General features: G+C 40.3%; 1 protein-coding gene across 1 annotated transcript; it reads left to right on the forward strand.

Moving 5' to 3' along the window:
* Positions 1-96339: 96339 nt before the first annotated feature.
* CPXM2 (carboxypeptidase X, M14 family member 2) lies at positions 96340-239562 on the forward strand. The gene is made up of 14 exons (XM_032225989.1): positions 96340-96952; positions 128980-129081; positions 149560-149669; positions 154297-154436; positions 168291-168375; positions 171578-171728; positions 175751-175839; positions 194412-194535; positions 197799-197995; positions 206559-206738; positions 208206-208503; positions 225336-225475; positions 232082-232181; positions 237941-239562. Exons 1-14 carry the CDS (start codon positions 96613-96615, stop codon positions 238210-238212), a joined length of 2328 nt encoding a protein of 775 aa, XP_032081880.1. The 5' UTR covers positions 96340-96612; the 3' UTR covers positions 238213-239562.
* Positions 239563-264909: the final 25347 nt, after the last annotated feature.

A 264909-nucleotide genomic window follows, 5' to 3' on the forward strand; every position in this document is an offset into this window, starting at 1 on the left:
TTAGACTTATATACCGCTTCATAGGGCTTTCAGCCCTCTCTAAGCGATTTACAGAGTCAGCATATCGCCCCCAACAACAATCCGGGTCCTCATTTTACCCACCTCGGAAGGATGGAAGGATGAGTCAACCTTGAGCCGGTGAGATTTGAACAGCCGAACTGCAGAACTGCAGTCAGCTGAAGTAGCCTGCAGTGCTGCATTTAACCACTGCGCCACCTTGGCTCCCCCTTTTCACTTTTTATTGTGGGAAATACTATCTCAATTTTTTCTGCAATCATTCTGTTATGATTCCTATACTTCTCCTGTCCTTGAGAGGAACTGTATGTATTGTAGTTTAGCTCCAAGAGAGTTTTGGACTATATTAAAATGTAAACAACAATAACTTAAGGATTTCAAAGATTATACATCGTATATTCTTTATAATGTCCATAAAAAGAGATACAGAAGAAAGGCAAGAGCCAGATCAACTTAATATTAAAGTCCTTTGGGGAAAACAATTGTTTTAAACTTTTACATTTTCAAGTTCAAATTGAAAATCTAAACAAAAAGTTTGACAAATTGACAACTATTTTAATTCAACTTAAAGATGGCATTCAGATACAAGTAATGGCAACCTAATTTGGATGGCAACCTAATTTGTTGCTGGCAGAGCCTGGGTCAAGAAATTCAGATTCATTGGAAAAGGCTGAAAAGAACCTGAATTCAAAAATCTTAGAGATGACAGAACCAATGAGGGATGAACTGGACTTTCTTAAGACCATAGATGGAGATTAGAAAATAATTAGAACCACATCAGAAAAAGATAAAGTGCATTTAACTTGTAGGAAGATTCATTGAACCAGAAATGCTGTAGAGATATTTATATATGACTTTGAGGAATAAGAGGTAATTGTTGGTATAAAGCAGACGTAAAGTGAGATTTGGACATTAAGTGTGAAACCTACTGGGCCAGGCTGGACAGCCTCTCAGAGCCCCTTTACTTCTATATTAAAGCCACATAGACAGAGTTGGAACTTGCAATGTCAAAATCTATGTCAAAAGTCCAAGGTTCAATTAAAGTCCGTTAATAACACGTACTCCATAAACAAAAGGAGAAGTAAGACCCCATCTCCTTATAAGGCTTTCTCCTCAAGGTAACCACTAAGAAACGTGTTAAGTATTTCCGTGTTGCAATGCTTTTGAGAATGTATAAGAATGTGTGCTTCGATAATTAAGGTTGTTCAGAATTTGCAATGCTAAGCCATGGGCTAGCTCTCTGAACCTGGCTGCCAAATAAACTTTTCCTGTATCCTGAGAAGTCTAACGCCTGTCATTTTCTGCAACAGGTAAAGATATCAGTAAAAACTTTTTAAGGAAGATATCAAGATATTTGATCCAGATCAGAGATACTGATTGAGGTGATTTATAGTCGATCAAAAGCTATTGTGGGCTTTCTATGAGCTAAATGCAAGGATAGATTGTTAACAGGTCTCTGGCTTTACCTGTTAACAATTTTTTATATAAATTGTAGATAGATGCCATGTCAAATTGGTTGGGTAAACAGAGTTGTGAAAGTTCATGAACTCAGCCTGTTTTGCAAGGGGAGAAAACTATTATTCTTGAAATATACTGTATTTCTCAGTATTTATCTGGGGGAGGAAATGACAATCTTTCAAGAGACAAAAGTTTTTAATGCGCACTTTTATGTCTTCTTTATTCAGCTTAATTTGTTCTTGTATTTTTTTCTCTCTTTGGGGGTTTGTATTTTAACTTTGTGAATAAAATAAAATAATGAGGAAAAAAATAAATAAAATGACTAAAGATCATCTCATTTCCACAAAGCCTTTATGGATAGTGATGGACTTATTTAATCCAAAGGTTATCTTGTTCCCATGTCCTTAAGAATTTTCTCCCTGTTATTCTCAAGGCTAAGGAGATGGTGAAAACTTCCAGGGCATTGCAATCTAGTTTGGCAGAAGTAATAGTACTAGCAACAACAGTATCTCCTCAAATTCAACCATTTTTGCAATGACCCTCTGCATCAAAATGATTTATTTTGTCAAGTTGTTGCCAGATCAAGCACTACTCCTTCAGTATACAACATAATTATAACTTGCATTTAAGTTTCATTCATTCCTTTAAATTATAGGAATCAAGGGGGAGGGGGGAATCCAGAAAACTAAGAAAAGATGGATCAAAAAAAAATAAATTCATTAATTTCTGTTTAGTCATAAAAATGGAGTACCAAACACAGTTTCAACAAAGCCCTATATAATAGTTGGAAGACATTCTATGCTAGCCTTGTTCTAAGAGAAACAGACTTTTACATTTGGGAAGAAAATAAGGCATTATTGCCTGTTGATTCCACTACTCTGGCATGCCTTTCTTCAACCTAAAAAATCTTAATTTAAACAAAGAAGTTGCTTCACCTTTACATCTGTCATCTTGACAAGAATGAATAAGATTTTCTTAGTACTCTAAAGGCATTTGGTATATAAAAGGCATTAAACTCTTTGCGAGAAACTAGAAAGTAATCTTCTTTAGAAGAAGATTCATGGACAATGAAGATTGTCCATGGACATATGTTTAATGTTACCCTGATCATTGTCCTCAAACAGGGCTTCCAGCCAGACCTTTGAAAATATCAGACTCAAGAGTGAGACAGAAAAAGCTTATACTGTGCTGCCATCTTCTGTCTATTAAAGAGAATGTTGTTCTTTTTTTTTGAGAAATTATTTTTATTGTTTTAATTAAACAGAAAGAAAGAAAAAATCATCTTTCGTTACATCTTGTTGAAAGCGTATCGATTGGTTACAAATATATTCTGCGCGTTTCTTCCTTGCATATACTTCATTTAAATCATGTTGTACATTTTAAATCAAGAAAGAAAAGTTATGCATTTTACTATCCCTGTACCTTAATTCTCATTTGGTTACCATTGTTTAAACATATTTTTTTATCTAGGATCATTTATATTAGAAGACACAACCATCTACTGGCGTTCATTTGCAATTTCAATATATCTCCAATATCATTACACCTTTATGACATATTCTAAAACTAATTCGGTTAAGTAGGATATCTGAGCATTCCCCCCACCAACACACCTGTATGCATCATTAAATATTGTCCATTAACATTTCATTGTTATTGTTGTAGTTAACTAAAGGTGTTGTCCTTGATTATGAATACTTCTGATAATAAAAACCACTAAAACATGCATTTTTTTTTCCTTTCAAATTTTATACTGCTTCTAGGCAGCCTGAAACAGTTTGGCGGAAAGAATAGCAATAGCAATAGCAGTAGACTTATATACCGCTTCATAGGCCTTACAGGCCTCTCTAAGCGGTTTACAGAGAGTCAGCATATTGCCCCCAACAATCTGGGTCCTCATTTTACCCACCTCGGAAGGATGGAAGGCTGAGTCAACCCTGAGCCGGTGAGATTTGAACCGCTGACCTGCTGATCTAGCAGTAGCCTGCAGTGCTGCATTTAACCACTGCGCCACATTTTGTTTAAAAAAAATTAAGTTACAGAAATCTGAACATTTTATTTCCATTTATCACTATATGACATGTATTTTATATTGTTGCACAAAGAGTAAGAGAGAGTTATGAGAGGACAAGAATGACAGAAGCAGAGTGACCAAAGAAACTAGCCTTACTTCAGTGACAGGAGTATTGAAAATTACCATACAATCAATGAATATGGAATTTCTTTTAGTCTATAAAGGATGGTTCTCATAGATACTGAGATATATATGTACAATGCAGCTGAAATTTCTCATAGCATATTTTTAAGGAAGGGTTGGAAGTGGGGAGAATGGGGATGTATCTTTTTCTTAACCTTCATAAAAATATAAATACTATGCTTAATACTACAAAGATAGCAAGTTTCTTATACACGTCCCATAAGATCTCTGCATTTTGTCTCTTCACCTGGTCCTGGCAATCCTTTCAATCTCTTAATTTCTCCTTGCAATTCTAAACTCTGCTTAATCACCATTTCAAAGTTTTGAGTGTTCTGAGTTGATAGTGGTACCAGATTTAAGGATATGTATGTGAAAAGCATCTGCATCCTCAAAACTGTAACCAGGTTTTCTGCCCCAAAAAAAGAAGTTTTGTGATAATTCAATACTGCAGGGTACTTCTGGTGATTGCCGTCTGCCAGCAGTCCACAGTTCAAGTCTCACCAGCTCAAAGTTGACTCAGACTTTCATCCTTCTGAGGTTGGTAAAATGAGTATCCAGATTGTTGGGGGCAATACACTAACTCTGTAAAACCACTTAGAGTGGGCTATAAAGCACTGTGAAGCAGTATATAAGTCTAAGTGGTATTGCTATTTCAGGGAACAATGCTTTGTTTCTGGGTCAAAATGATGAGCCCATATTTTGTTAGATGCATGTTGTGCAGAAATGTCTTACTTTCATTCTTGACGACAATTGCTGGCAACTTTCAGCACATGAAGCTTTTACTTTTGCTGTCAGCATGTAAGAAATTTATCTTGGACAAACCTTCCAATTTTAAAGAACATCAATAACATGACCCACATTTCCAATGAAATACCAAGCTTGTCACCTTTGAGTGATCTGCCAATTGTCTTTAATCACACCATTAGTCTTTCTGAAATTCAACAGTTAAGATCACACATTGTCCACTTCATTCTTGATCACACATACTTTATATTGCCAAAGTATTCGCTTACCCCTCCAAATAATCAGAATCAGGTGTTCCAAACACTTCCATGGTGTATAAAATCAAGTACCTAGGCATGCAGACTGTTTTTACAAACATTTGTGAAAGAATGGGTCGCTCTCAGGAGCTCAGAGAAGTCCAGCCTGGAACTGTGATAGGATGCCACCTGTGCAACAAATCCAGTCGTGAAATTTCCTCACTCCTAAATATTCCACAGTCAACTGTCAGCTGTACTATAAGAACGTGGAAGTGTTTGGGAATGACAGCAACTCAGCCACGAAGTGGTAGGCCACGTAAACTCGTCCAACATCAGTGTGTGACCTCACAAATGCGCTTCTGGAAGAATGCCCAAAAATTCCCATAAACACACTCCTAAACCTTGTGGACAGCCTTCCCAGAAGAGTTGAAGCTGTTGTTAAAGACTGTATGATAAAGTGGGCACAAAATTTTGAAGAACCAATAATGCTGTTTACATTGGAGAAGATATGGGTAAGAAATGTAAAATTCACACAAGCCCAAAATCTGAGAGAGAATTTTTATAAGATGTTTTATAGATGGCATTTAGATCCTAAAAAACTGGCCTGTATGTATCCGAATTTAAAACCTAAATGCTGGAGATATCATTGTGTTGATGCTACATATATATGGTAGACTTGTAAAAAGGTTAAAGCATTTTGGATAAAAATATGGTGGATTATGCAAAATGTTCTTAAAAATAGGATAAAGTTTACCCCTCAGTTATTCCTGTTAGGTATAACTACTGATTGTACTGTTATAGAGACTAACTTGATTTTGTACTTAATAACGGCAGCAAGACTGTTGGTGGCGCAATACTGGAAGAAGGAAGATTTGCCTACTATTCAAGAATGGACATTAAAAGTCACAAACCTAGCAGAGATGGCTAAAATATCAGCATATCTTAAGGACCACTCAGATGAGAAATATAAACTGGAGTGGAGAAGATGGATTGACTATACTCAAAATAAATAGGGGACTAAGAAATTCCAGATAGTTTATGACTGAAAAAGCGAGGAATGATATAATCTGTGTAGAGTTAGCCTAACAAAAGAGGAGTTAAAGCACAAATGAAAGATGATACTAACTTTCTTTTAGTTTATTCTAGAATATGTTTGTTAAAGATTTATACCCTGTATTTGCTCTGGGAAGTTGCGGGGGGAAGGTTGGGGGGGTTTGGGTTCGGGTGTGGAGGGTGGGGGAGGGGAGGTAAATATTTGTAAAAGCTTTTTTAAAATTTTCAATAAAAAAAGAGTTGAAGCTGTTATAGCTGCAAAGGGTGGACCAACATCGTATTGAACCCTATGGATTAGGAATGGGATGTCACATACAGTAAGTTTACATGCGAGTAAAGGCAGGTGAGCGAATACTTTTAGCAATATAGTGTATCTTTTCCCTAGTAAATAAACCTGCAGTTGGTAAATTGAAAGAACTTGTTCAGCAGTCAGAATTCATTTAATTAAATATCCTGCTTAAAGGATATTTTACAAGTACTTACTACATTTCCATTTCATGAACGACAGCAACCAAAGTTTGGTGTACTGGTTAAATTGCTGGCTTAGAAACCCAGAAATTGTGAATTCCAGTCCTGTTTTAGGTATGAAAGCAGGCTGGGCCACGTGGGAGCAATCACTCTCTTGACTCAACCCCATTTCACAGGGCTGTTGTTATGGGGAACATAGAAGGGTGGTGGTGGGGATAATATTAAGTAAGTTTACTGCCTTGAATTATCTACGTGAATTATCTACTTGAATTTATCTAATAAAGTGAGGATAAAATATAAACAAAAATATAATAATCAAACTTAACATTTTCACTCAACAAGTTCCCACTTGTGATAAGATTGTAGTGAGACAATGAGACAACACACAGTTCATATAGTTTGTGTGACAGAAAGAGGATGAAGACAATAGTTCTTTACGTAAAGATTTATGTAGATAGCAGGCTATTTTAGTTTGGCAAGATTCTGTCTATAGACATGGAGCAATAAAGAAATCTGCTTAGAAAAGTCATCAGGTATCCTTACTGGTTTTGGGACCTGGCATTGCTAACTGAAATAAAAAAGGGGGTGCTAAACAACTAATCAAAGGATCTAATGCAGGAGAATCAAACTTGATTTCATTGAGGGCCACATCAGCATTGGATTTGACCTCGGGAGGCAGGGTGGGGGTGGCCAGTTATATGTCACTCGTGTCAGGGATGCCTGTGGTGGCCTGAGAGCTCTGCCTGCAAAAACGGGCTGTTTCCAGGGTGACCCTGTGGGTCATATCTAAGCACCCCGCAGGCAGGATCTGGCCCCCGGGCCTTGAGTTTGCCACCCCTGATCTAATGGATCAGTGCTGCCATTCAACCCTTATATACCGCTGGCCATTTTCTTTTTCTTACTTCAAAGTGATAGATTTACCGCAGATACCAAATGTAACATTCAATGGAAAACAAGAGTAGAAGAAAATGTTTCTATTGGATCTGGTTTCAATATAACATAGCAGAGGTGGGTTCCTACCAGTTCGCACCTATTCGGTAGAACCGGTTCGTGAAATCTACAGAACCGGTTAGAAGAGGTTCCACCAGTGGACCCGGAAAGCAGGCCACACCTGCAGAAGAGGTTCCAAAAACTTTTGAAACCCACCACTGGTCCTTGGAGATGATTATTCTACACTATCATGCTCCTATTTATAAAACTCAGTGCCTCTGTGAAAGGTAAGGATGACTACTGCGTTTGTGGTGCAATCAGAACATTGCGTGTGTTGAAGTTGTTTTAACGCAAACCAAAGATGCCTTTTAAAAAACAAGTATACATCATATTCTTATGCAGGCCAGTGCTGTGTGTGAGGTAATTTAAGGTGGTTCTGACAAGTGTCGTCGGCATCTTCATATCCGGTCACATGGGCGGCAAGCCACTCCCATCCGGTCACATGGGCGGCAAGCCACTCCCACAAAGGAGGCCATACCCACAGAGTAGGCTCGAACAATTTTTGAAACCCACCACTGTAACATAGGTATAAACAAGTGCAACTGATTCAAATATATTTGCTTCTGCGTTTTAATTTTTAGAAGTGGTATATTTCTGGGTTTTAAGGGGTGAAAAAAGCTATACGGTCTAAAGATGGGACAGCTATATTCAGTGTAAAGTTGCTGGTACTGCAGCCACCACTACAAGTTCTAGTAAATACATTTAAGGATTGTAAATGGCAGGTTAGTGGGGAGGTTAACTTGAAATCTGTGACAAGATATCTGCATAATATTTGCTTCTGTTTGAAAGCGAATTTGCATACTCAGATTTAGGGCCAATCGTGTTGTGAGCTCAGATACTGCATTAAAGTTTCCACGTTATATTGGTTTTAAAGATATTTTTAATTCAGTTACTTTAATTCAACTCAGTACATAATTGAACAGCTAAGGGCTTTGTTTATTTTATTTCTACAATTTATATTCTGATTTTTGCCTCATAAATCATTGAAGAAAGCTATCCCATTTTATATTAAAAGATCTGCAACAGCTGCCTAAGATTAATTGTGATTAAGGGCATAGGCAGCATACCATATAATAACAAATATTTAACCCAACCTTTAGAAGAGAATAGGCTGACTTTAGTGTTCTCTGAGCTTGGTTCTTTTCTTGCAAATATTTCATTACCATTAATGTAGGAGCCACACATTGTTTCATGCTTGGCCCGCCATATCAAGCAGAAAAGGCATACTTTTAGTGCCTTCTATCAAATTGTGTGTCATCTTCTTGATCCCAAAAGATCTCAGTGTCTGCCTATGGAATAACATCTCTCTGGAAATCCAACTCCAGTGGGTTTCACAAGACTCTGAAGACTTCGAGGTTCGAGGTTCATTTTATTTATATGCTGCCCTATTCCCAGCGGGACTCAGGGCGGCGCACAAACCCAAGGAGGGGAAGGGAAACACAAAAACTACAACAAAAAGTACAGGGCATTTAAAACAACCAACAGCCACACGATTCGAGAGGGGAAGGGAACTCATCGACCCCAGGCCTGCCGACACAGCCAGGTTTTAATGGCTTTTCGGAAGGCCTGGAGAGAGGTGAGGGTCCGAATCTCTGCGGGGAGCTCGTTCCAAAGGGCCGGAGCCGCCACAAAGAAGGCCCTCCCCCGGGTAGTAGCCAGATGGCATTGGCTAGTAGACGGAACGCGGAGGAGGCCTAATCTGTGATCTAATGGGTCTTTGGGAGGTAATTGGCAGCAGGCGGTCTCTCAAGTACCCAGGTCCAATACCATAAAGGGCTTTATAAGTGACGATTAGCACCTTGAAGCGTATCCGACTTGGTTTCCTCAGTCACTTGGGTCACAAGAAATGGGTTGGCCCTATGGTTTAAACTACATAGGAATCATAAATAATTGAGCTAATTTTACTTTATTGGAATGCTATAATGTCAGAATCTTCTAAGTCTGAAGGTACAGTTCTCTTCCCCTTCTCCTTTAACCCTGAGAAACTAGAGAGGGTCTCTTCCAAGTTTCTTGCCCTTCCCGCTATCCAGCTGTGAGCTGTGCTGTCTCTTATCTAACCATTTCCTGAGTGATTCATTTCCTGCATAGCTGTGATAAATAAAAATCCACAGTTGTTTGTCCCAAAGGTGCTTTCCCAAGAGGTAACTGGACTTTCTGGTTTCTCTTCAAAGACATTTTGCTTCTCATCCAAGAAATTTCTTCAGCTCTGACTAGATGGCAGGGAATGGAAGGATTTATACTGCATTCAGAGCTGGTCATTTGCATCCTTTTAGAGGGTCATTGAAGCACTTGGAGGTTTATCTGTGTCTTCAGGGTCACCTGAGTGGTGCAAATGGGCATGGAGTCTTCTTGAAACTGTTGAAAGGACTGTGTTGTAGACTGAAGATAGATGATGTCATAAGAGGTGGGTTCCTACCAGTTCGCACCTATTCGGTAGAACCGGTTCATCAAATCTACCGATCCGGTTAGAAGAGGTTCCACCAGTGGACCCGGAAAGCAGGCCACACCTACAGAAGAGGTTCCAAAAATTTTTGAAACCCACCACTGGTCCTTGGATATGATTATTCTACACTATCATGCTCATATTTATAAAACTCAGTGCCTCTGTGAAAGGTAAGGATGACTACTGCGTTTGTGGTGCAATCAGAACATTGCGTGTGTTGAAGTTGTTTTAACGCAAACCAAGGATGCCTTTTAAAAAACAAGTTTACATCCTATTCTTATGCATGCCAGTGCTGTGTGTGAGGTAATTTAAGGTGGTTCTGACAAGTGTCGTCAGCATCTTCATATCCGGTCACATGGGCGGCAAGCCACTCCCATCCGGTCACATGGGCAGCAAGCCACTCCCACAAAGGAGGCCACACCCACAGAGTAGGTTCGAACAATTTTTGAAACCCACCACTGATTGTCATGACTGAGACTCTCCATAGACATTTTGCAATTGTTTAGATATTGTCCAACCATGCACAAAATTTCTCACTAAATATCTCTTTTTTAGGATTTGTTCAATACAATTGGAAGAGTTTCCCTCCCGATTCTATAACAAAAAAATAACAATATTATTTGGATTGCAGAGTCTTGCTGTTTTTGGTTGAACCAACTCATTTATGTTTCAAAGGTAAAAATATCCAAAGGTGAATCAAACCTCATTTTACAACACTAGAGGGCGCTCATACTACATCTTGTATCAATATCACCCAACCTAATGGCTGCTTTTTAAATTCAGAGGAGTTGGAGTTTTAACTGAATTAATTTAAGGCAGTGCATTTCATGTACATAAGCATTTAGATGCAATGTATTAGATGCTCTCCACTAGATGTTCTTCATTTTAGGTCTAAATGTATAAGTGACAAATGAAGAGCCTGTAACTGCAGTTATATTTTGCTATTAAATTTAAGTTTCCTGAACTGTTATCCTAGTCCATCCTTTCTCTCAGTATGGCACACAATTGCCCTGTGGCTACATGTTGGCTTCAGAAGGAAATTCATGGAAATCCGGACAGACCTCAGCGTGTCCCTTGTTGCCAAACTAGCCGTTGCCATGGTAAATGTTAAACACATGTTAGTGATCGTATCACAAAGATCTATGGCATCACAGAGCCTCATAAAACAAGTGAAACCAGGGCTTTTCATATGCACCAACATTGCTACAATCTCCTCAAATTCAGAAAGCAGCTGCTAGGATTTACTTAAAGGAGCTTAAATGCTGTAGGTACAATGTGCCTTTGAAAGGTCTTTGAAAGGAAGGGGATGTCCTCCGCGAGCTGCACTGGCTGCCAATTGGTCTCCGGACGCAATTCAAGGTGTTGGTTATTGCCTTTAAAGCCCTACATGGCTTAGGACCAGCCTATCTGCGAGACCGCCTACTGCCATACACCTCCCAACGGCCGATAAGATCCCACAGGGTGGGCCTCCTTCGGATACCGTCAGCCGGACAGTGTCGGCTGGCGGGCCCCCGGAGGAGAGCCTTCTCTGTGGCTGCTCCGACCCTGTGGAATCAGCTACCCCCAGAGGTCCAGACCTTACCCACTCTCATGGCCTTCAGGAAAGCTGTTAAAACCTGGCTGTTCCGGCAGGCCTGGGGCTGTTGACCTTAGTGTTAAGGTCCAGCCCCGATTAGAACGTATGTGTGTTGTGAATTTTAGACTATTTTTTTACTTATTTTGTTTTTCTTTTTTCTTTCTTTCGTTGTAAGCCGCCCGGAGTCCTCCAGGATTGGGCGGCCTATAAATTTAATAAATGAAATGAAATGAGTATTTATTAATTGTACACATAGAGTGTTGCTGTGAAGGCAACAAACAAACAGGGGACCTCAGTAGGTTGGGATACTGTTAGATTTCTGTTTGTTTTAAAGGCAATTTCAAAGCTTGTGAATAAGTCACTGGGATGTGTTGTAAACACAAACTTGCTTCTGTCTTCCAGAATGCCTTTTCTTTTTCACTTTGTGGCTTAACGTGAAATTCATCACAGGAAAGACTTGGCTCAGTTCCTCTTGCAATGTTACTGCTGTTAGTCCTGTCACAGTTGAGAATAAGCAAGAATTGGTTATTTGCTTACTTTTGTTTGTTTGTTTTGAAAAAGGAACTCTCAGGCCTGGATTTATATTCCTTTTAGAACTTTGGCCTGCCACACTTTCTCTTATTTCATTATGCTGTTTCTTTAAGTATAGTCGATGGGAGGGGGGAATTAGAAGGAGTAGGATTTTGGAATGTATTGTTTTTCATTCTTTGCTAGAAGCCAAGGTCATCCTTTGTCTCCATACCAGTACACCTGACCGGAAGAAGCTGGGCATGGACGCCAGCGTGGAAGAAGGAGATTGGACCATGTGATAGATTGTGGGTGTGGGGCAGGGCCAGATTTCCCTATAGGCTAACTAGGCTTCAGCCTAGGGCCTCAAGATCAAGAGGGGCCTACATTCAAATTGTTAGCAAAATTAAAATTACACTATTCTAAAAACAGTGAACCCTAAAACACTGAACCGAAAATAAGGAGAAATTCTACGCATATGACTAAGAAACAAACATAAAAATGTATTGGTTAAGATCGTTCCAGCGCCGCAGCAGTTGGGGAGCCCGCCCACGTTCCCGGCACCGGTGGTCAGGCGAGAGGCGCGGCCGCTCCCAGTAGTGGCCCCGTCGACGCGGAGCCCACCAGCGGCCAGGCAGGTGAGGGCGAGGGGGCCAAGCCGGGTAGCTGAGCGCAGCAGGGGAGGCAGCTGGCCTCGCTGCCTTTGCCGCAGAGCAGAGCCGCCCTCCGTCGGGAGGCCAGCTATATATATTGATATATATTGATATATATCACAGTAATGATGTATTTTATTGTCTCTCATGTAATTTACAAACTTAAAAATGGGAAGTGAAAGGGCCTCATAAGTGGAATAGCCTAGGGCCTCTTTTCATCTAAATCCGGCACTGGTGTGGGGCAAGATCATGAACTTTTAACTGGGTTCTGATGTAACTTCCAGAGTTGGGATCCCACATCTATGTGCCAACATGCCTGCTTTATTAAATTGGAACTTTAAGCATAGTTTTGCCTTTGATTCTGATTCGATTCTACATGGGATTTGGAACGCTGACAGGAACCTTAGAATAGATCTCTTGCTTAATGCCTATCTTACATGTCCTATTATTGAAAGATTCTATTTTTCTGGATTTTAGCAGTTGATTAATGTGGGGACCGTCCAACTTTGGAAGAAAAGAGTACATATAGTGCATATCGCAATATGAATTGTAGATGCAATAGGCTAGATCTGTGTAGAAATAATGGGGAAATGATTGTAGGTACTTTTAAAATGATTTAGATTGCCAGTTTGTCTTACCTACAAGTCTGCATTAAAGGCATAAAAAAAATTACCTATAGTTTAAAGTCCTTCTAAAGAACCATATGGATTCTGGACATTTATTATTGAACGATAAATATGATATTATATTAACTTTTACAATGAACATTTAGCTAATTATGGAGTGCTATTACTACTTGGTTCAAATCAAATGCAACTTTATTACAGCCTTTGGGCCAGAAAACACAATAATGGAATACTTAGGCCTGCAATTATTAATCAAACTTTTAAAAAGCAATAAAATTACATAAAATACATTATTATAGTAACTGTAGTACAAATCAGTTCAACTCTAGGTAGGAAGACCAGAACAAATGATAGCACAAAATCTAAAAAAGATATTGAATTGAATTGAATTTTATTATTTGTATGCCGCCCTTCTCCGGGAAGGACTCAGGGCGGCGAACAATTCAAAAAGCGGAAAAGGGGAACATAGAACAGACTACAGATAATTAAAATAAACAAGAATCATGCAACTACACAAGTCGAGAGGGGAGGGGAACTCATCAACCCCAGGCCTGCCGGCAAAGCCAGGTTTTGACGGCTTTTCAGAAGGCCTGGAGAGAGGTGAGGGTCCGAATCCCTGCGGGGAGTTCATTCCAGAGGGCCAGAGCTGCCACAGAGAAGGCCCTACCCCGGGTAGTAGCCAGATGGCATTGGCTAGTAGACGGAACCCGGAGGAGGCTGATCCTGTGTGATCTAATGGGTCTTTGGGAGGTAATTGTCAGCAGGCGGTCTCTCAAGTACCCAGATCCAATTCCATGAAGGGCTTTATAAGTTACGACTAGCACTTTGAAGCGTATCCGGAGACTGATCGGTAAGCAGTGCAGCTCGCGTAGGATAGGTGTAATGTGGGCGTACCGAGGTGTCTCGGTATGTCTGGGTCCTGATGAAATAGAAGCAGGGAATATTTTTTAAAAAACATGATAGATGGATTCTGCTTTCTACTAGAGTTATTTTTTTTAACATGGGATAAATATCTAGAGTACCTTCTTTGACCTTCTGTATAGAGAACAATAAAGGAACAGTTCAATATTATACTGTGCACTTGACCATAGAATAGGTGAAACTTCTGAAGGAAAATATGTCAAAGAGTGTTTATATTAAACACTCTTGTGTTTAAGTACAATAAGATTAGTAAATTACCTAGATAAATGGAACCATTAAGTTGTTCTCACACAAGGCCAACAGCAATTCAGGAAAATATCCATGCCACATCAGATTCAATATCCATGTTGACCACTAATGCTTAGATTCTGATCATATATGATAATCTTACTCCTTGACATGATACATAGTTGTTGTGGTCCGGCAGGAGCCATTGGAGCTGCCGCCAGACTCCGACAGTGAGGGGGTCTTATAAGTCAGCCTTGGAGGAGGTGGAGGACCCTGGACAGGGTGTTGACTCTGAGCAGGGCGAGGAGAGACTGGTTGGCCACCAAGTGGAGGCAGAGCATTGGATCAAAGGGAATGTTCAGGAAAACATTTGGGAGTTGTTTCAGGATGCATGCAGGCGCAGGGCTACTCGGCGTAAAGAACAACGGAGTAACTACAGGAGGTGATTACGAGCAGCTGATGCTGATTAAGATCCTCTCTTGAGTATAAAAGAGACTGTTTGTGCCACGCCCTGGTTGCAGGAGTTAACGTTCTCGTTCCCGTTCATGATTCAGAAAAACCAACTTGGATAAGTGGTTTGCTGTGAGAAGCTTGTTTAATTGCTGCCAGAGAGCTTATCTTTGTTTATTTTGGGCTTGCAGCCAACAAGAGTCTGGACTGATTAAAACATTCTTTTGTACATACTGAGAGAAGGGGAGGGGGTCAGAACACACAAGTTATTTGATAGCATCAGTAAGGAAGAGTCTGTTATCTCGGGACAGAAATGGAGCAAAAGTGATAGCAAATCTGTTTTGAGATTCATATAGGCCCGTGATTGCGAACCTATGGCATGTGCCAGAGGTGGCACGCAGCACCCTCTCTGAGGGCACGTGTGTGCCTTCCACCAGTCAGCTGGTCTTTGGGTTGCGCATGCCCAGGGGGTGGTGCATATGCATGGGGTTTGCACCAGAGGTGGGTTCCTACCAGTTCGCACCTATTCGGTAAAACCTGTTCGTCAAATCTACCGAACCGGTTAGAAGAGGTTCCACCAGTGGACCCGGAAAGCAGGCCACACCCACAGAAGAGGTTCCAAACTTTTTTGAAACCCACCACTGGTCCTTGGATATGATTATTCTACACTATCATGCTCCTATTTATAAAACTCAGTGCCTCTGTGAAAGGTAAGGATGACTCCTGCGTTCGTGGTGCAATCAGAACATTGTGTGTGTTGAAGTTGTTTTAACGCAAACCAAAGATGCCTTTTAAAAAACAAGTTTACATCCTATTCTTATGCATGCCAGTGCTGTGTGTGAGGTAATTTAAGGTGGTTCTGACAAGTGTCGTTGGCATCTTCATATCCAGTCACATGGGCAGCAAGCCACTCCCATCCAGTCACATGGGCAGCAAGCCACTCCCATCCAGTCACATGGGCGGCAAGCCACTCCCACTAAGGAGGCCACACCCACAGAGTAGGTTCAAACAATTTTTGAAACCCACCACTGGTTTGCACGCATTGCATTTTGGAGTTCGGGCACTCTGACCAAAAAAGGTTAGCCATCACTGATATAGGCCAACGTTTATTAAATTGGTGCTAGGATTCTTGGTGTCCACAAAATCATCACCTCTATTGAAGAACAATGCAATATTAAAATTGCATCGAACAACCATGAGGAGTGATAGCAGAAACAAAAGTGTCAATTTTAATTTTGTAAGTAAATGTAAATGTTGATAAATATAAACCAAAGGCACAAAAGCTCTCTTGGGAACCTCCATAATTTTTAAATGTGGCTCCTGAGACAAAAAAACGTGAAAGAAACACTAATGTAGGGCATTATAATCTGGATATTAGTGTTAGAGTAATATTCAGACATAATTTTAGTCATTGTATTTGTAGGTGCTTTTTTATGCATTGCTTTTATCTACCATTCTATTTCTTTTTGTTAACAGCTAATGGTGAAAACAAAACAATTATTTCTTACAAGATAAAAAGAGAAATGTAATTACAGAAAAGGAGGTTAATTGTAAATTGCTTTCAGCATGTACAAGAAGAGCTTAGCCAAGAGCCGAGGTGGCACAGTGTTTAGGGTGCAGTACTGCAGGCCACTTCAGCTGACTGCTATCTGCAGTTCAGCGGTTCAAATCTCACCGGCTCAAGGTTGACTCAGCCTTCCATCTTTCTGAGGTGGGTGAAATGAGGACCCAGACTGTGGGGGCGATATGCTGACTCTGTAAACCGCTTAGAGAGGGCTGAAAGCCCTATGAAGTGGTATATAACTCTAACTGCTATTGCTATTGCTATTATTAATAGAAATGAAATTTGTTTAAGCATAGACCACAAGCAGACGTGCATAAGTTGAGTAATTGATTCTAATGAAAAATCACCCTGATAAACATTTTTTACAAACCTGTGAGCTCCCTTCAGTTTAATGACCACCAGAGTGGATTCCTCTTCCTGCTTTCCCTAAGTTCATAAAACAGAGAGTCGGGCATCATCTGTTCTCTAGAGCATTTCCAAATTGTGCTATAGTACAATAGGAAAAACATTACATGAATGGAGAAGCAATCATCTTCACTATATTGAATCAAAATATAATTAAATTAAAGTCTAAAGTTTACACACACACACACACACACACACACACACACACACACACAGTGAAATGTATGTATGTATGTATGTATGTATGTATGTATGTATGTATGTATGTAGTGTCACAACCCCTGGTATGCCCAAATATGGGAGGAGGCATACTGCTTCCTTTCTCTGTCTATCGGCTCGTCACAAGAGACCATCCAGACAGAAACCCAATATTTTTACCGTTGCCTTTGTTACCTTTGTGTTGTATTTGTGCTGATAAATAAATAAACGGAGACTAGTATAGATCTATTTCAAGCTATTTAGCTCTCATCAGCTAGCCATACCCTTACTGGGATTTGAACCTGTGCTGTATTACATATTAGGCAGTTGTGTTAACCACGAAGCCTAATATGTAATACAGCACAGGTTCAAATCCCAATAAGAGCATGGCTAGCTGTTTCCAACTTCCTGCAGGCTTCCCCAGTGACATTCTTGTAGGAAGCTGACAGGTAGCAACAAAAACCAACCAACCTACCTACCTACCTTCCTTCCTTCCTCCCTCCCTCTCTCCCTCCCTCCCTCCTCTCTTCCCTTTCTCTGTTTCTTCGTCTCTCCTCTTCTTTCTGCATCCTAACAGCATTGGTGTCATCTCTTGACTGTGGTGACCCTTTTCTCTTTCCATCGGCATAATTACTCTGACAATTTTTAAAAAAGAATTGTTTCATTTTTTTAACCACACCCCTTTATATTACTGTTCTCACCTCAGAACTCTTTAAAACCCCTGGAGGTTCTTCCATTGAATTACAGGAAGAGATAATTTAAAAATAGCATCATGTGACTATCTGGACTATCTGACTATCTGCTAGGGCAAGGCTGGGATCTCTGGTGCCCAAAGGATGGGCCAGTCAACATGTAGACAGAGGCAGTTATCACTCTGAAAGGAAACCTATAGCTTATTTCAGTTGTTTGAGTACCATCAGGGTAGGAAGTGGTTGAAAAATGAAATAGGATGGGCAAGAACTAAAATATAGTGGTTAATGTATTTGACTTACACCAGAGAGATTCAGTTTCTACTGGATCTGCAGACATAGCAACTCACTTGGTAACTTTTAACCTAGTCTACCTCAAAGGGTTACAGTGAAGAAATGTAGGAGGATGGAATACTTGAATTCATGAGTAAAGATGTGATATGAATAATGTGCATGTGTATATAGCAATAACAATAGCAGTTAGACTTATATACCGCTTCATAAGGCTTTCAGCCCTCTCTAAGCGGTTTACAGAGTCAGCATATTGCCCCCAACAATCCGGGTCCTCATTTTACCCACCTCGGAAGGATGGAAGGCTGAGTCAACCTTGAGCCTGGTGGGATTTGAACCGCTGAACTGCAGCTAACAGTCAGCTGAAGTGGCTGCAGTACTACACTCTAACCACTGCGCCACCTCGGCTCTCTTATATATCAGAAAAAAGACATAGAAAGCAATAAAAAAAATATATCCAGGCCTTTCTTCATCCACCTTCAAGTTATTGCTTCTGTAAGAGCCAGGGAGGAGTCAATCCCTTGCTGCTGGGTGAGGAAGGGACTGAGGAATTGTCATAAAATGTTCAACATGACCACCAACTGACCACAGAAGCAGGCCAATCATAGCAGCAACCTAAAGTTGCCACAACTTTTGCAAATTTTGTTTCCTCATGAGTTATGGGTACCAGATTTTGGCTGCATTCTGTACATTAGCCCATTTGAGGTTCAAAAATCGATGCCCTCTGATATAGCCCTTTGTCCAGTTAATACTAATGACAATGGGCTATATCAGGAAATATAGTATGTGCTAGATTTTAAAGTAACATGATTGCACTTGTATACTGTTGCTTTTTTAATTCTAGTGTAAAAATAAGAAGCTGAATATATTGATAGATAGTAGAAATACACCGAAGGGAGGAGCAGAGGGAAAGAAGAAAGAGGGGTAGAGAGGGTGGGAGAGAGGATCGGAGGGAGGGTGAGATGGAAGGGAGGAAGTGTATTGGGAGAGAGGAGTGATAGAGGGGGAGGGGAAGTAGGAGAGGAGAATGTTGGAGGGGAGAAAGGAAAGTTGGAGGGGGGTGAAAGAAAGGGTGTATGGAGGGTCATTGGGTTTGTATTTTGGGGAGTATTTTTGACAAGGATGGCTGTGTTTATTGCTCAATGTTATATGGCCCCGGTTATGCACAGTATATATGTGACTATATGAAATGAAAATGAAAATGAAAATAAAACATATTTGACTAATGACAATGAGAGTTCAGAGACATTTTTACTCACCTGTAAAATAAGCTCTTCCTATATGTATTAGGTTTTGTAGTGAGGATGGAGTCTGCATCCGTTTTGGACATTCACCTGATATCCGTTCAGGGCAAACACCTGACTAGTTCACCTAAAATAGGCTATAGGTTTCCTTTCAAAATCATACCTGTCTCTCATGCTGCAGAAAATCCCAGATGTGTAAGGCCATTGCTTCATTGACTATGAGGACCCAGATTGTTGGGGGCAATATGCTGACTCTCTGTAAACCGCTTAGAGAGGCCTGAAAGGCCTATGAAGCGGTATATAAGTCTACTGCTATTGCTATTCTTAGCTATCCCAAGGAGACCCCGATCCTGCGTAAATCAGTAGATAGCAATAGCAATAGCAGTAGACTTATATACCGCTTCATAGGGCTTCCAGCCCTCTCTAAGCGGTTTACAGAGTCAGCATATCGCCCCCACAGTCTGGGTCCTCATTTCACCCACCTCGGAAGGATGGAAGGCTGAGTCAACCCTGAGCCGGTGAGATTTGAACCGCTGAACTGCAGATAACAGTCAGCTGAAGTGGCCTGCAGTACTGCACCCTAACCACTGCGCCACCTCGGCTCTAATACAATACAACAAATTGTATTAATAGCAATAGCAATAGCAGTAGACTTATATACCGCTTCATAGGGCTTTCAGCCCTCTCTAAGCGGTTTACAGAGAGTCAGCATATTGCCCCCAACAATCTGGGTCCTCATTTTACCCACCTCGGAAGGCTGGAAGGCTGAGTCAACCCTGAGCCGGTGAGATTTGAACCGCTGAACTGCTGATCTAGCAGTAGCCTGCAGTGCTGCATTTAACCACTGTGCCACCTCGGCCCTTTAGATCAACAAAATGGATTGTGAAAAAAGAAATCTGCATCATATCTCTTGGGAGGAAAAGTATCCCTCCTCGGTGTAAGCAGTTTGTTTAAGAAATACTGTGTGTTTATAAAGAGAATTGTTTACCACAAGAGGGCATGAAACCTTCAGGAATGTAATTTGAAAAAGGAGGAGTGTAGGAGAAAAATGTGTGTGCTCCTGCAACAAATTGGCTTTAATTTAGCATGAGATTTCGCACCACCAGCCTACATTAACAGTTTTGCTTCAAAGCACAGAAACAGTGGAGTTATCCTTATTCTTGTCTGGGTGATCTTTGTCTTAGTTTTAGAAGTTTCATAATAAATGGCATTATGCTTATAACATGCCCAAGGAATGAAATTTATAAATTATAGATACAGAAACTTAAGGTTGCAGGAAAAAATAATGACTGATTATACGAGATATTCACTGAGTTCTTAGACTTATTTTGTCCTGATATGTTCCTTTATTTCCCCCCACAAGGCTCGGCAGATTAACCATATTCATTTTCTCATTTCATTACCCCCCAAGCCTCCAGTTTCCCTCTTCCTTCCTATAAGAAACATTCTGCACACCAATCTGTAACTAATAAGCAAAATCCACCCACACTGTAAAATTGCAGGCTTATAAAATTGGACTCCCAAGTAGTTTGGTGCACAAGTATTCATAAACTCTTTGAACCCTGGAATTGCAGAATTAAAAGGTCCAAGGATCTTTCCTGGAACCAGAACCTTTTTCATACTGCATAGGTCCATTCCCTCTCCCTTTTTTCCATGCAGACAAAAGTCATATAGGACCTTTCCCACTACCGGATGAAAGAACTATTCATTAAAGCTTTGCAAAACTTTGAAGAAATGCTTTGCTTTGAAACTTCTGCTTTGCAAAAGATCATACTCCCTCCTTACATTTCAAGTTCCTTCAGCATCCTTCCCATGTTCGTTCACAGAGTGCTCCTTTATCTATAGCAGAATATTTATTTGGAAAATGTTATAGAGCAGGGTAGAGGAAGTTTGACTATTGGTCTCCCAGGCCAAGTATCTGCAACATGCTAACAAAGCAGAGGGAATGCTATTCTGGCTACCACCTGCAAAGGATTACAGGCTGGTTCAATTTCATCCAGACAATAGCAATAGCAATCACAGTTAGACTTATATACCGCTTCATAGGGCTTTCAGCCCTCTCTAAGCGGTTTACAGAGTCAGCATATTGCCCCCAACAATCCGGATCCTCATTTTACCCACCTCGGAAGGATGGAAGGCTGAGTCAACCCTGAGCCGGTGAGATTTGAACCGCTGAACTGCTGAACTAGCAGTCAGCTGAAGTGGCCTGCAGTACTGCACTCTACCCACTGCGCCACCTCGGCTCTATGAGAAAACCAGAGCTCTCAGGTTAAAACCAGATGGTTTGGTAGAGGGATTATCTTGGATCATTCCGCTCTTTAGGCATTCTCAGGGTTAACTGGGTAGATCTTAAGTAAAAGTAGCTGTTTTCCATGCTGCCCTGGGCATTACAATCCTGTGATGGACTGTGCATTGTCCTGGTGAATATGGAGGGCCTTGTTATTCAGCATCCTTCTGCCAAATGAGAGCTTGTTGTCTTCTAATGTGGGGGGACAGCGTATGACATTGCTAAGTACTGGTAACCAGTGCATAGGAGTAGTATCCAATGTGCCAGAGATGATATGCATTGTCTGGTAGAGTTGGCCATTGGCCATTTAGGTATGGACCAGAGGTGGGTTCCTACCAGTTCACACCTATTCGGTAGAACCGGTTCGTCAAATCTACCAAAATTTTTGACTCAATTGTATTTGTAAGCCGAGGTTTCCTTTGTATTTCCAGGTTATAGAGGTCCAAAAAGGTTGCCCGGTTAATGGCGCAGGTGACCACATATTTCCTGGAACCTGGTTACAGTGAGAATCCCAACTATTGTTCTTGGACTTAGGCCTTACAACAGAGGTGGGTTCCTACCAGTTTGCACCTATTCGGTAGAACCGGTTCGTCAAATCTACCGAACCGGTTAGAAGAGGTTCCACCAGTGGACCCGGAAAGCAGGCCACACCTACAGAAGAGCTTCCAAAATTTTTTGAAACCCACCACTGGTCCTTGGATATGATTATTCTACACTATCATGCTCATATTTATAAAACTCAGTGCCTCTGTGAAAGGTAAGGATGACTACTGCGTTTGTGGTGCAATCAGAAGATTGCGTGTGTTGAAGTTGTTTTAACGCAAACCAAAGATGCCTTTTAAAGAACAACTTTGCATCCTATTCTTATGCATGCCAGTGCTGTGTGTGAGGTAATTTAAGGTGGTTCTGACAAGTGTCGTCGGCATCTTCATATCCGGTCACATGGGCGGCAAGCCATTCCCATCCAGTCACATGGGTGGCAAGCCACTCCCACAAAGGAGGCCACACCCACAGAATAGGTTCAAACAATTTTTGAAACCCACCACTGGAATGAATGCAGTAAATTTACTCTTTAATTGACTACTATAGGCATGCATCACACTGAGAGAGCAACAGGATTTCTCCTAGAGTTTATGGAGAGGAATTTCATAGCAGTCTAATGTCAAACTTATTGCAATGTATTTGGCCTGACATTTTCTAGCACAATCTGAATTGTAGTGATTTCTTAAATGACTAGTTAAAACATACTCCATTGGAACTACATAATGATAGAGAGGACATACAGCTAAACGAAAATTAAATTTGATTTCCAAAAAAGAAAAAAAAAACCTTTTTCCTAGTAGCCAGAGTTATGAAAGCGAAATATAAATATATATATGTACATTTTTGGAATGAAAAACTTCTTTAGTAAGGTGACAGCTAAAGAAGACAACGTATTGGCTGGGTCATTTATTTATTTTATTTAAATAAAAAAAAAGATTTATAAAAACTATCACACACTGCACAGATTGTAGGGGCATACAATACAAATTTAGAAATAAATTGATAAATATATAACACAACATGACCTATAGCTGGACAATAAAGGAGATAAACTATATATTAAATGGGCATAATAACCATCTATTCCAGAGTTTGGAGGGGAAAGAAACTCCCAAGTTTAAAAAGATTTTCTAAAAATTTTGTAGGATCATTAAGAGGAAAGGAAATCCTTTAGCTATTTGCTTTCTAGCCGTACTACTGTTATGTTTGGAAAGACATCTCTAGATGTCACTGCGGGAGATTTTACCTCAAAAACATCCCAACCCTCATAAAATTCCTTTCTGCCTTCTCATTTTTTGTCAGGCAAAAAATGATTTAAATAATGTCAGTAGATACCAAACTAGCAGTTTCACCACAACATGAACACAATCTGCCTTGCTGACATAAAGCCAGTTCATAATTTATACAGCCTCCCGCATGAGAGCTGATATATATTGTAAGGCAGTGGTGGGTTTCAAAAATTGTTCAAACCTACTCTGTGGGTGTGGCCTCCTTTGTGGGAGTGGCTTGCTGCCCAAGTGACCGGATGGAAGTGGCTTGCCACCCATGTGACCGGATATGAAGATGTCGACGATACTTGTCAGTACCACCTTAAAGTACCTCACACACAGCACTGGCATGAATAAGAATATGATGTAAACTTGTTTTTTTAAAAGGCATCTTTGGTTTGCGTTAAAACAGCCCTTCATGGTAGTGGATCTGGGTACTTGAGAGACCGCCTACTGCCAATCATCTCCACTCGACCTATTAGATCCCATAGATTAGGCCTCCTCCGAGTCCCATCTGCCGGTCAATGTCGACTGGCAACCACGCGGAGGAGAGCCTTCTCGGTGGCAGCTCCGACCCTATGGAACGAACTCCCCGTGGAGATTCGCACCCTCACCACCCTCCAGACCTTCCGCACAGCCCTCAAAATCTGGCTATCCTGTCAGGCCTGGGGCTAAAGACTGTAACCCACCCGAATGGTATGCATGTTATGTTTTTAATGACGTATTGTCCTACGTGTTAAATGTTTGTTTCCCCCCCCCTTTTTTCGAGTTGTAAGCCGCCCTGAGTCCCCCCAGGGAAAAGGGCGGCATATAAATAAACTTCTCAATCTCAATCTCAACTTCAACACATGCAATGTTCTGATTGCACCACAAACGCAGTAGTCATCCTTACCTTTCACAGAGGCACTGAGTTTTATAAATATGAGCATGATAGTGTAGAATAATCATATCCAAGGACCAGTGGTGGGTTTCAAAAAATCTTGGAACCTCTTCTGTAGGTGTGGCCTGCTTTCCGGGTCCACTGGTGGAACCTCTTCTAACCGGTTCGGTAGATTTGATGAACCGGTTCTACCGAATAGGTGCGAACTGGTAGGAACCCACCTCTGTTGTAAGGCCTAAGTCCAAGAACAATAGTTGGGATTCTCACTGTAACCAGGTTCCAGGAAATATGTGGTCACCTGCGTCATTAACCTGGCAACCTTTTTGGACCTCTATAACCTCGAAATACAAAGGAAACCTCGGCTTACAAATACAATTGAGTCAAAAATTTCTGTTATTCAGCACGTCAGTTGTTAAGTGACCACATGATCCCAGGACACTGCAAATGTCATAAATATGAGTCAGTTGTCAAGCCTCTGGTTTTTGATCAGGTGACCCTGGGGATGCTGCAATAGTTGTAAGTGTGAAAAATGGTCATAAGTCATTTTTTTCAGTGCCGTTGTAACTTCAAACAGTCACTAAATGAACTGTTGTAGAGTTATAAAAAAGGCTACGAAGAGCCATTATGTGCACCAAAGGCCGCATGTTACCACCGTGTTTTAAAGCAAATGGTACTTCCTGAGTAACCCAGTTAAATTGCATTGAGGTAGTCTAATGCCATTTATTACGTCTATATTTTACTATAATTTTAAGAAACTTGCTTTAAAGAATTCTGTTTTAGCTCAAATTGGATCAGACTGCTCCCTGATCAAAGGTACATAAATATTGCAGTTTATATATTTTCCTATTTTTTTAAAAAAATAAAAATTGAGAAGGACCATAGATTTTTCAGGGACTCCTGCTTTGATGTTTTAACACAGCCTTAGAAGAAAGATGGGAACAGCAACAGCAGCAGCAAAAAAGAGAGAGAAATCTCTCAGTTTTCAATCCTGAAATAACACTTACCGAATGAGTCATGGTTATTTTAAGAAAAATAATATAGTTCATCTGATCTGCATGTGAGAGCTGTAAAAAGCAGTGAAGCATTCGAAATATATATTTTTTCTGAGAAGAGTTACTTTCTGGTTTATAGAAGTGTGTGTGTGTGTGTGTGTGTGTGTGTGTGTGTGTGTGTGTTCATCCTATGAGCATTACTATAGAAAAACATATATGGATGGGACTCTTTTTTTCTCCAGCAGTACATCGCCAAAAATCCAAATTATCTCTTCATTCCACACAAGGTGTAGAATTCTGTTGATCTCCCAAAGTTATGTATATCTCTTTCATGGTCTTCAGCTTCACTCTTCTCGCTTATATCTTGACTTAGTCAAAGTCAAGTTTTGCCAAAATCCATTGTTCAGCTTCTAAAAAAATGTACTTCCCATGCGAAAGTGATAGCCGAGGTGGCGCAGTGGTTAAATGCAGCACTGCAGGCCACTTCAGCTGACTGCTATCTGCAGTTCGGCGGTTCAAATCTCACCGGCTCAAGGTTGACTCAGCCTTCCATCCTTCCGAGGTGGGTGAAATGAGGACCCGGATTGTTGTTGGGGGCGATATGCTGACTCTGTAAACCGCTTAGAGAGGGCTGAAAGCCCTATGAAGCGGTATATAAGTCTAACTGCTATTGCTATTGCTATTTATTTTCTTGCTTTATTCTCTGAATACTTGAGAAATTCTTTTGCAGTCAGTAGTTTTGAGCTAATTTGAGCATTATGACATAGTGAAGGGAGCATATTTTATCTATCCCCCCCCCCCATCAATCTGGAACTGTCTCATTTTCTAATCTGAGAACACTCAGTGGGAGGAGTTGCTTTTAATGAAACTCTTGGAAACCAGGGTGGATAGAAGCACTAAAGAGATGATCCTAGGACAAAAGACAAGACATCGACATTCCCTTCTTTGCAGGTGGATGAGAAACTCTTTGAAATTCCCTTCTTGTTCTTAAGAAATTCTAAAGTAATCAAGTTAAAAGCATCGGGACCATACAGTACATTAAGTTGCCATTCAAGTCTATACATAAGAATCTAGTCAATTCAATACTAAATTGGTGCCAGATTAGAATTTCAATGAAATTCAAGAGGGTTTGGATTTAGACCATTTGTGGCAATGTAATGACTCTAGGCTGATGACTCATTTAATTCCACCACCACCCCAGCTTTGCTTGCTCTTCTCCTACAGTAAATCCTTTTTCGCCAAATTAAATGACAACTGATACAATTATATTTATTATTTCTTGGCTAGAAGCAGTTTTCATGTCAAACAATTTGGAGTGAAATCTAACAGCCGACCAAAAGGTTGGAATGGAACTTTTACTTCTGGATTTAAATGTAATGCAAACTGTTTCATGTACAGCGGTGGAAACACATGAAAGCATAACGTAGCCTTGGAAATCTGTCACTTTTTGGAGTAACAAGGCTCTGATTGGTGCAGTTCAGAGGTGGGTTCCTACCAGTTCGCACCTATTCGGTAGAATCGGTTCGTCAAATCTACCGAACGGGTTAGAAGAGATTCCACCAGTGGACCCGGAAAGGAGGCCACACCTACAGAAGAGGTTCCAAACTTTTTTGAAACCCACCACTGGTCCTTGGATATGATTATTCTACACTATCATGCTCATATTTATAAAACTCAGTGCCTCTGTGAAAGGTAAGGATGACTACTGCGTTTGTGGTGCAATCAGAACATTGCGTGTGTTGAAGTTGTTTTAACGCAAACCAAAGATGCCTTTTAAAAAACAAGTTTACATCATATTCTTATGCATGCCAGTGCTGTGTGTGAGGTAATTTAAGGTGGTTCTGACAAGTGTCAGATGCGTGCCCGACAAAAGCGCGCCGACAAAACCGTGGTGATAAAACTGCAATGTCAACAGCGCGCCCACAAAGGCGTGCCGACAAAAGAGTGGCGACAGAAGCGTGATTACGGTTAAGGTAAGGGTTAGGGTTAGGTTCAGGGTTAGGTTTAGGGTTACCTTTAGGGTTAGGTTTAGAGCGCGCTTCTGTCGGCGCGCTGTTGTCGGCGTGCTTCTGCGCTCATTCGTTGGCACGATTTTGAACTTGCATTTTTTTCCCCATGATTTCGTCGGCGCGCTTTTGTCCAGCGCGCATTTGACAGTGAACCGATATGTGCACATCCCTGTTCTCTCTGTGCAAGAGCATTTCCACATCATTTAAGACAGGTGAATTTTATCTTGCAAATGGACTAGGAAATACAGGTTGTTCTCAACCGAGTGTGAAACAGGTTCAGTTTGTAGCTTTTGGATCATCTGTCGTATTTCAAATGGCCATTAAGTGACCTATTGTATCTTGAGGACTACACGGACGGTTGGGGAGTCTGTAGGACTGAAAAGAAGATTGAAAAGTAATGAAGGGCCAGCTTGAAAGAGCCTGTTTCTTCCACACTTTTGAACAAAGATTAAAAGTAAAGGGAAAAAAAACAAGACTAGGAAACATTACATATAACTAGGGGATTAAGGGCAGAGCCAGAAAGACAAAACCTATTACTGTTTGATGTTTGTAATTTTGTAAATCAGGTGGCTCTACATATAATCTAGCAGGGAATTTAGTGGAGCTTAGATCTAAGTAGATATGTATGGATTTATGTTACAATGTCCCTAAGGAGTGTTTTTTTTTTTATGAAGGCTATTGAAAATGAAGATGTGGCAAATCTAGGCAATATGCTGCAGAATTCCAAAGACAGGTAATACTTTTTTCTATTGTTTAGCTTCTTGGCTAGAACCCTGAATTTACTCCCAATAGCTGTAGGTAAGCATTACTGAGCAGAGAATGCTGATATAACACTCCTATTAAAGCAGCTGTAAAGTGAGATTTGGACATTAAGTGTGAAAACTACTGGCTCAGGCTAGACAGCCTCTTAGAGCCCCTATACTTCTATATTAAAAGCCACATAGACAAGAGTTGGAACTTGCAATAGAATAACAGGGGCAGTTAGAAGTTGCTTAAAGGAAGTGTCCCCATTCACTAACCACAGGATGTTCTCGCCAACGTCCCTATATCAAAACTTGTGTTAAAAGTCCAAACCACAAAGTTCAATTAAAGTTCATTAATAACACGTAAGCCATACCTGAAACAAAAGGAGAAGTAAGACCTTCATCTCCTTATAAGGTTTTCTCCTCAAGGTAACCACTAAGAAATGTGTTAAGTATCTCCGTGTTGCAATGCTTTTGAGAATGTATAAGAATGCGTGCTTCGATAATGAAGGTGGTTCAGAACTTGCAATGTTAGCCATGGGCTAGCTTTCTGAACCTGGCTGCCAAATAAACTTTTCCTGTATCCTGAGAAGTCTAACGCCTGTCATTTTCTGCAACACTATGAGTAAGTGATTGGCCACGTGCCTCCTGAAAAGTTTTGAGAGATACTTTGGATCATGAACCAACATTTGAACTCTGCAGAGGATAGGAAATGAGAGTCAGCCAGCCACGATTCCAATGGAGGAATTGTGGACAAAAATACACTTTAAATTCCTGCCCAAACCATTAATTTATCTTCCCCTTCCCCATTTTCCTCTCTTTGAACTCTTCACCCCCTCCCTCCGCTTCTGCATTGTGTCTGTTGCTTTTTATCTTCCCAGCTGTAGCCATATGAAACATCTTTTCTTCTGCTCTAAAACAGAGCTGCAAATCCTGACATTTTTTTTTTACTTCTTCAGAGTATATCTAGGACCAAGTCTCATGGAAGGGAAGGAGGGACAGATTATTTTTCTTTTTCTAATGGTGCTAAAATGTGAAGTGTTGTGGGCTTCTGCTTTGTAGTCTTCTCGGGAACCTCACTGAATAAAGTCTATTGCAAAAACCCAGCCTTGGCTGGGAAAGAAGATAACTTTTCTGTTCCCAGCAACCTCGTTAGAATTTCTCAGTTGCCTAACTTTTGAAATTTAGGAGAAAAGTTTATTTATGGTAGGAAATACCATAAATACCATTTCAGAAAGAATTGGAACTTTTCTCTAAGATTATGGATTTAGTCCTGGAGTCTAGCCCAGTTTATTTAAATGTTATTTGTTTTTTTAATTGGGGTCTATTTGGATTTTCTTCCTCCTGTGATAAAATTACTAACTCACAATTAATCTATAATTCTTGACAGTACATCTATCAGAATGTTTCTTATTGGCAGTTTGTAGCTCTTCCTTACAGTATATTTACTCCACTGTATTTGAAGGGTGAGTTGCTGCAACTAGTGTTTGTTGTTGCAATGGCATTGCAATGACTCAAGCTTCAAACAACTCTACTTGGATTACTGAGAATCTTCATCAACACTACACTGTATGTTTTTCAGTTCTAAAACCTGGCACAAATACTGTCAGCACCTCTCCATTTAATAATTAGGAAAGAAGACCACGAGATTTCATTTGTAGAAAATCAAATGTACTTTTACTAATTAAAAATGGCTAAAGAGCGGTTGCGTAGCAAAGTCTGTTTAATTAGGCGCGAAAGCAGTTGATATATAGAATAGCCCATTCCACTCCCCCCTGGCATCATAGGCCTAGTCCAATCATAAGTCCGTCAAGTGTCAGGTGCGAGATAACTTCAAAAGACATCACGAAGATGGAATGTCGGTGCCGTTAACCCAGGCGGGAAACATCCACACATGCGTAGTACGTCCATCCAAAGATCTCCAGAATCTTCCTCCAGCACAATAAGTAACCCCACCCAAATAATATGCCCTCCCTCCCTGTTTCAATGGCAGCTGAAGCAACAGCAAAGCAGAAGCTGACAAATACCCTCTCAAAATCCTGCATTAAACTTTGGGGCCAGGGCAATTGGGTGGGTGATTTCTATGAACTTCTCCAGGGGAAGGAGAACTTCTCTAACAACTTGTGTGAATTTCTTGGGAAGAAAAACTTCCCAAAAAACACAGGATTTATTTTTAACAGTAAGAGTACAGTTGTGTCATTAGTGAAAACTCTCAAAGGGAAGAGTTCCCCTTTGAATGTCACTGAGCTACGGGAAGCTAAGAATGATTCATACTGCCAAAGAGAGAGAGAGGGGGGGAGAGGGAGAGGGAGAGGGAGAGGGAGAGGGAGAGGGAGAGGGAGAGGGAGAGAGAGAGAGAGAGAGAGAGAGAGAGAGAGGGAGGGAGGAGTGCATTATTATTCACATTCCTTGGCTGCTTTCAAGGAAAGAAGGGAACAACACCCTTAATGTATGTGAATTTTTCCAAAGTTGTCTTCAAGATTGTCTACATCAAATTTTCTATCAACCAATAGAATGAGAGCTGGTAAAAAAAGAGAGAGTCCCTGATTGCTACATCTACCATTTGTATCCCTTCATAAATGTTGCTATTTAAGAATAGCAATAGCAGTTAGACTTATATACCGCTTCATAGGGCTTTCAGCCCTCTCTAAGCGGTTTACAGAGTCAGCATATTGCCCCCAATAACAATCCGGGTCCTCATTTTACCCACCTCGGAAGGATGGAAGGCTGAGTCAACCCTGAGCCGGTGAGATTTGAACAGCCGAACTGCAGAACTGCAGTCAGCTGAAGTAGCCTGCAGTGCTGCATTTAACCACTGCGCCACCTCGGCTCAAGAAAGTGTCTGAAGTGTTGGCTGTGCCAGTTTTCAAAGGTAAAAACAAAAGGTTGGGGTTTTTTTTTTTGTTTATTTTCAAAGTTTGTCATATGTTCATCCATAACATACCAACCTCTATGTTCTCAGAAAGGATACATTTCATAGGATTTTAGGAGCATCAGGCAGGCAGGCAGGCAGGCAACTGTTGTGATGTTGTCATCGTCACTCTCCAACAAATATTGTTTAGCATGTGATAGGGCACATTGTTGACCATGTATCTTTAACCTCTAGTCTAGACAGAATCCTAGAAATATTCCATCTGGCTAATTCCATTGGATCAGAACGCAAAAGTTCTCCAAACTGTCTTTTCTGGAAAAACAACAGACTCTTTTGCAAGTGATTCATTTTATTCAAGGCCAAAATAAGTTCAATGATCCCATTTTCTTTTATGGTACCGGATATATTTTTTATAGTGCAGGATAAACATTTTCTGAAGCCTTCTGTCTGGTGTACTGTACATAAAATTTAGTCCAGAAAAGAATCATTTATCTGTGCTCCCTTTCTGTAATTTGTTTAAGGCAAACTGTTGTGATTAAACCGTCCTTTCTCTAAATACTTTTAGGTGGAGTTCTTTTCCATACAACAACAACAACAACAATAACAACAACAACAATTTAAAGACATCTGCCAGTGTTCATTCTTTGATTCTTTCATTCACCAAATAGTCAGGAGCCAGGGAAGTCTTTATCTATGTGAGAGATAGTTCAATTCAATCAGTTCAATAATAAATATGCCCCAAAAGAAATCAGAAATACTAAGTGATGATAACAGAGGGCTGCCATGTCTCTAATAATCAAATAAGGACATTTCTGAGATAATAAATGGTTGGTGCCTGGGAATTTTCTATGGTTTGATGTGTAGGAAAGTGACTTCCATTTTCTGCTCTTTGTAAGTTTTATTTTAATGAATACATCTCCATGTGATCAGTGGGATTTCTGGGTAGATCATTAAATTATTCCTTGAAATAATAAAAAATCGATAGAATGCTTCCACAACATTTGAAATTAGAATGTTACTAATAAACATGTATTATTCATTACGTATTCATGCACCAACTATAATTTAGTGATGATCTGTTCTGTAAATTTCTTGTTGCCTTCTATTATAGGTTTTATAGTACAATAGAGGACAACAATACTTTTTTTAATAAAAAAAACCTGTCCATTTCACCATGCGAAGCCACTTAGTGTAATGCAGTCTTTTTTCAGGGAATGAACAATATTTCATGAAATGGAAACCACATTTTTCCATTTAGTGAGATACAGAATGTCTCTTCGGTGCAGCTCTGTGAGTTTGATAATATTCAGTTCTTCCCTAAGAATTAAATTCAGAAAATAAAATTAGGAATTCTAACTGGCCAAAATGAAAATATCTGGCATAATACTAGGCATTTCTATTTAAAACTAATTCCTGATAGAGCTTAGCCACAGGAAATTTGCAACAGAATATTAAATTGCAATCAGTATCAATTTCCACTGACTTTAATGAAAGAAGACAGGGCACTAGAAATCCACAAGAAGCAAGCATTTTTCAGTTATGTCCATGTCTTTAAGGCAGTGAATCTGGTTGATCTACTGAAAACCACAACAAGCTTTCCATATTTTGACTGTCTAATTTATGGTGCAAAGTCTCCCATTACGTGTCATTTTTTAAAATGACTAACTTTTATAATTCTGGTTCATTTGTTCCCAAAACATTGCTAGCATCCATCAAGTGCTACTGTCTAATTCTGGAGGAGGAGAAGCATTTTCAGTTTATTTTTTCAGGAAAAGTCTTTGTAACTGGTATGTTCCTCCTTCAGATGACACTTTCCATATTGCACCAACAGGCTGAGGCCTGATTGCTCCCCTGATTGATCATCTTCAAACGACAGAAAATAGAATTTTAAAGAACTGAAAAGCAAATCTGAGTGCTTTATGCTGATTCTCAAGTGTGCAGAAAGAAGCATTTGGAATGCCTGGGTGATTATAAAGTTTCTCAAATAGTGATTTCAGTCTAATTTTCTAGTTCTTCCATCTGGCCTGACTACAAACTTTGGATACAAATCCAGCCAAGGTTAAACACTTTGGGGTCCTTTAAAAAAGAATAACAACCAGCAGATGATGTAGAGATATATTTGTCTTTTAATTCTGCTTAGAGTTAGAAACAAGCATAGAGGCAGCCACCCTATGAGCAGAGCAAGATGTCTGTTTTCCTAGACCAGGGGTGTCAAACTCGATTTCATTTGATGGCCGCATCAAGGTTGTGCTTGACTTTGGGGAGGTGGGTTGGGCATGGCCAGAGTGGGTGTGGCCAGCTCAATGTCACTCGTGCTGGTGCCTGTGATGGCCCAAGTGTTCTGCCAGTGAAAACAGGTTCCTGAGCTCCAATTTTGGCTGAGATGGCATCCTGCTAGTGAAACCTGCTAGTGAAACCCTAACCCTAACCCTAACCCTAACCCTAGCCCTAGCCCTCGCCCTAGCCCTAGCCCTAGCCCTAGCCCTAGCCCTAGCCCTAGCCCTAGCCCTAGCCCTAGCCCTAGCCCTAGCCTAGCCCTCGCCCTCGTCCTAGCCCTCACCCTCGCCCTCGTCCTAGCCCTAACCCTCGCCCTCGCCCTAGCCCTAGCCCTAGCCCTAGCCCTAGCCCTAGCCTAGCCCTCGCCCTCGTCCTAGCCCTCGCCCTAGCCCTCGCCCTCGCCCTAACCCTCGCCCTAGCCCTAGCCCTCGCCCTCATCCTAGCCCTCGCCCTCGCCCTCGTCCTAGCCCTAACCCTCGCCCTAGCCCTAGCCCTAGCCCTAGCCTAGCCCTTGCCCTTGCCCTTGCCCTCGCCCTCGCCCTCGCCCTCGCCCTAACCCTCGCCCTAGCCCTAGCCCTCGCCCTCGCCCTAGCCCTCGCCCTCGCCCTCGCTCTAGCCCTAGCCCTAGCCCTCGCCCTAGCCCTCGCCCTCGCCTTCGCCCTAGCCCTAGCCCTAGCCCTAACTCTAACCCTAACCCTAACCCTAACCCTAACCCTAACCCTAACCCTAACCCTAACCCTAACCCTAACCCTAACCCTAACCCTAACCCTAACCCTAATCCTAATGAGATGATCAGACTGAGATCCACCTAATGCAATAGATTTGATTTAATAATCCTTATGTAGCTCCGGAGAGCCTTCACTATTTTCAGGGCAGCCCCATGGGCCAGATCAAAGCAGTCCATGGGCCTTTCATGTGCTAGAAATGAAAAGAAAGAAAGAAAGGCTGATATCTCCCAGGATTATTAATCTTATGAGGTGTTGATGCTCTTCACTCCTCCTTATTCACTTATTCATGTTTTCCTACCCTAGGAATATGAATGAATGTGTTGTGGTCTGCCAGCAGCCTGCGGAGCTGGCAGCAGAGTTGGACAGTGCTGAACATGGAACATGGGCCAATCCTGGAGTCTGGGGAAGGCTCGGATGAGGGCTCTGCATCTGAGGCAGAGAGGGGGCCACAGCCATCGGGTAGTTATGTGCTGCCTCCGGAGCCTCTGGAGTCTGACATCAGCGAGGCAGGACAACAGCATGAGCCATTCCCACTGTGCGCATGCGCAGAGCTTCCAGAAGGCAAGAACAATGAAGAGAAAAAGGGCGACTTGGGAGTAAGGCTTAGAGATGATTGGCCCCTCCCATAAGGTATAAGAGCCGAGGTGGCGCAGTGGTTAGGGTGCAGTACTGCAGGCCACTTCAGCTGACTGTTATCTGCAGTTCAGCGGTTCTAATCTTACCGGCTCAAGGTTGACTCAGCCTTCCATCCTTCCGAGGTGGGTGAAATGAGGACCCAGACTGTGGGGGCGATATGCTGACTCTAAACCGCTTAGAGAGGGCTGAAAGCCCTATGAAGTGGTATATAAGTCTAACTGCTATTGCTATTGCTATAAAAGAGGAGCAAATGGATGTGAGCCTTTGCAGGAAGCAATTTTGTTCATTCTGGTCAGTTCAAACTCTGAGAAACTCTGTTTGACTGTGTGATCCGTAGCCTTGCAAAATTAATTGGCAATTAGATCTTTGGCAGCATTTCAAGGGAGACAAAGGTGGGTTCTTATCAGCCCTACCTTGAAAGGCTTCTGTCAGACTCTTCACAGACCGTGTGCGAATCATTACGGGCTGTGAATGAACATAATTCACAACTGTTTAAATAAAAAGAGGGTTTGGGGAACTAAATGTATGCTTTTTACTGTCTCAGGAAGCCTAAGTCAGAACAGAATGTGAATATCTGTGTCCCAGGATAATGTTACAGGATCCAATCTGGATCAGCCACTGGTACCAGAGGTTTTATCTTCTGAGCTATTGGACTAATGTTAGAGCCCATCTTCAGGAAACTGAAAACACAAGCTTGGAAGACAAAACTGCTTGTTCCAAGGACCGACCCAAATTGAATCCTGCAAAATATAAAATATCTTTTTTTCTTATTACATCTACAGAATCCGTCCAGTTGCCTAATCTTAGCTTTATCTGTCCCTTTTTTGAAGATAATAACCAATAGCTTACAAGATGGAGGACAGGTCAAGTTCTCCACCAAAGTCCTCTCTCAAGGCTTTGCTCCTACCTGTTAGAATACGCTGTCTCAGCCGCCTATTTCATTCCATCTTCACTCTTTCTCATTCTTGTTGAGCCAGCAGCTTCCAGTCCACTTAAACAATTTATGAAGATGACAAACTATAGCAGAAACCACACAGAAATCTCTCTTCTAACCCACTGCATTATGGCATAGATTAAAATTCCTCAGTCCTGTTGCTAAGCTTAAGTCATTTGGGCACACAATTAAGATTGATTGCTTCCTACAGACCTACTTCAAAGCCTAACAGAAAAATAATTAGTGCAGTCAGTCTTTGTGTAGAAATACTACATCAAAAATTGGGGAAGGGGATTGAGTTGGGGCATGAGAGTGGGAGAAGATGGCAAAAGTAGGCAAATGACAAAATGAGAGTAATGATATGATAAAAATAATGGGACTTTCATACAAGCATCAGATGCCTGGACACAAGTAATAGACACACACACGGTTTTCCTTATAGTATCATCATGGTGTGTTGTTGACACCATTATAAATAACATAACATAAGGAGGGACAACATTCTTAATAGTAAGCATCATACATCCTGTTGCTATTCAGTTTCACTTTCAGTGAAGAATACCTGGCTACCTCAGGGAAAAACAAACTGGATTCCAGTTATTCAAATGATAATTGACTTTGTCTCAAAATCATAAATATATTCCTTACAAATATTTTCTCAGCATGAGTCCAATATTTGTACAACTACTCTATCCTATAAAACCCACACTTCTATACAGAATAGGGTGCATTGCTGAAAGTATCAATAATGGAAAGAATAGATAATTCTACTTCCATATCAGAAAATATGGTTAAAATTCATGAATATATTCACCTGAAGTTTATAAGAATTTCTCTTCTATGCCAGTGTTAAATTGAAAAAAAGCTTGTTGCCAATATATTATTTGGTTCCCCGACAAATGCACACTCGACAAAAGCGTGCCCGACAAAACTGCGGCGACAAAACTGCGAGTTCTAAGTTGCGCAAACAAATGAGCACAGAAGCACGCCGACAACAGCGCGCCGACAACAGCGCGCCGAGAACAGCGCGCTCTAAACCTAACCCTAAATCTAACCCTAAAACTAACCCTGAACCTAACCCTTACCTTAACTTAAATCGTGCTTCTGTTGGCGCACTGTTGTTGGCGCACTGTTGTGGGCACGTTGATGATGTTGCTGTTTTTGCGCCGCGGTTTCGTCGGCGCACTTTTGTCGTGCGCACATTTGTTGGGTCACGATATTATTTCCCCTTTCTTTATTGCATTAAGAACTAGGTTTTTATCAATGTACCTTTAACTATTTAAATGCCATTTTGTGTTCATTCAATTCTGAATCGATTTCAGTACCTTCATTTTCTCTGAACTGAGGTTCAGTTTATTCATCCAAAGCAGAACTCTGTTCAGGTACCATCCTGAAAACCTCTGTTTCACTTGGATTAATAAAGCAAGGTATGATTCATGCTGTTGTAGATTTTTTGCCAAAGAAAAGAGCACAATACTGAAGCAATATTGCCAAACTTTATTCAACTGTCCTTGGATGTCTGCTTTGCAAGAAACAGGGATCTGAACAATAGAAAGACAGTTTTCTGATACACTTCAGGATTGACAGGCAGGATATCCAAGAGATCTGATTCACAGGCAAGATTTTCTTTTGATGAAGTGAGATAGGTGCTGTTGTTGTTAGTTGCGAAATTGTGTCTGACCCATTGCGACCCCATGGACAATATTCCTCCAGGTCTTCCTGTCCTCTACCATCCTGTGGAGTCCATTTAAGCTCATGCCTACTGCTTCAGTGACTCCCTCCAGCCACCTCATTCTCTGTCATCCCCTTCTTCTTTTGCTCTCAATTGTTCCCAGCATTAGGCTCTTCTCCAGTGAGTCCTTCCTTCTCATTAGGTGGCCAAAGTATTTCAGTTTCATCTTAAGGATCTGACCTTCTAAAGAGCAGTCAGGGTTGATCTCCTCCAGGACTCACCGGTTTGATCGTCTTGCAGTCCAAGGGACTCGCAGGAGTCTTCTCCAGCACCATAGTTCAAAGGCCTCAATTCTTTGGCCCTCAGCCTTTCTTATGGTCCAACTTTCACAGCCATACATTGCAACTTGAAAAACCATAGCCTTGACTATGCATACTTTTGTTGGCAGTGTTAGATTGGGTAATGGATAGGCACACAAGGCTACAGTAACAACAGCTCTTTATTGCAAGTAAAGATACATCCGGCAGAGATGGGTCGGACAGCAGCCTTTTAAAGGGGTCTGTCAGATCCTTTGACCAATGGGATTAAACCTCTGTTCCCGCCAAAACAGAGGACCTTGGTGGAAACCACTGTCAGTGGGAGGGGAAATATCTAACACCCCTCCCCTCTTGGATGGAACAATCCTACTGGCAACGTAGTCATGCAGGTAGGCGGGTAGGTGCGCAGTTCAGTAGGAGGGGTTCCCTTGGACAAGTCGGATGGACCTGTTTGTTCTGCAGGTCCACTTGGTAGAAACTCCTGGAACTTTTCACAGGCCGTGGCTGGAGATTCTGGAGTTGGCTTGCTCGGAGCTTGCTGCAGGCCTGCATCAAAATCAGATAAGTCTTCTGGTACTCTTGGGTTTGAGTTGGCCGTGGAAGGACTGATGTTTTGTTCTGTTTGGGTAGGGCTTTGGCTAACTCATGTAGGAGTTACCAATGGTTGTCTAAGAGTGGAGTTGGAAAGGCGGCTATGGAGTTGGTCAATATGCCTTCTCTAATTTCTACCGTCCTTGAGCTCCACCAGATAGGATCGACCCTTTGACCAATGGGATTAAACCTCTGTTCCTGCTGGAACAGAGGACCTTGGTGGAAACTACTGTCAGTTGGGGGGGGGGAATATCTAACAGGCAGGGTATTAGATAGGTATTAGAAAGGGATAAAGAGGGTTTTTTCATTGTAAAACAAAAGTCACGTCTTTGTGGAATTTTGAGACAGTCAGAGAGCTGTCCCTCTTCCCCCTTAGATGAGTCTTTTCAGACAGGTGAGAGTTTTGTTTTTATATGCAAGTAGAGGAAACAGGAACTTGAGAGAATGATGAAATTACAACAGGAGAGGCCAAGGGGAGGGCAGGCAGAAAGAAGAAGCAAGGGTGGGGGGAAAGTGGGGAGAATTATTTGTTTGCAGAATTATTTGCAGCTTTATTTTATCATTTTCCCATCACAATACTTTAAGGGTTTGTTAGTTTCATTCTGGAATCTCCACTCCAGCTATGTTATATAGATGTTGAATACCAGGAAGATACTAAAAAAAAAAGTCTATGATGCAAACCACAGCACACTAATCGTTCCCAGCCTCGGCTAGAATTGAGATGTGGGATATTATGGAAAATGTCTTTAAGCAGCCCACAATTTAGCCATTCGTGAATGGTGAAATGCTAATCAATTAAGCCACCCATCTAAAAACCAAAAATATCAATACATTTGGAACAGCCTTACACATAGTAACTTTGGTTTCCTAGATTCCTGCTTTGAGAAATGTGTCTTATCCTGGAAGTCTACATGGCCAGGAAATGCTTTGAAATTTACAGCAGTTCTGTCTCTCGGTGGCACCCTTGTGAGAGTATTGGAACTTGCAGCTGTGTTTTCATTTCTCTTTTATCCTTGTCCAGTTACTCAGCAAGGAACAGTGTGAAATATGTCAGCCGCTGCTAGCAGCTCTGAGCGCAAGAAAAGTATGAGCCGAAACTCTTCCAACAAACTCATAGAGGAGACTTCCAAGAAGGTCTTCTCTAGGGTTCACCGACAAATGCACGCTCGACAAAAGCGTGCCGTCAAAACGGCGGTGAGAAAACCGTGAGGTCGAAATTGCGCCGACAAATGCGCGCAGAAGCACGCCAACAACAGCGCACCAACAAAAGCGCACCTTCAACAAACAACTAATAACAACCTAACAACCCTAACCCTAACCCTAACCCTAACCCTAAACCTAAACCTAGCCCTAAACCAAACCCTGAACCTAACCCTAACCCTAATCCTTATCTTAACTTAAATTGCGCTTTTGTGGGCGCAGTTTTGTCTGCGCGTTGTTGTGGGTGCGTTTATGACGTCACAGTTTTTTCGCCGCAGTTTCATCTGCGCACTTTTGTCGTGCATGCATTTGTCAGGTCACGCTTCTCTAGTGCTGTGAAATTATTTTCTGCTATGATATAGGAGGGATCTTATGACCATGGCCAGTAGGATTAGACCTGAGGAGAGTTTACTTGTTATAAACAAAGTTTTTCTCTCATCTCTATTACACCCAAATTGTTCAGGGAAACAAACACTAGATTATCCTGGTGTCTTGGAGTAGAAACCACAAGGAATGAAACAGGTGACTGAGGTCAAAAACTGAATTGTAGCTTTTGTATGGAAATGTCACACTCTATCTACATTGATTTGCTGTTACCAACATAACCTTTCCATAGTACATTCAGGACATGGTCGCTCAGTGGCTAAGATGCTGAACTTGATCAGAAAGGTCAGCAGTTCGGCAGTTCAAATCCCTAGTGCCGTGTAACGGAGTGAGCTCCCATTATTTGTCCCAGCTTCTGCCAACCTAGCAGTTAAAAAGCATGTAAAAATGCAAGTGTCAGCTGCGACTTCATTTAGTAATCAGGAAAGAAACCACTCAACTCCATTTGTTTGAAATTAAGTGTACTTTTACTAATTATAAACGAACAGTAGCAAAGCTAAGCTGAATCTGGTTAATTAGGCGCGAAAGCGAATAATGTCATGTACAATTCAATCCCCTCCCCTTGGCACCCCAGTCCATAGTCCAATTATCATGCACCCAACTGTCAGGTGGGAGATAACTTCAAAAGTCATCACCAGGATGGAATGTTGGACAGTTAACCTTGGCGGGAAACTCCCTTCCTCCACATGCTCAGTAAGATGGTCAGGTCAGCGTCTAGAATCTTCCTCCAGCACATCATGATTCCCCTCCCAAATACCAAGCCCCCACACTCCCAGTTTCAATGGCAGCCGAAGCAGCAGCAAAGCAGAGGCTGACAGCAAGTAGAAAAAATAGGAACCAGCTTTGGTGGGAAGATAACAATGTTCTCTGTGTGCCTTGGGCATTTAATCATGCCGGCCACATGACCGGAGATGTCTTTGGACAGTGCTGGCTCTTCAGCTTTGAAATGGAGATGAGCACTGCCTCCTAGAGTCATTTTCATTTTTTTTTTTCATTTTTCATTTCCCTTTATTTGTATGCCGCCCTTTTCCCTGGGGGGACTCAGGGCGGCTCACAGTTCAAAAACGGGGGGGGGAGGACAAACAATTTTCCAACATGAAGACAATACAACATATTAAAAAGAAAACACAACAGTCACACAATTCGGGTGGGGTTAGAATCTTAACCCCAGGCCAGCCGGGACAGCCAGATCTTTAAAGCGGCGCGGAAGGACTGGAGGGTGGTGAGGGTCCGAATCTCCACGGGGAGTTCGTTCCAGAGGGTCGGAGCAGCCACCGAGAAGGCTCTCCTCCGGGTAGTTGCCAGTCTGCACTGGCTGGATGATGGAATTCGGAGGAGGCCTAATCGATGCGATCGTATCGGTCTAGTGGAGGTAATTGGCAGTAGGCGGTCTCTCAAGTACCCAGGTCCACTACCATGAAGGGCTTTGTAGGTGATAAGTAGCACCTTGAAGCGCACCCGGAGATCAACAGGCAGCCAGTGCAGCTCGCGGAGGTAGGTGTTACGTGGGTGAAGCGAGGTGCACCCACGATCGCTCGCGCGGCCGCATTCTGGACTAGCTGAAGTCGCCGAATGCTCTTCAAGGGCAGCCCCATGTAGAGCACATTGCAATATTCCAGCCTAGAGGTCACAAGGGCACAAGTGACTGTTGTGAGGGCCTCCCGGTTCAGGTAGGGACGCAACTGGTGCACCAGGCGAACCTGGGCAAATGCCCCCCTGGTCACAGCTGACAAATGATGTTCGAAGTCAGGAACGACTAGCACATATGTGCGAGGGGAACCTTTACCATTACCTTAGTATATTCATCTTGATGACTGAATCACGTCAGCAGCTTCTGTTGAAGATGGTGTAACTATTTCTTCCTTCCTTATTTGTTCAGTATTATTTTGTTTTTAAAGTATTTTCTACACTTGGAGACATTGTGAAATGCCTTGAATACCTTGTGGAACCAGGATATAAGTTCTCAAGTTAGTAATTATTGTTGAATTAAAAAAAAATGCCTTTGGAAAGCTGACAAGAGTTTCTCCTCTTCTCCTTAATTTCTGAATTAATGTCTGAATGTGGTCATTTACTGCTGAATTGAATACGATGATGTTCAACCTTAATAAAATCTAATCACATCAGATGATCAGACTGAGATCCACCTAATGCAATAGATTTGATTTAATAATCCTTATGTATTTCATCAAAATAGCACAAAGATGAATGAAATCTATTGTTTCTAAAAAACGCTTGCTCTTTCTAATATCCCATAACAACTTTTAAAGTCATGGTCAGCCAAATGTTAGGCTTACTTCTAGATTAGCTTTGCTTGGCAACAGATTATTCCAGACAAATCTTTTCAGATAATGTTTTGCTTTATGTATGTGTCTCTTGCCATGTTACTCATGCTTCTCTTGGTTATGTAAGATCACAGCGGTAGTTTAGCGTAATGAGGTTATGAAAAATATTTGCCAAGCCAAGGGTGGGTGCCAATTTTCTCTCTTATGTACAATTTGTCAATTCCAAAAGCATTCTAGCTTGCAAAACAAAAAACGAAAAGAAACAAACCTTTTCTATATTCTTGCAAAAATGAAGACAATGTATTCATAGAGTCACTGGGAGTTCAATTTTCACTTGATGTACACTTAGGTTATTGAGCCTAGATGAGTGATGTTGAACCTACAGCACCCGTGCTACAGGTGGCATGTGGAGCCATATTTGGTGACACGCCAGCCGTAAGCTCTGGCACTCATGTACGGGCCAGCTAAATGATTTTTTGCCCTTCTGGAGGGCCAGGGGAAGCTGTTTTCGCCCTCCCCAAGTTTTAGGAAAGCCTCCGGAGGATGGGGAGGGTGAAAAATGGCCTCAGGGGGCCAACTGGAAGTTCATCCCCAAACTTCTCGTTGGGCTGTTGGGGTTATTCCCGCCCCCAACTTCAGGAAAGCCTGTAGAGGTTGGGGGAGGATGAAAAAGCGGCCTCAATGGGCCAACCGGAAGTTTGGAAATGACCCATTTCCGGCTTCCAGAGAGTCTCCTCTTGCCATGCTACTGGTGTTGGGATGACTTACCTTCCACTGGCCAGCTGGTCTTTGGGTCTCTGCTGCGCAGGCATATATGTCCATGCATGCATGTCCACACCTGCCCACATTCGCACATGCGTGCATACATGTCGGTGTGCATGCCTGCCAGTGGCGGGTTGCTAATCCCGTTTCAACCGGTTTGGTTGGAACGGGGCCGGCGGCATCCTCGTGCACGCGCACAGTTCACGCATGCGTCTTAGCGCCTGCGCGATGCTCCAGCTGCTCGCGGAGAATTGCGCAGGCGCTATATGTGCCATCCAGCTGCTCGCGGAGAATCACTCAGGCGCTGTATGTGCCATGCGCCTGCATGGAAGTGCAGAAGCCTTCGGGTGGGTGGTTGGGCCCTTCGCCGTTCCCGGAAGTTACTTACTTTTGGGTTCGCCGACCAACCGGTTCGCGGGGTCCGCCGCGAACTGGTTGAAACCCACCCCTGATGCCTGCCCATGCGCATTTACTTTTCGGTTTGGGCAAGTGCGTGCACAGAGTCTTGGCACTCGTTGTCTAAAAGGTTCACCATCACTGTACTAGGATGTAAATAGTGATTATCTCTATTTATAGATTGAGTAGAAATCGGTCCCTACATTGTATTGTATTGTATTGTATTGTATTGTATTGTATTGTATTGTATTGATTTTATTTATATGCCGCCCTTTTCCCCCGAAGGGGACTCAGGGCGGCTCACAGCTCGACCAGGGAAGGGGGATACAAACAAGAATTTAAAACGACATAAAAAACAATGCATGATTAAAACACAACAGTCATACCAATTCGAGACGGGGGCAACGGTTCTTTAGCCCCAGGCCTGTCGGAACAGCCAGGTTTTAAGGGCTTTGCGGAAGGCCTGGAGGGTGGTGAGGGTTCGAATCTCCACGGGGAGCTCGTTCCAGAGGGTCGGAGCAGCCACAGAGAAGGCTCTCCTCCGGGTGGTCGCCAGTCGACACTGGCCGGCGGATGGAATTCGGAGGAGGCCTAATCTGTGGGATCTAATCGGTCTAGTGGAGGTAATTGGCAGCAGGCGGTCTCTCAAGTACCCAGGTCCAATACCATGATTTCCAGCACATTCTGTACTGGAAAATATTTAACTGTCATTATGTACTGCATTAAGACTGAGAACCTGCATATCTCCATTTGTATTCCTGCTTTTCTCATGGCAGTTTGTTTTGTTGCTGATACAGTTAATAACTCCGTAGACTTACTTTGTGGAAAAATATAGCTCTACAGTACTGAGGAAATCTGTAGGAGCCATCATTCTTCTTGTTTGTTCTAATAATTACCATGTTATGGATGTGGTAATTGCTTTTTAAGTAAGATAAATTACCTGCTTTTGACACCGAAACAGCTATAAATTTCTATAGTCTGTTCACACTGAATAATCTGGAAAGAAAATAACTTTATTTTGGTTTCAGGAATATAAATTTTGAGATCCTATTTAACCAACTGAAACCAACAAAGTATAATGCTTAGTTTTTAATGGGTCATGCACTTTGTTTTATCCTGACGTGAAATTTTACAGCCCAAGGTGTTGTAGAGTAGCTACTTGAGGAATATATTCAATATAATATTGTATCTGTTATATAGAGCCGAGGCGGCGCAGTGGTTAGGGTGCAGTACTGCAGGCCACTTCAGCTGACTGTTATCTGCAGTTCAGCGGTTCTAATCTCACCGGCTCAAGGTTGACTCAGCCTTCCATCCTTCCGAGGTGGGTGAAATGAGGACCCAGACTGTGGGGGGCGATGTGCTGACTCTGTAAACCGCTCAGAGAGGGCTGAAAGCCCTATGACGCGGTATATAAGTCTAACTGCTATTGCTATTGCTATATGTGTGCGCACGTGTGTGTGGTAGTGTTGGGTTCCGGATCCAGTTGCAATGGATCCAGTTGCAATGGGGCCCGGCATCCTCTACATTAACATGCTCATGCACGCAGCATGCACATGCGTCTTACCATCCAGCGACACCTCAGCAAGCCTCTGCGACGCTCCAGCTGCTTGGCGGAACAGTGTTCAGGTCAGTGGTGGGTTTCAAAAATGTTTGAACCTGGGGGTGTGGCCTCCTTTGTGGGAGTGGCTTGCTGGCCATGTGACCTGGTGGGAGTGGCTTGCTGGTCATGTGTTTTCTTTCTTTCTTTCTTTCTTTCTTTCTTTCTTTCTTTCTTTCTTTCTTTCTTTCTTTCTTTCTTTCTCCCTCCCTCCCTTCTCCCCTCTCTCTCTTTCCTTCCTTTTGTCTCTCTGCCCCTTTTTACTTTTTTTCTTTCATCTCTCTCTCACACTTTTTCTTTCTTTCTTTCTTTCTTTCTTTCTTTCTTTCTTTCTTTCTTTCTTTCTTTCTTTTCTTTCTCCCTCCCTCCCCCCTCTCTCTCTTTCCTTCCTTTTGTCTCTCTGCCCCTTTTTACTTTTTTCTTTCATCTCTCTCTCACACTTTTTCTTTCTTTCTTTCTTTCTTTCTTTCTTTCTTTCTTTCTTTCTTTCTTTCTTTCTTCCTTCCTTCCTTCCTTCCTTTCTCTTTCTCTTTCTCTCTCTGTGTGAGTCTGTGTGTGTGTGTGTGTGTGTTAGTGGTGGGTTTCAAAAATTTTTGGAACCTCTTCTGTAGGTGTGGCCTGCTTTCTGGTGGAACCTAACCGGTTCAGTAGATTTGACGAACCGGTTCTACCGAACTGGTGCGAACTGGTAGGAACCCACCTCTGGTTCAGGTGCTGTACGCACCATGCGTGAGTGCCAAAGGGTTTAAAGACAGATAAGGAGCATGGGTGAGTGGGTGGGCCCTCCGGAGCACCATAATGGAACGGTATCCGGTGCTCCGGGCAGGCTCCAGTACGCCCATACCGGGGCATACAGCCTGCAACCCACCACTGGTGTGCGCATGTGTGTGTACACACATACAGGGAGAAAGAGAGTTGCCATAGGATAATGAAAAACATTAGTATCATGAAGATTGGGCAATTCAATAAAAGTGATCAGAATCGTCTTCCCTGAGCTGGGAAAGAGGAGTGAACTTTTGGAAACACTGCAAAGTATGGAACATCTGGAGATTCCTCCCTTATCTCCTAGGGTCTTGATTAAATCTCCTGTTCATCCTAGGGTGTTTGTTCAGCTGACTGCTAGTTCTGCAGCTCGGCGGTTCAAATCTCACCGGCTCAGGGTTGACTCAGCCTTCCATCCTTCCGAGGTGGGTGAAATGAGGACCCAGATTGTGGGGGCGATATGCTGACTCTGTAAAACCGCTTAGAGAGGGCTGAAAGCCCTATGAAGCGGTATATAAGTCTACCTGGTATTGCTATTGCAAAGGTAATTACAAAGCTCCATCCTAGCTGAGAGTCCTTGCTGACATTTGTGGAACATGCCTTTTTTTTCTTTTAAGAGCACTGCAAAAACCTGTGTATAGCTGGCTGTCAAGAGTTTGACATGAATATTGATTCTGGAACTGAGTACGTGTATTGTTACAATATGCAGAACTCCACAGAACATAACTCAGATGCCCTTCTGGTTCCTGGTCAAGGAAGAAGCCAAGGAGCCAACTTCTTCATCATCTGAGAGGCTTTGAAAAATTGCGAGCATCTTTCCAAAAAGTCACTTATTCTGGGGTTGAGAGGTAAGAGAAGATTTCTTAAAAACATGCTGGGGTTTTAAAATAATGAATTCATGCTAAAGAGTTATAATAAAGTCTTTAAAATGCATGTATTTAATAAAAGAAAGAAACCTCAACAATTATACACACACAAGGACTTTTCAGAAATAACTGCATTTCATTGTAATGCTTTATATAATCTGCATCTGAAAGCAATTTCTTCATAAATCATAAATTACATCAAGTCCTCAATTCACAGAGTAACCAGGACCATAAATTTATATTTCTCACATTAAAGGGTTAGTTTCTAACAAAAAGAAGATCACAGACAATACATTTCCATTGTCCAATGTCAATTTCCATGGACTAGGTATGTAATTCAAAATAATATTAGGATCCAAAAATATTAAGCTTTATCTCAAAGTGAAATAAATGTAAATTATTACTTCTTCCCAGAATAGGACTTAGCAAAAACATGTGTTAAGTGTTATTCTTTCTGCATCTCCAGGAACACAATGATTTTGCTCACTGCTATTCAGTACAAATGTGAATGGGTCTAATTAATCCAAATGCGATTGCTGTTGATTAAACTGTAATCTAAAGTCCATCCAAATTATAGTGCAATCTGCTCCTTAATAAAATTAGCAAAGTATATTAATTGGCTAAAATGTTATCTAGTTTGAATATCTTTGATAAAAGAAGGTAAAACTCAAGCTCAAACCAATGGATACTGGGATGAGATTAGTAAAACTGAAATTTTGAAGTTGGCACCAAAGCACAACTAAGATACATGGGCATTATCATGACATATATCTTTCTTAAGGGTCAAAGAATAATCAAACTTTTTAAGCAATAATACTTAGACATATATACTACTTCAAAGAGCTTTACAGCCCTCTCTAAGCAGTTTAGAGAGTCAACATATTGTTCCTGAACAATCTGGGTCCTAATTTTACCGATGAGGATGGAAGGCTGAATCAACCTTGAGCCGCTCAGAATCGAACTCCTGGAGTGAGCAGTGAATTAGCCTGCAGTACTGCATAGCTTGAGACTAGCTATACTAGTCTCCCTTTATTTATTTATCAGCACAAATACAACACAAATGTAACAAAGGCAACAGTAAAAATATTGGGTTTCTGTCTGGATGGTCTCTTGTGATGAGCCGACAGACAGAGATAGGAAGCAGTGGGCTTCCTCCCATATTTGGGCATACCAGGGGTTGTGACACTAAATACATACCTACTTCCCTGGCTCAGCTGATAAAGGAGGAGAACCTTGTGGCTTAGTGGTTAACACAACTGCCTAAGATGTAATACAGCACAGGTTCTAATCCCAGTAAGGGTATGGCTAGCTGATGAGAGCTAAATAGCTTGAAATAGATCTATACTAGTCTCCCTTTATTTATTTATCAGCACAAATACAACACAAATGTAACAAAGGCAACAGTAAAAATATTGGGTTTCTGTCTGGATGGTCTCTTGTGACGAGCTGATAGATAGAGATAGAAAACAGTGGGCTTCCTCCCATATTTGGGCATACCAGGTGTTGTGACACTAAATACATACCTACTTATATATATATATCCTGGTCTTCTTGTATTCGAGTCTTTTCCCATGTAAGATTGAGATTGTCTTGGCAACATTTTGGTGAGGTCTCACTTGCCATCTTCAGGCTGGTGTTTTCAGCTTCATGTTTGTGTGAATAGTCGGAGCTGCTGTCTTTCTATAAATCTTGGTGTGTGTGTAAAGTGCTGGCTTTCTTTCAGTAAGTGGAATGATTGGTTGTATGGTTGTATCATGATTGGTAGATTGGTGCTGATTGGTGCTGGCTGTGTGTCCGTTGTTGTTTCGTGTTGTAATGGCCTGGGTGGTGGGTGGGGCTTGTTTGTTGACTAGGGCTGGTTTCCAGATGTCTGGTAGGCAGGAGGTATAGTCATGTTTATTCATATTGTGGGGGTGTTTCTCTATTTCGATAGCTTCGATAGTGTTCACTGACCCAAAAATAGCCAACATCTTAAAAATCCAGCTAGAAAATCAAGGAGTCTATGGAATACCATGCAAAATCTGCCCTACAACATACATAGGACAAGTGAACAGGAGAATAAATGCATGCATCGCAGAACACAAGAACGCAGTAAGAAAAGAAAAAAGAAAAAACTTCCTCCCTTTTCCAGCACCTTAAACCTGGAAAACACTAAATTGGAGAAGATTGGTGTTAAGGATTAATAAAATGAGTCCCCTTCGGGGAAAAGGGTGGCATATAAATGCAATAAATTCAATTCAATTCAATTCAAAATCCTCTAGGGGGCCAGCAACAGCCTATGCGGAGCCCTGATTGGCTGAGGCGCAGCATAGCCTGTTGCTAGCCAGCCAGACCATTCTGATTGGCCGAGGTACTGCGTCAGCAGTTGATGGACGCTACCCGGCCGCCCATTGGTTCCCTGTTAAACAAATGTTGTATAAATACCTTGGCGCGGATTTCGTCTCTTTGAATCGCTGTCACTGCTCTGTTTGAAATAAACCTTGTCTTTTGGAAATCCTGGCTCTCGCGTCTTCCCTTCAACCCTCGATCTTCAAAAATTGGTATGTGACAAAGAAGGGAATAATATTATAATGCAGTTTATTGGTAACATAGACATTGTGTTAGGAAAAAAATAAGATACAGAGTTGAGAGTCCGCTGCTTTTTGCCAAGCTGCCCAGGCAAAGCAAATGTTTTAGAAAAATTGGATTCAGCTGCTATTAGTACTAAACATTTTGTTTTTCGTTTTAGAAAGGAAATAGTTGGGTCATCTAAGGGAACCATCGCCCAATATTATTTCCCTATGATGGCTCTTTCCAGTGTTTAAAGGTGAATAGGGGAATAATTTTTCAAATAGAAAATAGCCACACAAAGCTTTTCTGTTACTTGGCTTCCGTTATATTTTGAGATTTAAATTGCTTTCTTTACATCTCTCTACCATCCCATAGCCTGTTGTTCTTGGTGGATTGTTTATGATACTTTCTTAGCATAGAATTATATCTCTATGTGTGTTGAAAAGTGTGCTCATTTTACACCAAATGACTGGAAGGGTTTTTACAGACTTCTCTCTCTGTGTGTGTCTCTCTCTCTCTGTCTCTGTCTCTCTCTCTGTCTCTCTCTCTGTCTCTCTCTGTCTCTGTCTCTCTCTCTCTCTCTCTCTGTGTCTCTCTCTCTGTCTCTCTCTGTCTCGCTCTCTCTGTCTCTGTCTCTCTGTCTCTGTCTCTCTGTCTCTGTCTCTGTCTCTCTCTCTCTCTGTCTCTGTCTCTGTCTCTGTCTCTGTCTCTGTCTCTGTCTCTCTCTCTCTCCCTAGTTTCTATTCTATCTAAAATCAAACTGCTTGTTCTTTGGGGGTATTTTTGTTTAGTTCTTCGAATTGAGTGAAAAGAATAAGGAATGTTTGGCATTTGTGGGAAGAAAAATATCTCAAAAGCTCAAATGTCTGGATTCCATAACTTCAGTAAATATGATGGTTTGCCCAGTGCCTACATAACCATAAAAGGACTTTGAAGAATTGCTTTCCTTCAAATAAAAACTCTCGCTATAAGGAACTGCTTTACATTCCTCAAAACATTTGGTTTGAAATAGTACAGATATATTTTCAGGGCCTATCCCCTGGCATTTTTGTAGCTCAAGGCCCAGGTAGCACTCATTTCTGATACATGTTCAGGTTCTTCCACTGAAAAACAAATGATGGACTCTATTTCTCCAAGTGCACAAAAGTAATTACAGTCCTCGTGGATTGGACCAAGGATGCATAACCCATAATCCCTAGACCATCTGCATTATGTCTGTAGGGCAGCCCCCAAGACTATACTGTTAGAAATAAGTGTCTTGTGTTTTTATACTTGGGGAACAAGAGGAGTAAAGCAGATGTGACCAATTTCACCTATTTACTTTTATAAACCTGCAAGAAAATATTTTAAAAATATACACCTTCTGGCACTGCATAAGACAAAGTCCTTCTAGTTCTTAAGAACCTTCTGTTCTTAAGAGTGACCAGTTAGAACACCCTGAGACAAAACATAACTTCAATCATGCGATCAGGTTTTCTGAAAGTTAATATTTTGGGGGCTGCAATTTCAATGGATGGTCTTGTCCACCAGGTGCCTGAATTAGATATCATATTCATTTCCCACAATGCCCTTGAAGTAGCGTCATTCCAGAGGTGGGTTCCTACCAGTTCGCACCAGTTCGGTAGAACCGGTTCGTCAAATCTACCGAACCGGTTAGAAGAGGTTCCACCAGTGGACACGGAAACCAGGCCACACCTACAGAAGAGGTTCCAAATTTTTTTGAAACCCATCACTGACACACACACACACACACACAAACACACACACACACACAGACTCACACAGAGAGAGAAAGAGAAAGAGAAAGAAAGGAAGAAAAAAATAAAGAAAAAAAGAAAAAAAGAAAGAAAAAGAGAGAGAGAGATGAAAGAAAAAAAGGAAAAAGGGACAGAGAGACAAAAGGAAGGAAAGAGAGAGAAAACACATGGCTGGCAAGCCACTTCCACCAGGTCACATGGCCGACAAGCCACTCCCACAAAGGAGGCCACACCCACAGAGTAGGTTGGAAATTTTTTTGAAACCCACCACTGCGTCATTCTGATTGATTATGGGAAATTTTATTGCAGCTGAATTGACCAATCCAGTACAGATTGAAACTAGGCCTGCCATTAGGGACTGAGGGTGTTCATTGACAGAAGATAGGAGTCCCATTATATTGGCCGGAACAACTGGATCCAGTTCTTTGTAATTGCTCAGCTCTAACAACAATATCTTGCTTGTATTAATCTCCTATTGTAGACAAATAAAACTCCGCAGATTGATTACTTGATTATTTCATTGGCTTATTCCTTTGTGTGTTTCAGTCTTTCCTGAATGTTGTTGCAGAGAATTTCTAAAATTAATTTAATTAATGAAATTAATTATCGAATTGAAGTATAATGTACCAAAGCTTTTAGTTCATGTGTATTTTTATTGCCTCCTAAACGTATCCAAAGGAATACAGCTCTGAGTTGGTAAAATCTTGATCCCTCCTACTCTGTAGGTGTGACTGAATCAAGATTTGTTTCTGTGGTATGCTTTAGCAATAGCAATAGCAATAGCAGTAGCAATAGCAGTTAGACTTATATACTGCTTCATAGGGCTTTCAGCCCTCTCTAAGCGGTTTACAGAGTCAGCATATCTCCCCCACAGTCTGGGTCCTCATTTCACCCACCTCAGAAGGATGGAAGGCTGAGTCAACCTTGAGCCGGTGAGATTAGAACCGCTGAACTGCAGATAACAGTCAGCTGAAGTGGCCTGCAGTACTGCACCCTAACCACTGCGCCACCTCGGCTCAATATATGCATGTGCTTTTGATTGTTGATGAATTAATATAATACCAAATGAAACACGATATCAATTATATGCATATTTTAAAAACAGAATTGTCCTACTGATGAACTTATACGCATTAATAGTGTTGGATGGGAATGAATAGGAATGAACAGAATGTTGTGTCTAAGTCATAGTCCTCTGACAGTATTTTTTAAAGTATAGTTTGGCACAAATGATTTACTGAGAGTCTTCCTACAAAATTGTGAGCAAACAAATTGAGTGGACAATTTATTTAACCTTCTCTAGTGAAGATCTTCTAGCAGAAGATCTTCAGCAATAGCAATAGCAATAGCAGTTAGACTTATATACCACTTCATAGGGCTTTCAGCCCTCTCTAAGCGGTTTACAGAGTCAGCATATCGCCCCCACAATCCGGGTCCTCATTTTACCCACCTCGGAAGGATGGAAGGCTGAGTCAACCCTGAGCCGGTGAGATTTGAACCGCCAAACTGCAGAACTAGCAGTCAGCTGAAGTGGCCTGCAGTACTGCACCCTAACCACTGCGCCACCTTGGCTCTTGTAATGTAGATGTCAGGCCTGCATTTATATTCCTTTTAGAATTTTGGCTTGTCACACTTTCTCTTATTTCATTATGCGGTTTCTTTAGTATAGTTGATGGGAGGGTGGAATAGACAGGAGTGAGATTGTGGAATGTATTGTTTTTCATTCTTTACTAGAAGCCAAGGTCATCCTTTGTCTCCACACTTTCACACCTGACCGGAAGCAGTTAGGCGTAGACGCCAGCGTGGAAGAAGAAGATTGGACCATGTGATGGACTGTGGGTGTGGGGACAAGATCATGAACTTTTAACTGGGTGGGATTCTGATGTAACTTCCAGAGTTGGAATCCCACAGCACGATGCCAACATGCCTGCCTTATTAAATTGGAACTTTAAGCATAGTTTTGCCTTCGACTCTGATTTAATTCTGCATGGTATTTGGAACGCTGATAGTAGACAGGAGTTTGCCTTAATAGAGATAGTGGCATTGGTAATAAAATTGCCCAATGGGAGGACATTTCTCATAAAGTCTTTTCTTATGACTTAACTGAAATGTATATAAACAAAAAAGATGCAGATCACTGAAGAGTTAATTATATAGTGAACAGCATAACATTCTCATATCCAGCATTTCTCAGATGTTTTCTAACTCAATAAATGCAGGAACATTTCAATCCACCCACAAGAATGTAGTTGGATATTCTCTATTCCTTTGAAAGAATTTTTAAAACATTTTTATCTATTTGAATGAGACCTGTCTGAAAAAAAAAATACTAGGGAATTTCTTAACTCAGTACTATCCAAAAGCAAGCTTCATCAGACTCAGGAGAGTTAATTTTGAATACTTTAATATATTACCAAACACCTTACATTCCAGAACTCTGTATACTAGTATATGCAATATGGAATGTTGAAGTTCTCCTTAAAAAAATCATTTTGGAAATAAGGATAGGATTCAAAAACCAAAATTTAGAGGGAATTTCAGATAAAGAACCTGTAAATCTAATTATATTGTCACAAGCCAAGGCAGCTTGGCAGTGAACAACTGCATGTGCTGAATTCATCAGCACTGATTAGGTCTTGGTTTATGATAATAGATAAGCCAATGGGTGCAGTTGTCCTTGAGTATCAGTGGCGGCTGAGGTAATTTGCGTGGACTTTAACAGATGCCATCATTAACTGTATTGCCAAGTAAACCTGAAACAGCATAGCTAAATATCAGTATTTTAGAGGAGTCGAGGTGGCACAGTGGTTAAATGCAGCACTGCAGGCTACTTCAGCTGACTGCAGTTCTGCAGTTCGGCTGTTCAAATCTCACCGGCTCAGGGTTGACTCAGCCTTCCATCCTTCCGAGGTGGGTAAAATGAGGACCTGGATTGTTGGGGGCGATATGCTGACTCTGTAAACTGCTTAGAGAGGGCTGAAAGCCCCATGAAGCAGTATATAAGTCTAACTGCTATTGCTATAATATCAGTGTGGAGTAATAGAAAAGGGTTCCTTGGGGGAAGCAATTATCCTACTAGTTCTAGAGAATATTCACTAATTCCCACAAATTAAAGCTAAAAATATAGTATCTGGGCTGCAAAAAACAGAACATGCACCAGATGGTAGCAAAGAGATAATAATTTGTAGCTCTTTTAATGGTTGTTTGGATTTTTCTACTCCCAAACTCAAGGAGAAAACCCATCAAGACCAACCTGTAGAATTTGGAAACCTGATACCCTAATTAGGCTGATCCCTTTGAACTATCTTCCCAATATTCCATATGATTTAATCATAAATCCAAGCAGAAATTCATGTTCTTCAAGACAACAACAATATTGAGGATGGTATAAAATACGTTGCCTTAAAGGCAAGTCACATTACAATGTAATGCATATTTTGCAGTGGCTCTTTAAGGTTTTTTTTAGCCTTCATCACACAAAAGCCTGATCAAGATCAGAACATTAGGCATTTACAGCAAGATCAATTCTTCTTTTAGACTCTCAGTTTAATCCCTTAAGAAAACATACAAAAAAAACCCATGTCTATTTATTTCTTAGAACTAAGGCATTAGTCCCATTAAGGTTGACTGAGGAGTAATTAATAATAAATAAGAACAATATTTTTGGAATATTCTTAAATGACATAACTAATTAAAGGTGAATATATTTATGTGTGCTGTATATTTTACTTCCATTATATATAGCTGTTATTGTATTCTTCAATCAACCTTCAACTCCATATTTGGGGATACATTTGATAATCCAAATTTATTCACTTGTTTGCATGATTCTGTAAATCAATTTTGTCATATTAATACTTTCACTAATGGCTTGCTGAAAACCAAACATTTGGTTTGTACATCTCCTGCCCATGCTGCACTGCCCCAAATATTGTAACTTCTTGATCTCTTATGAGCCATATTCTACCAAGCAGCAAACACTTGTCTCTTGTTTGATTTATATACCACCAGCACAGAGGTGGGTTCCTACCAGTTCGCACCTATTCGGTAGAACCGGTTCGTCAAATCTACCGAACCGGTTAGAAGAGGTTCCACCAGTGGACCCGGAAAGCAGGCCACACCTACAGAAGAGGTTCCAAAATTTTTTGAAACCCACCACTGGTCCTTGGATATGATTATTCTACACTATCATGCTCATATTTATAAAACTCAGTGCCTCTGTGAAAGGTAAGGATGACTATTGTGTTTGTGGTGCAATCAGAACATTGCGTTGAAGTTGTTTTAACACAAACCAAAGATGCCTTTTAAAAAACAAGATTATATCATATTCTTATGCATGCCAATGCTGTGTGTGAGGTAATTTAAGGTGGTTCTGACAAGTGTCGTCGGCATCTTCATATCCGGTCACATGGGCGGCAAGCCATTCCCATCTGGTCACATGGGTGGCAAGCCACTCCCACAAAGGAGGCCACACCCACAGAGTAGGTTCGAACAATTTTTGAAACCCACCACTGCACCAGCAGTTCAAGGCAACACACACTGTACTGCTTTCAATACTTTCATCACCACAGTAATAATTTTTCTAGTTTAGGTGACCTAAGATAGGGTGATAAGGCCAACGTTACTTAATGGGGCTCCATTCAATATGGATTTGAACCTGTCAGTCTTCCCAAGTAGACCAGACAGGATACACAAGCAGATGAGTAAATCCTACTTTATTGTAAAATTATAGTAAGGCAGGGGTGTCAAACTTGCGGTGTCATAGCGGTGTCAAGTAACATATTGAGGCTTTCCCATCCTTCGCTAAACCAGGCATGGGCATGGCCAGCTGTGATGCAGCCAGCCAGCGGGCTGCGGGTTTGACATCCCTGCAGTAAAGGAATCATGTAAATCTGAAAGTACAGATTGAGAAGTTAGATTCCCCTCTGATCCTCTTTCTCTGTCCATTATGCAATTGTGGGCTACAGCCTCTCTTATCTCAACATTTCCTAGTTGCATCTGTTCAATCTGTTTCTCAGGGTCTTTGTCCCATACAATGATAGAACCTTAATGTCTATGGAGATTCTAAGTCATCCAGATCATGGTTATCTCAAAGGTATTTTTTTTTTCAAGAGACAACTGGACTTTCCTATTTCTTTTTTTTTTTTTAAAAAAAAAAACATTTAGCTGAACAAGCTTCTTAGATGAAGAGAGAGCCAAGGTGGCACAGTGGTTAAATGCAGCACTGCAGGCTATTTCAGCGGACTGCAGTTCTGCAGTTCGGCTGTTCAAATCTCACCGGCTCAGGGTTGACTCAGCCTTCCATCCTTCCGAGGTGGGTAAAATGAGGACCCGGATTGTTGTTAGGGGCAATATGCTGACTCTGTAAACCACTTAGAGAGGGCTGAAAGCCCTATGAAGCGGTATATAAGTCTAACTGCTATTGCTAACTGCTAAATGTCTTCAAAGAAAAACAAGAAAGGCCAATTGCCTCTTGAAAAAAGCACTTTTGAGTATAGAACCTTAGCTTCCTAATTCCAGTTTAGCATTATTATCATATCATTCACTGACTCTCCAGTAACAATACAACTTAGCAAACGTATTATTTGCCTGGGATATCTTAAGTTATAGAAAACATAAATACAAGGTACTTTATTTGATCTTCCCACATCAAAAGACTTCTGATATATGTTTAAATGAACATAACACTTCGATCTTTGCATTTAACATGATGGAATCCTTCAAGCAATGCTAATGTCTTATTTTTCTGAAGTGCTATAAAGAGAGGCAGTTACTATTTTTTCTGTTACAAAGCAAGTGATTGTAGATTTACTTCCAGTGTCTTGAAATTGCAACTGTTTTGGGTGTTTTTGATAATACAAAAACAAGTATTTGCAAATGAAAAGATCTAGTTGGTAGGTAGTTTAAAAAGAATGGAACAAAACACGGGCAAAACAGACTAAATTGCACACAAATTGTTAAAGTATTAAAAGCTACAAACCTGGATTATATTTCCATGAAATAAACAATACCTTGTTTTGGTATCGGTATCTGTAACTGGCAAGAAAAAAGCAGAAGAATTTGGGGGGGGGGAAATAGTCTCAAGTATATCAACTTTTATTATAATTATGCTTTTGCATGTGGGAAAGGGAGAGAATTAAAATTGGATGAAGCTAAAGATATTGCATTGTTTCCTGAGATTTAAACTTCACATTGTTACAAAATCTCAGGTGAAAAATAAACTGCAATTGCTTCTGACATTCCTCTTGCTATGTGTAGAAATTTTCACAGAACTGCCAAAAGACAGAAATAATAAGGAGCTGATAAAGGCAGACAGGGATTCTTTACATTTCCTCTTTTTCAAAATAGCAATAGCAATAGCAATAGCAGTGGACTTATATACCGCTTCATAGGCCTTTCAGGCCTCTCTAAGCGGTTTACAGAGAGTCAGCATATTGCCCCCAACAACAATCTGGGTCCTCATTTTACCCACCTCGGAAGGATGGAAGGCTGAGTCAACCCTGAGCCGGTGAGATTTGAACCGCTGAACTGCTGATCTAGCAGTAGCCTGCAGTGCTGCATTTAACCACTGCGCCACCTTGGCTCTTCCAAGAACCTGTTTTATTCTTGTTTATCTGTGACAGGGGGAAGGAATCAAACTCTGCCCAGAGAAGACACCACACTGAGTGAACAGAGGAAGGCAAGGCTACCTATGAAGTGTGAAGAAATGATAAAATACAGTGTGCCCACAGTAGCTGCACATTGTGCTCAGATTATGGCTGGCAGTTCCTACAATGATTTTCAAAGCCCTGGAATTTTTATTCCAGAATCAGCTCCTTTCAATATTCGTCAAAAGAGAATGCAAGGAAAGGACCTTTAAGCTTCCTCACTTCAGCACTGCAATTAGCAAGGGCATGGGAAGTTATCACCCAGCCCTCCCCCAGGAAACTGAAATATCCTAGGAAATATTGAAAAGGCAGAGTATTTCTCTGGATGAGAAAAGAAAGAAACATGTTTTAAAAGACAGAATAGTTGCCTGTAGCTTCCTGCCCATCCCCACTGTTAATGGGCCATTAAGACGGCCAAGCTAGTTCACTTTACATAATAAAGACTTCTCCACCAGTTACAGGAAAGCATGATACTCAACTGACCACATGGCATCTGAGAACTCATCCATACCTGGATTCAAAACACAACCTAGAGAGTTGCCCCTGCATGGCCCCATGGGAGTCTGACAAATAATCAGAATACATTTCTTACACAGGAACAGGAAACAGAGAGGCGGGACTGAACAGGTTATAAAAAGCCTAGCAAGCCCCTCCTTCAGCCCTTCTCTTCTTCTCCACCAACATTGAAGCATGCGATCACCTTTTCTGTTCAGGGCTCAAGCCATGTGGCCCTGTCCAACAATAAACCATCTTTCCAAGCAGCCTCCATGTCTCCAATGTCTTTTTCCCCACTTGGAGCCGAACCCAGAAGGACATTTCTTTCATCAAGGGAAAAAACCCATCATTGTCATCATCTTATTTTCATACTGCTAAATCAAGGACTGAATCTCAATCTCTCTCTCTCTCTCTCTCTCTCTCTCTCTCTCTCTCTCTCTCTCTCTCCCTCCCTCCCTCCCTCCCTCCCTCCTTCTTTCTTCCTTTCTTTCTGTCATTCTTTTCCTATTCCATAATTTCCTCTCAATTTTTCCTCTCCAGAATTCTCCATTTGTCCATATACAGTTTATAAAATCTTTTCATCTGACTACAAATCTTTTCATCTGCGCTGTTAATAAAAGGTGACCAGCCTTTATGGGGTTAAGTTCCTTATTATCGAGGTAGAATCTTAGATTAGAAAGATGAAGCCTCTGTCTAGTGTCTAAATCTTGAGGAAATCTGAAATTTAAAGACAACAATCCCAAATCAACCTGAAAAATGAATGGCCTGGAATGACAGGGTTTTCCACTTGTGACAAAAAAATTATGTAACATTTTATGAGCTGTAGGTCATCAACCTGTAAAATATTTTTTTAATAAGTAGGTTTTCCTTGAATAACAGCAATTAATAATGTGTTAACTAAGAACGAAGCAGGAACATAGCAATGTTTCTTTGATTTTTTAGTAGCAAATGGGGGAATTTTTTTTAAAAATAGATTAAGAATCTAATTCAACAGATCAATATTTAAATAATGTAAGTAAGTCAAGGTATTCTTGACCACTTTCTTTACGCAAAGATGCACATACAAAATCTTTCTGAGGGAACTTAGAAACTAGGTTTCAAATTAGCATTCTGAATGATCCCTGTTTTTAATATCATTTTTAAATTTATAAGAATTTCTGACAACGCCACTTCAGCAATGGCTGAACATTGGTTTTGGGAGAAATGGAAAACTTATCAATTTTGACCGGATTGTAGAGCATCTAACTTTTGGCACCTCCCATCTTGTAGCTCAAGAAGCGTGGAGAAATGTTAGAAATAAAACACACTTGGGCCAGAAAAGTCCGTCATTGTGAAATTTCTGCTTTATAGTGAGCAAAAAGAAAAAAAATTGTCTTGACAAGAGAAGTTGTCAAACTCCACTGATGAAACACATTAATCTGGGCATTTTCACTGACAAATTATGCATGGGCATTGACAACCTAATTAATTCCTACATCATTCACTTGAGGTTTTTGTTGCTGAATGGAAGACAACAGGTAATTTAAAATTTGCATATATTTGCAGCATGAATTAATATGCATATAAAAAAAGAATTCACAAGAACCAGCAGACAATTCTAACAGTCACATTTGTTGCTTTCATCCTGACATTGGAGCAGAGGTGGGTTCCTACCGGTTCGCACCTATTCGGTAGAACCGGTTTGTCAAATCTACCGAACCGGTTAGAAGAGGTTCCACCAGTGGACCCGGAAAGCAGGCCACACCTACAGAAGAGCTTCCAACATTTTTTGAAACCCACCACTGGTCCTTGAATATGATTATTCTACACTATCATGCTCATATTTATAAAACTCAGGGCCTCTGTGAAAGGTAAGGATGACTACTGCGTTTGTGGTGCAATCAGAACGTTGCGTGTGTTGAAGTTGTTTTAACGCAAACCAAAGATGCCTTTTCAAAAACAAGTTTACATCATATTCTTATGCATTCCAGTGCTGTGTGTGAGGTAATTTAAGGTGGTTCTGACAAGTGTCGTCGGCATCTTCATATCCGGTCACATGGGCGGCAAGCCACTCCCATCCGGTCACATGGGCGGCAAGCCACTCCCACAAAGGAGGCCACACCCACAGAGTAGGTTTGAACAATTTTTGAAACCCACCACTGCATTGGAGGTTAACTGTGAATAGTTAGCCGAAAAGGAAAAGAAAGAACATTGCTTGGTCAGTTTCGCCAGAATACGAGAAATATTAATAAGTGGGCTATCCAGGCTGCTTCCTTTATGAATTTTGCAAGAGGTTAGACATATCTTCCAGCTATTGCAAACTAAATTAGTTTAGAATTAAAAATTTCTTTTAGATCTGGTTAGTCATACAAAAATGTTGTTTATTTAACTTTAACAATTGAAGTCTAGCACAACGGAGTCAGGATTAAAAGTAGTAAAATCTTTGTAAAATGTAGAACTACAGATATAATAGATTAACAGCAGATCATTTTACAAGACAGTTATAGGCATTTGTGAAGGATGGAGTTGTCAATGGCCAAGAGTCTTAATGGATATTTCCTACCATCAGGATCAAAAGCAATGTTGTAGCTTAAATATTAGCTGCTAGAAGCTATGGAAAGTGAGACCATCTTCTGTATCTCAGAAAGTCCATTTTATATGTAGTTAATAATTTAAACTTACTTTGATTTTTTTTAAATGTTTTTGAAAAGTATGTGCACATACCCACATATCTGTCAATAGAAATGTAGATACCTCTCTTTGCTTTTACTTATCTCTCTCTCACACACAGACTTGAATCTCATGGATTATTTTCAATAATAGTTGGAAAATGTACGTTGACAGGGTTTGGAAACTGGGAACTGATCAGGATTTTACCTGTGTTTATCATTTTTTTTCTGCCTACACCTTCCTTTTTGGGAAAATCATTTTAAGTTTACACTGGCCTTCCTTTTGAACAAATGCTTGCAAAATCAGTGTGGAATACATTTTTGCCATCTGTATGGAAAAGATCTTGTATGGGAAAATCTTTTCCATATATGAACATTCTGTGACACTATCCTTGCACTACTGATCTGCACAAGGAAGAATGTATATTAAATCTTCACAGATTAATTTAATTTATTCAATGCGGACTGTTAACAACACACAAGCATTTGTGGAATGTTGCTAGTGGCTGTTTTCCTTCTTATTATGGTCATATGAATTCAATTCATGGTTTCCAATAAGAAATGTTACTTGGTTTTATTTGTTTTTCATTTTTAATTTTCTGGAAAAAAATTCAAAATGATTTGTTCATCTTTGTTTCTGCTAATTGTCTCTGTGCTTATTTGGGACAAGGAACTTTTGTAAAGTTGGGAAAAGACATTTTAAAGAACCACAATTTTTTGCTTGTTGTAACATGATGCATTAGATGCAACCTGGATTTCTTGAATGGGTCAGAGATGCAAGTTCAGTGGTGTAGATCAGGGCTGTCAAACTTGCGGGCTGTGGGCTGGATGTGTCATGCGCCAGCCATGCGCACACCCAGTTTAGCGAAGGGGCAAAAAGTCCAGATATGTCACATGATGCCACTATGACGACACGAGTTTGACACCCCTGGTGTAGATTCATGGTGGTTTCAAGAGATTGAAAGGGGATTCAAGGGGTTGTAGAGACCATGAAGATGTACTATATGCTCTTTCTTTCCCTATCTACTTTTATTGATAAATGATAGAAATAAAGTTCAGTAAATAAAAATTATGTTTGTTTTCTATCCCTAACACTCTACCTACTCTTTGTAAAAGATTGCTAATCCCAGGTCACTTCTTTCTGCCTTTCTTCCCAGCATTCTCCCCCCAACCTCCCCCCCCCACAGGAAGCTCTTCCACTTTTCTCCTGATAAGACATAGAGAAGGCTAGACTAGGTTTTTCCTAGCCCTTAAAAGTATTTCATATAAATAAATTTCATTTCAGATACAGATATAAAGTTTAGTTAAAACACCTGCTTTGTCATCAGCACACAACATCTAGATAGACAGGGATTAACACAGCGGTGGGTTTCAAAAATTTTTTTGAACCTACTCTGTGGGTGTGGCCTCCTTTGTGGGAGTGGCTTGCAGGCCGTGACCTGGTGGGAGTGGCTTGCTGGCCATGTGTTCTCTCTCTCTCTCTCTCTCTCTCTCTCTCTTTCCTTCCTTTTGTCTCTCTGTCCCTTTTTCCTTTTTTTCTTTCATCTCTCTCTCTTTTTCTTTCTTTTTTCCTTTTTTATTTCTTCCTTTCTTTCTCTTTCTCTTTCTCTCTCTGTGTGAGTCTGTGTGTGTGTGTGTGTGTGTGTGTGTGTGTGTGTGTGTGTCAGTGGTGGGTTTCAAAAAAAATTTGGAACCTCTTCTGTAGGTGTGGCCTGCTTTCCGGGTCCACTGGTACCTCTGGAACCTCTTCTAACCGATTTGGTAGATTTGACGAACCGGTTCTACCGAACTGGTACGAACTGGTAGGAACCCATCTCTGGATTAACATCAGAATTAATATCATACCAACAATCAAGCAGCAAACAATACTCCAAGCAACTGCCAACTCAAGTCAAATGGTCAAACAGCCTAATCAAGAAACTACCAAGAAGAAAACCCCACCATTCACACTAAGACTGACAGAGCGACCCATTGTATATAAAAGAGAGCAAACCCCATTGTCTTCTAGCACTGTAATTGTTACCTAGTTGGGTATTGAAATGTCTGCAAGAAAACAATCAATCCCAGAGACACCAAGGACTCCACTTAACTTGATTTGCTAATCGTTGTCAGGTCAGGAACACTTACACAAACATACAAACGGACGCATGCATGCATGCACACACATACACACACACATATTTGTGTACACACACACACCTTCTATTTCCACCCGGTTGTATCTGTAGTGGAAAGATTAGAAACATAAATAAATTAATTGAAAAACTTTTTCCTAAAGTTTTTGGCTTTTATGCAATATAAATTTAGCAGTAGGGTATATTATTGGTCAAAAGGCCTTTTTAAAAAAAACCTAGCCTTGCTTTGGGAATAGTCTCCAACCTCAAAAAATATCTAGTCAAAATTTTGTGTGTACTGTATGTGTGAATGAGCAAACCTATACGCACAATATACCTTACCTGCTCCCTAAAATGAAGAATTCATTTTCTACAGCAAACCAATTATATGACTTTTGGTATTTCACAGATGTATCTGGAGAATTTAATCACTCAGACAGCATGAATGATTTAAGTCAAATCGTTTTACAGTCAATCAGTCCCTGGGGATACATGTAGCTTTTATTAAACCTGCCCTATTGAAAACGACATCTTGAAAGGTAATGTTTTGGATTATTTCAGACTCTGAATACCACAGTTTTGAGCTCTCCCTTCTCATCCCATATGAACAGAGTAGGAGGCAATGGTTAAACCATAAAGGACATAAAATTGTTTTGCTTTTTCTTATTAGTAGAGTTCACAAAACAGGAACATGGTAAAATAGACTAGCTTTTCCAAAGCTTGCTTACTTGATTCAAATAAAGGAATCTAACCACAAAATCAGCATTTCATGTGCAAATTATCAGCCCAAATTAAGCATGCGTAGTGAATACGTTTGCAGTCAACTGTTCATGCTGATTCTATGCATCCATCTTTGCTTTCATGACTATATACCAGGGATGTCAAACCCAATTACATTGAGGGGCGCATTATGGTTATGTTTTACTTCAGGGGGGCAGGGGGGGCGTGGCCAGCTCGACGTCAGTCAGGGACACCAGTGGTGGCCAGGTGTTAAGGCAGGACTTCCTTCAGACCCTCCCTCACTCTCATTATAACCTTCCTTCCTTCCTTCCTTTTTTTCTTTTTCCTTCCCTCTTCATTCTCCTTTTTTCTTCCTTTCCCTCTTTCCTTATTTTTACTTCTTTGCTCTTTTCCATTTTTCCTTCTTTTCCTTTTCTCTTTTCCTTTCTCCTTTCCTTCTTGCATGCTCAAATGCAAAAGGGGAAACATTTTCCCTTTTGTTTTGTTTTTTAGTTTGTTTTGCTAGCCTTCTGACAGTGAAAACAGAGACCGTGGGGTGGGGGCTCCATTTTCACTGGCAGAGGCACCACAAGCTGGTTCACTGCTGTTTCCAGGGCAGCCATGTGAGCAAGATCTAAGTACTCAGAAGGCTGGATCCAGCCGTGGGCCTTGAGTTTGACACCCCTGCTACATATAATACAGTGGTGAGTTTCAAAAAATGTTTGAACCTACTCTGTGGGTGTGGCCTCCTTTGTGGGAGTGCCTTGCTGCCCATGTGACCAGATGGGAGTGGCTTACCGACCATGTGACCGGATATGAAGATGCCGACGACACTTGTCAGAACCACCTTAAATTACCTCACACACAGCACTGGCATGCATAAGAATATGATGTAAACTTGTTTTCTAAAAGGCATCTTTGGTTTGCGTTAAAACAACTTCAACACACGCAATGTTCTGATTGCACCACAAACGCAGTAGTCATCCTTACCTTTCACAGAGGCACTGAGTTTTATAAATATGAGCATGATAGTGTAGAATAATCATATCCAAGGACCAGTGGTGGGTTTCAAAATTTTTTGGAACCTCTTCTGTAGGTGTGTCCTGCTTTCCAGGTCCACTGGTGGAACCTCTTCTAACCGGTTCGGTAGATTTGACGAACCGGTTCTACCGAATAGGTGCAAACTGGTAGGAACCCACTTCTGATACAATAAGAAGTGCATTGTATGGTGCACTTACTAGGCTTCATTTACACATGGACATTCCTTTAGATTTGCTCAAGATATACTCTTCTACTGTTGCATATGACTTATAAGTTGGGCTTAGATGGACATTCTTCAAAGTCAACTTTTAGCATCCTTCTGCTATGGCCTCCTTATCTGCTATTTTTAGATGGCAAAATTGTGACTATGTGGAAAAAGAAGGATAATTTTATCAAAGCTCTGACTTCCTTTTATTGCCCAAGATCTGAACTTGCACTTGCTCTACTTTTACTTGAAGATAAGAATTTATTCTTTCATGCTCTAGTGAACACAAATGCCTACCTATTGATTCTCACAGTATGCGAGACAGAAATGTCAAAGCTTGATTTAGGTAAATACCTGGTTTATTTTTTTAATACATTCACATGGTTTCACTGCATTTTGTGGAGCATTCTCTCATTCTTATGTGTACAAAGAACAACCAATCTAGACACGATTGGAGAAGAGAGACCCAAGTGAAATTAATACTAGCATTTGATTCCCCAACTGTATCAATCTGATAGAAACCAATATATTGCCAGCATTCCAAATACCATGTAGAATTAAATCAGAGTCGAAGGCAAAACTATGCTTAAAGTTCCAATTTATGGAAGAGGAAAAGGGTCAACAGCCTCTAGAAGAGGATCCCCGTCTTGAGGTGACGAAGAGTCCTACCAAGGGGGAGGCCTCGGAGGAGGGAAAAAGCAAACACGCTCTGGAAGAGGATCCCCAACTTAAGGTGACAAAGAGTCCTACCAAGGGGGAGGCCTCGGAGGAGGAAAAAAGCAAACACACTCTGGAAGAGGATCCCCAACTTAAGGTGACAAAGAGTCCTACCAAGGGGGAGGCCTCGGAGGAGGAAAAAAGCAAACACGCTCTGGAAGAGGATCCCCAACTTAAGGTGACAAAGAGTCCTACCAAGGGGGAGGCCACGGAGAAGGAAAATGCTGAAGATGACCCAATGGTGAATGCACCCATCTGCCCCTTCTCCTTCCAAGTCAACTCCAAGTGCCTAAGGAGGGAGAATAGCAATAGCAATAGCAGTTAGACTTATATACCGCTTCATAGGGCTTTCAGCCCTCTCTAAGCGGTTTACAGAGTCAGCATATTGCCCCCAACAACAATCCGGGTCCTCATTTTACCCACCTCGGAAGGATGGAAGGCTGAGTCAACCCTGAGCCGGTGAGATTTGAACAGCCAAACTGCAGAACTGCAGTCAGCTGAAGTAGCCTGCAGTGCTGCATTATTTAACCACTGCGCCACCTCGGCTCTTGAAGTTGAAGCAGTTGTGAGCACCAGTTGCGCTCGACGCTTAATCAGCATGTTGATTGTCAAGCAACTAGGCATAAGCACAAGACCTCTAGCCTGTCCCATTCGGGGTGAGCAGGTAGATGGAACGCTAATTGGAGGGGCCCAACCCATGCTAGTAACTGAACTGGTATTCAAATATTGTTGTAAGCGACCTCTATACATCCTGGAATCCAAGATTTTTTTCCCACTTCATAATGTGTTTCCCCTTCTACCACTACAGGGGGAGGGGAAGCTTGAGTAGATGGCCTTATGCTAGATTCCCTTACAGGTTTTAACAAGCTACAATGGAATACTGGGTAAATTTTCCCTAGGATTCTGGGTAGGCTGAGTCTAACTGTAACTGGGTTAATTATCTTTTCTATTGGGAAAGGTCCTAGGAATTTTGGACCCAGTTTCTTGCTAGGCATCCTCAATCCAGCAGCAAGGGTGTGGGTTGATTCATTAGCTACTGTATGAAAGGAGCCCACGTCTCCGCTCCACGTGGCAGAGATTTCCCTACTAAAATTACAAAGTGAAATTAATACTAGCATTTGATTCCCCAACTGTATCAATCTGATAGAAACCAATATATGAAAAATACAAACTAGTTTAAAAAGTGTTGTCAATTTCATTGTTCAATACCATGAGATCTGAGATATTTATGGAATTTTTTAAGACATATTTTTTTTCTGAAGTTAATGATATATATTACAATACTCATCTCCCAGTAATTTCCCATCCATGCCATTGCAATATGTTACACGCAGAATTGCTTTCGAAAACAGTTTACTTATTTCAGTTCAAACACATCATATGGGCATCATAAAAAAATTTGTTTGGCAGTTAAATATCTTCACTGATCCTTTTAGAGACCTTAAAAACGTGTATTTATATTTCATATATGATTTTTCTATTTTAACATTTTACTGATTTTGTAAGTCACCATCAGTGGTGGGTTTCAAAAAATTTTCGAACCTACTCTGTGAGTGTAGCCTCCTTTGTGGGAGTGGCTTGCTGGCCATGTGTTTTCCCTCCCTCCCTCCCTCCCTCCCTCTCTCTCTCTCTCTCTTTCCTTCCTTTTGTCTCTCTGACCCTTTTTCCTTTTTTTCTTTCATCTCTCACTTTTTCTTTCTTTTTTTCTTTCTTTCTTTCTTTCTCTTTCTCTTTCTCTTTCTCTCTCTCTCTCTCTCTCTCTCTGTGAGTCTGTGTGTGTGTGTGTGTGGGTGTGTGTGTGTGGGTGTGTGTGTGTCAGTGGTGGGTTTCAAAAATTTTTGGAACCTCTTCTGTAGGTATGGCCTGCTTTCCAGGTCCACTGGTGGAACCTCTTCTAACCGGTTCGGTAGATTTGACAAACCGGTTCTACTGAACTGGTGTGAACTGGTAGGAACCCACCTCTGGTCTCCATGGAATATTATTGAACAGCGTATCAATGCCTATATCTATAGCTCCACCTATAGATCCTTTATCTTTCATGTCCTCTCCATTCTAATGGGTATTTTGATGCTGGCTTCAGCAATAATAGCCATAGCTTCTTAATATGAATGTGTGGATCAGTCAAGAGTCAATCTGGATTGAATATTTCAGATCCAAACTTGGCAACATTGACTGGAATTGGCTATTCAATTTGAAGAGTTGAAAAATTTGACAAGACTTTACTCCAAATCTATATACTTTTACTCTACCTTCCCATGCATCCAAATTTCCTTTAATCCTCTCCTGACATTCCATCAAACAAACTTGCTATGTGACATAGCCAGTGGTGGGATTCAAATAATTTAACAACGATTCTCTGCCCTAATGATTTCTTCCAGCAACCAGTTCACCAAACTGCTTCAGAAACTTAACAACCGGTTCTCCCGAAGTGGTGTAAACTGGCTGAATCCCATCACTGAACATACCATTCTCTGATTTAATTTAACTAAGTTTGTATGCCAGACTTTACTTTACAAATCAGTGACAAAGCTCATGGTAAGTCAAAGCTTAAGAAGTCACATTATGCTTATTTTGTCCCAGGCATCCATCTTATGCATTTTAAACAGGGCTTCTGAATAAACATTGTTGACCTGTTCTTCCCAAGATAGCAGGAACAGAAATTCAGCATAGATTACTAAAGAAGATACTAAGAGAAACCACCTGTGTCTAAGACCAGAAAATAATAATAATATGTTGAGTGTATAATATTATACATTTATAGCAGTGGCCAAACTACTACTTATAATTATTCAGTAAGAGGTAAACTTAAGTTTCTTTTATAACAAGCGGAAGGTTTACCATTTCTGTTAATGGCTGCTTTCTCTTTAATTTCTAAAATGTTTAAATACAAAATTAATAATTTATTTTTCTATAAGAATTTTTCCTTCTTGCTGCATTGTCATTTTTGAGTTACCACCCCAAAGTATATAACATCAGAATTTCAGGTTTGATCCAGTGATGGGTTTCAAAAATTGTTCGAACTTACTCTGTGAGTGTGGCTTCCTTTGTGGGAGTGGCTTGCCACCCATGTGACCGGATGGGAGTGGCTTGCCGCCCATGTGATCAGATATGAAGATGCCGACGACACTTGTCAGAACCACCTTAAATTACCTCACACACAGCACTGGCATGCATAAGAATGTGATGTAAACTTGTTTTTTAAAAGGCATCTTTGGTTTGTGTTAAAACAACTTCAACACACGCAATATTCCGATTGCACCACAAACGCAGTAGTCATCCTTACCTTTCACAGAGGCACTGAGTTTTATAAATAGGAGCATGATAGTGTAGAATAATCATATCCAAGGACCAGTGGTGGGTTTCAAAAATTTTTGGAACCTCTTCTGTAGGTGTGGCCTGCTTTCCGGGTCCACTGGTGGAACCTCTTCTAACCGGTTCGGTAGATTTGACGAACCGGTTCTACTGAATAGGTGCGAAGTGGTAGGAACCCACCTCTTGTTTGATCCTGCCATACACTCAAGAATTTCTGTTTGTCTCCTGATCTGTCTAAATTATGCTTCTTTCATATTCCTCTGATTTAGTTCAAAGTTTTGTTTCCCAATTTATAGATCTTATAGATTTTTTCCCCTTATTTTTAGTTCTTGGGAAGTTTGATATATGCTTTCTACAAATCAGAATTCTACTGATTTGGTGCCTGGTGTTGAAATAAACATCAACAAATGTCTACAAAGAACCAACAGAAACATTAAGCTAATCAATCAACAATCCACCTCTTTTATTTATCTTTTATTTATTTAGCTGTAATATTTTTGCAAAATTTTTGTTGTTCTGTAATAAGCATCAAGGAGCACAGTAGGAAAGGTTTGTCTAATGACTTGATTTCATAGACTATATAATTTACCTTTCAAAACCAGCATGCAGTGACAGGTCCATGTTTAATTATTGTCAGACAAGTTTATAATCCAGCTATGAAATTTTGTTATTATATATAAATTAAATATCATTTTTCAATACTTCCTGTATGACATTTCAGAAGAATATATCTCAGAGAAAGGGCATTGTGAAAAAGAAGTAAACCACTTTATATCATATAGAAAATTTATATTATGTCCATTAAATATATTTGTTCATTTTAAAATATTAATAGAATGGTTGCTCAAAATCTAATTTGATTCATAAAAATCTTAATCAAAAGTTATGATAGTAATTATTTATTTGTTTGTAGTTCATCCATATAAGTTTATTCTCAAGCAGATCATTGCAAAATACTGCACAATGTCTACGGTATGTATATCAACTTGCCAAAAAAAAAATCCCATTGTCTTGTGTTTTTTTTAATAAAAATTGCTGTATGGTCACAGATTCTAATGTGCCAAATAGGTCCTATTCCTAGGCAAATATGCTTGATATTGTGACCTAAACATTGTCACATTCTTGAAATGTAAACTGAAGAGTTTCCAGGCATTTCACAGCTGTATATAGTACTCCCTTTGTCATTTAATCTTTATTGCAGTCCTGTGAAGAGAATAGAAAAATAAAGATGTCTGGCTTATGATTTGGCTGAATGAACATTTTATGATGGAATTGGCTTGTTTGGACATCACCAATCGGAATCCCGGAGTCTGTCAAAAACACTATTATAAACAGTGTAACGTGTCCACATTATTAATCTGGTCTGAGGATGGTGGGCGGAGCTTAGCCCCTGGGCTAAGCCAATTAACTTCAAAAACTCCTTCCAGAACACGGAGGTGAATTGGACCCCCCTATCCGAAATTATGCGTTCCAGTACGCCATGTAGATGGTATACATGCGTAATAAATAATTTAGCCAAGGATTTAGCTGACGGGATCTTGGAACGAGGAACAAAATGAACCTGTTTGGAAAACAGGTCCGTAATGACCCAAATCACGGTATTTCCTTGACTTTCTGGTAATTCAACAATGAAATCCATTGATATCTCCTTACACGGAGCCTCAGGATGGGCCACCCCTTGGAGCAGGCCCTGGGGTTTTCCTGGTGGGGGCTTCGCGGCAGCACATATGGGGCAACTGGCCACATAGGACTCAATGTCTTTTTTCAATGAAGGCCACCAAAATTGTCTTTTAATGAGATGTAGATTCTTCACAAACCCAAAATGGCCTGTCATTCGCGAATCATGGGCCTGCTGTAGAACAACAGTCCTTATGCTAGCAGGAACATACACTTTAGATCCTATCCAAGCCAGACCATCTTTTATGGTAGATTCATTTGAATGTTGTTTAAACCAGTCATCGGACTCAAGGCCTTCCTTGAGTTTGCAGATGAGGTCCATCGTGACCTCGAAATTAGAGTTGCTCTGGCTTCTGGTAACCATCGGAGCAGCAAGACTCTTCGCCGGGATGCCCAGGTGAACCACGCTAAGCTTTGAGCTGTTGTATTGTGAAAGTCTGGATAAAGCATCCGCCATAAAGTTCCTCCCCCCCTCTGGGGATGTACTTCAGGGTGAAATTGAACCTGTTGAAATGTTGCGCCCACCTCATCTGTTTAGGAGATAGCTTTCGAGGGGTTTTCAACGCCTCCAAATTCTTGTGATCAGTCCATACTTCAAAAGGGTGTTTAGCCCCCTCCAGGAAATGTCGCCTGGTCATCAAGGCCCACCTTGACAGCAAAAGCCTCCTTTTCCCATATAGCTCATCGTCTCTCTGTCTCAGTTAGTTTTCGAAAGGTGTAAGCGCAAGGCTGCAGGTTCCCATCCGTGTTCGTTTGTAGTAACACTGCCCCCACTGCTACATCAATAGCATCAGCTTGGATTATAAATGGTGAATCCATGTCTGGGTGTTTCAAAACTGGTTCAGCAGCAAAGAGTCGCTTCAGTTTTTCGAATGCGTCTTGACATTCCATAGTCCAATTTAATGGCTTCCTTGATTTGGGTTTGGCCTCCCCTTTAGACTTTAGGAGGTTCGTAATGGGTAAAGCAATGCTGGTGAACAAGGGAATAAATTGACGATAAAAATTCGCAAATCCCAAAAAACTTTGTAATTGTTTACGGGTGTGGACGGGGTTGCGCCCATTCAGTGACAGCTTGGACTTTTGCTGGGTCCATCTCGATGCCATCATGGGAGATGTGATACCCAAGATAGTCAATTTTCCCCTGATGAAATTCACATTTAGACAGTTTGGCATACAGTTCCTCTGCTCGGAGTTTCTTGAGCACAGAATGCGCCAATTTCACGTGTTCTTCACGTGTTTCCGTGTAAATAAGGATGCCATCAATAGCAATAGCAATAGCAGTTAGACTTATATACCGCTTCATAGGGCTTTCAGCCCTCTCTAAGCCGTTTACAGAGTCAGCATATCGCCTCCACAGTATGGGTCCTCATTTCACCCACCTCGGAAGGATGGAAGGCTGAGTCAACCCTGAGCTGGTGAGATTTGAACCGCCGAACTGCAGATAACAGTCAGCTGAAGTGGCCTGCAGTACTGCACTCTACCCATTGCGCCACCTCGGCTCTTGATAGACCATCATGCCTTTGTACAGATGCTCATGCAAAACTTCATTTATTAGTTGCATGAAAACAGCTGGTGCCCCCTGTAGGCCAAATGGGAATATTCGGAATTGAAAACAACCAAGTGGGCAGTTGAAAGCAGTTTTCCATTCATCTCCCTCTTTAATTCTGACTTTGTAATAGGCTTCTCTTAGGTCCAATTTCGTGAAAATCTTTCCCTTACCCAATTGGGCCAACATATCCTTCATTAAAGGTAGTGGGTAGACATTCTGAACACACACAGCATTAAGATTTTTGTAATTAACACATAGACGAAAGGAGCCATCTTTCTTTTCTCTGAACAACACTGGAGCAGCCATTCGGGGCCTAGCAGCTTCAATAAACCCCCTTTGCAAATTTTTGTCAATGAACTTCCTTAATTCATCCATTTCACGGGGGTCCATCAAATAGATCTGGGTTTTTGGAAGTTTTACCCCGGGGAGAATATCAATGCTGCAATCAGTGGCACGGTGTGAGGGTAATTTATCAGAGGATTTTTCACTGAAAACATCTCTTAGGTCCCAATATTCTTTTGGGATTTTCTCCTCCCCTTCAATTTTTTCTTGTCCCCTGGCTGCTAAGTTAGAGTCAGCGTTATTCCATTTGGGAGCCCCCCCCTCTCCCTCAGGGGGTGTAGCAGATCGGATGTGCAACCACTCTTTCCTCCAATTGATGCGTGGGTTCCATTTACGTAACCAGGGTAAGCCGGTCCATCCTTGGAGCTACAATAAAACTTATTGTCTCTTGGTGAGTTCCCATCCACATGTCTATTGGCTCAATTACAAAATTGGGCTTCCCCCAGCTATTGAGCCATCCAGCTGGCCAAAAGCAATTGGGACTTTTAATGTTTTCAGTTTCAGGCCCAATTTTTCCACTACTTCGGGACTAACGATGCAACGTGTGCAACCTGAATATATAAGGGCCAGTATTTTCTCTTGCACTCCAGTAGAGGGCACTTTAAGTTCCACTGGAATAGTCATGGGGCCCGATCGGGAACTTACCAGACATTCGTCGTCAGATTCGGTTTCACTTTCCTCTGATGAGGAGGGTGATTCCTCTTCCCCTGGGGCAGGGCAGAACTGTGGATTAGGTTTCACCCCTTTCATGGTGGTCTCCCTCCTCTTCCCAGGCGGTTTCTCTGGCTTTCTTTTCCCTCTAGCAGAGGGCTTTGGGCTCATCTTGGTGCGGCAATTTGCTGCTCGGTGCCCCTCCTTCCCGCAACGGAAACAGACGATCGGCCTGGGTTTGCTTGCAGACCCACTTTTCCCTCCTTTAGGAGCTCCTTGGGGGTGGTGGTGGAAGGGTAGCCTTCTCTTTTTCACTATCTTCATGGTAATTGTCTTGGGCTAAATCAATCTCCACATTCGCAGCCAGTTCATACCAAGGCTGCAATTTGAGGGGGACCCCCCTATTTACACAGTTCTGGTAAATGTCTTTGTTTAACCCATCCATAAAACGATCCATCAAAGCTTCTTCGGACCAACCCCACATGTACACAGACAATTCACGAAATTCTTGTATATATTCAGCAACTGGCCTAGTCCCCTGGGTAAGGGTTTTAAATTTAGTTCTTGCTTTTCGCTCCGTGAGCGGATCATCAAAGCGTTTCCTCAGGGCGGCCATAAATCTATTATAGTCTCTTAGTAGGGGGGAGTCAGCATTATGCAGGGCCACCATCCAAGCAGCTGCCTTATTTTCCAACACCATCGTAATTATTCTTACCTTGGCCTCCTCAGTTGGTAGATCGTCTCCAAACTGTTGCATGTAATTTCATACTTGAATGAGGAAAAAAAACTAAATCTTTAGATTCTCCCCCAAACTTCATACCCAGGGGGGAAACTTTAGTTATCCGGCATCTGTGAGGTGCCCCCCCCTCTTGGGATGTTTCTGGCTGCTGCTGCTGGGGTCGGGGCTGGGTCATCCTGATCAGTTCCATCTTCTGCCCCCCCCCCCCCGGCTCCTCTCAGGCAGAACAGGCCCTCTGCAGATCTCTCCTCTGTTTCTGGGAGATCTGCTTCTCTTTCAGGACCACTCTCATGGAAGCATTGCCTCTCCCAAGCCTCTTCAAAGAGCTTCATAGCCTGGGACATCATAAGGTTCTCCTCATCTGTCTCCTGCCAAGCAGCTGCTGGTCATTTTTGTCTCCTCGTGGTAACTCCAGCCAGAGTTTCCTCGGGGTCATACTTCTGTCCCACTCCCAATGTCCATCTGGGGTGAACAGATCATTCTTCCAAGTGTAGTCTGTCCATTCACTCCGTTTCCAAAGGGCACGAGGACGCAGCCGCTCCCATATCTTCCTCCTGGTCGCTGCCTTGGTGGGACATTCTTCAGGGGTTTGGGATTTTGTTGCACTCCCCTTGGAAGGTGTTAGCTCCGGGATGAGTGCGAAACTGTGATCTTGCTTAATGTCATGGCGGCCTCCCTCAGTAACCAAGAAAGAAACCACTCAACTCCGTTTTGCAGAATTAAGAGTACTTTTACTGGTCATATGCATATGGCTGCCCAACAACTGATAGATTCTGTCAGCACCAAAAGGAAGAATTGTGATAGTCTTGCCCTCAGCAGACAGACAGTTGTTCTCAAAATAATTAAGAAGCAAATGATCATGCATGCAAATTTTGCAAAAGCAGCATTAGCATATGCAGATTATTCTGCTAGATTTGGGTTGATGTGACTAAAGACCTATCTTCTTCTTTTAAAGAGTCCTTACTGTATACGCAGCATATAAATGGCGTTCATTATACCTTGAGGCTAAATTTGAAGCGTATTTGAATTATAAAAGAAATGATACCCACCCCTAGTTGGTAAGAACCGCATTGTTCCTTTCTTCCTCATCTACTTTTTCTCTCAAAAATAATTCATTACGTTATAGTTGTGTGTAATGAATGAGCCCCAATTGCCATGGAAACAATAACTTCCTCATTCTGTTCTATATATTTCCCAGATGCAATAACAGTATCATCATCTAGACTTAAAAAAAGAAAAAAAAGATAGGGTTAGTTTTTACATTTGGGCAATTTGTAATCTTTCAGAATGTCTGATGGCAAGGACTTATAATAGATATTTTGAGTCATTCTCTACATTATTACTGTAATGGTGGGGGATGGTTGCCCATTAAAATTATATCCATGCAATAACTTTTAGTTTAAATTTCTCAGTGCTATTGTGAATAAACTGTGAAACAAGATGTCACCCTCTGTTTTGCTGCTTGCTTTCGGCTGCCATTGAAACTCAGTGCCTCTGTGAAAGGTAAGGATGACTACTGCGTTTGTGGTGCAATCAGAACATTGCGTGTGTTGAAGTTGTTTTAACGCAAACCAAAGATGCCTTTTAAAAGACAAGTTTACATCATATTCTTATGCATGCCAGTGCTGTGTGTGAGGTAATTTTAGGTGGTTCTGACAAGTGTCGTCGGCATCTTCATATCCGGTCACATGGGTGGCAAGCCACTCCCATCCGGTCACATGGGCGGCAAGCCACTCCCACAAAGGAGGCCACACCCACAGGGTAGGTTCGAACAATTTTTGAAACCCACAACTGCAGTAGAAGATATGCCAGCTTTTGAGTCAGTGTTATGGTTTCTCCAGATATTGTTCTCAAAGCATTCTGGAACTTTGAATAAGCCTGGCTTATTCAATCTGTTGGTAGCTGGCTAATGCAGTGCTTATGCTATATATGTGGTTCCATTTTTTTTCCAGACCTGAAACTGTGCAGCTATGAGTTGGAACCTATTCTCATTCTTTAGTTGTTCTAGAAAACCCATTCTTGTACTGAGTTGCTGTTTGAAAGTTCCCCTGGCAATTTTGAACAAACTCTGCCACAACATAAAAAGCCAAACTCTGCACTCAAGCAGCATCTCTAAGTGGAATTCCCCTTAAGGCTTGAAGATTTGAAGTAGTAGTTAATAATCAATGCTGAAGGTCAAGTCTATTCCAGACAAGTAGGAGATAAAACCTTTAAATCTCCACACCAATACATGGCTTTTCTTTGTATATGTGCAGAATTTTTCTCCACAGATATGAGCGAGCACCGAAGGGAAAGAAAGAAGGGTTCCACCACAAATGCGGGAACAACAAAAGCGCGCCTGACTAAACCGCGGTGACAAAACCGCACCGACAAAACCGTGCGACAAATGAGTGACGAATTAGCCCTAAAGTGCGCTGACAAAACTGCTCTGACAGAAGCGCGCTGTAACGTAACCCTAACCCTAACCCTAACCCTAACCCTAACCCTAACCCTAACCCTAACCCTAACCCTAACCCTAACCCTAACCCTAAACCTAAACCTAAACCTAAACCTAACCCTAAACCTAACCCTAACCCTAAACCTAACCCTAAACCTAAACCTAAACCTTACCGTAACTTAAATCGCGCTTCTGTCGGCGCACTGTTGTCGGCGCGCTGTTGTCGGCACGCTGTTGTCGGCGCGCTTTTGACATCGCGGTTTTAGCACCGCAGTTTTGTCGGCGCGCTTATGACGTTCGCGCTTTTGTCGGGTCACAAGAAAGAAGTCACTTCAGATTTTACTCCCCTAGTTGTAGTTACTCCACTATAAGGAGTGGTGCTCATCTCTATTTCAAGACCACGAGTCAGCACTGTCCAAAGACATTTCGGTAGTCAAGAGGCCAGCATGACATTGCGGAACACCGTTTCCTCCCCACCCAAGTGGTACTTATTTATATAATCACACACTAATCACAGGGAATTAGGCCTGAGGTATCCTAGGTGAATTTCACTGCTAAGTGTGAAATTAAGTGTGGATGTCACTCTTACTTTTGCTTAACAGCAGAAATCTGTTAAAATAATCAAAATACCTAAAGGGAATTAGGCCTGAGGCGTATCAAGTGGCTTCAAAATTGCTTGAGGCTTTATCTTTTCTTTTCATCTTACATAATACTTGTGCCTCAATGGTGAGACCACAAATGTATAATGCCAGGTTTAGCAAACCCACATTTGTAGAATCATACTGAAAGGTCACACAATACACACAATCTTTCCCACGCTGCTTTGAAATTTCGCAGATGCACTTTATCATTTCCCCTGGTGACAATGTTAGAATCCAAATAACACCAAGAACATTTTGCTGAAATGTTATCGCCACAGCATGGTTAGGGGAAAAAAAGAAAAGAAAAGGTATTGTTCAATATGACACAGTGGATTAGGAGTAAAATCACTACAACTCATGCCTGTTCTAATTGAGCTACTGGAACTCAGATGTAGCCCCTGGGCACAAATCACCTTTTGAAAAAGTATCTTCGGCTTCCATACAATCCAGCTCAGTTTTCAGTTTTTGGCATATCGCATATGGGTTTGTGAAATTTGTCTTGAGAATTATCCTGCACATCGTTTCATTTTTTGTGTGCTTCACTGATCTGATGCGACCTTTGAAGGCAGTGCAGTATCACACAGTACTTTTGATGGCTTCACCTTGGTGATGTCCATAATAGGAAGCAGGTTGCTAATGAAGATCCAATCCAATAGCACTCCCAAAGGTGCTTTTTTTCAAGAGGCAACTGTACTTTCTGGTTTCTCTTTGAAGACGTTTCGCTGCTCATCCAAGAAGCTTCTTCAACTCTGACGGATGGTGAGGAATAGAAGGATTTATACTCCTTGCAGACAGCTGGATATTTGCATTTTTTTTAGTGGGTTGTTAAGGTCACCTGGAGGTTTATCTATGTCATCAGGGTCCCCTGAGTGGTACAAATCGGTGTGGAGCCTCCTTGGAACTGTTGAAAGGACTGTGTTGTAGACTGGAAATTATGTTGTATTCCCCCCCCCCTTGGTTTAGAGAGGGCTTTTCAATGTTGACATAGATGGCCTCTTTAACTCCCCTTCCAAACCAGCAATCCTCTCTGTCCAAAATATGGACTTTGTCGTTTTCAAAAGAATGGCATCCAATGATAGCTTCCTTAGCCTGTCATGATTGGCTAGCCCTTTTAGCCACACAAAGTATTATGCAACAAGTCCAATAGAGCTTTCTGGTACTAGCAATAGCAATAGCAGTTAGACTTATATACTGCTTCATAGGGCTTTCAGCCCTCTCTAAGCGGTTTACAGAGTCAGCATATCGCCCCCAACAACAATCCGGGTCCTCATTTTACCCACCTCGGAAGGATGGAAGGCTGAGTCAACCCTGAGCCGGTGAGATTTGAACAGCCAAACTGCAGAACTACAGTCAGCTGAAGTAGCCTGCAGTGCTGCATTTAACCACTGCGCCACCTCGGGTCTCTACTATATTGGCAATTACAATTATCATTCCAATGGAAATGAACTTTTTTTCTAATAGTGTTTGTCATTGAATTTCTGATGGCTTTTGTGAAACACCTCTGAAATATTACTCAAATTCATCTTGTAATATAACTGTATAGTTGACCCCTGTCCAATGGCATTGCTATGTTTTTGACATTCACTTCTGGTGTGAACCTTCCAGGTTCTGGTGCTCTGACATCAGTGGTCTGTTTCAAAATTTTTTCGAACCTACTCTGTGGGTGTGGCCTCCTTTGTGGGAGTGGCTTGCTGGCCATGTGACCTGGTGGGAGTAGCTTGCTGGCCATGTGTTCTCTCTCTCCCTCCCTCCCTCTCTCCCTCTCCCCCCCTCTCTCTCCTTCCTTTTCTCTCTCTGTCCCTTTTTCCTTTTTTTCTTTCATCTCTCTCGCACTTTTTCTTTCTTTCTTTTTTCTTTTTTTATTTCTTTCTTTCTCTTTCTCTTTCTCTCTCTGTGTGAGTCTGTCTGTCTGTCTGTCTGTCTGTCTCTGTGTGTGTGTGTGTGTGTGTGTGTGTGTCAAAAATTTTTGGAACCTCTTCTGTAGGTGTGGCCTGCTTTCCGGGTCCACTGGTGGAACCTCTTCTAACCAGTTCGGTAGATTTGACGAACCGGTTCTACCGAATAGGTGCGAACTGGTAGGAACCCACCTCTGTCTGATATGCACGTACAATATAGTTTTGGCACTTGGTGCCAAAAAGGTTAGCCATCATTCTCCTATGATGAAGTTACTCAAGTAGTATATTTTCTTCCAATATCTCTTTTAAATCTCCCTTTAAAGGCGTTTACAATGTGTGAATCTCTGTTATCATAATAGCACAATTCGCTTAGATCTGTACTAGGTGCCTGTATGTTACTGTAAGCCTACTTATATTTGCTTTTATTCTAGAACACAATCCTGTAATATCTCTAGCAGCAGTATTTACCGAAATAGCCATTTCAAATGCTGTCTTAAATCTGCCTTTATTGTCTTTTAAATTTCATTTTCTTTCAGAATTCTAGTTGCCATCTCTTCACCAACTTTCTAGTTGGTGAAGAGATTGCAGCATTGATCCTTCCACCAAATTGGTCCAGACATCTTCTAATATTCAATTGCAGCAGATTTTTGCCCTCTTTCAAGTTCTATTTATAAAAATTTAAATGCTCTCCTATCAATAATAACGATTAATTTTGACACCAAATGTTCCTGTGTTATTTTTACTTGTTCTGCAAATGTGAATAGGAAGAGTCTTGTGAGGCACTTACCCTCCTTAATAAGCTATACACTTTGCCTTCCGTAAAACAGTGAAACAACTATCTCCTTTGTCTCAAAACTTACTCATGTGTCTCTGAATATAATGTCCACATCTGTGATACCACCAAATATATGGAAGAAAGCTAACAATTATGCTGTGCATGCTGATTATATGTCATCAAGTCATTTTTAGTTTTTAGGTTTAAAAACTCCATTTTATTTTAATTGTATCTATATTACATATGTTCATATAAATGTAAACTGTCTCTCCTATCTTTCTCTTATATATATTACACACACACATACACAAACACACAAACACACACACACACACACACACACACACCTTTTGTAATAGAATTTGTAAAAAATAACCAGTTAATGTTTATTATGACCATCAAGTCATTTTTAGTTTTTAGGTTTAAAAACTCCATTTTATTTTAATTGTATCTATATTACATATGTTCATATAAATGTAAACTGTCTCTCCTATCTTTCCCTTATATACATTACACACACACATACATACACACACATACACACACAAACACACACACACACACAAACACACACACACACACACACTAGCCTTTTGTAATAGAATTTGTAAAAAAAAACAACCAGTTAATGTTTATTATGACAACTGATATTTATGAGGAGTGAAAATTTTTAAGCTTTTGACATAAAGCAGTCCGAGATAGGATTTTTAGGGCTCAGAAAGCATACTTGATGACATTTGAACTTTGAAGAAGCAAGGTCTCTGTGTTTAAACACAGATTACTGTGTATTTTCCAAAAGTGCTTCCTTCCTTCCTTTCTCTGTGAGGGTGTAAATTTTATCTCTGTTGACAGCAGGTATAAATGGTTATTGTGAAGAAAAAAACATGAATGTTTAAAAAGTGTAATTCCAGTTTCTTTCCCTATTGTACAGCTCATGATATACTGCAGATTTTAAGTACTTAGGAATAGAAGCTTTCTACAATGTCAGAAAAAAAAATGTTATTTTTAGCAATGCTTTGTTGCCAAAATATATGCAAACCACATGGCCTTCTCAAAGAGTAAGTATTCCATCATTTAAAATTCAGTCTTAGAAAGCTTGTCTAAACTGATTACTAGAGTGTTAAGTGTCTTAGTAGTTTACACAGATATAAACATAAAATGTATACATAATGTAATTCTATGTATTATTTATACATTATTTTTTAAACAGATAGGCTCCCCATTGTCTTTGAGGAATGCAATTAATTTAGATTTTGCAAATGAAGTAAAATAAATATTTAAACAATCGTCAGCTATGAATGGACTAAGATCTGCTGTGAAATATAGACTCATTCTATAAAACATTTCATCTGTATTGTATATCTAAGTATTAAGCACTATTCCATAGTAACCATCATAATTCAAAGTAGTCTTTTAAAATATACTTAGGTATATACAGACAATATGCAATACAAACATTTTTTTCCTGGAATTTATTTCTTTATTTGATTTATATTCCACCTTTATTGCAGAAGTTTCAAGCAAATATACAACACCCCTACCTCCAAGTTTTCTTCAATTACTTTGGGGCAGGTTAAGTTGAATTTGGTTCAAATCTAATATTGACTTTTCATGGCTGGTGGATAAATTAAATATCAAGTATACTCTAACACCTTAACAACTACGTTACATTTCACTGTTGGGTAACTTGAAATGGCTGAGCAAATACAAACATACTTTTCAAATAGCAGCTATTTAAATAGCAATAGCAATAGCAGTTAGACTTATATACCGCTTCATTGGGGTTTCAGCCCTCTCTAAGCGGTTTACAGAGTCAGCATATCGCCCCCCACAGTCTGGGTCCTCATTTCACCCACCTCGGAAGGATGGAAGGCTGAGTCAACCTTGAGCCGGTGAGATTAGAACCGCTGAACTGCAGATAACAGTCAGCTGAAGTGGCCTGCAGTACTGCACCCTAACCACTGCGCCACCTCAGCTCTCCTAAAGTTATAGCTGCCAAAATATCTTAGGGGAATATTTACGCGAGTGAGATTCAAACAGCTTGACAAAATGGTCAGATATGGAAGATTCCATTCTATACCCTACAATGAAGGTCTCTGCATTTGCAGAGCAGCAGAGGTAGAAGACCTGGCTCACATCTTATTTGATTGCTGCCTATATAAGAGAGTGAGAGACAGGTACCTTGGTCTGTATACTAAACGAAGGACCCATTAGGAGCCACATATCAAAACAATTTACCTTATGTGCGGCCAGAATCTGAAAATAACATTTAACAGTACGTAAGCAAAATGGTTTGGTTGAGATCGGCATATGTGGGACTGATTGGGGTAGATTGTAGGGATGACACCGAAATATTATTTTATCATATTTTATCTGTTCTGTCCCACCCTTCACGGCTCATTAACAAACGCAGGCAGACAACTTAAAAGGAAGGCTTTCTTTATCAGTTCTCAGTTCAAACTGGCTTTGAGCCCAAAAATAACATAAATACAAGTCTCCGACAAGAATGCAAAACAAAAACTCTTACAAGCACTGCACTTCGTCCACAGTCTCCACGGATCAGGTTTACATGAAACACCAAAGCACTTATCCAAGTGTAACAAGCATAAATCACGATTAATCATCAAGCAATGTTGTACCAAACCAGGAACACACGAAGGAACGTTGACTCCAGCGACTAGGGCGTGGCAGCATCCGTCCTTTTATCTCCAAACTTGCCTCTAACCAGCCCCAGATGCGTAATGAATCTTGATCCCAAAGAGACTCACAGCAGACATCCGCTGAGTCACAACATTCATCTATATATTAAATTATTTTATTTTATTCCAATTTCATTTTAAATCATATCTTATTCCCTTTTAAATTGTTTTAATCAGATTTTAGTAATAAAAAATTGTGTCTGGAACTGAACTTTGATATGGCCCAAGGGCTAATCAATAAAGTAAACTTAAACTGTAACCAATTAGAAGAGCCGAAGTGGCACAGTGGTTAGGGTGCAGTACTGCAGGCAACTACAGCTGACTGTTATTTGCAGTTCAGCGGTTCTAATCTCACCGGCTCAAGGTTGACTCAGCCTTCCATCCTTCCGAGGTGGGTGAAATGAGGACCCAGACTGTGGGGGCGATATGCTGACTCTGTAAACCGCTTAGAGAGGGCTGAAAGCCCTATGAAGTGGTATATAAGTCTAACTGCTATTGCTATTGCTATTTAAGACTGTAGACAGGGGATGGAAACCAAGCAACATGATTAAATATTCTTTCCAGAAAAACAACAGATACATTTGCAGGGGTTTTGTCCCATTTTATGATGAATCAATAAAAAGAGGCAACCCTCTGCCTACCATTACAATCTACAAAGATTGGTAATCTATACCGAAGCGCAGGATCAAGTTCCAGATTTGGAATAAGCCTAACAATTGCAATGCAAATTCAGAACAATCCCTGCTATATGTGACTTACATTGTGATACATGAATAAACAAGTATGCTGCTTAGTACATTAAATTCCTACCTCTGCCCTAAATCTGAAATCTAATGCTTTTAAGATCAAACATTAAAAAAAAAACAGTTAAGAGGTCTGCCAAAGAACTTTTAAAAGAAAAATGTGCCACTAGTGATAATTGAAGAGGGACACCAAGAACTTTATACATTTAATCACAAGGGGTGGGCTGGTATAAAGCCCACCCACCAGAGGTGGGTTCCTACCAGTTCGCACCTATTTGGTAGAACCGGTTCATCAAATCTACTGAACCGGTTAGAAGAGGTTCCACCAGTGGACCCGGAAAGCAGGCCACACCTACAGAAGAGGTTCCAAATTTTTTTGAAACCCACCACTGGTCCTTGGATATGATTATTCTACACTATCATGCTCATATTTATAAAACTCAGTGCCTCTGTGAAAGGTAAGGATGACTACTGCGTTTGTGGTGCAATCAGAACATTGCGTGTGTTGAAGTTGTTTTAACGCAAACCAAAGATGCCTTTTAAAAAACAAGTTTACATCATATTCTTATGCATGCCAGTGCTGTGTGTGAGGTAATTTAAGGTGGTTCTGACAAGTGTCGTCGGCATCTTCATATCCGGTCACATGGGTGGCAAGCCACTCCCATCCGGTCACTTGGGCGGCAAGCCACTCCCACAAAGGAGGCCACACCCACAGAGTAGGTTCGAACAATTTTTGAAACCCACCACTGATACAAACTGTACCATAACCAAAACCTAAAAGGCTTGTGGTTCTGTATTTGTCTCCCTTCAATTTCTTCAATATACATGTCAATTCTCTTAAAGACCAGTCCAACAACACACTCAGTCAGCCAACAGAAACAAATAAGAGCTTTTTTATGTTTCCTTTTCCACTAGTTGGAAGATATATCATCAGTAGAACCACAACTGTATTTGTTTCCCCCTCCCCTTCTTATGTTCTCTTTAGCTGCAACATGCAAAATCCTGCTCATCACAATCCAGACCCTGATGGACAGACACTATTATGCAACCAGTTTAAAAAGATTGAGTTCAATACACATCTGACACCACCAAAAGACTAATTTGATAAATGGCAAACATGATTTAATTCCTAAGAGTTGTTTCTTTGACGGCGGGCTCCTTTACATTTAATAAAATAAAAGACCACAAATTATTTAAAATATGAATCAGCATAATAAATACAGTAGAAATTTCACAACAGCAAATATTTGCAATGTACACAATTCAGTACACACACAAAATATGCCAGAGGATCCATGATTCTTTGGATCACGGTTTCAGAGATCTTTCCGTGTTTAAATGGAGAAAGAGAAGGACCACAGGCGGGCAAAAGAATCTGTGAGACTAGAAGTGACTTCCTACTTTTCTGCCAGTTGAATATGGCTGACTCCCCTCTGGCAGCCAATGGCAGAACCAGTTTAGCCCACCTCCATACTCACAATGATCATAATTGGGACCAGAATCTCAGTTATTGAGCAAGATACCTAGGTGACTACTTTGTTCAACGATTGCATTCACAACACTCGCAGTTATGGTCATTAAGTGGTCTTCTGGCTCAAACAGGCCGCCCGGAGTCCTACGGGATTGGGCGGCATATAAATTTATTAAATTACAATTACAATTACAGGGCAAAAGAGCTTCTTGCTGAAGGAATTCAGCTCTTCTTCCTGAATGGAGGGGAAATCCTTTGGTAGCCTGCAGCAGTGGTGGGTTTCAAAAATTGTTTGAACCTACTCTGTGGGTGTGGCCTCCTTTGTGGGAGTGGCTTGCCGCCCATGTGACCGGATATGAAGATGCCGACGACACTTGTCAGAACCATCTTAAATTACCACACACACAGCACTGGCATGCATAAGAATATGATGTAAACTTGTTTTTTAAAAGGCATCTTTGGTTTGCGTTAAAACAACTTCAACACACGCAATGTTCTGATTGCACCACAAACGCAGTAGTCATCCTTACCTTTCACAGAGGCACTGAGTTTTATAAATAGGAGCATGATAGTGTAGAATAATCCTATCCAAGGACCAGTGGTGGGTTTCAAAAAATTTTGGAACCTCTTCTGTAGGTATGGCCTGCTTTCCGGGTCCACTGGTGGAACCTCTTCTAACCGGTTCGGTAGATTTGACGAACCGGTTCTACCGAATAGGTATGAACTGGTAGGAACCCACCTCTGGCCTGCAGCCACGTGGCTGAAATATCCAGGATATCAGTAGCTTCAGAAGAATAATTACGTTTATCTTCTTTGAAAAAAGCTAGAATTTGTAGCTATTTTTCCCTACAAAATATATTTTGCAGTTGTAGGTTTCCCATTAATCTTGTCCTTTCTACCTCATTCTTTGAGCTGACATATTTATCCACTTATTTAAATACTGAGCGACTAAAAAAATAGGTGAAGTGGGAAAAGATCCCCACTCTTAAAGCTTCTTGAAAATTCCCAGGGAAGCCAACAATTACAAGTAGCTCAGTATTAAAAAGCATAAATTTTTCCCTGGGGCATCACAGTTTTATTGCGTGATGAATTTTGTAGACTTTGGAAGAAAATTATTTATCAGTTTTAACTTTCAGTGATTTATATGAAGCCAACAACATTAGCTGATGCTCCAGTTTCTATGTAATGGTTATCTCAATCATGTATACAAAGTGATAGAAATATACAAATCGGTCAGGTTTCTGATTCATGCTACAAACTCAACCAAGTGCCAAGGATTGTTACTGGGGTGTCAAGCCTCGCCCAACTGGATAACACCTCTCTCTCTCTCTCTCTCTCTCTCTCTCTCTCTCTCTCTCTCTCTCTCTCTCTCTCTCTCTCTCTCTCTCTCTCTCTCTCTCTCTCTCCCTCTCTCCCTCTCTCTCTCCCTCTCCCTCTCCCTCTCCCTCTCCCTCCTCCCTTTCTCTCATACACACTCACACTCACTCTTCCTCACGCCCCTTTTTTACCTACCTACTACTTATTATATACTATGAAGCTTCAACAGAACCAACTCTAAGTGAGTTATAAACAAACTAAGAAAATAATCACAAACAGCAAACACAATCTCAAATATTACAATAAAAAAGTAACAATTAGACCAGAGGTTCTCAATTCTTGGGAGGATATTCCGCAACATCACTAAGATCCTTCTCTAAAGGCCCTTTAAATCCATCAGCTATTCACCAACTTCTTAAAAATCAGTAGGGAAATGATTAATGTATGTTTTATAGGCAACTATTACACAGGAGAACCTTCTCCAGAGAATGCTAGTTTCTTATTGCCCTTTTACCAACTTCCCAATCGAAAAAATCTGTGAACATGCACTTCCTGTGGGCAGATTCTATGAGGAGTACTTAGGTTTAGGTTTATTAGATTTATATGCCGCCCTTCTCCCAAGGACTCAGGGCGGCGTACAACATTAAAAGAAACACATAATACAAAAGTTTTTAAAAAATTAAATAGAATATCCCAAACCCAATTAAAATTGACAATGACATTTTTTTTTTAAAAAAAAATGAATTAAAATTAACAGTGATCAACAATTTATTTTGTTTTGTTCAGGCCAGGCTGGTTTGCTGGAAAAGCCAACTTTTTAGGGCACGTCGGAAGGACCGAAGGTTGAGGATTATACAAAGCTCCGGGGGCAGCTCATTCCAGAGGGAAGGTGCTCCCACAGAAAAGGCTCTCCCCCTGGGGGTCGCTAGCCGACACTGTCTGGCCGACGGCACCCTGAGGAGGCCAATTCTGTGGGATCGCACTGGGTGGTGGGAGGCTACCGGTGGCAGTAGGTGGTCTCGCAGGTACCCTGGGCCTAAGCCATGGAGCGCTTTACAGGTCATAATTAGTACCTTGAATCGCACCCGGAAGACAACCGGCAACCAGTGCAGGCCGCCTAAAAGGGGTGTAACATGGGAGCACCTAGGTGCCCCCATGATAACCCGCGCAGCTGCATTCTGGACCAGTTGAAGCCTCCGGGTGCTCTTCAAGGGCAGCCCCATTACCTCCAACTCAGCTTTGGAGATAAACCACATTCTAGTTATAGGTTCTATAGATGGTAAACAGAGCTTTAAATTGCACCTGGAAACAAACTGACATCCAGGGCAGATCCATAAGGCAGGTGTTATGTAACAGCAATAAGTAATAAACAAGAAACTGAATTCTATCCCAGTTGAAGTTTTTGGAGGGTTTTTAAGGACAGTTCCATGCAGGGAACTTTGCACTGGTCTAAACAAGAAGCACTATAGGGATAAGGGCCCAGTGCCCCTATCCCACTTTCCTTCCACTTCTATGTATTCTGTCTTTAATTGAGTTGCTGCACAATTCCTTTCAAGTTTGGTGAAATGTATGCAACTAAATCAGCATTCCAATTTAGGAGGGTATCTTATTGTTCCCTTAAGCAGATCGATGGAGAATGATCCTTTACCCAACAGATGAGTTCTCTTCCAACATTTAAGTATGTTTGAATGTATGCCGATGCCATGCCCAGAGAATAAGATCATCTAGATAGGTTATAGGTGTTGTAGCCTCGTAAGTCCTCGGACTTACGAATGACAGCTCGGCAGCAGCCAGGCGCGTCTTAGACAATCAGACGCGCCTGCCGGTTGCCGGGCTGTCAGACGGACGAGCCAATAGCCTCGCATATGACAGCCCGGCAACTGGCAGGCGCGTCTGATTGGCTAAGACGCGCCTGGCTGCTGCCGAGCTGTCATTCGTAAGTCCGAGGACAGCCTCGTAAATCCTCGGACTTACGAATGACAGCTCGGCAGCAGCCAGTCGCGTCTTAGCCAATCAGACGCGCCTGCCGGTTGCCGGGCTGTCATACGTAAGTCCGAGGACTTACGAAGCTACAACAATAGGTTTATAGGTTTATTTCACTTTTATGCCAAAATACGTACGGTATGTACCCACCTCAAAATGAATAGTTTTTGTCCCTGCAAAGGACCCTGAGCTTAGTTATGAAACAAATTATATTAAATATATACAAATCAAGTTGATTCATGCATGGAGCAGAAACTAAATTACTACAATATAACTAAAAACTCTCTCGTATATATAATTCAATTTCTGGTGACCTCATGGGCATATTCAAATGCTTTTCTTTTTTTTGCAAAAATGCAAAAGTAGTTTACCATTGCTGCTTCCACATTCCCAGCCCAGCTGGCAATTTCCCATCTAAGCAGCTGTAACTCTGCAATGTTTTTCAAGATCAGCCAAGGTCAGTTAGAACACTGTCACTACAAATGCACACACACAAAATGTGAAGCATATATGAAATCATGCCAGAATTTATCTCCAAAAAAGTGTGATTGTATTGATGCATGAATGAACAAGATTATTCATTATGAATCCGGTTTTGGTCCTTTTTTATACAGATTGATGGATACCAAGAAGAGATAAAGTTTTATTACAAAAAGACACTTTATTACCTAATTGGATTGGATTGGATTGTTTATTTATATGCCACCCTTTTCCCTGGGGGGACTCAGGGCGGCTCACAATCAAAAGGAAGGGGGGGACAGACTTTTACATATAGGACAGTACATGATTAAAATGCAACATTCATACCATTCGGGTGGGTTACAATCTTTAGCCCCAGGGATGGGATAGCCAGATTCTAAGGGCTGTGCGGAAGGTCTGGAGGGTGGTGAGGGTACGAAGCTCCACGGGGAGATCGTTCCATTGGGTCGGGGCTACCACCGAGAAGGCTCTCCTCCGCGTGGTGGCCAGTCGCAAAATAGTATCACACATACTATTTCAATCACTCTAAAGCTTTATTTATCTGCATTTATAACAGTTTGTCCTTTTTTCCCCAATATGAATTAATTCCTTTTAGCTGGACTTCACTTTGGAACTTACTGTGTTTGTCCTTAAAAACTTTATCTGTCTGAAAACTAAATTCTTCACTTCGCCCCTCTTGTTCTTATTTCTTGATTATTATTTAGCTCTGTTAAGGCTTTCTTAACTCTTACATTGATTTACTTTTGGAACTCTACTCATTTGCTACCACTTCTCTCACACTTTCTTCCTCTTCCATTTTGTTCTCCCTTTTTTAACTTCTTCCTTCACTTCAGTTGCTTCTTCCATTTTCTTCTTTCAAACATATGAGGTTGGTTTATAAGAGAATAGTTATTGTGATTCTTTTATCAATATTCCTCTCTCTATTAGCCTTTATCTTTCTCCTCTATGGGGAATGAGAACTGTCCCTTGCTATCTCTTGTCTTCTTCTTATCTACTTCTTCTGGATTGCACATAGTAGCTATTTTCCATTTCCTCCTTTGTCTAGTCCTGGCAACAGTATTCATTCTTAACAGATTCCACATAACAATGGGTTGGATGAAATAACAATACTGCCCTCCTCCTCCAACCTTTCCTCCCAAGGCAGCTTTGCTTGGAACCTCTAGTTGTCGGTTCACTGACAAATGCGTGCTTGACCAAAGCGCACCGACGAAACTGCACTGAGAAAACCGCGAGGTTGAAATCGCGCCGACGAATGAGCACAGAAGCACGCTGACAACAGTGCACCGACAAAAGTGCGCCTTCAACGAACAACCTAATAACCCTAACCCTAAACCTAACCCTGAACCTAAACCTTACCTTAACTTAAATCACGCTTTTGTCGCCGCAGTTTTGTCGGAGCATTATTGTAGGCGCATTTATGACATCACGGTGTTCTCACTGTGGTTTTGTCAGCGCGCTTTTGTCATGCGCGCATTTGTCGGGTCACTCTAGTTGTCCAATCTTTTGGTTTGCCTAGGTTGCAGTGACTGAAGAGGAATTGTTTTTGGGTCACATATAAAATATAGTTAATATATTATAAATCATATAAAAATGTTAAAAGTTTGCAGGGCCCCATTACTAGCTGTTCAGGGCTGCATGCCTATGGATCATGGATTGGACAAAATTGCTCTAAGGTTTTCAGACTGCTAGACTGCTGATTATCGTGACCCGACAAATGCACGCATGACAAAACCGCGCCGACAAAACCGCTGTGAGAAAACCGTGACATCATAAATGCGCTCACAACAATGCGCCGACAAAACCATGCCCACAAAAGCGCGATTTAAGTTAGGGTTAGGGTTAGGGTTAGGGTTAGGGTTAGGGTTAGGGTTAGGGTTAGGGTTAGGGTTAGGGTTAGGGTTAGGGTTAGGGTTAGGGTTAGGGTTAGGGTTAGGGTTAGGGTTAGGGTTAGGGTTAGGGTGAGGGTGAGGGTGAGGGTGAGGTTTAGGGTTAGGGTTAATCATTGCTCCAATTCCAGCTCTCAGGAACATTGACATACATATATAGATTGCTTCAGAGGTGGGTTCCTACCAGTTCGCACCTATTCGGTAGAACCGGTTCGTCAAATCTACCGAACCGGTTAGAAGAGGTTCCACCAGTGGACCCGCAAAGCAGGCCACACTTACAGAAGAGGTTCCAAATTTTTTTGAAACACACCACTGGTCCTTGGATATGATTATTCTACACTATTGTGCTCATATTTATAAAACTCAGTGCCTCTGTGAAAGGTAAGGATGACTACTGCGTTTGTGGTACAATCAGAACAGTGCGTGTGTTGAAGTTGTTTTAACGCAAACCAAAGATGCCTTTTAAAAAACAAGTTTGCATCATATTCTTATGCATGCCAGTGCTGTGTGTGAGGTAATTTAAGGTGGTTCTGACACGTGTCATCGGCATCTTCATATCCGGTCACATGGGTGGCAAGCCACTCCCACCCGGTCACATGGGTGGCAAGCCATTCCCACCCGGTCACATGGGTGGCAAGCCACTCCCATCCAATCACATGGCGGCAAGCCACTCCCACAAAAGAGGCCACACACACAGAGTAGGTTTGAACAATTTTTGAAACCCACCACTGGATTGCTTTAATATGCAGCAATCAGTAAATGTACAAGAATGTTTCATGAATAGAACAGTGGGACTCTCCTGAGCAATGAAGAAAAACTTGAAGATGAAAGCAAACAAAAAAGGAATCAAGAAATTTTCGGTCTGTTTGGAAGCAGCAAGGATCAAATTCCTTCCTTTGGTCATTCACAGTGAAAATACTCCTTTTGCATTCAAAGTAAAAATACTTTCTAGGAATTACCTTTGTGCTAGATGAGGAGAGACTCCCAATTTAGGAATAAAGAGCCTGGGATGCTGGAAAATACAGAGCAGCTAAGATTATATCTGGCAGCGACTGAAGCCGTTCCGTCTGCATTTAAGGGATTTAGATCATGCCAAAGAAATTTGGAAAATTTTCTCAGACTTACAGAAGAAAGAATCCACGGTCTCCAAAATGCTGCTCAGAAAGCTAGGAAACAAGTGTCTGGAGAAGGTCATTATGTATAATAAATCAAATAATAGAAATTGCAAGTCAGCTTAAAAGGAACAAATGCCTCTAATGGGAGGACAGTCGGTTGTCTTCCTTTTAAATTCATTATCATTGCTACGGTACACGTAGTAGATGTGAAATATGAATGTGGCAGAGGTGGGTTCCTACCAGTTCGCACCTATTCGGTAGAACCGGTTCGTCAAATCTACCGAACCGGTTAGAAGAGGTTCCACCAGTGGACCCGGAAAGCAGGCCACACCTACAGAAGAGGTTCCAAAATTTTTTGAAACCCACCCCTGGTCCTTGGATATGATTATTCTACACTATCATGCTCATATTTATAAAACTCAGTGCCTCTGTGAAAGGTAAGGATGACTACTGCGTTTGTGGTACAATCAGAACATTGCGTGTGTTGAAGTTGTTTTAACGCAAACCAAAGATGCCTTTTAAAAAACAAGTTTACATCATATTCTTATGCATGCCAGTGCTGTGTGTGAGGTAATTTAAGGTGGTTCTGACAAGTGTCGTCAGCATCTTCATATCTGCTCATATGGGCGGTAAGCCACTCCCACAAAGGAGACCACACCCACAGAGTAGGTTCGAACAATTTTTGAAACTCACCACTGGAATGCGGGTATTAATTTCATGGTAAATCGCTTGGAAAAGAATAATCTGCATAACTATCATGGGCAGGATGCAATTCTCAGTCAATAATCTGACTTTAAGACCAGGCAAAAAGGGATTAACTTCTGTCCCATGAAAAAGGCCAATGAAGTAGATAGAACAATAAGTATCAGAGCAAATAGACCCACAAACAGCGTCTGTTTTTATCCTGCAGCAATTGTTAATTCCATTAAAGAGAAAAAGGGGATCCATTGAATTCAGTGAGCGTACATCTTCTATTTATTTGACACTTTGGACAAACAATTGCCAAAGCATGAAGAGGTCTATAAAATTCCACTGTGGGTTAGGCAAAGCAGAAGGGGTGTAGTAACTATAACACTTGTCGCTTTTATTTTCGATTGGGGTCTAGCACCCAAAAGGCAAAAAAAGCAATTTAAAAAATGTGGCTTGCACTTGCTTAGAAGGTAGTCTGGGATGGAAAATATGGATATAAAACTCCATAAAGGATTAAAAATATTTCTGAGTTGCAATCAGTAGTTATCATAGATAATTACACAATATCCTTTTGTAGCTTTTTGAAAATGAAAAACAAAGTATTAGGGGGCTTGTTCTGAGTTCCAATTGATTCCTATAAACTTAATGTCAGGTTTCTGAAAGATGCCCTAATTAATTCATGAGTTTCAAGCCAAGTTTCAAAAGAAATCCATCCATTTATTAGGAGCAACATTTCGGCAATTACCCAAATGGAGTTAGTTCTGACCTCACATAAGTTACGCCCCCTATGACCCTATTCCCCACCTCCTCCCTGAGTGTGTCATAAATCACATTTTCCAACGGAGTATGTTTGTGTAGAAACCATGCCCACCTGCTTGCTCCAGTAACCAGGGATACAATCTGGAGAAAGAAAAGGATGTATGGAATATGCTTTAGGTCAAAGCAGCCAAGCAGCTCCATCAGTTCCCCCTCCTCCAGTGGTGAGTTTCAAAAAATTTTCGAACCTACTCTGTGGGTGTGGCCTCCTTTGGTGGAGTGGCTTGCCGGCCATATGACCTGGTGGGAGTGGCTTGCCGGCCATGTGTTTTCTTTCTTTCTTTCTTTCTTTCTTTCTTTCTTTCTTTCTCTCTCTCTCTCTCTCTCTCTCTCTCTCTCTCTGTTTCCCTCCTTTTGTCTCTCTGTCCCTTTTTCCTTTTTTCTTTCATCTCTCTCTCACTTTTTCTTCCTTTTTTTCTTTTTTCTTTCTTTCTTTCTTCCTTTCTTTCTCTTTCTTTTTCTTTCTCTTTCTTTCTCTCTCTGTGTGAGTCTGTGTGAGTGTGTGTGTGTGTGTGTGTGTGTCAGTGGTGAGCTTCAAAAAATTTTGGAACCTCTTCTGTAGGTGTGGCCTGCTTTCTGGGTCCACTGGTGGAACCTCTTCTAACCGGTTCGGTAGATTTGACGAACCGGTTCTACCGAATAGGTGCGAACTGGTAGGAACCCACCTCTGCCTCCCCCTCCTGCTTATGGTAACTTGAAAGCAGGCCTGAAATGTTTTGACAAGTTGACACTTAACATTTTATAACCTAGAACACTTTAAGTTGTTCAGTTTCATAAACTGAATTTGCTTTGAGATATAGTCCACCTGGAACATTCTGATGGGAAATTCCAGGTGAGGATCTTTTGTTCCTTGAACAAAACATTTTGTTCCTTAAAACAAAAACATTTCCCATTTCATGAACTTCTAAACTACAAAGAGGAATTTAAAAAGGAATAAAAATATAAGAATCCCTTTGGGCTAAATAACTTAGCAAAACTATTTGCTTAGTTCTGTAAATATAAAGAAAATGGTTCACTGACAAATGTGCGCCCGACAAATGCACGCTGACAAAACCGCCGCGACAAAACGGCGATGTTGAAAGCACGCCCACTAAAGCGAGTCGACAAATGCGCGCCGACAAAAGCGCGCCATCGAAAACAATGTGAACACAGTGGTAACAACATTAACAACCCTAACCCTTACCCTAACCCTAACCCTAGCCTAACTCTAACCCTAACCCTAACCCTAATCCTAACCCAAAAACCCTAATCGCACTTTAGTGGGCGCGCTTTCAACATCACCATTTTGTCACAGCGGTTTTGTCGGCACGCGTTTGTCCGGCGCGCATTTGTCGGGTCACGAAATAAAACAAAATATGGAATCTACATAGGCAAAAGTCCTATTTAAAGGTGTCCAATATCTTGACGGTTAATCTTTTAAAATGTCATAATCATTGTCAGCCATTCAGTCATTTTCAACCCATGCTGACTATATGGATGAGAACTTTCCATGGCCTTCTATCCAGAGGTGGGCTCCTACAAGTTCGGACCTGTTTGGCTGAATATGTAGTAATTTAGCCTGCCACGCCCCCGAACCGGTTCTCTCAGTGGCACCATAGATGCTGCCATCTTGTTTTTGGCTTCTGCGCATGCACAGAAGCATTTTAAGTACTGGGCCTGCATGCATAGCACACATGGAGCACGTGAGCGCATCCCTGAGTGAAAGAGCAGTAGCAGCAGCCTGAACCCATCCCTGCTTCTGTCTCACACTACCTCCTTCAGATGCGCCATGGTCATCTCGGTGTACTTTTTTACAGTGCACAACCAGCGGGTACTACGGTGGCCCCTTCTTCTTTTTCTGCTGTTCACCGCCCAGCATGATTGACTTTTCAACTGAGTCAGTTCCAGAGGTGGGTTCCTACCAGTTCGCACCTATTCGGTAGAACCGGTTCGTCAAATCTACCAAACCGGTTAGAAGAGGTTCCACCAGTGGACCCGGAAATCAGGCCACACCCACAGAAGAGGTTACAAAATTTTATGAAACCCACCACTGGTCCTTGGATATGATTATTCTACACTATCATGCTCATATTTATAAAACTCAGTGCCTCTGTGAAAGGTAAGGATGACTACTGTGTTTGTGGTGCAATCAGAACATTGCGTGTGTTGAAGTTGTTTTAACGCAAACCAAAGATGCCTTTTAAAAAACAAGTTTACATCCTATTCTTATGCATGCCAGTGCTGTGTGTGAGGTAATTTAAGGTGGTTCTGACAAGTGTCGTCGGCATCTTCATATTTAGGATTTAGGATTTTACTTTATTTATATGCCACCCTTTTCCCTGAGGGGACTCAGGATGGCTCACAATCCAGGGGGAGGGAAGAACAAAACAAAATACACACATAAAGACATTACATCATTAAAAAGCGCAACAGTCATACTATTTGGGTGGGGTTAAAGTCTTTAGCCCCAGGCCTGTCGGGACAGCCAGGTTTTAAGGGCTATGCGGAAGGTCTGAAGGGTGGTGAGGGTACGAATCTCCACGGGGAGTTCATTCCATAGAGTCGGAGCAGCCACCGAGAAGGCTCTCCTCCGGGTAGTTGCCAGTCGACATTGACTGGCTGATGGGATTCGGAGGAGGCCTAATCTATGGGATCTTATTGGCCTAGTGGAGGTGATTGGCAGTAGGTGGTCTCTCAAGTACCCAGATCCAATACCATGAAGGGCTTTGAAGGTGACCACAAGCACCTTGAAGCGCACCCGGAGATCAACAGGCAGCCAGTGCAGCTCGCGGAGGATAGGTGTTACGTGGGTGAAACGAGGTGCACCCACGATCGCTCGCGCGGCTGCATTCTGGACCAGCTGATGTCGCCGAATACTCTTCAAGGGCAGCCCCATGTAGAGCACATTGCAGTACTCCAGCCTAGAGGTCACAAGGGCACGAGTGACTGTTGTGATATCCGGTCACATGGGCAGCAAGCCACTCCCACAAAGGAGGCCACACCCACAGAGTAGGTTCAAACAATTTTTGAAACCCACCACTGGTCAGTTCTAATGATATGACCAAAGTATAACAGTTTCTGTCTGTCAATATTAGTTTTAAGTGGTATTTTGGTGAGGTTTAGTCTAGGACTCTTCTGTTATTTTGTTTTCAGTCCATAGCATGCATAATAGTTGTCCTATCTGCCTTTTCCAGAGTCCAAGTCACGCAGCCCTAAGTAGCAATCGGAAATATTATTGCGTTAACTAATCTGCACTTGGTTGTGAGACTGATGTCTTTATTCTTCCAGATGTTATTCATGCCAGACGTTGAGTTCTTCTAGGGCGATATATGCCTTCTGATCTCAGGGCTACTTTCATCAATTTTAGAGCCCAGGAAGATGAATCCCTTCACTGTTTCAATGGTGTCATTGTTGACATGCACCTTGACCTGTGCATTCCCAGCCAGGAGGTGACACTACTTGGCACCGTATCTTCCGTAACTTTGAACTGATCCGTAAAGTTTTTTGGTGGGGAAAAATGCAGTAGATCCTGGGTCTTTCTCCAAGACAGACCTGTGTTGGCCAGCATAATAAGGTTTATACTATTTACCTACCACCACTATGATGAGGTACGGTTGGGCTTTGAGTTGGGGGCTTTACAATGTTTTCCTATGCATCTCTACTAAAAAGCAATAGTGCTTGTTCTCAGTTTATTGTGGGCCCAGGTTCAATATTAGCCTCTCCAGGATGTTAAGGGGACAGACTGTACAAATGAAAGAAGATCACTTTTCTATGCCGTTGATGATCTGCACCTGTTTTCTATCAAATGCTTGAAGAATAATAGGCATTTTCACGGGTCTGCTTTCCTGTTTTCTAGAACAAGAATGCAACCTTCATGTTCTGCTGAGGATTTCGGCTGCACCAGAGGAGAAAAATATTTTCCCTTTCTACTTCAGTTTCATCTAAACACATTACAGTCTACACAATCCAGGCAAAACAAAGGACACAATTTGTAACAAGGAATCGGATACCAAGGCTTGTGGCCAACTCACTTTCTGCCCATCCCCTACTTTATTGAATAAACAATGTCCAGACACACTATTATATAGCAGCATTCAAAGACCCAGAATCTTAGGAGTCATGAGTTTAATTGAATTTTTAATGGGGAGTAGTGTAGGGGAGGGAAACAATCTCTTTAAAAGCTTGAGATGGAAAAATCACACCTATCAAGTATGTCTCTTTTCCTATATGCCTGCATATGTGTTTGGCTTTTAAGCTCTGCAGATCACATGAACTGTAGCTGTTTCCTCCTCCCTCTGCTTCCACTCCACACTCCGATTTCATTAGCTGCAACTTTTGCAAACTATTCCTAAAGCAGAAGCTCTAATCCCAGTCTTTGCTCTTCATCTTGGATTTTACTAGCAAATAACTTACTTTCCTTCTTTCTTTCTTTCTTTCTTTCTTTCTTTCTTTCTTTCTTTCTTTCTTTCTTTCTTTCCTTGCTTACTTGCTTTTATCATTCTTTCTCTCTCCACTTAACTCTAGTCTGGAAAACTGCAGGGCTACATTGTTTTAGCACAACACAAACATGATGAAAAAGATTCTCCCTTTCCAGAAGATCTCCTTTCTTCAGGTCTACCTTGTTTTTTGTTATGTTGATCTGGCCCTGCTTGGCTTTATCACGTGGGCTCTCCCCATGGAGGACCAGGATTACTACCTACAAGAAATCATCAATAGGAATCATTATTATTCTTATCCGGATCCCAATGAGGACTTGTCACCTTTCACGGAGCAACCAAGAGAGAAAGACTTGAAACCTTCTGCAGAAATAGAGGTATCGCCAAGATTCAAACCAGGCAAGAAAGAGTACAAATCAAAGAAAATTATCAAACCAAGAAAGGATAAATCAACTCTGGAAACACCACCAGGTAACTTTCTTCCCTTGCTTTCAAATTTTAATATTTTAGATGGGTCACAAGGGATCTCTGCTTCTCTATAAGCATGAACTCATGCATAATCCAGCCTCTATTGCAAGTAAATTAAACAATTTGTTATTAAAAGCAGTGATTATGTTTACAGGGTAGTTTATCTCAAAACCTAGTAATTCTCTCTATTCTTTTAGGAAGATATACCCTTGCTATCACTCTTTCTTTGGTCTCTTCATGTAAAGTTTTCAAAAAACCTTTTCTCTGTACTCAGCTTCCTTTTCTCCATGGCAGATGACCTCTGCTTGTCTAGTTAATATAGATATGCATACAAAAGAAGTTTTATTGTGAAATTCATAGGGAAGAAAGGATATGAAATTTCTTTCTGGAACAACATGTGGATTTTGTCTTGTCTCATATGAAAGCTCTGCTCAACAATGATCAAAGGCGATAGTAGATAAAATTCAATTAATGTGAAATGAAAAACCCAAACAAACAGATAACAAAATAAAAGACTGCAATTCAAAGGCGTTTGGACATTCATCTCCGATTTTAGCAAATATATTATTATCCTCACTCTTTCTATATAATGACGTTTAAGATTTTAAGTCTTTATGTTGCTACAGTATACTAAGGCACCATAAAAAGAGTGTTTTGCCCTAATTTTTTTCAGATTCTGGTTTTATTTTTTTACAAAATACATTTTTATATTAATTTTGTTCTTTGTTTTATTTATACGTTCCTGTAAAAAAAAGAAGGTAAGTCTTTCTAACAATAAACAATACAATGTGTTTAGGAGATAGTAATAAGAACATCATTTGTAATGCATCATGAAAACTGTCAGATACAACCACTCATGTATCAAATATTAAAAATAATATATTTTTAATTATGAACAAAAATAAATGAATGAATTTCTTCCCTTCAAAGCTCTCTTGCTTGCAGGCACTAAGAATGGGAGTGCAAGAGTTTTACTGTATTCCTCCTTACACTTTTCTTTGATTTGGTTCCGGAATTACATGCTTAAATGCTGGACAGTTAGCCCAATCGTCTGGCACGGTAGGACTCTTGGAATGTGTTGGCACATCATGCACTGTTACATAACAATTACATCTTGAAATGGTGTCTTGTTGGATTAGTCTCATCTCAGCAAGAGACTTTGTGCTGCTGGAAGTGGACTGACAAATTACACTTGCCTCCTCAGGTCCATCTCTCTAGCTGAAAACCAGACACATTAATGTGCTGTTTTAGACAGCAATGGAAAAAGCATTTCTGCTACCCTTAAACAGTACTCCTGTTGGCCTAACCATGCAGGGCAGTCATGGATCTTAGTATAAGCAATGGGAATGCTGCCATTTCTTATTATACAGCATCTTCAGGAAATAATTACTTTGTGCACAGGTGATTTTTAGAAAAGCTCTTGCGTGATTGTTTGGATAGATTCCTCAGGACAAACAAATTTCAGAACAAGCCTAGGGATATTGTTTACCCGGAGGCATAAAAGTGGAGAAACATGTAGATAAGCAACAATTAATCTTAATTGATACCTTTGTTTCTATTTGCAGAGTTAATGGTCCCTTTCTGTAATAAGGTATTCAAGAAAAACAGTAGATTAAAGGCTAAAGAAGACAATTCAAGTGGCAAACATTAAACATGTCCTCCATTTCTTTTTAGCTTTATGGGGCTAAATGCTTGTTGAATTAATAGGTTTTGTTGCAAGCAATCAGTTGGGTCTCTGCTGGAATGAACCAAAGCCAAGGGATAAGAATTAGGAACATGTGATTTGTCCTTTGGTTGACAGCTATTACTGATCATTAGTTTGCTTTGAATCAGAAGTGGAATAAAATTTACATCAGAAAGTTACAGCTTCTTACATGCAATGCTCGCTTATGATGAGTGTACTCCAGAGGTGGGTTCCTACCAGTTTGCACCTATTCGGTAGAACCAGTTCGTCAAATCTACCGAACCGGTTAGAAGAGGTTCCACCAGTGGACCCGGAAAGCAGGCCCCACCTACAGAAGAGGTTCCAAAATTTTTTGAAACCCACCACTGGTCCTTGGATATGATTATTCTACACTATCATGCTCATATTTATAAAACTCAGTGCCTCTGTGAAAGGTAAGGATGACTACTGCGTTTGTGGTGCAATCAGAACATTGCGTGTGTTGAAGTTGTTTTAACGCAAACCAAAGATGCCTTTTAAAAAACAAGTTGACATCATATTCTTATGCATGCCAGTGCTGTGTGTGAGGTAATTTAAGGTGGTTCTGACAAGTGTCGTTGGCATCTTCATATCCGGTCACATGGACGGCAAGCCACTCCCATCCGGTCACATGGGCGGCAAGCCACTCCCACAAAGGAGGCCACACCCACAGAGTAGGTTCGAACAATTTTGAAACCCACCACTGGTGTACTCCAATAAAGATGGAAATCTTGAATGCAGCTCTTACAGACATTATGTTCACAGGAAGTGGAGAGGTTTTGCTTTAGTTTCATTTCTATTGACTTGAACAAGAAATTTATTTTGATGGGAACTTTAGTTTACTCACATGCAAAACAATGCTAAAGGAGCAGCTTTCTCTTATATAGTGTTCGTTATGTTATGAAATAATCAGAAAGCAATAATCAGAAATAGCAGCTTTCCCTAAAGTCTATCAACTGTACTCTTGTAAACAGTAATAAATTTGTTTTGTATCAGAGTGGCAAGAAATCTGAATAACCAAATTGTTGGTGCCAATCATTGGCTGAAGAGGGAATAAAGGTTGCCATATTGGTATAGAATGTCATGGCCATGACTTCCTTTCCAAGCCTTGGAAGCCTTTGACCACATAACTTTGGATAGCTGGCCTCCATTTAATATTTGTAGAGCTATGCAATTTTTATTTTTTATTTTTGGAGCCCCATGCTAATAATGGGCAAAGTTAAATAAGAGATCAGCTCTTCTTTCTTCTCTTTCTGTTTCTTTTTTCCAAAGTAAGCTGCTTGGGGAGGAAAGTAGCAGTCTTGCCAAAGGTTTGACTTGATTACTTGCAGAAGGCTTTTGAAAATAATTTCATGAACCACAGAATCTTTATATGTGCTTTACGGGATGAGAATTAAAAGGAAGATTTGGCAAGCGTTTTTAGCCAAGGTTATAAAATCTGCAGGATGGAAGAGGGGAAACCTGGATTCTTCTAACACATGGATGACCAACAGGGGCCATTATTCAGTAATGACATAAGTAGGGATAGAGTTACTGCAAAGACTGGAATTTCCATTTTTTTTTTATTATTTCTTACCTGTAGTTATTTCCCCTCCCCCCTTTTTGGTGCTGAGAGTTACAAGCAGGAATGCAAGCATCTGAATATAGAACAACAGACTTGGAAGGGACCTTGGAGGTCTTCTAGTCCAACCCTCTGTTCAAGCAGGTGACCCTATATCATTCCAGTCCAATCTCTTCTTAAAGCCTTCAGTGATAGAGCACCCACAACTTCTGGAGGCAAGTCATTCTACTAATTAATTGTTCTGTCAGGAAACTTCTCCTTAGTTCTAGGTGAGGTTTAGGTTTAGGTTTATTAGATTTATATGCCGCCCTTCTCCTAAGGACTCAGGGCGGCGTACAACATTAAAAGAAACACATAATAAAAAAGTTTAAAAAAATTAAATAGAATATCCCAAACAAACCCAATTAGAATTGACAATGACATTTTTTTAAAAAAAAAATCGAATTAAAATTAACAATGATCAATAATTTATTTTGTTTTGTTCAGACCAGGCTGGCTTGCTGGAAAAGCCAACTTTTTAGGGCGCGTCAGAAGAACCGGAGGTCGGGGATTATACGAAGCTCCGGGGGCAGCACATTCCAGAGGGAAGGCACTCCCACAGAGAAGGCTCTCCCCCTGGGGGTCGCTAGCCGACACTGTCTGGCCGATGGCACCCTGAGGAGGCCAACTCTGTGGGATCGCACTGGACGGTGGGAGGCTACCGGTGGCAGTAGGTGGTCTCACAGGTACCCTGGGCCTAAGCCATGGAGCGCTTTAAAGGTCATAATTAGTACCTTGAATCACACCCGGAAGACAACCGGCAACCAATGCAGGCCGCCTAAAAGGGGTGTAACATGGGAGCACCTAGGTGCCCCCATGATAACCCGTGCAGCCGCATTCTGGACCAGTTGAAGCCTCCGGGTGCTCTTCAAGGGCAGCCCCATGTTGAGAACGTTACAGTAGTCCAGGAGAGAAAGGACAAGGGCATGAGTGACTGTGCACAGAGCATCCCGATCCAGGAAGGGGCGCAACTGATGCACCAGGCGAACTTGGTAAAAGGCCCCCCCGGTCATGGCCATCAGGTGTTCTTCTAAACTAAGCCGTGTATCCAGGAGGACGCCCAGATTGCGGGCCCTCTCTGAGGGGGCTAAAATTTCTAGGTTAGATCTCTCCTTGATAATTTTCCATCTGTTGCTTCTTGTCCTGCCCTCAGGTGCTTTGGCGAGATTGATCCCCTCTTCTCTACGAAAGGCTCCCAAATATTGGGAGACTGCTATCATGCTACTCCTACTCCTCTTTGTTAAACTAGACATACCAGTTCCTGCAACCGTTCTTCATATGTGTTAGTCTCCAGTCCCCTAATCATCTTTGTTGCTCTTCTCTGCACCCTTTCTAGAGGCCCAACATCTTTTTTATACCGTGATGACCAAAATGAGGTGCAATTTCCAAGTGTGGTGTTACAAAACAGTATAAGTTGGCACCACCACTTCATGTTAGTGAAGTATTAGTGACATTTCATATGATCCTATATTATCCCTCTGTTGATTCAGCCCTTTGTAGGATTGCATTGGCTTTTTTGGCAGCTGCAACACACCGCTGATTCTAGAAAGAACACTTCCGATTCACACATTAAAGAAACTTCCAACTTCATCAAATGCAGCCTGAATAAAATTGCTGAAATTTGGTGACAAAATGGTATAATGATGGCACAATTCTAAGGCCATTTTGGGTGTGTGTGTGGGGGGGGAGGTTAAGGATGAAAATGGAAATGGAAGGCCAACATTTCTATTTTCACCTGAACTTTTATCATTCTTTTGCATGAAAATTTCAGAGTGCAAATAGGGGTGCTGTGTTGCTGCAAATGGGGTATAGCCTATAAGCGGTAGATTGTCCACCTGTCCTAACATATCTGAGGCCCACGAGAAGGAGAACTGATGAATGAGATTTACACTGATATGATCCGCCAGTTTCATTTTCATTATTCTATCTATACTGACATTCTATGTCTAGAATCCTCTCACACATGTGCACCCTTCAATTCCCTTAAGAAGAAAAGGGAAGCATTCCTTCTTCCTCTGACGCCTTATAAAATATTAGATATCTTTTAGAGAAGAAAAATGGACAACTCATTTCTTCCCATTCCCTCTACTGATCACCAGAGAACGAATACAACAATCCTCTTTTTAAATTTTAATTGTTCTCCAGGCTTTTTCAACGTTTGTTGTACCTACTGGCCAAAAATTGTTCGAACCTACTCTGTAGGTGTGGCCTCCTTTGTGGGAGTGGCTTGCCACCCATGTGACTGGATGGGAGTGGCTTGCTGCCCATGTGACCGGATATGAAGATGCCGACGACACTTGTCAGAACCACCTTAAATTACCTCACACACAGCACTGGCATGCATAAGAATAGGATGTAAACTTGTTTTTTTTAAAGGCATCTTTGGTTTGCGTTAAAACAACTTCAACACACGCAATGTTCTGATTGCACCACAAACGCAGTAGTCATCCTTACCTTTCACAGAGGCACTGAGTTTTATAAATATGAGCATGATAGTGTAGAATAATCATATCCAAGGACCAGTGGTGGGTTTCAAAAAATTTTGGAACCTCTTCTGTAGGTGTGGCCTGCTTTCCGGGTCCACTGGTGGAACCTCTTCTAACCGGTTCGGTAGATTTGATGAACCGGTTCTACCGAATAGGTGCGAACTGGTAGGAACCCACCTCTGCTACTGTCTGACTTCATTTTGGGAGGTGGTGCTCCAGTAAGCTGTGAGATGTTTTGGAAAGAGATTTATTTCCTTCCTGCTGACTGGAAAAAGGAGCTGGGAGGAATGGAACAAGCAGGTTAAAAAGTATTCTTCTGGTAGGTCACTAAGAGTGTAGGCCTGATTAACAACATTGAAAAAAAACATTACCTGCTAATCAACTCTAGAGGTTGAGTGATGTTTTAAAGTGAAATGGAAAAAAATAATTTCGTATTTTTATCTTAGTGGCCTGATGTTCAACATTGTATTTTTGTTAAAAAAATATCAACTGCCTGAGAATCAGGCTTTGTATCAAGTTATGAACATATGGAACATATTGTGAGAAATGTTTGCATCAATGGATAAATGTCATTTATTGTCTGCAAACAGACCCAATAAGTTTTCAACTGGTCGGTCCATATTAGCAACTGTTCCCACATCCTCTGTAAATCAGGCCTAGTATTCCATAAGCATGCACGCTGGTGCTTCCCAGATATGTTGAATTTCAATTCCCTTCTCATTTAGCATGAAAAGTACTAGAGGACTGTGGAAGCTGTAGACCCAAACATCTGGAGAACATCTGCTTGATATGCGTCATAGGATTATGGGAAGGATTATTGAGACGATGGTACATGAAAGGCTTTATACATATTTAGGCAATATCTCCTAAATCCCAGTTGCCAGATGCTACATTGCTGAATGGGAAAGAAGTTGACGTTCAACACATCTGGAAGCCACCAGGTTGCCTAGGTCTGAAATGCATCATTTCTCAGCCTGATTTATACAGGATGTGGGAATAGCTGCTGATATGGGGCCACCAATTAAAAGGTTATTGGGTCTATGTTTACATATAATAAATGACATACATCCACTGATACATACATTTCACATGATACATTCCTTAGATGTACAGCTTAATACAATGCCCTAGCTCATATCATTGTGACCATTAGCCTTGCTAGCAGAAGATGATGGGAATTCTAGTCCAGCAGCATCTGAGTTTGTAAAATGTGGCAAGAGGTTTTCCTGTCTTCCATTCTTTACAGCATCCTGATCAGAGAACTACCCAACCATAACATACTCTCTTTGCCTTTTATATAAAGATTTTCTTGGCAGAGGAAGATCACATAGGATGAATACTGTTTTCCATCCAAGTAAGCCTAAGACAAAAATATCTAGGCTGCATTGCCAGATGTGTTTCATTTAAGGGAACATTCTTTATTCCACAATGCTTTCATGCCAAATGTTTCTTTTTCCATAATATTACCTTCTGTGTCCACAAACAGCACTTCAAACCACATGATGTTACTAATATTTTCAGCCCCTTGAAAAGCCAAAACTGCAATTTTTAATAGAACAATAAACAATAGTTCTCTTTATTGTACACATGCCATTGGTCCAATTAGGCTGGGTCAACTGGGAATTCTGAGAATTCTCAGGACATCTGCAGGCCACTGACAGAAGAAGGATGGTGAATGTCAAGAAACAGTGTTAGGGAGTATATATGGCAGTGGTGGGTTTCAAAAAAATTTCGAATCTACTCTGTGGGTGTGGCCTCCTTTGTGGGAATGGCTTGCCACCCATGTGACCGGATGGGAGTGGCTTGCCAGCCATGTGACCGGATATGAAGATGCCGACGACACTTGTCAGAACCACCTTACCTCCAGAATGCAGCCGCGCGAGCGATTATGGGTGCACCCTGGTACACCCATGTCACACCTATCCTCCGTGAGCTGCACTGGCTACCTGTTGGTCTCCGGACACGCTTCAAGGTGCTAGTCGTTACTTTTAAAGCCCTACATGGTATTGGACCTGGGTACTTGAGAGACCACCTCCTGCCAATCACCTCCCTATGACCAATTAGATCCCACAGATTAGGCCTCCTCCGAATACCATTTGCTAGCCAATGTTGACTGTCGACCCCTCGGGGGAGGGTCTTCTCTGTGGCTGCTCTGGCTCTCTGGAACGATCTCCCCATGGAGATCCGGACCCTCACCACCCTTCTGGCTTTCCACAAAGCCTCTAAGACCTGGCTATTCCGGCAGGCCTGAGGCTGATGAGTTCCCGGCCCCACTTAAACTGTTGTGACTGTTGTTTTGTTTTTAACTTGCTTGTCTTGTGTTCTGTTTGTATTCCCCTTCCCTTTGGTTTGTTAGCCGCCCTGAGTCCCTCGGGAATAGGGCAGCATACAAGTTGAATAAACAAACATTCCAACAAACATGTGTTTTCTTTCTTTCTCTCTCTCTCTCCTTCCTTTTGTCTCTCTGTCCCTGTTTCCTTTTTTTCTTTCATCTCTCACTTTTTCTTTTTTTTTCTTTTTTTATTTATTTCTTCCTTTCTTTCTCTTTCTCTCTCTGTGTGAATCTCTCTCTCTCTCTCTCTCTCTCTCTTTCTCTCTCTCTCTCTCTCTCTCTCTCTGTGTGTGTGTTTGTGTGTGTGTCAGTGGTGGGTTTCAAAAATTTTTGGAACCTCTTCTGTAGGTGTGGCCTGCTTTCCGGGTCCACTGGTGGAACCTCTTCTAACCGGTTCGGTAGATTTGACGAACCGGTTCTACCAAACTGGTGTGAACTGGTAGGAACCCACCTCTGATATATGGAGATCCAACTTAATAGTATCTTAGTCTTTTGTGCCTTGTGCTGCATGACAACAAAGCCCTTCTATTTCAGAGTTAAACATTTAAAGTCAAATGACTTTAAATATAGGAGACTGACAACCACAGTTGGGACAGGAATTTCAGTCATAAGTTGTTGGAGTCATGGCACCTATATGATTGGATCTGATTTTTTTGCAGTTTTTACAGTAGTTGTTAAGTGAATCACACAGTTCTCTAGCAAATCCATTCTTCTGAATGGGCCCTTTTTGCTGTAAACTGGCAAAAAACACTGTAAACATCTCAAATCATGTTAACATGACAATGAGATGCTGCAACCAACTGTAAATGTGAGATGATTGCCGAGTGCCTATAAGGCAGTTATGTCACTGTGGTGTGTGTGAGTGTGTGTGTCTGTGTGTGAACACACACAGCCATGGAGAAAACACCCTTTCTGAGGTTGTGTAACTTTGAAGTATCATTAAACAATTGTTTATATGTTGAATATTATCTTTATCATTGAGAATGGGAAGCTTCCATAGAAAGGAACATGCATTACTTAGTGTACAAGATATGCTACATCCTACTTTAAAAATGCCATTTATTTTGTCTGCCTAGACCAGTGGTTCGCAACCATTTCTTCACCCCGCACTCCCTTTAAATATGGACCATGGCCATGTGTTGTGGCTCAGTAGGAGCCTTTGGAGCTGCTATCAGACTCTGACACAGAAACCTCCTGTGAGTGGTTTCAGGATGCTCACAGGAGAGGATAACGAGCAGCTGTGGCTCGTTAAGGATCTCCTCCTGCGGATAAAAGATGGATGGTGCCATGCCCTAGTTGCAGAAGTCAACGTTCGTTTGTTCGTTCCATTCCGTTCCTGTTCTAGTCAAGGTTCCCCATTCATGTTCATGATTCAAAGAAACCAACTTGGAGAAGTGGTTTGCTGTAAGAGTTTGTTTTTGCATTTGCTGTTTAACTTTTTGCCAGACAATTTATCTATGTTTATTTTGGGCTCGCAGCCAGCAAAAGCCGGGACTGATAAAAATATTTCCTTTGAAGTTCTGTTTGGCTGTAGTTTTTGAACGGGCAAGGTGGGGGCCAGAACAGCCATGGACCACTAAGACTTAACTCAAGGGTTAAATCATAACATTTATTCAAGCCTCCATAGACCTTCTGTGGTGACATCATGGCTCCCAGATTGAGAACCACTGACCTAGATGATATCCCCTGGGCAACCTTTTTCCTTAAAGGCCTCATTTCATGAGAAGGTTTTCTGAAATCAGAAGAACTCTGGATACACCTTCTCTCCTGACATGCGTTATTTTGCTTTCTCACACATTTTTATATAGCTATCCAAATATTAATAGAACCCTCACTGTTTAAGAAAAGATAATATCTAATATATAGATCAATTTAAAAAAAACAGTAACTTGAGGCAGTATAAAAAAAAAAAACATACCAAAATGATGTATCCACAAAACCAGGCTTGGTTAACATTTTGGTTAACAAATCTCTGGAAGGAGGTTGAGATCCATAAGGGAGATGTCACTGCTTCTTCACTTATTAACCAAGAAAGAAACCACTCAACTCCATTTTGCAGAATTAAGAGTACTTTTACTGATTATAAGTAAATAGAAGCTAAGCAAAGCTGGATCTGAGCAAAAGCGCGCGAAAGCATTAGATATCAATACATGATTCATTCCCCTCCCCTTGGTAACCCCAGTCCATAGTCCAATCCAATATCTCCACAGCTGTCAGGTGGGAGATATCTTCAAAAATCATCATCAGGTTGGTATGCCGGACAGTTGGCCTTGGCGGGAAACTCCCCTCCTTGCCAGATGTGCAGACGATAGTGAGAACAACTCCCAATTAACAGTCCTCCTGTACAGATTATTTCCCTCACCCAAATACCACGCCCCCCCTCCCCATTTCAATGGCAGCCGAAAAGCAAGCAGCAAAACAGAGGCTGACAGGAGACATTAAGATTAAGATTTAATTTATTTCTATGCCGCCCTTCTCCGGGAGGGACTCAGGGCGGCGAACAACTCAAAAGGGGAAACGGGATACAAACACAATACACGTAATTAAAATACACAAGAGTCATACAGCCATACAAGTCGAGAGGGGAGGGGAACTCATCAACCCCAGGCCTTCCGGCACAGCCAGGTTTTGACGGCTTTCCGGAAGGCCTGGAGAGGGGTGAGGGTCCGAATCTCCGCGGGGAGTTCATTCCAAAGGGCCGGAGCTGCAACAGAGAAGGCCCTCCCCTGGGTGGTAGCCAGATGGCATTGGCTGGTAGACGGAACCCGGAGGAGGCCGACCCTGTGCGATCTAACGGGTCTGTGGGAGGTAATTGGCAGCAGGCGGTCTCTCAAGTACCCAGGTCCAATACCATGAAGGACTTTATAAGTTACGACTAGCACTTTGAAGCGTATCCGGAGACCGATCGGTAACCAGTGCAGCTCGCGGAGGATAGGTGTAACGTGGGTGTACCGAGGTGCACCCACAATCACTCACGCGGCTGCATTCTGGACGAGTTGTAGTCTCCGAATACTCTTCAAAGGCTGCCCCATGTAGAGCGCATTGCATTACATCATAACAGAGAAGGTATGCCTCCTACCCTTTGCCAGATGGCATCACTTCATCTAAGAGAATGGGAGAAGGCCCACTTAGCTGGATCTAGTGGAACAGGTAGAAACCACAGGGGTCAGCGTTATGGGTCACAATTCAGATTCAGACTCCGAGTCCGATTCTGACAATGGTATGCCAACTGAGTTTGTGGGTTGCCAGTCTAGTCATGATATATCTCAGGAGGCTGAGGAATCCCAAACATCTCCTGATCAGCTGGAGCAGTCATATGATGAGACGCAACCTCCAAGCCACAGATCTTGATTCATGCAGTGAAAAGCGGGGCTACGCCAGTCCATGAGACTTCTCCCTAGGCAAAGGTCATGGCCTGAGTAATTTGTGCCAGCTGGCTGCAGTCATATTTACTGGCTTTGCCAGTTTGTGTTGAAAACAATCAACTAGAATCCTAGTTCATGACTCTGGTTCCCGTGTTTACTTACTCTTGACCCCTTGACTAATGGACTGGCTAACTAACCCATTTGGCACTTTGAAGCCTGCAATGAATTTGGACCATTCTGAACCAAATTGAAGCTTCTAAAGAACAGCCTCACGGAGACTCCATTGCAACAACCCATCGCTACCACCTGAGAGTCACTCAGCCAGAAAAACTGTCTTGATCAGAAGCCTAGAAGGAAAAGATAAGTAGTTTTACAAACAGCTTAAAATAAACTCTCACGCAATGATTTTGTAATTAGATAAAGGCCTCTGTGAAATTACGTTAACAAATGTGTATCAGATTCTAGGACTACAGGCTAACCATTTCCGTCATGCCACCCTGAACTAGATTTAGATGCAGACTTTTCTGCTTTTTTGAAATTGCAAAGTAACAACCTGGTTCATGGTTTGCCTATTTTACTCGTCAATTTCTTGCCACAATTTCTTGCCTCCTATAAAAAATATGTCGTCCATAGACATAAACATTTTTGAAAAAAGAACCTCAAGGAACAGTACATGTTTCGAGAAAGAGAGAAATTGCGAATGAGTAAATTTCAGAATAAGAGAGTTTCAAACTAATCAGGGATTAAAGATGCTGAACTTGTTACCTGGAAAGCTGGATTCAAGACCAAGCACTATGCAATGGGATGAGCTCAGAGGTGGGTTCCTGCCAGTTCGCACCTATTCGGTAGAACCGGTTCGTCAAATCTACCGAACTGGTTAGAAGAGGTCCCACCAGTGGACCCGGAAAGCAGGCCACACCTACAGAAGAGGTTCCAAAATTTTTTGAAACCCACCACTGGTCCTTGGATATGATTATTCTACACTATCATGCTCATATTTATAAAACTCAGTGCCTCTGTGAAAGGTAAGGATGACTACTGATTTGTGGTGCAATCAGAACATTGCGTGTGTTGAAGTTGTTTTAACGCAAACCAAAGATGCCTTTTAAAAAACAAGTTTACATCCTAAACTTGTTTAGGTAATTTAAGGTGAGGTAATTTAAGGTGAGGTAATTTAAGGTGGTTCTGACAAGTGTCGTTCGCATCTTCATATCCGGTCACCTGGGTGGCAAGCCACTCCCATCCTGTCACATGGGCGGCAAGCCACTCCCACAAAGGAGGCCACACCCACAGAGTAGGTTCGAACAATTTTTGAAACCCACCACTGGATGAGCTCCTGTTACTTGCCCCAGTTCCTGCCTACCCAGCAGTTTGAAAGCATGAAAATGCAAGTAGAGAAATATGTACCACTTCAGTGGGAGAGGTAACAGCATTCCATGTACCTTGGCATACAGTCATAATGGCCACATGACCATGGAAGGATCTCCAGACAATGCTTTTTCTCTTGGCTAAGAAACAGAAATGAGTCAGACTGGACAGGGGAAACCTTTACCTTTAAATTTGAAACTACAGAAAGGCATTTATGGAATAAAAGAGGATTCTATAACTGGATGGATAGATTTCAAGATCTCTTTCAGGAATTCTCTCCATCCTATAATTTAAAATTATGGGAAGAAACTCCATTTATTTGTTCCAAGTAGATGAAAGGGAAGTGTTAAAGCGAAATAGTAAAAATATTATCCTGAGTTCATAAATGATAGAAAATTACTGGGAAGATTGAACTGTAATTATAAATTTATCTTCCCACAAGGTAATTAGCAGAGATGACAAATCTATTTATTTCCATCTATCTCACTTCCATGTATTTTCAGGCTCAAATCTGTTCTGTCTTATCTTCATCTATTTTTTATATAAATGTGTATCTTTGAATGTTCTATAGTATAAACATTTTGTACTAATAATTTCATTTTTGAATTAATTATCTCTATTTTTTTTCTGAACAACTTTTTCTCATGCAGGTATGATACACATAATTGTCCTTAATATGCATTTTTTACACACATGAACATTTATAGGAATGTGCAATCTGGAAAATTTCCCCCCAGCACCTGCTTTAAGAAATGCAAGATTAGTTCACTTAAAATGCAAGCAGAATAAATCCCCAACAATGTTGTTTATACTTTCCTCCCAAATAAAGAACGATGGCTATCCTGAAGAGCTTGCATATTGAAATAGGTCTACCGCAATTTTTGGACAAGATCAATTTTTCCTTCTGATTCCTAGATTTCTCTTCCCAAGCTCCCTCTTTTGTTCAAGCCTTCATCTCTATATGTGACAGTACATATGGTGAGGTTATCCAACACTGGCCAAGCAAGAGATATACATTTATTTTGAATTATACAGGTAGGCCCTGACTTACAACCATAATTTAGCCGAAGATTTCCTTTGTTAAGTGAGATATTTGTTAAGTAGTTTTGCCCCATTTTACGACCTTTCTTGCTACAGGTGTTAAGTGAATCACTGCAGTTGATAAGTTAGTAACACGATTGTTAAGTGAATGTATAGCAATAGCAGTTAGACTTATATACCGCTTCATAGGGCTTTCAGCCCTCTCTAAGCGGTTTATAGAGTCAGCATATCGCCCTCACAGTCTGGGTCCTCATTTTACCCACCTTGGAAGGATGGAAGGCTGAGTCAACCTTGAGCCGGTGAGATTTGAACCACTGAACTGCAGATAACAGTCAGCTGAAGTGGCCTGCAGTACTGCACTCTAACCACTGCGCCACCTCGGCTCTATCTGGTTACCCCATTGCCAGAAGGTCACAAAAGGGGATCGCATGACCTCGGGACGCTGCAAAGGTCATAAATATGAACCAGTTACCAAGCACCTGAATTTTGATCACATCATCATGGGGATACTGCAAAGATCATAACTGTGAAAAATGGTCATAAGTCACATTTTTCAGGGCCATTGTAACTTTCAACATTCACTAAACGAACTGCTATAAGTTGAGAACTACCTGTACTTTTCAAGGACAATAAGAGGGAGCTTATGTGTGATGATAATATTGTTTAAATGGGAAAGAAGAAAACTTTTAGACAAGACTTCATACTTTTGGGTTCCTTCCTTGACTGTATTGCTGATGTTTGGGCCACTGAAATATGGTACCATTCCAGGGATGAACTCCAGCAGATTCTGACAGGTTCTGGAGAACTGGTAGTGGAAATTTTGATTAGTTTGGAGAACCAGTAGCGGAAATTTGGAGTAGTTTGTAGAACCAGCAAATGCAACTTCTAGCTAGCCCCAGACTGGGGTGGGAATGGACATTTTGCAGTATCCTTCCCCTGGCATGCCCACCAGGCCACGCCCACCAAATCACGCCCACCAAGCCATACCCACCAGGTCACACCCACCAGGCCACACCCACCAAGTCACACCCACCAGGCCACACCCACCAAGTCATGCCCATCATGCCACACCCACCAAGTCATGCCCACCAGGCCACACCCACCAAGCCACAACCACCATGCTATGCCCACAGAACCGGTACTAAATTTATTTGAATTTCACCACTGCACCACTCCAAATTTCAATGGCCTGATCGCTGAGGGTTCTTAACAGCATATTGTTTGGCATACAGGTAGTCTTTGACTTATAACCATTCATTTATGACAGTTCAAAATTAAAACAACCCTTCAATAAAAGTGACTTATATTGTTTTTTGTACCATTGCAGCAGAGGTGGGTTCCTACCACTTCGCACCTATTCGGTAGAACCGGTTCATCAAATCTACCGAACCGGTTAGAAGAGGTTCCACCAGTGGACCCGGAAATCAGGCCACACCTACAGAAGAGGTTCCAAAAATTTTTGAAACCCACCACTGCATTGCAGTATCTCCATGGTCACATGATCAAAATTTAGAAGCTTAGCAAATGGTTCCAATGTCTCACATTTTGTAACCATCTTGCAAGCAAAGTCAACAGGGAGGCCAGATTCATTTAACAACGACATGACCAATTTAACAGCTGCAGTGGTTCACTTAATAACTGTGGCAAAAAAAAGGTGGTGAAATGGGGCAAAGCTAACTTAACCACTGTCTTATTGAGAAACAAAAATGTTGGACTCAACTGTAGTCATCAGTTAAGGACTTACACCTGTATACACATTGTATGGAGCTAATGTTGGTTTATCCTTAGCGTGTCAGCATCTACCAACTATGAAGAACATTTTGTCACCTTGCCTGAAAATAACTAAAACTAATATATCTTTACAAACATGTGCGATTGCTGTAGTCCTGAAAGCTGAAGTCACTGTACATCTTGCTACCACAGGAGTCAGCAACCTGAGGCTCTGGAGCTGCATGTGGCTTTTTCACCACTCTGCTGCAGCTCCCTTTTGTCGGTCGGCTCCACAATTGATAGCTTTCGGTTAGGACAGGTAGAGGAAAAAGGATGCTGCACTAGGAGGAGACTCTATGGTGGGGAGAACCGGACTTCCGGATGGCTTCAGAATTGAAGGGGGGGGGCTTCCGGTTAGGACCTTTGTGGCTCTTTGAGTGTTTAAGGTTGCCGACCCCTGTCCTACTAGGAACATACCAGTATGTATTTTCTTTTCCTTCTACACAGGTCTAGTCTTTATGAATTCTAATAAATATCTGAGCAGAGATCATAAAACAGCATAATTTCCTTTAAACATAGAACAACCATTGGAGGAAAAAACTTACTTTTGCTGCATTCCAAGCCATTTTGTAAAATATCTTAAGAATGTGACAGGGAATATCCAGGCAGAGTTATTCGTGGCAGTCCTTAAAAGGAAGATTAAGGGCCATAAATGAACAACAAAACCCTGATTGAGGGTTCAGTATTTAGGATTAACATGAAATATCTCACCTCTGCAGCTTTCATGTTAGCCAGTTACTAACATATTTCAAAGAATAGTTCCGTGGTGGTTTTTGGTTCTCAGTAATGTATTCCTTGGTTTGCTACCTCCATTGCAAATTTCTGTTCTGCTCTGCTGAGGAATCACATGCTTGTTTTCCTTCTCGAGATCACTGCCAGATAAATCAAAAGCTCCTATACTTACTTTGTGCTGACTTCAGCAACACATGTGCTAAAAGGCAATCTACTTTGCAAAAAAAATCTAAATTGGCATCTTAAGTACTCTCTGCATATGTGAAGGAAACACACTTTCTTTGTTTGCTGCCCAAAATGTATTTAAACTAAAGCTATAATTGGGTTTCAAAGAGAAATTAGGAGGTCTGCCATGTTTTTCTACTTAACAGTTGTAAAAGACCAGTTCCAGCTTTCAGTTTGTTTGCTTTTATAATCTTTATTATTGTTGTTACTCAAGACTTAAGTAATCAGTGCTTTCAGATTAAGTTTTGGGATACTCTTATGGGAATAATTTGTTTTAACAACCCATTAAGAAAAAAAAAAATAGGATGTCATGTGTTCAAATGTCTCTTGCCAATAAACTTTTTATGCCACAAAGCACTAAGCATATTATCTTACAATAGTCCTTGACTTGCAACAGTTTTTTAAGTCAGTGTTTCTCAACCTTGTCAACTTGAAGATGTCTGGACTTCAACTCCCAGAATTCCCCAGCCAGCTGGCTGGGGAATTCTGGGAGTTGAAGTCCAGACATCTTCAAGTTGACAAGGTTGAGAAACGCTGCTTTAAGTGACCATTCAAAGTTGCAATGGCACTGAAAAATGTGATTTATGATCGTTTTTCCACAGTTATTACTTTTATAGCATCCCCATAATGGTCTATAAGTCTGTAGCGGTATATATGTCTAACTGCTATTGTTATTGTTATTGCTACTTACAACTTGTACCTCAGTTTACTTGCCTGAGTAATCACATATAGGATTATTCATCCAACTTCCTGCTGAAATTAGACTTGGATCACATCGATGCATCCCTTTAACGTCGTCTAAAGGTTGCCTACTTAACTGTTCTTCAGGAAAACTTCTCTCTGAGGGAGCTTTTTAGAACTGAAGCTAATGTGACCAGAGGTGGACTGCTGCCAGTTCGGACTGGTGGTTCCAATTCTGCACGGTTTGGAGAATTAGCAAATCAGACCACTGTCTGGCCCCACTCCCACATCTTTTAAGGGGGCATTTTTGCCCATTTTTTTTTGCCAATTTTCCACCCAAAATCTACCTGAAAATCAGCCTGAAAATGGCCTAAAAATGGCCCCAAAATACCCCCCTCCAAACAAGCCATTTTCAGGCAATTTCAGGCTGTTTATAGGGCTGTTTTCAGGCTATTTATCCAGCCAAAATCAGCTCAAAAACCAGCCTGAAAATGGCCCCCAAAAGGCCTGAAATCAGTCCCCAAAACCAGCCTAAAAAGGCCTGGAAAACGCCAAAAATTTCCCCAAAACAGATTACCCAGCTTCTCTTCCTCTTGCAGGCAGCTTTCTCAGTTTAGCTTGATGCAATCTCTCTCCCACATCCATACCCACACCCACCCACCCACAAACAGATTGGATCTTTCTTTCTTTCCCCTCCTCCCCGCCACTGAAGACCCCTGGATTCCCTTTTTAATTCAATAATCCAGATATAATTTCATCTTTTAATCATCACTCTCCAATGTCAGTAAAGAAGGTAGTAATTTGGTCTCCAAAGTGAGAAGGAGAAGGACATTGGTTTCCTTTTACTTAAAAGAAGAACTTGTAGGAATTTAAAAAAAAAAACACCTAAAAAGCTAATCTTTTCATGACACAACTGTAGGATGCATAAATCCCAAATTAATGGACCCCAAATAGAACAGACATGTACTTAGAATTTTATCTTGGGGTGTAGTTCTAGGCTACCTTATCTTAGAGCACACATTTCTCTTATCAAGAAAGTGTTGTCTAGCATAGCTCCATAGCTATTTTGAGATTCTTCTATTCAAAAGGAGCACATTTTAAACCTGCAGTTTGCAAGCTTTTTTCTTGCTAAGATTGCTTCTCGGCTTCTTTATGCTGCTCAGTTTTCAATTTTTACAAAGTTTGATATTCTGGAAGCTGTCCAGTGCAAATTTATAAGAGTCCTATTTATAATTCCAAGATGATTCTAAGATGCTGCCTTATGGTCTGAATCGAGTTCTAGGTCTGTGGCTGCCAGGGACTTGTTTTAATTGGTGGGAAATAAGTACTGATAATTATTAAATTAAGATATTTTAATATAGCATTTTAACAATGTAATATGTTGACCATGGTACCCTATTAAATATGTCCCTGCCTTTAAAGCAGTTAAGACCAAGTCTAAGATAATTCCAATTCAAACAATTCTGTCACAAAAATGTTGTTTAAACTGTTTAAATTAAAACAAGGACAGCAGAAAGAAAAAAAAAAGAAAAAAATGTAAAGGACAATAAATCAAGCAAACTGTCTGGAAAGCTAAAATTTAATAGACTGTTTAATATTATAAATGCATCTAGCATAACAAAAGGAAAGAAAGAAAGACACGATAAGAGGCTAAACCAGAAATCAAAAGAATTTCAACCAGAGCCAGTGGTGGGTTTCAAAAATTGTTCGAACCTACTCTGTGGGTGTGGCCTCCCTTGTGGGAGTGGCTTGCCGCCCATGTGACCGGATGGGAGTGGCTTGCCACCCATGTGACCGGATATGAAGATGCCGACGACACTTGTCAGTTCAGTTCAGTTCAGTTCACTTTATTTGTATGCCGCCCTTTTCCCTGGGGGGACTCAGGGCGGCTCACAGTTCAAAAGGGGTGGGGGAAGGACAAACAATTTACAACATAAAAACATCAGAACCACCTTAAATTGCCTCACACACAGCACTGGCATGCATAAGAATAGGATGTAAACTTGTTTTTTAAAAGGCAACTTTGGTTTGCATTAAAACAACTTCAACACACGCAATGTTCTGATTGCACCACAAACGCAGTAGTCATCCTTACCTTTCACAGAGGCACTGAGTTTTATAAATATGAGCATGATAGTGTAGAATAATCATATCCAAGGACCAGTGGTGGGTTTCAAAAAAGTTTGGAACCTCTTCTGTAGGTGTGGCCTGCTTTCCGGGTCCACTGGTGGAACCTCTTCTAACCGGTTCGGTAGATTTGACGAACTGGTTCTACCGAATAGGTGCAAACTGGTAGGAACCCACCTCTGACCAGAGCTCACAAAAGTAGTAACCTAACCTTAATGACTACTGAACCTTGTAAGAAAAAGAGAGGCTTGTTTCTCAAACTCAAATAACTGCTGATGAAAAAAATGATAATACACCTTTAGTGTCAGAAGATCCAACTATGGTTAACCCCAAATGCTGTAAATGTTGGAACACCATTAAAATACTAAGTTGTTGATATATCCTGAAACCAGAACTTATGCCCAATAAATTGGCTTACACAAATTTTTCCAAATCAAAGGGAATAGTATTTCAACTAGAACAGAAATTACATCGAGTTCAACACTTGCAACATCTAATTCCAATTAATTACTATAAATTATGATTAGTAAGGTAGAGCAGGTATCCCCCCAATCTCTGGGTTGTGGCCCACTAGTGGGCTGAGAGCTATTTGAAACTGGGCTGCAGAAATGGAAGGCAAGTATAGGTGCTTGCACACACATCCCCTCTTGCACAAGTACTCCATTTGTGTGAGAGGCAGGCACGTGTGCACACCACTCACTCAAATGGACTTGCTCCCGCAGAACCATCCCCTGTCCCCCCCTGTCCGTCCCCCCCGGTCGCTCTGCAAAGCTGGAAAGACCGAGGAACACTGAGCTACTTATTTTAAAATTGTTTTAAGGCAAGAACAATTGTTAGATTCAAAACAGTGGAAGTGGTGGGTAGCATATTAGAACTCAAGAATTCTGTTTCTTAATTTTTTTTTCATGGTTTATTGTTACTTTGATTTATTGTAAAGACATTTAGCACTTTCAAAAATGGGCATAACAACACAGGTTTATTTGGGAAATTGTTAACATAGGGAGAAAAACAAGTGCTTTTACAAAAGGTTTATATTTATAGATTTTTTTCCCATTGAAATGGGACAAAAATGAATTGGTGATTTGTGGATTTGTCGATTAAAAAGATTGACTATGGGAAGAAAGGAAGTTTGCAATGTAATTCTACAGGGAAGAAATGATAAAGTTTGTTTCTGCTGCAAAGCAGATTGAAAACTGCATCTTTTTCTTCCTTTTTTCAGTTGTCTTTTTCTTTCTTTATGTATACTATTTCTAGTAACTTTTCTTTTATATTTTTCTGTTTGAGAGTGCTTATGGGGTTAATAGCAATAGTAGCAATAGCAGTTAGACTTATATACCGCTTCATAGGGCTTTCAGCCCTCTCTAAGTGGTTTACAGAGTCAGCATATTGCCCCCAACAACAATCCGGGTCCTCATTTTACCCATCTCGGAAGGATGGAAGGCTGAGTCAACCCTGAGCCGGTGAGATTTGAACAGCCGAACTGCAGAACTTCAGTCGGCTGAAGTAGCCTGCAGTGCTGCATTTAACCACTGCGCCACCTCAGCTCTTTTTTTTTTTTAAATTAATTTTTTTTTATTTTGTTACTTAAACAACACATGTCCACACCAGTGGGAAAAGAAAAAATCAAAAAGTCAAAAACACAGAGAAAAGAACAAAAAACAAGGCAGGGGAAAAAAGAAAAAAAGAAGAAAAAAGAAAACACAGGTAATATGGTAAACATTTGAGTTAAGATATTTGAATTAATATGAATTAATGGAAGAGATGCACCAAAACATGTTGTAACCAGCTGATATACTTTTTTATAATATATACCTGTGGTTTTTTTCTTTTTTCTTCTTTTGCCACCTCGGCTCTTTAATGGGGCTCTGACTATTGGGCTCTGACTACCAGGATTCAGACAAATAAAGGGGTAAGGCAAGGGTGTATGCTGTCCCCATTATTATTTAGTTTATATATCAATGAGTTGCCAGGGTTAATGAAGCATTCCATGGTGCATATGCCGATGATCCTAAATACATGCTGTAACAGCTTGCTCTATGCTGATGATATGATTTTTATTATCGTATCCCCAAGTAGGACTACGCAAGCTATTAGGAAGATTCAGCTGCTCCTATTGCCAGGATAACTCCCTAACCATTAGTAAATCTAAATAAAAAATCATGGTGTTTGGAAACATCATCAGAGACATGAACAAATTAGACAGTGAATCAATTAGACAGTGAATCAATTAGACAGTGAATCAATTAGACAGTGAACCAATTGAGCAGGTTAACACCTTTGTATATTTAGGTGTAACTTTTTCCAAGACTGGATATTGGGCTTGCCATCATCAATGGAGTACACTTAGAGCAAAAGCTCATTTAAATTTACTGCTTAAATGAAAGAATCATAGTTACCCAGGGTTCGTAGCCCCATTAATTAAAATATGTAAAGCTAAGATTACATTCTTGTATGGAGCAGACGTTTGTTATCTATAGTTAACTACACTCCTAGAACAAACACAGTCCCAGCATTTAAGAGGTATTTTGGGTGTAGATCTAAGAACATCTGTTGCAGCAGTTAGAGCTGAATAGGGAATTCATACAATTCATGCACTATCCAAAATTAGAGCATTTTAACTACTGGCACAAAGTCAGTGAAATGGAGACTAAGACTTCCCAAGTTATGTCTACTAGAGCAGATAAAATCACAATCACAGATCTCCTTTACTAACAAATTTTGTAAGAAGCTGTGGCCTTCTTGTCTCTAGTATAACAGGACAATGATTTTAAAAAAGAGCTGCCCAGAGCATTAAGGATATAGAAGCACAACATGATATAGGTATCTTTAGTAAGGTGGGTAGCTTGAAATGGCTGACCAAATACAAACATACTTTTCAAATAGACAGCTATTTGAAGTTACAACTGCCAAAACATCTTAGGGAGATATTTACGTGACCGAGATTCAATCAGCTTGACACAATGGTCAGATATGGGAGATTCTATTCTATACCCTTAAATCAGAGGTGGGTTCCTACCAGTTCGCACCTATTCGGTAGAACCGGTTCGTCAAATCTACCGAACCGGTTAGAAGAGGTTCCACCAGTGGACCCGGAAAGCAGGCCACACCTACAGAAGAGGTTCCAAATTTTTTTGAAACCCACCACTGGTCCTTGGATATGATTATTCTACACTATCATGCTCATATTCATAAAACTTAGTGCCTCTGTGAAAGGTAAAGATGACTACTGCGTTTGTGGTGCAATCAGAACATTGCGTGTGTTGAAGTTGTTTTAACGCAAACCAAAGATGCCTTTTAAAAAACAAGTTTACATTATATTCTTATGCAGGCCAGTGCTGTGTGTGAGGTAATGTAAGGTGGTTCTGACAAGTGTCGTCGGCATCTTCATATCCGGTCACATGGGTGGCAAGCCACTCCCATCCGGTCACATGGGCAGCAAGCCACTCCCACAAAGGAGGCCACACCCACAGAGTAGGTTCGAACAATTTTTGAAACCCACCACTGCCTTAAATGAGTGTCTGCATTTGTGGAGCAGCATAAGTAGAAGACTTGGCTCACATCCGATTTAATTATTGCTTGTATAATGGGATGAGAGACAGGTACCTTGGTCCATATCAGTGGTGGGTTTCAAAAATTGTTTGAACCTACCTTTGTGGGAGTGGCTTGCCACCCATGTGACTGGATATGAAATTATGAATTAGTACTTAGGTCGGTCCAAGTAGCTATTCAGAAACTCTGGCATTGAAGCATGCAAGTCTTAAAGCTGTCAAGTTACAAGATCCTTGCACCTCTAATCCTTTAGAAAAAAAACTAGGGGTCTTCAAACTTGACAGCTTTAAGACTTGTGGACTTCAACTCCCAGAATTCCTCCTCCAGTCACATTGGCTCAGGAACTCTGGCATTGAAGCATGCAAGTCTTAAAGCTGTCAAGTTACAAGATCCTTGCACCCCTAACCCTTTAGCAGTGGTGGGTTTCAAAAAATTTTGGAACCTCTTCTGTAGGTGTGGCCTGCTTTCCGGGTCCACTGGTGGAACCTCTTCTAACCGGTCTGGTAGATTTGATGAACCGGTTCTACTGAATAGGTGCGATCTGGTAGAAACCCACCTCTGGAGCAGGGACTGGCTTTGCAGACGGAGGAAAAGCATGTTGGCCTCCTTTTTTGTGTGTCCTAGATCAGCAGTTCTCAACCTATGGGTTGCTACCACTTTTGGGGTCAAACAACCATTTCACAGAGGTCGCTGAGACCAGCGCAACTCTAAAGCTTAGACTCCTTGAAATCCCCATGGATGGGCTCCGGAATGGCCACGCACAGTGTCGCCGTGGCTCCACGCCGTTAAAAAACATAGGTGCACCTGCAAACCCCATACAATTAGCCTTGGAGACTTCGTAATGGAAGGAAAGTGTTCCTGCGAGGGAGGAAGGGGCTTAGGTCTTGCTCCGGGCTGTAATTGTAAGGGGCATGTGCACAGCTATGTTTTCCACACCGCTGCCAGGTACTTTTAACTATATCTAAATCCACAACCAGACCTGTCATCAAGAGCCAAGCTCAGGAGCCCGAATTGGCTCCATTCACACAATGAAAACCTGCTTGCTAAAAGTACCATAAACCATGCACAAAGGAAAAGAGCAAAAAAATTGCAACGCAAGATAACAATTAAAAAAAAATGATAAAAGGGGAATTATTATTAGAAATAAAATGTAACAGAGAAAATGATATGTATGAAAATATAAAGTTGGGTTTCCTGAAATCCCACCCCGAGAACCCATCAGAGAAAGTAAATAAGCAAGGGCAACAACGGAAGGGAGGAGAGATGAGGAGGGAAAGGAAGAAAGGATAAAGCAGAGGGAGTAAAGGAGGGGAAATCAAGAGTAGGAGAGAGGGTAAGAGGAAGGAGAAGAGAGGAGGGGGGAGGAAAGAGAGGGGAAGAAGAGGGGAGGAAGGAGGAGGAGGGAAAGGAAGAAAGGGTAAAGCAGAGGAAGCAAAGGAGGGGTAAGTAAGAGGAGGAGAGATGTTAAGAAGGAGAAGAGGAGGAAAGAGAGGGGAAGAAGAAGGGAGGAATTAGAGGAGGAAAGAAGAAGGCAGAGAAGGGAGGTAGAGAAGATAGAAGGAACAAGGTTGTTGCAAAATAAAATGAGGTGGCAAGAAAATGACCCAAACTGTATTCTATATATTTGTAAGAAAATAACGATAAATGATTAATGATAATGATATAATTAATGGTAATTATAAGAGTGTATATTTGTGAATGAACTTGAAAGAGAAAATAAAAAACTTTTAAAAATTTTTTTAAAAGAAAAAACAATGCACAACGTTTTCCCAATAAATTAAGGTTAAGCTTACCACCACCACCAAGGATAAGAGCATTCCTACAAACAACCAGGTTGAAGATCCATCCAGGCAGGGTAAGCAAATTTGTAATGCAGCTGCATGCAACTTAGTTAAGGAGGCTGTGGGAATAAAGCCACTGTGTGTCTCTGTGTATGTGTGTATATGATTGTATAGCAGAGGAGGTTGTCCAGCCTCCAGGATGTGATTCTTTTCAGTACAAGATGTTGGCTGCCTCTATAAAAAAGATGTGGAGACTCTAGTGTAGAAAAAGGGCATAGAATAGCAACCAAGAGGATTAGGGGACTGGAAGCTCAAACATATGAAGAAAAATTGCAGGAACTGGGTATGTCTGGTTGAATGAAAAGAAGGACTTAAGGGTGATATGATAGCAGTCTTCCAATATCAATATCTACATTACGATTCATAACAGTAGCAAAAGTACAGTTATAGAGTAGCAACGAAAAAATTTTTATGGTTGGAAGTCACCACAACATGAGGAATTGTATTAAAGGGTCGCAACATTAGGAAGGTTGAGAACCACTGTCCTAGAGGGAAGGACAACACATTAAGCCAGCTGTCTGGATGTGTCTTTAGAATGCATACCTTGCAGAGGTGGGTTCCTACCAGTTCGCACCTATTCGGTAGAACCGGTTCGTCAAATCTACCGAACCGGTTAGAAGAGGTTCCACCAGTGGACCTGGAAAGCAGGCTACACCTACAGAAGAGGTTCCAAAAATTTTTGAAACCCACCACTGGTCCTTGGATATGATTATTCTACACTATCACGCTCATATTTATCAAACTCAGTGCCTCTGTGAAAGGTAAGGATGACTACTGCGTTTGTGGTGCAATCAGAACATTGCGTGTGTTGAAGTTGTTTTAACGCAAACCAAAGATGCCTTTTAAAAAACAAGTTTACATCATATTCTTATGCATGCCAGTGCTGTGTGTGAGGTAATTTAAGGTGGTTCTGACAAATGTGGTCGGCATCTTCATATCCAGTCACATGGGCGGCAAGCCACTCCCATCTGGTCACATGGGTGGCAAGCCACTCCCACAAAGGAGACCACACCCACAGAGTAGGTTCGAACAATTTTTGAAACCCACCACTGATGCATACCTTGGCATTGTGGTATTAATATGGCTATTGGCTAATAATGCTTGGAAAATAATACAGCTTGGGAAAACAGCTTGGCTTCTTCTGGGGTTGAGTTTAATTTAAATCAGACTCAGCTATGCTCCAGATATCACTGAGAGCATTGTAAGCTTTGCGTTCACTGCCAAAGCTTTCTCCAGCAAGTGTCTAGTTTCATTCTGTCCATCTTCTAATCCCCACCTGATTTACGGTTTCAGCAGAATATTGAGAGCCGTTAGTGCTATTTTTGCCACTGGTTTGGCTGTTCACCAGAAAAACAGAATAGCAATGAGAACTTTTTATTTGAAGCACATATTGTGAATGGGAAAGATTTGTATTTCTGAGCTTGGAAATCTTGATCAATGTCGTCATAGTGAAAGTAATAAAAATGGTGATCTTTAAAAAAAAAAAAATACCAGAAGCCTCCCACACAATTATCTGCTTAGCTTCCTCTTGTGTTGACACAGTAATTCTAGCTTTTTCTCATGTTTCACTTGATTTCCCAATTTAACTGAGATATCTACCATAATTTCACTATCACATAATTATTCCACTCTGTAATAAAATAAGATAAAATAGCCCTTAAGTGGAAGGGATAGGAAGGCCAGGAAACAATAATTGTCAAATGCCAACCCTGCTGTCATGCAGAAGATTATGATGGTTCCCTTATTATCAACAGAGAATCAGAGAAATTTCTAGTAAAAAATGTTGAATTGATACCCTACCAGAGGTGGGTTCCTACCAGTTCGCACCTATTCGGTAGAACCGGTTCGTCAAATCTACCGAACCGGTTAGAAGAGGTTCCACCAGTGGACCCGGAAAGCAGGCCACACCTACAGAAGAGGTTACAAAAATTTTTGAAACCCACCACTGGTCCTTGGATATGATTATTCTACACTATCATGCTCATATTTATAAAACTCAGTGCCTCTGTGAAAGGTAAGGATGACTACTGCGTTTGTGGTGCAATCAGAACATTGCGTGTGTTGAAGTTGTTTTAACGCAAACCAAAGATGCCTTTTAAAAAACAAGTTTGCATCATATTCTTATATATGCCAGTGCTGTGTGTGAGGTAATGTAAGGTGGTTCTGACAAGTGTCGTCGGCATCTTCATATCCGGTCACATGGGTGGCAAGCCACTCCCATCCGGTCACATGGGTGGCAAGCCACTCCCACAAAGGAGGCCACACCCACAGAGTAGGTTTGAACAATTGTGGAAACCCACCACTGTACCCTACTAATTGTGAGAGACATTACAGCCAAAATACAGCTGGATGCTTATTCCAGACTGTCAAAATTCTCTCTACAGAAAGGAGAGATCTAGATGAGATTCCATAATTACTTCACTCTTTTTTCTGGTCAATAGATGTCAGGAACTGACATTTTTGTGGCCTCTTGAAAACTGCTGGAAGTTGTGGGATAATCAAGCTCAGAGCTACTAATGCTATGGACTTAAGGTTCAACCAAGCCTCACTTTTTTTATTCAGCTCCATGTTTACGTATTAATATTATTACAACTTGTTAAAGATTGAAAACTTTCAGAAGATTTGGTTGTATTTGCTTTGTTAGTTCTCATTTAGTCCTTTAAGGAAGAAAATGCAAGGATTAGGATTTTTTAAAATATACAAATAAAACTAGATGATGATTTGACGATTAGAAAAGATGAACAAATATGCCTTTAATAAATAAATAAATAAATAAATAAATAAATAAATAAATAAATAAATAAATAAATAAATAAATATCAAACCAGAAAAGTGATGTGGATAACATCTCTACAATGGAATTGAAGAGCCGAGGTGGCGCAGTGGTTAGGGTGCAGTACTACAGGCCACTTCAGCTGACTGTTATCTGCAGTTCAGTGGTTCTAATCTCACCGGCTCAAGGTTGACTCAGCCTTCCATCCTTCCGAGGTGGGTGAAATGAGGACCTGGATTGTTGTTGGGGGCGATATGCTGACTCTGTAAACCGCTTAGAGAGGGCTGAAAGCCCTATGGAGCGGTATATAAGTCTAACTGCTATTGCTATTGCTAATAGATTCACAAAAAAGATTTGTTGAAACTTCAAAGAGATGATACTGTGAGAAGATGAAGAGCAGTATAGATAATTTCTCTCTACTGGAGTTACAAAATGGACTTGGTGAGGATGTTAACAATTCTCAAGAAAAGTCAAGACAGTATGAAAAGGCAAATGTTTCGATTTTGAAGGGATTCAGGTTTGTTGGGAGAAATAGAAAAAAATACAAAATCACTTTGTTTGTTCAAAGTTAGTAATGGTTTGCTATATCCGGTAATGTCTAATGATCTACAGATTAGAACAATATTTTAAGGATTTTATTTATGAAGATGTGATTTTATCTCTAGTGAGGTTTAATGGACTTTTTATTAGGATTGGATGACGCTACTTTGAAAATGTTGTTTACTTGAAAATGTTATGCAAGTGTAACAGGAAAGATTCAAAGTGGGCTAATTAGTGTAATTTGTATAATATATTGTTATTAACAGATTTTTACTGATTAAGATGGAGTGAAGCTTTAAAGATTTTATTATAGAGGATGGAATATAGGATGAAGTAGTGATTTTCTTTTTCATTTTTTTCTTTTTCTGCACTTCTTTATTTTCATTTTCATTTTTCTTTCTTTTTATATATTTATTCAGTGTAGATTGTTAATTGTATTTGAATAGCATCATCCTTAGTAAATTAATTACCAAAAATTGAGATAGAACCATGGAACGGAAAGAGGGCATTTTTGGAACATTCAATCATAAAACCAATAGAATGTAATTCCTAAAAGAAGTTCTGCTTTAGTAATATGTTTTTAGTTCAGCCCCCTGTACAGTGTGAAAAAGTGAAACACTTCTGACATCAGCGTCAACTTCCATTAATGGAGAGCCTACCACTTATTGAGGGCTTTGTTCTCTTCTTAAACTGTTCTGCGCCGAGGTGGCACAGTGGGTAGAGTGCAGTACTGCAGGCCACTTCAGCTGACTGCTATCTGCAGTTCGGTGGTTCAAATCTCACCGGCTCAGGGTTGACTCAGCCTTCCATCCTTCTGAGGTGGGTAAAATGAGGACCCAGATTGTGGGGGTGATATGCTGACTCTGTAAACCGCTTAGAGAGGGCTGAAAGCGCTATGAAGCGGTATATAAGTCTGCTATTGCTATTGCTATTGCTATTGCTATTGCTATTGCTATTGCGATTCCCATTAGGAATGTTTTCCTTAAGTCCAGTCACTTCCTTGTAACTTTAACTCACCTTTTCTTCTTGTCCTTTCTTGAACAACTCTGAACAATTTTGCTACATTTTCTATATTAGGGGTCTCCAAACTTGGCAAACTTGTGGATTTTAACACCCAGAATGGCTGCCTGAGGAATTCGGAGAGATGAAGTCCATAAGTCTTAAAGTTATCAAGTCTGGAGACTCCTGTTCTATATCACTGTCCTTCAGACAATGGAAGATAGTTATCACTTCTCTCCACAGTCTTCTTTTCTTCAGGCAAACATATCAATCATCTCTCATGATTCTTTATAAGTCCTTCCAGGTCCCACAAAATATTAGTTGCTTTTTTTTCCTGGACATTCACTTTCTGAACACCTGAATCCCTTTTCCATGAACTGTTGACTAATAAAGTCATTTCCATCCTACACTCATGCTGTTTATTTTTCCTATTCAAATGTAGAATGTTGTATTTTTCTCTGCTAAGATTTATTTTTGCTGGTTTTTGAACAATACTCCATTCTTTCAAACCTCTCTAAATTTTGCTACTCTAAATCTGGAAAAGACTCTCTTTAAAAGCGCTTTTTCTCCTATCTTTGTGTTGTCTGCAGATTTGATAATATATATTCTAAGCCCTTATCAAAATCATTTATAAATATGTTGAATAGCACAGTGGCTAAAAAAACCACCATGTTATGCTGCCCGACCTTTCAGTCTTGAAACAGAACCATTCACAGAACTCAATTTTTTACCTACTCTGTATCCCCCTAATAGAAACATAGTTCAGTGCATTTTTAATGTACTAGAACTCCAGGTAGATTTTTTGAGTGCTTTGTTGAAGAAAAAGTTCACTATACTATCACATTCTCATGGTTACTTTTATTTTAAAAAAATCAGGCTGGTCTGTTATGTTATATCTTGTTAAAATCATACTGGCTCGTGCCAAGTAATGTAGTCTACAACAATCTCAATCCTGTGGCTCATCTCATTTGAATATAGGGACAAGTTTCAAGTTTATTAGAATTTGTATGCCGCCCACTCCCAGGGGACTCTGGGCGGCTCACAACATTTAACTTTAAAAATAGAAATAAAATAAAAAAATACAGTATTAAAATTCACATCACCCATTTCATCTAAGGGGGGCTGGATATCCATCAACAGCCTCAGGCCTGACGGAACAGCTAGGTCTTAACGGCTTTACGGAAGGCCGGGAGAGTGGTAAGGGTCCGGATCTCTGCAGGTAGATCATTCCACAGGGCGGCGCAGCAACAGAGAAGGTCCTCCCCCGGAGAGTCGCCAGCCGGCATTGTCTGGTTGACGGCACCCGGAGGAGGCCCAACCTGTGTGATCTTGTTGATCGTTAGGAGATAAGTGTCAGGAGGCGGTCTCTCAGGTAGCCAGGTCCTAAACCATTTGTTCTTCTCCAGTTCTCTAGCACTATGCCCATCCCTCATGATTTTTTTAAAATAAAAATTAAAAAATAAAATAAAAAAATAAAATAAATATCATAGAAATAGGATCCAAAACTCCTTCATGACTCTCAAAAGTAATTATTCTAGTTCTGGAAACCTGAATCCATTCATGGTCACCAGGTACTTCCTAATAAAGTCTGCATTTTTTTTTTGGAATTGCTTCAACTCCAAATGGTCTATTCTATTTGAAAATCTGATTTTATTTAAATTCTTCTGGGAAGCTATCTTTCCATCTTTTTAGATATTAAAAGAGTGCTGTCATATGATCTAACCCCCACCCTAGCTATCTCATATACGGTAGATTTAATCTTATTAATTTCAAAAGTGACAAAGTTTATGGCACTCTTGGTATATTTGGGAAATTATGAGATCCTAGGATCTTTCTATATGTTTTTAGATTCCATTTCCCATTGCAGACCTGTGATTATATACATAAACTCGGACGGCAGGAGTGGAAAACAACCAGCGACAATAATCAGCACTGTAGGTGAACCCGAGAAGTTGAAAAGACTCTCCAAAAGAAGCCAGTGACACAAATAACTTCATTGTTGCTAGAAAAAAATATTTTCACTCAATGGCGTCCTTACGTTTTAACCAGTGATGTGCGGTGAGGTTTATAGCTGGTGAGGCAGCAATTTTTTTAGACTTGTGGACTTCAACTCCCAGAATTCCACAGCCAGGCATGCTCAGTTCCAATTTAAAGCAACAGCATTTGTTTTTCTCCTTTGCTAAATAAATTTCCTTCTTTCTTTTTCTTCTCCCTTCCCCTCCTTCCTCTCTCTCTCCCTCCCCCCTACCACCTCCTGTAGAGGGCACTTTTTAAGAGGCTTTTTTAAACAGTTTACCACTAAGCAGAGTCATCCATGGTGACTCTGGCAGCAACTAGCTCAGCCTGACCTCAGCTCTTGCCTTTTTCCTTTTACATTTTTTTTTCTTTTCATGATGACAGTAGTGAGGCTCTGCCTCCCCTGCCTCCCCTGACTGCACGTCCCTGCTTTTAACAAACTGATTAGTCATGGAGGATGAAAATCTAAAGAGAACCAAAGAAACATGGAATTGGTATCACTTTCATTTGGGGAAAGAGGGAGTTTTCTTCCAATTTTTCTTGTTTTATTTTTGTTGCTTGGAATGATGTTTTCCACCCCTGGCACTTACCTAGTTTAGAGAGTATTTCTGATATACTGGGATAATACAAAAAGAAAATATCCTGAAGATAATTGAGAAATAACAGAATCCCCAAGGATTTACTTTGCCTTTTCTGAAAAGTATCCAATGTTTATCTGTTTTTGAAAACTCAGGGAGATAAATATGAACTCTTTACTTCCTTATCGCAGTCTCGCTGGAAATTGTGGCTCTTTTTCTCATTGTGTTCCTTATTCTTATCTTTCTGTTTGATAGTTTATATTTGGGGAGAATTAATATCATGTGTTTCTCTTCTCTGCTGTCAGCCAAAAATGGTAACAAGAAAGGTGAGAAAAACAAGAAGATCAATGAAAGAACACCAGATGGCGACTATGAAAGGCGAAACACTGATGAAGACAGCAGAGAAAGTAAGCGACAATGATTGAATATTTGTTTCCACCTCTTTTTTGGGTGAACTCTTTCTTGCGACACATTTTAATGACGTGGGAAGCAATCCTAAAAAAAATATTATGGCATATGAAGGTGATTCATTACAGTGGTTCCTTTATAAATAAGAACATATCAAACTTCTTCGGGAAGTACATTAAGGTGAAAGCACATTAAGGTTAAAATAGATCAATGTGGGAAAAGATAACTTCTCCCACATTTATCCCAAATTTATTTAAATGTGTGAAGATAACAAGCAAAGGACTTTGAGTGTTTAACTCTAGATTTATATACTGATTAAATTTCAAGGGAATAAATCAGAATAAGACAGATCTGAAAGGCATCCAGAAGAAAAGGAGTCAAAATACAAGGCTTAACAAATGATTTGGCAATTATTTTTTTTAATGTAGACACAGACCATGCTTCTTTAACTTGGCAACATAGCTTTTCAAGCTTCTATAGAATGCCAAAAGCAGGAATGATAAGCAGGAGGAGAAAGGGGTGTAATATTGCAACTGACAGCTCTAGCTTTTAATTACAGTATCTGCTTTTAGAGGATTCCCCAGTTATAGTGATCTGTGTTGAAGAATGTTGACTGTCGAAGTAATATATTATATATCTACCGTATCAGTATTTCACAATCAGAAAATAGGGATTTGACTATTCCAACCCATCATATTTTTCACACTTATTTTTAGCTGTTGCTCTCTGCCTGTTCCAATGTGCATTCTCTCCCTTAACCCCCAATTAAACAAGTTATTATTAACTGGATGCATTTCCAGGAATCAACCTTTCCTTGCTGAAGTTTCTGATTGCACAGTAATCCCAACCCTCGAGCAGGCTACTCTGAGTTATCAGGACAGTACAGGAACAAGCGTTAAGTCACGAGTCTGTTGTGCTTCTAGGGATACAGCTCTCAATTACAGCTTGCTGTTCCTTGGCGACAGATGAGCATGAAGATGTTTCAGGCAATCAATATGCGTGTCTTGAGGCTAGAGAGAAGTGCTTCTTCTATCTCTCAGTTTTATGTTGGGTTTAAAAAGCCTATTTTCCTCTATGTACTGATAATGATGGCAAACCAACATATCATTTTTATACAGACTTCCTCAGCTTGTCTTATTGTACCATACTGGTTTATACAGGGATTGGGCAAAGATAGGGGTAAGGATTAGGCTCCAGTCCACTAGTTAAAAGCCCTATGCAAAAAAGTCAGCACAGTGCTGCTGCCTTGGCACAACACTATGTTGAAGGGTCCAATTTGCAGAAAACATCCTTCCCATTCTTGCAGCAGGCAGAAGATGGGTGAAGGCATAATAGCAATAGCAATAGCAGTTAGACTTATATACCACTTCATAGGGCTTTCAGCCCTCTCTAAGCAGTTTACAGGCTCAGCATATCGCCCCCACAGTCTGCGTCCTCATTTCACCCACCTCGGAAGGATGGAAGGCTGAGTCAACCTTGAGCCAGTGAGATTTGAACTGCTGAACTGCAGATAGCAGTCAGCTGAAGTGGCCTGCAGTACTGCACTCTAACCACTGAGCCACCTCGGCTCCTAATAATCAATAAAATTCCCCATCTGGAAAAATGGGGAAAATTGGGGCAAGGAGAGCAAGGGAACAAAAACTATGGATCCATTATAAATGAATGGAAATCCAGGTAAAACGTGGGGAAGATACACTCAATTTTTATTTAATTATTATTATTTTTAAATTAAATTTCTATGCAGCCTGTTGCTGCCAAGCATTTTCACATTTGACACAGTCAAGGCACTTATATAGGTAAAGGTGCCCCTTGCACATATGTGCTAGTCGTTTCCAACTCTAGGAGGTGGTGCTCATCTCCATTTCAAAGACAAAGACATCCTGTGGTCATGTGGCCGGCATGATTAAATGCCGAAGGCGCATGGAGCACTGTTATGTTCCCACCAAAGGTGTTCCTATTTTTTCTACTTGCATTTTTACATGCTTTCAAACTGCTAGGTTGGCAGAAGCTGGGACAAGTAACTGGAGCTCACTCGGTTTCGGGATTCGAACCGCCGAGCTGCTGATCTTTCTGATCGACAAGCTCAGCGTCTCAGACACTGAGCCAACACGTCATTAGGCACTTATATATCCATCCACAAAATCAACCACATGTGAAAGGCTTCTGTCTTATTAGTCTTCCATGGTGTGAATCATAATATTAAAACACATTGGATACTATCAAGTACAGGGGAAAAGGGGATATCGAAAGAGATTAAAATTAAAACACAGATGAGTTTTTGTTTAAATCCTGATAACTGAGTGACAGGTAGGGAGATATTTCTCTCCTTTTTTTAAAAAAAAAACTGTAACATAAATTGACCTTTACTGTGAAGTGGCCTTTTCCATAAATTAGTAGCAAGGAAGCTTCCAGACTATTACATATACGTAAACATTCTCAATATTAAGGGTGCTCTCAAAAATAACAGCCACTGCACGAGAAGAGAGAAAATATCTGCCTTCCCAAAAAAACAATCACAGAATTTGGTGATTTTTTGAAAAAAATGTTCTTTCACTATGTACAATGGTAGCTTTATGAAGGATGACAGTTCTGCCCAGTTCTTGTCACCTTTTGAAAATATTTCAAAGTTTCATTATTTTCTGGGTATGTATCAGTGGTGGGTTTCAAAAATTGTTCGAACCTACTCTGTGGGTGTGGCCTCCTTTGTGGGAGTGGCTTGCTGCCCATGTGACTGGATGGGAGTGGCTTGCCGCCCATGTGACCGGATATGAAGATGCCGACGACACTTGTCAGAACCACCTTAAATTACCTCACACACAGCACTGGCATGCATAAGAATAGGATGTAGACTTGTTTTTTAAAAGGCATCTTTGGTTTGCGTTAAAACAACTTCAACACACGCAATGTTCTGATTGCACCACAAACGCAGTAGTCATCCTTACCTTTCACAGAGGCACTGAGTTTTATAAATATGAGCGTATGATAGTGTAGAATAATCATATCCAAGGACCAGTGGTGGGTTTCAAAAAATGTTTGGAACCTCTTCTGTAGGTGTGGCCTGCTTTCCGGGTCCACTGGTGGAACCTCTTCTAACCAGTTCGGTAGATTTGACGAACCGGTTCTACCGAATAGGTGCGAACTGGTAGGAACCCACTTCTGGTATGTATGCAGTAAACTATGCAGATGCTGACATTTTTGCAAAATGTTGGGATTATTTTGTGGTTGATTTGTATATAATATTTAGGAAATCTAATATCAAAACCTGTAGCAAAAGCAAAGCAACAGCTGAAGTGACTGGACAGCCAATTGTTCCTCTTTTAATCTCCTGGGAGATTAGACTTCATAAATACCAGTACATTTTGAGCTAACTTTGACCCGTGTCTATAAAGCCAAAGCAACATAAGATTATGCCAAACATTGATCCTCCTCTCACCTTTTGAGAAGGTGAAAATAGAAAGGAGTAGGAGGAATCTGTTCAGTTCAGTTCAGTTTATTACATTTATATGCCGCCCTTTTCCCCCGAAGGGGACTCAGGGCGGCTCACAACTCAACCAGAGAAGGGGAATACAGACAAAAATTTTTTTTTTAAAAAAAAACAAAGCATAACAGTGCATAATTTAAAAACATACAACAGTCATACCATTCGAGACGGGGGCAACAGCTCTTTAGCCCCAGGCCTGTCGGAACAGCCAGGTTTTCAGGGCCTTGCGGAAGGCCTGGAGGGTGGTGAGGGTTCGAATCTCCATGGGGAGTTCGTTCCAGAGGGTCGGAGCAGCCACAGAGAAGGCTCTCCTCCGAGTAGTCGCCAGTCGACACTGGCCGGCGGATGGAATTCGGAGGAGGCCTAATCTGTGGGATCTGTTCGGTCTAGTGGAGGTAATTGGCAGCAGGCGGTCTCTCAAGTACCCTCCACTGGAATCTCCTCCCTCCACTGGTTTTTAAAGAAATCAAAGCAGCAGTGAAGACACCACAACCAATAAACTGATTCTTTGTTGTATTGTGAGCCGTGGTGGCACAGTGGTTAGAATGCGGTATTGCCGACTGACTCTGCTCACTGCCAAGAGTTTGATTCTCATCGGCTCAAGGTTGACTCAGCCTTCCATCCTTCCAAGATCGATAAAATGAGGACCCAGCTTGTGGGGGAAAATATCCTAACTCTGTAAACCACTTAGAGAGGACTGTAAAGCAAGGTGAGGATGTATATAAGATTAAGTATTATAGCTATTGCTATTGTGATAAGGATCTTGAAAATTATTATCCCGTGTCTCTAGTTCACTCCATGTTTATCTTTTTGCAATATAAAAGAATGCTGTGTTTGTTTTGATATAACACAGTATTTATATGCATGCTTTAATTGAAAATATCTATCTTTTATGACCTTGTATAAGGACATTTAGATCATAATACTGTATTTTGGAAAACCAGCAAGAAATAAAAATACATTTATTACTATTCTATCATCAATCTATTTCAGGGATGGGTTGATGCCAGCATTGCTGCTGGTTCACTTTGCAATTTATAGTTAATTTATAGTTTAATGCTATAAATTATAGTATAATTTATAGTTAATTTATAGTTTTAATGTTGTGCATGTGCAGAACATTAAAAAAATACTAAAAAAGATGCCGGCAATGGCATTGGAGCCCAGGGAATCGGTTTGGGAATGTGGCCAGCCTCGTTCGTTGTCGGTTTGGGCCAAAATACCACTATCAGTTTGCCCAAATTGGTGCAAACCTGTAGCAACTCTGATCTATATCTATCTATCTATCTATCTATCTATCTATCTATCTATCTATCTATCTATCTATCTATCTATCTATCTATCTATCTATCTATCTATCTAGGGCCGAGGTGGTGCAGTGGTTAGGGTGCAGTACTGCAGGCCACTTCAGCTGACTGTTATCTGCAGTTCAGTGGTTCTAATCTCACCGGCTCAAGGTTGACTCAGCCTTCCATCCTTCCGAGGTGGGTGAAATGAGGACCCAGTCTGTGGGGGCGATAAGCTGACTCTGTAAACCGCTTAGAGAGGGCTGAAAGCCCTATGAAGCGGTATATAAGTCTAACTGCTATTGCTATTGCTATTGCTATTGCTATTGCTATTGCTATATCTATCTATCTATCTATCTATCTATCTATCTATCTATCTATCTATCTATCTATCTATCTATCTATCATTTAAATATCTGTCTGTCTGTCTGTCTGTCTGTCCGTCCGTCCATCCATCCATCCATCCATCCATCCATCCATCCATCCATCCATCCATCCATCCATCCATCCATCCATCCATCTATCTATCTATCTATCTATCTATCTATCTATCTATCTATCTATCTATCATCTATCAGTGTAGGGCTAGGATTGGAGAGATTCCTCCCTTAAGTAAGGAAGCTGGCTGGGTGACACAGATTCTCTCTCATCCTTAGACTTGGAAGTCTAAAAACATTTATCTACTATCCAACACTAAACCAATATAGTCCATAACCTTAAATGAAGAGGTCTTCAGTTTAGTTGATTGCTGCAAAGTTTTACTGCTCACAGGAGAGACACCCCCCCCCCCCCGGCACGTTAGCTATTCTTTTACTGATAGAAATGAAAAGTAAATTATCTTTGGGGCTGATTTTCAGAACTGTGATCCACTACTGTACATGCAACCAAGTTAGAGACATTTAATAATGTGAGAAGTTTGGCGAATTCATATTTTCATATTAACTTATTAAATGTGTTCTTCCTGGATCATTATGGACTGTGAAATTTAGATATGGAAGTTTAGTATTTAAAGTAATCAGAATTCTGCAGTTCAGTTATCTAAATAAAAATACATTTTTGGGATTGCATTTATTTGTAATATAGGAAGTATATGTACACACACACACACACACACACACACACACACACACAGAGGAGGGATGGAGGGATGGAGAGACGGAGGGACAGAGGGCACATAAGTATGTACTAAAGTGAGTTGAATGTTTGATTACATTGAAAACTGATGTAGAAGTCCGATACAGCAAACTAAGTATTGGAAAAATGAAAAACTACACAATCAGATTTGACAATGTTAGGACTAGCAGGAAGCATTGTTTGTGAGTAAAAGAGTAGTTTCTTTATTCTAAACTATCCAGTGTTTTTCTCCACTATTTTGCTGAAGGAAATTTCTTTTCTCTATAAGTGATTATTACAAGTTCACATAATCCTATGATTAGCTGCCTGTTTCTCTTTGAAATAAGAGCAGTGTTCATTAGTTACTAAGATAATAAAACATGGATTTAGACATAATTTATTAAAAGCTTTTTTATTGTATCCTGCAACCTTGGTTATAAGCCCTGGAAGTCTAGCACCAAGAATATCAGAAATGCAATCTTATGTATGTGTCCCACAAATCTCACTAGATCCTTTGTCTCAACTACACAAGTGGGCATGAAAAAGATTTTTCACCATAATCATCACCGTATTTTAAAATATACACAAATCCACTGTACCTAAAGCTTATTTCATAATACTATTTTTCCTTATATAATTAAAGTTTTTAATTAATATAGCTAGAAAAACAGAACCAAAATAACTTGTAGATATTTCAAGCTTGACATTTTAGAAGCTGAACAAAAAAAGATTTCTCTTTTCATCCAGTGTGTTAACAAAATTGAGGTCTGTCTGAACTGTATGTTTGAATATTCATTTTTCCACTTGCTGCTTTAGGAAAATTGTTTTGAAGACTTATTTATCCACAGGCTGGCTTGTTATCAGGCATAGCTGTGGCTGCTCTAGTAATGCCTGACAATTAAATTTTGACTTGCCAATTGCCCAAACATTTACCTACCTGTTTTGTGAGATTAGTTATTTGTTTCAAATTGCTAACAAGCTGCCACAGGATAAGGAAATTAAAATATATATAATAGTTCCCTAGTTTATATATTTATTATTTGTAGCATGTAATGCTGAATGGATTTGATGCACCTTCAACTGTAGAGCTTAGATCTGTATAGAGAAAAGTGAAACTGGGACTAAAGAAATTGTGAAAGGCACTATAAGAAAAAGAGGCGCATGGCTGCTTAACGGAAACATAATGTTGAATCTGGGGCAGAAATCAGATGAACTGGACAGGTTTCCTACATATTTGACCCAGTATGCCAGATTTTGATAACAGATATGTTCCAATAACACATCCCTAAGCAGTGGTGGGTTTCAAAAATAGTTCGAACCTACTCTGTGGGTGTGACCTCCTTTGTGGGAGTGGCTTGCCACCCATGTGACCGGATGGGAGTGGCTTGCCACCCATGTGACCGGATGTGAAGATGCCGACGACACTTGTCAGAACCACCTTAAATTACCTCACACACAGCACTGACATGCATAAGAATAGGATGTAAACTTGTTTTTCAAAAGGCATCTTTGGTTTGCGTTAAAACAGCTTCAACATACGCAATGTTCTGATTGCACCACAAATGCAGTAGTCATCCTTACCTTTCACAGAGGCATTGAGTTTTATAAATATGAGCATGACAGTGTAGAATAATCATATCCAAACACCAGTGGTGGGTTTCAAACATTTTTGAAACCTCTTCTGTAGGTGTGGCCTGCTTTCCGGGTCCACTGGTGGAACCTCTTCTAACCGGTTCGGTAGATTTGATGAACCATTTCTACCGAATAGGTGCGAACTGGTAGGAACCCACCTCTGTCCCTAAGGGATGTAAAACTCAAGGCCCACAAGGTGCTTAGATCCGGCCCATGGGCCTGCCCTGGAAACAGCGAAGGACTGGCCTGCGGTGACTTTCCAACAAAAATGGAGCTTGGGAGGGTCGTGCGTGATTATCCCAGGCTCCATTTTCAATTGTGATGGCCTCCCTGCCCCAACTCCATTTTGTCTGGCAGAGAAGTCAAAAGTAGGCAATCACAGCTGAAAACAGAGCTCGGGAACCCGTTTTCACTGGCAGAACATTCGGGCCACCACAGGCGTCCCTGACACGAATAACATCAAGGTGCCCCCCACACACACACCTGAGGCCCTCAATGAAATTGAGTTTGACACCCCTGGCATACATCATCAAGGATAATGTTTAGCCTTTCTGAAGCTCTAGGCATTTCCAGTTGTGTTTTAATTGTTGTGTTAGGCAGGGGTGTCAAACTGCCGGCCCATGTGCTGGATGCATCACGTGCATGCCGCGCCCACCCCAGCTCCTCAAATGGTAAAAATGTCACGAAATATCGCATGACGGCAATGTGACGTGGTGAGTTTGACACTCATGTGTTAGAGGCTGGCTCCTCTTCAAGCTCTTCTCAGTTTGATGATTGTTTATTATACTTTGCAAATCTTTAAAACTGGATCACAGATGAAGCTACTCCAATAAAGGGAGTCTTTCACCAGATGGTGACCTTTGGCTAAAATTCTTCATTGCCTTAAAGATGAACTTGCAATGTGTGTTACATTTGCATTTCTTTTTATTCATCTAGTTTAAACAGTATTTAAGCTGCCATAGCATATTCGTGCCTTGCAGACATTTTTTTATGGTAGGGATTTTAAATAATTTTTTTAATTACTTTTAAAGTGATAACAGAGAAAGAAAGAAAGAAGCAAAAAGGAATAAAACACAAGAATACATACATTACCATTACCATACATTACAAATAATATGTAAGAAGTGCTTAAAAATAAATGAAAAAATATAACAGAAAAAAAGAAATAAAATATAATATATTGTTAAACAATAACAGTTACAATTCTGTATAACTATCAAATACAAACATTTGAATATATATATATATATATATATATATATATATATATATATATATATATATATATATATATATATATGATATAGATAGATAGATAGATAGATAGATAGATAGATAGATAGATATAGATATAGATATAGATATAGATATAGATATAGATATAGATATAGATATAGATATAGATATAGATATAGATATAGATATAGATATAGATATAGATATAGATATAGATATAGATATAGATATAGATATGGTATTTGTGCTGATAAATAAATAAAGGGAGACTAGTATAGATCTATTTCAAGCTATTTAGCTCTCATCAGCTAGCCATACTCTTCCTGGGATTCGAAACTGGGCTGTATTACATATTAGGCAGACATCTTAGCCATTAAGCCACAGGCTCTCCTCCTTATCAGCTGAAGCCAGGGAAGAAGGTATATATTTAGTGTCACAACCCCTGGTATGTCCCAATTATGGGAGGAAGCTAATTGCTTCCATTATCTGTCAATCGGCTCGTCACAAGAGTCCATCACAACAGAAACCCAATATTTTTACTGTTGCCTTTGTTATATTTGTGTGGTATTTGTGCTGATAAATAAATAAAGGGAGACTAGTATAGATCTATTTCAAGCTATTTAGCTCTCATCAGCTAGCCATACCCTTCCTGGGATTCGAACCTGGGCTATATTACATCTTAGGCAGACATCTTAGCCATTAAGCTAATATATATATATATATATATATATATATATATATATATATATATATATATATATATATATATATATATATATATATATATATATATATTTGTGTGTGTGTGTGTGTGTGTGTGTGTGTGTGTGTATTTATTAAAAACAGAATCTTATTTTCTGGTTGTGGTACAGAGAAAACATTGCTTCATAGAATTGCCAAATATATTGCTAATGCATAGTTTTATAAATTCACTTTAATTAACTTGTATACTTTATCATTCGTTAGAGCTCAATGGGAATAAGAATAAAATTTCATTCATTCTGCAAAGCTATTTTAAGGCAATATGAAGAAGTAAGGATTTGCTGACAAAAAAAAGCAAAGAAAAACAATTTGAAAGAGATGAATAACCCTTCAATTCTTCTTCAAATGATTTAGAGGTAGACTACAATTATTTTGCTATCTAGGCTATATTTTTCTCTCTCCCTTTCCTCTCAATATGAACTGGGTTAAAAATTTGTGACAGTTTCTTCTTTTTCATGAAGGTCTTCTCTTAATGAACTCTCTGCCACTTATGAAATGAATATATAGCATTGTGTGGAAAGATTTTCTTAGTCGGGGGTGTTGAAAATGCAGTAGTCATCCTTACCTTTCACAGAGGCACTGAGTTTTATAAATATGAGCATGATAGTGTAGATTTATCATATCCAAGGACCAGTGGTGGGTTTCAAAAAATTTTATGAGCTGAGGTGGCGCAGTGGTTAGGGTGCAGTACTGCAGGCCACTTCAGTTGACTGTGATCTGCAGTTCAGCAGTTCAAATCTCACCGGCTCAAGGTCGACTCAGCCTTCCATCCTTCCGAGGTGGGTGAAATGAGGACCCAGACTGTGGGGGCAAGTTGCTGACTCAATTTGCTAAAAAATTTGTAAACCGCTTAGAGAGGGCTGCTGCCCTATTAAATGGTATAGAAGTCAAATAAATAAATAAATAAATAAATAAATAAATAAATAAATAAATAAATAAATAAATAAATAATTGGACAGAACAGATTATGAATGGAATAAGAGCTAAAAGCAGGGGAAGTCAAAGCTAAATTTGTCTGGAGTATATGGAGCCACACAACTTTCTTAATTTTTCTGAAACTCCCTTACTCTGTATCACCAAATAAAATTAGATTACTAGCAGCCTTAAATTAGGTAACACTACCAAGTCCTGACCAGTGGTGGAATTCAAATAATTTAACAACCAGTTCTCTGCCCTAATGATTTCTTCCAACAACCAGTTCACCAAACCGCCCAGAAGTGGTACGAACTGGCTGAATCCCACCACTGGGCCTGATCTATAGAGAAAAGAACACCAAATTTCCCAAAAATCCACAGTCTTCTTGGTGACTATTTTATTTTCCCAAAGGTTGTAGGTAACTGTCTACTCTTGATCTGATACTAACCAATGCGTAGAGAAGAGCTAGGTGAAGACAGCACAAAGATAGGAATACAACAAATATTTCAGTAGATGGCATCAAAGTTTAGGAGGTTCATACAAGCTACAACTATATGCAGATACCGGGAAGATGAATTTCAACAAGAAAAATTGCAAAGTCAACCAAAATTGGTTAGGAAAAATGCAAAAGTATGAATATAGGTTTGATACTGGCTAGTACAGTGGTGGGTTTCAAAAATTGTTCGAACCTACTCTGTGGGTGTGGCCTCCTTTGTGGGAGTGGCTTGCCACCCATGTGACCAGATATGAAGATGTCGACGACACTTGTCAGAACCACCTTAAATTACCTCACACAGAGCACTGGCATGCATAAGAATATGATGTCAACTTGTTTTTTAAAAGGCATCTTTGGTTTGCATTAAAACAACTTCAACGCACGCAATGTTCTGATTGCCCCACAAACGCAGTAGTCATCCTTACCTTTCACAGAAGCACTGAGTTTTATAAATATGAGCATGATAGTGTAGAATAATCATATCCAAGGACCAGGGGTGGGTTTCAAAAATCTTTGGAACCTCTTCTGTAGGTGTGGCCTGCTTTCCGGGTCCACTGGTGGAACCTCTTCTAACCGGTTTGGTAGATTTGACAAACCGGTTCTACCGAATAGGTGAGAACTGGTAGGAACCCACCTCTGGGCTAGCAGGACATTCAAAATAGAACTAAGGTGTATAGTGGAACACAACTGCACATAAGTCAATAATATGATGCAGCTTCAAAAATATAAATCTAGATGATTGTAATATTCTGTTCTGTACTTTGAATATGGCATCCAGATCTGGGAATCTCATTACAAACAGTCCAGAAGAGAAAACTGGGAATTTTTAGTTTAGAATAAGTCAGTGGTGGGTTCCTACCAGTTCGCACCTATTCGGTAGAACCGGTTCGTGAAATCTACTGAACAGGTTAGAAGAGGACCCGGAAAGCAGGCCACACCTACAGAAGAGGCTCCAAACCTTTTTGAAACCCACCACTGGTCCTTGGATATGATTATTCTATCCATCATGCTCATATTTATAAAACTCAGTGCCTCTGTGAAAGGTAAGGATGACTACTGTGTTTGTGCAATTAGAAGTTTGCGTGTGTTGAAGTTGTTTTAACGCAAACCAAAGATGCCCTTTAAAAAACAAGTTTACTTCATATTCTTATGCATGCCAGTGCTGTGTGTGAGGTAATTTAAGGTGGTTCTGACAAGTGTCGTCGGCATCTTCATATCCGGTCACATGGGTGGCAAGCCACTCCCATCCAGTCACATGGGCAGCAAGCCACTCCCACAAAGGAGGCCACACCCACAGAGTAGGTTCGAACAATTTTTGAAACCCACCACTGGAATAAGTGCACTGCAGAGAGAAATTTGAAAACTGTCTTTGTCTCTCACAAACTATCAGGTAAAAAGATAAGTGTGTTCTAGAAGTCAAGCAAGAAACAATAATTTAAATCACATAAAAGCAGATACTGAACAGATATCAGAAAAATGTATTAAGAAGTATTAAATAATAGAGCTGATTTTTAGAAAGTTAATAAACATTCTTTGCTGAAGCTTAAAAAGAGATTGCTTGACCAATGCCGTCTAGTTGCCATTCCTGTACTAAGTTATTGGACTAGATGATCTCCAAGGAGACTGCCAGATCTTTACATTCTCTGATTATTATTTTCTTAGCATAAAAATAATATTGCTGACAGAGTATGAAAAACATAAAAATTTCAAAAGTGTTCAGTTCCTAGGTTATCTTGTTGTATAATATCCGAAGCTTAACTGAATCTCTTGAGCCCTTGTTTGGAAAATAAATCTCATGAGAAAAGATTTCCTGGAAATTCTTGCTTTCAAGTATCTTAGAATAACAGATGCCCAGCATCAATTAATAAATAAATAAAAGATTGACTTCCACATTGAGCTGGAATCCAGAAAGTCAAGTGACGTGAATTCATTTGAAGCCCAATGAATAAATCATTTTTTTTCTAAATATAGTAAACAATATTACTAATTATCTCACTGATGTTATTATAATGGTTGTTTATTATTGCATAGATGATTGACACAAGCAGAAAGGATGAGTGACGATTTTCCCATATTCTGAAAAAGTACTCCATATATACTTCCAATACATGAAAGTATTCATTTGAAGTATTTGCGGAGTACTTTTTCAGAACATGAAACTGCTCTTGAGAAGGCCAGACCCTGAAGATGAAACTCAAATACTTTGGCCACCTAATGAGAAGGAAGGACTCACTGGAGAGGAACTGGGAATGCTGGGAAAAATTGACGACAAAAAAAGAAGGGAATGACAGAGAATGATATGGCTGGATGGAGTCACTGAATCAGTTGGTGTGATCTTAAATGGACTCCGTGGGATGATAGAGGACAGGAAGGCCTGGAGGAACACTGTCCATGAGGTCACGATGGGTCGGACATGATTTCACAACTAACAACAACATTTCATTTCTTATGCTATGGGATACTACAGAATTCAACTGTGCTCAAAGAACATAAAAATATAAATAGTCCTTGATTAACGATCCTAATTGGGACCAGCCACTCTTGAAGAGACAAGATTCCTCAGTTTCATATTTTATATTTTATTTTCTGGCTATCCCTTCCCCCTCCCTTTATAATGCTCAAGTGTCTGCTTATTGTCTTGTCATATTGCAAGTAATGCGATCACAGCACAGCCTGAGGGGGAGAGCCAACTTATTCTCTCGAAATCTCTTGAAATCTTTCCACTCTGTGATGGGGATGGAAGAAGAAAAAAAAGCAAGCAATTTCTCAGTCTCCTTTGCCTGACCCCCCTTGAAGCAGCTGGATTTCAGAGCTGTTTGCTCTCTACACATCGAGAGCAATGCAACTGCAACTGCAGTAGGAATCAGGCAAAGGAGAAATTCCCAATAGAAATCTCTTGCTTTCTTTCTCTCCCCACCTTCACAGAATAGAGCAATTAGAGAAGGGATTTCAAGAGCATATTGTCTGTAAACTGTTTATTATTTATTTATGTACTGTATATACTCGAGTATAAGCCTAGTTTTTCAGCCCAGAAAAAGGGGCGGGGCCATGCTGCTGGGTGACACTCGTGAATGGCCCAGTGCCCCTGTGAGTTTCCCCTCCCTCTGTGTCAGTTTGCCGCGCAGCGCGCACCGCACCATCCCCCCTCCTCACGTTCTAATGTAATGCAGGGCTGTCTTACGATTCCCCTTCCTCCCCCTCCTGCCGCTCTGCAACGATGTCCCACCTCCTCCTTGTTATGGCAAGCAGCCACATAGCGATGTCCCACCTCCTCTGGTACAGTGATCCAATGATAGGAATCACTGTGCCGTGTGTCATAGGAGGCGGGACATCGCTCCCGCGGCTGCACGGGACATCATTATCACAGCGGGACATCAGCATCATGAGGTGAGTGAAGTATTTCATTGAATACACCACTAGTTTACTGTTTTTCTTTGAAATAAATATTCAAAAACATTATTGGTATCTATTTTTATTTTTGAAATTTACCGGTAGCTGCTGCATTTCCCACCCTAGGCTTATACTCGAGTCAATAACTTTTCCAGTTTTTTGTGGTAAAATTAGGTGCCTCGGCTTATATTCGGGTCGGCCTATACTCGAGTATATACGGTATTTATTTATTTGTTTATTTAATTGATTTGTGTGCCGCCCATTCTCAGAAGACTCAGGGCGGCTTACAAATAGAAAGGGAAGGGGGAATATAAAAAATAAAAACAAAAACAACAATTTAAAAATTCAACAACATTCATAACTTAGAATGGGGCTGGATAATTCAATAGCCCCAGGCCTGCTGGAACAGCCAGGTCTTGGTCGCTTTGCGGAAGGCCGGAAAGGTAGTAAGGGTCCGGATCTCAATGGGGAGATCGTTCCATAGGGCCGGAGCAGCTACAGAGAAGGCCCTCCACCGGGGGGTCGCCAGCCGACATTGGCCAGCAGATGGAATCCAGAGGAGGCCTAGTCTGTGCGATCTAATAGGTCTCTGGAGGTAATTGCACAGTGTCTATCCAGCTCCCAGCCTACAGGCATGATCACATTGCTTTTGATGTGTAAAAGAGAAAAATCACTTACTTTCTTGCAATCTTAGATTAGGCACAAGTCATTGTGTACTGTAATGATGGCTGGCACATGACTGTGAAATGCCAAGAAGGTCAAAAAAATGGTCATAAGTGAGATGTAAAGTTAATTTTTCAGTGCCATTGTAAATTTGAATTATTGATGAATAAATGGTACATCAAGGAGAACCATCTGTATAAAAGCTGTGTTTTGTTAATAATATCAGCTGGTCAAGGTCAAGTAGGCATGAACTACAAACAATTGGCATCTCTAATGTTTGTCTGGAAATTCTAAGAATAATCTCCCTCTTTATTTATACAGCAGAGTAAGGGTGTCAAACTCAAGTCCCGCAGGCCGTATCCCTCCGATGGAGTGCTTAAATCTGGTCCATGGGGCTGCCCTGGAAATAGCAATAGCAATAGCAGTTAGACTTATATACCGCTTCATAGGGCTTTCAGCCCTCTCTAAGCGGTTTACAGAGTCAGCATATCGCCCCCACAGTCTGGGTCCTCATTTCACCCACCTCGGAAGGATGGAAGGCTGAGTCAACCTTGGGCAGGTGAGATTAGAACCGCTGAACTGCAGATAGCAGTCAGCTGAAGTGGCCTGCAGTGCTGCATCCTAACCACTGCGCCACCTCGGCTCTTCTTGCGCCACCTCGACTCTTCTTAAAATAGCAAATAGCAAAGAACCAGCCCACGGTGCCTCTGCCAGCAAAAATGTAGCTCTGTTTTCACTGGCAGAGGGTTGCAGGAAGTTGTTGCAGTCGAAAACAGAACTTTCCAGGGCTATCCGCGGCCCTCACACGTTCTGTTTTGACTGGCAGGAGGTTGCATGAGGCCATTGCAGCTGAAAATTGTGCTCGGGAACCTGTTTTCACTGGCAGAATGCTCGGGACGCCACAAGCGCCCCCGACATGAGTGATGTCAAGCTGGCCTTGCCTACCCTGACCACACCCACCCCAGCCCCCCCCAAGGTCAAACACAACCCTGATGCAGTCCTCCATGAAATCGAGTTTGACACCCCTGCAGTAGAGGTTTCATTAAAGCAAAGACTTTCAGTAACTTCACTTCCACCTTGGGTTTAGATCAGCTTCTTTCTTCCTTGTTTTTCCAGCCTTCTTATACTCTCTCATCAGGGCCGGATTTAGATGAAAAGAGGCCCTAGGCTATTCCACTTATGAGGCCCTTTCACCTCCCATTTTTAAGTTTGTAAATTACATGAGAGACAATAAAATGCATCATTACTGTGATATATATCAATATATATAGCTGGCCTCCCGACGGAGGGTGGCTCTTCTCTGCGGCAAAGGCAGCAAGGCCAGCCGCCTCCCCTGCTGCGCTCAGCTGCTCGGCTCGGCCCCCTCGCCCTCACCTGCCTGACCGCTGGTGGGCTCCGCGTCGACAGGGTGGCTACTGGGAGCAGCCGCATCTCTTACCCGACCGCCGGTGCCGGGAACGTGGGCGGGCTCCCCAACTGCCGCGGCGCTGGAACGATCTTAACCAATACATTTTTATGTTTGTTTATTAGTCATATGCGTAGAATTTCTCCTTATTTTCGGTTCAGTGTTTTAGTGTTCACTGTTTTTAGAATAGTGTAATTTTAATTTTGTTAACAATTTGAATGTAGGCCCCTCTTGTCTTGAGGCCCTAGGCTGAAGCCTAGTTAGCCTATAGGAAAATCCGGCCCTGTCTCTCATAAATAAGTAGCTGAAGGTGAACATGAGATTTCAGAGAAAGAATTTTCCATTCCTGGCATTTGAAATTAACATCCAGATGGCAGCTGGGAAAAGTCTGTACATATAGGACAGACCTATAAATATATTTTTAAAAGAAAGCTTGTCTGATTTTAATTTGTGATACATTAGACATTTCCTGAGCATCTTACTATGTAAGAGGCTTATAACTATTTTCAATGGTCTGTGTATAACCATTTGGTTCTGTGAATGGTGTATAAGGCTTGTTTGAATTCATTTTAATTAATTGAAATTGGTTTTTCCCAAAGAATTACATCATCTAACATAGGAAAGAGAGCATTTCTATTAAGATTCTTCTCATCAGCTTATTCCACAGTTTCCTTCGTAAGTACCGAATGTGTGCTGGTAATTACAGTTATACAGCTGAAAATATAATAGTCCAGAATGTGAGCCTATTTGTAGATTTTATTTAACTGAGCTGTCTTTGCAGTTCTCTTTGTCTGCTTTTTTGTCTTGCAAAAACAAGATGGCTGTCAAATATGTACCAAAAAATGTATCAACTTCCCAGGCTGTGAACTCTATCCATTTCTGCTAGATGACAGAAATGTCTGTGGTTGTTTTAGGTAGCTTTGATTTGACTTAATTATGAAAACATAATGTGAGTTCTAGCACTGAATTTAACAACTCAAGCTGTCATTGTGTATACCGATGGTGAATTTTCCAACCCTTTGACATTAACCATAGTGGGCTCTGCCTGACTGATTGGCAGCTCAATTCACTTTTATGCTGGGAAATTTTCAAGTGTGTTGTCTACAAAAATAAGTGATGTTCTTTAAAAAGGAGTTTAGTTCAACCCTATTGTGATATTTCCATGGGTATTTGTCTTGGAGGAAGGAGAATTGAGAACTTAATTGGAATGTTGTGAGATATATGATCCATCTATTTCAACACAGAACATAACTATCATTCTCTTGTTTGTAGGACTGAAATTTTGGTTAAAGATACAGTTTTTCTTGAATAACCTTTATTGCCATTAATATAGAAATGTTACATCATTTCAACAACCATCTCTTAAATGCCAAGAGTCAACATTCCTTACGAGAAAATTTAACTTTACTGCATTCATCTTTATAAAAATAAGGGGACTTGAAGACAATCAGTACTCAAAATCAATATACAATAATTGGCTTATTATATCAATCAGTGACTGGATAAATCTTCCGTATATGAGTGGATGTTCCATAAAGGTGGCTGATTGTAGCTATAATTCCTTCTCATTTCCTCTACAACTCTATGCAATTAGAAATAAAACAAACTACTTCCATTACATCAAATATGTTGTTCTATCTCATCCAACCTCCAGAAAGGCTGTCTGTGGAAATGTTTAACAACACCAAGCAATCAGACCATATTTTCAGCTAAAAAAGACTTTTCTGGCAGGGAAAAAAGTGATTATTGCCTACTTAACAGACCAAGTCTGGTTAAAAGTATGACACATTTTAAATGGGGAAAGGTCCTGCAGAAGAGGAAGAAGAGGAAGAGGATGAGATGGTATTTTTTTTAAGTTTTTATTTTACACACATAAACACATCAACAACAAACACATGACTTAGGACAACATAGGAACCAAAAGTTCCATCAAAAATCATAGGGCAGTTCCGTATCGGTTTCTTTGCAGTTAGTATTTGCCCTTTCTATAATTAGCTATTTATAGAGATATTGTTTATCTCTAATGTGCTATATATACATACATACATACAATTCCAGGTAAACATGGTTATTCTTTTTCTTTGCCCATCTTATACTATTGTTATTCCATTTAAGAAATTATAGAGTACAGTTTTGATTGTCTCGATTACCATCCCAAGCCTCTATTATGACACCACCTTATTTTCTCTTTCTTCTTTTCTCTCTCCCTTCCTTCTCTACTTCCTTCCTACCTCCTCTCCCTCCCCTTCTTTCTTCCCTTACCTCTCTCCTACTCTTACCCTCTCTCTTCCCCCTCCTACTCTCCGTCCTTCTCTTTTTTCTCCCTTCCTCCCTCCTCTCCTTCTCTTACTCTCCCTTCTACCCACCTTTCCTTATCTCTTTCTTCTTCCCTTCCCTCTCCTCCACTCTTCCTTCCCTACTGTCTCTCCTTCTCTTTCTTTCCTTATCTCTTTCTTCTTCCCTTCCCTCTCCTCCACTCTTCCTTCCCTACTGTCTCTCCTTCTCTTTCTCTCCTTTCCATCCGCCTCTCCTTTCCCTTCCTTCTTCCCTCCTTTCACTACTTCCTTCCTCCTCAGGAGGAGATGGTATTGATAGTATTCCTGACTATTTTTATGACACCTTCCTTCCTCCAAGATACTGACTAATCACTAAGTTCAAGGCCTAAAGGGCTAAATACAGAACACCTATTTTAGAAGATCCCTACTCCTGAAGAATGCCAATAAGGATTTAGCCAGTCATATAGTGCCTCCTATTGGCCAGTAACCAAAAACATCTAAAGCAAGGGAGTCAATCTCAAGGCCCATGAGCCAGATCCGGCCCACAGGGTTCTTACATCTGGCCCATGGGGTCACCCTGGAGGTGGCGCAGTGGTTAGGGTGCAGTACTGCAGGCCACTTCAGCTGACTGTTATCTGCAGTTCAGCAGTTCTAATCTCACCAGCTCAAGGTTGACTCAGCCTTCCATCCTTCCGAGGTGGGTGAAATGAAGACCCAGACTGTGGGGGCCATATGCTGACTCTGTAAACCGCTTAGAGAGGGCTGAAAGCCCTATGAAGCAGTATATAAGTCTAACCGCTATTGCTATTGCTATCTCAGGAGGACCACATGCAGGCCCTTGGCTCCATTTTCACTGGCAGAGAGCTAGTAAAACTAAAAACAAAGCAAAATGAGAAATGTTTCCTCTTTTCATTTGAACATGCAAGCACAGGAAAGGAGAAAGGGAAAGAGGAAAGAAAAGAAGATGGAAAGATGGAAAGGAAGAGGGAAGGAAAAAGAAGAAAAGGAAGGAAGGAAGGAAGGAAGGAAGGAAGGAAGGAAAGAAGGAAGGAGATTATAATGAGAGTGAGTGAGAGTCTGAGGGAAGTCCTGCCTTAGCACTTGGCCACCACAGATGCCTCCGACACTAGTGATGCCAAGCTGGCCATGAATACCCATCCTGGCCATACCCGCCCCCCCCCCCCAAGATCAAACACAACCCTGATGCAGTTCTCAATGAAATTGAGTTTGACACCTCTGATCTAAAAGCCTTAGTTAATATTTTTTAAAATATTTATATATTTCTTGAACTATAATTATATGGATATTTTTGTTGACATGGTTCCTCAGTGTTCAGGTGACTCATGTTGAGACCGAATTAATTGGAATCAAGTAACAATGAGATTTATTTTCTGGAAGGATTTAATAATGTGGTTGACACTAGCTCACACGGTTAGGATCCTGGATAGCAGGTTAGCAAGTTAGCCATGGAGCAGGATGAGTTCCCATCCCGTCCTGCGAATGAGATGAAACAAACCCCCAATTGGGTGTCCTCCAGAAAATGGTGACGTCACCAGCTAATCCTTTGAACCTAGACGCACGAGTGAAGTGCTATGCGGTAACTGCAATTTCAGGAACCAATTATTGCATATAAATTACTAGTGCTACTGCCCAGACATTCAGGTCTCAACATTTACACAATACAGTTGCATAATTAAATGCAATTTTTTTTCCACCGATGAGAATTTCTCCCTTTTGCATACTCACAACAGAAGCATATTTAAGCATAGCATCGGCGAAGATGACTGCTTTCTCACTTAACATCTAACTATTTGCTTTTCAGGCTGTCCTCCGTTGGGTCTTGAAACTTTAAAAATTACTGATTTTCAGCTTCATGCTTCTACAGTGAAGCGATATGGCCTGGGAGCACACAGAGCACGGTTAAACATACAGGTAAGATTATCTATCTTGTGTGTGTGTCAGTGGTGGGTTTCAAAAATTGTTCGAACCTTCTCTGTGGGTGTGGCCTCCTTTGTGGGAGTGGCTTGCCACCCATGTGACCAGATGGGAGTGGCTTGCCACCCATGTGACCAGATATGAAGATGCGGACGACACTTGTCAGCACCACCTTAAATTACCTCACACACAGCACTGGCATGCATAAGAATAGGATGTAAACTTGTTTTTTAAAAGGCATCTTTGGTTTGCGTTAAAACAACTTCAACACACGCAATGTTCTGATTGCACCACAAACGCAGTAGTCATCCTTACCTTTCACAGAGGCCCTGAGTTTTATAAATATGAGCATGATAGTGTAGAATAATCATATCCAAGGACCAGTGGTGGGTTTCAAAAGATTTTGGAACCTCTTCTGTAGGTGTGGCCTGCTTTCTGGGTCCACTGGTAGAACCTCTTCTAACCGGTTCGGTAGATTTGACGAACCGGTTCTACCGAATAGGTGCGAACTGGTAGGAACCCACCTCTGGTGTGTGTGTGTGTGTGTGTGTGTGTGTGTGTGTAGGGAAGGAGGGAGGGAGGAAGGGAGAGAGAGAGAGAGAGAGAAAGAGAGAGAGAGAGAAGAGAGAGAGAGAAAGAGAGAGGGTATGACTCTTTTGAAAAGCCACTGGTAAATGCCTTTCATTTTTTAACCACCCTAACAATTATGACAATTTTAAACAAAAAGAAATAATGCATATGTTGCTTAATAGTGAATACAGCTATAGAGAAACCGTAACCCTTTGGTCCCACAAGTTCTACCTTACCCCATTATTTGTGCAAATGTTGTATATTCAGCTGTCTTGAAAACCACTTCAAGTCCTTAGGGAGCATAGAAATGCATTTGATAAGCCAATGCCAGGCAATTAATTAGTTTACTCCAAAGCATGATTTTTGGCAGTGGGATAATACTTGTCCTGCAGCTCTGGAGGAAACAATACAACTCCTGTCTTCTGGAGCAGAAACAGATACAATTGTTAATTGGATTACTATCACAGTATCCATACAAATCCTTCATTGTCATGTAGATATGGTGGAACAGCACTGATCTACTCTTGGGACAGTTCCTGAGGGTTGAATACCCTTCTACACCTGTTATGTTACAAGCAACCATCAGCTCCTAAGTTGCCTTTTTGTCAGATGCATGGAATGAATTTCCTCTCCACAAGTTTCTTACAAGGGTAGAGAAATCACTCTTTTTAGTTTGATGCTGATCAGAAAGGCTGGCATTAAAATGCACTCTCATCATTCTTTGGTGCTGATTGTATAGATACTCATAACAAGAAGTGTCCAATTATGCAGAGAGTTTCCAGAGCAAAACATCTGGCTTGATTAGAAGTTTGGAGCACCTGGAAAACCCAAAGTCAAGTCATTTAATGAACCACTTAGAACTTTCTGAAATAATTATATTTGTGTGCTACCGGAGATTAGATCAATGTTAAGTAGAGCAGTTTCTTGCATCTGCAGATGTTCCAGGATTCATAGGAAAATGTGGCATTGCAGTTTTAAAGCCATTCTCAGTGCCATGCTAAGAAATAGATTAGTGTTTATCATGTATGGTAAGTTGTTGCGGCCTGGCAGGAGCCGTTGAAGCTGCCGCTAGACTCCGACAGCGAGGGGTCTTATGAGTCGGCCCTGGAGGAGGTGGAGGACCCTGGACAGGGTGCCAACTCCAAGCAGGGTGAGGAGAGACTGGTTGGCCACCAAGTGGTGGCGGAGCCTTGGATCAGAGGGACTGTTCCGGAAAACACTTGTGAGTTGTTTCAGGATGCACGCCCTCGAAGGGCTACTCGGCGGCAAGAACAATTGAGTAATTGTAGGAGATGATTACATTTAGCTGATGCTTATTAAGATCCTCTCCTGATTATAAAAGAGACTGTTTGTGCCACGCCCATTTGCAGAAGTCAACATTCACGATTCAGAGAAACCAACTTGGAGAAGTGGTTTGCTGTGAGAGCTTGTTTGCATTGCCTAGTTTTGTAGGACTTGCTGCCAGAGTGCTTATCTCTTTGTTTATTTTGGGCTTGCAGCTAACGAGAGTCTGGACTGATTAAAAGTATTCTTATTTACGTTTGTTTGTGGCGTTCGTTCCTGGACGGAGGAGGGGGGTCAGAACAGTAAGTTATTTATCAGAACAGATTATAAGAAAGCTCTAAAAATGATGCAAAGGATGAAATGCAAAGCTACTATGCACTCTAAGAGAAGTATAAATATAACATCTTGTTTTGATCACTATGAAATACATGTTCTATGGTGCATGATGAGCAATTTGCAGCAAAATCTTATAATTAAGAAGAGCCCAGAAAGATCTATCTAGAGCAGTGGTTCTTGTTCTGACCCCCATCCTCCATCCAGGAGCCGAAACAAACGTAAATGAGAATGTTTTTTAATCAGTCCAGACTCTCGTTGGCTGAAAGCCACATAAACAAAGAAATAAGCACTCTGGCAGCAAGTCCTACAAACCTTGGCAGCAATGCCAACAAACTCTGGCAGCAATCCAGCCTGCCAAGTTTGTTTCTCGTTACTCCCTAACGTTGACTTCTGCAAGAAGGGCGTGGCACAAGCAGTCTCTTTTATAATCGGGAGAGGATATTAATGAGCATCAGCTGAGCGTAATTACTCCTGTAATCATGTAGTTGTTCTTGACGCCAAGTAGCCCTTCGACTGCATGCATCCCAGTCTCCTCCCCACTGATCCAAGGCTCAGGTGCCACCTGGTGACCAACCAGTCTCTCTACACCCTGCTCAGAGTCGGAACCCTGTCCAGGGTCCTCCACCTCCTCCAGGGCCGACTCATAAGACCCCTCGCTGTTGGAGTCTGGTGGCAGCTCCAACGGCTCCTGCCGGGCCACAACAGGTTCCCAACGTTTTTTGGGCCATGGCGCACTTAAGCATCTCTAAAATCCTGATTCCCCTCCCCCCGCTGTGACATATAATTCTTACTTTACTCAAAACGTGAACTCTACTCATACAGAGGAAGCCTAAAAGGCCATTAACTTGGTTTAAACAAGGTTCACATTGCCCCCCTTTGGGGTGTGAGCCCCCCATTGGGAACCACTGATCTAAAGCAAAATCTTCTAATTTATAAAAAGGGTGGAAACCTCCATCAGTTTAAAACAGTGGTAGTCAACCTGCAGGGGTGGGTTTCTCGCCCCATTCCAACCGGTTCCGCTGGCGGCGTCCTTGTGCACGCGCGTGGTGCACGCATGCGTACTAGCATCTGTGCAATGCTCCAGCTGCTCCTGGAGGATCACGCAGCCCTGTATGCGTCCTGTGCATGCGTGGAAGCGCAGAACTCGTCAAAACCGGGTAAGGAGCGTGGGCAGGCGGATGGGGCCTTCGCCGTTCCCGGAAGTTACTTACTTCCGGGTTCGCCGACCAACCGGTTCGCAGGGACCGCCGCGAACTGGTTGAAACCCACCCCTGTCAACCTGGTCCCTACCACCCACTAGTGGGCATTCCAGCTTTCATGGTGGGAGGTAGGGGTTTGCTGTAACTCTGCTTTATAAATTTTATAAAGTAAAGTTACTTCCCCACTTTATAAATCACCATTACTATGGAACCGGTGGGCGGTTAGAAAATTTTACTACTAACAGAGATACAAAAGTGGGTGGTAGGTATAAAAAGGTTGACTACCCCTGGGTTAAAGGAATAATTATATGCAAGGTAACAATAAACATTTAAAGGATCTCCTTTTTCCCTTCAGATGTCCAGAGATGAAACTTAACCCCATGCAATCCCTTTTCTGATGGATCTTTTTGCCGTGTTTCTGAGTTTTTGCTTTGCTTTGCAATCCTGCCTTTTGTTTAACCATTTGATCCTGTTAACAGACATCAACCTTGACCAGTACTTTGATACAGATCCAGGTTTAGGGCTTCTAAGATACAATAAACATACGTCTCTGACAGTGGTGGGTTTCAAAAATTGTTCGAACCTACTATGTGGGTGTGGCCTCCTTTGTGGGAGTGGCTTGCCACCCATGTGACCGGATGGGAGTGGCCTGCCGCCCATGTGACCGGATATGAAGATGCCGACGACACTTGTCAGAACCACCTTAAATTACCTCACGCACAGCACTGGCATGCATAAGAATGTGATGTCAACTTGTTTTTTAAAAGGCATCTTTGGTTTGCATTAAAACAACTTCAACACACGCAATGTTCTGATTGCACCACAAACGCAGCAGTCATCCTTACCTTTCACAGAGGCACTGAGTTTGATAAATATGAGCATGACAGTATAGAATAATCATATCCAAGGACCAGTGGTGGGTTTCAAAAAAGTTTGGAATCTCTTCTGTAGGTGTGGCCTGCTTTCCGGGTCCACTGGTGGAACCTCTTCTAACCGGTTCGGTAGATTTGACGAACCGGTTCTACCGAATAGGTGCGAACTGGTAGGAACCCACCTCTGATCTCTCACCACCAGCCACACACACACACACACACACACACACACACACACACACACACACACACGAGGCTAGAATGCGCTATAGCTTTACTTGAGCTTATTTTTTATCTCTGAACTTGTTCCTTTTCAAAAGGCATCTATTCAGATTTCTAAAGAGAATTTTCCCTTCTCTTCAGGCAGGTATTAATGAGAATGATTTTTATGACGGGGCTTGGTGTGCAGGACGGAACGATCCCCATCAATGGATTGAAGTAGATGCTCGCAGGCTAACAAAGTTCACAGGAGTTATTACGCAGGGAAGAAATTCTCTTTGGCTGTAAGTAAATATATCACATAATATATTGTATGCATGCATGCATTTTCTAAGCAAAACCCAGATTTTTTTAAGCAAATGTTTTATAATAAAAATACTGTAAAACTACAATACTTTAAAAACATAGTCAAGTATGGAGTTAGCCACATTGGCCCATGTAGTAGATACTGTTGAAAAGCAGTTTCATTAGGACTAATTCTTCTTGCCCAGTTATTTCAATAGGGTTCTACTTTGCTAAATTAAATCTTTTTTTCAATTTCAATTTTAATGGATTTGTATGTCTCCCAATCCCGAAGGACTCCGGGCGGCTTACATAATAACAGTTTAAAAAATGTTAAAAGAATTTAAAATACAAGACAAAGTGAATTAAAAAAGACACAACATGCACTCGATCTTAATGGGGCTGAAGCTCGAACAAAGATCAGCAACCCCAGGCCTGCCGGAACAGCCAGGTCTTAACAGACTTTCGGAAGGCTGAGAGAGTGGGGAGGGTCCAGATCTCAGGGGGTAGATCGTTCCATAGGGCCGGGCCAACTACAGAGAAGGCTCTCCCCCGAGGAGCCGCCAGATGACATTGTGTAGTCGACGGCACCCAGAGAAGGCCCGCCCTGTGAAATCTTATTGGGCACTGGGAGCTATGTTGCAGGAGGTGGTCATGGAGATATCCAGGTCCTAGGCCATGTAGGGCTTTAAAGGTGATAACCAGCACCTTGAAGCGTGTTCGGAGACCAATAGGGAGCCAGTGCAGCTCGCGGAGGATAGGTGTAACATGGGTGTATCTAGGTACACCCAGTATCGCTCGCGCGGCTGCATTCTGGACCAATTGTAGTCTCCAAACACAAATCTTCGTCTTTTTTTCATCAATTTTCTCCACAGTCATGGTTAGCCATTTGGGTGAACCCTTACAACATTCCGAATAAAAGTTCTTGATAATTTTCTGCAGAAACTTTTGTATTTCAGAACAATGTATCCCTACACATTGATAATGTTGATTTGAGTACAAGGGAATCTAAACGTTAGTTATCAGCGGAGGGAAGGGGGAATAGCCTAACTCTGTTGTGAAACACATCTAATGTATCTTTATTTCAAATATTGCTGTACCATTTTGTACCATTCTTTTCATAGCATGGGTTTGGGTAATGTGTCCTTGAGGATAAGGTGGCTATTTATTTGTTGTTAATATAAAACAGGGCTTCATTTTTTAAGAATATTCTCCAGTTTGATGCTGGGGCTACTTAATTTCAAATTCAATATTAGCGTCAGAGTTTCACAAATGCTTATGTACTGAGATTAGATATATTATAAAGCAGCCTACTTGGGCATCGTGAATATAATTCTATTGGTAATTTATCCCTTTCTATAAACAAATTCAATTCAATTCAATTCATTAGATTTATAGGCCGCCCAATCCCGGAGGACTCCGGGCGGCTTACAAAGAACAAGAAAAGAAAACCAAAGTAAAAATAAGAAACAATTTAAAATTTCCCCAACACGAATACATGCTGATCAGGGCTGGACCCTACATAATAAGGTCAACAGCCCCAGGCCTGCCGAACAGCCAGGTTTTAACAGCTTTTCTGAAGGCCATGAGGGTGGGTGAGGTCCAGACCTCTGGGAGTAGCTGATTCCACAGGGTCGGAGCAGCCACAGAGAAGGCTCTCCTCCGAGGCCCCGCCAGCCGACACTGTCCGGCTGACTGCGTCCTAAGGAGGCCCACCCTGTGGGATCTTATCTGCCGTTGGGAAACATTGAGTATTCTGATACAAGAAAACATTGTTTCTTGTCTTGCCTTTTGGTCAAACTACTTTCCAAAGCACCAAAAGACAAGACAAGAAAAATTTAATGGAAACTAATCAGGGACAGAAACAACCGACAATTAAGAAGAAAATTACTAATGGTTAGCGCAATTAACCGATAGAAAAGCTTGGGTGCTCTATCACTGGAGGCTTTCAAAAAGAGACTCGATAACCATTTGTTTGAAATGGCATTGGGTCTTCTGCTTGAGCAGGAGGTTGGACTAGAAGATCTCCAAGGTCCCGTCCAACTCTTATTATTTTATTTTATTGCATTTCACTAGGAAAAGTATTCCAATGCATCAAGCTTTGTGTTAGGTATTAAATCTTTCCAAGCCAGTGTTTTATATATTGTGCAATGATCCTAGTAAATGTCAATATGATTTATTCAGCGTGCACTATGTCTCAACAGCAACACATATATCTTAATGGCAGATATACAATGTCAGTTAAAATTCATCCACTGTTTAATTGTCAGTTGTCGTAGTCTCCTTTTGATAACAGTGAAGCTCCATTCAAACGCTTTTATGTCTGATAAAATGATGCCTCACATGGCTTTCTCAAGTTCGATCACTGAAAATACAAGGTAGACTTTTCAGCACGAAGAAAAGCAGCGACAGAAAACTCCCAGCATTTAAAAATGTTAGGCTGTTGCGTGTTTATTAAAAGTACACAATTCCTGGCAGGAAAGGTTTGACAGCCAAATAGACACTAGATTTTAATGTTTGGGGTGCAATGAAGCAGTTCCGTTCAAAAGAACAAAAAAAACAGAACAGTGTGATAAAAGTAGCAATGGGTAGAACTGCATGTAGCTTCAGATTTAGCAGCATGATAGACATGGTCCATGTCTAATTTATTTATTTATTATTTATTTATTAATAAAATTTATAGGCGGCTCCGGGCGGCTTACAAAAAGAAGAGGAAAGAAAATAATAAAAAAATAAGAAAGACAGATTTAAAATCACAAACACATGCATTCGTTCTGATCGGGGCTGGACCTCAACAGTGAGGTCAACAGCCCCAGGCCTGCCGGAATAGCCAGGTTTTAACAGCTTTCCTGAAGGCCATGAGAGTGGGTAAGGTCCGGATCTCGGGGGGTAGCTCAGGGTCGGAGCAGCCACAGAGAAGGCTCTCCTCCAGGGAGCCGCCAGCCGACATTGTCTGGCTGACAGCATCTGAAGGAGGGCCACCCTGTGGGATCTCACCGGCCGCTGAGAGATATGTGGCAGTAGGCGGTCTCGCAGGTACGCTGGCCCTAAGCCATGTAGGGCTTTAAAGGTAATGACCAACACCTTGAATTGCGTCCGGGGATCAATAGGTAGCCAGTGCAGCTTGTGGAGAATAGGTGTAAAGTGGGTGTACCTCGGTACACCCAATATCGCTCGCGCAGCTGCATTCTGGACTAGCTGCAGTCTCCGAACACTTTTCAAGGGTAGCCCCATGTAGAGCGCAAGCGATATTGGGTGAGAAAAAAAGCACTGAGAATAATGCAAAGGTGTTTTATTCTTCGCTACTTTGGCAGACCCATAAAAGGCCAAAAATACAAAGCAGCATTTTTAACACTATCTTGTGAATATGGAGACAACATAAATATAGAACTAAATTAATATCATCATCATATCATTGAAGCAATCTGAAAATATGGAATAGCCTTCCCCCTTCTGCCTCTTAAACTTTAAGGTTTAGAGAGGACTCTTAGAGAAGGGCAGGGCAATTGGTGAGCCAGCCAATGAGTGAGCGGGGTGGGGACGGGTGGAGAGAGGGAGCTGGAACCGGTTCTAAACAGCATGGTGGATTTGGGGAACCTCTTCTATAGAAGAGGTTAGAACTGGCAGGAACCCACCGCTGATCCACATGTAAATCCCATGACCATGGGGATGCTGCGATGGTCAGAAGTGTGAAAAATGGCGGTAAAATCCACTTTTTTCAGTGCCATTGTAACTTCAAACCTTCACTAACTGAACTGTTGTAAGCCAAGGACAACTTGAACCAGTGGTGGGTTTCAAAAATTGTTTGAACCTACTCTGTGGGTGTGGCCTCCTTTGGGAGAGTGGCTTGCTGCCCATGTGACCGGATGGGAGTGGCTTGCCACCCATGTGACCGGATATGAAGATGCCGACGACACTTGTCAGAACCACCTTAAATTACCTCACACACAGCACTGGCATGCATAAGAATAGGATGTAAACTTGTTTTTTAAAAGGCATCTTTGGTTTGCGTTAAAACAACTTCACACAATGTTCTGATTGCACCACAAATGCAGGAGTCATCCTTACCTTTCACAGAGGCACTGAGTTTTATAAATATGAGCGTATGATAGTGTAGAATAATCATATCCAAGGACCAGTGGTGGGTTTCAAAAATGTTTGGAACCTCTTCTGTAGGTGTGGCCTGCTTTCCGGGTCCACTGGTGGAACCTCTTCTAACCAGTTCGGTAGATTTGACGAAACGGTTCTACCGAATAGGTGCGAACTGGTAGGAACCGACCTCTGACTTGAACTTCAGTCAAGAAGGACTGTGCTTTAGATGTTGGTCTAGGATGGGGGAGTAACTTTGTAACTTTAATAAAATTTGTATGCCACCCACTCCCTTGGGACTCTGGGCGGCTCACAACAAAGCGAAGACATAAAAGAGTAAAAGTACATTTGTTTAAAATGAAATCACCATTCAGTCACATGGGGCTGGATTATTACCCAACAGCCCCAGGCCTGCCGGAACAGCCAGGTCTTAGTCGCTTTACGGAAGGCTGGGAGAGTGGTAAGGGTCCGGATCTCCGCGGGTAGCTCGTTCCATAAGGCCGGCGCAGCTACAGAGAAGGCCCTCCCTCGGGGGGTTGCCAGCCGGCATTGCCCGGTCGACGGCACCCGGAGGAGGCCCAACCTGCGTGATCTTATTGGTCGTTGGGAGGTAAATGGCAGGAGGCGGTCTCTCAGGTAACCAGGTCCAGTACCATGTAGGGCTTTAGAGAGGGAAACTGAGATTCAAATCCATTTTCAGAGATGGGAGGTCACTGGGGGACGTTGGGTCTGTCAGCACTCCTCCATTGAGTAATTAGGAAAGAAAACCACGAGACTCCATTGATAGAATCAAATGTACTTTTACTAATTATAAATGATTAGAAGAGTAGCAAAGCGAAAACTGATTATTTAGGCGCGAAAGCAAATGATATATAGAATAACCCATTCCCCTCCCCTTGGCATCCCAGTTACAGTCCAATCATAATTCTCCCAAGTGTCAGGTGTGAAATAACTTCGAAAGGCATCACCCAGATGGAATGTCGGTGCCGTTGGCCTTGGCGGGAAACCTCCTCCGCATGCGCAGTAAGACAGGCAGCAGAAACTCCAGAATCTTCCTCCAGCACAATTAGTATTCCACTCCCAAATACCATGCCCCCCCTCCCTGTTTCAATGGCAGCCGAAGCAGCAGCAAACCAGAGGCTGGCATCATCCTTCCTACTATGCTTCCTTGTGGACTGTATTATAATGGTGGCAGGGACGTGCAGTCACTAGAGGCAAGGGAGGCGGGGCCTCACCAGTCTCCTCAGGGAAACGAAAAGATTTTAAATAATTTTCTTAAAATAATTAAAGCCAGGGTAGTTGCTACCAGATTTCAAGTCACAGTGGCTTGGTGTCTGCTCTCAGTATTAACTAGGAGGAGGCCAGAGAACTAGGAGCCTCTTTTGCATAACGAATTTTTCGCCTTTTAAGAGTTAAGCAAGGGTTAACAAGCAAAGAATTCCTTATGCAAATGAGGCACGTATTCTCTCACCTCCTGTAAAGGGCATTTTTAGAGGCTTTTTGGAGTTCTCTGGGTGCAACTAGCTCAGTCTGACTCCGAGCTCTGGATTTTCAAGAGGGGAGGGCAGGGCAGGGAGAAGCAGAGTTGAAATTGTCTCTGAAACAGCTGGAAAAGGTGTGTGTGTGGGGAGGGGGAGGAATTCAAAAAGTTTGATTGGAAGGCAGCAGGAGAAGGGGGGGTATGGCAGAGGAGCTGCTTTCAAGCCTTTGGAAAATATATCCAATCCAACTTCTGTGTTTGTGTTTGTGTTTGAGTGAATGAGAGAGGGATCAAAGTTCTCTGTGTGCGTGTGTCTGTTTGAGCGAGGGGGGAGAGAGGGAGAGAGGGGGGAAGGAGGGGGAGGGAGAAGAAAAAGAATGGGAAAACTTATTTTAAAAGGGGGGAAATGCTGTCACTTTAAATTGGAACTGAGCATGCCTGGCTGTGGAATTCTGGGAGTTGAAGTCCACAAGTCTAAAAAGTGCCTCACCAGGGCTAAAGCTGACTGCACGTCACTGAATGGTGGAAAAACCTCATTCAACTGATCATGTTAACACTATCCCTCTTTCTTCACTAGACGGCGCTGGATTTAGGCATATCTGAGAGAAGTGAAGAGTTTTGTTTTTTTTGGAGTCAGTTCTGCTTTTAAAGGAAACAATAAGATTTTCGTGTCCCTTTTAGGCTTTTTAGTCTTTCTTTAACAGGCTGCAAATGTTCGAGACTTGCAATAGAGCCCTGAAATAAACTCCCATGCTGGGCTACATATGGTGATTTTCTCATAAAAAGGTCAAGTGTTTGAACACCATTTAAAAAAATAACGCGATTGCCACGATGACAAATTTCACAGGCACACGTTTATTTAAATGCTGGCATTCTTTTTCCTTGTCATCTGCCTAAGCAGAGTAGACAACTCCCAAATTAAACTGTTAGAAAAGTCTAAAATGAGTCTCGGGATGATTAGATTCAATGGTTTCTTTGCTAAAAGCTCGAGAAAACTTGTCACTAAGGGGAGAACTTGTTTTTTTTTATTATTATTATTTCTGGCCATGTTTGTTATGGGTAATCTGGTTGCAAAATTGGATTGTTACGACAATTAAAAATAATGCCATATGCAGGGGTCACATTTTTCATATCTTTCCCAATGAATAATAATACCCCATTCTACAATTTCAGTTTTAAAAGGCCTAAAACCTGTCAGACAAATTGACCTGCAATTTTGTGACGTATTCTGGAAATGGAGACACATTCTTAGCTATTTTAAGGATGGGAGTTAGACTTGCAAACTCACCTAGGCTGAAGAGCTATTTTTATCTCTGGAAATTCCAGTAGGACACTCAGAATTTTCAAACACACAGGTTCAAAACGTTCAAAAGCTAGTTTGAACGGAGGTGGAAAGGAGAAATGGGATCATAATGTATTTTCAGGCACAGGTAGTCCTTGACTTATGACCAGAAACCCAGATTTCTGTGCTAAGCAAGACAGTTGCTAAGTGAATTTTGCCCCGTTTAATAACCTTTCTTGTGAATCACTGCAGCTGCTATGTTCGTATTTATTTATTTATTTATCTATCTATCTATCTATCTATCTATCTATCTATCTATCTATCTATCTATCTATCTATCTATCTATTTATTTATTAGACTTATATACCGCTTCATAGGGCTTTCAGCCCTCTCTAAGCGGTTAACAATTTTTTTTAGCAAATTGAGTCAGCAACTTGCCCCCACAGTCCAGGTCCTCATTTCACCCACCTCGGAAGGATGGAAGGCTGAGTCGACCTTGAGCCGGTGAGATTTGAACTGCTGAACTGCAGATCACAGTCAGCTGAAGTGGCCTGCAGTACTGCACCCTAACCACTGCGCCACCTCGGCTCTTACACAGTTGTTAAGTGAATCTGGCTTCCTAGATTGACTTTGCTTGCCAAAATTCTGAAAAGGTGATCACAGGACACTTAGATCCTGAAATTGTCAAAAATATGAATCAGTTACCAAGAATCTGAATTTTGATCACATGACCATGAGGATGCTGCCATGGTCATAAGTGTGAAAAATGACCACAAGTCACTTTTTTCAGTGCCATTGTAATTTTGAACGGTCATTAAATGCATTGTTGTAAGTTGAGGAGAACAGTTACAAATATGTTATAAATATGAGCATGATAGTGTAGAATAATCATATCCAAGGACCAGTGGTGGGTTTCAAAAATTTTTGACTCACCATCTTTTCCTGCCTTCTGCAGCACACATATTTACATTTGACAGGGACATCTAAAGGGCTATATAATGGCCCAGGGGCTCTAAAATGCCTAGGTCTGATATAGAATAAAATAGAATAACAGAATTGAAAGGACCTTGGAGGTCTTCTAGTCCAACCCCCTGCCTAGGCAGGAAACCCTGCACCATTTCAGACAAATGGCTATCCAACATCTCCTTAACAACTTCCATGTGTTGGGGCATTCACAACTTCTGGAGGCAAGCTGTTCCACTGATTAATTGTTCTAACTGTCAGGAAATTCCTCCTTAGTTTAAGTTGCTTCTTTCTTTGATTAGTTTCCACCCATTGCTTCTTGTCCTACCCTCAGGTGCCTTGTAGAATAGTTTGACTCCCTCTTCTTTGTGGCAACCCCTGAGATATTGGAACACTGCTAATCATGTCTCCCCTAGTCCTTCTTTCTATTAAACTAGACATACCCAGTTCCTGCAACTGTTCTTTAAATGTTTTAGCCTCCAGTCCCCTAATCATCTGTGTAGCTCTTTACGTTGCATTTTTTCTAGAGTTTCCATATCTTTTTTATCTTGTGGCAACCAAAACTGAATGCAATATTCCAAGTGTGGTCTTACTACTATTGACCGAGGTACCACCTATAGTCTACCTGTGCATTTGATTTTTCTTGCCTAAATGTAGAACCTAATTTTTTTCATCATTGAATAGAGGATTTTTACACTATTTAGCAAGATTTATTTAGCCAAGATAGTGCAGCACTATTTTTAAATATTTTATTGATGCTAGAGTCCTTATTTTTATTTTCCCCCAGTACTTGTATACTTCTATATACCCCTATAATTATATGTCTCAAGGAGATTTACAACCCAAGTGATAAAACAATAATTCAATAATTCAAATCTAAACAGACTGCAGGAAAGGAAGCTCCCTTGTTTTTGCCCAAAACATATTCGAGATCAGGCCTTAAGTTAGAATTGATTACCTTTGGAGATCAGGATTTGACCGGACCATTTTTAGACCTTAGTATAATATATCATTGTACAAATACAGTTTAAGTGACAAGTGGAGAAGGAAACATTTTGATGAGTATACATTATGTTTCCTACAAAAAGATACTACATACCCCAAAACATAAATATATCATCATCATTTTAACCATTGTCTATCCTCTTCCAACCAATACCGTTCTGAGCTTTCTTTTGCCAATTGGGCCCACAAAACTTGCTACTGCAATGCACTCTACATGGGGCAGCCCTTGAAGAGTATTCGGAGACTTCAACTCGTCCAGAACGCAGCTGCGCGAGCGATTGTGGGTGCACCTCGGTACACCCAAGTTACACCTATCCTCCGCGAGCTGCACTGGTTACCGATCAGTCTCCAGATACGCTTCAAGGTGCTAGTCGTAACTTATAAAACCCTTCATGGTATTGGATCTGGGTACTTGAGAGACCGCCTGCTGCCAATTACCTCCCACAGACCCATTAGATCTCATAGGGTTGGCCTCCTCCGGGTTCCATCTAGCCAATGCCATCTGGCTACTACCCGGGGGAAGGCCTTCTCTGTGGCAGCTCCGGCCCTCTGGAATGAACTCCCCGCAGGGATTCGGACCCTCACCTCTCTCCAGGCCTTCCGAAAAGCCCTCAAAATTTGGCTTTGCCGGCAGGCCTTGGGGTGATGAGTTCCCTCCCCTCTCGACTTGTATGGTTGTGTGACTCTTGTTTATTTTAATTATCTGTAGTTCGTTTTATGTTCCCCTTTTTCCCCTTTTGAATTGTTTGCCGCCCTGAGTCCTTCCGGAGAAGGGCGGCATACAAATAATAAAATTCTAATTCTAATTCTAATTCTGATGTTGTCAATCCATCTTGCTTTAAGTCTCTTTCGTGGATGCTTTTTATCGAGTGATATCCCTTCTCTAACTGCCTTGGTCCACATAAATGTATATGCCATTCAATAATCCCATAATTCTTACTTCCATATAGCAAAACTAACTAACAAAGAAAAAATAGTAACACTTTTGAAAGTAAACATTATTTAAATCATGACACTTTATCAAACTGTATTTGAAATTACCTCATGAATGTACATAATTTAAACATGTTTTCCTTTTAGATCCAGCTTTTCTAAGAAATTATTGAAGCTGGGATGAAGAAAATGATAGTTATGACAGTACTGCTTTTTGCAAATTTGGACTGCATGTTCAGCACTTAAAAATAATTCATCGATAATGAATTCATTATTCATCGATAATGAATTCATTACTTTTATGCATATAATGTTTTTCTTTCTTTCTGTATTTCTGCATATTCATAAATGGAAGAAATATATCTAGTATTGCATCTGAGAGAGTAGTTTTGAAGAAATGTGGGATTATTTCCAAATATATTGTTTATTATTTAAATACCAGGTTTTTCCAACTTTTTGAACTTAGTGAATTTTCTTTTTAAATATGCTTAAATATAACACACTGAATTCACAAAGAACCTGATCACAACTCTAGAGGATAGGAGAGATGCATCCTTTTTTAGTGATATTCCACATTTTAAAACATACAAAAGGAAGGATATGCAGGTAGCCTTTGATTTACAATTGCAACATGCTGACAAGCAAAGACAATGGGGAAACCAGATTCACTAAATGGGGTTTTTCTTTACAGCTAAAAGTTGAGATGTGGAACATTGAATTTTATATTCTATATGTTAATTCATGGTTTTTTTAGAGCTGCATTATAACTTTTAGGTGACAATTGATTGGAGAAAATGTTATGTATTGATTTGTCTGTAGTTAAGAGATGAGTTATGCAATGAAAAGTTTAAAATTTGTGAATTAAAAAAATGTGAATACAATGTTTACTAGTTACAATGAAGATAGGAAGTTGTTTTCTTCGGGTGAAGAAAGCAACTTCCTTCTTCTTTTTTCTTTAGTTTGAGTTATTTTTTTTACTTTTAATTAAAACTTTTAACAAAATTATTACCAAAAAGTTTTATCTTTGTAATATTAGGTATGAACAATAATTTTCAATCTTGTGAAAAGGGAGGAATGACTCTTCACTGACTTTCTTTGAAAATTTAAAATTGCTAGTGGCTTTATTAATTTAAAATTAAAGACCTGATATGCTAATCTTTTTTTCCCTTGAAATAATAATTTCATGCTGTCTTTTCTTTGGAAATTTTGCACAAACAGGGGATGAATAAAAGGTATAAGGATATTGACTATTGCAATTAGAATATTGCATGATAATGATTAAAAGTCTATATGAAAAGCATTCCAGTTTTAAATAGAAATTCACTAATCTGTTTTCCCCCCTTCCAAATCTATTAATAATACTAGAATAATATTTGTCCTATTGTCCTATTATTTTATTAAATGTTGATGAAAAGAGGGAAAAACCAAGTTATTATAATAGTAGAGAGGAAATAACCTTATAGAAATAATCAGGTGAATCTTAGTCATTTTCTAGAATGAGAATTTGAAATGTGGAGATGGAATAATATGTACTTTTGAATCAGTAGCAAATGTTCTTAAAATCTTAAAAACATTGCTTACAATAACATAATGTGAGTAGTTCCAAAAAAAGCCAACTCTAGTTCCAATGAATTGAAAATATATATTGGTACATTTATCCACAGAATACCTGCCTGTCCAGTTAGTATTCCATTTTTGCTTGATATTGAAATGAACACGGTGTTATAAAAATCACTATGATTTAAGAAAGTGACTGAGCTGCTGAATTACAGGAGGGAAATAAAATTGACCTTTATAACTGTATTGTGCTTGAGTGAGGTTATTAAAGATGATTCATGCCGGGAAATAAATAACTCTACAATCTTGGATTATCAATACGTACTTCTTTTCTGCTTATAAAGTAACACTTTATTAATGAAGTGGGAAGAATGATCAATATTACTTTCTGTGGTCCAAGTTTAATAATTTGTTTTAAAATTAGCCTTAATTTACTTACCTGAGATCCCACGATCATAATTAATACAATAAGTTTTTTTTTAATGTTTAATGCATTTCATTTATTATATGCAAAGAATAACATAATGCAAAAAAGAGATGGCATATCTGCATTTGAAATTTATACATTTGATAAATATTGTTGTTAGTAACCTCTCCCCAGTTAAAGTATGCATTCTCAATGTCAGATAAAAATAATTTCCATATGAATGAAAAATAAATAACATTTTTCTACAAATAGGACTTAAATTGATTTCCCTGGAACCTGACCTTTATAGCTGGAGTATGTACACAACAACTTTATAGCTGGAGCATGAAACAAACGTGAAATAAATCTACAGATTGTACTTATTTCTATTTCCTCAATGGCTAATGACAAGACTCAGAAGACAATTTAAATCAAGGAAATGGTGTGTGATTCTCAAAGACGTTTGTGAAATTTCTTCTACAGAGAAGGTTACCTGGTACCTTTCATGCAAAAAAAATATAAAAAATCAGAATACTTTTTTATCACCCCTTTTGAAACATGTTTTAAATACAAGGATACCTTGGTACTCAATTGCTTTGAAACTCATCACATTACATACTTGATGCAAAAATTTGGTCCTGGTACTCATTGTTTGTTTGGTACTTTATGCACAAGGTAGAACATTGGTGTTGGCTATCTTGTGCCACACTACCAGGGGTGGGTTTTGGCAGACAGTACTGCCGGTTCGCTCACGCGCATGCTGCACACACATTTGCAGTGCAATTAAAATTGTTCTGCACATGCACAGAACTGAAAAACAAGATGGCGCTGCCTGTGGAGCCACCCAGAGAACCGATTTGGGGGTGTGGCAGGCCTGGGTTGCTGCTGGTTCCAGTGACCCAGGCCACCAAACTGCTACCGGTCTGAACTAATATGAACCAACCACTACACACTACATATCAGTGACGTGCAGTCAGCTTTATGGCTGGTGAGGCACTTTTTAGACTTGTGGACTTCAACTCCCAGAATTCCACAGCCAGGCATGCTCAGTTCCAATTTAAAGCGACAGCATTTTTCCCCCTTGCAAAATAAGTTTTCCCATTTTTTTCTTCTCCCTCCCCCTCCTTCCTCCCTCTCTCCCTCCCTCCCTCCCCCCTCTCTCAAACAGACACATGCACACAGAGAAATTGGATCCCTCTCTCACTCACACATTCACTCTCAAACAAACACAAACACAGAAGTTGGATTGGATATATTTTCCAAAGGCTTGAAAGCAGCTCCTCTGCCACATCCCCCCTTCCCCTGCTGCCTTCCAATCAAACTTTTTGAATTCCTCCCCCTCCCCACACACGCACCTTTTCCAGCTGTTTCAGAGACGATTTCAACTCTGCTTCTGCCTGCCCTGCCCTCATGAAAGGCCAGAGCTTGGAGTCAGACTGAGCTAGTTGCTCCCAGAGAACTCTAAAACCCTGTAAAAATGCCCTCTACAGGAGACGAGAGAACACGTGCCTCCTTTGTATACGAAACTTTTTGCTTGTTAACCCTTGCTTAACTCTTAAAAGGCGAAAAATTGCTTATGCACAGGAGACCCCTATTTCTCTGGCCTCCTCCTATAGTTAACACTAAGCCTGTTCCAAGTCACTGTGAATCTGGTAGCAACTACCTTGGCTTTAATTATTTTTAAAGAATTCTTTAAAATTCTTTCCTTTTCCTCATGACTGGTGAGGCCACGCCTCCCCTGCCTCTAGTGACTGCTACATATGCCTTTTTGGCAAAAATTTGTTAGGTACTCATCATTTTTGGCATTCATTGTATCTCCCGTGACCAATTAGTGATAAGTACATAGGTAACACTGTACTTATTAGAATCTGGGTATTATGTATTCCATTCATGTTGTATGTTGTTAATTTTGTAGTTCTATTTTTTTCTTTTCAAAGAACTAGCAGATGATATAGCAAATGCTGCCAACCGATATATAAATAGAAGCATCCTTAAGGAAGCAAGCAATTAAATAACTATTATTGTACCATCAAACTGAAAATAACGCACTGCAAAATAAGGTGGACTTTGATATTCTTTAGAAAGCAGATAAAATGCATTAATAATAATTTAAGAAAAGCATCCTCTGTTTTTTTTCTAGGAGTGACTGGGTAACATCTTACCGAGTTATGGTGAGCAATGACAGTCATGAATGGATCACTGTCAAAAATGGTTCGGGAGACATGGTTAGTGTCCCAAGAAATATCTTAACTGTTTATTCCCATTCAGTTGTCATATCCCTATCAATAAGATGGCTTAATTTCATTTCATTTTCAGTTTATTAAGTTTGTATGCTAACCTATTCCCGAGAGACTCAGGGCAGCTAACAATAAAAAGGGAGGAGATACAAAAAATAAAATAAAAAACAACAATTTAAAATTCTACAACAGCCGTAACCTCGAATGGGGCTGGATAGTTCAACAGCCCAAGGCCTGCCAGAACAGCCAAGTCTTAACTGCTTTGCGGAAGGCTAGAGGGTAGTAAGGGTCCGGATCTCCACGGGGAGATCGTTCCAGTGGGCCAGAGCAGCCACAGAGAAGGCCCTCCCCTGAGGAGTTGCCAGCCGACATTGGCCGGCAGATGGAATTCGGAGGAGGCCTAGTCTGTGGGATCTAATAGGTCTTTGGGAGGTGACTGGCAGGAGGCGGTCTCTCAAGTATCCAGGTCCGATAACACCATTCATCTCACCAAATTTTAGACAACCATCAAAAGCTAGCCAGATGAAATGATCAAAAAGCATATAATTAACCAGATCTTGCTGAAATTAAGAAGTTGTTTGAAAGCGGATGCTGAATTTTGAAATTCGCTGTTGAAGATCATTGCATACACCTTTCACATAGATCAGGTCAAGTAGCTAAAGCAGCTCACAAAATCTTTTGAATCTCAAAAATCTCAATTTCAAAAATACAAGTACATTTGTTAGGAAAAAAATATCTCAAGTGAAGGTTACACTACTCAAAGATTTCTGGGTTAGACATTAAGTCTTGTGCCTGACACAGAAGCCCAGTCCAAGTAATAACATTTTATGAATAAGATGTGTATTTTCTCAGTTCCCTTGTAAGTTTTATTATGGCTAATGCAATACCTCCAGACTTTTCAAAGCCAGTACCAATGTTACAGTTTGCACTATTTGAAGAGCCGAGGTGGTGCAGTGGTTAGGGTGTAGTACTGCAGGCCACTTCAGCTGACTGTTATCTGCAGTTCAGCGGTTCACATCTCACTGGCTCAGGGTTGACTCAGCCTTCCATCCTTCCGAGGTGGGTAAAATGAGGACCCAGACTGTGGTGGCGATATGCTGACTCTGTAAACCGCTTAGAGAGGGCTGAAAGCCCTATGAAGCGGTATATAAGTCTAACTGCTATTGCTATTGCTATTTGCAAGTGGTGAATTTATGTTCTGACCATGGTGCATTTTTTTAGATACTTCTATATTAGGACCTTCTCTATTAGCCATATATTCAAGACAGGAAAGCAAAGGAACATTCTAGAAAATGGAGTAACAGGATAGATGTTTAGACTTCCATTATTCATACTGTATTGTTCATGATGAGTTCACTGCACTATTTGAAATAAGAATAATCATGGTCAATCTATATATTCAATTATATTTTCCCCAAAGGGAGGCAACTCATCCATTGTTCACTGTAACAGAACAAATATTTGTGCCATGAAGTTATCAAAGGGTAGAATATAAATGCATGCCTATTATAATAATAGGCACACTAATAGAACTAATAGAGCATCTTAGAGAAAATGCAATTATTTCAATTAAGTAGAAGGACCAGTATTATGTAGAGTCAATTACCTGCAATTGATTTGGATATTTTTCTTCTTCTACTGACTTATTTTTATGTTAATTTCCCCATAGATGAAATGAAAATAGCAGTCTTGGAAGAGATCTAAAGAACGCTGTGCACCCTATAGTTTCAAACTTCATACAGCCTCTCCCAAAGCGTCCTAATGTCACAGAATTAAGAAGGCTGTGGAGTCTTTTAAATTTATAACTTTAGATACAATTTGTTTTTTGCTCTAGCTCTGACTCTTATCTATCCCAGCTTGACCTACTTTTTGAGATCAAGAATCTGTACCTTTTCCAACTAACACATTTTATTAAAACTCATAAGCTTCTGTGAGCCTTTCCTTGCCAGATAGCTTAAATGGGTTCAGCATCAGTTCCCTTCTATATCCTTCGCAACTTAATATTTATTTAATACTCATATTTCATATATAATTACAAGCATGTTGCCATCTTTTTTTCCCCAAACTGGAAAAATAGTCTTGTGCAAAGCACGAGGCATTAAATCGATGTTTATATTCATGAAGTAGATTTATATCAATAAAAGCATCCTCTGAAATATCTAAAATTTATGTGAATTGTTTTCTTGGATGCTGAAAGTCTGTTATCTAAGACTCAGACAAGGATTTATGCCATCACCATCCCTCTGCTTGTGGTCCTGGTTCTCATTTCATTGATATCGTGTCATCAGTGAAACACCAAAATATAGACTACTTTCAAACTGAATTTGCTGACAATGTTAAAGGAAAGGTTTCCCATTTGTTTCACTACTGTATACACATATTCCATATTTATTGGGCTGGTGGCATAGGTAGGTGGATTGGATTAGATTGGTTTTATTACATTTATATGCCGCCCTTTTCCCCGAAGGGGACTCAGGGCGGCTCACAATTCAGTCAGGGAAGGGGGGTACAGACAAGGGGATAAAAAGACGAACATTACAATACAAAATTTAAAAAACACACAACAACCATACCATTCGAGAAGGGGGGCAAAAGCTCTTTAGCCCCAGGCCTGTCGGAACAGCCAGGTTTTAAGGGCTTTGCGGAAGGGCTGGAGAGTGGTGAGGGTTCGAATCTCCACGGGGAGCTTGTTCCAGAGGGTCGGAGCAGCCACAGAGAAGCCCCTCCTCCGGGTAGTCGCCAGTCGGCATTGGCCGGCGGATGGAATTCGGAGGAGGCCTAATCTGTGGGATCTAATCGGTCTATTGGAGGTAATTGGCAGCAGGCGGTCTCTCAAGTACCCAGGTCCAATACCAAATATCCCTTTTGAAGCCTATATGCAGTGCTCTACCCAAAGAGATTCTTCACCAAAAGACACATATTTGATTGGATGGACTTTTAACTTGCAAAGCAGTAGCATGCTACCTTGCAAATTAATAGGAAGATAGGAAGACAAGGAAGGGAAGTTTATCTCAAACACAGTTATCCATTTTAATTCAGCCTCAAAAAATGCTCCCCTTTAAACTAAAGAAAACAGGATTAGGAATCATGTTTTCTTGGATGATCAATGTAACACCTAATTCTTCTTCTAGCTTTTCACTGGTTTCAGCTTTTATTATTAACTATGCCCATTCTTTTTGTTTTGAAATAGCTTTTTGAAGGCAACAGTGAAAAGGAAATCCCGGTCCTTAATGAATTTCCAGTATCCCTAGTTGCACGTTACATCCGGATAAACCCTCAGTCCTGGTATGAGGAAGGAAACATATGCATGAGGCTTGAGATCCTAGGCTGCCCTCTTCCAGGTAAAGACCAAACTTGGCATAAAGTATTAAAAAAATATAAAAAAGAAAGTTCTGGGTTTATTAAGAATCATGGTGTGCGCTTATTAGAATGCAGTATTTTAGGCTAATTATGCCGACTGCCAGCAGTTCAATTCTGACCAGCTCAAAATTGACTCAGCCTTCATCCTTCCAAGGTGGGTAAAATGAGGACCCAGTTTGTTGTGGGCAATATGCTCTATAAACTGCTTAGAGAGGGCTGCAACCAGTGGTGGGTTTCAAAAATTGTTCGAACCTACTCTGTGGGTGTGGCTTCCTTTGTGGGAGTGGCTTGCCACCCATGTGACTGGATGGGAGTGGCTTGCCGCCCATGTGACCGGATATGAAGATGCTGACGACACTTGTCAGAACCACCTTAAATTACCTCACACACAGCACTGGCATGCATAAGAATATGATGTAAACTTGTTTTTTAAAACCAAATCTTTGGTTTGCGTTAAAACAACTTCAACACACACAATGTTCTGATTGCACCACAAACGCAGTAGTCATCCTTACCTTTCACAGAGGCACTGAGTTTTATAAATATGAGCATGATAGTGTAGAATAATCATATCCAAGGACCAGTGGTGGGTTTCAAAAAAGTTTGGAACCTCTTCTGTAGGTGTGGCCAGCTTTCTGGGTCCACTGGTGGAACCTCTTCTAACCGGTTCGGTAGATTTGACGAACCGGTTCTACCGAATAGGTGCGAACTGGTAGGAACCCACCTCTGGCTGCAAAGCACTATGAAGCAGTATAAAAGCACTATTGCCATTATTCCAGGGAGAGAAGTTGCTGACTCTTTTTGACCCAGAGAACATATTAAGAATGTTGAGAACTTCTTAGATATGATCTCACAAAATGATAGATACAGTATAACAGGGCAAAGTAGGGATTTTTCTCTTTTCCATTTTGCCCAGCTAGCCAAGATATTAATCTTTTATTGTGCCATTTGTCTTTTCGGAATTGGACACAGATCCAAAAAAGCACTGGTTAGCAGCTGCCCAGTATTCTGAATTTCGGAAAAAAATCGATCTATGTGCTGAATCATTAAAAAAAAATGGAAGGTAGAAATTATGTTCATAAGTTATAAGGGGATTTTTTTTCTGCGATAACTTGTTATTAGTTTAGTTTAGTTTTGGTTTGGTTTATTTGTATGCCGCCCTTCTCCAGGAGGGATTCAGGGCGGCGAACAACTCAAAGGGGAAAGGGAACATAAACAACAGTACACATAATTAAAATACACGAAAATCACACAGCCATACCAGTCGAGAGGGGAGGGAAACTCATCAACCCCAGGTCTGCCGGCACAGCCAGGTTTTGATGGCTTTCCGGAAGGCCTGGAGAGAGGTGAGGGTCCGGATCTCCATGGGGAGTTCATTCCAAAGGGCCGGAGCTGCTACAGAGAAGGCCCTCCCCGGGTAGTAGCCAGATGGCATTGGCTGGTGGACGGAACCCGGAGGAGGCCTAATCTGTGTGATCTGACGGGTCTTTGGGAGGTAATTGGCAGCAGGCGGTCTCTCAAGTACCCAGGTCCAATACCATGAAGGGCTTTATAAGTTACGACTAGCACTTTGAAGCGTATACGGAGACCAATCGGTAGCCAGTGCAGCTCGCGGAGGATAGGTGTAACGTGGGTGTACAGAGGTGCACCCACAATTGCTCGCGCGGCTGCATTCTGGACGAGTTGAAGTCTCCGAATACTCTTCAAAGGCTGCCCCATGTAGAGTTAATTATATTAGTTCTTTAGTTTCTTCATGTATTAGAGTTAATAATACATGAAGAAACTAAAGAAAGTACCTACATACTAGCTGTTCAGATTATTTCTTGGTTATTTTTTTACTTCTACAAATAGATACAGAATAAGTAGCCTGGAAAGGATATTGATTGCTTGATTGATTGATTTAAATATATATGCCACCCAGGTCTCTGTTAAAGCAACTCTGGAAAAAAATATCTATTTATTCCACAACAGTGTCCACAAAAATTGTTGTCCTGATTGTAAGGATCTATGCAGATACTCCTCGACTTACAACAGTTCACAGTGACTGTTTGCCCTTACAACAGCACTGAAAAAAGTGACTTCTGACCATTTTTCATACTTACGACCATTCACAGGATCCCCATGGTCATGCAATTTATATTTGGATGCTTGGTAACTGGTTCATATTTATGATGGTTGCAGTGTCCCTGGGTCATGTGATCCCTTTTTTACAACTTTCTCACAGGCAAAGTCAATAGTGAAGCCAGATTAACAACCATGTTACTAATTTAACAACAGCAGGGATTCGCTTAACAACGGTAGCAAGAAAATTTGTAAAAATGAAGCAAAAGGGAATTTCTCACTTAGCAACATAAATTTTGGGCTCAGTCGAGATCATAAGTCGAGGCTATCTGGATCTGCATTTCATTGGTTTTCAGTATTTTCTCAACTTATTTTTCTTGAAGTTGGAAAGAACCGAAGAAGTACGTGATTAGTTCTATAGATTTGTAGAGTTCAATTTTTAGCCCCAGGCCTTGATCTACAGTGAAAATTACTATTGTAATTTAATGCCATTCGCTTTCTGAAATCACTTTATATGTAAGCATTATGCAAGCTGTCCAATTAGAGTTCTCATTTTGAAATGATCCTCTATGGATTTAATACCATGTATAGCAGTTGATAAATCTGTATCAGAGCCGTTGTGTCACACTGGTTAGAATCAGAGGTGGGTTCCTACCAGTTCGCACCAGTTCGGTAGAACCGGTTCGTCAAATCTACCGAACCGGTTAGAAGAGGTTCCACCAGTGGACCCGGAAAGCAGGCCACACCTACAGAAGAGGTTCCAAAAATTTTTGAAACCCACCACTCACACACACAAAACACACACACACACACTCACACAGAGAGAAAGAGAAAGAAAGCGAGAAAGGAAGAAAGAAAAAAAGAAAGAAAAAGTGAGAGAGAGATGAAAGAAAAAAAGGAAAAAGGGACAGAGAGACAAAAGGAAGGAGAGAGAGAGAGAGAGAGAGAGAGAGAGAGAGAAAGAAAGAAAGAAAGAAAGAAAGAAAGAAAGAAAGAAAAAAAACACATGGCCGGCAAGCCACTCCCACCAGGTCACATGGCCGGCAAGCCACTCCCACAAAGGAGGCCACACCCACAGAGTACGTTCAAAAATTTTTTGAAAGCCAGATTAATTGTGCTGATTGCCAACTGCCAACTGTTTGGTAGTTCGAGTCTCACCAATTCAAGGTTGACTCAGCCTTCCATCCTTCCGACGTTGATAAAACGAGGTCCCAACTTGTTGGGGGCTAACTCTGTAAACCACTTCCAAAGGGCTGTAAAGCACTCTAAAGCAGTATATAAATCTAAGTGCTATTGCTATCAACTACTAAGTTATCTCTAGTTTATATCGGCATTAGAAAGATATAAAAATATTGAGTGAGAATAAAAATCAGAGAGTGTAAAGTGGACAAGTTATATAAAGTTGCATCCCTATGCCATTGCCAATTATGTAAAAGATCTAACTGATGATTAAGTAATAACGCATCCCCAGAAGAAACTGTCTATTTTTGTACTTCACAGATCACTGAAAATTTTGTTCATTTTATTTCTGAATACATGACATATAAACATCCTTGTACTGGATAAATGTATCTAATGTTAGCTTCTGATATATTTTCCTAAGCTAAATGTTAATGCAAATAAAATACGTAGATAAGCACATATAAAAAACATGCTGTGGATTATAACAAAGATTCTGGTGGCTTCAATATAGATATGAATCTTACATCTGAAGAGCAATGTTATTCATTCTAAAACAAAAATAAAATAAAATATGGGATAGGATGTTGAATTGTCACCTGCAGTCTGAGTGGGGATTTTTAATTACCATTTTGGCTATTCTAATCAGCTCACTATTACAGCAAGATCTATGTTATTATCATTCAATAACTGTTGTGTAAATGATCGTGGTAAAAAACATTATGCTTTCTTTCTGAAAAAATTTATCTTTTTTTAATTACAGACCCAAACAATTATTATCACAGAAGAAATGAAATGACAACCACAGACAACTTAGATTTCAAGCATCATAATTACAAAGAAATGAGGCAGGTAGGATGCAAAAAAATGTGTATAAAGTTCCTTAAGCACAGTGGTGGGTTTCAAAAATTGTTCGAACCTACTCTGTGGGTGTGGCCTCCTTTGTGGGAGTGGCTTGCCACCCATGTGACCGGATGGGAGTGGCTTGCCACCCATGTGACCAGATATGAAGATGCGGACAACACTTGTCAGAACCACCTTAAATTTCCTCACACACAGCCCTGGCATGCATACGAATAGGATGTAAACTTGTTTTTTTTAAAGGCATCTTTGGTTTGCGTTAAAACAACTTCAACACGCGCAATGTTCTGATTGCACCACAAACGCAGTAGTCATCCTTACCTTTCACAGAGGCACTGAGTTTTATAAATATGAGCATGATAGTGTAGAATAATCATTTCCAAGGACCAGTGGTGGGTTTCAAAAAATTTTGGAACCTCTTCTGTAGGTGTGGCCTGCTTTCCGGGTCCACTGGTGGGACCTCTTCTAACCGGTTTGGTAGATTTGATGAACCGGTTCTACCGAATAGATGCGAACTGGTAGGAACCCATCTCTGCTTAAGCAGGAAATAAAGTGGCATTGTGAATAGCTACTCTGAAGAAATGTGAGGGGGAAAAAGACGATGCAGAGAGTTTAAATCATACTAATGGGCTATTTGGTTACATAGCCTTAGGTTATAAACCATTAAGCTCCATTTTAAAATAATTGGATGCGCTTACTGATCGCTTGATTTAAAGCCTGCTTTAGAAAACCGTCAAAATTTAGTTGCCTGTAATCCACTGGGAACATAATTTAGTCAAGTATTTCTCAAAATAATTCTCCCACCTACTTTATTGCAAATTTTTCAATTACAAAACAGACTTTTTTCCTAGCTCTTTCTCAATAAGGAACTTTTTATTTAAAAAAAAAACATTCACATGGGAGAATGACGCATACTGTGTTGCCCTTAAGGTGGTTCAGGGTTACTATGACATCAGGTTTTCCTTATGCTTATACTGAATAAAAATTAAGAAAAGCCTTCTTAATCATGAAGCAATTGTTCATATAATGGAATACAGACTTGGAAAAGACTTTAGAATTCTTCTAGTCCAACCTCTGTTCTACTAGGAAACCTTATACCATTTTAGATAAATCACTGGCCACTCTCTTCTTAAAAACTTCCAGTTGGAGAATTCACAGTTTCTGGAGGCAAATCATTCCACTGATTAATTGTTCTAACTGTCAGGAAGTTTCTCTTCAGTTCTAAGTTGCTTCTCTCCTTGATTAGTTCCCACCCATTGCTTCTTGTTCTACCCTCAGGTGCCTTGGAGAATAGTTTGACTCCCTCTTCTTTGTGGCAACCCCTGAGATATTGGAACACTTACCATGTCACCCCAACTCCTTCTTTTCATTAAACTACACATACCCAATTCCCACAACCATTCTTTATATGTTTTAGCCTTCGGTCCCCTAATCATCTTGGTTGCTCTTCTCTGCACTCTTTCTAAAATCTCAACATCTTTTTTTTTTTTTTACAATGTGGTGACCAAATCTGGATGCAGTATTCCATGTGTAGCTTACCAAGGAATTATAAAATGGCACAAACACTTCATAGATTTCTTTCCCTGGAATAATTCTGAGAAAATCTTGTGATTGTGCAACACCGATTACAGGTAGTTGCAGCAGCAATTGGCACTGGAATTTCCATTGTCAAGTGAGAATGTGCAAGACGTGCCAGTCAGGAGAAGATTTCAAAGACTGGTCACAACCACCGCTGAATGCTATTGTAACTTCAACAGTTGCTGAATAAATAGCTGTAAGTTGAGAACTGTGTGTAATCAAATGAAAGATCATAGAGGCCCTGTTGTAGAAAAGACGGGACACACAAGCCAGCTCTTCAGAGAAGAAAATGTTTATTTGCACAGGTTCAGAATAAATGGCCTGAACAACGAGTGAAAGTCAGGAAATTCCTTATAAGATTTGCCCTTGAATTACAGCAATATTATGTCTACAGGATGTCATAATACATAGGTCAGCCAACGGACATACATAGCTCGTATTTTGAGGAACTAACAATATGTGTCTACCAAACAGATTAACAGCCAAGCCAGCAAATAGGCTAAAATAGATGCTTCTCTTTAGCATATTTCATGTGCAGACTTCCTTCTAACCCACGTCTAACCGCACTATGTCCTAAAAGCAAACCTTGCAATTTCTATATAAACAGTTAAAGCTTAATATCATGAAACCCTAGTTTGGTTCAGGCTTGAGGCCTACTTTGGTTCAGCCTGCCACCTTAGCCCACTCAGAATCAAAGCCACCATGAAGTGTCCTGGGTACTTCTGTATTGTGGTACATGATACCTGTGGCAGGGTCTGTGGTCTGATCTTAAAGTCCTATGTATCTATTCAAAATCATTCTGGCTTTTGTTGTCTTTCTTATAGATACTCTGTATCCAGAATGCTGGAGAAATCTGAAAATAAAAATTAGAGTGAAATTGTATTAAGATGTAGGTAGCTTGGATAAAATTGTGAATTAAATGTAGTCATTTACCAGCCTTCATACTTTTCTGTAACTCAAAAAGTATTAAAATATGTTTATAAATGTCCATTTTGAGGTAAAATAAGTTTTGGAACTAGTTAAAATATAGAGTAAAATATCAGATACCTCTTTTATAGATTTGTATGTGTCACTCTGTGTGTGCCTCTGTGTGTGTCTATGTGTGTCGATATATTTTAGAAAACAGAGAGCAGTTTGGCCTAGTGGTTAAGACATCAGCTGGAAACCAAGAGATTGAGTTCTAGTTCCGTCTTAGGCGTGAACACCAGGTGTGTGACTTTGAATCAGCCACACTTTCTTAGTGCAAAATGTCAGGATTAGGTGACATTCTGTTTGACCAATTCTTGTCTCAACCAATGGATCAACACTTGGTTTATATAAAGAAGAAAGAAAGAAAGAAAGAAAGAAAGAAAGAAAGAAGGAAGGAAGGAAGGAAGGAAGGAAGGAAGGAAGGAAGGAAGGAAGGCAGGCAGGCAGGCAGGCAGGCAAGAAAGAAAGAAAGAAAGAAAGAAAGAAAGAAAGAAAGAAAGAAAGAAAGAAAGAAAGAAAGAAAGAAAAGAAAAGAAAAGAAAAGAAAAGAAAAGAAAAGAAAGAAGAGACTTGAAGGGCTCCTGTTGATTCAGACTCTTAAGTGGTGATTAGCCCTATAATTTTCTACAATGATGAGGCATTATTTTAAATTTTGGGACCTTTGGAAAAGATTTCTTCTTGAAAATGGGAATCTTTTTCATCATTTTTTTATGTTATGCTAAAACAATGTAGTCCTACAGTTCTCCAGACTAAAAGCAAGCAACCACGAAAGAGAAGAAAGAAAGAAAGAAAGAAAGGAAGAAAGAAAGAAAGAAAGAAGGAAGGAAGGCAGGAAAGAAAGAAAGAAAGAGAGAAAGAAAGAAGGAAGGAAGGCAGGAAAGAAAGAAAGAAAGAAAGAAAGAAAGAAAGAAAGAAAGAAAGAAGAGACTTGAAGGGCTCCTGTTGATTCAGACTCTAAGTGGTGATTAGCCCTATAATTTTCTACAATGATGAGGCATTATTTTAAATTTTGGGACCTTTGGAAAAGATTTCTTCTTGAAAATGGGAATATTTTTCATTATTTTTATATTATGCTAAAATAATGTAGTCCTGCAGTTCTCCAGACTAAAAGCAAGCAATCACGAAAAGAAAGAAAGAAAGAAAGAAAGAAAGAAAGAAAGAAAGAGGAAGGAAGGAAGGAAGGAAGGAAGGAAAGAAAGAAAGAAAGAGGTAAGGAAGGAGGATAGAAGGAAGAAAAAAGGAAAGAAAGATGGAAAGAAAGAGAGAGAGAAAGAAAGAAAGAAAGAAAGAAAGAAGCAGACTCTGCACTTGCAGGAAAATTCTAGGAAGGGGGAAAATGTTAGCAATTTAATATGGATATAATTTGGGAAAGACATGGAGAGGACAGGTAAAAACATAATAGATTCTTCAAACTTCTCTCTTGTAATTAACATATCTGAGCATTTATCAGAGTAGTTTTATCTATAAATTAGATACATTGATGTGGTTCTGATTACTAGCCAGTTGTGGCTAGTAAAGAGGAAGATTTCATTCCCTTCATTCTTTTACAGCATATGGAATTGAAAAACAGAAAAGCAAAGAACTAAATTCCCTGTCCAATGGGTGCAACCAAAAACCAATCAAACTGCTAAATCTAAGATAAAACAGTGGCTGGAAGTGTGGCTTCTCTGATTTTAACATTTTGGCAATTTTGGAAGACTGTTACAGTGGTGGGTTTCAAAAATTGTTCGAACCTACTCTGTGGGTGTGGCCTCATTTGTGGGAGTGGCTTGCTGCCCATGTGACCGGATGGGAGTGGCTTGCTGCCCATGTGACCGGATATGAAGATGCCAATGACACTTGTCAGAACCACCTTAAATTACCTCACACACAGCACTGGCATGCATAAGAATATGATGTAAAGTTGTTCTTTAAAAGGCATCTTTAAAGCAACTTCAACACATGCAATGTTCTGATTGCATCACAAACGCAGTAGTCATCCTTACCTTTCACAGAGGCACTGAGTTTTATACATATGAGCATGATAGTGTAGAATAATCATATCCAAGGACCAATTGTGGGTTTCAAAAATTTTTGGAACCTCTTCTGTAGGTGTGGCCTGCTTTCCGGGTCCACTGGTGGAACCTCTTCTAACCGGTTTGGTAGATTTGACGAACCAATTCTACCGAACAGGTGCGAACTGGTAGGAACCCACCTCTGGACTGTTACTTCCTGATCTGCAACCTGGGGAGGAAATCTAAATTGGATTTCTTTCTCCAAGCCTGGATGACAGCTATTCTAAATACCTAGGATTTTGTCCTAGATGTTTATAATATCTATAACACTCTAATATTGTTATCTAAATTAATGAGTGATATATAATATGTTTGAGCAGAAATGTGCAGCAGAGTAGGGTCTATTCTGCAGGAAATAAAAGTATTTGATGGGATTCTGTGAGGGGCTGAAAAGGAGGAGGAGGAGGAGTGAATTCATTTGAATGTAGCCCTGGGCAACTATAGCAATTTTTCTAAGGTACGGTGGAAAATGTTGGATTTGTCAGCTAAGGAGGACATTCGTACTCATGATGACTCATCGGAGGTTCTAGGAAATAAGAAATAGCAATTTCTACAGCCTGAGCAAGTTTAAAAAAAGTCCTAAAGAAGAGGATTTTAGAAAGGCACTTTCTTTATGGTCCTATGGATTTGATTCTACTAGATAAATGAATAGTAGACTTCATGCAGAGTGTACAGATAGCATTAGAGGCCGCAGAAAGCAATTCCATACAAAGATTCACATAGATGTAAGTCCTTTTCAATTCATGTTTAGATCCACCAAATATAATTATATTCTTCGCTTTAGTGCATTGAATAATATCACTCTTAATTAATATCACCAGCAGTGTAGGTGTAGAATGTGCTAAAGATTTTTTTCCTATCTTGTTCTTCAAATATGTTTAGAAATGAAGTATCTTCACCGTATTTATCCTGGATGAGTCATCCTTCTTCCTTTTTACTGAACAATTGTGCACTGAGTCACACACTGTTCAGAAGAGATTTCATGGCCTATATTTCCAGCAGACAGATTAGATGAGTAGGAACTCAATTGGCATAATTAGTGTCAAGAACAATAACTTTAAAAGCATTTTAATGCCTAAGGTTGGTCAGGTAGAAAAAAATATATATATTTGTGGGAAAATGAAACATTAAAGCAAGGAGAAAATGATTCCATCAGCTCTTATATAACAAATAAAAAAGTTGTGATTGAACAGTGGTTACAATTGGCCAGTGGAGAGCTAATATCCTTATATGGATTATCTGCTTCTTTAAGAGTTTCCAGAGTGTTTTTGTAATATAACAGTTCATTTTTATTGTCCCAAAGGTATTTTTCCCAGAGGCAACTGGACTTTCTGGTTTTTCTTTGAAGGTGTTTCACTTCTCATCCAAGAAGCTTCTTCAGCTCTGACAGGGTAGTGAGAAATGGAAGAATTTATATTCCTTGCAGACAGCTGGTCATTTGCATCCTTTTAGAGGGTTTTTGAAGCACTTGGAGGTTTTATCTGTGTCCTCAGGGTCACCTGAGTAGTGCTCCTGGTCCCTGAAGATGCAGATAGACCTCCAAGTGCTTCAAGGACCCTCTAAAAGGATGCAAATGACCAGCTGTCTGCAAGTAATATAAACCCCTTCATTCCCCACTGTCCTGGCAGAGCTGAAGATGCTTCTTGGATGAGAAGTGAAATGTCTTCAAAAGAAAAAAAAAGGAAGTCCAGTTGCCTCCTGAAAAAAAAACCCACTTTTGGGACAACCATGACCTGGATGACGGAGAATCTCCACAGACATTCATTTTCATTGATAGTAATGGTTTCCCACATAATCCAAATATTTCTTTTAAACACTTCAAGCAAATACCACTTGAGAGATCGCCTTCTGCCGATTACCTCCCACAGACCCATTCGATCCCACAGATTAGGCCTCCTCCGTATTCCATCTGCTGGCCAATGTCGGCTGGCGACTACTCGGAGGAGGGCCTTCTCTGTGGCTGCCCCAGCCCTTTGGAACAAGCTCCCCGTGGAGATTCGGACCCTCTCCACCCTTCGGGCCTTCCGGACGGCCGTGAAGATCTGGCTGTCCCAGCAAGCCTGGGGTTGAGTTCCCCCCCCCCTACTCGAATTTGCTGTGTCTGTTGTGCTTTTAAATTGTTCGTATTGTCTGATCGTTTTTGTCTTACTTTTTGTAATTTCCCCTCCCTTGGATTTTGTTCAGCCGCCCTGAGTCCCTTCGGGGAATAGGGCGGCCTACAAATTGAATAAACTCCAAACTCCAACTCCATGTTTCCCTGAAAATAAGACCTGTCCAGGCAATAAGACTAATTGAGCGCATGTGCTAAAATAAGCCCTCCCTGAAAATATTGCAACACAGCAGCAGCTATGAGGTGACCACGCTTGCCGCCTCGCGCACCTCAAAAATGATAACACCTCCCCCAAAATAAGGACAAGCGCTTATTTTAGGCGTCAAAAGAAAATAAGATCCTGTCTTATTTTCAGGGAAACATGGTAATGGTTTAATAATAAAATAATTGTGTATATTTGAAGTGGCCCAAATGTTTGCTTTTAAGGCAAAAAATAAAAGAGGAAAAAGGTAATTCAAAGATACTAAATTACGTCCTTTAAGTCTAATGTTCAGCCTTCTTAAAATTGTAGTTCCTGCCTTCTGCTGATATGGTTTCTCTTGCCAGTACCATTCCCATCATTTCAATACTGTATTCTTTGCTTGCCTGTACAAGATGCCAAATTAAATGCTTTTCTTTCTTCAAGACACATGGTTATAAGGAAGATGCTATACAAAAGACATAATTTAGCCCAGCACTCTACTTTCTATACAGAAACAAAGAGAGATAGGATGGAAAGAGGCCAGAAAGAAGCAGGTGGGAAGATTTGGTTCTTAGTAGAGTTAATGCATCACAAAGATGATTCCCACCATTATTAGAGTGAACCAGTCGTGGGTTTCAAAAATTGTTCGAACCTACTCTGTGGGTGTGGCCTCCTTTGTGGGAGGGGCTTGCCACCCATGTGACCGGATGGGAGTGGCTTGCCGCCCATGTGACCGGATATGAAGATGCCGACGAGACTTGTCAGAACCACCTTAAATTACCTCACACGCAGCACCGGCATGCATAAGAATATGATGTAAACTTGTTTTTTAAAAGGCATCTTTGGTTTGCGTTAAAACAACTTCAACACATGCAATGGTCTAATTGCACCACAAACGCAGTAGTCATCCTTACCTTTCACAGAGGCACTGAGTTTTATAAATATGAGCATGATAGTGTAGAATAATCATATCCAAGGACCAGTGGTGGGTTTCAAACATTTTTGGAACCTCTTCCAAAATTTCCTGCTTTCCGGGTCCACTGGTGGAACCTCTTCTAACCGGTTCGGTAGATTTGACGAACCGGTTCTACCGAGTAGGTGCGAACTGGTAGGAACCCACCTCTGGAGGGAACATAAAGAAGCTACTTGCTATGAAACATTTTATTTTTAATATCATTTTAATAGGCATTTCTATGTCATGTCTCAGCAGACATTTCAAAAGTAGCCAGGAATGTCATTGGCAGTAATGAAAGTCAATTGAATTTTTAAAAAAATCAATAAGCTGCATGGATGACCCCTAGTCAATCAAATCACTAATTGCTTCCACTCTCTGTGGGAAAAGACTTCCAGTCCCTGAAACACTGACAGCACACAAATATGTATACACTCCTGCAGATTATTACATCTGGATATTTGTAAATGCTGTCTCATTCTTCTATTAGCAGACAAATGTATAGCTGAGATTCCTTGCAAGCCCAACATGGAGCTCCCAAAGTTTAGGAATGATTAGTGTACTCTGTGTTATCTCTCTCTCCCCTCTCTCTATCACACAGACATGCACACATACGCACAGAGGTGGGTTCCTACCAGTTCGCACCTATTCAGTAGAACCGGTTCGTCAAATCTACCGAACCGGTTAGAAGAGGTTCCACCAGTGGACCCGGAAAGGAGGCCACACCTACAGAAGAGGTCCCAAAAGTTTTTGAAACCCACCACTGGTGGGTGCGTAATGTCCCGCAGTTATCTACACATTAATAATGAGCTAGTAATATTTCCTTATACATCTTGTTTGTTTGTTTGTTTGTTTGTTTGTTTGTTAAATTTCTAGGCTGCCCAATCCCGGAGGATTTTAGGGACCTTTCCTTACATAATTGGTGTTTTTCATACTTTTGGATTTCTAATTTCTGTTTCCGTTAGTTGGCAATTGCTAAAACCAATCCCACGTGAAAAAATATTCAAAGCCTTCTTGATTTTAATTGTCAATTTATTTATTCCTGCACATTGTCATATTTATTCATTTACATATCTCTGTTTTTCCACTGTTGTGCAAACACAATTCCAGCAGCTGCTAACATGTGTAAAATTAAATATATATTATACACCCTTTCAAATAGCCAACAAAATATTTCTGGTTTTAATTCCATATCTTCCTTTACGATTGCTTCTAACTACTAACTTCTGAATAGCTACTTGGACCGACCTAAGTACTAATTCATAATTTCATATCCGGTCACATGGGCAGCAAGCCACTCCCACAAAGGAGGCCACACCCACAGAGTAGGTTCCAACAATTTAGAAACCCACCACTGATACACACACACCATATCTCTATCGTTGCTATCTGTACCATCTCCATCTCTACTTCTATCTCTACTATCTCTATCTCTATCACCTCTATCATCCCCTCTCTTTCTCTGTTTCTCTTTCTCTCTCTCTCTCTCTCTCCATCCATCCATCCATCCATCCATCCATCCATCCATCGATCTATCGATCGATTGATCTATATGTAATTGAATGTTTTAGTCTAGAGACACATGACTGTGCTTTTTTGCCCCTATTCATACTATCTTATGCCTTGTTGACTGGTCCATGCTGTCCGAATATTATGGTAAGTTCAGAAGAAAGGATCTAGGTATATCTATAACTAATAGACATATGGCCTCTGGCTCTCTCTCCCCAGATGGTTGTTTAATTTCAATATGTGAGGGATACACAGAAGGGAAAATGGCACCAACTCAGAAATTCAAATAGTAGTGGTCTTTACCCTGACTGCTCTTGAGAAGCCAGATCCTGAAGATGAAACTCAAATATTTTGGCCTTCTAATGAGAAGGAAGGACTCACTGGAGAAGAGCCTCATGCTGGGAAATATTGAGGACAAAAGAAGAAGAGGAAGACAGAGAATGAGGTGTCTGGATGGAGTCACTGAAGCAGTTGGCGTGAGCTTAAATGAACTCTGGGGCATGGTAGAAGACAGGAAGGCCTGGAAGAACATTGTCCATGGGGTGGAGATGGGGTGGAAAAGACTTCGTGACTAACAACAAAGTAGTCTTCATTCTGATCACTGACCAGAATTGTGATAGTTAGCAAAACAAGTTAAGAAAACAAAGTATTTTTCAAAGGAAATAAAAAGAAAATAGTATAACTAGGTCACTGAGGGCATTAACGCATGCCTAGTTTTACAAAGGATGACAAAATTCATCCATTGCTAAGTAAATAAAATGGTTCTGATTTGATGAAAGTAACAATATAAAACAAATCTGATTTGACTGGCTACTTTGCCAAACAAGGAATTACAAATGTTCTTATAGAAAACACAATTTAACAGGACATGAGCTATGGATTCAATGGGTATTTTTCTACCAGGCACAATCTTAGTTCATAACTTTTTTAAAAAATATATTATATTTGCCCTCAAGAACAGCTATTGAAAAGTTCTTGGGATTGTAATTTGGTTTATATATCTGGCTGGCATAAAAAGACAGGGGCTTGACTTCCCAGGGACACATTTTGGGGTAGGGGACACAGATCTAATTGGGTTTCATGTTCTTTGAATACAGTAAATGCTTAATGGCTTCATTGTTGGGGGGGGGACTACATTCACTGGTCCCATTTCTACTTTTGCCAGATCTCTTTCGTAAGTTTGCCTTCGAGTTAGCAACAACTCCTGTCAATTGCCTCCTGTCAATTGTCTCTGCAGTTTTCTTGGCAAAAATTTAGAAATGTTTTGCCAAAGCATTCTTCTTAGGACTGAGAGAGAAGCAGTGGTCCAAAATAACCCAGATGACCTTGTGTCTAAGGTGAGACTAGAACTCCTGGTCCATGACCCGTCAAAACTGCGCTCGACTAAACAACGCCCGATTAAACCGCATCGCTGACGTCATCAACAGGGCGACAACAGCCAGTGTGGAGAAAGAAGGGCGCTTTAAATAGCGCTTTGAAAGCAAGCCAATTCAACTTAAGGTAAGGGTTAGGTTTAGGGTTAGCTTTAGGGTTAGGTTTAGGGTTAGGTAAAGGGTTAGGGTTAGGGTTAGGGTTAGGTTAAGGGTTAGGATTAGGTTTAGGGTTAGGTTAAGGGTCAGGTTTAGGGTTAGGTTAAGGGTTAGGTTTAGGGTTAGGTTTAGGGTTAGGTTAAGGGTTAGGTTTCGGGTTAGGTTTAGGATTAGGTTTAGGGGGGTTAGGTTTAGGTTTAGGTGTTAATTTTAGGTTTAGGGTTTACAGCGTGCTTCTGTCTCCGCACTGTCGCCCTGTTGATGATGTCAGCGACGCGGTTTAGTCGGGCGCGGTTTAGTCGAGTGCAGTTTTGTGGTGGAACCCTCCTGGTCTAATCTGTAGCCTGGCACCTTGACAACTACACCAAACTAGCTCTCCCTTTCCTAAGTACTACATTAGGTAGTCATATACATAGTTGTAGGAGCACCTGAAATATAGAGAGATTAAAATACTATCTATCAATCAATCAATCAATCAATCAATCAGAATAGAGCTTGGAGGTTTTCTAGTCCAACTCCCTGCTCAAGCAGGAGACCCTATATCATTTTAGACAGGTGTCCAGTGATAAAGCACCTATAACTTCTCAAGGCCAGCTGTTCCAGCGGTTAATTGTCCTTGCTGTTAGGAAGTTTCTCCTTAATTCCAGGTTGCTTCTGTCCTTGATTAGTTTTCATCCATTGTTTCTTGTCTTACCTCTTGGTGCTTTCAAAAATAAGCTGACCTCCTCTTTGTCCCTCAAATACTGGAATACTAATATCATATCACTCTTATTTCTCCTTTTTTCTAGACTTGCCATACCCATTTCCTGCAACCAATCATAGCAAAATTGGATTGCACACTTCTCAAAAGGAGGAATTACTGAATTATATGTTCCCAACTGAGCATCAAGCAAATGTTTCATGCTCACCTTAACCAGACAGAACTTTAACATTGCTGGGATATGTTGTCCCTCTTTAGGTTTAGGTTTATTGGTTTTGTATGCCACCCACTCCCGAAGGACCTTGGGTGGCTCAAAATAAACAGGGGAGGGGATAAATAAGACGATACAAACAATATTAAAAATGCACAACAGTTACAATTGAAACGGGGCTGGATACTTCAACAGCCCCCAGCCTGTCGGAACAGCCAGGACTTAGTAGCTTTACGGAAGGCCGGGAGGGTAGTAAGGGTCGGATCTCCATGGGAAGATCGTTCCAGAGGGCCGGAGCAGCAACAGAGAAGGCTCTCCCCCGGGGGGGTCGCCAGCCGACATTGGCTGGCAGATGGAACCCGGAGAAGGCCAAGCCTGTGCGATCGAATCGGTCTTTGGGAGGTAATTGGCAGGAGGCGGTCTCTCAGGTACCCAGGTCCGATGCCATGCAGGGCTTTATAAGTAAAAACTAGCACCTTGAAACGAGTCCAGAGACCGATGGGCAGCCAATGCAGCTCGCGGAGGATAGGTGTAACGTGGGTGTACCTAGGTGCACCCACAATCGTTCACGCGGCTGCATTCTGGACAAGCTGAAGTCTCCGAACACTCTTCAAGGGCAGCCCCATGTAGAGCCTTCTACTTTGATAAAGTAGAAGGATTTCATTGCTGCTGACAATTTTTGTCCATTTTTAATTACATAGTTATACAATACAATACAATAGCAGAGTTGGAAAGGAGCTTGGAGGTCTTCTAGTCCAACCCCCTGCCTAGGCAGGAAACCCTATACCATTTCAGACAAATGGCTATCCAACATCTTCTTAACAACTTCCAGTGTTGGGGCATTTACAACGTCTGGTGGCAAGCTGTTCCACTGATTAATTGTTCTAACTGTCAAGAAATTTCTCCCCAGTTCTAAGTTGCTTCTCTCCTTGATTAGTTTCCACCCATTGCTTCTTGTTCTGCCCTCAGGTGCTTTGGAGAATAGGTTGACCCTCTCTTCTTTGTGGCAACCTATGCAATAATGGAACACTACTATCATGTCACCCAAGTCCTTCTTTTCATTAAACTAGACATATCCAGTTCCTGCAACCGTTCTTCATATGTTTTAGCCTCCAGTCCCCTAATCATCTTTGTCGCTCTTCTCTGCACTCTTTCTAGAGTCTCCCCATCTTTTCTACATCGTGGCGATCAAAACTGAATGCAATATTCCAAATGGCCTTCCAAGGCATTATAAAATAGTATTAACACTTCATGTGATCTTGATTTTATCCCTCTGTTTATGCAGCCTAAAACTGTGTTGGCTTTTTCGGCAGCTGCTGCACACTGCTGGCTCATATTTAAATGGTTGTCTCCTAGGATTCCAAGATCCTTCTCACAGTTACTACTATTGAGGAAGGTACCACCTATATTGTACCTGTGCGTTTCGTTTTTCTTGCCTAAATGTAGAACCTTATTCTTTTCACCATTGAATTTCATTTTATTAGATAGTGCCCAATGTTCACGTTTGTCAAGATCCTTCTGTATCTTAAGCCTGTCTTCTGGAGTGTTGGCTATTCCTGCCATCTTGGTGTCACCTGAAAATTTGATGAGTTCCCCATTTATCCCCTCATCCAAATCATTGATGAAGATGTTGAAGAGTACTGGGCCTAAAACAGAGCCTTGGGGTACTCCACTGCATACCTCCCTCCATGAAGATGCAGTTCCATTGAGGACTACAAGTTGAGTGTGGCTGGTCAGCTAGTTACGAATCCATCTGTTGATGATGGTGTCTAACCCACATTCTTCTACTTTATCTAGTAGTAGGTTATGGTCTGCGTTATCAAACGCCTTGCTGAAGTCCAAGTAAACTATATCGATGGCATTCCTCTGGTGCAGTAATTTTGTCACTTTGTCAAAGAATGCAATAAGATTAGTCTGACATGATCTGTTTTTGACAAACCCATGTTGGCTTTTGGCTATTACTTTGTTTAATTCTAGGTGTTCACTAATTTGTTGCTTGATTATGTTTTCCAGAATCTTCCCTGGTATTGAAGTCAGGCTGATAGGTCTATAGTTTCCTGGATCTATTTTTTTTCCTTTTTTGAAGATGGGAACCACATCAGCTCTTTTCCAGTCCTCTGGCAGTTCCCTGGTGCTCCAGGATCTCTGAAAGATATAGTTCAGTGGTTCTGAGATCTCGTCGGCCAGTTCCTTCAGAACCCTGGGGTGTAATCCATCTGGTCCTGGTGATTTGAACTCATCTAGGTAGACAGGTGCTCACTTACCATTTTCTTCCTGTTTCAACGTGTTCCTAATCTGATTTTTGTGGTGCTGTTTTTGAGAGGTTGGACTGCTTTTTCGCTTTGTGTAAAGATAGATGCAAAAAAATGAGTTAAATAGTTCTTCTTTCTCTCTGTTGCTTGTCACCTTCTTGACATTTTCTCCCAGCAATGGACCAATTGTTTCCTTGACTTTTTTCTTGTTTTTAATGTGTTGGAAGAAGCTTTTTTTGTTATTTTTTACTTTTGTGACAAGCCTTTCTTCATTGTGAGCCTTAGCTTTCCTCACTTCACCTTTACAGGCTCAGGCTATTTGCTGATATTCTGCCTTAGTTATGTCCCCCTCTTTCCACTTTGTATATTTATCCTTTTTGTCTTTCAATTTGTCAGAGAGTTCTTTATGCAGCCATGCTGGTTTCTTTTGGGAGCTGTTATTTTTCTTCTTCATTGGTATTGTGCTAGACTGGGCTTTTATAATCTCGTTTTTCAAAAGTTCTCTAAACTCCATTGCATTTGATAGAACTATGAAAAAACTGACACTCAGAGTCCAGACTTGGACTCAAGGTTGCTTTGCAAAATTTTAGTCCAGCTAATCTGTGAAAGCATGTAGACCTAGTCTTGGGAATGGAGAAGAAATAACCCATTAAGGAAGGGCTGTCAGTAATTATTTCTCAATCTTGCTAGATAGAAAAGTGTGACAGAGGAAAAAAAACACTTGCATTATTTAAAATGAAGAGAGAAATTCTAATGGATTTTCAAGTGTAATGTCAATCCTTCAAAGTAGACAAGTCAAAAAATGGATGCAGCCAAGATTCCAAAAATGCTCTTTATGGTTGCAGGGTAGAATAAAAAGATGATTGACTTATCTACCATTTTAACTGATCATATCAATTGCCATAAGACACATATACTAGCATACAACTGTTGGAAGTGAATGTCAGTATGTAATCTCTGCAGAGTGTGTAATCTTGTTGGCAACTATGTAATTTTTGCTGACATCCACTAATAGATGGTTGAAATTCTGAAATGAGATAAACATTTATCTGTTTTTCATTTCCTTCCAGCAATGTGTTTGATCTTTTCTGCCTGTGGGTTCTGCCACTACACACTCAGAATGAACCTCTCTCTCTCTTATTTTGCATCAATATCCTTTCTTCCTTGAACAAACAAATTTTCATTTTTTGGGTCCTCTCTCCTCTCCATCTTCCCTCCTTAGAAAAACAGGGTTTGGCAGCACTTGATAAATATTTCAGTTAGTGATAAACTATATTTGGAGAATCCTTAGCCATCTAGGTGTTACTACCTTACAAAGTTCTGGAGGTATTACTAAATGCATGGTAGTTTTGGAGAACATGAGATTTAAGCTTGTCTCTTCCTCTTCATTCTGGAAAGTTTGGTCCCTTTCTTTTCTGGTCATTCAGATTGATCTGTGAAACTCCATTTGGATCTTGCTTTCTTATTTATGCATTGATCTGAAGAGGCTTGACATTAATTGTGAAAACTGAAGGGATATTTTTTTTAGATACAACTGAAAAGTTCATCTGTTCTTCATCTGTTAAATTTTAAAATATCCTCTTTTCTTCCTTGGTCACTTAGTGGGGTTCCCACTATCTATGCAGCTCTTTTTCTTGGCAAAATTTAATACATTCCCTAGCAACACCTTTTGACTCTGTAGTATTTTGCTAAGAAATCGAGCCCTTCTTCCCTCTCCCTTAAAAAAAAAACTTTCTTTATGAGTCCGTAATCTCTTAATTTGGGGTAGAGTCAGAGCTATTGGAGAGAGCTGAGCGTTTACTGGCCAGATGCCCTTCCTGACGCCATGCAGCGTTCACAGCAGATATGCTCTGGCAGCATATGTACCAAAATTTAGAAAAACAAACCTTATTTTTTTTTAAAAAAAATGTAAAAAGAATCCATTTTCAGCTTTAAATGTTTACATGTAAAATACCTGTATTTTTGGCATGACAATATCATATAAATTTTTTAAAATCATAGAATGCAACTATTTTATTTGAATTGAATTTGAATTGAATTTATTATATTTCTATGCCGCTCTTTTCCCCAGGGGGACTCAGGGCGGCTCACAACCCAAGTCGGGGGTGTGTGTACAAATAAGAAAAGAGAACATGAACAGAACAATACCACAATTTAAAACACTCAACAACCATACCATTCGAGGGGGGACAAAAACTCATTAGCCCCAGGCCTGTCGGAACACGTTTTAAGGGCTTTGTGGAAGGCCTGGAGGGTGGTGAGGGTCCGAATCTCCATGGGGAGCTCGTTCCAAAGGGCCGGAGCAGCCACAGAGAAGGCCCTCCTCTGGGTGGTCACCAGTCGGCATTGGCCAGTGGATGGAATTCGGAGGAGGCCTAATCTGTGGGATCTAATCGGTCTATTGGAGGTAATTGGCAGCAGGCAGTCTCTCAAGTAGAGTTTATTAACTATATTATTTATCAAATTTATGTAGCCATCTGTCCTCTGAGAAGTGACTCTGGACAAGGTACAGTAGTCATTAGAAAAACCTATATAAGTCTCTGAACAACCAGAAGGTCTCCTAAGGTCTCCTTAGAAATACCTCCACTAAAAAAAGAGATTCCCATTACATAAAATACATAATTGCTGAGCTGTACAGTGAATTTGGCAGTGACATGCAGGCAGGGGAGGCCGGGGAGGCACAGCCCCACCACTGTCAATCTTTCTGTTGCTTTTAGTACAATGGTGAAGTATTTGTATTTGTATTTGTATTTGGTTTATTTGTATGCCGCCCTTCTCCAGGAGGGACTCAGGGCGGCAAACAACTCAGGGGGGAAAGGGAACATAAACAACAGTACACATAATTAAAATACACGAAAATCACACAGCCATACCAGTCGAGAGGGGAGGGGAACTCATCAACCCCAGGCCTGCCAGCACAGCCAGGTTTTGACGGCTTTCCGGAAGGCCTGGAGAGAGGTGAGGGTCTGGATCTCCGCGGGGAGTTCATTCCAAAGGGCCGGAGCTGCTACAGAGAAGGCCCTCCCCCGGGTAGTAGCCAGATGGCATTGGCTGGTGGACGGAACCCGGAGGAGGCTGACCCTGTGAGATCTAATGGGTCTTTGGGAGGTAATTGGCAGCAGGCGGTCTCTCAAGTACGTCTGAATTAAGGTTTGGTCTAATTAATAATTCTTTTAAAGAATTTATGCAGGAGTTTTCTTCCAGAATGTTAATAAAATAAATAACTATTATTATGCATTCAATTATTATTATTATTAATAAAATATATTTACAACGTTTGCCTATGATTAAATAGACCTAGAACGTGACCTTACAATTGTTCCAGTTGTTAATAGGTATGACTACATAGTAAGACATAATAAAAACACAAACAAAATAGAGTGTTTCATGTACCTATGTTCAGCTTGTATTGCACCTTGAAGAAATAGAAAAAGAGCAAAAATGTCAATGTTTTCTATTTTAGAAGCCATTTAAAACCCATAACGATTTATGTGAAGAATAAAAAGGAATCCATTGTTTATTTACCTCTCTTCTTAAATTTTTTCATCTCTTAGGCCAGTGGTGGGTTCTGGATCCTGTTGCAACCAGTACGGTTACAACGGGGCCTGGTGTCCTCCACATGAATGCGTTTGGTGCTTGTGCACATGCACAGCATGCGTATGCATCTTATCACCAGCGACGCCTCTGCGAGCCTCCGCAATGCTCCAGCTGCTCGGCAGAGCATCACGCAGGTGCGATATGGGCTGTGCATGTGCACGGAAGCACCGAAAATTTTAAAGACAGCTAAGAAGCGCAAGCAGGTGGGCCCTCCTGAGCACCATATTGGAATGGTACCCGGTGCTCCGGGCAGGCTCCGGTACACCAGGGCGTACCAGGGCGTACCAGGGCGTACCAGGGCGTACCAGGGCGTACCAGGGCGTACCAGGGCGTACTGCCTGCAGCCCACCACTGTCTTAGGCCTAAACCTCAAACAGGTAAACAGATAGTATTATATAGATCAGGGGTGTTAAACTTGCGGTCCGCGGCCAAATGAGTCACATGCTGACCCCGCCCCATCTGGTTTAGCAAAGCGGGAGGGAAAGTCCCGATACATCACGTGATGCCACCGCGACAATGCAAATTTGACACCCCTGATATAGATTATGACTATGTGAAGCTTTGGTTCAAAAATTTTATTCAAGTGTGCATAAATCAATTCGCCAAATTAAATCGGCTTTTCAAACCAGGTCAGCAATTTTGACTGAATCACTAAATGCAATGGGATGCCTCCAATCAATTTGGAAAATGGAATTAGCTTGTTTTCCCAACTTGAATTCAATCATTAAATCAAATCAGGTCAACAATCCAAATTGAGCTGACAGTTTGATTTGGATCAGAATTGATGTGGGCTTTTAACGGAGAACGAAAAACAAAACAACAAAAAAAAACCAAGGGTGAGATAAAACTTTGAATCCATTTCCTGGCCAATTATTACCGTATATAAATATCTTATTTTTGCTTTTTTTTTTTTTTTTACAGCTGATGAAGGTGGTAAATGAGATGTGTCCAAATATCACAAGAATTTACAATATTGGAAAAAGTCATCAAGGCCTAAAGCTGTATGCTGTAGAAATATCCGATAATCCTGGAGAACACGAAGTTGGTTAGGATTACATTCTTACAAAAATAATAATCTGAAGACTTTTTTTGGGGGGTGGGGGTTGATGGTTTTGAAATATTTAAAGTTTTAATATTCTCTATATTTATAGCATCTACCTAGCAGTAGAGACTTGTGCCTGTAGGACCACAGCAGTGGTGGGTTTCAAAAATTGTTCGAACCTACTCTGTGGGTGTGGCCTCCTTTGTGGGAGTGGCTTGCCACCCATGTGACCAGATGGGAGTGGCTTCCCGCCCATGTGACCGGATATGAAGATGCCGACGACACTTGTCAGAACCACCTTAAATTACCTCACACACAGCACTGGCATGCATAAGAATAGGATGTAAACTTGTTTTTTAAAAGGCATCTTTGGTTTGCGTTAAAACAACTTCAACACACACAATGTTCTGATTGCACCACAAACGCAGTAGTCATCCTTACCTTTCACAGAGGCACTGAGTTTTATAAATATGAGCATGATAGTGTAGAATAATCATATCCAATGACCAGTGGTGGCTTTCAAAAAAGTTTGGAACCTCTTCGGTAGGTGTGGCCTGCTTTCCGGGTCCACTGGTGGAACCTCTTCTAACCGGTTCAGTAGATTTGACGAACCGGTTCTACTGAATAGGTGCGAACTGGTAGGAACCCACCTCTGGACCACAGTACTGCAAAATACAATGGAGGAATTTTAATTATATTTTCCTAATTTTAGAAAATCAATATAAATCGAAAGCATCCAAAAATGAGGCTCAGATTTCTCAATATTAATCATATCGTTGTTTTTACAATGAAATATTTAATACTCAAATAAATATGTACTTATAATTCTTGCGGCTGATGTCTGTTCATTTAGAGTACCCAAATCCAACCTTTAGATTTTGTAGTTCTTGCAGTTCCTAGAATATAAATCTCATAAATAAATAAATCAGTAAATTAATCTCCAGCCACAGTGATTAAACTGACCATTAATAGGGCATATAATGCTTTTTAAAACGAAAACAAAAACCTCTTGAGGCCTCTACTAAAAGCAACTATTATAATATGAATAATGCTTTATTAGATGTTTCTAAATGGATTCTACAGCTTAAAGAAAACCCTACATCAGCTGAATCATGTGAGTGATGTCTAAAAATGTGCTCATTTTTTTAATTCTTCCAATTGAGCTGAATAAGATCTCCTGAGTTAATCCAGACCTCTTTGGACAGATTCTGTATTTCCAAGAGGTGAAATAAGAGAATCCTGGTAAAATGACTGGAATTAAATCCTTCTGAGCAATTTGCTCCTCTTTCCTGAAGTCCCCAAATAATGTTTTGATTTTGTTTCTTCAAGAAGGAGAGGAGAAGCGGAGAGTGAAGAAGAGGAATGGAATTGAGCTGACTTAATTGAATTGAATGGCTGACAAATGTATCTTCTAAATGCAGGAAATAGTTCATAAGACATGTTCCAGATACAGTGCTTTACTTGGCTACATTTATTACTGAGATGCTTTAGGAAACTGCTCAAAAAGACATTTACCTTAAATATAAATAGATATACACAGACAGACACATATACACACAGACTCCTTCTCTCTATCTGTCTGTCTCTCTGTCTGTCTATCGCTCTCTCTCTCTCTCTCTCTGTCTGTCTCTTTCTCTCTCACAGGTTGTTATCCGATATTATCAAGTTGTTATCTGATATTATTAAAAGTTGATATCAATTTTATTAAAGCTAATCATAGACAATGGCAGGATTCATTCTGTCTTTTTCCTTTACTGTGGTTTAGTACCCTGATAAGAAAATTGTTTTTATTTTCTGCTAGGAGTTATCCTGCAAAAATAGGATATATATATTTTTTGCATCCATAGATTATTCTTTAATTTAGGATGTGTCTTCTGTGGCCCAGTGCCACAGAATATATGGCTATTGTTTAGAGATTGAACTACAAATGGGATCTCTTAAACTGAGGAAAAATGCTTCAGTTCTTGAACATAAAACCTGTTTCTTTTAACTCCTTCAGATCCCTAAATATAAACAAAAGTCTTATCTAAAAGAGATGCCAGGTTGAGTGCAGGCCAGAAGACATGATTGTTCACCCCTGGTATATAAGATATGGGGGAAAAGCGCCTAATTACAACTGTCAGTCAAACCAAGGCTGGTCAGTAGCCACATTGTCTTATTAAAAAGAGATAGTCTTCTGTTGTCTGAATACCAGCAAGTAGCTCTATACAGTTTTTCTCAGAAGAACATTGGCAACGAAAAGAGAATTCTATTGAAATCTCTTACTTGAAAATGAAGGCTACGTGGAAAGAATCAAAAAAGTCTTTTGGACTATTTCATTTCAAAATACATAGAATGAAGATGAAAATCTCTCTTACTGCCTGTTATTAACTTTTAAAAAGTTCTGCAGGACTGATGGTAGCATAGGACTCATGTTACAGCTTCCTTCTAGTTACTGTACATATCAGTGGTGGGTTTCAAAATTTTTTGGAACCTACTCTGTGGGTGTGGCCTCCTTTGTGGGAGTGGCTTGCTGGCCATGTGACCTGGTGGGAGTGGCTTGCCGGCCATGTGTTTTCTCTCTCTCTCTCTCTCTCTCTCTCTCTTTCCTTCCTTTTGTCTCTCTGTCACTTTTTCCTTTTTTTTCTTTCATCTCTCTCTCACTTTTTCTTCCTTCCTTTCTTTTTTATTTCTTTCTTTCTTCCTTTCTTTCTCTTTCTCTTTCTCTCTCTGTGTGAGTCTGTGTGTGTGTGTGTGTGTGTGTGTGTGTGTGAGTGGTGGGTTTCAAAAAATTTTGGAACCTCTTCTGTAGGTGTGGCCTGCTTTCCGGGTCCACTGGTGGAACCTCTTCTAACCGGTTCGGTAGATTTGATGAACCGGTTTTACCGAACTGGTGCGAACTGGCGGGAACCCACCTCTGGTACATATCCTTCAACGTGTTTTTGAGAGTAATATCTCAACACGTGAGCTCATATTGCTCCAAAAATACTCAGGTTGTTGGTTGAGAGAGGAGGCAAAAAATGTTACTCCACAGAAACTGCAGATGCCATTCCAAGACATTCTAGAACATTCCCCTGGGAAGAAATGTTGAAACAGCTTTCTGTTTCAGCCTGAGTACCATGGAATGTCTTAAAATATTTTGAGAGTTAGAAGCAAAATCAAATCCCTCGACTATAAATAGTCATAAATTAGAAATCCAAGCTTCACTTTCACAGTAAGAATAAGTTGCAAAAATGGACCATATTAGGACTCTAGACTTATTGCAGCTTCTGTTTTGTTTTGAATAGGTGAACCTGAATTTCGATACATGGCAGGGGCTCATGGGAATGAGGTGCTTGGGCGCGAACTACTGCTTTTGTTAATGCAGTTCATGTGTCAAGAATATCTTGCTGGGAATCTGCGCATTAAACATCTCATTGAGAATACTAGAATTCATCTTCTTCCTTCAATCAATCCAGATGGATATGAGAAGGCCTGTGAAGGGGTAATGTGGTAAACCATCAATACAAATGCTGTTTTCAAATGTCCTGAAGTAGAGCTCAACTTTTAGTTGCTACCTGAAAAAGCATGTATACAGGTAGTTGTCGACTTACGACCATAATTCCCAAGAGCCGAGGTTGCACATAAGAGCCGAGGTAGCTCAGTGGTTAAATGCAGCACTGCAGGCTACTTCAGCTGACTGCAGTTCTGCAGTTCGGCTGTTCAAATCTCACCGGCTCAGGGTTGACTCAGCCTTCCATCCTTCCGAGGTGGGTAAAATGAGGACCCGGATTGTTGTTGGGGGCAATATGCTGACTCTGTAAACCGCTTAGAGAGGGCTGAAAGCCCTATAAAGCGGTATATAAGTCTAATTGCTATTGCTATAATTAAGCCCAAAACTTATATTGCTAAGTAAGAAAGAAATTTGTTGAGTTTTGCCTCAACAACTTTTCTCACCACATTTGTTAAGTGAATCACTGCAGTTCTCAAATTAGTAACATGGTTGTTAAGGAATCTGGTTTCCCCATTGACTTTGCTTGTCAGAAGGTCGCATAAGGGCATTGCATGACTCTGGGAATCTGCAGCTGTCATAAATGTGAGTCAGTTGTCTAGCAGCCAAATGTAAATCGCGTGACCATGCTGCAATGGTTATAAGTGTGAGAAATGGTCATAAGTCACTTGAGGCAGAAATATGGAAGTGGTTTCTCATTACTATCTTCTGACAGGTAGTCCTTGACTTCAGTGGTGGGTTTCAAAAATATTTCGAACCTACTCTGTGGGTGTGGCCTCCTTTGTGGGAGTGGCTTGCCGGCCATGTGACCTGGTGGGAGTGGCTTGCCGGCCATGTGTTTTCTTTCTTTCTCTCTCTCTCTCCTTCCTTTTGTCTCTCTGTCCCTTTTTCCTTTTTTCTTTCATCTCTCACTTTTTCTTTCCTTCCTTCCTTCTTTCTTTCTTTCCTTCTTTCCTTCTTTCCTTCTTTCCTTCTTTCTTTCTTTCTTTCCTTCTTTCCTTCTTTCCTTCTTTCTTTCTTTCCTTCTTTCCTTCCTTCCTTCCTTATTTCCTTCTTTCCTTCCTTCGTTCCTTCTTTCCTTCTTTCCTTCCTTCCTTCCTTCTTTCCTTCCTTCCTTCCTTCCTTCCTTCCTTCCTTCCTCCTTCCTTCCTTCCTTCCTTCCTTCCTTTCTCTTTCTCTCTCTGTGTGAGTGTGTGTGTGTGTGTGTGTGCGTGTGTGTGTGTGTGTGTGTGTGTCGGTGGGTTTCAAAAATTTTTGGAACCTCTTCTGTAGGTGTGGCCTGCTTTCCGGGTCCACTGGTGGAACCTCTTCTAACCGGTTCGGTAGATTTGACGAACCGGTTCTACCGAACTGGTGCAAACTGGTAGGAACCCACCTCTGCTTGACTTACAACCACAATAGGGGCCAAAATTTCTGTTGCTAAGCAAGACAGCTGTTAAGTGAATTTTGCCTCATTTTACAACCTTCCTTCCTAGTGTTGTTAAATGAATCACTGCAGTTGTTAAATTAATAATGCAGTTGTTAAATGAATCTGGTTTCCCCATTGACTTTGTCATAAGATCAGAAAAGTGAATCACATGATCCCGTGGCACTGCAACATCATAAACATGAGTCAGATGCCAAGTGTTTTGGCATTTTGATCACTTGACCATGGGGATGGTGCAATGGTCATAATAGCAATAGCAATAGACTTATATACCGCTTCATAGGGCTTTCAGCCCTCTCTAAGCGGTTTACAGAGTCACCATATTGCCCCCACAATCTGGGTGCTCATTTCACCCACCTCGGAAGGATGGAAGGCTGAGTCAACCTTGAGCCGGTGAGATTTGAACTGCTGAACTGCAGATAACAGTCAGCTGAAGTGGCCTGCAGTACTGCACTCTAACCACTGCGCCACCTCGGCTCATACGTCAGTGGTGGGTTTCAAAAAATTTTGTAACCTACTCTGTGGGTGTGGCCTCCTTTGTGGGAGTGGCTGGCTGGCCATGTGACCTGGTGGGAGTGGCTTGCCGGCCATTCTCTCTCTCTCTCTCTCTCTCTCTCCTTCCTTTTGTCTCTCTGTCCCTTTTTCTTTTTTTTCTTTCATCTCTCTCTCACTTTTCTTTCTTTTTTTCTTTTTTTCTTTCTTCCTTTCTCTCTGTCTGTCTGTGTGTGTGTGTGTGTGTGTGTGTGTGTGTGTGTGTGTGTGAGTGGTGGGTTTCAAAAAAATTTGGAACCTCTTCTGTAGGTGTGACCTGCTTTCCGGGTCCACTGGTGGAACCTCTTCTAACCGGTTCGGTAGATTTGACGAACCGGTTCTACCCAACTGGTGCGAACTGGCAGGAACCCACCTCTGTCATAAGTGTAAAAAAGGTCATAAATCACTTTTTTATTGCTGTTGTAATTTCAAAAGCTTGGTAAATGAACTGTTGTAAGTCGAGAACTACCTGCATTCACTTCCCAATTTAGTTTAGAGAACAATATTTTCTGGTAGTATTAATACATAATTTGTTCAAGATCGGCTAGGTGTCTGAACACAGCTCACATTTTGGTAACGGGGTATTTCTTTTTTCTTTTTAATTGCAAAATGTAGATTGTGAGATATCACTGCAGTTTTCAGGCTCTTCCACCTTAAAATAGTCTGACATTTTGCTGTCCATGTTTTAGAAACCGCAACAAATTAGAGCCACATCTTTTTCCTGAGGCTGGGTTTAATTTGGATATAACCCAAAATGAGATGCTTTTTTATGTTTACTTCATTCCCTAAAGTACCGTATTTATCGGCGTATAACACGCAGTTTTAAAACTAAAATTGCAAGCTTAAACCCTGCCTGCGTGTTATACGCCGATACTCCGGGTGGCAGAAGCCCGGGACCCAGTCAAATTCGCTGCGCAAGGTGAAACGGCCGGCAGCAGCCCTGCTCTCCTGCTGCGGCTTCTGTTTCAATAGGGAAGAAAACTTCCTTTCGCTTCCCGGGCTTCTGCCGCCCGGCAGAAGCCCCGGGACCCAGTCAAATTCGGGAAGCGAAAGGAAGTTTTCTTCCCTACTGAAACAGAAGCCGCAGCAGGAGAGCGAGGCTGCTGCCGGCCGTTTCACTTTGCGCAGCGAATTTGACTGGGTCCCGGGCTTCTGCCACTCGGCAGAAGCCCCGGGACCCAGTCAAATTCGCTGCGCAAGGTGAAACGGCTGGCAGCAGCCTCGCTCTCCTGCGGCCAGCGTCCGTTTCAGTCGCTTCCCTTGTCCGTCTTGATTGCTGGAAGCAGTAACAAACGGCGCGTCCGCTCCGCATCGCCCTGACAACCACCCCAGCCGGCAGCTGCCAGGCCTCGCTGGAGTCAATTGCAAAGCTGCGTTCAGCGCTTTGAGGACCTGAGGCATCTTGGGAAATGTAGTTCCCTATCAGAAAGAATGGAGTAGCTGCGAATTTGTAACAACATAATATAACTTGGTGCTTCGCAGGTTACGAAAATCTCGTTTGATTTGCACACTGTTTTTTAAAAGTTAGATAAAGAAATTATGCTGTGAAAGCGACTAGATAGCCCCCTCCCCTTCCTGTGTGTGAGAAAGGGAAGGAGAGGAAGGAAGGAGGGAGGGGGGAGGAAAAGAAGAAGGGAGGGGGGGAGAAGATGGAAGGAGAAAAGATGGATGGAAGGAGAAAGAATGGAAGGAGAAGGAGGAAGATGGAAGAAGAAAGGAAGAAAAAGAAGAAGGGAGGGAGAAGGAAGGAGGTAGGAAGAAAAGGGGAAGAGAGGGAAAGAGCAGAAAGACAAAGAGGATGAAGTTGATAGGCAAGAGGAAGGGGGAAGGAAGGGAAAAAAGAGGGAGAGAGTGAAGATGAGGAAGAGGTTTTTGGTTTTCCAAAAAGCAGTGATTCTGATTAAGTTTTTTTGCTCAAAGAGGTGTTTTTTCATTTCATATTTGCCTTTTAAGAGGAGTTAATGTTATAATTCATGTTCTAATGTTATAAATTTTAATCCAACATTAAGTTCCGAGCTTCCAAGTCATTTATTTTTAATGAAAAAATTTTTTACTCAAATTTTTGTGTTAAAATGGGGGGTGCGTGTTATACGCCGGTGCGTGTTATACGCCGATAAATACGGTAATCACTATAGGCATTATCTGCTGCCAAATGTTGATTTCAAATTGCCAACTTCGTATTTTGAAATAATATATATATCCCAAGATTCTAATGTCAAAATAGGAATAGTTGAACCTTAAAGAGATTTTTGTGACAGCTCTTTGGGGTATTATTTACAATGCAATACAATAGCGGAGTTGGAAGGGACCTTGGAGGTCTTCTAGTCCAACCCCCTGCCTAGGCAGGAAACCCTATACCGTTTCAGACAAATGGCTATCCAACATCTGCTTAAAGACTTCCAGTGTTGGGCTTCACAATTTCTAGAGGCAAGCTATTCCACTGATTAATTGTTCTAACTGTCAGGAAATTTCTCCTCAGTTCTAAGTTGCTTCTCTCCTTGATTAGTTTCTACCCATTGCTTCTTGTTCTGCCCTCAGGTGCTATGGAGAATTCTTTGTGGCAACCCCTAGATATTGGAACACTGCTATCATGTCTCCCCTAGTCCTTCTTTTCATTAAACTAGACGTACCCAGTTCCTGCAACTATTCTTCATATGTTTTAGTCTCCAGTCCCCTAATCATCTTTGTTGCTCTTCTCTGCACTCTTTCTAGAGTCTCCACATCTTTTTTACATCGTGGCGACCAAAACTGAATGCAGTATTCCAAGTGTGGCCTTACCAAGGCATTATAAAGTGGTATTAACACTTCACGTGATTTTGATTCTATCCTGTTTATGTAGCCTAGAACTGTGTTGACTTTTTCGGCAGCTGCTGCACACTGCTGGCTCATATTTAAATGGTTGTCTACTAGGACTCCAAGATCCCTCTCACAGTTACTACTATTGAGGAAGGCACCACCTATATTGTACCTGCACATTTCATTTTTCGTGCCTAAATGTAGAACCTTACTCTTTTCACCATTGAATTTCATTTTATTAGATAGTGCCCAATGTTCAAGTTTGTCAAGATCCTTCTGTATCTTAAGCCTGTCTTCTGGAGTGTTGGCTATTCCTGCCATCTTGGTGCCATCTGCAAATTTGATGAGTTCCTCATTTATTCCCTCATCCAAATCATTGATGAAGATGTTGAAGAGTACTGGGCCTAAAACAGAGCCTTGGGGTACTCCACTGCATACTTCCCTCCATGTAGATGCAGTTCCATTGAGGACTACACGTTGAGTGTGGCTGGTCAGCCAGTTACGAATCCATCTGGTGGTGATGCTGTCCAGCCCACATTCTTCTACTTTATCTAGTAGTAGGTTATGGTCTGCGTTATCAAATGCCTTACTGACGTCCAAGTAAACTATGTCGACGGCATTCCTCTGGTCCAGTAATTTTTTTCACTTTGTCGAAGAATGCAATAAGATTAGTCTGGCATGATCTGTTTTTGATAAACCCTTGTTGGCTTTTGGCTATTACTTTGTTTACTTCTAGGTGTTTGCTAATTCGTTGCTTGATTATCTTTTCCAGAATCTTTCCTGGTCTATAGTTTCCTGGCTCTATTATTTTCCCTTTTTTGAAGATGGGAACCACATCAGCTCTTTTCCAGTCCTCTGGCAGTTCCCTGGTGCTCCAGGATCTCTGAAAGATATAGTTCAGTGGTTCTGAGATCTCATCTGCCAGTTCCTTCAGAACCCTGGGGTGTAATCCGTCCGGTCCTGGTGATTTAAACTTGTCTAGGGTAGACAGGTGCTCACTTACCATTTTCTTCCCTATTTCAACTTGTGTTCCTAATCTCTTTTTTTGTGGTGCTGTTTTTGAGAGGTTGGACTGTTTTATCCCTTTGTGTAAAGACAGATGCAAAAAAATGAGTTAAATAGTTCTGCTTTCTCCCTATTGCTTGTCACCTTCTTGCCACTTTCTCCCAGCAATGAACCAATTGCTTCTTTAATCTTTTTCTTGTTTTTAACCTGTTGGAAGAAGCTTTTTTTTTTGTTATTTTTTACTTTTTGTGGCAAGCCTTTCTTCATTGTGAGCCTTAGCTTTCCTTACTTCATCTTTACAGGCTCGGGCTATTTGCTGATATTCTGCCTTAGTTATGTCCCCCTCTTTGATTAGTCTTTCATTTCTTCCAGTAATTCACTTAACTTGATGTCTTGGTCAAACATTTCTTTAGTGGCAAAAATGCCTCGGTAACATATTGTACAATTAAAGGAAAATGGGAATGTCAGAAGAAGCAATGAGAAAGGCTTTCCTGAGACAAAATGATTTTTTAACAAAACAGATATGATTCCCCCCCCCAAAGACAGTATCTTATAGAGATATTATTGTGCTCCTGATTCTGCTTTAATCCACAAGTTCTCAATACCAATAGTTATTAGCAATAGTATTTAGCATTTAGGCTTATCTACTGCCCCATAGTGCTTTTCAGTACTCTCTGGATGGTTTACAATGTAGAAGCATTATTTGCATATTGCCCCCAACAATCTAGTCTCTCATTTTACCCACCTTGGAAGGATGGAAGATAACAGCTGAGTCAACTGTAAGCCCCATCAGGATCAAACTCCAGTATTTTAGCCATTGTGCTACCAAATTATAACATTTAATACTAAGCAGAAATGTGTTTATAAACATCACAATAAAACATGTAAAATGTTTTCCTCCTAATCCTGTGATATTCTGAAGAAATGGAACCTGTGTGAGAGTTGTAGGGAGAATGACCGATAGAAAGAGCCTATCTTATAAATGACAACTTAGTCCAGGTTGCATTTCAAATACTTCAAGAGAATATGCCTTAATAATTCAGTATAAATGAGGAATTTATTATAGGAATTTCCAGGGCATTGTATTTACTATAGAATCACATTAAATATACCTTACTGAAGTCTACATAATTTTTCTGCCTTGATCTTATGCTAGGCTTTACCAACTGAATAAAATATGTGTAGAATTGCCATTGAATTTGAAAAGAAGAGGATGGAATCCCTTAAACTGGAGTAGGGAACCTTTGGGTTGTGACCCGACAAATGCGCGATCATCAAATCCGTGCCGACAAAACCGCGCTGATGAAACCGCGCCTACCATCAACAAACAACATAATGGGATGTGAAAACAACATTATAAAGGGTTAGGGTTAGGGTTATAATGTTGTTTTCACGTCCCATTATGTTGTTTGTTGATGGCGGGCGCGGTTTCATCAGCCCGGTTTTGTTGGTGCGGATTTGACGATCGCGCATTTGTCGGTGAACCCCTTTGGGTCCTTAAGTGTGGATAAACCACATCTCTCAGAACTCCAACTAATAGGACCTAGTGGTGAGGGATACTAAAAATTAAATCCATAACACCTGGAGAGCCATAGCTTCCCCATTCTTTGTGTATGCGCACAATGTATACAATTTTCTTCAAGCTAACCTTTTTGTGTGTGAACATGCTTTGTAATTTATTGGCAATGATGCTTAAGGAGATTTCCCCTTGCTTTCTTTCAAAATATTATTCAACTTCCTAGTGTAGCCTATGGCCTTTGAGTGTCCTGTGAATCTCCCATCTAAATTCAAACCATGCTCAAACCTGGTTAGTATTTTAAGATTGGTCAAGGTTAGCTAGGAGCTACCAGCATTAGTTGCTCCCTTGCTATTAAGTTATTACTACGCGGAGGAGAGCCTTCTCAGTTGCAGCTCCGACATTATGGAACAACCTCCCCGTGGAGATCCGTACCCTCACCACAGTCCAGGCCTTCCGCACAGCCCTTAAGAACTGGCTATCCCGTCAGGCCTGGGGATAGGATTACTCTCACCCCGCCCGAATGTTGAGTGAATGTTGTGTTTTTATGGTTAATTTTCTTTTAATCACGATTCTTTTCTTTTTAAGTCTTGTCTTGCACTCCCTTCCCTTCATTGTTGTAAGCCGCCCTGAGTCCCCTCAGGGAAAAGGGCGGCATATAAATTCCCAATAAAATCTAAATAAATCTATAAATCTATTAATATTTCTAACTAAAATAATGTTGACAGAGTCCTAACATCACATTTCTGGGAATCTGTTATGCAAAAATTCAGTTGTGGCTGCCTCCAGATTCAATTACTATTCAATGCTGGGTTTTTTTTATTTATTTACAAAATGGCATATTATGTTTTGACAGAATTCACATTCTTTGCTTCAAATTTAATGATATATAAACCAGGACATTTGTAATAGCAGGGAAAAGAAAAGAAGGGATTATCATATTCAAAAGTGTATTAAGAAAGAAGTCCAACTAAACGTCAAAGTGTTGGGGATAAGGGATAAATGTGAATTAAATGAGTCATCCTTGCATCCTATTTAAAGGCGGATTTAAGTTAGATATGCTGTCCAATTGTTCAAATTATAATGTGGAGAAAAACAAAGAACGGGATATAAAAGAATGTGGTATTTTAGCTAATCCATTTTCAAAACCAAAATGACTTATTTTACCCTGCACATAGGAGATTAGCTTTATTACTATAAGAAAAGTATGCAGAGCTGTCATTATATTCCTGCAATAATTGCAGTTGAAAAATAAGCCAAATTATCTGATCATTGCATTATAGGGTTCTGAATTAGGAGGCTGGTCTTTGGGACGATGGACTCAGGAAGGTATTGATATCAACAATAACTTCCCAGATTTAAATACACTTCTCTGGGAATCTGAAGATCGGAGAAGACTTCTGAGAAAGGTTCCAAATCATCAAATTCCGATTCCAGAATGGTATCTGTCTGAAAATGCTACAGTAAGTAAAAATGTTACAAAAGAAAAATGGGTTCCACCACAAAACCACGTTCGACTAAACCGCGTAGCTGACGTCATCACAGGGCGACAACAGCGCGGAGACAGAAGCACGCTGTAAATGCTAAACCTAAAATTAACCCCTAAACCTAAACCTAACCCCCTAAACCCAATCCTAATCCTAACCCTAAACCTAACCCTAAACCTAACCCTAAACCTAACCCTTAACCTAACCCTAAACCTAACCCTTAACCTAACCCTAAAGCTAACCCTAAAGCTAACCCTTACCTTAAGTTGAATCGGCTTGCTTTCAAAGCGCTATTTAAAGCGCCCTTCTTTCTCCACGCTCGCTGTTGTCGCCCTGTTGATGACGTCAGCGACGCGGTTTAATCGGGCGTGCTTTAGTCGAGCGTGGTTTTGTCGTGCCACGAGAAAAATGTCGAGTGATTTGGAGGAGTTGAAAATTATCTCAGTTCTTTTCACTGCAAAACAGCACAGCATATTCCATTATGTATAATTCATAATTTTACAGTTTAATATTATGCAAGGACGTCTGTTGACCTTTCTATAATCTACTTCTAATGTTGTAGTCTAAAATATAGATTTCAAGTACTTTATAATGTATAATTTAGCATGTCCTGAGGTTTTTCTTTTACCCAAATCATTCTGATAACTTTGGGCTAAAAGTTTTCCAATGGGACAAGAACCAGAGGTTCTTGCCAGAATGATTTTTTTTAAAAAAGTCAAATATGACTGCAACAGAATTTGTAAACTTTTATATGTTGCATCCTGATTTTTAAGAGCCTTACAAGCACTCCTGAATAACTTTTCAAAATATAATCTTGAATAATACTAATAGCAAAGCCACAATGATTTATGTAATTTGTTATTAATGGAAGATGTAACATAGTTATACTGTTCTTGTAATGTATCAATTCCAAAAGTTGTTTTTTGTAACTATTAGCTCCTAAAAGAGGGATTTTTAAACAGCTTGTATTATTGTTAGTAACGAATCAGTGTGGTTCAGTTTTAGTGGAAGCCTTAAAATGAACACAGCCAGTTCTAACGGATTTGGGAAACGGTTAGTTTGAAGCAGGGCTCCTTCCAAATTAAACCTTCACCAAACTCCTTATTTTTTTCCCATCAGCAAATTGTACACATTTATTTCCAAAGAGATTTGGAAATCACACATTTTACAATCTGTTTCTGATTTTGATCACGCTGGAACATTTTTTTTTTTTTTTTAGCAAGGATTGCTAAAACTTCCTTTTATTCCTTTCATCGTTACTTCAATTCCCTTTGGTATTTTTCTTGCATTTGTTGATTGTTCCAGACTCCAAAATCAAAACAATGTGAAGAATTGCAGAATGCACAGCATTGCCTTTGGATTATAAACTTGCAATTGTGTCCATGTATTCAGAGAGTCTCTTGAGCAGCTAGCTTCGAATTCTGTACACTTTGTCTTTCATAGGTAGCAGTGGAAACACGAGCTGTGATAGCATGGATGGAAAAAAACCCCTTTGTGCTCGGAGGGAATTTACAAGGAGGAGAGCTTGTAGTTGCCTATCCCTATGATATGGTCCGGTCAGTCTGGAAGACGCAGGAGCACACACCTACTCCAGATGACCACGTCTTTCGATGGCTGGCCTATTCATATGCCTCCACTCACCGACTAATGACGGATGCTCGGCGAAGAGTATGTCATACAGAGGATTTCCAGAAGGAAGATGGAACAGTAAATGGAGCTTCCTGGCATACTGTAGCAGGAAGTAAGTAGTGGTTCACAAATAAAAATTGAGCAACTTGTCAAATATATGCCAAACATATAAATAGGTCATGAGCCGTGGTGGCATAGTGTTCAGCATGCTATTTATTTATTTATTTATTTATTTATTTATTTATTAGACACATTTATATGCCGCCCAATTCCGAAGGACTTCGGGCGGCTTACAAAAATAAAGAGAAAAAACACATAACGAAACACATAACGAAAGAAACAGTTTTAAAACAGCAACACCACATACATTCGTTCTAATCGGGGCTGGACCTCAACAGTGAGGTCAACAGCCCCAGGCCTGCCGGAACAGCCAAGTTTTTACAGCTTTCCTGAAGGCCATGAGAGTGGGTATGGCCCGGATCTCCGGGGGGACCTGGTTCCAGAGAGTCGGAGCAGCCACAGAGAAGGCTCTCCTCCGGGGTTAGCCGACACTGTCTGGCTGATGGCATCTGAAGGAGGCCCAATCTGTGGGATCTTACTGGCCGCTGGGAGGTATGTGGCAGTAGGCGGTCTCGAAGATACGCTGGCCCTAAGCCATGTAGGGCTTTAAAGGTAATAACCAACACCTTGAATTGCGTCCAGAGACCAATTGGTAGCCAGTGCAGCTCGCGGAGGACAGGTATAACGTGGGTGTACCTCGGTGCACCCAATATCACTCGCGCGGCCGCATTCTGAACTAACTGTATAGTAGACTAACTGTGTCCACTGCCAGGAGTTCAATCCTGACTAACTCAAGGTTGGCTTAGCTGATAAAGCTTGTTTGATAAAGTTTGTTTCTGCTGCAAAGCAGATTGAAAACTACATCTTTTTCTTACTTTTTTCTGTTGTCTTTTTCTTTCTTTATGTTTCCTTTATGTATTTCTAGTAACTTTTATATTTTTATACTTTCCCCTTATATAATCTTTCATATTTATCTTATAATTATGCAAAAACTTTCATTTAAAAATAACTACGGTTCATGGGATTTTCTCAAATGGAGATGTCCCGTTGTTTTATCTTGAGAGGTGCAGTGATTAGAATAGTGGTGCGATTGTTAGAATGCAGTATTGCAGGCTAATTCTGCTGACTGCCAGCAGCTCAATTCTCATTGGCTCACGGTTGACTCAGCCTTCCATCCTTCCGAGGTTGGTAAAATGAGGACTCAGATTCTTGGGGGCAATATGCTGACTATAAACAGCTTAGAGAGGGCTGTAAAGCACTGTGAAGTGGTATATAAGTCTGCTATTGCTATTTGTTCTTTTGCTTTCTTGTCCTCATTGTACATTAAATGGCATCTGCAAAACAGCATGAAAGCAAAACTTTGCAATTATGTCCTAATAAAAATATGAGTTTTGAAAGATGTTCCTGGACAAAGAACAAAGTTGCTGGTTCTCCTTCGACTTTCCACATCCATATTTTTTATGGAATAGAGGATTTAAATGATATCTGATTTACATAATAGAATAGAGGCTATGCAGAACAATTCAAACGATATTTAATATGTATCTAAAGGAACAAAAGTGTGATAACCCATTTAGGTATTGCAATAAACAAAATATATATGAATAAAAGAATTGCAAGAGCAAGACTCAATAGGCAAAGAAGCTATACCGTAATTCCTGATTAACCTTGATAAACTTTAAGAACCATCATCAACTTTTTAGAGTGATGTGTATGTCTTAAAAGTTGAGCATTTTCATGTACAATTTTCCCAAAATGGTAGGCACATCCAATCCACTGAATGCAATTCTAAAAATATCTGAAAGACTCACTGATGAGTTTGCTTCATACTCCTCCTCCAGTGGTGGTTTCAAACATTGTTCGAACCTACTCTGTGGGTGTGGCCTCCTTTGTGGGAGTGGCTTGCCACCCATCTGACCGGATGGGAGTGGCTTGCCGCCCATATGACCGGATATGAAGATGCCGGCGACACTTGTCAGAACCACCTTAAATTACCTCACACACAGCACTGGCATGCATAAGAATATGATGTCAACTTGTTTTTTAAAAGGCATCTTTGGTTTGCGTTAAAACAACTTCAACACACGCAATGTTCTAATTGCACCACAAACGCATCCTTACCTTTCACAGAGGCACTGAGTTTTATAAATATGAGCATGATAGTGTAGAATAATCATATCCAAGGACCAGTGGTGGGTTTCAAAATTTTTTGGAACCTCTTCTGTAGGTGTGGCCTGCTTTCCGGGTCCACTGGTGGAACCTCTTCTAACCGGTTCGGTAGATTTGACGAACCGGTTCTACCCAACTGGTGCGAACTGGCAGGAACCCACCTCTGTACTCTTCTAACTTTCCAGAATTGTCTTTGTAAACTCATCATTTTCTGGCCACAATTCTAAACTGGATTGCAATATTTAAATTCTAAGAATGTTTCTGCTGACCATATTGGACCCACAAACATAGATGGAAAAACTTAGTACAATCATTAATTAGAAACACACAGAAAATTCAAAGAGCATAACATAACGCATACATTCCTAACCCATAGACATCAGGCATAATTAAAATCACAAGAGCTCTACAAATCAACACAATACAATTATAATTAGCTAGAAAAGAAATGTTGAATTCTCAGTGGGGGTGCTATAAGAGGAACAATATAGGAATGTGTTGGCTGATTCCAGCTCTTCTTTATCACATAGCCATGGTTATCAAGCATGGGATTTACTAAAATCTACTTGTGCCCAAAGCTGATGGGAAGGTCTTAGTCGTGTCCAAAATGCCTTGTCCAAAAGTCTTGTCCAAAATGTGTGTAAACAAATAAATTAATTTTAAATTCAAAGGTATTCTGTAGCAGTATGCCTTTTCAACCCCCAGACTTCAATATCAAGGCACCTGTGCTGAATATCTTTATGGCATGTTTTTGACCTGCTGCTTAATCATTGCCTTAGCTTTATGGAATTCATTATTGTCACAAGTTTTAGCTAAAGAACAGAACTTTTTTCTCCAAGAGGTTTTCTTAGATAAACTGGATGTTATTATGTGTAAGTAGTGGTGTCAGACCAAGGGGGGAAATTACCCTATTAGCCAGACGTAATAAAATAGTTACGGTAAAAGATACAACTCCCTCATCTGTTACTCTATGCCATGATAATACACATGATGTTGTATTTGAGACACAGCTTCAAAAATTGAACGGATTTTTTTCTTTTGTAGAAAGTTATAATTCTTGTAAATAAATGCTGGAACACAGAGGAATTGAATGGTGGCCTTAGCGTGAAATACCTTGGTAGCAAAAATAAATATTGGCCTACTTTTGCCCAATAAAAGCTAAGAATAGCTTCTTTGAGCGTTCTTAGCTGCATATTTAGAATATGTCTTGACAAATAACATATTTTTAAAACAGCTTTTAGCCTGAAGATGGCGAGTGAGACCTCGCTGAAATGTTTCTTATCATAGGAAGCACAATAGCTTAGTGGTTAAAGACTCTGAGCTTGTCAGTGAGCCGAGGTGGGGCAGTGGTTAGGGTGCAGTACTGCAGCCCACTTCAGCTGACTGTTATCTGCAGTTCAGCGGTTCTAATCTCACCGGCTCAAGGTTGACTTCCGAGGTGGGTGAAATGAGGACCCAGACTGTGGGGGCGATATGCTGACTCTGTAAACTGCTTAGAGAGGGCTGAAAGCCCTATAAAGCAGTATATAAGTCTAACTGCTATTGCTATTGCTATTGCTAGCTGACATCCCAGGTTTAAGACCCAAGTGTCACACAACAGGTGAGCTGTTCTTACTTGCCCCAGCTTCTGCCCACCTAGCAGTTTGAAAGCAAGCAATGCAAGTAGATTAACAGGCACCACTTTGGTGGGAAAATAACAGCGTTACATGTACCTTTGGCATATAACCATGCTGGCCACATGACCACGGAAATATCTAGACAATGCTGGTTCCCTTCGCTTAGAAATGGAAATGTGCCCTAGAATTAGACACAACTGACAAAGAAACCTTTATCTTTACTATTCTTTTTTTATCCAAAATGCTTTTACCTTTTTACAAGTCCACCATATATGATAATATGTAGCATCAAAACAATCACATCTCCAGCATTTAGGTTGTAAATTTGGATACATACAGGCCAGTTTTTTAGGATCTAAATGCCATCTATAAAACATCTTGTAAAAGTTTTCTCTCAAATTCTGGGCTTGTGTAAATTTTACATTTCTTACCCATATATTTTCCCATGTATCCAACATTACTATTGGTTCTTCAAAATTTTGTGCCCACTTTATCATACAGTCTTTAACTAATTCTGTTTCCGAATCCATTTCTTTTTTTTTTTTTTTCTGGGTATCATTTTTTTTTAAAATAAATTATTTTATTTTTGTTACATAGACAACAATGGGAAAGGGAGAGGATGGAGAGAAAAAAAGAGGGGGGGAGGGAGAACCCATCTTCACATACAATATGTCGTTTAATCACAGGTGCATCCCTACTAAGTTTATACATCCCGTATCTCTCTATTGTATATTTAATAAGCACCACAATAAGCTAGGGTTTAAAAAACAAAAAACAACAAAATAAAACAAGGGAGAGAGGAAGAAAAAAAAAGGGTGGGGGAAGGGGGGGGAGGCCAAAAAGGACAAAAAAAAAAAGGTCCAAGAAGGAAAGGGAAAAAAAAACAAAAACAAAAACAAAAAAGAAAAAAACCATCCTCACATGCAGCATGTCGTTTGATTACGGTTGTTTTAACATCTACATCTTCAAATAATGTTTACCATCTCAGATATTTCCTCTAATGTAACTAAAGGTCTCATTTTCCTTCTACCATATATATTCAGTTAACATTAGCATTGTTTTCCCCCAGAGAATATACTTCTATTCATTGTTAATCTTGCATTTCATACCTTCAAACAGAGATCTTATTCCTTCATTGTTCAACAAGGCATCGCTGCCTATATATACCAGTTTTCATTTGTTCCCCTACTAGAATTGCCTTATCAGCAGCGAAATATCATTATAATAAATTCTTAACCTTATACATTATATCACCAGACCTTATATTAGTACTTCCTTATATCATTGTTGAATTATTTTACAGCATAATTATATCATCATTTACTTTTTCCAATTAGGGCATGAGTGTATCATTTTTCATTTCCAAAATTTTGTTTTTTTCCCCTTAGCCATTGATAAAACAAGTCCCATATCTTATAAAATTGTTCATCCTCTTGCTCTCTAATTTCAAATGTCAATTTACTCATTTCGGCACAGTCCATTATTTTTCGAATGATTTCTTCCTCTTTTGGTATTGTTTCATTTTTCCAGTTTTTTGCAAATACAATTCTGGCTGCTGTTACAACATTTACAATCAAATATTTTAAGTCTTTGTTGTAGGTTTCTGGTAAAATTCCCAATAAAAAGACCTCTGGTTTAAAGTCTATTTGTTTGTGTATCATTTTCTCCAACCACATGTGGATTTTAGTCCAGTATCTTTTGGCTTCAGTGCAAGTCCACCACATGTGGTAGTATGAGCCAGGTATCTGGTGACATTTCCAACACTTTTCTGATTTATTCTTAAACATTCTTGCGATTCTGGTCGGGGGTAGGTGCCACCTATAAAACATCTTATACAAGTTTTCTCTATATGCAGTAGACATTGTCATTTTGTAATTTTGAGACCACAATTTCTGCCAATTCTCTAAATCAATCCCATACTTAAAATTTTTCCCCCAAGCAATCATAGTTTCTTTAACTTGTTCTTCATGCAATTTAAACTCCAATAAATATCCATATAGTTTTTTAATTACTTTTTCATCGGTACCTGTTAGAATTTTGTCTAGCTCAGTCATTTTATTATAGAGACCTTTAGTTTTTCTATCTTCATTATATCTAGATTGTATCTGTACATATGAATACCAGTTCATTTCCATCCCTTCTTGCTTCAACTCTTGACTAGATTTGAGCTCACCCTCTCATTCAATAATTCTATATATCTAACTGTTTGTTCCTTTTTATGTATTATCGGATACGAGAATGCTTCAATTGTTGATGTCCAGACTGGAATTTTTAAATAATGTAATTTTTTAATCTTTTCCCAATTTAACAACAACGCCTCCCTTATATAATGTCTTCTAAAGTAACCATGTGGTTTAGTTCCCTTATACCATAAGAAAGCATGCCATCCCAACAGCAAATCGTGACCTTCTACGTTCAATAATCTAGAGTTTTTTAATGATATCCACTCCTTAATCCACATCAGGTTTGCTGCCTGATAGTATAGCTCCCAATCGGGTAAACCAAAACCTCCTCTTGATCTAACATCTTGTAGTAATTTAAGCTTTATTCTAGCTTTTTTCCCTTGCCAAATAAATTTCAAAACTATTTTATTTAAGTCTAGAAAAAAATCCTTACCCAGTCTAATTGGAATTGTCTGAAACAGATATAGAATTCTAGGTAGAATGTTCATTTTAATTGTGGAAATTCTTCCCATCATTGATAAATGCAAGTTTCCCCATTTCTCCAAGTCGATTGCTATTTGTCGTTTTAATCTGGTATAATTATCCTCTTTAAGAGTGCTACATCTAGGTGATAAATGTATCCCCAAATATTTAATTTTACTTGTGTTTTGAATCTGCAACATTTCTGACAACTGATCCTTTTGTGTAGCTGGGATATTCTTTGTCATGATCTTTGTTTTATCTTTGTTTATTTTCAAGCCTGCTACTTCTCCATATTCCTCTATTCTTTCTAACAATTTGGGTGCGGTTTCTAATGGATCTTCAAGAATGAAAACTAAGTCGTCTGCGAACGCTTGCAGTTTATACTCTTCTCTCTTAATTTTCATTCCTCTTATTTCTTCTTCTTCTCTGATCTTTCTATTTAAGACCTCTAGTGTTAGGACAAAGAGTAGCGGAGATAGTGGGCAGCCTTGTCTTGTACCTCTCTTTATTTCAATTGGTTCTGTTAGTTCTCCATTTACCATTATCTTTGCTGCTTGTTTCTGGTATATCGTTCGTATACTTTGAGTGAATTTCTTGCCAAAGTTCATCTGCTCCAGTTGCAAAAACATAAACTGCCAATTCACATTATCAAAGGCCTTCTGAGCATCGAGGAACATCAGTGCCAATTGCTTTTCTGGGTGGGCCTCATAGTATTCCAAGGTATTCAAAATTATTCTCATATTGTCTTTGATTTGTCTTTTAGGTAAAAAGCCATTTTGATCTGAATGGATGAAGCCATTTAAGTATTTTTTAAGTCTCTCAGCTAGTATAGATGCAAATAGCTTGTAGTCTGAGCTTAATAAAGAAATTGGTCTATAATTCTTGATTTGTGTTGAATCAGTCTCTTCCTTGGGTAGTAATGTGATATACGCTTCTGACCATGACTTCGGTATTTGGTTCTCAGTCATCACTTCATTCATGACTTGTAAGAGTGGGAGGGTCAATATTTCTTCAAATGTTCTGTAGAATTCCACGGGTAGACCATCTGGTCCTGGGGCTTTCCCATTATTTTGTTTTTTAAGTGCCTCTGTTAGTTCCATCATTGTTATTTTTCTTTCTAGCATTGTTCTAGTTTCATCTGGTACCTGGGGGAGATTGGCATCTTGTAGATACTTTTTGACTCGTCCCTCCTCCACCTTCTCTTGTTCATAGAGTTTAACGTAGTAATCATGTATAATTTTTTTTTTCGGTATTTCCATATTGAATTTCTCCTTGTTTGTCTCTTAGTTGTAGTATTTTCTTTGTTTCTCTCTCTTTTTTCATCTTATATGCTAACCACCTGCCTGGTTTGTTCGCATTTTCAAAATAATTCTGTTTGGCACCTCTAATTTTTTCTGCCAGTTCTTCCTTTTCTAATAGGTCCATTTTGTGTTTAATTATGTCCATCTTTATTTTAACATCTTTTTTTTGTGGTGCTCTCTGTAGGTCTCTTTCAAGTATTTTATAGTCATTGTCTAAGGCTTTATGCATTTGTCTTTTTTTTGAGTTTCTCTTCCTTGTGTAGTCTATTGTCAAACCTCTAATAACAGCCTTCATTGTGTCCCAGAGATTCTGCAACGACGTATCTTCTTTCCTATTTTCTTTAAAAAAAAGGACTAGCTCTTTTTCCATTTTTTGTACAAACTCTTTTTCTTTCAATATAGTGTTATTTAGTGTCCATCTAGATCTTGCCCTTTGTCCTTTCCATTTAATTAAAATTGGATTGTGGTCCGCCCAGGTGCTAGCTTCGATCTCAATTTCTTTTATGTTGGAGCTCAGCTCCGCTGAGACCCATATCATATCTATTCTAGAGAGTGAAGAATGTCTATTTGAGTAGAAGGTATATTGTTCTTTTTTAACGTTTCTTTCTCTCCATATATCTTTTAAATTTAGTTCATCTGTCATCCTAAAAAAAGATTTCGGCAGAGGCTTCCTATTTAATTTTTTTGTTTTATGTGTTTTATAGTCCATATTTTGATTCACAATGCCATTAAAGTCTCCCATCATACAAATATCAGCATAGTCTAGTTCCAAAACTTTTTTGTGTAGTTTTTTGTAGAATTCATCTTGTTTTTCATTAGGGGCGTAGATTCCAATTAGGAGTGTCTTTTTGGTATCCATAATTTCCACAATCAAAACCTTTATCTTTACTATTCTTTTTTTATCCAAAATGCTTTTACCTTTTTACAAGTCCACCATATATGATAATATGTAGCATCAAAACAATCACATCTCCAGCATTTAGGTTGTAAATTTGGATACATACAGGCCAGTTTTTTAGGATCTAAATGCCATCTATAAAACATCTTGTAAAAGTTTTCTCTCAAATTCTGGGCTTGTGTAAATTTTACATTTCTTACCCATATATTTTCCCATGTATCCAACATTACTATTGGTTCTTCAAAATTTTGTGCCCACTTTATCATACAGTCTTTAACTAATTCTGTTTCCGAATCCATTTCTATTAATACATTATATAGTCTATCTTTACTATTCTTATCATGCTTGAGGCTAATGCTAATTTTTTGTATTTTTTTGCGGGGAAGGGCACACGTAAAGGGTAAATTATAACAGGTGCCTGATGATGTAATTTTCCAATGACATAACTTATGCATGACATTATCATTTTTTAAAAATGATATCACACACATTGTGATGTCATAGGTCCCTTCCAACTCTGCTATTGTATTGTATTGTACATGCCATTAATTTGACAGTGGGTTGTTCTGTATTCTACTGGTATGCTAAGTCCTATTTTACAAAGATATCACTATACATTTAAAATACATTTAAAAAAGAATTAGCTAGGACTAGGTAGCTAAGTATGTGTAACATACACCAAGGACAAGGTGGTCTTGTTCACTTGTTCACAACATGATTACATTAGCAGAATCAACAACATTATATATATATATATATATATATATATATATATATATATATATGTGTGTGTGTGTGTGTGTGTGTGTGTGTGTGTGTGTGTGTGTGTGTTTGTGTGTGTGTGTGTGTGTGTGTGTACACACACACACACATACATATTATATAGTCTGAGTAATATGTAGAAACTATATGCACTATAGTTTGAAATATCTGAGATTTTTTGGATTGAAGTTAAGATGCCATGCAGGGGAGAATAATATTTAAGTGAAGAAAGGGAAGTAAATTCATTAATGAGGTTTGTATTTTTACTGCATTAAGGAAGGAAGTACAGTATTTAAGGGATTTAAGGATTTGGGGCTTGATATAGTGAAATATTTTGCCTGTGATTGAGTTCTGTGAAGCTGGTAAAGATTGATTACTGTAGTATTCTGTCTTAGGAAGCAAGATGTTTTTGGCCATCTCTGTAGAACGGGAATAAAAAAACTCCTCCTTTTTCCCTTCTGTTTAAAGATTTGTCCACCTTTGTATATTTGTAACAGAGCCGCAATCGATATCTCTAGTTCAGTCAAACGTATTTATCCAACCTAACAACAAAAGAGACTTTATTTCATTATTTTATTCTGATCATCTGGGAAGACTCTTAGGGATATATTACATTCAATTCTATTTCTGTATGTTGTCTAATCAAATGATACTTTAGAAGTGCTCAACGTCTATCTTGATTCAGTCTGGCCTAGATAGAGATCGATAAACTGAAAATGAATCCTGGTGACAATTCATAGACCAGGGTAATTGTTTCAGATGACCTTGCATTTTCTTTATAAAAGTTGGTGCACAATTTAGTTTCTTATTCTACCATTGGCCCTAGACACTCAACTGATATTGGTAACGTTGAGCATTCTCTGTCAGCTTCATCCAGGATATCAGCAAGAATATTTACTATGTGGAAAACAATTTTGCTCTAGGAACATTCTGTTTGACTCACTGTAATTAACATATTTGAGGTTGGCCCTGAATAATTTAATTTTCCAAATTCTGCAGAAATTTAAAGTTGGAATATGATTTTGATCTAGATGAAAATATTATATCAATTATTAAGGAATTTTATTGACTTTTGACTTAGCATAAGAGTGAGATATACAGTACTTATTTTCACCTGTAAAAACTTAAATGGCATGAAAGCCATATATATATATATATATATATATATATATATATATATATATATATATATATATATATATATATATATATATATATATATATATATATATATATATATATAAAGGAACACCTTTTCCCATCCTGTCCTCTTTCTGCAATGCAACTTTCTATGAATTGTTTTCTTTATGTAAGCTCATTGCAAGAAGTGTATTATGCCTGACTGTGGGGGTGCCTTGACTTTGAATGACTTTGCAATTTTTTTGATTGGCATAAATTTGTATCTATTAGCATCAAATTAAAAGGCTCTTTCAACTGAAACCTTTAAAATTTCAAATATGCTTTCCCCACCTTTTTGCTTAACTGACTTTTTGTCAATTTTACTATTTCTGCAGATACTGGCATTTATAAAGCCATCATCAAAATATTTCTTTAAATTTTATTTCCTGTGAATCTCAGTAACATTAATTTGAGATTAAATGTACGTTTGCCCAAAGATTTTCTTAGTTCCTGCTTGTTGAGCACTTTTGATAAGCAGTTTGTCTATAAGCTAAAAGCAGTATTATGATGCCATAATCTAAAGTACATTTTTCATTTTACTTCTTATTATACTCTCGAGTTATTTTTAATTATCTCTATTGTAGTTCTATAATAAGTCTTGCATCTTTATGCAATGTGAATTTCAAAATGCTTCTTATTCTCTCTATGTGTTCTGAAATCATACATTTCTGCTCATTCTGGTCTACTGTAAACCAAGAACCAAGAACTTAGGTTGGACTGATGATGATGATGAAATAAATAATCTTTCATCATAATCTTTTAATAAACTAAGTTTCATAATTACCTTTTGAATTTGCTTTTCCTTGGGTCACACAATACAACTGCAATAAGGGAGTTAATCTTCAATATAAAGATTATATAAAAATTACAAATGTTGATTTAGGTCTCCAGTTTAAATTTCCATAGGCAGTATGACCTTATTTTAGGTCTTAGAAATATAAACTTTTTTTCTTAACATTTCGAAAGAACATGAATAAGCAAATACAATGACTCTGTGCTTTATGTGATATTTCAAGATATTTTAAGAAACAGCTTAAAACCTAGCATATAATTCACTTTTTGCAAAATATTAATTTCAAATCTGCAAACCTTTGGCATTTAACTGAAAAGGGAAAACATTTTAGCTGAGCTGCATCAGTCATTGCTCTCACATTTTAATCATTTAATCAACCCCCAAATTAACATCTATGTTATATAATCCACCCCCAGAATACATACTTTAGGGCTCATTAAGTACCTGAATATTCCTGTATGCTCATTTTTTTTTGCTCGTAATATACTTTCATTAATTTTACTATTAAAAAATAAACAAATCTAAGAATTGCTTAAATGTATAGATGGAAGAAGGTGGAAAGACCAGTAAAAGGTTTAGCAAAGAAAGATCATTGTCAAAACTTTGTGCAGGGAATCTTCAATATCCAGGGCTGGAAAACGAGGAGAAAAAAATTCTTACCTGCCTATGGGTGCCAGACAGAGACACAAGATTTAAACCCTGGAACTGACATATAATTATAGCTAGCGTCCAAGTTAAAGGCCCAGGTAGCAATAGCAATAGCAGTTAGACTTATATACTGCTTCATAGGGCTTTCAGCCCTCTCTAAGCGGTTTACAGAGTCAGCATATTGCCCCCAACAACAATCCGGGTCCTCATTTTACCCACCTCGGAAGGATGGAAGGCTGAGTCAACCTTGAGCCGGTAAGATTAGAACCGCTGAACTGCAGATAACAGTCAGCTGAAGTGGCCTGCAGTGCTGTACCCTAACCACTGCGCCACCTCGGTAGGCATCAGACGAGAAATTAGGAGACCTGGAATTGCACTCTTCCTGTAGGCATCAAGTCAGATGGGTGAACTTGAACCAGCCACTCTCTCTCAGCCCCAAGAAGAAGGAAATGGCAAAACATTTCTGAAATCTTGCCAAGAAAACCTCAGAGTCTAATCCAAGCATTTTCCAGGAGTTCAAAGTGGCATGCGTGCTCACACAGAGAAATTCTTAGCTGACCATCATTGAAATGGTTTTTTCCTTGTGTTTGCAATACAAACAACTTATCTGAGCTTTGCCAATGCTTGCATTCTTAGGAAGAGAATTATTGCCATATCCATAATAAAGATCATATAATTGGAAATCAATAAATGGATCAATTTTTTTTCTAAATGCAGATGTGATACTATGTTGGTCAAACAGCTGTTCACCAAGTGATTTTAATGAAGTGTTAGAATGCCACCACATCAGCCATATAGTTCTTATTCACGTACCAATAGATCAGATTTTTGGAAGAGATTTCATTGCAGTCAAATACATAGTTGTCAGCTGCTGGTGAGAAAATGTAAAATCCATTATTTTTTTTCCTTGTGGAGAAGTGATAAAAGGACTTGTTCATGACCCAAAATATCAGATGCAGAATCTGCAGGTGGGCCACTCAATTTGGCCAATTTGGAGGGTCCTACAATGAACATTGATTGATTCATTGACTGTTTTTTTCCAGCCTATTTTGCTAAACTCATTTTGCTAAAAAGATTTTTTTATAACAATGAAGTTAGGAATATCCACATGGATTTGTAAACGCTAAAGGCTACTCTGAAGTATTGTGGTTTAATTTAAACAAGGGCTATAGAAGAAATGAATAGCGGATGATCTAGAAAGTCTTAAACTTCAACCAGTCATATCAAGTCTGTTGACACTGTGGATCGATTCAAAATAAAATAATTATCACCTTAGAAATCACGGCTTTCTATATGTATTTGTGAGATTATCCTGAAGTTATACAAGTATGTCAGTGTTGGTGGGAATCAGTGGTGGGTTTCAAAAATTGTTCGAAATTAGGCACAGTAGGAATGTTGTGGATCATACAGAGTGTGTGTGTGTGTGTGTGTGTGTGTGTGTGTGTGTGTGTGTCAGTGGTGGATTTCAAAAATTGTTCGAACCTACTCTGTGGGTGTGGCCTCCTTTGTGGGAGTGGCTTGCCACCCATGTGACCGAATATGAAGATGCCAACGACACTTGTCAGAACCACCTTAAATTACCTCACACACAGCACTGGCATGCATAAGAATATGATGTAAACTTGTTTTTTAAAAGGCATCTTTGGTTTGCATTAAAACAACTTCAACACATGCAAAGTTCTGATTGCACCACAAACGCAGTAGTCACCCTTACCTTCCACAGAGGCACTGAGTTTTATAAATATGAGCATGATAGTGTAGAATAATCATATCCGAGGACCAGTGGTGGGTTTCAAAAAAATTTGGAACCTCTTCTGTAGGTGTGGCCTGCTTTCCGGGTCCTCTGGTGGAACTTCTTCTAACTGGTTTGGTAGATTTCACGAACCGGTTCAACCAAATAGGTGCAAACTGGTAGGAACCCACCTCTGGTGGGAATGGATATAAATTGGAAGCAAAGCCTACTGTCTTCCAAAACTGATGATATTACCTAGTTTGGGTAATGAAATGATTGCAAGCAAACAATCAATCTTGAGAGCACCTCTCATTTCAATCCTTTGTCAACATCCCTTTTCCTCACAGAAAGAGGTGATAATATAAACTGCTACCCTGAAATCTACATTTCCAAAATATATTTATATTGCAGAAAAAAAAGAAATCTGAATTCCCAGAGTAGGGTGAAACAAGAATTCTTGCTTCACCCTAAAAGGAAGACAGGCCACCCACAAGCTATATTGAATGTCAATGTTGCAAATGAAAACATCATTGTAATAATATGCAGTAAAAACAATACATAAAATCCCAGCTGTGTTCCATAACAGAACACAGCCATTGCTGTATACAGTGCTGTATATTTATTGTATGTGTGTGATATCTTAGAAAACAAAATAAAAACCCCTTTATGGAGCCAGGAAACACTATCTTTGCAACAAAGAGAAACTATAAAAATATTCTCTGATTGCTAGTCTTGAAACAATCTGCCAAAGGTCAGAAACAAGGAAACAAGACGTGACAAGAAATTCCATCAATGCGGAATATGATTTCTCACAATGTCCGCGGGGTTTTGGTATCACCAATGAAAATATCCATTTTTCTGCCATATTAAAAACATCGCATTTGAAATAAGTAAGTTCAGCTTCTGAAGCAGAGATTAGCCTGAAAATACACAGTTCCAAAGTTGATTCTGTCCAGGGCAAAGGCATTGTGTAGAAGTGTCAATAATGAAATTAATCCAGATAGCAGTTCACAAAGTGTGTTCTTGTGTTCTTTAACTTGGACATTATGAGTATTTTGTGACATTGGTCCTATAATGTTATTCATGAATCTTCATAGACATGGTGGGAGAGAACTGTCTTAGACTACAGCAGCCAAACCCTAGGAGATGTCTGGTCACATTTTTTCAGATTAACAAATTGAATTGAAAAGCACACATTTTTGTGAGCTCATTCTGATTCATGAATCTTTGCTGTTAGTCATGTGTTGTGGCCCGGCAGGAGCCGTTGGAGCTGCCGCCAGACTCTGACAGCGAGTGGTCTTATGAGTCGGCCCTGGAGGAGGTGGAGGACCCTGGACAGGGTGCCGACTCTGAGCAGGGCGAGGAGAGACTGGTTGGCCACCAAGTGGCGTTGGAGCCTTGGATCAGAGGGAGTGTTCAGGAAAACACTTGTGAGTTGTTTGGGGATGCACGCTGTCGAAGGGCTACTCGGCAGAAGGAACAACTGCATAATTATAGGAGATGATTGCGCTTAGCTGATGCTTATTAAGATCCTCTCCTGATTATAAAAGAGACTGTTTGTGCCACGCCCTTCTTGCAGAAGTCAACATTCACAATTCAGAGAAACCAACTTGGAGAAGTGATTTGCTGTGAGAGTTTTTTTGCATTGCCTAGGTTTGTAGGACTTGCTGCCAGAGTGCTTATCTCCTTGTTTATTTTGGGCTTGCAGCCAACGAGAGTCTGAATTGATTAAAAGTATTCTTATTTACGTTTGCTTTTGGCTTTCGTTCCTGGATGGAGGAAGGGATCAGAACAGTCATGTCTATAATCTTAGGGTTAGAACAACTGATTATCAAGAGGTACATATAATGAAATATATAGCTACCTTCTCAAGGAAAATAACAGCTGTCATGGTTCCAAATAGCATCCAAAAGTAAATCAGAGTCGAAGGAAAAGTATTGCTGAAAGTTCCAATTTATTAAGAGAACCATGTTGGCACATCTGGGGAAAGCCAAACCTGAAAGCTTCCTGGTTTTCCCCACCCAGATGAAAGTTCAAGATCTTGCCCCCACACCCACAAGTCCATCACATGGTCCAATCTCCCACTGCCATGCTGGCAATTCCACCCATCCAGTTCCAGTCAGGTGCAGAGACAAAAGATGACCTTGGCTTTCAAGAAAGAATTTTGTTGTGACTACAGAGTATGTGACTCCTTACAATTCCCCTCCCATTTTCCCACAATAGAAAATGCATAGCAGAATAATAGAAATTGTGGCAGGCCAAAGATCCAAAGGAAAAGATGGTTGCAGGCCTGACAACAGCTTTGATAAGGTTTTAAGGATGAGAAACAATGAAAGGAAGGAAGAAATTATCCTTGTCCTTCTTTCAAATTCGTCTGGGGAGAGCCAAGTTGAAGTTTAGAAGTTGGGAGAAAAGATTAAGAGTCATCTTGGCTCAGAGTCTAACTTCTACATGTCTTGACCAGAGTGTTAGAAAAAGATTTATTACAAACATGTGCATGATAGATAGCACTCAAAATACATTTTCTGTTGAAAGTGTTGATCCCTGGATCAACATCCCTGGCTGGATTTCTGTTAGGGCTATTTTAAATCTGAGAGCTTGAGAATTTCTTCTTTTTTAAATTTTTCAAATACTGTTCCCCTAATAATAACAGTTTAGTTAGAGAGATTCTTTTTTGCAATACTTTTTTAACCAGAATATGATTTGCTGCATTCTCAACCATTAATTTGTTATATACTCTGGTTAAGAGTTAGGGTTTTTCAACCGCTGAAGAATGTGGTAGTAAAAAATGTTTCCTAGATACATTTTACATTAGATTTATGTATATTAACTTTAAACCTGTTTTTTTTGGCTCCGAATATGTCCTCATATCTATAAAGGTAAGATATTTACATGCCAGATAATAGCCATATTTTTTTGGCCTTAATTTAATGTTCTACTATAAAAACATTAATGCTGATTTGATACTATGTGATTTCCTTTTAGTTAAGTTAAAATTTTAACTTTTAATTTTAAAATATACATATTTTTCTAGAAATACCAAATCCATGTGTAACTATTAGGATAAATGCTTATTTTTTAAAAAAATGACTCTATTTAGTCTCAGAAGAAATGACAATGTTCTCTTCATTGCACTTACAGGCATAAATGACTTTAGCTATCTACATACAAATTGTTTTGAATTGTCTATATATGTTGGCTGTGATAAATACCCTCATGAAAGTGAATTACCAGAAGAATGGGAAAATAATCGGGAGTCACTGATTGTTTTCATGGAACAGGTAAGTACCGGTAGCCATATAACGTGGCTTGCAAAATTTGGATCTGTTTCCAATACAGTTATTAACAGGAAGGCGTGAGATTTATTTATCATAATTTCTTGCCAAAGTTGTTGTCTCTGGGAGCAGAAAGCAAAGATTTCATTTTAGTTTTTAAACAAGTCGATATTTTGGCCTTTGATGTGAATCAGCATTCTTCACCACTACTCACAAATACATAAATACATACACAAATACATACATAAGAGAGAAAATGCTTCCAATAACCAGTTCTGTTAGAGATTGGACTTGTTTTTCTAAAAATAGCTTATTGTGCATTAAATAAAAATGGTATTTGGGTTTGGGCTATGGATAAACACTTCATGTTTTGGTGATCTGTCATAGAGGACAGTCGGAATTCAAAACAAGCTCTTTGTTCTCTTGTTTTTTCACCCTAGTAAGTATATGGGTAGCCCATGTTAATAATAATGCACATTATCCAACCTACATAGAAATGTTGCCAAAGGGCTATTTTTTTGTGGCATATTTTAAATCCTGCAGGAAGGAAAATTTTAAACAGAGCTTTTTTTCCAGTTTGCTGATACAGCCACAGAAACCTTAACAAAGAGCAATACACAGCTTGATTTCCTTGAACACTTCCATAAACAACAGCACATTTTTCTGGTTACTGGCTGAGGAATCTTTCTCTTCCTAACATATTGCACATTGCTTGCATTTGCATTTAAAAGATGTCAGCAATTTTCAACAAACTAAAGCCACATTGTCTTTAGCACACAGCTTGAAAACTATCATTAACAAATAAAAATGTAGACGATACACACACCATAATTCAAGAAACAAAAACAACACAGAATCTGTCCCCATTTCCTCTTTTACTCAAGAATCTAAAAGACCATTTCTGCACTTTATCGTGACACAATGATACTCTGATAAAGCCAAATGTCAGCATTGACTTTATTTAGTAATCAGGAAAGAAACCACTGGACTCCATTTGAATTGAAATCAAGTGTACTTTTACTAATTATAAATGAACAGTTGCAAAGCAAAGCTGAGTCTGGTTAATTAAGCACGAAAGCGGATAATATCAAGTACAATTCAATCCCCTCCCCTTGGCACCCCTGAACATAGTCCAATTATAATGCACCCAACTGTCAGGTGGGAGATAATTTCAAAAAATCTCATCAGGATGGAATGCCGGACAGTTAGCCTTGGTGGGAAACTCCCTTCTTCCACATGGGCAGTAAGATGGTTAGATCAGCGACTAGAAACTTCCTCCAGTACATAATGATTCCCCTCCCAGATACCATGGCCCCCCCTCCCCGTTTCAATGACAGCCGAAGCAGCAGCAAAGCAGAGGCTGACATACGGCCCTCCTCCAGAAAAGGGTGGTCACACCTGCAGAAATGAAAAGAACACAAACAAACAGACAGACAACAAGACATGAAAAAGGGAAAGGGGGAGGGAAGAAAAACAAGAAAAAGAAAAAGGAAAATTAGAAGAATGTCCAAAATCAGGGCTTGTCAGGATAAGCAGAGTAGAACTTGCGGAGCAGACGAGGCGCTCAAACATGGGACCCATTAACCCATTCAGTGTGAGAAGGTGGGAAATGCTTCCAAGCCACCAGGTACTGGACACAGTTCCGGCCCTTACGAGAGTCTAAAATCTCACGGACTTCGAAATGTTGCTCACCCTCAACCAAAAGCGGAGCAGCAGCAAAGCAGAGGCTGACACCAACCTTCTGTTTTGGTCACATGTACTGCTTCATTTCATCCCGAATTTCATAGAGCCGAGGTGGCGCAGTGGTTAGGGTGCAGTACTGCAGGCCACTTCAGCTGACTGTTATCTGCAGTTCAGCGGTTCACATCTCACCGGCTCAAGGTTGACTCAGCCTTCCATCCTTCCGAAATGAGGACCCAGACTGTGGGGGCGATATGCTGACTCTGTAAACTGCTTAGAGAGGGCTGAAAGCCCTATGAAGCGGTATATAAGTCTAACTGCTATTGCTATTGCTATCCCCAGTTCATTAGGAAACCAACCAATCAATCAGAAAAGAGCTGGAAGGGACCTTGGAGACCTTCTAATCCAGGGACCTGATTAAGCAAGAGACCCTATCGGGGACAGAAAGCAGTCCAGTCTCTTATTAAAAACCTCCAGTGATAAAGCACCCACAACTTCTGAAAGCAAGCTGTTCCATTGGTTAATTATCCTCACTGTTATGAAGTTTCTATGTAATTCCAGATTGCATTTCTCCTTGATTAGTTTCCATCCATTGTTTCTTATCTTTCCTTCTGGTGCTTTGGAAAATAACTGGACACCCTCTTCTTTATGGCAGCCTCTCAAATACTGGGATACTGTGTTAGTTGGGTATTGAAGAAGGAAATTCATCTATGTGATGGTTCACATTGGAGACAGCATCAGCTGGGCTACTGTGGGAATGATCAGAGTTGTCACTAGCCCATTTCCTCCACTGCCATTCTCTCCTCGCTATTCAGACCAATTAGTGAGAAAAGGCTCAGAGATATCAGTAGGAAGCAAACTGGGGTGCTATGTGACTGTAGCCCCTATGGGTCCTTCCAGTGCCACTACTACCTGAGATGGGTCTCTGTTGTGGCCCGGCAGGATCCGTTGGCCACCAGGTGGCGGCAGAGCATTGGATCAGAGGGATTGTTCAGGGAAACACTTGGGAGTTGTTGCAGGATGCACCCCGTTGAAGGGTTACTCTACGGAAGGAACAACTGAGTACTTACAGGAGACGATTGCGAGCAGGTGTTGCTCATTGGGATCCTCTCCTGAGTATAAAGAGACTGCTGGTGCCACACCCTGGTGGCAGAAGTCAACGTTCCGTTCCTGTTCTAGTGATTGTTCTTGTTCGCATTCACAAACCGAGAGAAGCCAACTTGGATAAGTGGTTTTGAGATAAGAGAAGCCGGGTTTGGATTTTGGTGTGAGTTATAGGACTTTCTGCCAGAGCTAATTATCTTTGTTTATTTGGGCTTGCAGCCAACAAGAGCTTGGACTGATTAAAAGAAACCTTTTTAGTTATGTGGCTTTTGGCTTTCATTCCTGGACGGAGAAGGGGGGTCAGAACAGGTCTCCATTTAAGTAGCACTGAACGACTTTATGCCCGTTGGTAAGGAACAGAATCACAAGTCTAAACTGCAGCAAACTCACAGTGTAAAACCCTCCTGTTTCCCAACCTTTACAAGGAATGATTGCAGATTTTTTTCCCCATCAGCAATCACATTGCATGCCATGGCAACTAAGAATCTCAATCATCGCTTTTTTGATTTGCTTTTTTTTTTAAGTTCGCACCTTCCCTGATGGCTGCATAAGCAATGACAAAATGAAGTATTTTCTGAACTGAGTCATCCTGTTGATTACGTGGATATCCATGTAGTTTTCTTGGCAGTGATAGGATGTGATTCGCTCTTATATGCCTCTGCTATTTTTTTCCCTTAGTTTCCAATCTAGCTTGCAGCCAGACCTCCAACACTCCATCTAAGTGTTGTTGTTGTTTTTATTAATTTTTATTTTAAACACATAAGCACATCAACAGAAACAAACACAAGACTTAAAAACAACATAGGAACAATAAGTTCCATCGTATATCATACAGCAGTTCCGAATTGGTTTCTTTGCAGTTAGTATTTTTCCTACTATACATTTCTATCTTTCATTCATAATCTCCTTATTCGTTATCCATTTTTATGTACAATTCTTTATTTATTTATACTTAGCTACTTATGATCAAGTATTATTTACCTATATTATGCTTTATATTTTTACTGTCATTTATTCTCTTACATACAGTTATAGGTATACATTCACACAGTTATTCTTTTTCTTTGCCATTCTTATATTATTATTATTCCATTTAAAAGGTTATAAGGTATAGTTTGGAATGCTTTGCTTACCATCCTTCACACCTGCTAAGACACCACCTTATTTTCTCTTTCTTTTCTTTTCTTCCTCCCTTCCTTCTCTACTTCCTTCCTTCCTCCTCTCAATCCCCTTCTTCCTTCCCTTACCTCTCCCCTACTCCTACCCTCTTTCTTCTCCTTCCTACCCTCTCTCCTTCTCTTTCTTTCTCTTCCACCCTCCTCTTCTTCTTTTTCTCTCCCTTCCACCCACCTCTCCTTACCTCTTTCTTCTTCCCTTACCTCTCCTCCACACTTCTTCTTCCTCTCCTACTATCTCTCCTTCTCTTTCTCTCTCTTCCACCCTCCACTCCTTTCCATTCCTTCGTCCTCCATTCTCTACTTCCTTCCTCCCCTCCTTTCCTTCCTTCTTCCCTTCCTTTCTTTTTCTATTGTTATAGGTGTCTCTTTCAAATCCCAGTTTATGTTTTCTTGGGGATGGTATTTCCACAAACCCATTTTTGTTTCATATCATTTCCTTTTTTCTCTAGCATTCTACAGTCTATATGCCAGCTATCGTCCTGATTTGATTTCACCAACCATGACCCCCTTCTAAGTGTTAACTAGGTATAAACTAGTTTAGACTGATTGAATCTATTAGGTCCTGCCAGTGAATTGTAATAAACAATGGTCTTAAAGTTTAGAGACTAAATGTGAGAAAGAAAAGAGGTTGTTTATCTTAACCACAACTTGTTCTTTGCTGCTTGCTTGTTCCTCATGTAATCCTTGTGATTTTGGAGAGCTACCCATGTTCTTGTTTGTTTGGTGATGCTTTCCCAGAGAAATGTTAAATATACTCAGTTTGTATTGGCATGAATGAAAAAATTTAGCCTTCAAAAGTAGTATCAAATTATTTTCTTCCCCGGTTTCATCAACCCACCCCCAAAATGAAGCTATTTTAGTTCAGACAAAAAAAAAAATTCTATAAGTAAGCCTAACTCCTATCTTGAAGTGGGTTTAATAGCTTCTTATATCTCTGGCCTTGGCAATATTTTTAAGATGATGTTTCAAAGCTGGTACGGAATATACAAACAACAATTTATCTGCTAATCTCTATGTATATTTAAATCATTATTTTATAGTTCAATCTTTCATAATAAGTTTAACTAGAGAGGAAACTCAGGATCAAGTTCTATTAACTCAGTAACAAGTTATTTAATTGCAAATCATTACAGCAGATCAGTAAATGTGAGGTTTAATGACTTACATTATATCGCTATTATGTTCCAAACATAATATAATGCAGGTCATTCTATTATTAATAAGAGTTTGAATGATATATTCAATATGACTATGCAAATTCACAGATCAAGGCCACAAAATCTTTGACACAATGAATCAAATAATGTTACTTTCAAGCATCTTCCATCCTTTTGAAGTGTTTCCCAAATTCCGTGTTGCTTCTTAATCCTGAGCTTGTTATAGACTGCCCTCAAACTACTTGAACTGAACAGACGTTTTTGGTTTTATTTATTTATTTATTTATTTATTTATTTATTTATTATTGCAGTATTATTCTGGTTGGTCGCACAATTGGATCTGACAATTTTGCTCACCTATTGGCTCCTTTCCAAGAACGTAGAATGGAAAATGGTTAATCTTTGATGCCGTTATTCTTATTGGGCCCTCTGGGCCCTGTTCTTTTCATGGCAAGACTAAAAAAACATTTGCTATTGCATTGTTGTAGAAAAAAACAGGACACGCAAGCCAGCTCTTCAGGGAAGGAATAGTTTATTTGCGCAGGTTCATAGCAAAGAATAATTGGCCTGAACCTTGAATGAAATTCAGGAACTTCCTTATATAGTTTATTGCTTTCAGGTAAAGCCGTCTATTAGTTTTGGAAACACCCCTCAAGATTTGCCCTTGAGTTACAGCAATATTATGTCTACAGGAAGTTATAATACATAGTCAGCCAACGGTCAACCATAGCATACATTTTGAGGAACTTAAATGTGTCTTCCAGACAGATTTACAGTCAAGCCAGCAGATAGATTAAAATAGAGACTTTGCTTCAGCCGTTTTCATGTGCAGGCTTCCTAACAGCAAACCTTTGCAATTTCTATATATGAACAGTTAAAGCTTAATATCATGAAACTCTACTTTGGTTCAGGCTTGAAGCCTACCTTGGTTCAGCCTGCCACCTCAGCATTCTTAATATTTGGAGACAGGGTATGACCGTCCCAAGGTCATCCAAGTGGCCGAAGACAAGACTACAACCCTCATTATCCTGGTTTCTCGTCTGGTGCCTTAATCGCTACATTAGACCGCTTCTCTTTTAATATTTCAGGGGTCCCATTAAAATCAAGTCAAGATGGATTTGCAAGGATTGAATATGTGACCTTGATGGAAACTGTGAAGTACATACATCCCATTCTCACAAACCCTCAGCATTATTACCTCTGTTTTTCTACATATGTCCTCTCTTTTTCTATGCATCCATAGTTATGTCCTCTGCTAATAGGCAGAGGACGTCACAATGTATATTAACTAATATGTACAATGTATATTAACATAAATATGTATATTTACATATGTTACTTTGTATCTCAGCTGCAACAGAACACTATTTTTTTGCCCAGGTCTGAAATACTTTAGCAGGGGCTGGACCAAATGACTTATGTGGTAATCTGAATATATTTTTATAACACTAATATATACTGATCCTTATTTGTCCCTATCATTTTACCAACAGGTGCATCGTGGAATTAAAGGCATAGTCAGGGATCAGCACGGGAAGGGAATTCCAAATGCCATTATTTCCATAGAAGGGGTGAATCATGATGTCTGCACAGGTAAATACACATCTTTGTTATAAAAAGAAAATGAAAAAAGGACAACTAAAACAGCCAACACTGATTTATATGGTTCACCGTATAAAGCACGCCCGACTAAACCGTGGTGAAAAAGGTGCGAGTTCTAAAGTGCGTCGACAAATGAGCGCTGAAGCATGGCGACAACAGCGCGGTGACAGAAGTGCACTGTAAACCTAACCCTAAACCTAACCCTAACCCTAACCCTAACCCTAAACCTAACCCTAACCCTAACCCTAACCCTAACCCTAACCCTAACCCTAACCCTAACCCTAACCCTAACCCTTAACCTAACCCTAAACCTAACCCTAACTCTTAACCTAACCCTAAACCTAACCCTAAACCTAACCCTTAACCTAACCCTAAACCTAACCCTAACCCTAACCCTAAACCTAACCCTAAACCTAACCCTAACCCTAACCCTAAACCTAACCCTAACCCTAAACCTAACCCTAACCCTAAACCTAAACCTAACCCTAACCCTAACCCTAACCCTAAACCTAAACCTAAACCTAAACCTAACCCTAAACCTAACCCTAAACCTAACTCTTACCTTAACTTAAATCGCGCTTCTGTCGCCGTGCTGTTGTCTCCACGTTAATGACATCGCGTTGATGATGTTGCGGTTTTAGCGCCACGGTTTTGTCGGCACGCTTTTGTCATGCGCACACTTGTCAGGTCACGGTTTTATACAGACCAGTTTTACTAAGGGATCATTTAACTGATTGATTCAAGGCAGTATAACAGACAGTAGCCTAAATGTTTGAACATCAAGCATACACAAACCTGTGAAGTTAAGTAGCCCTATCCTTGCCAGCCCAACAAGGTCTGTTAAAGGAATGCCATATTGGTCAGGACAACTTTTATAGCAACAATTATAGCAACAGAAACTTGAAAATCTCCTTCCTCTCTTCATCTTCATATCAGATAGGAGAGGCTTGTTAGAGATGTTTTCTCACTTTTTTTGGGGGGGGGGGGCAGACTCAAGTCCCTCTTATCCAGCAGTGGGATTCACTTACCTTCCCTATCAATTCACAAATGTGAGTGCACACAGCGCCATCTTCTGTGCATGCACATCATGTTCTGTGCATGTGCAGAAGGTTGTGCATTATATTGGGGGGGGGGTAGGAGGAGTCTCCCGCAGCTGCCGCTATCAGTTCATCCGAACCGGAGAGAACCGGCTGAATACCACCTCTGCTCTTATCTAATCATTACCTTGATAGCAGATCTTCATCCTACACTCAAGACATTTCCCTATGCTCTCTACTGTATACAGAGAAATAAAATATAATTGCCTAATATACTTTTGTAATTTCTTTGCAATAGTCCATGCTATTGTACTCAAAAAATAAACAAAAAATAAACATATAGTGGTATATGTGGCAAAATTAATCACTGTATCCACTGTTACATTTGTATCTGATTTCTTAATGAATAATATCCCCTTATGGAAATTCACTATACATGTCATACTGAATATTACAGAGAATTACGTCTTTAATATACACAATACTGCTTCTTTTTATATAGCAAAATTCATGATAGGTAAATGTTGCATATGGAATCTATTTTTAATTTCACTGTTAAAATAACACAATCTTCAGAAAAATATGTATATATGCCCCATTCGTATTATTATTACATACACGTTAACCCTCCATAGTACCCAGATCCAAGGTAGACATTAGATTTGCATCAATATATATTCTTGCATATATTGTTTGTATCATTAGCCAATCATACTTATTAGACTAGAATTTAGCTGCCCATCATGAAATTGCTTAGTATAATATTTCAGACGCAGTTTTCAAAAAATGAAGTGTCTCGGTTTTCATTTCAAAACATTTGCGTCTTCTGAAAACTTAGTAATTCACCTCATTATAGTGGTCCATCAACTGACTTTTTTCAAGAAATAGAACGAGAAAGACCACAACTCTCATTTTCTCTCGCACACATAGTTTGCAGATGAAATGTCAGGTTAGTTTTTCTGGTATTGGAAAACTAGGAGCAGGATATTCTCGGCATAATTTATCGTCACTTTATATTAGCTCAATTATGCCATTGGGTTATTACTGTGAAGATAAATTAAAGGAAACCAACCCCATGTAAGATGTCAGAGAACAGGCAGGATAAATATTCACCAAGACAAAAAACAGGATGATAGCTTGTCCTTAGCAATTGATATCAAGGTCAGCAACTGCTTTGTTTTACTGCCTAGGATATCATCTATATATAATTTGTCATCCCAAAACCTCTAGTCCAACTGATGATTCCACTGGGAACTGCAAAGATAATCAAATTATATTGCTTCTGCCCAGAATGACATTTCTCCCTAGCAGGGGTGGGTTTCAACCGGTCCGCAGCGGTCCGCGCAGACTGGTTGGTCAGGGAACCCGGAAGTAAGTAACTTCCGGGAACACCGAAGGGCCCACCTGCCCACCCGCGCTCCTTACTGAAGGCTTCTGCGCTTCCACGCAGGCACATGGCACATACAGTGCCTGCACGATTCTCCACGAGCAGCTGGAGCATTGCGCAGGCGCTAAGACGCATGCGTGAACTGCGCGCATGCATGAGGACGCCGCCGGCCCCGTTCCAACCGGTGAGCAACCCACCACTGCTCCCTAGATAACTTGCCCCAGATGACTTACTGTGGACAACCTGCAAAACAACTTGCAGTGAGAAAATTCGTTGTGGCATAACTCAAGAGAAGGACAACAGGGAGTAGTGAATTGAATTGAATTGAATTGTTTATTATTTATATAGTGACTCCATGTTCTGGCTCAACCCAGCCTCGAGGGCTTCTAACCTGGGAAGGTTGAGACCTAAAGCAAGACAAGCCCCACTGCAATTCACTTGTCCCTCTCTTGAGTTATCCCACATTTAATTGTCCTATGGTGAGTTAGGTGGGGAGCGTTGACTGTGGAGAGATAGATGGGGTGAGTTGGCCAGGGTGAATCAGCCTTGGCGATTTGTCATAGACCTGCTTCTGACTATCATCTGGGTTGGTTTTTATTTCACGTGGGTGTCTTATCTTCCCTTTCCTTCATGAAGAACAAACAAAAATGAAGCAGGCAAATATGCCGCATGTGTCATTTTGTCATTGATTTAGGATTTTTCTAGATCAGGAGTCCCCAACCCCAATCTCTGGTTTAAAAAAAAGAGTGATCTTTAAGTCTGCCTTACTATCTAGATCAGTGTTTCTCAACCTTGGCCACTTGAAGATGTCTGGACTTCAACTCCCAGAATTCCCCAGCCAGCATTTGCTGGCTGGGGAATTCTGGGAGTTGAAGTCCAGACATCTTCAAGTGGCCAAGGTTGAGAAACACTGATCTAGATATTGACTTCCTACCATTGAAATTGAAATATCTTTGGTAGTAAAGGGTAGATAACAGTTTTAACGTTATGAATTTAATTATATATTTCTGTTTAGATCAATCTAGGCTCAGATTAGTTTAGCAAGAAGAAACACAAGGAAAAAACCCATCATATTGCAATGTGGAGACCAATGCCCCAGATCCTTCACACTGTCAGATAGATAGATTATTATAAAGGCATCCAAATCCCACTGTTCCACGTGGCGTACACAATGATTTCTAAAAGCCTCTCATATATTCCCACTAGTTGCAGAATGGAGAATATGAAGCATATAGTTTAATAAAGTTAATTCAATATATATGATTGCATTGCACACTAAAAGGTTGGAGAAATATTTCCAGGATTAAAAGCAACCCAGCCTGAGAAATAATTAATTCCTATACCAATCCTTAGTAGTAATCCTAGAGAGATCATCAAATATTTAAGCAAAAGTAAGTATGTATGTATGTGTGTGTATGTGTGTGTGTGTGTGTGTGTGTGTGTGTGTGTATATATATATATATATATATATATATATATATATATATATATATATATATATATATATATATATATATATATATATATATATATATATATATATATAAAGTCACAACCCCTGGTATGCCCCAATTATGGGAGGAAGCTAACAAATACTACACACACACACATACACACACACATACACACACACACATACATACTATGTATAGTATATATATATAGTGTGTGTGTGTGTGTGTGGTGTGTGTGTGTGTGTGTGTGTGTGTATATATATATATATATATATATATATATATATATATATATATATATATATATATATATATATATATATATATTGTATTTGTGCTGATAAATAAATAAAGGGAGACTAGTATAGATCTATTTCAAGCTATTTAGCTCTCATCAGCTAGCCATACCCTTACTGGGATTCGAACCTGGGCTGTATTACATATTAGGCAGATGTGTTAACCACTAAGCCACAGGCTCTCCTCGTTTATCAGCTGAGCCAGGGAAATAGGTATGTATTTAGTGTCACAACCACTGGTATGCCCAAATATGGGAGGAGGCCTACTGCTTTCTTTCTCTGTCTATCGGCTCGTCACAAGAGGCCATCCAGACAGAAACCCAATATTTTTACTGTTGCCTTTGTTACATTTGTGTTGTATCTGTGCTGATAAATAGCTTGAAATAGATCTATACTAGTCTCCCTTTATTTATTTATCAGCACAAATATAACACAAATGTAACAAAGGCAACAGTAAAAATATTGGGTTTCTGTCTGGATGGTCTCTTGTGACGAGCCAATAGACAGAGAAAGGAAGCAATAGGCCTCCTCCCATATTTGGGCATACCAGGGGTTGTGACACTACATACATACATACATACATACATACATACATACATGTAAACTCACACTGATGATGAGGCATGACCAAGGACCAGAAACCAGACCGCAACTGCACCATTAGCCACTTTAAACCCCTCCAATCCTTACATGAAGCACAAACCCCCAACCAATCAGAATACACCTCCACCCAATCAGAACACAGCCAAGCTCTCACCCAATCAGCTCAAACCCCCACTGGCAGTTAAAAGGAAGAAACAGCTGAGATCTCACATTGCTCCTGGAAGCACGAAGCCGAGCAAACAAGCCTGAAGATGACGAATGAGACTTCACATCACAAGAGACCATCCAGACAGAAAGCCATTATTTTTACTGTTGCCTTTGTTACACTTGTGTTGATAAATAAATAAAGGGAGACTAGTATAGATCTATTTCAAGCTATTTAGCTCTCATCAGCTAGCCATACCCTTACTGGGATTCGAACCTGGGCTGATATTACATATCAGGCAGTTGTATTAGCCACTAGGCCACAGGCTCTCCTCCTTTATCAGCTAAGCCAGGGAAATAGGTATGTATTGTGTCATAACCCCTGGTAACAAAGGCAACAATAAAAATAATGGCTTTCTGTCTGGATGGTCTCTTGTGATGAGCCGATAGACAGAGAAAGGGAGCAGTATGCTTCTTCCCATATTTGGGCATACCAGGGGTTGTGTCACAATACATACCTATTTCCCTGGCTTAGCTGATAAAGGAGGAGAGCCTGTGGCCTAGTGGCTAATACAACTGCCTAATATGTAATACAGCCCAGGTTCGAATCCCAGTAAGGGTATGGCTAGCTGATGAGAGCTAAATAGCTTGAAATAGAGAACTAGTCTCCCTTTATTTATCAACATATATGTGTGTGTGTGTGTGTGTGTGTGCGCGCGCACGTGTATGTATGTATGTATGTATGTATGTATGTATGTATGTATGTAAACAGGATGGTACTGAAGGCAAATGTATTTCAATATTTTATTCTTCTTTGATTCCTCATCAGCAAACAATGGAGATTATTGGAGGCTTCTAAATCCAGGAGAATATGTGGTCAGCGTAAAAGCCGAGGGCTACACTACATCCATGAAAAATTGTGCCGTAGGATATGACATGGGTGCTACCCAGTGTGATTTCACAATCAGCAAAACCAATTTGGCCCGAATCAAAGAGATCATGGAGAAATTTGGAAAGCAGCCAAGGAGCCTCTCACTTCGAAGGCTCAGACAGCGAGCAAGGCAGAGACGCCAGCAATATAGACTGCTTTCCGCAATGTAACAAAATATTGTTATCAAAATGCTTTTCATTCATGTTGCTGTTAAGAATTGTATCTTGAAGAATATTTTTGCCTTCACAGTTCAGTGTTTAGATTTGTGAATTCTTGTGAAATTATTGGAATTAAGAGGCTCTCCTCTAGAAAGATACTACAAAGTGATGAGTATAGGCCTAGTATCTCTAATCCAAATGGAAAATATATATCACCAAGACCTGGAAAACAATCCAGGCTAATAAACTAATGGATAAATGGTTTATTGTGATGGGTTTTTGTTTTTTTTAAAAAAAGCTATTATGCGATGATTGTCTAACTCGTTATATTCTTATGAAGATTAAAAATATGTTCAATTTACATTCAGTTGCAAAGAAAATTGAAATAACCGGAGGTAGGATAATGATAGTGGGCGTGCAACATGCTTGATTTATATTATTAATTAGGTCTGTTACTTTACTAATCTACTTCTGATTGTGCACTAAATGTTTTGAATTATTACAGTTTATTTAAGTAAAGCAGTGAATAACAATCACTGTGTATTTCCCAGTTCGTTGTTGGAATGTTTTTTTGTTCTGTAATTACCCATTTTGTCTTTCAGTAAATGAAACTTTTGTAATTGGCTAAATCCAATATAGCAGTCATTTTGTAAATACTGTTTGCAAATATGTAGCAGCCATACTATGGAAGGGAAAAAATATTCTTCAGATCTGCTAGCATCTTTATCATTTAACATGTTGTTTCCTATATATAAGCCCATTGTGGTCAGTTTGTTAACCAGTAGTAGCTTTCCAGGATTTAAGGCTGGGAACTTTCTCATCATCTACTGTTTTCGTATCTTTTTAATTGAAGATTTCAGCTATTAGCCAGTCTTTTTTCTAGGTGCTGCATTAAAATACTGGTGACACTTTCATGCGGTATATATAGCTAAGTGTTGGAAGAAAAAAATGATGCCTTTCTATTCTGAGGAGGAACCTACCACATTCATGTTTTAAACATAGCTAGCAGTAGACTGGAGTTGGCTTGATCAAATGAGATGATTATCATTTGAAAACTCTAACATCAAAGAGAGATTCTTTTATGAAAATGAACTAGTGTAGGTTCTACTACAGACAATTTCAAATCATCTGACAAAAATGGTATACTTAATTATACATTCAGCCATAATATGCATGAGGTGACCTATGCACATAGGTCTACTGTTTTGGTTATCAGAGCCAAGAATGCAATACTATATGAGAAGGACAAAAGTTAATTACCACTGTAATATACAATAGTAGAGTTAAGACCCACGATGGTGCAATGGTTAGAATGCAGTACTGCAGGCTACCTCTGCTGCAGTGGTGGGTTTCAAAAATTGTTCGAACCTACTCTGTGGGTGTGACCTCCTTTGTGGGAGTGGCTTGCCGCCCATGTGACCGGATGGGAGTGGCTTGCCGCCCATGTGACCGGATATGAAGATGCCGACGACACTTGTCAGAACCACCTTAAATTACCTCACACACAGCACTGGCCTGCATAAGAATATGATGTAAACTTGTTTTTTAAAAGGCATCTTTGGTTTGTGTTAAAACAACTTCAACACACGCAATGTTCTGATTGCACCACAAACTCAGTAGCCATCCTTACCTTTCACAGAGGGACTGAGTTTTACAAATATGAGCATGATAGTGTAGTATAATCATATCCAAGGACCAGTGGTGGGTTTCAAAATTTTTTGGAACCTCTTCTGTAGGTGTGGCCTGCTTTCCGGGTCCACTGGTGGAACCTCTTCTAACCGGTTTGGTAGATTTGATGAACCGGTTCCACTTCTGATCTGCTGACTGCTGGCTGCCTGCAATTTGCAATTTGGCAGACTGAATCTCACCCGGCTCAAGGTTGACTCAGCCTTCCATCCTTCTGAGGTGGGTAAAATGAGAACTCAGCTTGGTGTTGCTGCAATATCCACAAGAAAAAATAATTGGTTACAGAATCATAGCTGTCAATCTTTTGGAGATATTGCTAACAAGTTTTGGAACATTATATTTACTCACATACTTATTAGCTTTTCACCCACGTAAACTAGGGAGTGACCCTAACAGTTTGAGAACATGTATTTTCTTAACAGGGATGTTATTATCCACTATTAATGTCAGTACTATTTTTTTTTAATATATTGTAAAAAGTGATGCCTATTGCTGGTCTATGACCATAATAAAGATATATTCTATTCTAGGACTCAGATTGTTGGGGGCAATAGGCTGACTCTGTAAACCACTTAGGCAAGGCTGTAAAGCACTGTAAAGTGGTATATAAGTCTAAATGCTATTGCTATTATTAAAATATTAATATTACTTCACGTGATTGTCCTTAATGTGAACGTTGACTTCTGCCAAAAGGGCGTGGCACAAGCAGTCTCTTTTATAATCAGGAGAGGATCTTAATAAGCATCAACTGAGCGTAATCATCTCCTATAATTATGCAGTTGTTCCTGCCGCCAAGTAGCCCTTCGATGGCGTGCATCCCGAAACAACTCACAAGTGTTTTTCTGATCACTCCCTCTGATCCAAGGCTCCAGTGCCACCTGGTGGCCAACCAGTCTCTCCTCACCCTGCTCAGAGTTGGTAGGGTCCTCCACCTCCTCCAGGGCTGACTCATAAGACCCCTCACTGTCGGAGTCTGGCGGCAGCTCCAACGGCACCTGCTGGGCCACAACGGATAAGTAAGTCTAGTTTTGACACAAAATACTTTCTACAGCATACAGCACACCCTTATTGATTCCAGCACTAGTTAGTGCATCTTATTTCCCTTCATTGGCCTACCAGTCTCTGCCTGTAACATTCCCACAGTTTATATTATGATAATGTATGAGCCCTAAAAAGACAGACAGATAACAGTTGGACAGAGATAGGACAGATATGAATTTATGCATAAATACTTTCACATACAGTGTCTGCTTTATGGAATTTCTAGATAGGAAACTACTTAAAATATGCCCATTCAATATATTTAAAATAGTAACCAAATCCTTGGCTGAATCATTGTAAACAAACATTCTTGGCATCATATAATTTCTTGTATTCAAATATCTTTGCAAAAGGTTAGAATGTAGAATTAAATTGCTTTCTTTTCCTTTGACATATCAAGAGAGATTCTAAACAATAAAACTGTGCCTCAAGGCAGTGAATCCATTATGCTCAATGCAATTGTGCAGCAGTGCAGATGTGAGTCAAGAATCCTAAATGTCCAAAGACTTGTTCTCATTCAGGCAGGCTTTATTACCTGAATTCACTATCATTTGTCAGAATTTGTAACTAGTGGATTGCTGCCTTGTTCTGAAGACATTTATTTAGTGTGATATGTGAACTTAGATTTTTGTATAGACTGCTTAAATCCTTTCTACTCATTCCCCTTATCAGGCGTTTATCAGATTTTATCATGGGTGCACTAATTTAGTGGCTCAATGTCTTTATCAGCTCATCTAATGAATTTGTCAACCTTCTTTCTTAAGGAGATGGATATGCATTATGGAAATTTATATAAGGTACAAAAGAAACAGTAATCTCAACTATCTTACTTCTTTAGGTCAAAACAATTGAGATATCTTACATTGGTTCACCGACAAATGCGCGATAGACATATGCGCGCCGACAAAACCGTGATGGACAAATGAGCGCCATCAAAATTGCTAATTGATTTTTGACAATAGCGTGCCGACAAATGCGCAACGACAAAATCGCCATCATCAACAAACTATAGACAGCCCAGTGAGTGTCCTGGGCCTTTAACATAGCGGGACACATATATGTACGTTATAACACTAACCTTAACTCTAACCCTAAAAATTTTTCGATGTTATTGTGCTTGTCATCGCGCTTTTGTCGTCGCGATTTTATCGTTGCAAATTTGTCGGTGCGATTTTGATGTCGCGTTTTAATCGGCGCTATTTTGTCGGCGCGCATATGTCTATCGCGCAATTGTCGGGTCACGTCTCACATTTACCCTTACATCAACCTAGAAGTCTACTTTTTTACTTTTCTGCCCAACTTCCCTTTACTGAAGAATTCATGTGATATTTTTCATTTTCCCTAAAAAGACTGTGGGGAGATAAAAATGTTACTTTTACCAATCAACATATTATTATCCCATTCCATCCCATCAACTAGAAGGTATATGCAATGTATTGTCATATTCTGGACATGAGTCACTTATATTATCTTATATCCTTTGGGCTCTGTATATTAATCCATGGTTTGTAATTAGTTGTCTGGATAAGATAAAAGAGTTAACATTACCAATAAAGAAAAGAAGACAAGAAATTTAAAAACCTTCAGATGTGATTATTATTGCAGTACATTATGTTGAGTACATTATGTTCATTTTTAAAATTATTTTTTAAAGTATCAACGTTTGTAATTATTGTGTGGGACTATATATTTCAATGTCAACAATATTTACACAGATTTAATGGGAAACAACAAAATTTCTATCAAGGAATATACTTATTCAAATACATAGGGATCTCAAAGAGAAATTTGCTGAAAGTAATCAGGGGTGGGTTTGGTTGGTCGGCAAACCCGGAAGTAAGTAATTTCCGGGAATGGCGAAGGGCGCACCCTCCCGCCCGCGTTCCTTACACGGTTTTGACGAGTTCTACGCTTCCACGCATGCGCAGGATGCATACAGTGCCTGCGCGATCCTCCAGGAGCAGCTGGAGCATCGCACAGAGGCTAGTACGCATGCGTGCGCTGCGCACGTGCACGAGGACGCCGCCGGCCCCGTTCCAACCGAACCGGTTGGAACGGGGCAAGAAACCCACCCCTGAAAGTAATGATAATTCCTTCAAATTACACATATTTAGGATTATAAACGAATAGTAATCTTTAACACAGTAACAATATCCCTTGTGTTGCTCTTTTGAATAAAATTGAGTGGTCAAGGTTATTAAGTCCAATTCTTATAAAAGTATCTTAAATACCTGGAAATCTCGACTATCATAGAAAAGAAGCATTGCTGAAGTAATGTTTTGAGGAGAACTACTTTAAGATATGATTGAGATTTTAAAAAGGCACAGCTGTCTTTTTTCATTGGAAGTCACAATATAGTACAGCTTGTCTTTTGGCCTAAACAAGATCCTGAATATTAAACCACATTGAAAACAAAATGATTCATATCTCATGAAGTGAAATCAAACCTTTTTGTTTTGTTCATTTGTTCTTGCTCTCTATGAACTAGTGGATTTAATTTCACCAGGAATTTCACCATCCTATCTCCTGCCAGCTTCCCTTTTTATAACCTTCCATTTTCCAATTATTATGTATGTACTTTATTTTATATTCCAATAAGAAATCTGGTTTTATTTTACCTACTATACAGTTTTTTGCCCTGCCCAGGGAGTCCTAGGAATTGCCAACAATTTACTCCAACATCAGTGAATTTTTGAACTTAGGAAGAAAAAGTTTGTTATTGTTTTGACTTCTCCATCAATTTGCCATAAGTTATTAGGTTGTATGTGTACATGCGTCTCTGTGTGTGCGCCTGTGCTTGTGTGTATGCATGTGTGAATATTTTAATATTGAGCATCTAATGGCTTTCACAATCTTTTGTATCTCCAACAAAACAACCCTTAAATTTTCCTTGCTGTCAGCCTCTGCTTTGCTGCTGCTTTTCGGCTGCCATTGAAACGGGGAGGGAGGGCATGGTATTTGGGGAGGGAATCATTCTGTACTGGAGGACTGTTTATAGGGAGTTATTCTCACCATCTCTTTGTGCATGTGGAAGGAGGGGGGTTTCCCGCCGAGGCCAACTGTCCAGCATTCCACCCTGATGATGATTTTTGAAGATGTCCCCACCTGACAGTTGGGTGAATTATGATTGGACTATGGACTGGGGTACCAAGGGGAGGGGAATGAATCATGTATTGATATCTATTGCTGTTGCGCCTTTTTATTCAGATTCAGCTTTGCTTTGCTTCTCATCGTTTGTAATCAGTAAAAGTACACTTAATTCTGAAACATGGAGTTGAGTGGTTTCTTTCTTGGTTATTAAATGAAGGGGCAGTGACACTTACTTACATTTACCTTAAATTTTAGAGATTTCTTTTTTCGTAGAATACAATGTAATCAGGGAATAAACTGTTGATTATAATATAAGCACCATTTTCCTAAAAGACAAAATGATTGAACATCAAATAAGCGTAGATGTTACTTATTCTACTCCCCCACTGGGGAAAAATAAACTTCTATCACCAAACAAGCAAAGAATTCAAGGAAAAATAAAATATGGCATACAATATAGCGAACACAAAGGGTAAGAAATAAATTGCACATGAGTATGTCCTTGATGTTACTAATCATTGCTATTATTGAAATAATTAGTCGCATTTTGGTCATTAAATGTAAATATATATATATATATATATATATATATATATATATATATATATATATATATATATATATATATATATATATATATACATACACACACACACACACACACACACACACACACACACACACACACATACATTTCTATATATTAGATTCTCAATACATCTGTTCATTCATATTTATTATGGCATGCAGAAGCATTCTTTTACAGAAAGAAAAGAGATATTAATGATAGCTGAAAATAGTACTGAAAATACAATTATGCCATATGCTTTATGCCAGATTATTAAACATTTTAGATCTGTGTTATTAATTATAGCAACCCCCTTGGAAGTCTGTCATTTAAAGCAAAGCTTGAGTGTATTATTTTATGGTGCTTAAGCAGAAATTCAACAAAAGCTGCCTCATAAATCCGACTTTTAATATTCACTTTATAGATTTGTTCCATTTTATTGGTTTGCTATGTATACCATTTTGCTAGCCCCCTTTGTATACTATCCAATATTATGAGATTTCAATAAATGTATTATTAATGGGGTATAAATTTTAAATAAAGTAAAAGGAAAGAGCTCCTCTCTGAAGGAGATGGGCAGTTTAAACATGGGAAAACAAACAATTTATTCTTATCAATTAAAATTTTTCATCAGAATAGAATCAAACTACTATGGAACACAAATAAATGTAAGAATATGTTGATACAAGAGCCGAGGTGGCGCAGTGGTTAAATGCAGCACTGCAGGCTACTTCAGCTGACTGCAGTTCAGCAGTTCGGCTGTTGAAATCTCACCGGCTCAAGGTTGACTCAGCCTTCCATCCTTCCGAGGTGGGTAAAATGAGGACCCGGATTGTTGTTGGGGTCAATATGCTGACTCTATAAACCGCTTAGAGAGGGCTGAAAGCCCTATGAAGCAGTATATAAGTCTAACTATTGATTGATTGATACAAATGGATTTATATTGACTGCAAACATGGGGCAAGATACAAAGTTAATGCTAAAATGCTTGCCAATGAGCTGTCATGGGAAGCCTGTAGGAAACCTAACTTCTCTAGCCGAATGGATAGGGAGACTTCAGATGGCAAAACATGAAAACGTGTACTACTAAAATGGAGCAAACAAATGAACCCCAAGATCATTTGAAGGTAAGTGGGGGATTAATAACGAATTAGTAGTCCAGAAACAGTTACCTGTCCATTTTGGCATCGGGGGGAAGGAAGGAGGGAAGGAAGGAGGGAGGGAAGCAAGGAGGGAAGGAAGGAGGGAAGGAAGGAGAGAAGGAGAGAAGAAAGGAGGGAATGAAGGAGGGAATGTAGGAGAGAAGGAAGGGGGGAAGGAAGGAGGAAAGGAAGGGGGAAAGGAAGGAGAGGAGGAGAGAAGAAAGGAGGGAAGGAAGAGGGAAGGAAGCAGGGAAGGAGGTGGGAAGGAGAGAAGAAAGGGGGAGGGAAGGAGGAAAGGGGGAAGGAGGGAGGGAAGGACGGAGGGAAGGAAGGAGAGTAGGAGAGAAGAAAGGAGGGAAGGAAGGAGGGAAGGAAGGAAGAAGAAGTAGGAATGTTGTAAGATAAGATGGAGTTATGGGATGGTAAGAAAGCAATTTCAAGTATATTGTCAACTGTAGGGGGAAAATTGTTATAAATACATATTATTAACAGTTATGAGATCATATAATTGTGAATGTATATATGAAATTAATAAAATTTTCAATTAAAAAAGAAGGATGGGTACTGCAGAAAAGGTTGGGTCAATCTGTTAGGGGACTTCTTGTAGCTTAATAGTTTAATACTCTTCATCCTGTTTGACCTTTCAATGGTTTTCAATATTGTCTAGCACTTTATTCTCTTCAATTCTCCGTGTGATTTTGGGATTGAAGGCTCCTGTTATAATAGTTCCATTCCCAGGAGCAGGAAAACTCAGAGAACGATGCTTCTCCATGCCAGTGTCAGAAATGATTATTTTATTGGTGATGCCAGTGTCAGAAATGATTCAGAAATGCTTTGGACCTTAACTGAAAAGTAGCACATTTCTCTACTATTCATTAGTGCAGCCTGACTGGGTTTTTTTCCCCTCAGGAATTAACTCATAACTTTCACCTTTCTTTTTCCCTTTATCTACTTTATATTCCTTACTTTACTTTGTTCAGGGGTGCCCCTGTCTTTTTTCTGTTCCTTCTATGATTCATACTTCTTTCTTTTCTTCCTGGTAATATCTCCATATGGCTAACAAATGTATGCATGGTTGCAGTGGTGGGTTTCAAAAATTGTTCGAACCTACTCTGTGGGTGTGGCCTCCTTTGTGGGAGTGGCTTGCCACCCATGTGACTGGATGGGAGTGGCTTGCCGCCCATGTGACCGGATATGAAGATGCCGACGACACTTGTCAGAACCACCTTAAATTACCTCACACATAGCACTGGCATGCATAAGAATAGGATGTAAACTTGTTTTTTAAAAGGCATCTTTGGTTTGCGTTAAAACAACTTCAACACACGCAATGTTCTGATTGCACCACAAACGCAGTAGTCATCCTTACCTTTCACAGAGGCACTGAGTTTTATAAATATGAGCATGACAGTGTAGAATAATCATATCCAAGGACCAGGGGTGGGTTTCAAAAATTTTTGGAACCTCTTCTGTAGGTGTGGCCTGCTTTCCGGGTCCACTGGTGGAACCTCTTCTAACCGATTCGGTAGATTTGACGAACCGGTTCTACCGAATAGGTGCGAACTGGTAGGAACCCACCTCTGCATGATTGGGATATTGGATCATGGTGTCAGCTTTTGTATACCTATTGACTGCTACTATTGAATCCAAATGCGCCATTATCACTGATATGAAGTGAATTCCATACCAACTGCATGCCTGGAATAGGCAACTTGCAAAAATGCCAATCTACTTGGTGTAGCATGTACAGTATGTAAAATATTGACTGTGTATGCATACTCTTGTATTTATTTATTTATTTATTTATTTATTTATTTATTTATTTATTTATTTATTTATTAAACTTATGTACCGCTTCATAGGGCTTGCAGCCCTCTCTAAGTGGTTTACAAATTTTTTAGCAAATTGAGTCAGCAAATTGCCCCCACAGTCCAGGTCCTCATTTCACCTCGGAAGGATGGAAGGCTGAGTCGACCTTGAGCCGGTGAGATTTGAACCGCTGAACTGCAGATCACAGTCATTTAAAGTGGCCTGCAGTACTGCACCCTGACCACTGCGCCACCTCGGGGACACAAAAGGACAAAAAAATCATGTACACCAAAATATTGAAAGTCATAAAGTAGAAGGTTGCCCAGTCACAATTCCCAGAATCTTTCATCACCAACCTTGCTATATGGCACTCAGGAGCTAACATTTAGCAAAAATGGATGATTGCTCTTCCTTTTGACAATTCTTTTTCTGTAATGTCAAGAAGATACAGTAATCCACTTGTCTTGTAAAATGAAACAGTTCAGGTTTTTAATCTTGTTATCCAGAATAGGATTTTTGACAGTTGATTCTTAATAAGTGATAGAAGAGAGTTTCCATATACATGGAGTGTATGCATTTATATGTACAGTATATGTATGTGCATAGGCATGTGTGTGTCTCTGTGTGTATGTATATGTCTATTTATTTATTTATTTATTTATTTATTTATTTATTTATTTATTTATTTATTTATTTAATTTGTATGCCGCCCACTCCCAAAGAGACTCAGGGTGGCTTACAAGTAAAAAATGGGAAGGGAAGGACATACAAAAACAAGACAACATTAAAAGATCACAACATTCACAACTTAGGATGGGGCTGAACAAATACAACAGCCCCAGGCCTGTCAGAACAGCCAGGTCTTGGTCGCTTTGCGGAAGGCCGGAAGGGTCGTAAGGGTCCGGATCTCCACGGGGAGATCGTTCCATAGGGCCGGAGCAGCAACAGAGAAGGCCCTCCCCCGGGGGAGTCGCCAGCCGACATTGACCAGCAGATGGAATCTGAAGGAGGCCTAATCTGTGCGATCTTATAGGCCTCAGGGAGGTAATTGGCAGGAGGCGGTCTCTCAAGTAGCCAGGTCCGATACCATGTAGGGCTTTAAAAGTAACGACTAGCACTTTGAAGCATGTCCGGAGACCAATGGGAAGCCAGTACCTAGGTACACCCACAATCGCTCGCACGGCTGCATTCTGGACTAACTGGAGTCTTCGAACACTCTTCAAGGGCAGCCCCATGTAGAGCATGTATATGAGATAAGTAGGATAGGATAAAATGAATGTAGTAAAATTGGAAGGATTTGGGGTTAGCTGTCATAGAATTTCTCCCTTGCAAATTTGTGTAAACATCTCCTAAGTCACTGCAGTGCTTCCCTGTTCATTCACTGGTGTAGCATCTACAGTGACACCTATCAAGGTGAAATTTTTGTACTTGTGTATAATTTGAAGTCATCTATTTGTCCTTTGTTGCTCTCTAACCATTGGAGTTCTAAATAAATTATGATCTTTACCTGTTGTCCAAATTTATGCTATTCTATCTATTCTGTCCTGTCCTGTCCTGTCCTATCCTACCCTACCCTACCCTATCCCACCCCATCCTATCCCATCCCATTCCATTCCATTATATTCTTTCAATATCATCCAGTGTTCTGTTTCTTTTTTGCTTGCTTTTCGTTTAAGGCATGCAATTATCATACGCCCACTCACTTTTCTCTCTCCTGGTCCTTTTTATGGCATGCTTAATTCTTTGTGAAGGTTGATGTTTCCAGCTTGCTTAAAACCTGCAATTATTTGAAGCCACCTAATGAAACCAACAGTGATATTCCATGCTAGGCAGAGAACCCCCCCTCCCTCCCCCCAATGGAATAAACAAGGAGAGATGACAGCTAAAGCACTGAAAGCAAATCTCCACATTAGACAACTCGAAGGAAAGGTCAGTCTTCTAAAAATGAGCATGCAATCAATTATTGTGCAGTTAAACGTCTTCCAAGGATTTTTAAGCAGGCTATTTTTATTTGTACCTTTCAAAACCTAATTAGAAGACCTTGGTAGATTTTTAAGCTGTAATTACAGGTGATCTTAATGCTGCTTTTTAAAACCTTTTCGGTTCCTGCCCTACATTCAAAACAAAATAAGGTAACACCGTGTCGAGGTTAATAATAGCTTCTACTTTAAACATACAGGCCATCCGGGTCTGGAAATGAACTGAAGGACAGCTGCTGTTGATTTTTAAGAACCAAAGGGTAAGGTGAAATTCAATGACTCCTCTAACCTTATACAATTTGACAATCTGTAAATCCTGATAAAACGAAGATAATTTATTATGGGAATGTTTTTTTTTCTATTTCAGATATTTCAGGCAAATATCAGAGCTTCTGCATTGTTCAAGCATAAGTTCGGGGGGGGGATTCTAACATGAAAGAATCATGGGATTATGACTGAGTGAGGAGGGGGATATATATTGGGCTAGATGGAGGCAAAATAGAAGAGAGTGATGTCCTTAAGGTATAACCTGTGATACACCTGTGAAAGTTTCTCTGCTATACAAATAAGAGTAAGGACAAGGACCCTGTTTATTCTGTATTTGTCCACTTTGCTGTATATTGAGCACTGAATTTGTTTTTGATGCTGATCCTTTAACAATATTTCAAAATTTAGAATTGTAGGTAAAATCTACAGTTAGAGATCGTATGTCATACGTTATATATGTTAGAGATTCTATGCAACATGTAAATGCATGGAGCTTTTCTGATATATGTGGAGTGTGTCAGAAGTTGTAATAATATGTGGGGAAGATCTTTGGAGATGGCGTGAAGAGATGCTACCTAGGGAACAATCAGGTAAGGGGCAGCATTGGCTGCAACTCCATAGTGGGTGGAACAAGTGGATAACAAGCAGTGGTGGGATTCAATTTTTTTACAGTTCTGTGGGCATGGCTTGGTGGGCGTAGCAGGGGAAGGATACTGCAAAATCTTCATTCCCTTCCCACTCCAGGGGAAGGATACTGCAAAATCTCCATTCCCTCCCCACTCCAGGGGAAGGATACTGCAAAATCTCCATTCCCTCCCCACTCCAGGGAAAGGATACTGCAAAATCTCCGTTCCCTTCCCACTCCAGGGAAAGGATACTGCAAAATCTCCATTCCCTCCCCACTCCAGGGGAAGGATACTGCAAAATCTCCATTCCCTCCCCACTCCAGGGGAAGGATACTGCAAAATCTCCATTCCCTCTCCACTCCATGGAAAGGATACTGCAAAATCTCCATTCCCTCCCCACTCCAGGGGAAGGATACTGCAAAATCTCCATTCCCTCTCCACTCCAGGGGAAGGATACTGCAAAATCTCCATTCCCTCCCCACTCCAGGGGAAGGATACTGCAAAATCTCCATTCCCTCCCCACTCCAGGGGAAGGATACTGCAAAAACCCCATTCGCTCCCCACTCCAGGGGAAGGATACTACAAAATCTCCATTTCCTCCCCACTCCAGGGGAAGGATACTGCAAAATCTCCATTCCCTCCCCACTCCAGGGGAAGGATACTGCAAAATTTCAATTTCTCCCTGAGAGGCAGAAAATAGATGGGGCCAATCAGAGGTGGTATTTACTGGTTCTCCAAACTATTCAAAATTTCCACTGCCAATTCTTCAGAACTGATCAGAACCTGCTGAATACCACCTCTGATAACAAGGGATCACCCCTCCTCCCCAGATTCTCAGAGTGTAAAGAAGACAATGAAAGAATTGTACTTTCAGGCTTGCAATATTCTGTTAATATGTCCCAAAAGTGCTTTTCCGAATGGTAACCGCACTTTCCTGGTGTTTTTCCCCTTGAAAACGGATGAATTTATATTCTTTGTGGTCGCTTTTCCTTGAAAATGGAAAAAAAATGGAAGGATTAAAATCTTTCTTCCCCACTCGTCAGTTAGAACTGAAGACGCTTCTTGGATGAAAAGTAAAATGTTTTCAAGGAGAAAAACAAGAAAGTCCTATTACCTTTTGGAAAAACACCTTTGGGACAACCATGACTCGGATGATTGAGATTCTCTGTAGACATTCTGTTAATGTAGCTTTACAATAAAATAGCACTGAAGATGTTACCTCATTTGGGTAATGAAATGTATGCAAGAAAACAATAAGACTCAGAGAGCACGCTCAGACTTAATTAGCTGGTTGTTTTCTGTCTCATCTACCTATTAACTTATTAAGTATTAACTTATTAATTATTAACTATTAACTTTCCTTAGAGGTCTGTAAAAGGGCGTGCATAAGCGCACCAGGATGCCTACCGTCCAGGGGTGGGTTTCTCGCCCCGTTCCAACCGGTTCGGTTGGAACGAGGCCGGTGGCGTCCTCGCGCATGCGCGCGCTGTGCACGTGCACGCGCGTGCCACGTGCATGCGTACTAGCATCTGTGCGATGCTCCAGCTGCTCCTGGAGGATCGCGCAGGCGCTGTATGTGTCCTGCGCATGCGTGGAAGCGCAGAATTCGGCAAAACCGGGTAAGGAGCGGGTGCGGGTGCGCGCGGGCGCATGGGTGCAGGGGGGGGGGGCTTTGCCGTTCCCGGAAGTTACTTACTTCCGTGTTTGGCGACCAACCGGATCGCAGGGACCGCCGCGAACCAGTTGAAACCCACCCCTGCTACCGTCCCTGTCCTATTGTCCCCATTTACTTGTACCCATTTCCTGTGATCATATCCATATTTATATTTATACCTGTTATCTCATACATGTTTGACAAACTAACTGACTAAATAAAAATAAATAAAGTATTAAAGCTAACAGAAGTTCAAAGACATGACACATACTAGCTACGAAAGTATTTTGAGGAGATCAATCACATATGGACAAAATAAAAATATCTTCAGTAGTGTTGGACCGAAGTCTAAAGATGACACAATGAAACTCAATCAAGTCCAGTCCTTTATTTGCTTACACCTAATGGATAGAATCTTGCCAAACTAAAGCTATAACCTTTTACCCTAACAGATATATCCTGAAATATTCCAGAGTGTGGTTACCCTGGACCTCTTTTCCTTTCCCTCAATAGTATGCAGTCTCTTAATCTGGGCTTTTCTCTGATGGATGTATTTCCTCCTTCCTGGGAAAGTTTAGTGTTCCCTAAACTCCTCTTTCTGCTTTGCCAGGTGCACATGACATACATTTACTATATTTAGTTTTATTGGATTTCAAATTGCTTATGTCCAAGAGCCAAGGTGGCGCAGTGGCTAGAGTGCAGTACTGCAACCACTTCAGCTGACTGCTATCTGCAGTTCGGCGGTTCAAATCTCACCGGCTCAAGGTTGACTCAGCCTTCCATCCTTCCGAGGTGGGTAAAATGAGGACCCGGACTGTGGGGGCGATATGCTGACTCTGTAAACCGCTTAGAGAGGCCTGAAAGCCCTATGAAGCGGTATATAAGTCTAACTGCTATTGCGATTGCTATTGCTTATGTTATTTATAAATTTATATAAACAAAGTAAGGTTAGTGGCATATATGGTTTCTGCAAGGCAACAGATCATTATTCCATTTCAATGTTCTCACTCTCCAGGACGACTTCAAGATGATTTGCTGTCAGTGACATAAAATTCTCTCCATCCCTTCCTCCGATTCTTCTTTTAAAACAATATATATGGAATACTATTTCAAAACATACCGTATTTATCGGCGTATAACACACAGTTTTAAAACTAAAATTGCAAGCTTAAACCCTGCCTGCGTGTTATACGCCGATACTGCGTGTTATACGCCGGGTCCCAAACTGCCTGCTCCAGCTGATTCACCGGCGCCCATGATACTCATAGAAGTGCAGCATCCATTTCATGGCAGCGTCGGCGGCTCTCCAGCTACCCTGCCTGATATAACCCCTACCTTGCAGCAGTGGCGGCAGCTCTCCAGCCACCTGCTGTTCGCTTTAACCCCATCATTGAACAAGCGGCGGCTGGAGAGCCGCCCGCTGCCTGATTTAACCCCATCCTAGCAGCAGCGGCTCGCAGCGGCCAGAGAGCCGCCCGCTGCCTGTATTTTTTCTCCATCATTGCGGGTGCTTACCTTCCCGCCCGCCTGCTCTCTGGTCCCAAGTGTACGCGCCGGCATTCTCCCAATCAGCTGTGAGTCCGCAGCCACCCGCGCTGCTGTTTTAAAGGCTGCTCCTCAGGACCCTCCGAGGCCACCGTACTTCTGACGAGTGACGTCCCTGACGTTACGCTGAGGACGTTACTCGTCAGCGCAATTAAAGAGTAACCTGAGTCTGCTAGCGACACAGGCCAGGTACTGTGGTGAAAACAAAAACATATAGAAATAGGGGTTTATGTGGGGGGGGGGGCTTGTTATGTGGCGCAGGGGGAAAGAGTATGTGATATGGGGGGTGGGGTTATATGGTACAGGTGGTATCAGGACTATGTGGTACAGGGGGATTAGGTTGTACAGGTGGATCTGGGGGGGGGATTAGGTGGTACAGGGGGATCAGAGGGGGGAAAATGATGTGACAGAAGAGGGTGGGGAAGTAATTCATGTTCTAATGTTATAAATTTTAATCCAACATTAAGTTCCGAGCTTCCAAGTCATTTATTTTTAATGAAAAAAATTTTTACTCAAATTTTTGTGTTAAAATGGGGGATGCGTGTTATACGCCGGTGCGTGTTATACGCCGATAAATACGGTAATTTTTGGGTGAATCCCAAAATTCAAAGATTAGGATTCACTCATAACATCCATAACAATCACTAAAATATGAAGAAATTTTGGCAACATTCCTGATTAGAATTAAGAATTGCTTATAGGCAAAAATATGTCAGATCCATTCACAATATAAATCAATGTGCAAATGATTTTCTTTCTTTCTTTCTTTCTTTCTTTCTTTCTTTCTTTCTTTCTTTCTTTCTTTCTTTCTTTCTTTCTTTCTTCAGGTCCCCTTTGGGGAAAAGGGAGGCATATAAATGTAATAAATTCAATTCTTTATTTCTTTCATTTGTTTGTCCCCCATTTCACCAGAGGCAACTATATTAATTCACATTTGCAACGAGAACCATACCAGTAGTGGGATTCAAAAGCTTTTACTACTGGTTCTGTGGGCATGGCTTGGTGGGCGTGGCAGGGAAGAATACTATAAAATCTCCATTGCCACCCCACTCCAGGTGAAGGTTACTGCAAAATCCCCATCTCCTCCTGATCAGATGGGACCCAGGAGTCAGAGAATAGATGGGGGTCAGGCCAGTCAGAGGTGGTATTTACCGGTTCTCCAAACTACTCGAAATCTCCACTACCTGCTGAATGCCACCTCTAAACCAGACATATACAGATACCATGGAAATGTGATACTATTACAGGACCATATAACTAGTCATATATGACTAGATGGTGACACTGCAGAGGTGATCCAAATTAAGAATGTTTTTAGTTCTTAATGGGTATGGGCTTTATAGAAACAAACGGAGAACCTGTGATCCATTGGGTCAGCTTTTCAGAGATATTCGCTCACTTAAACAGAGAAACAGAATGACCATGTGCAGATTGCTATTGTTTTGGTTTTAAAAGAAGAAAATGTCATTTTATTAAAGAAGAAAGATGCATAGGAAGACAAACATAGAATTTTTATGCTTCTGATGATAACCTTTGTAGTTGATCCATCATTCTTTAAGAACAGTGAATCATTTTCACTTCTTGTTCCTCAGCTGAAAGCAATCTGCAGCTGATCATGCTGGAATACTGGTTTTTCCAGATAAATCAGTACATTCTTCATGATTTGTCCTTGGGTTTTATGTTGATGAAAGACATGTCCTTCTGGGTTCAGCTCCAAGTGGCGAAAAAGGCACTGGAGACATGGAGGCTGCTTGGAAAGATGGTTTATTGTTGGACAGGGCCACATGGCTTGAGCCCTGAACAGAAAAGGTGATCACATGCTTCAATGTAGGTGGAGAAGAAGAGAAGGGCCGAGGGAGGGGCTTGCTAGGCTTTTTATAACCTGTTCAGTCCCACCTCTTTGTTTCCTGTTCCTGTGTAAGAAATGTATTCTGATTGGTTGTCAAGACTCCCATAGGGCCATGCAGGGGCAACTCTCTGGGTTGTGTTTTGAATCCAGGTTTAGTTGAATTCTCAGATGCCATGTGGTCAGTTGAGTAAAGGGCCAATATTATCATGCCTTTACTCCCATCCCCCTTGGGGCTGCAGTGGAGAAGGCTTTAAAAGGGACTAGCTTGGCCTTCTTAATGGCCCATTAACAATGGGGATGGGCAGGAAACTACAGGCAGCTATTCTGTCTTTTAAAACATGTTTCTTTCTTTTCATATCCAGAGAAATATTCTGCCTTTTCAATATTTCCTAGGATATTTCATTTTTCTGGGAGAAGGCTGGATGATAACTTCCCACAATGTATAGTGAGAGCACTGTATTCGGAACTGTGCACTGTGAAGAGGGACGTCTTCACCTTCTGATAAATTGAGTGTAATTCTTGAATCTACCAATGTTTATCTTTACTGCAATAAAATCCTTTTGGGATTCTTCCATAATCATTTGCGTTCCATTGCAAAGTCTTGAAAAATCCAAGTTCCTCATTAAAATGTCGGTAGATACTGTCTTCAGTCTATCTATCTAGCAAAGTTACTCTCTTTGCTAAATCACAAAACATTGTTCTTTTCCATTCTCTAACAAGATAAGAACTAAGAAATCCCTTAGGCACTGATTTGAGAAACTACTACACAATCTTATGTCTTGTCTATCTGACATATTCTTTCCTGGGGATTTGTCACTAATACCACTGTCTTCTAAAAAAATTTCTCATTGCTTACTGGTAATTGTGAAAAAAGTGGGCTTTCACCAAGTAAAATGACAGTAAAGAGACAAATTGTTTTATTTTGTAATCTTAAGTGGCTTTTCAGGCTTTCCTAGTTTATAGTTTAGAACTTCAGAGTAACTGGAAAACATAGGCTGAAACTGCTGCTCTGCTAGAGGATTACATACAAACACACACACACAAACACACACACAAACACACACACACAAACATACACATACAAACCAGAGGTGGGTTCCTACCAGTTCGCACCTATTCGGTAGAACTGGTTTGTCAAATCTACCGAACCAGTTAGAAGAGGTTCCACCAGTGGACCCGGAAAGCAGGCCACACCTACAGAAGAGGTTCCAAAAAGTTTTGAAACCCACCACTGGTCCTTGGATATGATTATTCTAGACTATCATGCTCATATTTATAAAACTCAGTGCCTCTGTGAAAGGTAAGGATGACTATTGCGTTTGTGGTGCAATCAGAACATTGCGAGTGTTGAAGTTGTTTTAACGCAAACCAAAGATGCCTTTTGAAAAACAAGTTTACATCCTATTCTTATGCATGCCAGTGCTGTGTGTGAGATAATTTAAGGTGGTTCTGACAAGTGTCGTCGGCATCTGCATATCCGGTCACATGGGCGGCAAGCCACTCCCATCCAGTCACATGGGCGGCAAGCCACTCCCACAAAGGAGGCCACACCCACAGAGGAGGTTTGAACAATTTTTGAAACCAGGGAAAGGATACTGCAAAATCTCCATTCCCAGAGTAGGTTTGAACAACTTTTGAAACCCACCACTGACACGCGCGCGCGCGCACACACACACACACACACACACACACACACACACTGTATGATCAACAACATTCCTACTGTGCCTACTGTAAAGAACTACTTCCTTCTTTTATTAAGACATGTCTAAGAGGGAAGGGATTTTGGAAGTTCAAAGACTTCCCTCCCCTCTTAGACATGTCTTAATAAAAGAAGGAAAGAGTTATTTCCAGTAAGCACAGTAGGAATATTGTTGATCATACACAATAGAAGTTAAAGCAGTACTTCCTTTCCATCTTTTTTCTGTGAATACCATAAGAGTGAAGAAAGTTAGCAGGAATTGGTGATTTCTTTACAGAATAGAAATACACAACAGTGAGGAACACACAATTTTGGCTATGGCCCCACAAGTAGCAGAAACATTATATTATAAAAATTGTGCATTTTGCCTTGCTCTTTCTCTGCTGAACTCTTCTTGCTGAAGGTGGGTATTGTCATATTGAGGAATGCTCTTGTTAATTAGTATTGGCCATATATTCTTGAGTTGATCTTCCCTTTCTTCTTCAATTCCATCAGTCCGGTGAATCTGGTCAGTGGTGACTGAATATAATTGGAGTTTTAGCACATAAAAAAAATGAAAGACGGCAAAATCTATTATTTTAGAATCTGAAATAAAATTTAGATTATAGAAAATCTAAAATTGCATAATCTAAATCTTCTCTAAATTGCAGTTTCTTTATCTGTTGCCCATCTAAAATTTGGTACCAATATCCAATGTTTCTCATTTTTGTTCATGTACTGTATACTGGGCTGATAGAAGTTGCCAAACATCAAAAGGACAGCATCAAAAGTATCTGCAGCTGACTGCAATGCTTCTGAAATGATACTGCTTTATGCTGAAAATCTTGCTATTATGTATTTGTCTCCCAGCATCTAATTTAAGTAGGAAATAGCAATAGCAATAGCAATAGCAATAGCAGTTAGACTTATATACCGCTTCATAGGGCTTTCAGCCCTCTCTAAGCGGTTTACAGACTCAGCATATTGCCCCCAACAACAATCCGGGTTCTCATTTTACCCACCTCGGAAGGATGGAAGGCTGAGTCAACCTTGAGCCGGTGAGATTAGAACCGCTGAACTGCAGATAACAGTCAGCTGACTCTGGGGGCGGAGCCTGTCGCCGAAGAGGGCTCAACGGAGCTCCTCTCAGAGATCTGGTCTGTATATCTAAATAAGATCATAGATATCACCCCTTTTTGGCTAGAAAGGGGCAGGGAGTTTTAGCTCTGTGGCTAGGATCTATTCGTAGTTCACAGCCTTTTTCTTTTTTTTGGCTGTGGACGGAGATTAGATCCAGCGTAAGCGGAGCCTTTATCTCCAGCCAGTTCTTCTCAGCTGCTTTTTTTGCAGCCCTAGACAGGCGACTCCCCCCCCAGGACAAAGCAAAGTTCTTTGAAGCTAGGATTAATACGGGCGGGTCCCACCCCTGTGAGATTTTTGCTTTTATTACTATCTTAAACACCAGCCTCATTTGTCACAGAGGCTTCTTTGTTTAAACGGACTTCAAAATGGCGATTTCTCTCTGTTGGTGACTGATAGGGGATGTACTTAGCCGGCTTTACCCTCCTGCAGACCGCTCCTTAACAAAATAATTTTTTTTTGGGAAACAGAGGGGAGCGAGAGCGCTGTTTATTTGTTTATTTATAATGGCACCCAGGTCAAAATCGAAGCGTTTCTCTACGAATGTGCTTAAAGAATCTACGAATGAATCTAAAGAATCTACTATGAAATCGCTGCCCTTGTCTCCTACGCCCTCTACTGGAGAATTCTTAACACAGGAATTTTTCTTTCAAATGCTTAATGATTTTAAACAGGAAATTAAAGAATTTGTATTGGAACTATATGGTAATTTAAAGTCTAAAATTGCCCAAATGAAGGCGAATACGTTTGTAGCCGTGTCTGCCCTGACAGATTATACCGCTGAAATGGAGAATAAATTGGAAAGCTTGGAGGAGGCTAATTCTAATTTGACTACTAATATCCAAACATTACAACAAAAAATTAGAGATACTCAAGAACAGCTCGTTATGATAAATTTTAACAAGAAGGCATTTGCAATAAGAGTCAGAGGATTGCGCGAAAAGGAGCGAGAGAATCTGAAACAGACCTTTGTTGAGGCCTTCAGCCATGCGGTGGGAAGCCCGGGACTTAATTTTGATTGGCAGATCCGGAAAATCTATTGCCAGAACTCAATGGTAGCGGAACAGCGACAGCTCCCGAGGGACATAATTATATATTTCTCCACAAAAGAATCCAGAAATGCGATCATGCAAAAGTTTTACAATAACAGGCTGCGAGTCGATGGGCAGGATCTGATTGTCTTCAAAGAAATACCATCCCAGATGTTAAAAGCAAGAAGAGACTATACTTTTTTAACTAAAGAGCTTATAAACCACCAGATTCAATATAGATGGGAAGCCCCAGCCGGCATTACGGTCACATTTGAGAATCAAAGATTTCGTCTCAATTCTGTTTCGGAGGCTCGAGATTTCTACTATAAGACTTTGAAGGCGAGACTTCCTGATTCACTTGGGAAAGAGGAGAGACAAGCCGAAGGAGAAGGCAAGCAGCAGACCACATGGCTGCAAGATGGAGGGGGTAGCTCTCCCTCTCTCGGAGAAGCAGAAGAGCGGAGATCGAGGATTTAGACATTCCAAAATATTCACCAAAGTTTTGGATTGAATGGGGGTTTGCGACCTCTCTCCGGTAGAAAAAGTGGAACTGGATATTGGTGGTGTGATATTGGGACTGAATTATGTGGATGCTGAATGTATACTTCACGGGACTTGTATGTCTGAACTTTAATTTAAACTGTCCAGGACTCTAAAGTGAAGAGAGTGGAGATGGTAACTTTACTGAACTTTAGTTGGGGAGGAGGGAGCCGGGTAACGCGGGATAGGTGGAGGGGGAGCGAAAGCCTGATCAGAGTATTTCGAGTTAAAAGGTAAATTGACCTCTGTGTGAATTATTGTTTGAAAATAAGGATAAGAAAGATTATTTGGAGGGACTATGGGAAATAGTGGTAAACATCAGAGAAGCAAGGTATGAGAGTAAAATGCATGCGGAATGATTTATGTTGTTTAAATGCAAGGGACGAGGGTAAAATGCATGCGAAATGATTTACGTTGTTTAAATCCTATTAGAAGGGAAAGCTTGATGAGATCATTTTAAAATAGAAGGCAAATTGATTCTTGTGTAAAGTATATGTGGAATGATCCATGCTGCTCAATTCTTATTAGAAGGGAAAGTTTGGTGAGATTATCTTGAGCTAGATTGTATACCGATGTCTGCATAAACTTGTATAAATTTTTATTTGAATATAAGGTTAGCTTGATGAAAGTATTTTAAGATAGAATACAAACTGATTCTTGTGTAAAGTATTATTTGAATATGTGGAATGATCCACGCTGCTTAAATCTTACTAGAAGGGAAAGCTTGGTGAGATTATTTTGAGCTAGATCGTAAACTGATGTCTGCATAAATTTGTATAAATTTTTGTTTGAAAATAAGGTTAAGGAAGATGAACTGGAGAGTCTATAGGAGGTTGGGGTAAATAACAAAGAAGCAAGAGACGAGAATAGAATACATATAGAATGATTTATACTGTCTAAACATAAATAAAGATGGGGGGCTGAGCTTAATACAAAGAGTTCTTTTTTTCTTTTTTTCCTTTTTTTTTCTTTTCTTTTCTTTTTCTTTTTATAATTTGTAATTTCTTTTTTATCTATTTTTTTTTAAATATATATTACTTTTATTTTGAATTCATACGATCATAAGATATTTTAGAAGGGGTTTAACAGAGGGCAGTGCCAGGTGTGGGCCCTGGGAAGTCGGGGGGACTAGGGATGGGGATTTATGGGGGGTGAGTGGGTGGGTGCTCATATAGTTTCAATAAGAAGAAGAATGCACTTGTATACGGCTGTTCTTTCTTTTTTTTCTTTTCTTTCTTTATATTTTTTTCCTTGGTTTATTTCATTTTTTATTTCTTTATTTTTTATCATATTATAGCTCAATAAGAGTTGAATAAAGGAACACACCAAGGGGAGAGGTAGAGGGAAAGAAGAGGGAGGAGTAAGGAAGGAGTAAGGGGAATGTAAGGAGGGTGTAAGGGGAATGCTAGGAGGAAGGGGAGAAAGGAAAGTTTGAGGGGAAAGGGAAGTAGGGAAGGGGAGTGTTAGAGGGAGGAAAGGAAAGTTGGAGGGGAAAGATGGGGTGTATGGAGGATGGAAGTGTCAGGTGGGGTTGTGAATGATGATGAGTTGTGTTTTCTTTTTTATTTTATTTTATTTCTTTTCTTATAGCAAATATCCAGTATATAAGTGACTGTAAAATGGAATCTGAAAATGAATAATATATATTTAAAAAAAAAAGTAGACTGGAAAAAAAAAACAGTCAGCTGAAGTGGCCTGCAGTACTGGACCCTAACCACTGCGCCACCTCGGCTCTTTCGTGGCATTTGTACAGTGATATTATGATCTTTTTGTCATGGGATCTCCTACATTTGCACCTTGTCTTGTGCCTACAAAGTCTAATCAGCATCAAACTAGGATAGATATATAAAGTTTGTTTGGTGATATAACAATAAACCTTATGCAGAGCATTTCTGCTTCTGTTCTTACTCTCTTGTCAAGCCAGAAAATCAAGTTTAATTTTTTTGTCTCCTCTGTTTTATTTGGGGTTCTTGGAACGAAAATATATCTGGTTCAGTTCCAAGACAATGGAAACAACATGGAAGCTGATTGGAAAGAAAGTTTATTGATGAACAGAACCATATGCAAAGACAATATGCAGTTCTGGGTCAGCTGAACAATTAGCTGAGTGAGAGGAAGGGTTCTTACATGGTTCTGTGTTTTTGAAATTTGGGATTTGTGCAATATGGGCTTTATGTTTCTGAAAAAGGGTGGTGTGCAATTCCCATTGTGGTTGATGACTTATGTCCTGTGCTGGATTTTGGGTGAGGGGTTGCTTGTTATAGTCCTATGATTCGGCTTTTGTTACCTGTCAAACTTTGCTGTAAGGGGTGTTGAAATATCCTGTCTTGAACGGACTTCTGCCAGCAGTATTTGCTTTCCTTAGGAATGGAGCCATCTAGATAGTTGGCTTCCTCTTTCAATAAGATTGTTATCTCAAGTGTTGGCATCTGCTGTGGGCTATTAAGAAAGACTGGAGACTACTTTCTGCCTCTATGAACATGTTTCTCCATTTCTCCTTTGGAGAAAGATAATATTCTGCCTCCAAATATTTCATTCTTCTGGGAGGAGGGGGGCTTTCCACAGGGTACAACAGTTATAGCCCCATTTCATATTCGTTATGTTGCCTGGTCCAAATTTTCACTTGCTGAGGTTTCTAGAAATATGGCTAAGTATTGCATGATTGCTATTAGTATTATAAGGTTCTGTGTTAGATTGTATGCTCTAGGACCAGTTTGGTCTAGTGGTTAAGGCACCAGACTAGAAAGTAGGGGACTGTGAGTTCAAGTCCCATGAGTTCAAGTTCTGCTTTAGCCATGAAAGCAAACTGGGTGACTTTGGGCCAGTCAATCTATGTCAACCCAACCCATGTCACAGGATTGTTGTTATAGCAATAGCGCTTAGACACATACCGCTTCATAGTGCTTTTACAGTCCTCTCTAAGCAGTTTACAGAGTCAGCATATTGACCCCAACAATCCGGGTCCTCATTTTACCCCCTCGGAAGGATGGAAGGCTGAGTCAACCTTGAGCCAGTGAGATTTGAACTGCCCAACTGCAGCTGGCAGTCAGCTGAAGTAGCCTGCAGGACTGCATTCTAACCACTGTGCCACGTTGGCTGGTGGTTATGAGAAAAATAGTAGGAGGAAGATGTGTTGGATATGTTCAATGCCTTAGGTTTGCAAAAATAATAAAAGGAAGAAAATAAACAAATAAACAAATAAACAAATAAACAAATAAACAAATAAACAAATAAACAAATAAACAAATAAACAAATAAACAAATAAACAAATAAACAAATAAACAAATAAACAAATAAACAAATAAACAAATAAACAAATAAACAAATAAACAAATAAACAAATAAACAAATAAACAAATAAACAAATAAACAAATAAACAAATAAACAAATAAACAAATAAACAAATAAACAAATAAACAAATAAACAAATAAACAAATAAACAAATAAACAAATAAACAAATAAACAAATAAACAAATAAACAAATAAACAACAAACAACAAACAACAAACAACAAACAACAAACAACAAACAACAAAAATAAGCAATAAACAATAAAGAAATAAAGAAATAAAGAAATAAAGAAATAAAGAAACAAAGAAACAAAGAAACAAAGAAATAAAGAAATAAAGAAATAATAAAGAAATATATAAATAAAGAAATATATAAATAAAGAAATATATAAATAAAGAAATATATAAATAAAGAAATATATAAATATATAAATATATAAATATATAAATATATAAATATATAAATATATAAATAAATAAATAAAGAAATAAAGAAATAAAGAAATAAAGAAATAAAGAAATAAAGAAATAAAGAAATAAAGAAATAAAGAAATAATAAAGAAAGAAAGAAAGAAAGAAAGAAAGAAAGAAAGAAAGAAAGAAAAATAAATATTGCTTATGAGCATTAAATGGTGTTGTCCTGTCCCAATCTACCTTCCCTAGAGTTTTTAGAATGTTTTGCCTTTTGTAATTCCTTCCTCTTATGCACTGTAGACAAATCTGCATTTTTTGTATCTGGCAGTAATGAATGAATTTCACATGCTGGATATTTTCTTTACAAAATATTGCAGCTGGAGGTCACATTGACATGTAACAACAGTTTTCTCCCTCTTTCATAAAAAAGCATGGACTTATTTTAAGGACTTTGGCTACCGAGGGCTACCCTTCCAATTATCTTTTGATTTAGCTGTTCAACGGATGAATCAGAGGTTGAAACGAAAGCAGTATAAACAATTTCTCTGTACTGACAGTGCATAAACAAATCCTGGCAGAGCAGGGACTCAGTTGCTTATCTCGGTTATGAAAGAAGTAATCATGGGAACATTAGCGGGACTTAAATTATGGAGGTGTTACAGTTTCAGGAAGAAGAAGAAAAAGTGCAGAATCTGTGACTCCAGTCTCCCACTATGAATTCCTTCTAGGAGTCAATAGGAAAACATGGCTCACGAGAAGAGAAAAGTCTTTTGAAATCTCAGCTTGTCCCAACTTGGAGTTTCAGAAACTAAGAGCCTTCGACTGCATACATAGTGAAGGGAATGTTTACCAAGTGGTTACAAGGTAGAAAAGCCGGATCTGAAGTTTGAGTCCAAAAGCTGCCTACTGACTTTCCCTTTCACAGGTCTTTCCTATCCTCCCCCATATCTATCTCCCTTGTGTCCAATTAAATTAAAACAAATTGTTTTGCCTTTGTCCCTCAGCCAACCCGTCATTCTGTCCATTTCTGCACATTCATAGATCTTTTTAATTATAGCATCTTCCGACGGTATGGTAGTGGATTTCCAAAATTGTGCATAAGTTATTCTTGCGGCCACAATTATATGTAGGCTCAAATGCCATATTGAACTGCTCATGTTTCCTGGTTTAATGCTTAGTAGAAGGTTCTCGGGTCTCCATTCCATGTTTGCCCCGGTAACCTCTTTTAGCCATTTTTTAATCCTTTTCCAGTATTTTGTGGCCTCAGTACAGGACCACCAAATATGGTAGAATGTGCGAGAAACGGAACATTATCTTAGCTGGAACTTATGGTATATGTGGGCGACAAGGAGA

This window comes from Thamnophis elegans, chromosome 10 (assembly GCF_009769535.1).
Source record: "Thamnophis elegans isolate rThaEle1 chromosome 10, rThaEle1.pri, whole genome shotgun sequence".
NCBI lineage: Eukaryota > Metazoa > Chordata > Lepidosauria > Squamata > Colubridae > Thamnophis > Thamnophis elegans.

Coding starts and splice junctions, on each gene's coding strand:
- CPXM2 (XM_032225989.1), top strand. CDS start 96,613: ATGATGAAAAAGATTCTCCCTTTCCAGAAGATCTCCTTTCTTCAGGTC. Junction 149,670..154,296: donor GAGCACGGTTAAACATACAG/GTAAGATTATCT, acceptor CCTTCTCTTCAG/GCAGGTATTAATGAGAATGA. Junction 154,437..168,290: donor GGAAGAAATTCTCTTTGGCT/GTAAGTAAATAT, acceptor TTTTTTTTCTAG/GAGTGACTGGGTAACATCTT.